The following is a 230522-nucleotide window of genomic DNA, read 5'->3' on the forward strand; positions in this document are numbered from 1 at the left end:
GAGTGTGTTGCCATGCCCTTCTCCAGAGGATCTTCCAGACCCAGGGATTGAGCCCAGGTCTCCTGTGCTGCAAACAGATTCTTTACCAACTGAGCTACCAGGGAAGCCCCAATACATCTACAACTGATCTAGACAGTCTGAAGCTGTGCTGTGCTTAGTCGCTCAGTTGTCTCTGACTCTTTGCAACCCCATGGACTGTAGCCCATCAGGCTCCTCTGTCCATAAGGATTCTCCAGGCAAGAATACTGGAGTGGGTTGCCATGCCCTCCTCCAGAGAATCTTCCCAACTCAGGGATCGAGCCCAGGTCTCCTGCATTGCAGGTGGATTCTTTACCATCTGAGCCACCAGGAAAACCTAAGTGGGAAGCCTATCCCTTCTCCAGGGGATCTTCCCAACCCAAGAATTGAAACTGGGTCTCCTGCATTGCAGGCAGATTCTTTACCAGCTGAGCTAAGACTGCAGCCCCAAAGAGTAATGTCTTTAATCTGTTGGTCTACTCTTCAAAGTGACAGATCAGACAACGACACCACTGGCAACAATTCAAGGGTCAAAAAGTCAAGGTGAGTATTGGCCAGAGCTCTGAGAATAGTCTTCGGTTCTGGCCATTAAGTAAAGTATGTCTGCTTTCATATCAACACAGCTGGTGAGCCACTGGGGCCCGCTCATGGTTTTGGACACCAAAACCAAACCATGAGTGAATTAAGCCCAGACTTTAAGAGAATGTCTGTGAATCAAGGACCCTATTGACCCAGTGAATTTGCTTGAGGTGAAAGGGGTTGGAGGGGGCAGGGCCACAGAGGATAACGTTTCAACCTGACAGTCGCTGCCAGTTCTTGTAAAGCCAAGTTGCTACTGAAGCTAGACCAGCCATGTTATGGAGTATGGTATTTTCACTTGAACAAAAAGGCCTGATTAGCCTCTCAATTGGGGGCAGGAGGAGAAGTGGACTACAGAGGATGAGATGGCTGGATGGCATCACCTACTCGATGGACATGAGTTTGGGTGAACTCCAGGAGTGGTGATGGACAGGGAGGCCTGGTGTGCTGCAATTCATGGGGTCGCAAAGAGTCGGACACGACTAAGCGACTGAACTGATTGAACTGAGTGTCTCCAATACCCAAAATGTCCAATAGGGTGTTGTGATTTTATTCTCTTCCATCTAAAAGAGCAATTTTCAATTCTGGCCTTTCCTATGTCCTGAATCTGAGACTAACAGGAGAGATGCACTTTTTTTTTTTTACCACTAGCTGACTTTGGCCTGAGTTGGCTCACTGTCCCCGAGGTTCAGAAAACTGTCACCCATTAAGAGTGGGTTGTTCCTTTGGCTCAGCTTCATCCTGCTTCTATGAAAGATCTGCCTTGTGTAGAGTGAAAAAAGCCCTCAAAGAACTCCCGATGCCAGGCTAAGGCCTGGTTCAGAGAACGAGTGCAGTAGCCTAAGTCCCCCACAAAATAATACCGAGAAACAGTCTCAGAGAAAAAAAATTTACATTTTCTTATTTGAAGGGAAAAATGTAACGAACGAAAACGGTAAAAACCACAAATGATGTAAGATGTCTCCATCACTCCCGTGACTGCTACTCTTTCTTCACAAGGCATTTCCTGTCCTTTCACATTATTTTTGTGAGCCTATGGACCCATTTATTCTTACACAAACGGGTGGCTACTTCCTTGTCGACGTCCTGGTAGGTCAGACGTGGCCTCGCTACTCTGAACCGCACGGCCGCCTCCCGGGACTCGGCACTTTCACTCTCACGCGCTCAGCACGGACGATCCCAGATCAGTCTCCTTTGGAACACTCACCGCTGCGCCGCCAGATCCCAAAAGGCAGCATCGTTTGAGTCCAGGAAATGTGCGTTTAAAACGGAGACTGTATCACCGCCTCCAAGAGGTGCCGACCAATGCGGAGATGCTCGTGCTTTCCAGAGCTCTCCCAGGGTACTATCAACTTTCCGATCGCCAGAAAACTGGCCTTGGAAAATTTCAACTTGCATTTACCTCGTCAGATGTAAGGCAGACCGTCGCTTCGCACTTCTAAACGCCATATGCACTTCCAACGCAGCTTTGGGAATTTGCTTCGGTGCCCAAAGCTCGTTACTCTGTCCCCTTTGCGCGGACTTAACATGTGGCTGACCTCAGCTACTTCCGAGATCCGCGAACACCAAGTCGTCCCGGCCAACATCAAAGATGGCGTCCAAGCCGGCAACCTATCCTCTGCGCACGCTCCGCTAGCCTCCACGTGTCCACTCTCGATGCCCGTCCCCCAGGTTCCACTCTAGCCGCCGCGTTCAGTGGTTGCCACCGCCCGCCAATCGCAGGGCAAGGACGCTGTGGGCCCCGCCCAGCGGATCAGCTGAGGGATCTGCGATGTCTGTTGACAGCAGCGGTGGCTGCGCGGCCGGTTCCGGGTTTGGCGCGGGGAGGGGGGTAAGCTGGCGACGGGCGCGGGCGTCCGGCGGGACGCTGGGGAGGCTCGCGGCGCGGGCCGCAGCGGTGGGGCGCGGGCGCCGAGGAGGAGCGGCAGGCCGCAGCCTCTGCCCTTGCGGTCCGGGTCTCACCCGACGTTTCCGGGTCTCGTCAGATGTGAATCCGATGGAGCGGCCGGGGGAAGGCGAGCAGCCGCCCCAGCAGCAGCCGTGGGGGAGGCTTCTTCGCCTGGGCGCCGAGGAGGGCGAGCCGCACGTCCTCCTGAGGAAACGGGAGTGGACCATCGGGCGAAGAAGAGGTGCGGGGCGGAGAGCGGGCATGGGAAACGTGGGACCGGCGGGGGACAAGCCTGGGGATGGGTCAGGGCACGGGGGCGGGGACCAGGGACCCGGGATGGGGTGGGGGACGGGGACCGAAGGACAGAAGCCGGGGGCTGAGGGCGGAAGCCTGGTGATAGGAGCAGGGCGAGACCGGGCCCACCGGGCTATGGGAGGACCCTGGGCGGGGCGCATTCTGCCGTCCAGTTTTTCCGGTGGAATGGGCTTTCGTGTAACAGCTGCCATGTATTCACTTAATGGTCTGCCCAGTCACTTCTGAGTGCTTCATTCAGGTTATTTAATCCTCACCACAACTTTATGAAGTAGTTATAATAATTTTTCCCCGGGAATGCAGTCTTCTCAAGTTTATTACTACCCAAGGCATCTTCTCTAACCTTAATAGAAATGAAATTAGAAAGCAAAGCAGAAGGAACACTGGAAAATCCAGATATGTGGAAATTAAATAACATTCTTAAAGAAGCAGTGGGTCTAAGAAGAAATCCAAAGGGAAATTAGAAAATATCTTGACATAAGTAAAAATATGAAAATGTGAAAATCGCTCAGTCATGTCCAACTCTTTGCGACCCCATGGACTATATGCATGCATGCATGCATGCATGCTAAGTCGCCTCAGTTGTGTCCGACTCTGTGCGACCCTATGGACAGCAGCCCACCAGGATTCTCCAGGCAAGAATACTGGAGTGGGTTGCCATTTCCTTCTCCTCGTGGACTATATAGTCCATGGACCTCCAGGCCAGAATACTGGAGTGGGTAGCCTTTCCCTTCTCCAGGGGATCTTCCCAACCCAGGGATTGAACCCAGATCTCCCGCATTGCAGGAGGATTCTTTACCAGCTGAGCTATCAGGGAAGCCCCAAACTATAATGTACCAAAACTTAGGGGATGCAGATAAGCAGTGCTTAGAGGGAAATTTATAGCTGTAAACAACTACATTAAAAAGATCTCAAGTCCCAGCTCTTAGAATAGAGTTGCTCAAATATTTGTTGATTTCATGAAAGGGGAAGCTAAGGACTTGAAGAAAGTCACACAAGTAGTGAGAGGAAGAGCCCTCACCCTCCATGCTTACTGCCTCTGCTGCTGCTAAGTCACTTCAGTCGTGTCTGACTCTGTACGACCCCATAGACGGCAGCCCACCAGGCTCCCCCATCCCTGGGATTCTCCAGGCAAGAACGCTGGAGTGGGTTGCCATTTCCTTCTCCAGTGCATGAAAGTGAAAACTGAAAGTGAAGTTGCTCCGTCGTGTACTGCCTCTAGACCTCTGATAATTTAACCTCCCTTGTAGCTTTTATACTGAGAGTGCAGTGCGCTAATGAGGCCAACAAAAATATTTTGGTTTTATGCAAATTAATAAATTGTGACTCTGGGAATTCCTTGGTGGTGCAGTGTCTGAGACTCCGCACTCCCAATGCAGGGGAACTGGAGTTCCATCCCAGGTCAGGGAACTAGATCCCACATGCCCCAATTAAGTTCACATGATGCAACTTAGACCTGATGCAACCAAATAAATAAATATTTTTTAAAATTAAAATAATACATTGTTATTCTGACTTTATACTTTAAACAAGAGAGAATGAGAAAGATTACTATTTAAAAGCAAGTATTTTTTGGCTTCATTTTACCCAGTACGATGTACCTGTACCTGTTTTTCTGTTGGGATCTTTTGGGAGACAGTCTTAAACCCCAGCATCAAGTTATTATTTTTTTACAACTTTAAAAATATTTATGGATTATTAGAAACTTTTCAAGATGCATTAATTCGTGTAAATGGATGTTTGAGGAAGAGCAAAAGCCCTGGAGACCGCCACCTCCAGGGCCACCATGACACCAGCAGAAGCAGCAGCAGCACCACCACAGCACAACTTACTTTGGGTTAAAAATTTACATTTCAATGCCTTTGTACCTACTTCATAGGGTCACTGTGAAGATTAAAAGAAGCCTGGCTAAGAGTTAGCACTTAACGTTAGCCATTGTTATTATAACACAACACTATAGTATCACTTTACACGTTAATACAAGGAAGCTCCAATACTTTGGCCACCTGATGCGAACAGTTGACTCATTGGTAAAGACCTTGATGATGGGAAAGATTGAAGGCAGAAGGAGAAGAGGGCAACGGAGGATGAGGTGGTTGGATAGCATCACTGATTCAACGGACATGAACTTGGGCAAACTCCAGGAGATAATGAGGGACAAGGCGGCCTGGTGTGCTGCAGTCCATGGAGTTGCAAAGAGTTGGACATGACTTAGTGACTGAACAACAAAGCAAGGAACATAAATATGTAGTTGAGCTGATTCAATGAAAGTCCTTTCCTTGAATGTATTAACCTTTCCAGCAAAATGTAGAGTTTAAAAGTCTGCCCAGGCCTCCATAACAAAATACCACAGATCAGGAAGCTTAAACAACAGAAATTTATTTCTAGGAAGTCCAAGATCAAGGTGTCAGTTGATTTGTTTCCTGATAAGAACTCTTCTTCCTGGATCACAGAGAGCTGCCTTCTCTTTCTGTCCTCTCATACTGGACCAAGAGACCTGTGGTGTCTCCCTCTTACAAGTATTTCAACCCTCTCAGATTAAGGCCCTACCCTGATATTTAACTTTATCATCGACAGTCACTCTCTCTAAATACAGTCACTTTAGGGGATAAGGTTTCAGTGTATAATTTTGGGGGGCACACAGGTTATAGAACTTGATTATTTTAAAACCGTTACACACCTGCTATGTACTAGGCATTATTTTGAGAAAAAGGGGGAGCTGAGTTGATGTGTGTTGGGGGGAAGAGGGAGTCCTCGCCTTCCCAAAGAGCTCCCCATTCTTGGAGAGTGGCAGAAATGCATACCAGCCATGGAGAGATTAATAAACTGAAAGACAAGCACACAATATTCTAGTTCTCAATTGGAATGCTGATGTTCTGGCATGGAGAAGCCTATTAAAGCCCCACTCCGGTGCCACAGTGACCAGCCTGGCTCTGGGGCTGTGAGACCATCCTGGTGGTTTTGTTAAGTGTAATGGGACAGTCTTGAACACAGGTGAAATTCACTTCAGATAAATGTAACAAAATACTTCCCATAATGTAGAGTGTTTGGGCAAATAAGGTTTAAGGGTTATGGAAGCATAGTTCACACTTAGTAAAATTTGCCCCTTTTAGGTGTTCAATGAGTTTTGAGAAATGGAGGCACCACTACCATCAAGATACAGAACATTTCTATCACTTCAGAAAGTTCCTGGTGGTCTTTTGGAGTCTGTCCCTGCCCTTTCAACCTTAAATCCTGACACTCACCTATATGATTTCTCTCCCTGTAGTTCTGCCTTTTCCAGAACACCGTCTAAAGCCATCTAAGGGAAATCACACATTATCGCAGCACTGTCTTTGGGTCCGGCTTCTTTCTCTTGGCTGGTGCTTTTGAGGTTCACCCTTGGCAGTTATGTGTATCAAGTGTGTTCCTTTTTGTTGCTGGGTGGTGGTCTGCAGTGTGTGTATGAATTTACCACCAGTTGATGGGTACTTGTACTGTACTGCTTCCCACATTTGGTTATTAAAAATAAAGCTACTGTAGGGAATTCCCTAGCTGTCCAGTGGTTAGGACTGTGTGCTTTCACTGCCAAAGGTGCAGACTCAATCCCTGGTTGAGGAACTAGGATCCTACAAGTCGCAGGTCATGGCCCCCAAAACAATAAAATAAAGCTACTATTAACCTTAGTAGCTATGGTGCAAACCTATCATAGCCAGATTAGTGACTTGGTATTAAAACACTCCTGAAAGCATTTATTCTTTTGATTTTAGGAGAGAACAAAGTATTTGAAGATTTCCCCTTGGACTTAATGAGAATGCAGTGATTGTATTCAGTTATAGATACATTCCTGTTTTGTTTTAAATTTTCTTAAACATGTACGTGTGCCTGTGATAACTCACTCATATTTTTGTGACTGTCATTGCTTCAATTTTGTGACCATTTATGAAACCTTAGATTACACAGAAGAAATTCAGGACTACGATACTGAAGATATTTAATAAGCCCCTTAGGTTTTTCTCAAAGTTCTATAATACTTACCAGGTTGTTTGCATACATGTGCATATTGTAAAAACATCACCATGAAGCTGTTGATGTATAGCTAGAGGTGTTGATGGGGTGTATCCTCTGGGTAATGAGGAAGCAGAAAGGTTCAAGACATAGTCCCTTTTCCTTTTGGATTAACACTCAAATGCTTTTTGGGTCTTGACTTAGTGAGTCTTGACTTCTGGTCGTGATATCATTAAACGAAGCATAGTGTTGTGCCCAGTACCCACAGTTGTATTCCCCTTCTCTGCACACCCTCCTCTCTGTTTTAGGTTGTGACCTTTCATTCCCTGGCAATAAATTGGTCTCTGGAGATCACTGTAAAATTACAGTGGATGAAAAATCTGGTCAGGTATCACTGGAAGATACCAGGTAAGCTCTTTCTGAACTTCGTTCCTGTTTCCTCTTACAGCTTCAGGAAGCCGACTTTAGCCAGTGATTGCAGAGAAGGGACAAAGGCCCACTTTGTATAGCTCAGAAGTCTGCTAGGGTCTCTGGGTATTGGGAGATATATTTTCTGGCTTCTAGGATGGGCTACTGAGTGACACTGGTGCTAGTGACAATTCTTGAATGTTTTCAGATTAAAGCAAAAATGTCTCAGAAGTAAGACTTAAAAGGCAGTGGTACATTTTGGGTTTTTACAAACATATGCAAGTTAGGCTTCCCCAAATCAAGAAGTTTGCCTTTCTTTTTTACTATTACACCACATAAGTAGTGTGTGAAAGTCAAAAGCTTTCCAAATTGCACTCACCCACTAAAAATATATACATATTTATTTTGTATTAATAGGATTATACTATTATACTGTTGTTGTAATAACCAAAGGCTCAGTGGCTGAAAACAACAGCAATCTGGGATATGATAGGCATGGGGGCCCAAAGTCCAACTCAGGTCTCATTGGTGTCAGCTCTTTCTGGAGGCTCTAGAGGAGAAGCAGCTGTCTTCTGTCCCAGCTTCCAGAAGCCACTGCCTCCCTTGGCCGAGGTGGCTGAAGGGGCAGGGATGTTCCACGCAGAAGAAACAGCAGCTGCAGAGGTCCAGAAATGCCAGCAGGAAGACCCTGATGTCCACACTAGAGAGACCAGACTTTAGTCTGAGAACAGTAGGGAGTCACCAAGGGGTTTAAGCACCCCTTGGAGAAGGAAATGGCAACCCACTCCAGTATTCTTGCCTGGAAAATCCCATGGATGGAGGAGCCTGTAAGCTACAGTCCATGGGGTCGCAGAGTCGGACACGACTGAGTGACTTCACTTTCACTTTTTAAGCAGAAACGTGAAATCAGACTTTTGGGTTAGAAAGAGCTTGAGGATGGATCTTGAGCCTGGCAGCAGAGCCGTGGCTGTGTGAGACAGCTTTGCTGGTCTCTGTAAGTGGGCTTTTACTGGGAAGGCAGCCCAGCCTTCCAGGGACCTGCTGCCAGCTGCTGAGGACTCGAAACAAGAGATGGTGTGACAACACCGCCTGCACTATTTACTGTCTGGCCTTACACAGAAACCTAGAGTAGTGGAAGCCTGCTCAGAGGCCGGGCTAGAGCCTCTTCCTCACTGGGAGTCGTAAGAGTGCAGCCATGGAGTTAGGGCCGGGGCAGACCGAGTGCCCAAAATTGGCTAAGGGGGAGGAGGTTGCTCAGGTGCGCTCTTCCCCTTGGTTGCAGTCTAGTCTCTGTCCACTCAGGAGGATCTCCTCAGGGAGGCGCCTCCTGTCCCGTCTGACTCAGGCTTCTGTCTCTCCCAGTAGTATCCACTGCCCTCCCATCCAGCAGTGTGGTCCCTGATTTTCTTTTTTAATATTTATTCGCTTATTTTAGGCTCTGCTGGGTCTTCGTTGCTGTACCAGGCTTCCTCTAGTTGTGGCAAGCGCGGGCTACTCTTCCTTACTGTGCATGGCCCTCTCATTGCAGTGGCCTCTTTTGTTGTGGAGCATGGGGCTTCTGCACTTCTATAGTTGCAGCACACACACTCTAGAGACCAGGCTCAGCAGTTGTGCTGCACAGGCTTAGTTGCCCCATGGCATGCAGAATCTTCCCGGACCAGGGATACAGCCTGTGTCCCCTGCATTCGCAGGCAGACTCTCACCCACTAGACCACCAGGGAAGGCCAAAAGGGGGCCAAAGTCCAACTCAGGTCTCATTGGCGTCAGCTCTTTCTGGAGGCTCTAGAGGAGAAGCAGCTGTCTTCTGTCCCAGCTTTCAGAAGCCACTGCCTCCCTTGGCTGAGGTGGCTGGAGGGGCAGGGATGTTCCATGCAGAAGGAACAGCAGCTGCAGAGGTCCAGAAGCGCCAGCAGGAAGACCCCGATGTCCACGCTGGAGAGACCAGACTTTAGACTGAGAACAGTAAGGAGTCACTAAGGGGTTTAAGCACCTGATTAACTGGTCCCTGATTAACTGGAGTGGCATCCCAAGCACAGGAATCACACTGTCTTCCTGTCATCGGTAGTTGTGTGTTGATTTGCTTCTGCCCAGAGCCTGTCTCAGGGCTTCCCAGGTGGCACTAGTGGTAAAGAACCTGCCTGCCAATGCAAGAGACGTAAGAGATGTGAGTGATTCCTGGGTCATGAAGATCCCCTGGAGGAAGGCATGGCAACTCCAGTATTCTTGCCTGGGAAATCCCATGGACAGAGGAGCCTGGCAGGCTTCAGTCCATGGGTTTGTACAGAGTCAGACGCAACTGAAGCAACTTAGCACGCAGAGCTTGTCTCATGGGGGCCGTTGGTGCTCATGTGACGAATGAACTGAGAGGGGCTAAGGCTGCTGGAGGGAGGGGTAGGTCTGTGGACAGAGTCTGGTGCAGAAGAGAAGCTGGAAGTCAAAGCACATGCTGCTGGTGGATTCCAGGGCTTCACCAGGAGGAGAACATGAGTTTGGAACACTGAAGATGTTCAAACACTTGACAACATCATTTGGCTGTGAGTGAAGCACAACAGGCAAGGATTTCCTTGAGAGAATTGTAAGGCGGCACAAGTGTTTATATCATTCCTATGAGTATTTATCATTTTCAAGGTGATAGGGGCTTCCCTGGTGGTCCAGTGATTAAGACTCCACACTTCCAGTGCTGGGGGTGTCAGTTCAGTCCCTGGTTGGGGAATGAGATCCCATGTTCTGTGCGCCACCGCCAAAAACTTTTTTCAATTAAAAAAAATTGAACTGCTTTTCTGCTGATTGTAGAAGAGGAAACTTTTAACTCCAAGTTATTTTAAGTAAGATAAATTCCATTTTGTTGCCCCTACAGCGCCAATGGAACTGTCATTAACAAGCTGAAGGTTGTTAAGAAGCAAACTTGCCCTTTACAGACTGGGGATGTCATCTACTTGGTGTACAGGAAGAATGAGCCAGAACACAGTAAGAGGGGGGTTTCCTGGGCTGGACCCACAGGTGAGGTGTGGCAGGGGGCCCTGAAACAGCTGGAAAGCATTGTGGGAAGAGGCTTATTGAAGCCAGTATTTCCTGAAGGAATGTTAGCTTACCTGCATCCCTTTTGTGTTTATGTAGATTCTTGGTGTGGGTAGTGTCTGTTGAAGAATGGGAGTGTTGGCCTCGCAGTCTGAGCCCCAGCCATTCTTCAGAAATGCCACCGTGGTCATGACCCACGGGTCTCAAAATGGTAGCCAAGGAGAAGTGAGTGTATGGGGAGGGGTAAGCTGACAGAAAAAGACTCCTAAATTGAGAACAAGACTTAGAATGGGGGCTGGAGGCCACAGATGGCTCTGCTCTGGGACACTTGACAGTAGACAGCAGAGGTCAGACTGGAGCTTGTCCCAATCTGAGCATCCACATTTGTGTTTGTGGAAGAAGAATGATGCAGGACAGAGTTAGGGGAGTCCTTCAAATGGTGCCCCCAAAATAGGAAGAAGGGGGCGGATGTTCCCTAGGTTGTCCTCAGCATAGTCAAAGCCACCCCTGGCCACACAGAAGGATCTCGTGTCCGCTTCTGGTGGTTTGAAATATGCAAGGCATAGAGACTCATCCCTCCTTGTTGCTCTGCTTCCCTTAGCCTCTTCATGCCAGATGAGTTTCCTGAGGCTTATTTATTTTGGCTTTGGTTCAGTTGTTTTGGATCACTTGCTTTAAATTCCCTTAAACTGGCAGCTGTGGTTACTAGCTGATAAGTCAAAATAGTGGCTGTGAGGTAATGGGAGGAAACAGAAGAGAAATGTGAGTTCTCACCTGGCACGTGACTGACAGTGCTCTGATTTGGTTAATTCCTTTCAGACGTGGCATACCTCTACGAATCTCTAAATGAAAAGCAAGGTGTAACACAAGACTCCTTTGGTAAGTGGGATTTTCCGAGAGGAGTGGGTGTGTGTAAAGTGGGTCTGTGTGTTGACTGTCTCTGTCAACAGGAATAGCTTGCCTGAGGCGGTGGTGCCCATCTGTGCCCTGACTGTATTTTCCTCCTGCTCCTTCTGTGTTCACAGAAGCTAATAAAGAAAATGTGTTCCACGTGACCAAAGATACCTCAGGTGCAGGGCGAGGTGACGATCCTCAGGATCCCCAGGTCCTGCTGTCGTCGCCCGCCACTCAGGTGTGCTTTGAGGAACCACAGCCATCGACGTCCACGTCGGACCTCTTCCCCACGGCCTCTACCTCTTCCATGGAGCCCACCTCCGCAGGCCGAGGGCCTCCCTCCAGCTCCAGTGAGAATGGGGGTCTCAGGGCAGTAGCTACAGTGCTTTCTATTCACTCTTCCTGCCCTCTGTTGTTACGGAGACAGACAAGCACTGAGGAGTTCAGTGGTGGCGTCAGGCATCAGGCTGTCAGTAGTAAGGTTTCTGTAGCAGTTGCTGTCTTGTTCCATCCTCAAGAGAAAGCCTGGGGATAGGGGACTATAGCAGTGTGGTATTTTTTACAGGCTATATAATTCATATACTGTAAAAATCACATAGAATGAACCCTTCCAGTTTTCTGGGTTTTTTAACGGCATCTTGCATCACCTGCGCCTAGTTTGAATTAGTGACACTTCGATCTGCTGTCTCTTCTTCTGAGGTGGGTGAATCAGACTTTCTTGTTTGTCCCTCTCACAGGCTCCAGAGGTACAGACATCTCTCCAAAGGAGTGTGGTCCATCTGTGACAAGTGATGAAATCTCCAGCTTCCCTTTAATTCTCCCAGACAGAGATGGGGCTTCCTTTTCTCTGTCGGAACCCCAGGATCAGGAGGATTTGGAGCCTGTTAAGAAGAGAGTAAAAGCAGGTCAGAATCTCAAGGTTTCATGTAACCTCAGGGCCCCAGCAGGACCATCCAACCTGTACCTGTTGGGGCCCCACCATCTGCCAAAGCCTGAGGATGCTGTCTTAGGCTGACAGCAGATGGCAGCCTGGGCCCTTTCTTTACTGTTCGTACCATTGGGATTGAACTGTGTTTACTGCCAGGGTATGCTATCAGTCTGCAAACTGCATTCTTTTTTTTTTTTTGGCTGTGCCGGGTCTTCATTGCTGCACAAGCTTTTCTCTAGTTACAGCAAACAGGGCTACTCTCTAGTGACATGTGTGCGCTTCTCACTGTGGTGGTTTCTCGTTGCAGAGCTCAGGCTCTGGGGCTTGCAGGCTTCAATCGTTGTGGCTCTGAGGCTCCAGAGCACAGGCTCAGTAGTTGTGGTGCTTGGGCTTAGTTGTGGTATGAGGGGTCTTCCCAGATCAGGGACCAAACCCACGTCTCCTGCATTAGCTGCTGCTGCTAAGTCAATTCAGTCGTGTCCGACTCTGTGCGACCCCATAGACAGCAGCCCACCAGGCTCCCCTGTCCCTGGGATTCTCCAGGCAAGAATACTGGAGTGGGTTGCCATTTCCTTCTCCAATGCATAAAGATGAAAAGTGAAAGTGAAGTCGCTCAGTCGTGTCCGACTCTGAGCGACCCCATGGACTGCAGCCTACAGGGCTCCTCCATCCATGGGATTTTCCAGGCAAGAGTACTGGAGTGGGGTGCCATTGCCTTCTCCGTCCTGCATTAGCAGGCGGGTTTTTTTTACCACTGAGCTACCAGGGAAGCCCCTGGAAACCATATTCTCGAGTTGTGACTCTGTCCTGATACAACAGCCAATTTTTAAGAGTATGTTATCTTTAAGTGATAGTTTGAAACTTCACATTAAAGACAATTTAGAGAAAAATCTATGCTTTAAAAGCGAAAGTTAAAAAGACTGTAAAAAATGTTAGGGAATGTAGTTGGTAAGACAGTAGCTGTAAGGCAGACCTGAGGGCTGCCCGTGGATTGGAGCAGTGTGATGGGAAGGAAGTGGGCCTTAGAAAGAAACTGTATTGTCTAGTGTATTGAGTGGAAAATGAGTTGATTGACCTGGGAAGGTATGGAATGAATTGGCAACAGATACATAAACAAGTATAAAAATGAAGCCATTTTTAATTATCAGAAATGAAAAAGTATATAAGAAAGGAAATTCTAATATGCTGTTTGACTGAACAGACTATTTAAGCATAGTAATATACCTACAATATACTGACCCAATAATTGTGTTAGAATAATATTGGGAAGGCTACTCAAAGGGCAAAATCCTTCTCTGTTTTAATGGATATCAGGAGATGATACCTAAAATCTTCAGCGTAAACGTAGCGTGACAATCCAGAAACACAGAGGCTGGGACCAGAAGAAACAGCTAAAAGACATTGTTAGGCAGCAAGAAAGTCCTTTCCTCAGAGGAGGGGGGGATGGTGAAGGTGAGCAGAGGCTGGGGCAGAGGGCTGCTGCTTTTGTTTTCTTTTAAATATTTGACTTTTTAAATCATGTTTCTCTAATAAATTAAAAGTAAAAATTAATCTGTGATAAGGAAAATTAAACATGTCAGCCAAAAAAAAAAGAAAATATTTTAAGCTCCTGGTAACATTTTTAAATTTAATTATTTTTTAATTGGAGTATAGTTGCTTTACAGCATTATAGTAGTTTCTGCTGTGCAGCAATAAGAATCGGCTATACATATACATATATGCCATCCTTCTTGAGCCTCCTTCTCACCCACCCCCCACCCCATCCCACCCATCTGGGTCACCACAGAAGCACCCAGCTGAGCTTCCTGTGCTGCACAGCAGCTTCCCACTGGCTATTTTATATATGATAGTATGTGAAATATGTCAATGCTGCTTTCCCAGTTTGCCCTACCTCTCCTTCCCCAACTGTGTCCACAAGTCTCTCTAGGTCTCTGTCTCTGTTCCTGCCCTGCAAATAGGTTCATCAGTGCTCCTGGTAACATCTGATGGTCTGTATTTTCTAGCACTTTCCTGTATGCATATGAGTCACATTTTTTTATTTAAACAAAAATGACTTCATACACAAATGCTATTTGACAACTGGCCTTTTCTCGTACCTATGTATCCTGAGTGTCTTTTTATACTATTAACTGTTCTAAAACACTACTTAAATATACCAGATTATGAAACTTATTTTGAACCTTCTTAAAAATGCCCTTTGAAATACACAAAGGAAGAGGTCTTCTGTCCACAGTTTAAGACATCTGTAAATACAAGAGATGTGTTGCCTCCATGGTCATGATGGTCAGAATGTGTCCCTTCCCTTGCAGATGGGGAGCCAGACCTTAACCTGCCCATACTGGTCACAGACCCAGGCAGAGACCCTCCCGCTGCCCTTGACGTCAGAGCCGAGGCCATGAAGCCAGACAAGATGGAGGAGACGCTCACATGCATCATCTGCCAGGACCTGCTGCACGACTGTGTGAGGTGCGCCCACATGGGGTCCTGTGGGAGGCCAAGGGTGGGGTGGGCCTTTGGGTCAGGTCAGAGGCTGCACCCGCTGAAAGTGCCATAGCCGTTTTCCTTGTATGGCCGACAAGCCAGAAACCAGGCTGGTGACTGAAGCTACAGAGGAGCCCGAGAGACTGAGGTGCTATGGCTCTGACCTCGGGTTGGCCTCGGGCGGAGCAAAGGAAGCTTGGCAGTTAGCATGGGCGAGCCTCCTAGAATGATCTCTCGTTGCTTCTCTGTGGGAACTTGGAATTAATCTGTCTGAAGTTCAGCTGAAATGCGTGTCCTTTCCACCCACTCCTCATGTCTCTGCTCTTCCTCCCTGGCCCTCCCTAGGGTGCCATGTGACCTCTAGTTTCTTTTTTTTTCTACTTTCTTGTAGTTGACAGGCACAGAGTTAGAGCAGTTGAGGTGCCATGTTTTTGCACAGGGACTGTTTCTCTGGCGGGTTTTGGAAGGCAGGTGGCTTCCCCTGGCATTAGTTGAGGATGCAGACCCCGCCAGCAGCTGACCTCACGCATGGTGTGGGTGGAATGCCCAGGAAGCACAGGCTCAAGGCCCTGCTGAGGCAAAAGAGCATAAGGGCTGGGGATGGGCAGTTGGCTCATTTTTCTGTTTTGTACCCGAACCTCAGTCTGAGCAGGGCCATTTCCTCCTCCGAGGAAAGAGGCAGCATGACCCTGGGTCTTTGATCCTCACGCCCCAGGCCAGCCATGCCCCTGGAGCCCTGCATCCAAGGGGCTGCTGCACTTGCTGGGGAGACGCCCCACCCACGAGTGCCCCCAGGCCTCTGAAGCCCATCCTGTGCCCTCAGCCTGCAGCCCTGTATGCACACCTTCTGCGCTGCCTGCTACTCAGGCTGGATGGAGCGGTCTGCCCTGTGCCCCACCTGCCGCTGTCCGGTCGAGCGCATCTGTAAAAACCACATCCTCAACAACCTGGTGGAGGCGTACCTGCTGCAGCACCCGGACAAGAGGCGCAGTGAGGAGGATCTGCGCAGCATGGCCGCCAGGAACAAGATCACACAGGACATGCTGCAGCCCAAGGTCAGGAGGGCCTTCTCCGATGAGGAGGGCAGCTCCGAGGACCTGCTGGAGCTGTCGGACGTGGACAGTGAGTCCTCGGACGTTAGGTGAGCCCCTTGGGCCTGGAGCGGGGTGGGCGGCCCAAGTCTGACCACCCCCCAGGACCTGCTGGTCCAGGCCACTGCTGAGGTGCAACCCGGCAGCCGTGTTGCCTGCCTTGTGCCAAGCACGCCACTCATTCAGGTGACCGTGATGAGGCTTGCTCACGGCCCTGCCTCCTGTGATAGCCTTTTTTCTCTTTGGTTATGCAGTGGAACATTTATTCTATTTTTTTGTTGCTTATCTGTATTGTTTTCCAGTTTATTAAGATATAACTGACATACAGCCTTATAGAAGTTCAGGGTGTGTAGCATAATGCTTGGGCTTAATTATTGTGACAGACTGGCCACAGGAAATGATACTTTTTTATTTGCTGAGTCCTCATCAAGTGCCTTGATTCACCAGCTGATACAAGTACCACATAAGCACACTCACTCTCCACAGCTTACCTAGTGAACATACGTCCTAGAATATCACTTGAGGTACTTACCATCTGTCAGGGTATTATTACAGAAAAGCCACAGCCACCTGGTAGACAGGGTGCAGTCCTAGGAGACCTTATTTTATTGGCTGATGTCTCCTGACTTAGAAGTCCAGGGTGTGAATTTTTGTGTTGAGGCCATAATATTTAAAAAGACAAACCCCCACCCCCAGTTTGTCTCTTTTCACAAAATTTAGCACATAATGTTCAAGCAAAAAGAAAACCAAAAATCACTTTTGTGTGAGGTTTTTATTATATATTCATCCATTCATACACATGTGTAGTCATACATGCTTAATTTTTTTTTTATTACTTAAGACATTTTTTGTAATATTTTGAAACCTAGGACAAAACCGCAGTGCACATTCTGTGTTTACAGTTTAGTCCACATGTCGTTATTTCTTGGAGACAAGCATGTGGAAGTAGGATGTTCATGTCAGGAGTCTCAGTGAGAGGATACCTTGCTGTACTTCTGACGTCTGCTTGAGCTCAAGATTGGCGCTCGACAAATGCCCGCTGTTGAGTGCAGGTGGCGGCACTCCCCGGGGTGTGTGGAGGGACAGCAGTGATCCCCGAGACACTCGGGGTATTGGGACAGGCAGGTAACTTAGTTCCATTTACATCTTTTTCTTACAAACATGGCTGAGTGTCTTTTCAATGTTTCTGCCTTTTCTAGTCATGTCTTGCCTGTCCTTCCCATGGGTGGCAGGCTCAGGCAGGCATCCTCTGACTGAGACCAGAGGAGAGTCCACATATGCCTTTCTTGTGGATTATGTTTTACCATCTGCAGGTTTGAAGGCTCAGCTGAGGAGCATACAGCTGAAAGGCGCTGTGGACAGCAGCATCCAGCCCTGTGCATTTTCAGATTTTAATGACGGGAAGGGTGTGCATGAGTGGCATCAGACCTGCAAGAGCGCACCCTGCCCAGTGTGGGGACAGGAAGGCTCCACTCCAGGGGATGCCTCAGGGGGTCGAGGGGCAGGCAGGAGATGTCTCCAGATCCCAGGAGTGTCTGAGGGAGAGAGCGCTGGAGAAGTGTGGGAAAAGGGGGGCTGGGAGGTGGCAGGGAGCAGAGCCTGCCGACTGCTGCTGTGCAGGGTGAGTGTAGGGGGCTAGGGGGTGCTGGAGGGCAGCTGTCCTTCCCCTTCACACACACCAGGTCCAGTGGCTGATGCAGAGCTGAGACATGGAGGCGGGACGAGGCCCATGAGCTGGGGTCTGGGTCTTGGCTTGTCATTTGGTCTGGGGCCGTTGTCGCTACCCTCAGCCTCACACACCAACCAGAGCGGGTGTCATCTCATCCCCCCGAGCTCTGTGCTTTCCTTGCAGCCAGCCGTCCATCGTGTGCAGACAGTGCCCTGAGTACCGCAGGCAGGCGGGGCAGCCCCTTCCCTACCCAGGGCCCGGCAGTGAGCCAGGGGCACCGCAGGTTCCCGGGGATGCACCGTCCACGTCCGCCAGTGTCACGGCAGGTGAGATGGCCACTCTCTCCTTGCTGTCCTGACCGCTCTGGGTGTGGGTGGCGCTTCTGCTGGCTCTTCTCTGCTCAGATAGCTCGTTGCTTTTCGTGACCTGTTTTGAGCTAAGAAACCAGATAATCAGCTTTATGTGTGGATCTCCGCTCTTGAACACACAGTCCTGATTCTGACACTTACCCTTCCCCACCCCTCCCCGCTACTACCTTGGGACAGTCAGCATGCCCCGGGATGCTTGCCAAAGATGAAGTGACCATCACACATGGGCCCCTCCAGTGAGGGACTGGCCTCTTTCCAGCAACAGGATATGATGTTACCAGAGCTGCCCTGAACTGTCTGTTCACTGCCCATTTCAGTGGGCGAGTTCCTAGGCGCCATTAAGAAAGGAAAAATGAAATGTGGACTGTGGTTTGTGGCCCTACATTGTAGGGCCTGGCCTCCTTGCCACCATCAGCCTGAGCCTGTCTAGAGGCCACTGACCTCAGAATTGTGACCCAGAGCCACATTCTTAACCTTCTGCCGTATGTGCTGTGCCACGACTCTCGGTGGTGTCCTTGTAGGCCCCTACGTGTGGGGATGACCATGGTGGTGCATGGAAGGTCCCGTTGTGACCATGGTGAGTGCACAGAGCCTCATGTGGTACGTGAGTGACCAGGGGCCAGGCCACATTGACACAGCTCTTGGTGCAGAGTTAGCCAGCAGAGACTAGAGAAATCACTTTACTGTTTTATGATCTGTCCTTTTTTCCTGTATTTACAGGAAATACTAGAAAACCTTCAAGTGGCCTTTGAAATCTAGCTCCAACTACTGAACCAAAAGATAGCTTTGGTCACTTTTCCATCTATTAAACCTTTTAGTTTGAGTGGTAGACTGTCACTTGGCTGTTAGCAAAATTGGCCTGAGATCTGCCCAGGTTTTCTTGTAGGTCTGTGTCCTCGTGCATATCTTGTAGCTGCCCCTCCAGGTGTGGGCTGAGCCGCTCGTGCTGCTGCTCCAGTGCTGGCAGCACCAGCCTGAGCAGCCTGTCTGTCCCACAGCCCAGGACTACGTGTGCGCCCTGCAAGGAAGCCATGCCATATGCACCTGCTGCTTCCAGCCCATGCCAGACCGGAGAGCGGAGCGTGAGCGGGACCCCCGCATCGCCCCCCAGCAGTGTGAGTGAGGGTGTGGGTGTGTGTGTACACCGTCTGCCCGGGGCCCCTCCCCACCTCAGAGCCACTCCTATGTGTCCTTCCAGCCTGGTTTTCAAAGTGTCATGGACTTCTGTGTGTGGTTTGAGCGAAAGATACAGTTCTGTGTTTCCACCTGTGTCATCAGGTGTCCCTGCAGGACTGTTTGATAATCTGTCTTTGGTCACCAGTTGAAACCCACCCCTGTCATACACACAGGGGGCTCTCTTTCTAGATCCTGTATCTGACACGTCACCCCAGTAGTTCTCCAGTGTCTCATTTTATTCTGTTCTGTTGGCTGCATAGTTTGTTGGCTCTCAGCTCCCCAAGCAAGGATTGAACCCTGTCCAAGGTGTCATTTTAAAATCTAACAGCTGAACTGTACGGCACATTAACAGTTTCTAGATGATGGTGAAAATCGAGCTTGTCACTTATTTAATGGTTACTTGAACTTCCTCCTCGCCATGTGGCATGACTGGTGCATGTGCTCTGTGTCCACAGGTGCCATCTGCCTGCAGCCCTTCTGCCACCTATACTGGGGCTGTGCCCGGACTGGCTGCCTCGGCTGCCTGGCCCCATTCTGCGGTAATGCTGGTCCCACCACCGATCGCCACCACCTTTCTTTGTTCACTTGGTGTACTTGAGGCCAGTGGTGGGCTGGCTGTGTGCCTGAGCAGGGAAAGGCCACATTGGTCGCCATGAATTAGCTACCTTTTCCTGGAGGTCTGCATAGATTTGCAAGTGTCAGTGAGTGTTGGCTCCAGGACAGCAATAACAACAACAGGGGAACTCTGAGTCGTGCACAAGGACCACCCCCACTAAAAACACATGTCTGGACTTCACAACCCCAGACCAGGGACTATGCAGACTGGAGCATTTCTGTGGGGAGTGGAATGAAATGCCTTTTACTTTTTCTCTGTTTGAAATTATATTTCATCACACAACTTTTTTTTTCAATTAAACTTTCTATTTCATTATGGGATATAGCTGATTAACAAACAATGTGATAGTTTCAAGTGAACAGCAAAGGAACTCAGCCATACATATACATGTATCCTTTCTCCCCCAAACTCCTCTTTCATCCAGGCTGCCATGTAACATTAAGCAGAGTTCCCTGTGCTATACTGTAGGTCCTTGTTGGTTATCCAATTTAAATACAGCAGTGTGTACATGTCCATCCCAAACTCCTTAACTATCACCTCCCCCATCCTTCCCCCGCCCAACGCCCATGACCATAATGTCACATAACTTTTCATTCTTCATAGAATCCATAATGAACAAAATTGGGTTATCCTGTCAGGTGAACAGTGCTTTCATAAAGTGCATATGAAATGGGTAATGCTGCTTCCCTCCATCCCAACAGAGCTCAACCTGGGTGACCGCTGTCTGGATGGGGTGCTGAGCAACAACAACTATGAATCGGACGTCCTGAAGGTACAGGCCAGGTGGAGGCCAGTGGGAGGCCTCCTAGGACTGTCCAGTGTTGTGACTTTGCATGTCTGTTTGTGCGTGTCTGCATGTTGTGACTCTGCATGTCTGTTTATCCCTGTATCCCCCCAGATAGGTATTCCTCCCTGCCCTTCACACTGAGAAGCCACAGGAATTGTGTTACACAGTTCCAGGTCCTGCTCAGCCTGCCCGGGGCAGGCAAGGGGAGCGGCTGGCCCTTGCGTGGAACCAGGACTGCCCACTGGCCCTCTTCATGCATTTCAGGAGGCAGCTGGCTCTTAGAACTTCAGGGTTTAACATGCACTTGTGTCGCTTGCCAGGGGTCTTCCCTTCACCCCAATATATGTGGTATGACACCCCCAGGGCAAGGCCCTTCTCATCTGAACAGCACCTCCTCTACCTCACTGCTCTCTGGCTAGATATTCACAGGCACGCTCTTGTAGGTTTACACAGAACCAAGCAGCTCCATGCATCTTGAGGGCAGAGCCCACCCAGATGTAGACCCTGGCTTCCTTGTCACGTGGTCATGGGCCTGTCACCATACTGTGGCCGATCAGGCTGCAATTAGGTCTCACTGCTCCTATGCTACAGGAATGTCTTTGCAGAATTTCAGAGAATGCCAACTCTTACACTTGAGGTTCTAAAGCTAGTCTGCCCTTAGAGACTGAGAAGAAGCTCCTTGGTCGAAAATTTTGTGCTGCACTGTGTGGGTGTGATACCATGTCTGCCCCAGGCCTCCTGTTCCAACAGGCCATCCAGGCCTCCCAGCTAAACTCCTGGAAGCAGGTCCCCTAACTTTATGCAACACTCATCCTCTGCAAGTGCCCACCACACTTACGTGTTTTGGCTCTACGCACCTTCCAGGGCCTTTTATGAAATGTCAGCCCTCTTTGCCATTTGTTATATGTTCTTTTTCTTTTTTTTTTTTTTTTAATATTTATTTATTGGCCGTGCTGGGTCTTCATTGCTACACAGACTTTTCTCTGGTTGCAGAGACCAGGGGTTACTCTCTAGTTGCACTGCATGGGCTTCCTGTTGCCGTGGCTTCTCTTGTTGCAGAGCACAGGCTGTAGAGCGTGGGGGCTTCCAGAGTTGCAGCACATGGGCTCCGTAGTTACAGCCCTATGGGCTCAGCTGCCACGCAGCATGCAGGACCTTCCCGGACCAGTGTCCCCCCACATTGCAAGGTGAACTCTCAGTCACTGGACCACCAGAGAAGCTCCCTCTTTGCCATTTTAGTGTTTCCTTCTCCAAGCTCATGTTTCTTCTCTTGCCCATTTCCCTGTTACAGAATTACCTGGCCACCAGAGGTTTGACATGGAAAAACATGTTGACTGAGAGCCTCGGGGCTCTGCAGAGGGGAGTATTCCTGCTGTCTGGTAAGCCTTGTTGTGCCTACTTGCCCCCCACTGATGGTGGTGTTTTCCAGGGGCACCTCTGCCTCTGGTCAAGTGGTCCCTCCTGCCTGTCCACACACTGGCAGCATTGCTTGTTGGCTTTCCCATGTTCACTCCTGCAACCTCTGCCCTCCCTGGCAGAGACAGACAGAAAGGTCCTGATACTTTGAGATTTCTTTTTTCTTGTTGGGTTTGAGTCGACATGACATGTTCCAGAATCTTTTCTCACACAGGGGAGGGAAGGAACACAGTTGGCGAGGTGCTGGCCCCACCACTGGTCAGCATTGACCTTCTAGGGCTGGTTGTCAGGGTCTTTGCTGGCCTGTCCCTCAGTGCATCAGGTGACTCAGCGAAGGCTTACCCCCTCTCCCAGGGACACCTGGTGCTTTGTGAAGTGTGCACTTTTGTCACTAATGGAGGGTGCAGAAAAATCAGTGCATGATTTTTTTTTCCCTAACACATAAATTATTATCAAAGACTTGAAAGGTACTAAGTTATTTTGTCTCACAGACACATTATAGTGAGTATCTTGAGTTTCCTCTGTTGGGACAGTTCTATGTGGTTGGGTCTTAACTTCTTTTGCTTTTTAATGGCTATTTTTATAAGAATGATGTGGTTCACAAAGAAAACGTTAAGTGGTACAAGAAAGTCTGAAGGATAAAGTGAAAATCATTGGAAATCCCACCACCTAAAATATACCCAGTCATAATACTTTGACAGCCACCTTCTAAATGCATGTACCCATGTGTGTGCATCATTTTCATAAATGAGATCCTGCCAGACATGCTTTTAATAACCTATTCACCCAACAGTATATCTCGAACTCTTCCTACGTCAACAAAGATCTATGCCTTGATTTTTTTTTAGTTATTACTTAGCATTCTGATACCATCGTTCATTTAGCCAGTTTGTTACTAAAGGATATTTAGGTTCTTCCCAGCTTTTCACTGTTTGAACCACCACTGAAGCTGTCGAGCATATGCAGTCCTGTAGGTTTCACAGTCAGTCCCCATCCCCGCGCCACCCCTCCCCCAAAAAACACAGTTATCCCCTTAGGATAGTAAACAGGACTACTGTCACTGGCTTGCATGGTTGAGGCATGTCCTGGGGCCTGAGTGCCAGCATCCCCTAAGCCTGTCAGCTGAATGTTTGCCCTCTCAGTTCAGTTCAGTCGCTCAGTCGTGTCCGACTCTTTGCGACCCCATGAATTGCAGCACGCCAGGCCTCCCTATCCGTCACCAACTCCCAGAGTTCACTGAGACTCACGTCCATCGAGTAAGTGATGCCATCCAGCCATCTCATCCTCTGTCATCCCCTTCTCCTCCTGCCCCCAATCCCTCCCAGCATCAGAGTCTTTTCCAGCAAGTCAACTCTTTGCATGAGGTGGCCAAAGTACTGGAGTTTCAGCTTTAGCATCAGTCCTTCTAATGAACACCCAGGACTGATCTCCTTTAGGATGGACTGGTTGGATCTCCTTGCAGTCCAAGGGACTCTCAAGAGTCTTCTCCAACACCACAGTTCAAAAGCATCAATTCTTCGACGCTCAGCTTTCTTCACAGTCCAACTCTCACATTCACACATGACCACTGGAAAAAACCACAGCCTTGACTAGACAGACCTTTGTTGGCAAAGTAACGTCTCTGCTTTTTAATATGCTATCTAAGTTGGTCATAACTTTCCTTCCAAGGAGTAAGCGTCTTTTAATTTCATGGCCGCAATCACCATCTGCAGTGATTTTGGAGCCCGAAAAAATAAAGTCTGACACTGTTTCCACTGTTTCCCCATCTATTTCCCATGAAGTGTCAGGACCAGGTGCCATGATCTCTAGGTCTTGTAAATATGAAAGAGGCAAACGGTGGGATATTTTATCTGCCATGTTTGATGATAAATGAAATGGAAAATCTTTTTCTTCTATGGGACATACATATGCTTGTCTGTGTCCTTGGTTCATTTTTGGACTTGGGAGATTATTTGTGTGACATCTTTGTTAATGGTGCAACACATTGTCATTTGTGTTAAAAACACATCCTCTACTATTTCATTAGTATTTCTCCTTTGTTATACGTGTTCCCATTGTGATGTGTAAACTAGAGGCAGTCACATTTACAAATCCCTTCCTTTGTGCCATTTGGTTTTCATGTCATAGAAATAGCTCAAGAGAAGAATATTATTCCTCTTAGTACTTTTTTAGATTATTCTAAATATTTAAATTTTTAATCTAGATGGAATGATTGTGCTATAAGGAAATAAGTTGGTGTCTAGGTTGGTTTTGCTCTTGTTTTCCAAATGTCCAGCCCTCTGTCTGACCCTGTCTATGGATCAGTGCATTAGTTCCCCAGCAGCGTGCAAGCCAAGTCTGTTCTGCTGTGCTGGAAACATGATGCTACCCACTGGCGGGCTGTGCCTGTAAGAGGCTGTGTTCCTTCCAGATTACAGAATCACCGGGAACACCGTGCTGTGCTACTGCTGCGGCCTGCGGAGCTTCCGCGAGCTCACCTACCAGTATCGGCAGAACATTCCTGCTTCTGAGCTACCAGGTGAGGAACCACCTGGCTCCTTCCTGGCCCACAGTTCAGTTCTGCTTGCGTGGGCTCCCACACTCTTTTGCAATAGCTCAACACCCTGTGTGGGCCTTTACTCTGAGTTCACAGCAGGGCCAGGGACACAGCCTGGTAGGTGGGGGCACAAAGGCCATACTTGTCTTAAGCACCCCTTGTCTGGTGCCTGCCCAGGCTCTGGATCAGGTGAGGTGGGTTCCTGAAACAAGATGGCAACTGGAGTCATCTCATTTCTAAACTGGATTTTCGATTAAAGATTTTTTTTCCTTTCCTGGAGAACAAGGAAGCGAGCTATGAAGTGGGACAAAGCGTTGTGTGTCTCAGCTACAGTGTCTCTTTGGGTCTCAGCTTAAATTCACTAGGCCAAGTCTGTAGACATGTGCATGACATGTGTTCGTTTTTTTCTCTTCCCAGCGGCCGTCACATCCCGTCCTGATTGCTATTGGGGCCGCAACTGCCGTACTCAGGTGAAGGCCCACCACGCAATGTGAGTGTGCAGGCAGGGCGGGGGCTGGGCAGGGCTGGAGGAGTGAGTGCAGACAGGCAAACAAACCCGCGGTTTCCTAACAGGAACTGCTTTTTTTTAAATCTTTTGGCCATGTTGATTTTGAAGCTTTTAGGGATGTTCATGAAGTAGTCAGTTCTCTACTTAAAAATATACTAATTCATTAATAATTGTCATGCTTTTATAAAGTCATGTAGTATATAAAAAAGTCATTAAGTGAAGTGATTAAGTGAAGTCACTCAGTCATGTCCGACTCTTTGTGACCCCATGGACTTTAGCCTACCCGGCTCCTCCGTCAGTGGGATTTTCCAGGCAAGAAAACTGGAATGGGTTGCCATTTCCTTCTCCAGGGGAACTTCCCGACCCAGGGATCGAACCCGGGTCTCCCGCATTGTAGGCAGACACTTTACCATCTGAGCCACAAGGGAAGCCCGCGTAAAAGTCATTATCACTTAGAAATTCTGCTCTTCTGTTATGTCATTTCATGAAATGTTTGCCCATACACATTCATCTCCTTCTCCACCTCCATGTCCCCAGCCTACATGTTCAGGGCTGAGCGCTTTGCGAATCCCTGGTTGTGGTCCCTGAGAACCATTTCCCAAGTCACAGCCGTGTGCACGTCGCCATGCACCTGGATCTACCTATGGTGATGCGATGGCTAGAGCTCTCCCTGGGAGTTTCCCACGGGGTCTTTAGAGGCTGTTCATGTTGACATTCATGTCACCCCGCGCGGTCGCCCATAGGAGTAGATCGGCCTCTGCTTTGAAACCATGAGGAAAGTGATCGCATAAGTCAGTTTCATGGATCGACGCTGTTTGCGGTGACTGTTATCCCAAACAGCCATTTGAGGTTCAAATTAAAGAAATTGGTTAAAAGAGTCATCATGAGGACTCAGGTAAAGGCAGCCGCCCCTGAGGGAGTGATTCTGTAAAATAAAAATCTTGGTTTGTATTTGAGCGTAAACTGTGTGGAAGAGATAATTTTATTCTAAAAAAGAGATTTCAGTAGTAACAGGCTAACCTATCTCTATTAAAATGTGGGCAAGGGGGGCAGCAAAGGAACCCTCGTCTTCTCAGAGAGGAGGTCACCCACAGTACCTTGGGGATGCTCACGAGGCACAGGTCTGAGTTTCTGGAAATTGCCCAAATGTTCCACTTGTATTTTACATTTAGAAAGGAGGGGTCACAAAGGAGTCAGACATGACGTAGAGACTAAACAGCAACAAAGAAGGTTGCGTTTGGGGTTAGTGTCTTTGCTGTATGAGAAACATGCTCTTGCAAACCTCAAGCACAGGATCACTGTCTCCTGTAGTTCCTTTGGGTACAAGTACAGAATTCCTTTACTGAATGCATCTGTGATGCCCTCTTGTATGATTTGACTGTTTTTTCCCCACAGGAAATTCAATCACATCTGTGAACAGACGAGGTTCAAGAACTGAGCGTCCAGGGAGGCACCGTGATGGCTCAGGAGTGTTGGCAGTCAGTGACACGCATCTCAGAAAATACTGAAAACAGACATTTTAAGGACATTTCACAGTCCCCCGCCCCCTGCAGGGGGGACTGGGGTCTTGGCATAGGGCACTCTGGTGTGACCTTTCTTTTGTGGAGCGAGACCCTCTTGGCGAGAACCCCCACCTGTGGCACCCAGAGCCCTGGGGCCGGAACAAGAGCCATCAGCCGTCCCCTGTGTATCTGTCCCACAACCACAGACAAAGCAGAAATCTCTGTTCAAGAAGAGTGTCCTGGGAGAGGAAGGGGAGTTTGTCAGAAACACTGTGCTGTGACGAAAGGGAGCACAATTTTCCAGCCGCAGGACGCACAGCGGCTCACGTGTGTGTTTTCATAGCTTCGGTGCTCATCTCCTAATGAGATTTAAATATCACAAACTGTAGCACAAATGATATAATTTATATTTACAAATTGACTAAAATTGGAGACACTGATATTTGAAAGAATAAGCATATGTTCCTGTTTATGAAAAAAAATCATCAGACATCCAGGACTCCCTAGCGCCAAGGGCATGTTTGGGTCACTAACACACAGGGCTCCTCCTCAGCACAACTGCAGCCCACCGAGCTGTCCTCCTTCATCACTGCTCCCAGCCTCGGGGCTGGGGTGGCCTGGGGCCAGGCTGCAGGTTGTCCCTGGTGATGCCCCAGCCCGCCTGGAGCAGCCCCTTCCTGCCAATAGGTTCTGCGAGTCCTTAGCCTTTCCTCCTGCGTTGGGTTTGCCGTGTCATCTGGAATAATACTTGAAATTTTGTTGTTTAAAAAAAAAATTTTTTTATCATTTGTTAAAGCCACCCGTTTGTTTGCAAAATTGTACCTTTTTTGCTTCTTCTCAGGAATACGATTTTCAACTTTGTCTTGCTCTTGATACAGACTCTGAGAAGCAGTGCTCTGGGGAAGAAGGCCTCCTTCCCGCATTCTAATAAACACGCTGTGTCTGTTTCTCTCCCCAGCACCTTCGTCCGTGTTGATTGTGATACGTTCCTTTGGTAGGACCGCCTGCGGAGGTCACTGGTTACCTGCTTAACTAACAGAGTGTGCCCCTGTGCCGGGGACCAGCCCCGGCTGATCCAGGGTATTCGAAGGAGAGACGGCTAGGCGAGGGTCAGGGAATAACTGCTTAATTACACTTTAATTAAGGATACAAAGAGTAATAGAATAAGGATAGCTCAGTGAGGAAATTCAGTGGAGAAAAGCGGCTGAAATAAGGATAGCTCAGTAGGAAAATTCAGTGGAGAAAAGAAGCTGAGTGGCTTGGTTTACGCGGAAAATCAATATAACCCGTGACACCAGGTTAGCTCTGACCACGGAGGCCGCAGGCGCCCTCTCGAATAGCGGAAGGTGCCCCACCTTAGACACCTTCTCGAGTGGGTCTTAGAAGCCCAGGCAAATAAATGGTCGCAGAGGACATCCGCGCTCCAGATGGACGCTCAGCTGGAAGTTAAAGGGAAGAATGACATGGGGAGACCAAGTTTCAGTGAACAAGGCCCGCACTTTATTTTCCAAAGTAGTTTTTATACCTTAAGGTATGCATAGAGGATAATGGGGGAAGGGGTGGAGTCATGCAAGGACAGCAGTTCCTGGTTCTAATCTAAGCCAGGCTTTCAAACTTATCATATGCAAAAGTTCAGGTGATTGACATCATCTTCTGGCCCGGAGGCCTGTTAACATTTTAAGAAACTTATTTTTCTCTAAAGGTGATTATTCCAAAGTCAGGCACCAGCCTTCCAAAAAGCATTGGACAAAGCTGCGTTTTACATTTCTATACACCCATTATATCAATCAATACACTGCCAAAGACACAGTAGGTAAGGAGTATGGAGACTTAGCAGCAAACATTGGCCCAACAAGTGAAAAACCCTTCACCAATACATTTTCTAATCAATCTTTTAACTACTCAAAGGAATCTGTGTTTAGGCAGTTTAGAACATCTCCTGCCTCTCACAGTTGGGAGGCTCTGAACAATCACATGTGGCCGGAAAAACCTATTCAGGCAGGCTAGAGGATTTCCAAATGAGTTTGTAGTTAAACACTGTCACACCCAGGAATTATTAACTGGAGCTGTAAGCTAACTCTTTTTCCAGAGAGAGGTAGTGGGAGACAGCCCCCCGTAAAGTCAGAGGTGTAGGTGAAAGCACAAAGCAGAAAGTAGGCAGACTCTGGTTTTGGGGGTAGATGCTCGAGAATTTCCAGGGGGACTCCTGAGGCTCGATCCCGCCTTTGCGTATGCCGAGCCTCCTTCCTCATGACCTTTGTCATGGGCGGAGTTCCTCACGCTGGCTCCAGGCAGTGATAGAATTCCAGTTGAGCTATTACAGATCCTCACTCAATATGCAATATGCCGGCTCCTGGCACCCCTGGTGGGGGGTGGGGGGCCGCTGCACTCATTAGCTTCGCCAGCCCTGCAGGTGTGGGTGACCTGGGGCTGGGGCTGGGTCTGAACAATTGGGAAAAGGCATGGCTTCCCTGGGATCCATCAATTCAAGCCTTAGCCTACTGGTCCCTAGTTAAAGCCACAGCTTTGTGTCTAAGCTCTGGCTCAGCTCATGCAGGCACGAGGCTGCCCTCCAAGCTTAGGACCTTGGTACATCACCCCCTTCACTTCGGACCCCAACCCCTTCTCCCAAAGTAAGAACAGAGATGCAGGACCCTTAGCAGATGTAGCAGCTTTTTTGGCTGAGGCCTAAACATGCAGCCTTCCCTGGACTACACTGGATCTGTAGGTGAAGGGAAGGGCCCACACCACCTCAGACAGCTGGTCCACAGTGCAGGCCAACTCCAGTGGAACTCAGATTCCCTGTTTCTGATGAGCACATGGGGTCAGAACAGAGCTTGTCAGCCCTAACCTGAAGAGGAGCCGCAGGACCCAGGCTTGCTGACCAGCTCTTTTATAGGGTGGGCACCATGCAGTGTTTTTTATGACTTTCTGTACTTTCTGTTCCTTGACACCCTCCCTGACCACCACCACCACCCAGCATCCAGCCCACAGTGGGTTGGAGCCTGCTGTGTGCTCCTATCCTGGTGGTTTGGCTGCCACTGAGCGACTCCTGAGTCCCTGGGCCCAGCTCGTGTCCTCTCATAGCCTCGCTACCCAAGACCCAAGTCCCTCTTGGGCTCCTGGTGCCCATGTCAGAGGGGCTGGCCCTGCCCACACCACCCATCTGCTGGGCCTCCTAGGGCTGCACACCAGCCCTTTCTGGCCTGGGTCCTGGCTCCCAGATGACCAAATGCATTCCTCTTTGGGCCAGCAACCAGGAACCCAGCAGGTCATCTTAATACCACATAGCTAACAGGATTGGGGGCTTCCCTGGTGGCTCAGTGGTGAAGAATTCACCTGCCGATGCATGAGACATGGGTTCAATGTCTTAGGAAGATCCCCTGGAGAGGGAACTAGCAACTGACTCCAGTATTCTTGCCTGGAGAAATCTATGTACAGAGGACCCTGATGGGCTACAGTCCATGGGGTCACAAAGAGTTGGACATGACTTTTCAGCTAAATAACAACAGGATTGGGATCATGGGCCCAGGTCTGAGAGTCCCAGCGTGACATTGGTGGATCTTGCCCCAGGGGAAGTACCCCACGGAGAGAGTGGAGTACCCAGACCTCTACCAGTGGAGACCCTGCAGCAAACCAGCTCTCACGCAGCAGGCAGAGAAAAGACCCAACGAAGCTCAGGTTCTGAATCAGGATTGCTGCTGCAGAGAGCACCAGACAACTGACCTGTGCTCTGGAGGAAGGAAGAGAAAGGGGGGATGGATTGGGTTTAGAAAGCCCAGGGTGGCTGGATGCGGGATCCTTCTCTTCCTGTGTATGGTGGCAGCTTCCCAGACCTCAGGTTCCCTCCTAGCAGATACAGGTGAACTGGTGGTTTCTCCAACAGTTCAATTAGAAGGCTATCCCTGACCCCAAAGCTGACGACCTGGCAGACCTGAGCTTTCCACCACCTTCCGGCTACTAGCACCCGGTAAGCAGGTGGGGCTGGGGAAGGCAGGCTCCAGTGTCACCCTCAAGAAAGCAGACTGGCCACTGTGGGCCAGACAGCCCGCCAGAGCTGAGCACATCCTCATTTCAGGCCTGCTCTCCCAGACCTGACCCTAATGGGAATGTGCCACTGGGTCTCAGCTACTCTCCCTGAAAGTGCCAGCCTGAGATGCCGTTTGTAGTTCCAGCAGAAGTAAGTCGAAGGTCCTTGGGTCACTGGAGTGCCACCCAGTCTGGCCTCTCTGGCTCTGTCTCCTTATCCCCACCCCTTCCTGGCTCCGCTGTGAGATGAAGCCATGCAGAACTCACTGTGAGTGGTATTGAGGCGCAAGGCCAAGGCCGTGCTGACGATTGTCCAGCCTCCCAGCCAAGCTGCCCAGCACTCGCTCGGCTGTGCCACCTGCTGGTTCATTTCTCTGTCTCAAGTGGATATCCTTTCCATCCTGTCCCTCGGGACGTGAGCAAAGTGAATGCAACAGAGATGAGCTGTGCGCGTTCCCTCCCACTCTCAGCTGCCACCCCAGGCCCCGGAGAACCTGGAAGGAGGCCCAGCCCCACGGATCCACCGGCTGAAAGTCCTGACCTGCAGATGAGCCACCCAGCCAGCAACCAGGGAACAAATGTCACCGTCTCAGGAATGACTCCAACCAGTAACTTAAATACAACTGTCGCAAAAATCGTATAAACTTGGAACTCTGAAATTATAATTAAACAAAGGTAATGAGCACTCAGAACTCAGCCCTTCTTGATGAAGCTTGCTCCCACGGGCGTCTACCTGTCTGGACCTATAGGTTCTCTGCAGTGCTGCCTTTGGTTTGGTCTGTGGCCCTCACTTTTGGCAGCTTGACACTTGCTGCACTATGAGTATTCACAACATGGGAACTGGTAAATACTGCAACTAGGGTCATTGTTTTTTTCTTTTTCTGGAGAGGAGGTTGTTAAACACTTACCAGCATACCATTTACCCCAACCAGTATAATCATGAATAAACAGCTGTTTGAAGCCACTGCATTTTGGGCCAGCTTGTTACATAGGAACAAATGGCACTGCCATGGCCGATGAAGGCCCAGCACTGGATGGCCCCCGCCCCTCCCTAAGCAATCCTCCCTTTCCACCCACCCCACCCCAGGACCTTCCAAAGCTCCACTCAAAGCTGGGCCCTTGCCCACTTCTGCAGTGGTGGCCAGGCCTCGCCCCACTCTGGGCTCACCTCAGACCCGCTCCTGGAGGCAGCCTCCCAACCAGCGTTCTAGCACCAGCCTGTTTGCTTTCTTCCTGGTGCTGACCAATCATTTGAAAGGAAGCATTTCCTTACTATTTATCTCTCCTTCAGAATTCCAGAACAAGGCCCCACCCGGCTTGCTCACTGGCAGAAATGTCTGATAATCGCTGGCTGACAGGTCCTCACAAAGACCCTGCTGAGACATCCCTCTGCTGGGGCTCTTCCCCGAGGCACGGGTGATGGCTCTTTTCCCTTATCTTTGTCGAGTCTAATGTATCCTCTTGTTTTGCTTTCTGTGTGTTTCCTTCTGAAGACGGTGAGCCTGGAACACACCCTTATCTTTGGTGCTTCCGTGCCCACATGGAGCAGACTGGCATGAGGGATGTGGGAAGCCGGTTTTGTGCTGACGGGACCAGGGTTTACATGGCCGTATGCTGTGCTGTGAGGGGGGTTGCTCTCAGTAGCGGTTCTGTGTGCTGGTCCTGGGGCCTGTGTAACACTCACCACAGATGAGGAGGCTGAAGCTACAGACATTTACAGTCCTGCAGTTCTGGAGATAATGTATCACAGGGCTGGTTCCCGCTGAGGCCTCTCTCCTTGGCATGCAGACAGCTGTCTCCTCCCCATGCCCTCACATGGTCGTCCCTGTGTGCCTGTGTCCTTATCTCCTCCTCTTAGGAGGACACCAGTCCACTGGGTTGGGGTCCATGCATACAGCCTCATTTTACTTCAATCACCACTTAAAGGCCCTATTTCCATACACAGTCGCATTCTGAGGTCCTCTGGGTCAGGGCTTCAACATGTGAATTTGGGAAGGGACACAGTTCAGGTCACAACACTTTGTCCCCAGACATCAAGCACCACAGGGTTTTATAAAATCAGATGGGTTGGTTTTTTTGTTTTGTTTTGTTTTGTTTTGTTTTTTGACAAATCTGCATACAATGCGGGAGACCTGGGTTCAGTCCTCGGGTCTGGAAGATAACTTGGAAAAGGAAATGGCAACCCACTCCAGTATTCTTGCCTGGAGAATTACATAGACAGAGAAGACTCACAGGCTACTGTCCATGGGGTGGCAAAGAGTCAGACACGACTGAGTGATTAACATTTATATAAGGTTTCCTTAGTGGCTCAGCGGTAAAAAAAAAAAAAAAAAAAAAAAAAATCCACCTGCCAATGCAGGAGATGCGGCTTCTATCCCTGGGTCTGGCAGATCCCCGGGAGAAGGAAATGGCAACCCACTGCAGTATTCTTGCCTAGGAAAGCCCATGGACAGAAAAGCCCAGACATAACTTAGCAATTAAACAACAACATTTTATATACTATTAACAGCCTGTGGCAGGTTGAATAATGCTCTCTGCCCTTGTCCCCAAAGAAGTCCATGTCCTGACCCCTGGAACCTGTGAATGTCACCTTATCTAGCAAAAGGGATTTGTAGGAGGTAAAACCATCCTGGACTGTTCAGTGGGTCCTCAGTGAAATTGCAAGGGTCCTAATAAATGGGGGACAAGAAGATTAGGCAGAAAAAAGATGTGAGAGTACTAGAGGCTGAAATGATGCCTTAGAAGCTGGAGGAAGGAGCCACGAGCCAAGAGATGCACTGCTAAGTCGCTTCAGTCGTGTCCGACTCTGTGCGACCCCAGAGACGACAGCCCACCAGGCTCCCCCGTCCCTGGGATTCTCCAGGCAATAACACTGGAGTGGGTTGCCATTTCCTTCTCCAAGAGATGCACTAGAAACTGGAAAAGGCAAAGGAAACAGCTCCTCCGAGAGCCTAGAGAAGAAACATGGCCTGGTGACACCTGGATTTTGGACATCTGACCTCCAGAAGCGTGAGAGAATGAATCTGTGTTGATTTAAGCCACTAAATTTGTGCAGCTTGTTACAGTGGCCACAGGAAGCTAAGACACACCCCCACCCTCTTCTCCTTTGGTTTTTAGTCTTTAGGAAGAGGCCAGTGTTTTCTGAAGCACTGTAGGTAGAGGTGAAGAATTCTCTCTGCCTTGAGCCCCAGTGGATGCCTTAGCTAGTTGATCCATTGGCAGGGTGTGGCTGAGCCTCTGCCCTGGTCATAAGGGCTGCCAGTCTCAAGCTGCCCACAACCCAAGTCCACATGGCACTTGAGCCATTTCTTCCAACACCAGGCAGATGATGTCACCCCTTGCTTGAAACCTGCCAGTGGCCCCACCACACCAACAGACCCTGTGTGGTGTGCCCTTTCTGCATCATCTCAGACCCCTCCCACTCCTTTCCTTGTGGAACTCCTCCATAGACCTGCACACGCATGCCTCCTTATTACGCAAGGTCAACTCAAGTGTGACTTCCTCAGGGAAACTTTTGAAGTTTGGGATCAACATATACACACCAGGGACTTCCCTGGTGGCCCAGGGGCTAAGACTACATGCTCCCAATGCAGGGGGCTGGGTTCGATCCCTGGTCAAGGAACTACATTCCACAAGCCTCGTGAAAGATCAAAGATTCCGCATGTCGTAACTAAGATCTGGTGCAACCAAATAAATATATAACACAAAAAAACATACACACTAGAGAAGGAAATGGCAACCCACTCTAGTATTCTTGCCTGGAAAATTCCCTGGACAGAGGAGCCTGGGGGGCTATAGTCCAGGGAGTTGCAAAGAGTCAGACACAACTGAGCACCAAAAGAAAAGAAAACCATATACTCACCAGTGAATATATATAAAATAGATAAACAACAAGGACCTATGCATAGCAAAGGGAACTATATTGAATATCTTGTAATAAGCTATAATGGAAAAGAATCTGAAAAGAATATATTAATATATATATGTATAACTGAATCACTTTGGTATATACCTAAAACTAACACATTGTAAATTAGGTACATTTCTATTTTTTTAATTAAAAATTAAATTAAAAAACAAAAATCCCAAGCACATGGTTCTCTTTGCTGTCCCACGATTACCCTCACGAACTTTTTTCTTACTTTCTGCATGTTTTTTGAGCAACTCAGCTTAGGGGGCCTCCCTAAACTGCTATCTAAAATAGCAGCATGCAGCTCCACCCTTCTCTTCACCCTGCCCTTTTCTCTTCTCAACTCATTTCTTCCTGTCCTATATTTCTGTGCTTATTGTCTGGCCCTGCGATAGGATACAAGCCCCATGACAGCAAGGATTGTGTATGGCATCTAGAATGGTACTTGGCATATAGTAGACCACAATGAAAGAAGGAAGGAAGGATGACGCAGTGGAATCAGTGTCTGTCCCACCCTAACACACTACCAGTTTTGTGAGTTATCACTCTAAAGGTCTGCTCTTCTCCACACAAAGGAAGCTGGATCAGAGCAGGGATCTTGTGTCTCCTGTACCCCTCATGTAAACCCCACCTGAGAACACTGACCAGCACATTTGAGGCACTTGAATGGGTCCATCCATGGATTAATGCATCATAAAATGGTGTATATCCAGACAGTGGAATTACACAGCCATAAAAGGACCAAAGTTCTGATACACATCAAGCATGGATGAATCTTAAAACATTATGCTAATTAAAAGAGAAGGCAGTCACAAAAGACTGCATAGTGTGTGAAACTTTTTATATGAAATGTCCAGAATAGGCCAATCCATAGAGAAATAAAGTAGGTTATTGGTTGTCAGGGGCTGGGAGAAGAAGGAATGGGCAGTGACTGCATGTACATGGATTAGAGGGATCCTTTGGGGTTTATCAGAATGTCCTGAAACAATCTGTAGTAAATCCAGTGTACTTACTAAATGTGATGTACCCAGGTTTATGTACTAAAATTTAGTGAGTATAACTGAATTTATCAATACTTAAAAATCACTGAAGCACATACATACTATAAAGAATGTGTATGGTATGTAAATAATACTTTAATAAAACTTTCTAAATGTATGAGATTAGGTTTTTTTTCTTATGTGTGGATATTCCATCAATTTAATATATAATTAGGCTCATTTGTTACTGTTTGTTTTTAAGTTTAGTGTTCGTCATACTCTAATTGCTAATTTAATTATTTCCTCAGTTTCCCCCACTGGTTGTGTCGTACGTGGCTGTGGTACTACATCAAAACCAGGAAACTGGGACTTTCCTGGTGTCTCAGTGGTAAACAATCCGTCTGCCAATGGGTTCAATCCCTGATCTGGGAGGATCCCATGTGCCACAGAGCAGCTAAGACCATGGGCTACAACCACTGAAGCCTGAGTGCCCTAGAACCCATACTCTGCAACAGGAAAAGTCACCACAATGAGAAGCCCAAGAACCACAACTAGAGAGTGGCCCCCACTTGCCACAACCAGAGAAAAGCCCATACAGCTATGAAGATCCAACACAGCCAAAAATAAAAAATAAATTAAAAAAAAAAATAAGAAACTGACAATGGTCCAGAGTGCAGGCACAGCCCTCTGTCATTTTATCCCATGTGCAGTTTCATGGACCCACTTCTACATTAAGGAAGGTGCTGAACCAGTTCATCACCATGAGGACCTCCTTCATCCTATCCCTCTAGCCACACTCACCCCCACTATTCCTTGGCAACCACTAATCTCTTTTCCATCTCTATACTTTTGTCACTTCAAGAATGTTTTCTGTGTGAGATCCTATCATACAGTATCTCCTTTGGATATTTGTTTCCTTCCTCAGCTTAATGCTAATAAGATGCCTATGAGATTCATCCAAGTTGTTGCATGTATCAAAAAAGTAAGTCTCTTACATATGAATCTTCAAGTTGCAAACTTCCAAATATGCAAACGTGTGTTCACATATCCAACCACAGAAGTTAGTCGCATGTCTGGCTAACCATAGAAGTTAGTCCCGTATATTGTCACGTGTGTGCATCCTCTACAAGTGGCTGTGCTTTGTGTACTTTACCGTACAGCACTGCATAGAGTACAGTAGTGCATTACCTTTATTTCAAGCCCAGGATGTCCAGAAGCAAGCATGAAAGCTGTGGTAACGCAGTTGGTACTGCTAAGAAGCACCAAGCAACAACGATGGAGACAAGAGGTGAAAACAATTGGGAGAGTGGAGCTAGGCAACATGATGGCAGACTTCACTCATTCTTATAACATTAATCATTCAACCACTGGCACGATTCTAAAGAACAAGGACAAGATCACAGAACAGGTAAAGTCTGCTGTGTCAAAGACATTGAAAATAATATCAAAGAGGCATGGAAAAATAATGGAGGAGATGGAGAAACTTCTTGGTGAGCAGGAAATGGCAAGAGGGTTTTCTTTATTTGAGGAGGCACCGTAAGTTGTTGAGGCACTGGACTCAAACGTAGAACAGTGCATGAAGGTTGCAGCCACCGTTCAGAATGCAATCTAGTGCCACTTGCCATCTATGACAAGAAAAAAAGAACTACTACCCAGACATCACTGCATCATTGATTTTTCAGGAGGGTAGACAGAATTGAATGAATCCTGCAAAGAACCAGAACCTATGCTTCAGCATCAGGTGTCACTGAAATTGCAGCTTGTCCTTCAGCTCTACCTCCTCATCCTCCTCTAGTCAGTAGCTCTTCTTGTCTGTTCACTCGATGCCAGCCCCTGTATGTCAGCCGTTGTACTGTACTATTGTACTTCTAAAGGTATTTTATTGTAAATTTAAAATATTTTCTTATTTTTTTGTGTTTGCTTTTTTCTGTAATATTTGTGTAAAGAAATGAAAGTGAAAGAAAGTGAAGTTGCTCAGTCATGTCTGACTCTTTGAGACCCCATGGACTGTAGCCTGCCAGGCTCCTCCATCCATTGGATTTTCCAGGCAAGAGTACTGGAGCGGGTTGCCATTTCCTTCTCCAGGGGATCTTCCTGACCCAGGGATGGAACCCAGGTCTCCCAAATTGCAGGCAGACTCTTTACCGCTGAGCCACAAGGGAAAGATTATTATCTGTGTAATCAGTATTATAAACCAATTACAGGACAGTACTATATGGCTGATTGTGTTAATTAGGTACCTAGCCTAACTTTGTTAAACTCACAAATAAATTGAACTTACAATCAAAACTTGTTGTCTGTAGGGGACTTATGCTATACTGACAATGAACGTGTGGAAAGCAAAATTAAACAAAATATCATTTATAACCACTCCAAAGAAAATTAAATACTTAAGTACAAACTTTGGGCTTCCCTGGTGGCTAAGATAGTAAAGAATCTGCCTGTAATTTGGGAGACCTGGGTTCGATCCCTGGGTTGGGAAGATCCCCTGGAGGAGGGCATGGCTACCCACTCCAGTATTCCTGCCTGGAGAATCCACATGGACAGAGGACCCTGTTGGGCTACAGTCCACGGGGTCACAAAGAGTTGGACATGACTGAGCGACTAAGCACAACAAAGTATAAACTTTAACAAAACATGTTTAGGATCTATATGCTGAAAATTATAAAATACTGATGAAAGAAATCAAAGATCTAAATAAAAGGAGAGACATACCATGTCCATGGTATGTCCATGAAAGACTCAACATAGTAAAGATTCCAATTCTCCACAAATTGATTTATCATAGTTTAAATAGTTAAATTATAGTTTAAATGCAATTCCTATTAAAATCGCAAAAAGGATTTTTGTAGAAATAGACGATTTTTGTACAGATAAACAATTTTTGTAGAAATAGAGTTTCTTCTAAAATTTATATGAAAGAACATGGGCCCCAGAATAGCTAGAACAGTCACAGAAAAGTAAAGTGGGAGGAATCATCTCCCCCACATTATGGCCTGTTGTAAAGCTACCATGGTGGAGACTGTGGTGTTGTTGGAGAGAGAAGCATGTTAACCAATGGAACAGGGCAGAGAACCCAGATAGAGCCAACAAGCATCCAAATAACTTTTGACAATGTGCAAAAGCAAGTTAATGGAGGAAGGATAGACTTTTCAATACACAGTCTGAAACAATTTGACTGTTGTTTTTGTTGTTTGTTGTTCAATCACTAAGTCATATCTGACTCTTTGCAATATTGCAGCACGTCAGGCTTCCTTGTTCTTCACTATCTCCTGGAGTTTGCTCAAATTCATGTCCACTGAGGCAGTGATACTCTCTAACTCTCTCATTCTCTGTTGCCCTCTTCTCCTTTTGTCTTCAATCTTTCCCAGAATTAGGGTCTTTTCCAATCAGTTGGCTCTTCATAGTAGGTGGCCAAAGCATTGGAGCTTTAGCAACAGCATCAGTCCTTCTTATAATATTCAGGGTTGATTTCCTTTAGGATTTACTGATTTTCTCTCCTTGCAGTCCAAGGGACTCTCAAGAGTCTTCTTTAGCAATACAATTTGAAAGTATCAATTCTTTGGTGCTGAGCCTTCTTTATGGTCCAACTCTCACATCCATACATGACTACTGGAAAGCCATAACTTTGACTACGCGGACCTTTGTCAGCAAACTGATGGTTCTGCTTTTTAATACACTATCTAGGTTTGTCATAGCTTTCCTTCCAAGGAACAGGAGTCTTTTAATTTCATGATTATAGTCACCATCCCCAGTGATTTTGGAGCCCCCCCCAAAAAAAATCTGTCACTGTTTCCACTTTCCCCCCCTTTTGTTTTTTGCCATAAAGTGATGGGAGTAGACTAAAAGACGCTTACTCCTTGGAAGAAAAGTTATGACCAACCTAGATAGCATATTCAAAAGCAGAGACATTACTTTGCCAACTAAGGTCCGTCTAGTCAAGGCTATGGTTTTTCCTGTGGTCATGTATGGATGGGAGAGTTGGGCTGTGAAGAAGGCTGAGCACCAAAGAATTGATGCTTTTGAACTGTGGTGTTGGAGAAGACTCTTGAGAGTCCCTTGGACTGCAAGGAGATCCAACAAGTCCATTCTGAAGGAGATCAGCCCTGGGACTTCTTTGGAGGGAATGATGCTGAAAGCTGAAACTCCAGTACTTTGGCCACCTCATGCAAAGAGTTGACTCATTGGAAAAGACTCTGATGCTGGGAGGGATTGGGGGCAGGAGGAGAAGGGGACGACAGAGGATGAGATGGCTGGATGGCATCACTGACTCGATGGATGTGAGTCTGAGTGAACTCCAGGAGTTGGTGATGGACAGGGAGGCCTGGTGTGCTGCGATTCATGGGGTCGCGAAGAGTCAGACATGACTGAGCGACTGAACTGAACTGAACTGATGGGAGTAGATGCTATGATCCTTGTTTTTTGAATGTTGAGTTTTAAACCAACTTTTTTACTCTCCTCGTTCATTCTCATCAAGAGGCTCTTTATTTCCTCTTCCCTTTCTGCCATTAGAGTTGTATCATCTGCATATCTGAGGTTGTTGATATTTCTCTCATCAATCTTGATTCCAGCTTGTGATTCATCCAGCCTGGCATTTCACATGATGTACTTTGCGTATAAGTTAAATAAAGAAGGTGGCAGTATGAGGCCTTCTCATATTCCTTCCCCAGTTTTAAACAGTTCATTGTTCCATGTCCTGTTCTAACTGTTGCTTCTTGACCTGCATACAGGCTTCCTAGGAGACAGGTAAGGTTGTCTGGTATTCCCATCTCTTTACGAATTTTTCACGTTTTCTATGATCCACACAGTCAAAGGTTTTCACATAGTCATTGAAGCAGAAATAGATGTTTTACTAGAATTCCCTTGTTTTCCCTATGATTCAATAAACATTGACAATTTGATCTCTGGTTCCTCTGCCTTTCCTAACCCAGCTTGTACATCTAGAAGCTCTCAGTTCACATACTCCTGAAGCCTAACTTGAAAGATTTTGTTGTTGTTGTTTTAACTTGAAAGATTTTCAGCATACCCTTACCAGCATGAGAAATGAGTGTAATTGTACAATAGTTTGAACATGCTTTGGGATTGGAATGAAAACTGACCTATTGCAGTTCTGTGCCCATTGCTGAATTTTCCATATTTGCTGACATATTGAGTGCAGCAATTTGATATCTATGGACAAAAAAAGAAAGGAAAAAACCTTCACCTCATGCCCTATGCTAACAATCCTTTCTTTCTTTCTTCCTTTTTATTTTGACTGCATTGGGTCTTTGTTAGGCTTCCCTGTGGCTCAGACAGTTAAGAATCTGTCTGTCATGCAGGAGACCCAGGTTCAATCCCTGGGTCAGGAAGATCTCCTGGCAAAGAGAATGGTTACCTACTCTAGTATTCTTGACTGGAGAATTCCATGGACGGAGGAGCCTGGCAGGCTACAGTCCATAGGGTACCAAAGAGTTGGACATAACTGAGCGAATGTCAGTCAATGGGTCTTTGTTGCAGCAGGTGGCCTCTTCTTTGTAGTGCACAGGCTTTCTCTAGTTGCGGCAAGCAGAGCCACTCTCTAGTAGTGGCTTTCAGACTTCTCTTGTCGCTGAGGGAGGGCTCAGTAGTTGTTGGGGGCGGGGAGGGAGTTGTTTCACTGCACAGGTGGGATCTTAGTCCTCCAACCAGGGATGGGAACTGCTGCCCCCTACACTGGAAGGGAAGAGTCTTAACCACTGGACCTCTGGGAAAGTCCACGAGTCTCTTGCATTTGTACCTGAAAGATAAGGACTAGCGTTGTAGAGGATTTAGAAGAGGGACAGCGGCCAGCACCACCACCTCCACCCACACTAACCCAAGCCCCCCAGGGTGCTTACGAGCAATGCAGCCAATAAGGTAGAGGCGGGGCCAGAACGACCATGCCCATACCCTGACAGCTGGAGCGGGGCGGGGCGGGGGCGGGACCGGAGCTTGGCCACGCCACTTCCGCCGGAAGCTTAACTGCCCGGCTTCCTGTTGGAGTTGGTCCGGCAAGTCTGGGAGCTGCGTTTCTGAAAGGGAAAGGCGCCCCAGATTTACTTTATGAAATCCTCTTCGGACCAGTTGTGAGTGGGCTCTATCCAGACCTTGAGGTTGAAGCAGTCCCCGCCTGAGGGCGGCTGCGGGCTAGCTGAAAGGGACCTTCTGTTTTGCGGAACGGAGGCACTGCGTACAGGCTGTTTCCGGGGGGGCCAGATTACGTCGTTGCTCCGCGCTCCGCCCCTCGAGGGGCCACGTCTCCACCGGAGAGGCCGGGCCGGGCGTTCGCCGCGGCTTCCGCACCGCCGGGGTGAGGGTCGCGGGGTGGTGCCTGGGCAGGAACGCTGGTCGCGGAGGGCGCGAGAATCCAGGGAACCGCAGCACAGTCGGGGTATGGGCTGGGAGAAGGGCGGCGGGGCCCGAGCGGACGGGGAGGCCGACCGCAACTCTGTCTTGAGCGGCAACGCCCCGCGCTAGTCTGGCTCCTCACCGTTGGTAGCCTCCGGGCCTGGAAGCTGGCTTGTGCAGCTGTTAGGGAACTGGGTTCATAAATAAACATACATTCGAGCCCTTCCGAGCTCTGTCTACCCGTGCCAGGGAGAGATTTGTTCAGGGGTACCCGCAGCTGCTGTTGGAGCTGCTGAGAAACAGCTCTTGTCCTTTTGCAGAAGTTATGTCAAGATGACATGCGTGATTTCGTGTCGGGTGGTTAGTGTGAAGCCTGGTTTAAAGAACGCGTGTGATCTCAGTCTCTCAGTCCACTTCGATTCCGTCTCGATCCTGGGTACTTAGAGGCGTTTCACCGGTGCAGTAATACTTTCCAGAGGTAGTGAGGCCAGGCGTTGCGTGAACAGCTCCGCCTTCATTCAACAACTGTTCGTCGTATGATGGCAACATATATTGTAGGTCCTGGAATCCAGAGCTGAAATCGTGTCAGGATCCCTGCTGTCACTGAGCTTACGTAGTAGTGGAGGATAAATGAGACATTGTTGAGAGAGTATTAGGCGGTGCTTGGGGTGGGTCTGTAGGAAAGCCTGTCCGCGAAGGTGACTTTTGACCTAAGGCTTCTATGACAAGAAATTAGCCATGAAAAACGGTGGGATAAGAGTGTTTCAAGCAGAATGAACAGCAAGTGTGATGATCCCGAGGGAGGAGTAAGTCTGATGTTCTTAGAGAAGTATGGCAAGTGTGTAATGAAAAAGGAAGAAAGTGATAAGGGACAAGGATGCAGTGTGGGGACGGGCCAGATGGTATGCAGTTTCCTAGTTCAGGGTAGGAGGCTTAGATTTTATTGTCAGTGTGATTGGAAACCACTGGGACATTTACAGGTGACTTATGGGTTTGTTTTTTTACTTTTTAAATTGTCCCTTAGATATTACAAACATAACTTTTTATTGGAGTGATGGCCTTCAGTTACAGTGGACCTTGAATGGCAAGAAAAGGAAATAAAAATCATCTGATAAAGTAGCCTTTTTTTTTTTTTTTTTTTGGCCAGTTGCCTTAAGCAGCAGTATAATTTTTTAACTTTTAAGTATAGTTAACTTACAATCTTATGTTAGTTTCAGGTGTATAACATAGTAATTTGATGGTTTTTTTTTTTTTTTTTTTTCTTGTTTTTGGGTTGCACCCTGAGGCATGTGAGATTCCCAACCAGGGATTGAATCCATGCCTCCTGCAGTGGAAGCATGAGTCATAACCACTGGACAACCAGCGTCCTGATGTTTTTGTATATTACACTCTGTACTTTCCATTCCATGCAAGGTTATTATAAAATACTGGCTGTATTCTCTGTGCTGTACATTGCATCCTTGTAACTTATCTATACCTACTAGTTTGTATCTCTTAATCCCCTTTATCTACTTTGCCCATCCCCCTTCCCTTCTCCTCTCTGGTGACCAGTAGTTTGTATCTCAGAGTCTGTTTCTTTTTTATTTGTCCTGTTTTTTAGATTCCTCAGGTGATAACATACAGTATTTGACTTTTTCTGTCTGACTTCTTTCACTGAGCATAATGCTCTTCAGGTCTATCCATGTTGTCACAAGTGGCAAAATTCTGTTCTTTTATGGCTGAGTAATACTACAGAGTGTGTGTACGTGTGTGTACACCGTATCTTCTTTATCCAAGCAGTATGCTTTCTTGAATGAGAATATCTTCAGTTGGCTTTTACCTGTTGATTTTGACAAGAAATAATTGAAGGAAAAAGTAACACTAATAATAATAGCTGTCATTTATTGAAGTCATGGGGCATGTCCCTTTTTGCATTTAATCCTGGCACACATTTTTTGGTCTTTTTCTCCTCGTCTTACTGATGGGATCACCATATAAGAGTGGTTAAGAAATCTGCCCATGATCTCACAGCTGAGTGTGGAGGACTCAGGACCTAAAGCCAAGATGTCTGATGCCTGAGTCTATTCTTTACATTACACTGCTCTGCGGTGACATGAGGCTTTCTGGGCTTTCACTTTGGCTATGCTCTATTGTTTCTCTTTTTGTTTGGGACATGCTGCATGGCTTGCAGGATCTTAGTTCCCCAGCCAGGAATCAAACCTGTGACCTCGGCAATGAAAGAGCAAAGTCCTAACCACTGGACCACCATGGAATTCCCATGCTCTGTTGTTTCTAAATTGCCAGTAGGACCATCATAAAGAAGGTGGAGTAGATGGAGCTGTTGATATGCATATTACCAGATCTAAGTGACCTGCTGTCTCGGGGAAGCTGGAGATCACATAGTTGCCTGAGATGGTAGTTTCTCAATCTGAAGTCTTTTAATGTCAGACAGCGGTGAACCTAGAGTTACATACTTTTTGAAGTTTTAAGTGATACCTTTGCTTCATCTCTTCCCTCCAGGAAACACAGAATGCAGGTGGTCAGAAATGGTACTGTGATTAGGCTGATCTCTGTTTTTTTAAATCACAAAATGGAGTGCATGTTACTAATAACAGCTTCCTTGTGATGTACTCCCAGCTGTCTAACCCTCCTTGTCCTGTTTTTGTCAGCAGTCTGAAATAATGAGGCCTGGATGACTGAGTCATGCTAAGTAAAATTCACATGAGGCTGAGGATACATGGAGAATGCCAGTGTATTATGGATAGGAGACATGTCCCTTCCCCAGAGGCTGCTTCTGGTGTTCTGTGAATCCCGTCTCTTGTCTGGCTTCAGGCAGAGCTGCATGTGAACAGGAGCCACCTTCATAAGTTACCAGAACAAGTCACAGTCACAGGGTCTCCAGGGCTTCACCATTCATCTCAAGGGGTGGGGGTTGTGGGGCAGTTAGGACTCCTTGGGAATCAGAAGACTTCTTGTTTAGCAAGAAATCCAAATAAAGGCAAGCAAATGCATGGACTGTGTACTGGTATTAGACTCAAACAGCCTGACACATTTCTCTCTGTCTTTGGTGTGCCTTCCTCAGTGCACACAAAACATCTCAGCCAATGCTCTCTTTCCTGCATAGTGTCAGGGTCAGGTGTTGTCACTGCTTGCCTCAGTAACACATTCCCTGTGGCTCCTTAGATGCTTCTCTGACCTGTGGCCACTTACATGCTGCTCTCCCAGTGTTGTACCTCCCAGGTGTTCTTTGCTCTCCCAGAACTGTGACTCCCAACTGCATTGAGTAGTAGAGTTATCCTGTGTTTGACAAAGCGTTGTGAATATTCAAGGATGCAAATACTGTATCATTGGTTTTGAACTACTAGGTTGGTTGCTAAGGGGTAGGACTTGGTGGAGGCAGAGATGTATTTGTCAGCAGCCTGCACTGAGCACTACTCTGTGTAGGGGATGTTTGAGGGGGTAGGGGCAGACCTGGAGTGGTGATTTCTGTGTAGGATCTTACAGGGTGATGGAAGAGATGGGCACACACACAATTGCCCTGTGATATTCACCGACTCAATGGACATGAGTTTGGGTAAACTCCGGGAGTTGGTGATGGACAGGGAGGCCTGGCGTGCTGCGGTTCGTGGGGTCGCAAAGAGTCGGACATGACTGTGCAACTGAACTGAACTGATGCACGCAGGGCTATCATGGTGGCAGGGAGGGGTGCTTTACCTGAGATTCGGGAGACGAGAGCAGTGCCTAATGGCAGACGTGAAAGGATCCAGGGGGATTTGCCTGGTGGTCAAAGGGAAAAGGGCATTGGCAACAGAGGGACCAGCTCTGAAAAGCACTTACCTGTTGTTGTTACCCTCCTAGGCAGGCATCTTAGGGAGCATGTGATGATGTAGGCAGCTTCACCCCACCCCCACAAGACAGAAAGAAAGACATTTCAAAGCAAAATGCAAATGTCTTCCTTTGTTAAGGAGCACCATACACCATAGGCAGGGACAGTTGCTTCCACAGCCCACTGTGTGTGTCCCAGCCCAACCATCTGTAGTCACCTGTCTGTGAAGTGAAGCCTGTGGTGAAGGGACAGCCTGGGTGTGCCCTTACCTGGCCTTGCGGGCATCACCTCCTCTATGGTGTCACTCTGGCCAGCTTACCACCAGCTGTGCCCACGGAGTGAGGGCAGGCTCAGCAGGTGTCACAGTGGTGTCCTGTGCACCCAGGTCCCTGTGAGATGGTGGTTTTCAGAGGGACCTGTGGACTGGCCTATTTGTCTACCCACCCTCCAACCTGGAAAGTGTCTCCGTGGATGAAAGAGGTTACCAAATGTTGTAGAGACAGAAACTAAGTTGAGACCTCATTGCACATAGGATCATGTTTGGTTGACCTTGGTACCTCCCTTCAGACATCGTTTCAGTCCTCAAATATTTCCTCGCGCCAGGCACCATGAGCCAGCCGCACCCGGTGCTTATTGATTAACTACATTGGATTGTAGCTACTCATGTTTTCACACAATTCTGTGATCCTCTCAAGTACAGAGTCTTAGTACTAGCTCTGCACTTAATAGTAGACATAGGACATCTGCCAGCAGTCCACTGGTTAGGACTGCATACTTTCAATGCTGAGGGCCTGGGTTCAATCCCCGGTTGGGGAACTAAGATCCTGCAAGCCATGAGGCCACCAAAAAAAAGTCGGCATAGCCTTTTTATATTCATAACAACACTTATTAATCCATGATGTCGCTGGCCTGTCAGGTGCCAGATAGCAGAGGGAAATGTGTGGATGATTGACACTGCAGGCCAAACACTGCTGGGTTCCCATCACTAGGTGTTCACAGGTTGTGCCAGCCACTAAAGGCTGCCTGTTCATGGGTGACAGGGTGACAGAGAACTGTGGAGAAACAGGATCATCTAGTGAGAGTCAGCTGTTGCTTAGGCTCGTCTCAAAAACATCTATGTGGCATTTGGAAGCCGCGGAGGAATGTCCCGTAAATTTTTGTCCTGGAACCCGTGAAACACCAAACAGTACATAGGATAATATGAAATCTTATCTTCAAGGAAGTAAATGCCACCATTTCTGCAGAATAATAGCAGCACCTTATCTGTTGAGGAAACGAGGTGATAATATCCTCATTACACTTCAAAAGCAATAACCAGTTGCCAGGCTTTGGGCAGTTTTGCTCCCTTAAATTCAGCTTGGCAGAACAAGCTGAAAGATAGCAGATCTTGTGAGAAATGAAGAATGCATCTGGTCACCTGCTGTGAGGTCCTTTCTCTGCCCCCCAGACCCCAGTGGCTAGTTTCCACGTGTCCTCATCCCCCCATGCCTCCTCAGTTAGTGTCCAGTTTACCATGCTCCATGCTGTTACGTCTTCCTTGTTGACCTCTGGTTCTAAGGCATGGCCTGGGCACTAACATGCCAGGTCTCCTGGGAGAGGAGCTCACCCTTTGACCCCTGTGAGCACTTGGGCCTCTATATCCGATACTAAGCCACTGGCCACATGTGCTGTTTACATACAAGTCAGTTAAGTTTAAATAAATAAAGACTCGGCTCCTCAGTCATCCAAGCCCCACCACCAGCTCTGCTGATTACATTGTCCGTGGAGGAGCTTCTCACCTGGTGGGGGATGGTTTTCAGCAGTCATCAGTGCAGATGGCCTCAGGGATGAGCCAAATGGGTTTGGGTCAGTTTTTTATCCGCAAAAAATAGGATGCTGTAGGTGCTCAAGGATTATTTGTTGTATGAATATATTTATTATACAGATGCATGTTGGGAACCAAATGTTAGTCTTGGACTTGTTACTTCAAATCTGACAAATGGAGTTTCATAATACCTTCTTTCTCTTTTTATTCCTGACAGGTATCATGCATGATATTACCTGGTTTGATTTCAGGCCATCTGTGAGACTGTAAATCTCTTCCCCAAAATGGCAAACCTAGTGTGGTCCGTCCCAGGAGCTTTTGGCCGTTGCTAATGGCAGAAACTGAACTTGCTCCCAGTTCACTTGTAGCCTCTGAGCGTCAGCCCAGCCCGTGTCACCCTGACCATGGACAGTGCGGCGGCTGTGCAGGAGGGCCTGGTGGAGGACAGATCCAGCAGTGGCACTTCAGCTCAACCCGAGGGCCCCCCAAAGCCCCCTGGCTCACTGGCACCTCTGGATCAGTGGGATGAAGCCCAGTGTAAGTTGCCAGTACGCTGTGTTCTGCTCACATCTTACCTTTAAACAGGAGAACAGAGGTCGTCTTGCCTTTTGGAAGAAGACAGTGGTGTCTAAGAGCGTCACTCAGAGTGTGTTTTTATGTATTTTTTTAGTTGAGGCCAACTTTGACTCAAACACCATGTGTGTTAAAAGAAATGGGAAGTTTCTGGAGCTTTCTGCTCTAGAGGGACGGAGCAGCATGGTTTACCCATAAGGCTTGTGCAGATCTTCACTGACACATCACTGTCCCCTGCCTAACATTCTACCTTTTTGGTTGGTTGGTTGTCAGATTTTTACTAACTGGAAAGTGTGCCGCTAGTGATCTGAGGATTACTGGATCACATTTCCACGTTAGCTAGTGGGTTATTCGTGTGTTGGAAGCACAGAATAAAGGACTGCTTCCTCATGCCCCTTCCTGGGCAGTGTGTGCTTGAACATCATAACGTGTATGCACTGATTTACTAGCAGAAACTGCGTTTCTCTTCTGGTAAAACAGTGCTCAGGCACCTGAAATGGCTTTGCTGCTTCCTGCTTCTTAAGTGCCAGGTGAGGTCAATGCATCTTGGCCCAGGATCAAGGGTTCTGCAATTGGAACAACTCCTAGGTCTGCCGCTAATAGGAATGAGCCCTCAACCAAGATCCTTAATTTATTTCCACCTCACTCTTTTACTGAGAAAATGGAAAGATGAATGGCCCCTTCATCTTGTGTGTGTGTGTGTGTGTGTGTGTCAGTCACTCAGTCATGTCCAACTCTGCGACCCCATAGACTGTAGCCCTCCAGGCTCCTCTGTCCAAGGGATTCTCCAGGCAAGAGTATTGGAGTAGGTTGCCATTTCCTTCTCCACCCTGCATCTTAGGGTGGTGGTGAACGCCGAAGTGAAATGTGAGCACTTGGGAAGCACCCAGGAGGTGGGGCTGGCCAGTTTTTGTATCATCATTATTTGTTTATCCATAATTAGACTTCTGTTTGGAAACAATCAAATCTTATTTATTAGGCCTTCTTTTAGATTTTTTTAAAGTGCAGTGTGACACTCAAATAATTACCCTCATATGTAAGCAGGATGCTTTAGAGACTCTCCCAGATTTGATAAGCCCATTAGGAAGTGGTATTGACCTGATTAACTTGCATCTGAAATGCATGATTTCCTCCCCACTCCCACCCCACCCCTCACCTCAGCTGTTTGTGTAAAAGAACAGACGGTTGTGTCAGAGCTGTGGTGGGGTCCTCCCACTCTGTTTTGTGTCTTACCCCTCCCCCCAACTTTATATTCTAGTTTTCCTTTCAGGGAGGCGTGACAATAAGCGGCTATGTTAGTTGGGACTCACATTTCAAGTGACAGAAACCCATTTTCAATTTGCTTGGGGAAATTGAAATTCAGAGGGAATTTCCTAGTTGCATACTGGGTACATCATGAGATCCAAGTGGTGCTAACCTTATGGGGACCTGGGGCACTGCAGTGCTTGGGGGCCCCCCGGAACGTGTCTAGAAGCCCCTCCAAATATCTCCTCGACTCATTGGCTGCCAACTGGCTGCCCATCATGGGGAGAGCACTTTCCTTTTGATACAAAAGTAGGTTTCAGTTAGTGTGTAAGTAACTTGTCAGAGAAGGCAATGGCACCCCACTCCAGTACTCTTGCCTGGAAAATCCCATGGATGGAGGAGCCTGGTGGGCTGCAGTCCATGGGGTCACTAAGAGTCTGACATGACCGAGCGACTTCACTCTCGCTTTTCACTTTCTTGCATTGGAGAAGGAAATGGCAACCCACTCCAGTGTTCTTGCCTGGAGAATCCCAGGGACGGGGGAGCCTGGTGAGATGCCGTCTATGGGGTCGCACAGAGTCAGACACGACTGAAGCGACTTAGCAGCAGCAGCAGCAACTTGTAGTAATGTTAGTAGAGGAGACTGAGCTTGGTATGCAGGTAAATAGTCATCACTGGTTAACGGGTTTTTACCCATTAGGTGTTTGTCAGTCAGAAGCATAGACTCTGGGTTCTGTCCTCAGCTTTGGGGTAATCATTTTCATCAGCTGTTCTAACTCTTCACCTTTGAGGTCTCATTTTGGATGATAAACTTATGCCTTCAAATAACTTGGGAATCAGCCCTTTGTAAATGTGAGGCTGTGACACTGGTTAGTCCTGCTGTTAACAGTGCTCATTAGAAACATTGTTGGCCACGTTTTAAGGATTTGTGGAGGGTTTTTTTGCTATTTTTTTTAAAAACAGACTTTCATAAGATTTCTTACTGGTCTTGTTTAAATGAAAAGGAAACATGACTACTGAAATTCTACAGCTGTAGTGAGGAAGGTGAGGAGGGCGTCCTGCAGGTGAGGGTATTACTCTGCGAGGTTGAGTCACTTGTCCCACATCACCTGCCCTTCGGAAGGACAGGCTTGCTGTCCTCGCAGAGTGAACAGGTTCCTGGGATGTGGAGAGTACTCCCGTGTCTAGATTCCCTCTTGTCCTATTTTAGTTGTTAAAACATGATGGCCCCCCACACCCTCTTTTCCAGGTGCCAGTGCCAAGGTAAACAGAACTTCAGATGAAGGACGCCAGGGGGACACCTGTCTGAATGGGCCGACACCACAGTTCCCAGAGCCTCCCTCGCCAGCGGGTCCTGATGCGTCTCCAGGTGTGGCTGGTTTCCATGACAACCTAAGGAAGTCTCAGGGGACTAGTGCTGAGGGCATTGTTAGAAAAGAAGCTTTGCAGTCCCTCAGACTCAGTCTTCCTATGCAAGAAACGCAACTGTGTAAGCATCTTCCTGCCGGGCTCTCCCCCACCCCCTCATCCCCCATCCCACTCCCTGGGCCCCTGTCACTCACCATCCTTGACAGGCACAGGCCCCAAAGGGCTCGCCCCTCCGCCGTTGCTGTTTTATCACCGTGGTGGGTTGTGCGTTTAACAAATAGCTCCATTCCAGAGGGAAGATAGGCTTTGTCACAGCCTGAAGGTGACAACGGCACTGGAGGCCCCAGTTTGAAGGGCCTTTGCGTGCATGTCTTCCATCACCCGGGGTGGTGAGCAAGCAGCAGTGGGGATTTGATCTTGCCAGTTACAGCTTGAAGGCTTTCTTTTATGAGTTACTTTAATCAGCCTTTATTTTGTCCTAATCCCTGGGGATTCAGGGGCGAACAAGTTGCTAACTGTCAGCCTGAGAGCCCTGAAGCCTCGAGGCTTTTCTAACATGCAAGTTTTCACACAGACTTGTATAATCTTACCTAATGGGGTCATTTCACGGCTGCAGTTGTTACACCTCATCCCTGCTTCAGTACTTCCTTCCCTCCCCTCCAGGTCAGCCACCTTCTCACATAGTGCCTTACAGGCCTCTGAAAACAGCCAGGTTTGGAGGATCATTGTTCTTAAAATGGGCCTGTGTCCTTCTCATCATTGCATGCTCTTCTTACGTAGCGCTGTCACCTGGAGATTGCCCCACGTCAGTTGATGCAGCTCCACATCCACTCTTTTAAGGCTGGAGGAGCCCCGAGTGTGGCCGGGTCAGGGCCAGGGGACCAGTGCTGCAGTGAGCATCTCCCTGTACATGTTGCAGCACTGCTGCTTTCATTTCTATGCACTCCATCCCAGGAGCAGAGCTCTTGGTCAGAAGCAGTGGTTGTGTTTATCTCCATAATGGGTGGTCACATTGCAAGGGTGCTGATGCCCTGTGAGAGGACAAAGATGCTGTTTGCTTTCGGTCTTCACCAGTCTGCTGGGTGTGCAGCAATGCCGCCTTGATGTTTCATTTGCAACTTGCACTCCCATGCTTACTAGAGAGTGTTCACAGGAATTATTTCATCATGCTGTTAGGGTCACAGCATACGTTAAACATTTCTGTAAACAAACTGTTAGCATGTCAGCCAGGATGCTGTGTGAAATCCTGGGTCCTGACCTGAGGGGTTTGTGAGCTCTGGCCCCAGGTTCTCCTGCTTTTCCCCTGGCTGCCCCTCCCAGGAATGTGCCCAGCCCTGAGGCCATGCCTCTGGTGGTCTCTGCCATCTGGACCACTTAGTGATGTGAAAAGTATGTAAGCTCTTTCATATGAAACTTACTTGAAGAGTATGAGTGCACAATCAGTAACAACACTGGTGAATTCCTAGTGAAATCTTGGCGACTGCTCAGGTTTTAGGGATTATTTAAAACAACAGCAGCTTCCCTCCCAGAATTCATATTTGAGGATGGTGCCACCCAGGAAGGGGCTCAGTTACGGCATTCCTCTGCTCTCACCAGCCCCTTGGCCCTGAGCTGGGAGGCCTGGGTCTTGCCTACCTTTCACTCACTGTTCAGCTCTTTTTTTTACCCAAAGTGAAAGTTCGGGTTTTAGATATTTTAAATTTTGTTAGCTGCCCGAAAGTTGTCAGCGTAGTTCCCCTCTTGTCCCTGAGCATGGCCCTTGGACTGCAGTCTCCTCGGGTAGGAAACTGAGGTAATCTGGGATGTTCCTGGGTAAAGAAGGCGAGTTTGGTAGCATGTTCCTGTTTGCCGCTGCTGTCTGTCATTCCATCAGGATTGCTGTTCATGTTCCTCTGTAATGTAAGGAAGCAGAGTTAGAGCTTGGTGGGAGCCTCAGAACACTCACACTGGCACCAACCTCAAGTTCAGTTCTTTAATTACTAAAAGGCGCAAGTTGCCCGCGTCCTGTTTTATTGGCGGGATGCCCACAGGGGCAGTGCGCTGCTGACGGAGGCACCACGGCTGTGCTGGGCCACTGTGTCTGCCACCAGGTGGGTCCTCTCTGTGGTCAGTGTCCAAGGCTTACAGTTCTCTCTCCATTTGCAAACAGTTCTTTCAAACTAGACAGCCCTGTGTTATTTAAAGCTAAATCATACTGGTAATAAAACGCAAGACAGCCAAGCTGCTCTTCTGATTTATCTTCTGTGTCCTGTTGTGTTGTTAGTTTCTAAATGGCCGTTTCCCCACCTCAGGCTCAACAGAGGCTTCGCTGCCCCTGGAGAAGGAGGAGCAGGTCCGACTGCAGGCTCGGAAGCGGCTGGAAGAACAGCTCAAACAGTACAGGGTGAAACGCCAGCAGGAAAGAGTGAGTCTCCCTCTCTCGAACCAGCTAATAGAAAAAACAGCAGTCAGTCAGTCATAGTTCTAGGATCTGCTGTTTATTTCTCTTTGCTGGGATGGGCTTGTGTGTGTCTCTACGAAGATCATCTTTCTCATGTAGCTCCCACCCTTTGAGGAGATTCCACGGGGCTCTGGTTCCTACCCCTCTGGTCCTTCTTCCCTCCAAACAGGCATGTTTTATGTCTAAATCTGCCATTAGAAAAGCAGAGGCAGCGAACATGTGGGTGTAACTGCTCTCTGTACTTGAGCAGCCAGTCCTGGGTTTGACTTGTTTATTATGTAAGTGATAGAGTTTCTACTGAACTTTGCTGTACAGTATTAGACTGTGTGGCATGTCACACACGTGATAAGTGTGTGCATGTATGTTAGTCACTCAGTCATGTCCAACTCTTCACGATCACATGGACTCCTCTGTCCATAGGATTCTCAAGGCAAAAATACTGGAGTGGATTACCATTTCCTTCTCCAAAGTATGTGCATAAGCTTTGCTAAAATCAGTTTTATTCAGGTATGAAACCCTCATTAGAATACTAATGAAAATAGTATTTTTAATCAGTCAAGTGACTCTAGGAAAGGAGTGTGTGAAGGTTCACTTCAGTCTTAATCCAAGTTTATCGTGAACTTGAGAAATTTCAAATTAAAGGAATTTGAAACTAAATGAACTAAAAAAAACATGCTTTAAAAAAATAAAACACTTTCAGTGAATGATTTAGTTGTGACAAGTCCTTATCAGGGTTGGCCGTTTGTTTTCCCAAGAAAGGATCTTGGCTTTTCGAGTGTCACTGCTCCGAAGCCAATGTAAACAGACTGGAAGAGCCAGCACCAGGCTCTGAACTGACTGAGGCTCCCACCCGGTCAGGGGCATTCAGGCATCTATCCAGATGGCCTGTCAGAAAACCTTACAGTGACAGTCAGTAGTCAGGAGTTATGTGCACCAGGCAATGTTAATTTCCCCACAGATGAGACTCAGTCAGGTAAAGAACTTGCCAAAGGTCACTAAGCAGTAAAGTGGTGGAACCAAGATACAGACCAGCCAGTGTACATATGCCCCGTCCTGTCCACAGCCTGCCTCTCAGGTTTGCACCGCAAGTCCAAGCTCTGTCTGGGTCATCCAGCATTAGGCAATTAATGTGTCAGGAGTTCAGGGTGAAATTTAACATCAGTTCCCATCTTTAAAAATTATATGTACATGGGACTTCCCTGGTGGTCCAATGGTTAAGAATCCACCTTGCAATGCAGAGGACGTAGGTTTGATCCCTGTTCAGGCAACTAAGATCCCACGTTCTTTCAGGCAACTAAGCCCGCAAGCTGCAACTACAGAGCCCACATGCTCTGGAGCCCACGTATCACAGCTAGAGAGTCTGTGGACTGCAACAAAACTCCCACAGGATGCGACCAAAGATCTCGTGCCACTAAGAAAGACCCAATGCAGCAAATTAAAAAACAAAACAAGCAAGCAAAAACAGTTAAACCAAGAATGTGCTTAGTGCTTAGTCAGTCAGTCATTTCTGACTCTTCCTACCCCATGTTCATGGGGATTCCCCAGGCAAGAATACTGGTGTGGGTTGCCATGTCCTCCTCCAGGGGATCTTCCCAACCCAGGGATCAAATCCAGGTCTCCCGCATTGCAGGAGGATTCTTTACCATCTGAGCCACCAGGGAAGCCCAAACTAAGAATAAAAAGATACTTCTTTAGGAATGTAGTTCATACTTATGTCTAAAGGCTAGAGAGGATGAGTGAAAGTCCCCCTGTTTTGTAGTCCGGTAAAAACTTTGAGAGCGTCACCGCACAGGTCTTTCATGTAGAGGCGAAGATTGTGCACAGGGGGAGCACCTTCTCTGTGCTGCTCTTTGCTCTTCACGCGACCTTTCTCACGCACCTGTCCTGCCTCGGCGCAGTAGAGACCCTCCTCACCCTTTGTAACTGTGCGCACATACCAGCATTGCATTAACCAGCCCGAAGTGATCAACATTTTAGGTTGTTTCTAATTTTTTGAAATTGAAAACAATGCTGCAGTGAATGTTTTGTGTCTTGGTATACTTTTGTGGGTAAATCCTTAACTTAAAGTATTGGGTAAAAGGTTTTATGTATTTGTTAGTTGATAAGGACTGGTTTAAATTCCATTTAGCAGTCTGTAAGACTGCTAGACTTCTCATATTTGGGAGCATTAGAAATAATAAAAATTGAATCTTTGTTCTCAGATAGCTGAGAAAAAAAGTACTTCCTAACAATAAGGAGATCAGCCCTGGGATTTCTTTGGAAGGAATGATGCTAAAGCTGAAACTCCAGTACTTTGGCCACCTCATGCGAAGAGCTGACTCATTGGAAAAGACTCTGATGCTGGGAGGGATTGGGGGCAGTAGGAGAAGGGGACGACAGAGGATGAGGTGTCTGGATGGCATCACTGACTCGATGGACGTGAGTCTGAGTGAACTCCGGGAGTTGGTGATGGACAGGGAGGCCTGGCGTGCTGCAGTTCATAGGGTCACAAAGAGTCAGACACAACTGAGCAACTGAACTGAACAATAAGCACCTTTTTACATATTGAGTGTCTGAGTGTCTTTGTCAGCTTTTGTCTGTTTTTCAGTTTGTTTTTTTGCTGTGTTGGTACTATATATGAGGAAATTATTCCCTTTTAGTATTTTTGCAAATGATTTTTTCTTAATTTTCCGTGACTACTTTTCTGGTATATTTTTTTGCTGCACATCAGCTTTTTGTTTTTGTTCATTTTGGCTTTGCTACTCGGCTGACAGGATCTTAAGGGATTGAACCTGAGCCCCCTTCAGTGGAAGCTCAGAGTCCTAACCTCTGGACCACCAGGGAAGACCCTGCATGTTGGATTTGAATGTTTACATTCAGAACTTTCAGTCTTCACTGTTACTTCTTTTAGGGTTTATATCATATTTAAGATCTTCCCATTTGAAGGATATAAATTCATCTCTTTTCTTTTTATACTAAAAGTAAGAGATAATGTAAAAATTTTTCATAAGTTGTGTTTTTTATTTTATTATGTAGATATAATCCACTTGCTTGGATGGAGGCGAGAGGTAGGAATGAGCCTCTTTGTGGACTGCTGGTCAATTATCTCAAGGCTGCTTATTTTGTAGTCTGTCTGTTCCCTTTCTGGCGTTCTCCCTTAATATCTATAGACGCCACCAATACTTGGGCCAGTTCTTGGGCTGTGTTCTGTGTCATCAGTCCGTCTGCTGCTTTTCTTGGTCTCTGTGGCTCTAATTATGGCAGCTTTATAGTGTGTGTATCTGTCTGGGAGGCCCGGTCAGTCTGTCGCCCCACATCCCTTACTCTTCCTCACTGCTCCGACTCACTTATCCTTGCTGCTGTGTCGTAGCATCGTTCTGAGATGCTCCTCACCCACCTTGTCCCTCACCACTTTGGGACTGCACTGACTTTATAGAATAACATGAACTGAACATTAATTTGTAAAAGAAAGTCATGTTGATTTAGCATCAAGGAATGTCATCTTCTCACATCCTCAGCTTCATTCAAGGCAAGTTGGGAAGTTCTAGCTAACACAATGATATAAGAAAAAGAAATGAGACATATAAGTATTAAAAAATAGGAAAGGGCTTCCCTGGTGCTCAGTGGTGAAGAATCTGCCTGCCAGTATGGGAGACATGGGTTCGATCCCTGGTCTAGGAAGATCCTACGTGCCGTGGAGCAACTAAGCCCATGTGCCACAACTATTGAGCTCATGCCCTAGAGCCCAGGAGCTGCAACTCCTGAGCCCACATGCTGCACCTGCTGAAGCCCACGTGCCCTAGAGCCTGTGTTCAGCAGCAAGGGAAGCCATCACAATGAGAAACCCATGTACCGCAACCAGTGAGTAGTCTCTGCTTGCCTCAACTAGAGAAAAGCCTGTGCAGCAACAAAGACCCAGTGCAGCAAAAAATAGAAACAAAATTATTTTAAAAAGAAAAAGAGAAATGACATTGTTATTCGCAGGTGTTGGTAACACCTTAGAAAAATGCTGATGAATTAACTGAGAATTGCTATTATTATAAATTTATAAAAATATTATAAAATAACTGGGGTTCAGAAATTGTCAGTTTGAAATACAGATACGAAAAGTAGTTATCCTCGTATGACCAGTTATAAAATTAGAGGGAAAAAAGTAATATTTACAGTATCAACAAAATAACTTCTAAGTATCAAATGGCAACAAAAATGGTTTAGAATCTAGATAAAACACTACATAAGTTTCTCTGTCGAGGATCATGCAAATAGATGTGAATAAATAGAGGGAAAATGCTCATTATCCCGTAAGTAATTATAAATGTATGGTAATTCTAATTCAACAGGACTAATACTTTAACTTTAAAAATTTAAAGGTTTATCTAAAAGATAAACATGAGAGAATAGGCAGGGAAATTTTGTGAAGGAGGTGTGATGAGGAAGGACTTGTTCTAGTAGGTGTTTTAAAATGTCATCAAGTCACAGTCATGACAGGCCTGTGCTTGGACTTTCCCTGGGATGGACATGGAGGAGTGAGGTTAAGAATGGAAGGCCCGTGACGTGGGAGCATGGCGGGAGGGTGCTCTGTTTATGTAATCGGTATGGCCTTTCTGGGTGGCGATTTTTGAATGCTGCTTGTCAATTTTAAACATAATTTTTGTACTTTTTTTTCCTCCTCAGTCCAGTCAACCTGTAACTAAAACGAGACTTTTTAGCACACTTGATCCTGAACTCATGTTGAACCCAGAAACCTTACCGAGGGCCAGTGCCGTGGCTATGACAAAAGAATATTCCTTCCTGCGCACCAGTGTCCCTCGGGGGCCGAAGGTGGGCAGCTTAGGGCTCCTGGCACATCCTAAGGAGAAAAAAAGTTCCAAATCAAGCAAAATTCGGTCTCTGGCTGATTACAGAACTGAAGATTCAGACGCTCGGAATTCTGGTGGAAATGTTCCAGCTCCGGACTCTACCAGGGGCTCCCTGAAGCAGAACCGAGGCAGCGGGACATCAGTGGTGTCTGAGGTCAGCCTGTGCCCCGAGGCCGACGACCGCCTGGAGAATGCATCCCTGACTGGAGACAACGTGTCCGAGGCTGACGGGACGGAGAGCGATAGCTCCTCCTACAGCAGCGTCTCCGCTCGCGGGACACCAGGCATCCCAGCGAACATGGGGGGCACGCGTGAGGCCCCCTATGTGGTCAGTGGCAGGGAGATCGCAGTTGGAGCCCTGGGCCAGTTCCCCTCCATCTCAGATGTCCTGCAGGCTGCAGCAGCCGAGCACCAAGAGCAGAGGCAGGCGGTCAACGGGGAGACACGAAGCCGGACCAATAGCATCTGCAGCAGGTGGGTGACGCTGGAGCCCACGAGACACCACCTTCCCCTCAGAGTTCCACACTCACTCCTTAACATTTGATTTATACACTCTCTGTTCCTTTGTTAGAAAAGAAACTGTGTCTGATGAGTGCTCACCTGCAACGTTAAGGTATTCTGCTTTCCAGGATTTGTTGCATTGATGTGACATGGACTCACGTCTCCATAAAGGTGTTCTGGCCCTGTGCTGGCTGTAAAGGCCCTACTGTGGGCGAGAGTTTGAGCTTTAACTGTCTACTTAAATCTTTTTACTTACCTGTTTTTTTTAAAAAAAATTAGGGAAAGGGCTTAAACCTAAGGACTTGACCTAATTTTAAAAATTAGAAAAGATGGTTAAGAATTCATCTTCCAAAGCAGGGGATACAGGTTTGATCCCTGGCAGGGAACTAAGGTCACATGTGCCTCAGGCCAACTAAGCCCAAGTGCTACAACTAGAGAGAAGCCTATACCACAATGAAAAAAAATTTTTTTTAATTAGGGGAGAGTAGCCAGAGGGGTGTGAAATCTGGAGAGTATGGACAGCATAAAGGAAGATAACGATCAATTATTTGCCCACCACCTGATCCTTTTGTCTTTATCCTCTAGTGTGTCCCTGGAAAGCTCTGTTGCTGAAACTCATGATGAAATGTTACAGGTTCTTAAAGAAAAAATGAGACTCGAAGGACAGCTGGAAGCTTTATCATTAGAAGCTAGTCAGGTAATTGAAATTTGATGGATGTGTTAATGTGCCATGTCTTTGGAAAGAATGTGCAATTTCCTATTCACTACACACCAAGTTTTACACATGTCTTTAAGAAGAAGCTTTATCATCATTAGCAGCCTTTTCCTCTGTAACCATTTATTTTTCTCTGTTCTATTTGTCAGCCTTGGAAACAGGTATGCTCGTTTCCCACTGACTGTGGGGCTTCTCCCTGTATCTCTGTCAGGATCTGCCTTGGATACCTCCTAGCTCTGCTATTAGAGACCCAACAGTCCATAACAGTTCAATCTTTGGAGTGGATTTCACCTCTTTCTGGCTCAGTGAAATTGTCATCTTTGTCCCTTTAGTAGTTTTTGGTTTTTCTGATACGAATTTTGCTTTATCTGGTTAGCATATGCCTGAAAAATCATTTTCCATCCCTTAATTCTTAGCATTCCTATCAATTATCAGAGTAAATCAGTTCAGCTGCCTTTGACCCTCTGCACTTGGCAGGAAGACGGCAAGACCCTGGGGAGGTGTCTGGTCAAGGCAGTGGGGTAGGGGGTGGGGGCTGTCCCCTCAGTAACCTGTGCTGTGGGGATGTGGGGAGGGCACCCACGCTAGAACGCTTGCTCTGCTGTATAAACTCCAGACTGAAGAGCTGATTACTGAGGTTTCAAGGTTCCTTTTGGTTGTACACTGTTTTCACTTTGTCCTCCTATGGAACATGAGAGATACCTGGAGTAACAGGCAAGTTTGGCCTTGGAGTACAAAATTAAGCAGGGCAAAGGCTAACAGAGTTTTGCCAAGACAATGCACTGGTCATAGCAAACACCGTCTTCCAACAACGTAAGAGAAGACTCTACACATGGACATCACCACATGGTCAATACCAAAATCAGATTGACTATGTTCTTTGCAGCCAAGGATGGAAAAACTCTATACAGTCAGCAAAAAGAAGACTAGGAGCTGACTGTGGCTCAGATCATGAACTCCTTATTGCAAAATTTAGTCTTAAATTGAAGAAAGTAGGGAAAACCACTAGACCATTCAGGTATGACCTAAATCAAATCCCTCACAATTATACAGTGGAAGTGACAAATAGATTCAAGTGACAAGTAGACAGAGTGCCTGAAGAACTAGGGATGGAGATTCGAGACATTGTACAGGAAGCAGTGATCAAGGCCATCGCCAAGAAAAAGAAATGCAAGAAGGCAAAATGGTTGTCTGAGGAGGCCTTACACAAAGCTGAGAAAAGAGAAGCTAAAGGCAAAGGAGAAAAGGAAAGATACACCCATTTGAATGCAGAGTTCCAAAGAATAGCAAGGAGAGAAAAGAAAGCCTTCCTAAGTGATCAGTGCAAAGAAATAGAGGAAAACAATAGAATGGGAAAGACTAGAGATCTCTTCAAGAAAATTAGAGATACCAAGGGAACATTTCATGTAAAGATGGGCACAATAAAGGACAGAAACAGTATGGACCTAACAGAAGCAGAAGATACTAAGAAGAGGTGGCAAGATTACACAGAAGAACTATACAAAAAAGATCTTTATGACCCAGATAACCATGATGGTATGATCACTCACCTAGAGCCAGACATCCTGGAATGTGACGTCAAGTGGGCCTTCGGAAGCATCACTACAAACAAAGCTAGTGGAGGTTATGGAATTCCAGCTGAGCTATTTCAAATCCTAAAAGATGATGGTGTGAAAGTGCTGCACTCAATATGCCAGCAAATATGGGGAACTCAGCAGTGGCCACAGGACTGGAAAAGATCAATTTTCATTCCAATCCCAAAGAAAAGCAATGCCAAAGAATGTTCAAATGACCACACAATTGCACTCATCTCAGTTCGGTTCAGTTGTTCAGTCATGTCTGACTCTTTGCGACCCCATGAATTGCAGCACGCCAGGCCTCCCTGTCCATCACCAACTCCCGGAGTTCACTCAGACTCACGTCCATCGAGTCAGTGATGCCATCCAGCCACTTCATCCTCTGTCGTCCCCTTCTCCTCCTGCCCCCAATCCTTCCCAGCATCAGAGTCTTTTCCAATGAGTCAACTCTTTGCACGAGGTGGCCAAAGTACTGGAGTTTTAGCTTTCAGCATCATTCCCTCCAAAGAAGTCCCAGGGCTGATCTCCTTCAGAATGGACTGGTTGGATCTCCTTGCAGTCCAAGGGACTCTCAAGAGTCTTCTCCAACACCATAGTTCAAAAGCATCAATTCTTCAGCACTCAGCTTTCTTCACAGTCCAGCTCTCACATCTATACATGACTACTGGGAAAACCATAGCCTTGACTAGACATACCTTTGCTGGCAAGGTAATGTCTCTGCTTTTGAATATGCTGTCTAAGTTGGTCATAACTTTCCTTCCAAGGAGTAAGCGTCTTTTAATTTCATGGCACTTATCTCCCCCGCTAGCAAAGTAATGCTCAAAATACTCCAAGCAAGTCTTCGCCAGTACATGAATTGAGATCTTCCATATGTTCAAGCTGGATTTAGAAAAGGCAGAGGAGCCAGAGATCAAATTGCCAACATCTGTTGGATCATAGAAAAAGCAAGAGAGTTCCAGAAAAACATCTACTTCTGCTTTATTGACTACACCAAAACCTTTAACTGTGGATCACAACAAACTGTGGAAAATTCTTCAGGAGATGGGAATGAATACCAGACCACCTTACCTGCCTCCTGAGAAATCTGTACTCAGGTTAAGAAGCAGCAGTTAGAATCAGACATGGAACAATTGACTGGTTCCAAATTGAGAAAGGAGTACATCAAGGCTGTATATTGTCACCCTGCTTATTTAACTTATATGCAGAGTACATCGTGCAAAATGCCGGGCTGGATGAAGCACAAGCTGGAATCAAGATTGCCAGGAGAAATATCAATAACCTCAAATATGCAAATGATACCACCCTTATGGCAGAAAGCAAAGAGGAACTAAAGAGCCTCTTGATGAAAGTGAAAGAGGAGAGTGGAAAAGCTGCCTTAAACCTCAACATTCAGAAAACTAAGATCATGGCATCTGGTCCCATCGCTTTACAGCAAATAGATGGGAAAACAATGGTAACAGTGATAGACTTTGTTTTCTTGGACTCCCAAATCACTGCAGATGGTGACTGCAGCCTTGAAATTAAAAGACACTTGCTCCTTGGAAGAAAAGCTATGACCCCACCTAGACAGCATATTAAAAAGCAGAGACATTACTTTACCAACAAAGGTCCATCTAGTTAAAGCTATGGTTTTTCTAGTAGTCATGTATGGAGGTGAGAGTTAGACTATAAAGAAAGCTGAGTGCCGAAGAACTGATGCTTTTGAACTGTTGTGTTGAAGGCTCTTGAGAGGCCCTTGGACTGTAAGGAGATCAAATCAGTCCATCCTAAAGGAAATCAGTCCTGAGTATTCATTGGAAGGACTGATGCAGAAGCTGAAGCCCCAGTATTTTGGCCACCTGATGTGAATAACTGACTCACTGGAAAAGACCCTGATGCTAGGAAAGATTGATGGCAGGAGGAGAAGGGGACGACAGAGGATGGATGAGATGGTTGGATGGCATCATTGACTCAATAGACATGAGTTTGAGCAATCTCTGGAGGTTGGTGATGGACAGGGAAGCCTGATGTGCCATAGTCCATCAGATCACAAAGAGTTGGACACAACTGAGTGATTGAACTGAACTGATCCTCCTGGAATTTGATTTGCTCTTCAGCTGTGTCCAAGCCAAGATCTTTGTGGATTGTTACAGGTGCAAAACTTGCTGGCATTTCTGTGAAGACACTGATTATACTTCCTATAAAATTTTATTGCATCTGCTCAGTTAGCTTCTTTTCTTTGGGTATTTGTTCTTCTGTTTGTTGTATCTGTTTGTCTTCGCAAGGTTGTTTTTCTCCTATTGTATGTTGATGTACAGCTGTCTGCTCCTTTTTGCATTTTGAAATTGCTGTACATCCACGTCCTAATAGGCTGACTTTAGGGTGTGTGAGAGATGCTGAAGGGCTGGAACTGTGCCCTTTGCTCCCTGTCTCTTCTCTGGTGCTCCAGGTGCCTGGGCCTTCTGCTGGCACCACCTTTCCTGTCACTTCCTGCTGTGTCCATCAGACAGGGGTCCCTGTGGTCCTGCCACCTAGCACAGATGGTGCCTCAGGCTGCTCTGTGCCCCTGGCTGCAGCCCTCAAGGCCTCATGGAATGGTGCCCTTTCCCAGCTGATGTGTTCTGTGGGTTTGGTTTTTCCCAAACTTGTATCTGGCTGCTCTCTTCATCTATTAGAGATCCCTGAGCTCTCAGGTATTCTGTGTGTGTGTGTGTGTGTGTGTGTGTGTGTACACGCTTGTGAGCTTTTTTCTTTTTTGAACAAACATGTTTTCCAACATCCTTGTGGGTGAGAAGGTGATCGCAGAGCCTTCCCCCCATGCTGGCCCGCTCAGGTGCCGCCATGCAGAAAACAAGCACATTCTGTCTTCACCCCACCTACCTGCCTGCAGGGCCTGGTTGGAGAAACCCCTTCTTTGGGGATAGCTGTAATGCTGGAGTTCCTGAATATTTTGTACAATGTGGTGCTTTCCTGTAAAGGCCACCTGTTGGACACCTTTCTTTGTCTCACTGGCTGAGTTTTGGCAGCCCTCTTATTAGGCAGGGCGGAAGTGACTTACTTTTCCAAGAGTCAGCATGGCTGTCTGTGGGTCTCTCCAGGCACTTAAAGAAAAGGCCGAGCTGCAGGCGCAGCTGGCCGCTCTGCACACGAGGCTGCAGGCGCAGCTGGAGCACAGCCACAGCAGCCAGCAGAGGCAAGACTCACTCAGTTCAGAGGTGGACACCTTGAAGCAGTCCTGCTGGGACCTCGAGCAGGCAATGACTGACCTGCAGAACATGCTGGAAGCCAAGAATGCCAGCCTGGCATCCTCCAACAGTGACCTGCAGGTGGCAGAGGAGCAATATCAGAGACTAATGGCCAAAGTGGAGGAGATGCAGAGAAGCATCCTCAGTAAGGACAACACAGGTGAGCAGTCCTGCGTCTGCCCCTTAGTTGTATGCAGGTGCCCAGGGGCTGTGCCCCTGGAGGTTTCGTCTCATCTGCTCCAGTTGTTGTTCAGTTGCTCAGTTGTGTCTGACTCTTTGTGACCGCATGGACTGCAGCACGCCAGGCTGCCCTGTCCTTCACCATCTCCCAGAGCTTGCTCACACTCATGTCCATTGAGTTGGTGATACCATCCAACTGTCTCATCCTCTGTCATCCCCTTCTCCCTGTCTTCTCTGGGGACTGACCTACTGTCCCATCAATGTGCTGAGGGGTTATTGTCCCTTCTAATTTGTACATGAAGTGTCCACTTGCCTAATGGAGTGTTATCTTTGGTTGAACTTGTGGAATTCTGCATGTTTTTGCATGCGCGTCAAAGGGTGGCTTAGGTCTTAGAAATGGACTTTGGACCCTTAATGGTTAGATGTAATTGTTTCCACTCATTCTGCCTCCCTAGTCGTTTGTTGCTTGGGGGGCTAGACCGGCCTGGTTATTCCAGCATTGCAGACGCTGTTTGGAATATTTAAAAGCAACACTGAGACCAGTGACTAGTAAATATTTCTTTTTCCTCCATAAGTTCAGATTTTGGGTCTAGCTGGGTCCCTAGGGGAGCCCCCTTCGGAATGATAGACAAATGAAACAGTGGAGCCTGGGAGCCTTAGTGGTAAGTGAAGGGGTCCTTCCCTCGTGCTCTCTGCTCATCCTGGGGATGCACACTCCATTCCCAGAATCCATGAGCCACACACGTCCAGGCACCAAGAACCTGGTCTGTGGGCTCAGCATCTCCCTGTGCACTGCGGGCAGGAGAAGGGTGGGGGGTTGGGGATGGGGAGAAGGGCACTCAGAGCCCAGGGGAGTGTCAGCCCAGATCCTGGTCCTCCAGAAGCCTGGATAGATGACACCCTCATCCTTGAAGTCTGGGATCCTGAGAGATGGGGAGTGGTTCGGCGGGGTGGCTGTGAGGGACCAGGTCTGCCCACATGGAGTCTTGGTCGTAAGACTTGTGAGACTAGGTTTCAGATCTTATGACAGAAAAGAAAGAGTGACAAGCTGCTATCACAAGAGCTTTATCCTGATACTGGAGACGGGGGGGAGTGGTGGGGCGCACCAGCTGAGAAATATAACAGCTGACTGTTTTTAGTCTCTGGGCATTTTATGATACCCAGTCCCTTAAGAAAATTATTAATATAATGTTCAAAAAGTTCTGTAGTGCTCGGGTTGCAAGGTCTGACCTGACCAGAGCAGGTCAACAGTGACCCACACCCAGTACAGCGCCAGCTGGGTGGGGGATTCGGGGTGTAGGGGATGCTCCAGTTGCCTTCCTAAAGCCCTACCATGCTGAACTTTGAGGCACATCTGTTCTCAAGGATTTTAAGAGCAGAGGTTGGATTTCCCAAGATTAGGGGTCATGAATCCTGTTATTTTTTTTTGTTTCATTTTAAATTTTTAGAATTTAAAATTGTACGTGTTTTCTTAAGTGTTTGGTGAAATTTATTTTTTAAATATTTGACTGGTTTTGTTTGGACTACGACTTGGGTTTGTGCTGTGATTTCTTGTCTGCTCCCCCTGCCATCGTCCATGTTAAGAGTTGACCATATCAGCAAACCAGTGGAGTTTCTTGTGGATACCATTCCTGAGTTTGTTGATGACTCACAGACTTCATCAGGCCAAAGTCTCAAGCCAGAAAGCTCCCAGACACACAGTCGCTCTCCCTGTTTGCAGATTCCCTAGTTATGAATTCACCGACTCACTGAATTGAATCTACTCAGAGCTCTTTCCGGTTGTTTACAGACAGGTGCAGAGCAGAGAACCATGGGGGTTGCCTGATGTACGAGGCTCAGTTTTCCCAGCTCACTTCTTGTTCCCCAAGTGCCCTTTTATGGTCGATTTAGTGCCATTTTTTTGTTTGTTTATTTTTGTGCTTTTGGGGATGGTTTTGCTATTTACAGTAAACCCCAACACTGTCTGGTGTTGCTAAGTGCAGGATGGTTTTGGTGCGCTTTTCAGAGAAAATCCTTACGCTAGACAAGCTTCATCCAGGCAGAGGTTGGGTGCTGTTGGCTGTCAGTTCAGTGTTAATGAATTCACAGAAAGTGAAGTCAGGTGTCTTTCAACAGAAGCACATATAAAACAAGGTTTTGTGTTAATTAGTTGATGAGAAGTGACCAGACCCCAACTTAGATGGCCCTGCTCCAGGGTTAAGTGCCCTCGCTTGCACTTCAGACGTCGCTGCTGCAGAGAAGGAGAACCAGCGGGTCCCCGCTCTCTGTGGAGGCCGGGCTTCCCAGGCCATGCAGCGGCCTGAGCGCTGTGCTTGCCTGTTTCAGTGCACGACCTGCGGCAGCAGATGACAGCCTTGCAGAGCCAGCTACAGCAGGTGCAGCTGGAGCGCGCCACACTCACCAGCAAGCTGAAGGCATCCCAGGCCGAGATCGCGTCCCTGCAGAGTGTCCGGCAGTGGTACCAGCAGCAGCTCGCCCTGGCCCAGGAGGCCCGGGTCAGGCTGCAGGGCGAGATGGCCCACATCCAGGTACGGCCCCCACCATGGCCAGAGGGCCACACTGCGTGACTCGCGTGGAACACTTGCTTTTCCTCCATATTGAAAAGACTTCTGAGTTTATATTTCACAGAGAGGTTTTGTTAAAATCTGCTGACCACCCGCCTAGCTCACACCCCATGACGTGTAGTCACTGCCTTCTGTGATCTTCTGACACAGCTTCTGCTAGAGCATTTTAAATTCTAAAGTCCCCCTCTCTGGGACATCTTGTGTTCCTGGCTCTGACTAATCCATCCCATCCCCTCACTGAGGGGCGCCTGGTGTCTGAACCCAGCTATCAAATGCATGCCTGCTGGGGTCCTGAACCTCTTATACCCTGGCTCTCTCACCTTTCACCACCTCCTGTCTCATGTTTCTGACATGCAGAGAGCACGGTACACGCTGCTTCCCAGCGGAGCTGCCCCTTCCTCCAGCTGCGTGATCACCTGATCCTTCCAGAAAACACTCATTTCCCAGACCCTGAAGGAAACACTTCCCACTCTGTCTTTCCATGTTGTTAGGGTGCAAGCGTGTTGGCACTTGATTCTGCGTCAGTGGGAGCAGGTGTGGGTCCAGGTCTGCAGGGTGCTCTGGAGGCACTCGGGAGTGGTAGGCAAATTGCTATAATACACTTTGCCCCAAATCTCAGGGTTTGGACTAATTGGACCAATTGTGAAGGTGCCTTGGTCAGCCTGTCTTCTCTTTGAATTTTGCTGTGGGTTTTATCACCTCCCTTTTTTTTGGTCCAGATTAAATATTGTAATTTAACTTGTTAAAATGTTCAAAACATTGAAACTTTATTTCTCAAGTGGAGAATATGAAGTACTTACTTCACCAAAAACTCCTTTTTAAAAAAATCTGTAATCTACAAACATACAAAAATTTATGTGTTTTTTTGGCAGTACCATTTCTGGTAATTTTTATTTTCATTCATAAGTTTCTAACACAAAAATTAATTCTTAATCAGAAAAAGTTATCACAATATATTGCTAAATGAAAACAATTATAAAACAGTAGCACAGAATGTGATTCAACATGTGCTGTTTAAAAAGAGGACCGTATGGATAAGCATTTGCTTACATAAAGTGTAGGTGGAAATAAATCATTGCAAGTCAATGCAATTTTGAAGCTATTGTGGATTTTTTGATGCATAAAAACATTTAAAGAAGCCAGATTTATGTGTCCTGACATAAGTCAGAAATGGCATTTGGAAGACAAAAATGGAAGATTCCAAGGGAATGGCAGTTTGAGAACCATAACTGCTTTATTCAAATACCTTTGGCACCCAAGTTCAGTATTCCTTAATTAGAGTGTGTAATAAGTTTTTGCCCTCTTTTTCCAGTAGCATAGATATGTCCCAGGAATTCTCAGGCGAGAGGAGAATGCAGGGTGGTCTTTATTCTTTTGTTACCTTTAAATAAAATCCGGGCAAATTATGCTTTCCCTTGCTCTGGGCACCTTCTATTTTAAACCCTGAAGCTCACAACGTCTGGCCGCACCTGGCACCTTACAAGTCTTGGAACATTCACATTGGCTCTGGAAGGGATGTCCTTGAAGGTCTGGGTCAGACACTGAGTGGATAGCCAGTGCCTCTTCCTGGGAATGACCAGGGTCAGCCTGATATGTCCAGGATAGTCGGACATTGAGAGGGCAGGGCCCAAGATATGTCTCCCCATAGGTCCGTTCATTTGATGGTTAGATTCCTGGCTGTCCCTGCCGCCCAGATGAGGCCCCTCACCTCAGGGGCTCAGAGATGCAGCTTCAGTGGAAACTATTGTGCCCGTCTCGCACCGTCATGGGGTGATGAGCACTGAGTTCTGGGCTGCCGGCTAACCCCTCTTAAGCACACAGAAGCTGGATGGCCCAAGTGTCACAGTGGCTGCCAGCAGCGAGGCCCCGCATGGAGGGGTCCTGGGGAACAGCCCTCCTGGGTGCCAGCACTGTGCAGAGACCCTGAGGCCACCAGAGTGAGGGACTGGACTGGGCTGGGCTTGTGTTTGAAGTCTAGCAACCTGAAACTTTATGTTGTTTTTCTTTGAAGGTTGGACAGATGAGCCAGGCGGGTCTTCTGGAGCACCTGAAGCTTGAGAACGTGTCCCTGTCCCACCAGCTGACGGAAACCCAGCAGAGGTCCATCAAGGAGAAGGAGCGCATCGCCGCCCAGCTCCAGGGCATTGAGGTGGGCCAATCTGCTTCTGGGTCTTGGGGTTTGGGTATTTTTCCTTTACGTTGATCAAGAAAATAAAACAATACACACACATACATGTGAACATTGGTACTACATATGTACATATGTCCGTATATCTTTTAAAATGTCCTTTTTGAACCATCTGCAGTGATCTAAGGTTTCAGGATTCTGTCCCTCATGTTCACTCTATGCCCATCCCGTCTCTTGTCTCTTGAGTTGTTAGTGGTAACCTGTGGCCCTTCTCTGAGCTGCCATGTGGGCCAGCCTAGTTTAGCCCTCAGCCTACATTAACATTTCACCCTCCAGCAGCCACGAGGAGTAGTTAGAACCGTGTTCAGCCATCTCCGTGGATTATCCCCGGGGAAGGAGATGCAGAGGCTTTGAACTGTGCTCTTTGTCAGCTCTGAGGTCCTGGACTTCATAGCTTAACCTCTCTGGGTTTTGTTCTCTTTGTATTAAATGTGGGTAATAATACCTGCTTGACAGGCTTGTTGGAAAAGTAATAAGGGTCTGCGGCATCCTGGCAGTGTATTCAGGGCAGTTTTATGCCGAGAACATCAGTGGTCTTTTAGAAGCACTTGGAAGGTTGGCATCCTGTTACAAGGGTGGTCCCTGTCTCCCCACATGCACCTTTGTCCTCACAGATGATGTGGATGTTAAAAGACAGTCATGTTTTTGTCAAATATATGTTTCAAGGGCTCAGTGTCAAAGAACTGAGAAGATTTTAAGTTATAAGCTCATGTTTTTTTCCCTAAGAAAACACCCAGGTGTGTTCAGTCTTATCTACATAGTCATGATGAATGCCGTATTTGCCCCATTGGCCCTGATCTCTAGTTTTACCAAGTGGCTTCAGGAAATAATCTTGTGGAAGAGAGTGTGCCGTGTATCACACCCCAAAGTGGGGATGTGCTGTACAGCCTGTCTTCACACAAGTGGTCGTCATGGCGGTTTCATTCATCACTTTATCCCAGTTCTTAAAACTGAGTGGACTGCTTGCTTCTCTCTTCAACCGGGTCCAGGAATCAGCAGGGGAGTTGTGGGTAGAGGACTAAGCAGCTAGCCTGTCTCATGGGCAGCGGGAGGGCACCAGCTTTCTGCCCTCTTGTCACTTTTGGGCTCTCTGTGGGTCGTGGACAGGTTGGTGATGGAGACCAGGGCTTCTCTCCAGGGTGGTTGGTTTGTCTGCTGAATCTGTAGCCATCAGGTTATCCTGCTTTTTAAAAACTATTTCTTTATTTTGACTGTGCTGGGTTTTCCTTGGTGCACGTAGGCTTTCTCTGGTTGCGGGCAGTGGGGGCTGCTCTCTGTTGCAGTGCACTGGCTTCTCGTTGCCGTGGCCTCTCGTGTTGTGAGGCACGGGCCCTAGGGTGCACTGGCTTCAGTGGTTGCAATTCCTGGGCTTTGGAGCACAGCCTCAGTAGTTGTGGCACACGGGCTCAGCTGCTCTGAGGCGTCTTCCTGGAACCTTCTCTGGGCCCGGAAGATCTTCCTGGAATCTTCCCGGCCTAGAGATCAAACCTATGTCCCCTACATTCGCAGGCGGATTCTTTACCACTGGGCCACCAGGGAAGTCCAAGTCCTGCTTTTTAAGAAATGCTCTTTCTTCTGGGCCCAGGCTGACATGTTGGACCAGGAAGCTGCCTTTGTGCAGATTCAAGAGGCGAAGACGATGGTGGAGGAGGACCTGCAGAGGAGGCTGGAGGAGTTTGAAGATGAGAAGGAGCAGCTGCAAAAGATGGTGGCCTCAGCGGCGGTGCTGGAGCAGCAACTGGAGCAGGCAAGCACCTGCTGGGGCTCTCGTCACTGCCCCGGTGCCACGGCCGGCCTGACGGTGCTCATTTGTACTGGTCTGTCCATCCTCTACTCATGTTCTGTGCCACAGCTTTACACCGAAGGCTGCCTCCAGAGCATCCATCCAGATTGTTTAAAACCTGAGCACGGAAAAAGTAAACTCTTGGAGCACACGGTGTTTTTGTTCAAGAGCAGTCACATTGACTTTGGTTCCTTCTTTTCCAGGTGAAGTTGACTTTGCATCAGCGAGACCAGCAGCTGGAGGCTTTGCAGCAGGAGCACCTGGACCTGTTGAAGCAGTTCACCTCAACGCAGGAGACTCTACAGACTAGGGAGCAGTCCCTCGGGGACCTGCAGGTGCGCTACGATGAGCTGCAGGCCAGGCTGGATGAGCTGCAGGGGGAAGCTGCCTCCAGAGAAGACGCCATCCAGGCCCTGCAGAATGAGAAGATCGTCTTGGAGGTGGCTCTGCAGGCAGCCCAGAGCAGCAGGGAGGAATTCGATAGAGGGGCGAAACGCCTGGAAGAGGGGGCCCAGGACACGTCGGACACTTTAGAGCAGTTGAGACAAGAATTAGCCATCAAGTCCAGCCAGGTAACGCAATTTGCTGTCACTTTGTTATGAATGGAAATCATGCATACGAGAAGTAATCCTCATTGTCCGGCCATTCGTTTTATTTGTTTGGTCCTATTTTGGAACACCTTGCTTTGTAAACATGGAGGAACACTTGCAGGGCAGGGCCCAGGGCTCAGTGGGGAAACGGTCCATAGCCTCTAGTGTGGTACTTCCAGTCCTGGGTCAGCGGCTGGGTGTGGAGATGGCTGAGAACTAGAAAACTGAATTGTTTGAGGCTTTGAAAGTAATCTGCCAAGAAATGCTGGTTTCAATCTGCCTACGATGAGGAGCTCAGACTTGGGAAAATCCACTTAGAACTTCGATTTTTTTTCCTGCCTGACTTTAGTGTGACCTCCAGGACATATCGACAGAGTGGGTGAGGGTGGGGAGATGGCCTGACTTTCCCACACCTGGGAGCTGCCATGCTGTGATGCAAGCAACCAGTAAACAAATACAGAACAAGAAAGCTGCAGGGTGTGGAGGAAGCAGAATTAGTGTCGGGAACAATGTTGTCTTCAAATCCTGTTCCATGAGCATCAAAAGGAAGTCAGTGACATGTTTTCTCTCCAGGGAGTAGGTGCACTTTTTCTGCAGACACTGACTGACTGTTACCTTCTAGGACAGGATGCTCAGGGGCAGGTCGTTGATGCCTCTGTGCACATGTGTCCCCCGGAGACACAGGGCCCTCCTGGAGCTATCAGTGTAACATCTGCACTCATGTCCCTCATAGGTGGAACACCTGCAGCAGGAAGCTGGCGCTCTGAAAAAGCAGACACAGAAAATAAAGGAACAGTTTCTTCAACAAAAGGTAAGAACGTATGGTTAGTTTTCTTCCCACGAAACAAGTGCATGAAGAAAATCCTATATGTTTAATCTTTTCACTGGAAAGAAATCGTTCAAGAGGAAGGTAACAGCTTGGTTCCAGGTTTTTTAAGGCACTTCACTGATTCTAAAACACGCATCTCACCCCTCCCATTTTTACATCTCTGAAGTCAGGTGCATTTTCAGGGTGGGCTTAGCATCTATATCTCATGGATCGTGTGCCCTGCCATCATGTAGCATGAGCACATGTTGCTTCCACAGAGCCCCAAGCGTCCTGTTCAACGTGTCTTTGATAACTTAGGTCACACTACAGTCTAGCATTGAAATAAGGTGTTTCATGTTAGTGAAGCCAATTCTGCTCTGGAGGAATGAACACAGAGTGTCACCAAAGGTCTGAGTAAGGGTGACTGAGAATGTTAAAAGTGGTGGGGGATTTTATCACTGAGATGCAAGCAGGGGTGCCTTCAGAAGTCAGACAGGGCAAGTAGAGGGTGAAGGAATGGCCACATTCCCCCAAGAAGGTGATGTGGTCAGGAAGCCCAGCAGCTGGCATAGTTGCTGTGTGTCTCACCCAGACCTGTTGAGGAGTGTAAAATTGTGACACCTCAGTGGGCGGTATCTTGCATTTGGTGAAATACATTATCTTTCGCTCCCCAAAAGTGTTGTAGGTGTAAGTGGTGAGTGTTTTTGTTTACATTCAACCCCTTGGAAGCCCCACCCCACTGGCTGCAGCTTCTGTCTTTGTTGGGCAGGTGATGGTGGAGGCCTACCGCCGCGACGCCACCTCCAAAGACCAGCTCATCAGTGAGCTGAAGGCCACGAAGAAGAGGCTGGACTCGGAGGTGAAGGAGTTGCGGCAGGAGTTGATGAAACTTCAAGGGGAGAAGAGGTCTGTGGAGGTGGAGCACTCACGCCTGCAGAAGGAGATGTCGCAGGTCCAGCAGCAGGTGGTGGATCTCGAAGGGCACCTGCAGTCCGCACAGAGGGAGCGTGATGAAATGGAGACGCAGTTACAGGTTTGGGGGTGTCTTTGATGTGTGAGGGTTCAGCTGAATGTGCCTGGGTCTGTATGGTGGGTGGGCAGGGACATGTGGAGAGGTTTTTAGAAAAGTAGCCTGGAAAAGGCCCTCCTGGAGCTCGGATGCTGGGGGGTTGGGAGGGGTGGTCCAGGCAGAGATACAGCTGTGAGGGAGCTACTGAGACAGGCCTGGAACCAGCGTCTGAGGGCTGGAAAGTCAGCAGAAAGCCAGGGGGCTGCTGGGTGTGGGATGGCACAGAGTTCTGTGCGGGTTCCAGGGTGCGTGAGGAATACGCTGGTTTGTGCTCTGGGTTTTAAGTGTGGTGCAGCCGGATTTGCTGTGCATGCCCGAAGGCCCCTGTGGTCGAGGGGAGGCAAGCATGGAGGCAGGAGCCCGTGAGAGGTGGAGGTGGCAGTATCAGAGAGGGTCTCTGGAATGGGACGGGGAGAGAGAGACCTCAGGCCAGATTCCTGCAGCTGAGGAGCATGTCAAGTGTGAGAAACTGAGGCAGACGGTAGACCTGGGGAGAGCAGTGGGCAGGGAGTCAGACCAAGGGCTTGTCTTACATGTGATGTGTCAGAAATCCCACAAGCAGGGCAGGTGGGCTGGAGGCCACAGCTGAGGCTGTGAGGGTACAGGCGGGACAAGAGGGCTGGGAGCTGTGGGAGCACAGGGCTCACTGAGGGGCTCGGTCTGTGAGGGCCAAGCTGGGACTGAGGGCTGGTGCTCACTGCACAGGAGGAGACAGGGCAGCGGGTGAGGCCAGGAGGGGGCACAAGGCTGCTCTGAGGGGCTGGGAGAAACCAAGGAGGGGCCTGGGGACTCTGTCAACGAGGACAGTGGGGCCCCCGGGTGGGATCCGGAGGCCAGAGGTTTCCCCACTGGCCAGTTCTTCTCACTTGTTTCCTTACCACATTCCTTGGCACCAGCAACTCAGGATGCTCCTAACCTTTGTTAAAGTGGTCACTTAACTCAGGCCCCTCTGTCTGGATTGTCCTCAAAACCCATGTCCTGTAAGGCAGCCCTGAGAGGGCGCCGTTTACCCTCGAGGAAGCCGATCCCAACACTGGGGCTTCAGGTGGAGGACCTGACGCTCTTCATTTTGTCTTTTCCTGTCTTTCTTTGAAGTCTTTGCAGTTTGATAAGGAGCAGATGGTCGCTCTGACGGAGGCCAACGAGGTACTCAAGAAACAGATAGAAGAGCTGCAGCAAGAAGCCACAAAGTATGTGGGTGGGGCGTGTGCTGGGGGAGGTCAGGCGGGGTTATGAACCATGCAGGGAACCCCAGTACTGTCTGTCCAGCCCTCACTGGTTCACACCAGGGGACCCCAGCACAGTATGTCCAGCCCTCACTGGTCTACCCCAGGAGGCTTAGATGTCAGAGTCCAGATTTAAAGCTGCAAAAGTGATTCCGTCCAGACTTGACGGTTACATGTGGATGTGCTAACATGTCCTTTCACAAACACTCCCCTGTCTGTTTTTGTTTTTGTTGCTTTTTCATGTCAAGAACTTGTTGCAATGCCCTTCCTGCCCCAGCTCCCTGCCCAGGGTGGACGCTTGTGTTGGTCCCCCTCAACCCATGCCAGGCCCTTCCACTCCCAAGGCGTGTCCCACAGTCCTCTGCTCTGGTCAGCCGCTGCTTTACGGTGAGCCTGAATGTTGAGTTTCTTGCTGCTGATCAGGAGGATCGCTGGAAGCCTTTCTTTTTGGTAGGAAAGGACTCTTTCTGCCTCCACCAAATCATTTAAACAGCTCCAAAAGGGGAGCGGGGCAGTTGAAATGCAGTGCTGGGCTCCTCAGGGGCACCCACCAACCACATCCTGAGGAGGCAGATCTGGGCAGTGGCAGAGCTGGACAGGGTGGAGCCGGGACAGCCTCCGTCTAGAGCCCTGGAGGAATGGGGCTCGGATGGACATGTACTTTGCGTGTGCTTGGTGTGGCACGTGAATTCAGAGGTGAGCTGAGACTTCCTTCTGTCTCTGCCATGCCCAGGGCCATCACCGAACAGAAGCAGAAGATGAAGCGTCTGGGTTCGGACCTGACCAGCGCACAGAAGGAGATGAAGACCAAGCACAAAGCCTATGAGAATGCAGTGGGCATCCTCAGCCGCCGCCTGCAGGAGGCCCTTGCAGCCAAGGAGGCGGCCGAGGCTGAGCTGAGCCAGCTGAGAGCCAAGGCGGCCGCCGGTGGCAGCGACCTCACCTTGCATGTGGGTAACTCATTTGCTTTGGCCACTTGCAGAGACTTGGTGTAGGGGCATGACATTTATAGGCAACTCCTCTCCGAAACCTTCTTAAGAGGGTCTAGAAAAATGGTGTGGGGTAAGCGTGTGGGGATTGTTTTTCTCAAATACCTCATGGTCGTGAAATGACCAGGGACCCTGATGAAGTGTGTGGAGTGTCCCCTGCTCACTCCAGTCCTCCTCTGCCTCATTGTGGGGAAGAGGCTCTGTAAGTAGGTGAAGTTCTGTGAGCTCATGAGTGCGGCATGCGAGGGTTCAGGGTGAGGATTGGAGAGTCCAGAAAAGCTTTTGGGAAAGGTGACATCTGAACTTATCTTCAGTGAAAGGGGGGCATCTCAGCAGAGGGGTGCTCCTGTGCCGGCTGTGCTATGCGCTGGGTCTGGACGGCACGGGGCTGGGTGGGTGTCTGGCTGTAGGGGAAGTTTGGCCTGGCTCTTATGTGAGACTGAGACCTGACCACTGTCATGTTGGAAAGCCCCAGGTGGAGGCGGTGGGGAGCCCCAGGGGTAGTAACGGTACCTGAGGTGCTGGGAGCTGAGTGGAGGTGGCAGGATGGCAACAGGAGGAGCTGATGGGGAGGCCTCGCGGAGCCCAGTGCCCCATGGAGGCCAGCACCAGGGGAACGGGGGTCGGGGTGGTGCTGGAGACAAGCCCATGGGACAGACAGCATGTGCAGCATAGTGGATGGAAGTGGCTATGAAACGCTTGGGGTCAGAAGGAAGAGGGAATGTGCGCATGGCAAGGGTCGAGCGCTGCGTCCTCTGGAGCCTCTCTTCCTACTCTGGCGTCCTGAGGGAGAGCCTGTGGGAAGGAGGGCAGGGCAGCAGGCAGGCGTGCTTGTCCTCTGTGTGTGTGTGTGTGTGTGTAGGGAGTGTGTTCGTACGTAAAGGCCCTCAGGTTTCCCTTGGGGCTGCACTGTCACTCTGTGTTAGTCACAAGTGCCCTGGTTCCCCAGATCCCAGCAGTGTAGAGCCTACCACCTCCCTTCACACCTGCTAGTAGGCATGAAACTCTGCCTCAGTTAATTTGCATTTCATTTATTACCCACAGATTTGAGTCATTTCACTTAAGCTTAGTGATTGTATTTTTTCTCATATTTGTTTTTCTCTTTTATCAATTTGAGAATTCATGAGTTGGAGGACACTATAGCATAGTGTGGTGTTCTCTTGCCAAAATACATAAATTCAGTATTCCCTCTCACACACTTACTTTATACAGTATCAGGAGGAGAACTTACTTGCAGTTTCCATTTTGTTTTAAAGTATCTGTCTGTTTAATTAATCTACTCACATTTTTGCCAAAGACAATAATTTATAGCTCCTACCTTTCTGTATTTCCAAAGCATTAACTGAAAAAGTTAGTCATTACTGTGTGACACCTGGTACTTGATTGCATCTCTTGAAGGAGAGGGAAGGCTGTCGCGTGTGGTTGGCAGCCTCACGCCGTCAGTGGGAAGATGGGCTATGTGGGGGGCTTTGGTGAGACCCCGACCAAACGCACCTTCTGTCCCGGCCGTCAGGAGCGGGTCCAGGTGCTGGAGGCGGAGCTGCAGGCTGTCGGCCATAGCAAGATGATGCTGGAGAGGGAGCTGCAGGAGGTCATCTCGCTGACTGGCCAGGAGCTGGAGGAGCAGCGGGAGAAGGTGCTGGAGCTGGAGGACGAGGTAGGCCAAGCCCTGCCGTCGCACTGCCCAGGGATGAGTGCCGCCCCATGTGCAGGGTCAGGGCACAGCCCAGCCTGAGTGCTTGGCCTCCACTCTGTGCTTCTGGGGGTTGTCCAGCCACTCCCCTGGGTCTGACCACCTGCACTGCTGGACACCCTACATGCACTTCAGTTAGGCCTGCTGTGCCTGCTCTTGCTCCAGTATGGCAAATAAGAAACGTAGCCCGGAAGATCTCCACGTAACCCTCAGGCTCAGAGTCAGCTGTGGCTTCAGGCGGTGCCACACGCTGCAGCATGGTGATGTCCCCTGGGTTCTGCACAGGGCCCCAAGGTGGCTGTCGGGAGCTGCAGGCTGCATGCACAGTTCATGGTCATCTCTGTCACACTCAGCTGTGGGCCCGCCTGGGCTCCAACCTGGATGTGCTTCTCCAGAAGCCCACAGCCCAAAGGAGAGGACTGGCTGTCAGCTGTGGGTCTAGGAGAGAAGCAGGCATGGCCACGGCAGCCTTGCCAGCAGTGGAGCGAGGGTCTGCTGCATCTGGTGCTCAGCTGTGTGTTGTTGCGTTGTGGTATTAATCATTCGGTGCCTGGAGTGCAGTGGCTCCACAAACCGGCGACTTGGATTTGTTTCAGCTTCAAGAGTCCAGAGGCTTCAGAAGGAAGATAAAGCGCCTTGAGGAGTCAAATAAGAAGCTAGCTTTGGAACTGGAGCACGAGAGAGGGAAGCTCACGGGCCTTGGGCAGTCTAATGCGGCCTTGAGGGAACACAACAGCATCTTAGAGACAGCATTAGCCAAGAGGGAAGCAGACCTAGTTCAGCTGAACCTTCAGGTATTGGAACTCATTTGCCAGAAGCAGGAGGAGACCTGCTGCAGGCCAGGCAGACTCTGAGGGCTTCAGCTGCATCGTCTGCTTCATCACAGACGCCTGCAGAGTAGAGGCATGGAGACGGAGGCCCAGAGGATCTGCTGGAGCCTCAGCCCCTCTGCCTGTCCTGAGGTGGGGGTGGAGCAGGGGAGCTGAGCTGTAAAGGAACTAGACTCAGTCCCTAAGGTTCCCTGGGGGTGGGCAACTCTGGGGATGCAGAGGAGACCCTTTCCTAGCTCCGACCTGAGGGCCTCCTGTGATTCAGCACTGGGGTTCGAACTCTGGTGGATGTCACCCTACAGACCCCGCTGTCAGTTCCTCAGCTCTGCAGCCCCTTTGGGTTTTTTTTTACCAGCCCAGCTCCTGCCTTGAATAATCCAGACTTTAAAGAGCTTCCAGATTTTCCTATGTGCTAGTTCCCACCATCTGAGTTACCTGCCTCGCCATGAAGACAACTGCATTGATAACCCCTGATTTATATGCATCCTTTGGGCTCCTAACCCTATGTTTGAATATGATCATATGATTGTGCTCATGTGATCTGAGATTTCAGTTTTGAGAACAGTGTTCTTCAGAAGTAGAAATCTCACTCCTTTCCTGGCTTGTACCTTTGTTGATAACATGTCGTGATGTCTTGTTCCCACGTGATGCTTGATTCCCTCACATGACCCCGATCAGAGTGGCCTGTGCTTTCTCCAAGGACTCTTCAGGCTTGGAAATTTGATGTCCTTCCTTCCTTACCCATCTTGGAACGTGCTGTAGGTGCAGGCAGTTTTGCAGCGCAAGGAAGAAGAGGACCGCCAGATGAAGCAGCTTGTCCAAGCCTTGCAGGCCGCACTACAGAAGGAAAAGGTGATGGTGCACAGCCTCGAGGAGCAGGTGTGTGGCTTCCAGCTGTTATCAGACTGCAACCTCACAGAGCCTTCTGGAATGTAACTTGTAAATGTCTACAAACTCAGTATTAGTACCCTTGACACTTCAGTTCCCTTCCAGGAACTTCTCTGTGAATACCTTTGCTAATGGGTCCAAGGATAGGGTGTCATCATGGGGTTGGTGACAGAGCCTGGAGGGAGTCTCCATACTCATCAGTGGAAGAAAGGGCTTAGATTAAACTAAGGAACAGTCGTGCAGATCTAAGATAATGTGCACAGAGCTCCATAGCTGTGTCTTTGCTGGAGAGAGATGCCCTGCATGTAGTGTGGAGCTGAAAAGCAAACTGAAGAACAGTTTATGGTGACCCCATTTGTGTTAAAGAAGCACCCAAGAGCAGTGGTTCTGGGTTCTGGAGACCCGTGCCATTCTTGACATCTAGGGCAGTTTTCCTGGCTGCTGCCTTCCACGCTCAGATGTTCACCAGTGCATCAGGTGGCTCATCCCACAGAGAGGCCTGCCTCAGCCACCCCACAAACGGAGTGGACGTCAGGCTGTAGACTTAAAGTTTTAACCATCATGATGCATCAGCTGTGGTTTCTGTGTAGCTCTTTCCTCATGAGAACATCAGCATCCTGGGACAAGGTCTGTGGCTTGTTTGTCCTCGTGTCCCCAGTGCCTTCTCAGAGCAGATGGCAGAATACGTTTGTCGTGGGCACACTCCTGTGTGTGTAGGTGCATGTCACCTGGGTTTTGCCACTTATTTTTACATTTCTCCATGATAATGTACTAGAGATAGAAGGAAACAGTTTTTTTTATTTCGTGAGTGAGACAGTAGGACATTCTTTTATTTATTTTTTATTATTTTTTAAAATGTTTTTTGGCTGCACTGCACAGCATATGGAATCTAGTTCCCCAACTAGGAATCGGAACTCGTGCCCCCTGCATTGGAAGCACAGGGTCTTAACCATTGGACTGCCAAGGAAGTCCCCAGACATTCTTTTAAAGTAGTACTAGTTTTAAGATATATTAGGAATATTGTTATGTGATCAGTTATTAGCTTCTTCTTGACCCACATGTGCCTCGTTTGCCATATTTAATCCTTGCTTGCAGTTGCTGCACATCTGATGGTTCTAAACTAAGTCAGCAACACTCCCTGCCTTTCTGTCCCCCACCTTCCTGTCTTTTGATTTGTATTCAGGTATCACTTAATAGTTTTATTCTCACCTTAAAGAAGTTGTAACTAGGCAATTTTTAACTGGAAGTGCTGGGGGGATGATGTATAATTGATTTCTTTTTTTAAGGGCAGTAATTGTAAATGATGCCTATTTATTTTTCCAAGTACATTTGGTCTGATAGTCCTAATTGTAAAAATAGTACATACTAGCAAAAATTTTCAGAGAAGCCAATGGCACCCCACTCCAGTACTCTTGCCTGGAAAATTCCGTGGACGGAGGAGCCTTGTGGGCTTCAGTCCATGGGGTAGCTAAGAGTCAGACATGACTTCACTTTCACTTTTCACTTTCATGCATTGGAGAAGGAAATGGCAACCCACTCCAGTGTTCTTGCCTGGAGGATCCCAGGGACGGGGGAGCCTGGTGGGCTGCCGTCTCTGGGGTCGCACAGAGTCGGACACGACTGAAGCAACTTAGCAGCAGCAGCAGCAGCAAAAATTTTTAGTGCATGTGGAGATTAAAGTATCTGGAATCTCTACCTAATGACAACCACTGCTAATACCCTCTATTGGAGTTTTTTCCAAGTATATGTGAGTTCTTTCTATATTCATTTGTCATAACTATAAGTATTTTTATTAAACTTCTTTTATATGAAGTACTTGCTAGTGTAGTTAGACAAGAAAACTAAAATATTGGAAAGGCAATTGAAAAATGTTGTTATATTCTGAGAATTTGCTTATCTTCTCAGAAACCTTGAGGTAAAATGTTGTTAACCATGAAAAAGCTAGTTACATCCTTAAAGGAAAATGAGCAGTAGCGTTAGTATACTTAGATGGTCTGATGGAAAGGTAGATTCTTCCTCAATACATGAATTATGAACAAAAGTAACAAGAAATATGTAGATAAACTTGAGAAAGACTATAAGAACCACTGAGGCCAAGAAAGTTGAACATAATGGTTCGCTCAGCAGGTGCTGCTGCCGTGTCGCATGCTTTCAGGCCAAGTGTGTGTTCAGTACTTTCATCCTTGACGGGCACTTTGAAAAGCTGTGGAAGGAAGGCCTGCAAGAGCAGCTAGGAGGCGGGGGTTGGGGCAGCTGCCTCCACACGTGCTGCGAGGTTCTGCCTCTGTCCTTGACAATGCTAATGTTTTTTGTTTTAGGTTGCTGCAGCCAAGGCAGAAGCAGGCCACAACCGCCGCCACTTTAAGGCTGCCACCTTAGAGCTGAGCGAGGTGAAGAAGGAGCTGCAGGCCAAGGAGCAGGAGGTGCAGAGGCTACAGGCAGAGGCCGACAGGCTCCAGTAAGTGGGAGTGGGTGTTGCCACCATCTCATCTCCAGTTAGCACCTTTGACACACCAGGGTCCCCTGTGTTCTAGCAAATTGCTGGGCAGATCTCTGGAGGCAGATCTAAGGAGGAGAAATGCATCCAATTGCTATCTCAGAATGCCTGCAGCTTAACACTGAAACTTTGGCCTTGATGCTGTGTGCTCCCACTTTATACCTTGCTGGTCCTTCTGTGAGGACAGAGAGCCCTGGGGGCTGTACCCACCACCAATGCTCACTGTGGACTCCCACTGGGGGGTCTCGGCTCGAACGTGTGTAAGCGCACATGTGTTGGGCAGTGCACATGCACTGAACTCCGTGACACTTTCCCTCCCATTGTAATCTATGATTGGGCACTCATGGAGAAGCCCTCCCAGGGGTTGTGAGCGTTAGTTGAGCGAATGCATTCACAACTCCTAGAACAGTCCCCATCCAGGGGGTGCGGTACGAGAGTTTTGTCCTTATGAATGTTACCCAGGACATCGAACAGTCAACTGAAAGTGTTTTTGAGTGGGAAGGTCATTGGAAGAATGCTGTAATTTTACTCCTTCTTGTTTTTTGTGCTAGGATCCAGGAGGGGAAGCACTCGCAGGAAATAGCAGAATTCCAGGCGGAGCTGGCAGAGGCCCGGACCCAGCTCCAGCTGCTGCAGAAGCAGCTGGATGAGCAGCTGAGCAAAGAACCCATAGGAAACCAAGAGGTGACTCACTGGGCAGCTTTCCCTCCCCAGTTAACAGGGCTTATAGAACAAGACTCTGCTTGACACATTCACTTCATTCCCTGTCTTCTTGGAAAGGGATTTTTTTTTTTTCTAAGTGTATTAAATGATATGAAGAGATAGAGTTACAGCAATTTTATAATGCAAGAAAGCCATTTTAAAATTCTTTGAGTCATGTGATGTTTTTCCATCTCTAGATGGAAAATCTCAAATGGGAGGTGGATCAGAAAGAGAGAGAAATCCAGTCCTTGAAACAGCAGCTGGACTTGACCGAGCACCAGAGTAAACAGGAATTGGATGGAATACAGCAGTCGTTACAGGTACAGGTCATGTCAGGGCCCCAGCAGCACTCCCCCAGCTCTTTCCAGTATCATGCCAAGCAGTATACTACATGCACAGCAAGAGTTTTTGATGGATTGAGTGCTCACACCAGATCGTTCATGTTTCAGAAAGCAGCCCAGGTCAGGCAGCTAAGGGACACTGAGCAGAGAGACCAGAGCCCCTGGGCTGAGCTGTGCAATTGTCCCAGGAACGAGATCTCATTAAGTCCAATATATGAGAGTGCAATTCACCAGTGTGTGATGAGCTTTTCTGAAAAGAAGTCTATGTACATATAGTCTTGACTGCTCGAGGACGGGATTGGGGTAGGGGGACGGGGGTGACTCTGACTGAGATTCCTACATGTGGATGGACAGCTTGAGTAATCATCAGAACTGCTTTGTCTTCTGTCTCTGGAACAGTTAAGCTTATTCTAGTAGCTGACCTTGGACTTTAAACAAGGATTGGGTTCATTGTCAACTGTGGATATGGGAATGTTACTGGTTCCTCAGCAGAAGCTCTGAAGTTTGGATGGGAACATTGAGGACAGAATTGTAACTGGATTCTCTGCAGTGTAGACTCCTAGAGAGGAATGTTGGTGAGAGAGGAGCGTCACATGAAAGCTTTAGTGTACAAAGCCAGGCTAGTAGCCCCAGCCCCTTAGAATTGTGATGTACAAACTAAGATTTGTGCAGTGTGCTTAAGGTCTTTCAGTTTTTGAAAATCTAGGACTCCACTTTCTTTAGAATATTAAATCTGAGCTGGAGATGGTGCGGGAAGACCTGTCCATGACCCAGAAAGATAAATTTATGCTTCAAGCTAAAGTGTCAGAACTGAAGAACAACATGAAGACACTGCTCCAGCAAAACCAGCAGCTCAAGCTGGACCTGCGGCGGGGAGCAGCCAAGACGGTATGAGGCCGCCCGGGCCATCAGCAGGCCATTGTAGATGTGTTGGCGGATGGTTGGCAGGCATTCAGTCATAAAGTTACATTTAACCAATGTTGGGCAACAACCATGTGAGATGATGATGGCATATTCTTTTTGGACCACCGGCCAAATCTTTTTAATTTAGTGCTTTTTCTAACAGAACGTTGGCCTCTTTCTATGCATTCAGATGCCATTTTATTGGAATATGCTTTACAAACCAAGTGAGGGCATGGTTTACTTGTGTTAACAAGAGTCCCTGGCCTTCTAGGTGAGCCCAGCTGGGACACACAGCTGCCAGAATAGGCTTGGGGGCCCAGGAACCCCTGAAACTGCTGTCATGAGCTCTTTCAGATTAGCTGTTTACCCACAGTTTGTTTCTCTCCTCAGCCTATGTAAATACTTTGCTGGTGCAAATAACTCACTCAGATTCAGAGGTTTATTTAGCATGGTTTGGTTATCTATGGAAAAAGTTGGAAGTCCAAGGAAGGGGAGTCTTATGAGTTGGAAGATTGACTTAATTTCTCAGGGAAACTCAGAGTCAAGGCCTTGGTCTCGCTGGAAAGCCCCACCTGTGAGCTGTCATTTGGGGCCTCCAGTCAGGTCCATGCCCCTGAAGAGCCAGGACTAGAGTATTTGTTACGTGGTTAGGAAGAAGATTTTCTATTTAGCAGACATTTCCTGAACCCCCGAGGCTTCCAGCTCTGCGGAGTGGGAGTTGCCTCCCCAGAAACCCTTGGGGAGATGGGGAGGCACCTCCAGAAGCACGTGTGATGGCAGGGACCCTTGGGGAAGGGGTCAGGGGTAGGCCTCCAAGTGGGAAACTAGCTGTGTGCTTTGAAAAACAGAGAAAGGAGCCAAAAGGAGAAGCCAGCTCTTCCAGCCCCGTGACACCAGTGAAGATCCCTGACTGCCCCGTCCCGGCCTCGCTGCTGGAGGAGCTGCTGCGGCCCCCTCCCGCTGTGAGCAAGGAACCCCTCAAGAACCTCAACAGCTGCCTCCAGCAGCTCAAGTACGAACCACACTGGGCTCCACGGCTTAGTCTTTACAGATAAATTGTTTGTTTAACTTGGAAGAATCTTTCCTGTTACAGCACCCCACGTCCAGCAGAGGCTGAGCAGCTCTGGGGGTGGGGGGTGGGAGGGGAACATGGGGTCCCATGCCTCTCTCTCTGTCTCTAAGGTGGGAGCTGTCCTGAGCTAAATGACCCTCAGTGGCCAAGCAACAGGAGGCCTGTGTCTGGAGGGTGTGGGCAGGTGTCATTTTTTGACCCTGAAGAAGCCAGGCAGGACAGATTCAGCTCTGTCTTCCCCACATTCTCCCCAAGCAGCGGTCAGCGTGTGCAGAGCTGCCTGGCTTGTGGGCCTCTGTGGGTGGAGGAAAATGCCCAGAGTCCCTTTTGTTCTGTGACCCAATTAGTTTGCTGGTCCCAGTAGAGAAGTTCAGTGGGCCCTGTGAGTGTGAGCACCTGCCGTCCAGTTGAGGCTCGTCAGGGCCGAGTCCCAGGTGATGGGCTGTCTCTAGGGGAGCAGCAGCGCCCTCCCTGGCTCTCCTTTGACTGCTTCCCTTCCTCTCCCTCCCCTGTCTCCGCAGGCAGGAGATGGACAGCCTGCAGCGCCAGATGGAGGCACACGCAGTCACTGTGCATGAGTCGCTGTCCTCATGGACTCAGGGGGACCCCGCCAGCCCCTCACCACCAGGAGATCACGCCAACCCTAGAGGAGACACAGAGCGGCATGGTCAGGGCAGGGCCTCGCAAGAAGGGCTTGGAACAGTGACCACTGAGCATCCCCACCCCGAGTGTTTGTAACTACCCCGAGGAATGTTCTCTCATCAATGTTATTTATTTGACTGTGTGCTCTATGTTTTTCTAAGAGGTGAAATTTAAGTTTTGCGTTTGCCTTTACAAGGAGTAAAATAACAAAACAGGAGCCAAGGATTGAGAAATAATCATTTGCAGATCACAACCAGCTTTTCCCATGAAGTGACCAAATCTTAAAAACCTAATTTAGGTCTCAATGAGACACTTTTGGATGTGTCTGAAGCATATGTGTAGAGGAGGTATCTTAGGCATGACCATAGACGCTGCTCTCGGACGGTTGCTGGTAGAGATGTTGCACAGCTGAGTCCGGTTTCTCACTTTCCTGCCTGATTCAGTAAGAGTTTTACTACCCTGCAGGAGTGAGGCTTCATTTGCACCTTTGGTTTTTATTTTATTTTGATTTCAATAGCCATCTCTCCATAGGATATGTATATAAATACTGAAAATCATAATCTAAACTTTAAAAAGTATATCCTTATATTATTTAAGAATGACCCGAATTGTCTTTTTATTGATTGCCTTTTGAAAATCTGCTGTTAGGAAATAATGTACATGTAGAATTTAGGAATGTCAAAAAATTATATTTTAAGAAATTTATTTACCTCCCAAAGCCAAATATTCTTAGACAGAAGTTCTTTGTTATTTTAGTTTCACTCTATTTTGAGGGTCTTTCCTTGTCATGAGTGCACAACGCCCACCTGTTCGAGCCCTGGTCCTGCATGGCCTCACTCACCCCAGCTAACCCCTGGGCAGGCCTGATGACCACCAGGATGCCACACAGACACTACGGTCAGCAGGCACTGACCTGACGCGTGAGGTGTGGGGAGGGGCTTCAGGAGAAGAGAGGAGGGGCGGTGAGGAGAATAAGGAGGGCTGCCTGCAGGCTCCCAACCTGGGAGCAAGGCTTCCCCAGGCCTCCCACTTTGCCTTTGTGTGGAAGTGTCCATCAGCACTTGTGTGGTCATCACGAGATTTGCCAGCCTCTGTGTGTGACAGCCTTCAGAAGGGCCTTCCCCTCTTATCTGGAGAGCAGCAAGGTTTCTGAAAGGGGCAGGTCAGCACAAGATGGTCTCTGGAGCCTCCCATGTGGGACGCCTTATTGGAAACGAGACACCCCAAGTGTGTGAGGTCCCACCTAGAATGACTGAGACTTGAGGTTTGAAAGTCTGTCACTAGTTTGCTAAGATGATGTCAAATAATGTTTATTGTTCCAAGTTGAGACAGAGAGAGAATGGGTCTGTGTGCCCCCGTGCAGGGCGGCTGGTCTGAAGATGAAGTCTGCGGTGTTACTGATCAGGCCAGACACGCTCATGTCACCTCATCACCTGGGTCTCTTGCGGAGAAAACAGCGTGGTGTTTTTAAGCTGCTTGCATTCTCTCACAATATGCTGTTAGAAGGTTAACCAGTAAGGTTAAAATAGCACTAACCAGAAAGATGTTTAGCGTTTTTAAAAGTTCTCCAGCAAATATTGGAACTTCTAAAATATGTATATCATTTGTACAGGGTTATTCTTGGAAACTATACTTGAACCTTCATTATAAATATATTCCACTTTTCCTTCTAAGTTTGAAATCATTTTTGACAAAACTGTTTTTGTACCATTGGAAAAGAAAAATGGTAATTTACATTCTTATTTATTTTGGCTGCATTATCCTTTAATTTTAGAGCCAAGAAGTCACTTAGCCTCACTTTGTAGCTGCTTTCTCGCTCCTTGCTAAGGTCTTCTGGGAAATCACCGTGCATCTTCTTCCTTAGGAAATGATGAGCGAATCTTGAGTGTGTCCATCAAGAGAAAGCCAATCTCAGTTTTTCACCCCTTTTCCTTTGTGGAGTCACCCTCTGTTTCAGCAGCAGCGCCTCCCTGGGGCTCCTGCCAACCTCTTGTGCCAGCCTTGTCCGTAGTTCTGTGCCAGCCTGGCCTGCCTCTGGCCCAAGTGCTCTGGCTGCCCCCCGCCCCCTGCCCTTTCCTGTGTGTGCCCCTTGTGCCGTCATGTCTGGCCTGCAGTTCCTAATCTGGGGCCCTCGTGTCCAGGCTTCCTTAACAAATCATCCTGAAGGGGGAAGTTGGACTGAAGTCATCTGCTCTTGGTTTGTTAAGGCTTTTTTTTTCCTCTGAGGGACTTAATTGGCACTCCTGCCTCCCAGCATTTGAAATATTCTTCTTCCGTGGGCAGAAGTGGGAATTAGGAATTTCCTCATGGAAAACAACAGTCAACTCTGGAGTACTTGTAGAAACAAGCCCGTCGTCACGTTGCATTTGTGTATGTTATTAATCCTGTACCTCGTGTCCTCATTGGAGGGCGTGTCAGCTTGGACACTTCACGATGTTATGACTTGATTTTCTTATGTTCCAAAAATAACGTACTGCGAGGTGGTTATCATTGATTTTTCCACGGTACCCATCACATAGATGCCACGGATTTACATGCCTTCGTTCTACTATTCAGGAGGTGTAACAGGCATTGTTTTTGATAGGATGTGAAACTGGTTCATTCTCTGGCCTGGGGTCCAGGTACCAAGATGGGCCTTGAAGAAGACAGCCCGTGGAAGGCTGTGTTAGGAAGATTCTCATTAAACTCTTCCTCAGTTTAAAGACTTTCTTGGTCTTAAGGATACTGCTAAAGCCATGGGCCTGCAGAGTCATCAGGACATATATTTCCTATGAGTATTTTTTTAACAAAAATTAAATGTCATGTAAAGACTGCTAGTAGTGAAAGGGACCAGCAGATCTGAAAGAGAAATGTCCCGGAGCCTCCCTAAGAGCCCATGACATGCATAGTGCGGGGGCGTGTGAGATGCTCTGAGCCTTACTCAAACAAGTCACTCACTCCCATGCCAGGCGATTCTCAGCGTATGGTGGTCTCAGGTTACGATAGGATCCTTGAGGGTCATGTTTTAGAGGATCTAGAAAACTCGGTGGTGTTAAGTTATTCATGTCTATTAAAAATTTCCTCATTAAAAGGGAGTCCTCAGGTTGGGGCTGTTCAGGGGAAAGGTGTCACCATGCACAAGAAATTGTAACTTTAAAAAGCATGTTGATTTTTTTATAAATTTAAGTGTGCTTGGGAATTCCTTGAATTTTGTGCAATAAACTATTTTTTGTTAAAGATTTTTATATTTCATTGGGGGTGGCTTCATTTTCAGCTATATATTTTGTCATATCTGGGAGTAACTTTTACCTCATGTTGTTAACCAACTCTGTTCAAACACTTAAAAGAATTTTATTCTGCCAAAGTTTCAGATGACTGTGAAATCTAGCTTCTTGTGACTGCTTTTGACCAAGCAGAAGAGCAGCACCTGGCCCATATCTCTTCCTTCTTTTTGTAGCTTCACTCATCGCCATGTGCTAGTGATGATAGAGGTGGGAAGCGTTCACAGAGGAACGCTCCTTCACAGGGGAGACACTTCTGAGTAAACCGCTCCTGAGGCTGCGGATGCGCTACACACGTGCTTCCTGGCCTGGAGTGTTGCCCAGCCCCGGCCTCCACTGACCATCCCTTGCCCACGGCAGTCTCAGCCTTGTGGCTCCCCAGTCTCACCCGTCTTTTTCATTCACACTTCCTTTTCAATCAATGAGAGTAAACCGGATATAGATTCTTCACTTAAATGTTATCATTCTTCAGTTAAATGTTATAACCAGCATGGTAAAAAATGTACAGAAAATGAGAAAGTAATCAGTGATCACAGAATTTTATTTTGTGATGGGACAGATACATGTTTTATTGTGCTTCTGCCTCATTAGCGTCTATAAGCAATTTAGGGTCAGGCATTCCGTGTACCACCCAGACCTAAATGAAACTGCTCTGACTGCCTCCTTTTGTGATCTTAACTTCCTGAAACATTATGATGCAAATTCTCATCTCTACAATCAGTAGTCATGAAGGGGGTGATCATAGGTATTAACTTTTTCCTTTTTCGGTAAAGCTGGTACACATTTGCAGGCGCCAAACAAATGAGTTGATGGATGTATTTTTAAGCTGTATCTCCTTCATCACATAGAAGTTCTCTGCTGTACCTTCCTAACAGTCGTACAGTGGGTATTACCGGAGTGGTCCAAGTGAAGATTTATGGGCAGCTGCTTCCTGGCTCCAAGGGGGCTGGAGTACTGGCAGAAACACGTGCTGAGTGTGGGGCCAAGGATGTGGCGCTGAGTCCTCCAGATCACGCAGGCTCCCCTGTTGTTGTGCAGACTAGGTGGGGAGTAGAGAAAGGATTACTGATGCCATGGTGCCCAGTGTGGTGGATAAGCATGATAGCTGTTGGAAGAGTCTCCAAGCCTTCCCCTTAGATGAGGCGGAATTCTTAGCCATCAGCAGCAGCCCATACCAGAAGCAGCATTTATCGGAATTCTACTTGCCTTTATGCCTGTTTCACTTAGCAAAAAATGTTGCAGCTTCTGGTAAAAAAGAATTTTCTTTAGCAGTGCCTTTTTCCTGGAAACAGGGGAGGTGTTAAACTGTGTTGCTGACCCTTTTGTCTGCCTATTGGGGGAGGGGGGCGGCACTCCTATGCCAGGCCCCTTCTCTCATCCCAGCCTGTCCCTGTGCTGAGTGGGCGCCTCCAGGAGCTCAGAGCAGCCTCTGCCCCAAGCAACATGCTTCTGGGCTGGGTTGGAATTGGAAACATGTGGATCACTGTGGCATCTGGAGGTGGAAGCACCTAGAAGTTCTCATCAACTCAGCCTTTCTTCACCTGGTCTGGGAATTGCTGGAGGAAGTGACCCACGGGCTTCTTACACATAATCTCCAGGTCAGAACATGACACAGGAACATTTCTGGGCTCGTGAGTTCTCACAGGACCTTCATTTTGTTTGTGAGCTTTCAGTGTGCATTTCTAAATACCTGATAAGACATTTCAAAGTGATTTTCCTATACTTGAGCCTTGGTGTGTTGAAAGCCAAAGGGCTCGCCTTCATCCAGAAAACAGCCCCTTCCCTTGACTGACTGACAGTGATAGAGTCCCCCTGGCCTCCTAACCCTCAGGGTCTCCTCGCTGGTCTGGCCCAGCCCACAGCTCCTTCACAGCCCAGGTCTCTGCTTCATGCCCCCTTCCTTCTCCGCATCAGCTCAGAACCTGGCTTAGCTATAGACCCAGCCCTGTGATGGTGTCCAGGCCTTCAGAGGCATCCTCCTTGCTCTGCTACCTGGAACACATGCTTGCTAGCCCTGCAGGTGGCCTGCTGTCCTGCAGGACTAAGTTCTATACACATGACCCTGATTGGCCTCTCTCGCGTCTCGGTGGAGCTTTGACCAGACTCCAGAGCCCTCACCAGTGCTGTCCTCCTCTGCCTCCCTAGACACACGCACAGCAAGATGGCAGGCTCAGCTCCCCGAGCCGGAGAGACAGTGCACAACATTGGCCACCTGCTGCAAATCCTTTCCTAAGGTCACAGCCTCGTCCTCGGGTGGTACTCCCAGTCAGCATGAACACCTGAGTGACGGTACCAGCAGCTGACCCACAATGGGTGGCAGGTGGCAGCAACAGTGAACCTGTTCTCTCAAGTCCCTGGAGACTGGGGGTGACCTGTTAATGCGACATGACCCAGCCTGCCTTGGCCAGTCCAAATGCCCACAACAGGTCAGAGTGCCCTGGGCCCTGCTTGGACAACTCGCCCACTCCCCTTGTAGCGAACTGCCACTGCCTTGCCTTTTTGATCAGTAACCACATGTCAGGCTGGGCAGTCACATGCTTCCCAGAGCTATTCAAAACCAGCTCTGCAGGAGGAAGAAGCCTGATGGCTAGCATCTGATGAGGTGTAATCACCCCACTGGGGCAGATGGGACACAACCACTGGGAAGTCATTGGAGCTGAGAAGGGTTGTGGGCAGTTACATGTAGGAGACTGGAACACCAGGCTGTCCCCTCGTGATGTGACAGGTAAGCAGAAAATAGACCTGGGTCAACTTTTGTTGAGGGCTTACCTGGGGGTTCCCTGGGGGGTCAGTGGTAAAGAGTCCACTTGGCAATGCAGGAGGCACAGGTTTGATCTCTGGTCCAGGTCCTACGTGCTATGTAACAACTAAGCCCTTGCACCACAACTTTTGAGCCTGTGCTCTCAGAGCCCAGGAACTGCAACCACTGAAGCCATGCACTGCAACCCCTAAAGCCCAAGTGCCTAGAGCCCGTGCTCACAAGAGAAGCCACCGCAATGAGAAGCCCGAGCACCGCAACTACAGAGTAGCCCCTGCTCACCACAACTAGAGAAAAGTCCATGCAGCAACAAACACCCAGCACTGCCAAAAACAAATTAATCTTTTTTAAAAAAGAAAAATGGAGGTAGGGATCAGGGTAGGAGACAAACTGCAATCATGAATTAGATTAAACCAGCTCCTCTCCCAAAAGACCAAGTCTCTTAAACTTAATTTTCTCTTCATTTGTAGAAATCCACTTTTACCTATAGGAATTTACATCTCAAATTCATTTCTACCTCAAAGGTGAATAGTGGCCAATACAGTGTTGGCTTCTTTTAACAGTGGAATTGTGTACCACCACCCCCACCCCCACACCATCCAGTCTAGTTTAATGGACCGTAGACTGCATTAGATGGCAGTTAGGAGGATCTAGCCGTAAGAGGATTCCTATTGTTAGCTGGATTCCACAGAAAATCCTGGTATTAAGATACTTGTTAGGCTGGTAAAGCTTCTATGAGACCCTGAAATTTAGTGGCTTAAATGAGAGAAGTTTCTCTTTCACGAAACAGCCCGAGCAGTGAAACAGCTGGAGCAGTAAAACAGAACTGATAATCAGGGCAGCTTCTGGTGCCTTCTAACCTCCAGCCCCACCTGCGGTCTAGGATAGCTGCTCCAGGTCCCACTTCCTGTCTTCATTTCCCAAAAGGAAGGCATATTGCATACCCTCATCCAAGGTACCACTCCCTAGCAGTGTACACTGTCTGCTGCCTCCGCTTAGTCACTGGGCCACAGGATGTGTGTTTAGCTGGACAAAAGTGTGTCCAGCTCCAGCAGGGACTTCTGTTATTAAGAGAATGGATGCTACTGGCAACAGCCTCTATCAGCATACACCATCTCTCAAATCAGTCCTCTCTGCTCTGAATCACTGGGATTTATGATTACTATAACAAAATCCCTCACAAAGGAGGCTGATACTGTTACCGCTTGTGTGCGTGCTCGGTTGCTCCGTCATGTCCAACTCTTTTTGATCCCATGGACTGGCTCTTTTGTCCATGGAAGAGCCATGTCTGGAGTGGGTTGCCAATTCCTTCTCCAGGGGATCATCCCTACCCAGGGTTCAAACCCTTGCTTTCATGTCTCCTGCATTGCAGGTAGATTCTTTACCATTGGGGAAGCCCTTAAAGTCATATATATAACTTTTATAACTTTTAAAAAGTATGATAGAAGTGGTAGTAACAGCTAGTGTTTATAAAGTCTTGCACTATAGCAAGAGCCTGGCACTTCTTAATCCTTATCTCTGAGACAGTGCAATTATCATTCTATTTTATCCCCCCCCCCAAAAAAAAAAAAAAAAAACACAAAACACAACACAGGGAAATTAAAGAATTCACCTAAAGTTACCTGGCAGGCAGGGGCGGTCTGACCCAGTGCTTGGAGTTCTCATCACTGAACAAAGTCACAGACTCAGAAACGTCAAGTCTGAGGAGAGGCTGGGGATAGAGATCCATCCTCAGGTACTCAGAAATTAAAGAGAATATAAGGTAAGACCTCATCTAACACGGTGCTCTTTATCCCATTTCAGATATGGTTGTTTTAGTGGCTGCACCCTGTGGCATGTGGAATCCTAGTTCCCTTACCAGGGATCAAACCAGCACCCTGCAGTAGAAGCCCCGAGTCTTAACTACTGAACCACCAGGGAAGTCCCTATTCCTTTTTAAATGTAGACAAAATATATGCTAAAATAGGCACAGATTTTAAGTATATATTTTGGTGAGTTTTGACAAATGTCAATCAAATGTGTACCGGTATTCCTGTCAACACAAGTAAGATGCAGAGCACTTCACACAGTGGAAGTCCCTCACGTCCGTCCCAGCTCACCACCCCACTCAGAGGCAATCCCTGGTCCGATTTCTATCACCAGAAGCTTTGCCTTGAGCTTGAGCCTCTTATAAATAGAATTGTGCAGTATTGTTTTTGTGTGGCATTCTTAGGAGTGTTTTGATTCAGCCACCTTGTAGCTAATAATAAATCTCTGTGCAGGATTATCATATGACGATTCTAAATTTGTTTATCCATTCTTCTGGGGTTTACCCAAACAGCTGGGTGTTTCTTGCTTGGCTATTCTGAATAAAGCTGCTGTGAACATTCTGAGAACTTTCATTTTTCACACCCAGGGCCGCACTGCTGAACCACAGGGAGGCATACATTTAACTTCACTAGAAACTGCTTCGTGGTTTTCAAAGTGGTTGATTCATTTTACACTCCTACCAGCAGTGTATGAGAATTCTAAAAAGGCCCCACATCCTCACCAACATTTGATACGGTCAGTCTTCTAATTTTAACCATTCCTGGTGGGTGGAAAGCAGTACCATTGTGGGTTTAATTTGGACTTCACCCATTCTCAAATTCACTGACTCTTCAATTGTTGTGCTCAATTGACTGTTAGTACTGTCCAATTAATTATTTTAACCAAGGAAGTCAATTTTATTTCTTTAGGTTTTTTTAATTTAAAAAGAAAATGTATAAATTACAGTAAAATTCGCCTTTTTATTGTACATGCCTGAGAGTTTTGACAAGCATAGTTGTGTGACCCCACCATTAAGACTGATGCTTCCACCAGTCACTAAAATTGCCTAAGCCACTGTATAGTCAGCCCCTCCCCTGCCTGCAGCCACCACTCCCCTGCCTGTCCATCTGCGCGGAAGTCCAGTGAATGGGGTCACCTGGTCACCTTAGGTACAGCTGTTCATCTGTGTCTGGGAAGCTGTGGGTGTCTCCAGGAATAGGATGGTGAGAAAGTAACCTACACTGGCTAAGAAAGTAACCCAAGTCAGATAAGCCAGACAAGCCAAATGCAGACATGAGTCTGCTGCCAAGTTAAGAGGAGTTGTTGCAGAGAACCAATTCTGACTCCATGCTGGAACTGTTTATTTGACTTACTTTTTGTTGCTGTTATTATAATCATACATAAATGGCACACCTCAAAGGACCCTGTTCCTCTGCCTGTTAAAGTGGGTTTGTTCAGCTCATAGATAATCTGACCCCGCCCACCTGTGCATGGCTGCAAGGGAGAAGAGATTAACACATCCCTTCCAAAGACTGGCCTTTTCCAGAGATGTTTTGCAAGACTGATGGCCCTTTTTACTACCTCATTACCTCTCCCTCTCTATTCTGCCTTTTGACTTTAGTTCCTCATTAATTCTCTCTCTCTGCCTATATGAAAAAAACATGCCATCCAGACTCCGACAAGATGGTTACTTTGAGACTTTAGTCGGCCATCTTCTCAGTCAGACAGCTCTCCAAATAAATCCTTGCCACTACACCTCCTCTCTTGGACTCATCGGGCCTGCCTTGCGCGAGCAGAGCAAGCTTCAACTCGGTAACAGAGTCATGCTGCAGCTGGAAAGTGCACGGAGAAACTTGTCTTCTAGAATCACGAGCTGTCAGAAACCTTGTTTGAAAGTATGTCAGTAAGTAAAATACCAGGAGCTAGCCTGTAGGAATTTGGTCGCTTTGAACCGCAAAGCAGCCGTGTTTCCGTCTAGCGCAAAAGAGAAACCAGAGCGGTTCATTTGTGGTTCCACCGCGACTGGAACCCGGGCCTGGCCTGAACCCCCAGCACAACCTCCTCCCTGACCCCAGGGACTCGCTCGGAAACCTGCCAGCGCCTAGACAACCTCTTTCTAGAGCTCCAGGCCCGGGCCTCAGGCATCTGTGGACCCGTCTTCGGACCCGCCCCTGGGGGGCCGTCTGCCTGCCCGAGGACCCCGCGTGCCGGCTGCCCGCGCCACTGCCCGACCACGCCCTCACGCGCCCGGAGTCTGAAGGCGCGGCGATAGAGGCCGCGCTCCCTTGTGGAGCCGCCGGGCGCCGGCAAGGGATCAAGCGCCCTGTCTCGCGAGTGCGGATCCGGCCCCGCCCCAGCTGACCCCGGGCGCGGCGCCGTCAGGCAGTGGTGCAGGCAGCCTGGCGCGTGGGGTCCTCGAGCGAGCGGGCCTCGGCGGAGGCGGCGGCGGCGGCGGCGGCAACCGGGCCAGTTGTGGCGATGCTGTGGCCGCGGCTGGCGGCGACTGAGTGGGCGGCTTTGGCCTGGGAGTTGCTGGGCGCCTCGGTGCTGCTGATCGCGGTGCGCTGGCTTGTGCGGCGGTTGGACAGGCGGCCGCGGGGCCTGGGTCAGAGCGGTCCACCCGACCCGCCGCTCCGCGCGGCCGCGGGCCCAGCCCCGGATTCAGGTAAGACCGGTTCGCGGGTGGGCCCGCTCCCTTGCCCGGGCCTGGGTCCTCCTTCCCGTTTTCTCCCACCCGCCTCCCCGGCTCGGGTTCCCCCGAGCTTCTCCTCTTCGGGCTTGGATCCCTCTCCCCGGCCTGAGTCGGTGTTCTGGGAAAGAGACTTGAAGTAAAACGCGCGAGTCCTTGACTTGGAGATGGTGAGAGCGCCGCAAAGCTGGACGCCCGGGAGCACGTCTGTGCCCAGTTTTGTGGGTTTGAGCCCCCTGATTTGACCGAGAAGGCAGTGTGCACCCTGCGTGCATCCCAGATCCTCCTTCGTTCAGTTTTCTTTCACCGCGTTGCCGGCAAGTTTGGTTTCTTCCTGAAGGATAAACAACAGTTTCTCAAGTACCCTGATAAGGAGATAGAATTTTATTAGCAGAAAGCACAGTTGATGACCCTACCTAGATCTCTTGGGGCTGCAGCGCTCCTTACAGATGACTTAGTGTTTACAGCTGAGGGAGCAGGCCCCAGGAAGGTCCCGCACGGCGGGGATGACAAGTCCAAGGCAGAAGCCATGTGGAGATGCAGGCCTGTTGACACAGGTCCAGCTAGCCCTCCAGCCTGTTGGGTTTTTGGCTGTTTACCTTCTCTCATCCCCTTCAGGAAGTTTCAGGTGACGTCTTTAGTGAATAGCATACTGCTGTGTCCAGGTACACTGTCAGTACTGTGTCAGAAAGCCCACTGTGACAGAAAACCCTGTCGGAAAACAGGACGCCCCAGTGAAAGGCTATGCAGACACTAAGACTGAAGACGGTTAGGGCCAGTGGTGTCTGAAAAGTGAAGGGAAAGCCGCTGTCCGTCTCTTTGCAACCTGATGGACTGTAGCCTGCCAGGTTCCTCTGTCCATGGGATTCTCCCAGCAAGAATACTGGAGTGGGTTGCCCTTCCCTTCTGCAGGGGAATCTTCCTGACCCAGGCAAGGAACCCAGGTCTCTTGCATTGCAGGCAGATTCTTTATTTAGGGTCTGAGCCACCAGAGTCTAAGAAATTACAGTTTGGAGTGTCTTATTTATTTCTTTTTAAATTTTTAACTTATATTTTTAAGTCACTTCAGACAAAAAATTACAAAAATGGTACAGAAGAAATAAACACATGTGAAAAGATGTTCAGCATCACTAGCCAGTCATGAAATTGCAGATTAAACTTACAATGAGATATCACTACACATCTATGAGAATGGCTAAAATAAAAAATACCAATGACATTTGGTAATGCTAGTGGAAACCCTGAGAAACTGGGTTTCATTTACTGCTGATAGAAATTTTTTTTTTTTTTTTAATTTACTGCTGGTAAAAAATTTAAAGGTGCAGTCATTCTGAAGTCAAACTCCCAGTTTCTCAAATAGTTGAACCTGTACTTCACTCATGGGCATTTATCCTAGAAGGTCGAAAACTTATTTTCACACGAAAACCCTTATGCAAACGTTTATAACTTCATTTGTAATTGCCAAAAACTGGAACAGCCCAGATGTGTCTGAAGGATAAAACTGTCACCTTCATGCTGTGGAATGCTGCTCAGCAGTGAGGCCAGACTGTTGATCCATCAGCAGCTCAGATGGATCTCAAGGGCATTATGCGGAGTGAAAAAAGCCAACCTCAAAAGATCTGTAGTGTATAATTCCATTTATATAACGTGAAGTGAAGGTATTATAACAACGGAGGACTCCTCAGTGGTTTTCATGGGTAGAGAACAGTGGAGGAGGTTGGATATGACAGTCAAGGGTTGGCAGGAAGATCTTTGTGGTGATGGAACAGTTCAATAATTTAGCATGTGTGTGTGAAGCTATTCGTGTGATAAACGATCATATGGTAAGCGGTCACGGAGTTACATACAAAGACACAAGAGGAGAGTGACTGCAGAACCTGGTGAGGGTGTGGTTAGTTCAGTGTGTAGTGCCGGGGTCCGCTGCCTGGGTTGGATGCAGTGTTTGAGGTGTCCCACTGAGGGAAGCCACACGGTGAGTCCACAAGACCTCTGTACCATTTTTCAACTTCTTGTGTTTATAATTAAAATATAAAATAAAGAGTTAAAGAAACCCTGTATACATCCACTTAGATTCCCAAATGTTAGGATCTTGTGTAATCATACTGCTTGCTAGTAGTAAAGTCAGGAAGTGTTATAGTCTACAGACCTGCCTCAGTTTCTTAATCTGTATCTCTATGTCTCTATCAAATGAATGGACATGTTGCAGATGCTTCTAACTCTAGCCCAAGGGTCAGTAAACTATGGCCCACAGGCCGAATCTGGCTCCTACCTGTTTTTGGAAGACAGCCATCTTTCATCTATGGCTCTTGAGTGTTTGTAGGTTCTTTGGCGGCTCATAGAGCCTCAAAATTTACTCTCGGCCCTTTACAGAAATTTTCTGAGGCCTGTTGTAGCCTCTCCCTTCTCTGTCAGTGAGGAGCCTGGGTCTCAGCAGCCACAATATATCCCATTATTTGCTGATACCTAGAGGACACACAAAAAGCTTCAGAATCACTAACTTAGACCACTGTGAAAACCTGCCTTCCAGCTGGAGTGTCTGTGTGCCCTTCTGTCTTTACCCTTAGAGGAAAGCATCACATGTTATTTTTCAGTGGCTACATTCCTTCTCCCATTCATTATGTTACTAACTTGTAATACTGATGAGCACATTTGTTTTGGTTTGTATTCCACTTGGAGGTCTCCCCTATCTGTTTGTTTATTTACATAGTTTGTGTGTGTGTGAATCACAGACGTGTTACTAAAAGTCAGAACATAAAATCATTCAGAAGTGTCCTCTCCCCTGCCCTCTGGCCTTCCTATCTGTTTAGCACCCTCCCCTGAAGCTAACTAGTCTCATTATTTTCTGCTTTATCTTTTCTTTCCCACACATGAGCAAATATTTGTGTATTAAGGATATCAGTAACAGAGGATATATGTTTGTCTTTATTCAAGTTGACTTTCTAGCATACTGTGTATTCTGCAAGGCTAATAAGCTTGTATTACTTAGTAATAACTTCATATCCCTGACATTTATGGATACTTTGTCAGTGTCAAACACATGCATTATTTTACCTAATTCTTGTTAAGCTAAGAAGTAGAGCTATTATTATGTCTGTTTTATAGATGAGGAAACTGAGGCTTAGAGTTTACATAACTTGCTCAGGGTCACACAGTTAGTGATATAATGTAATTGTTCTCTTCATGGCTTACTTGGTTACAAGGACAAACCCCTCTTCAGATTAGCCTATATTAAAAAGATAGCTTTAACTGTTTGTAATAGCCAGAACGTGGAAGCAACCTAGATATCCATTGACAGATGAATGGATAAAGAAGTTGTGTTGTGTGTATATATATACATATATATGTGTGTATGTGTATACACAATGGAATATTGCTTAGCTATAAAAAGGAGCAAATTTGAGTCAGATCTAGTGAGGTGGATGAACCTAGAGACTGTTATACAGAGTGAAGTTGCAAGTCAGAAAGAGAAAAATATCATATATTAACACATATATATGGAATCTAGAAAAATGGTACTGATGAACCTATTTGCAGGGTAGCAGTAGTGACACAGATATAGATTACAGACTTGTGGACACAGCAGGGAAGCAGGGAATGAGAGGAACTGAGAGAGTAGCATTGAAACATACATTACCATATGTAAAATAGATGGGAATTGGCTGTGTTTTGTAGGGAGCTCTACCCAGTGCTCTGTGACGACCTAGAGGGATAGGAGGTGGGAGGGAGGTTCAAGAGGGGAGGGGATATATGTATAACTACGGCTGATTCATGTTGATGTATGACAGAAATCTTTACAACATTATAAAGCAATTATCCTCCAATTAAAAATATTAGGTTGGTGTAAAAGTAGTTGCGGTTTTGCATTGTTAAATTTTGCCGTTTGATATTGGAATACATTCTTAAATACATGTGGTTATGTTATCATTTTAATGTGTGTTTCTCCCTTTTTTTTTTTTGCTGATGACTTATTGCTGTTAATTTTATATTTATTTTAGACTATAGAAATGATGTTAAGCAAAAAGCAGATTTGAGCGATTTTTTTTTTTAATTCGAGTTCAGAATGGGCCGTAAAGCATTGAGACAACTTGAAACATCAACACATTTGGCCCAGGAACTGCTGATGAACGTACAATGCAGTGGTGGTTCGAGAAGTTTTGCAAAGGAGACGAGAGCCTTGAAGATGAGGCGCTTAGTGGCCGGCCACTAGAAGTTGACAGCGACCAATAGAGAGCAATCATTGAAGCTTATCCTCTTACAGCTACACGAGAGGTTGCCAAAGAACTCAACATTGACCATTCTGTGGTCATTTGGCATTTGAAGCAAATTGGAAAGGTGAAAAAGCTTGTTAAATGGGTACTGCTTGAACTGACCGAAAATTTTAAAAAATCGTTATTTTGGAGTGTCGTCAGCTTTTATTCTACTCAACAACAACGAACCGTTTCTTGATCAGATTGTGACATGCAACAAAAAGTGGATTGTATACAACAGCTGGCTCAGTGGTTGGACGGAGAAGTTCTGAGAAGGATAACTTCCCAAAGCTAAACTTGCAGCAAAAAAAGGTCTTGGTCACTGTTGGTGCTTTGCTGCTGTACTGATACACTGCAGCTTTCTGAATCTTGGCAAAACCCTTAGATCTGAGAAGTGTGCTCAGCAAATCGATGAAATGCACTGGATACTGCAGCGCCTGCAGCTGGCGTTGGTCAACAAAACGGGCCGAATTCTCCACAATACCTGGCCACACATCACACAATCAACCCTTCAAAAGTTGAACGAATTAGGCTACAAAGTTTTGCCTCATCCGTCATATTCACCTGACCTCTTACCAGCTGACTACCACTTCTTCAAGCGTCTCAACAACTTTTTGCAGGGAAAGCACTTCCACACCAGCAGGAGGTAGAAAATGTTTTCCAAAAGTTCGTCAAGTCTTGAAGCATGAATTTTTTTTTTCTCATTGGGAAAAAATGTGTTGATTGTAATGGTTCCTATTTTGATTAATAAAGATGTGTTTGAGGCTAGTTATAATGATTTAAAATTCATGGTCAGAAACTGCAATTACTTTTTCATCAATCTAATAAATTTTTTTTAAAAGATAGCTTTAGAGTCAGGACACAGGGATGGTATATGCAAAAGAGAATTATCAGGATCAGGTGGAGTTTCTCTCCATTTGTTCATAACATCTGCCCCAGTCCTCCCCACCCCTGCTTTGCCTTGCGTGTGGCTTCAGTAAGATTTTTAAAGTCTTGGAGTGTGTGAGTGGGGGAAAGGTGGTATAAAAATTTATTTAAAAAGAAAAATACAGAAATAACTATCATTCAGCTGTTACTGAATCCAAGCTCACTCTGCTCGCTGCATGACAGGCCAGTGAATTGGAGACAAGGTGTTGAGGCAAGGATTAAGCACTCATTTATGTACCCTTGACACCCAGCTCTGTTTTTCTCACTCTGAATGTCTTCTGAATCTCAGACTTGAAAATCAAAATGCCTACTTGATGTGCAATGGGTGTCTCTGATGCTCAATTCCTAAATCCCCATTTGTATCTTTCATATTCTCTGCCTCAGGGAGAATTGCTTTCTAGGCATCTAGACTGGAAACCTAGGTATTACTATGGGCCCACTACAGTCCCTCCAGACCCACCCCTGGCATCTGATCTGTGGTCAGGACATCCTGTTTCTCTAGTCTGAGCCCTCACCTCCAGCCCCAGTAACTGCAGCAGTGACCCGTGCTCTGTCCTTTCTTACCTTCTCCCAATTTTAGCTGACCGTCCTTAAACCTGTACCATCGATTTAACTGCTCTTTCTCTAAATGTATTGAGGAAAGCTCCAGCTCCAGTTCACATCCATTTGATTGGTGACTGTATAACTTGAACAAGTTACTTAGCTTCTCTGATTTAGGATCTCCATCTGTGAAGCAGGGGTGAGCAACGGCAATAAACTTTCATGTGGAGTTACCGTGAATTTTAAATAACTTAGTGCAGACAGAGTGCTTAGGATAGAACCAGGCACGTGGGAATGCCCCACATGTTAAATATTCGCTGTTTGTCATCGGTATTAGCAAAATGACTTCCAGAGCTATCTGTGGCACTTCTGTTTAAATCTTTGTATAATTTCTCATCATGTATGGAATAAAGTACAGATGTATCTGTAGGATAAATTTCTGGAGTTGGAGTTTTGATGGACATTGTCCAGTTGCTTTCCTGGGGATTTCTTCCTAATTATTCTGTAGCTGGGCTTCCCAGGTGCCCCTAGAGGTAAAGAGCCTGACTGTCAATGCAGGAGACAGAAGAGACACAGGTTCGATCCCTGGGTCAGGAAGATTCCCCTGGAGGAAGGCATGGCAACCCACTCCAGTATTTTTGCCTGGAGAATTCCATGGACAGAGGAGCCTGGTGGGCTACAGTCCATGGGGTCACAGAGTTGGACACGACTGAAGCGACTTAGCACACACAGGCATATTGCAACTGTCGACAAGTGGTGCATCTGTTTCTCCAGTGTGCTGGCCTCCCTAGAATGTTGGTGTGATGAGATTGTATCATAGACTCCAAAGAATATGGGGAAATAATGGATTGAGATGAAGCTTTGAAGTCAACCTTTTTTTTTTTTTTTTTTTTTGGTCACAGTGTGTTGCTTTCGGGATCTTAGTTCCCCAATCAAGGGTCAAGCCCCCTGCAATGGAAGCATGGAGTCCTAACCAGGGAGTTCCCTGAAGCCAGCTCTTTTGCCACTTTTTTTTTAAAAATGGAAGTATAGTTGATTTACAATATAATATTAGTTTCAGGTTACAGCATGGTGATTCAGTATTTTTACATATTGTACTCCATTAAAAGTTATTACAACATAATGGTTATAATTCCCTGTGATGTAAACCTATCCTTCATCCTTGTCTATTTTATTTTATTTTATTTTTTTTTTCATCCTTGTCTATTTTATACATAGTAGTTTGCATTTCTTAATCCCATACCAGATCTTGCCCCTCCCTTCCCTCCCCACCAGTAACCACTAGTTCTCTTTTATCTGTGAGTCTGTTTCTTTCTTGTTGTAGTCACTAGTTTTATTTTCTAGATTCCTCATACACGTAACTACACATAGTATTTGTCTTTGTGTCTGACTTCTTTCACTAAACATAATACCACCCAAGCACTTCTATGTTGTTGCAAATGGCAAAATTTCATTTTTTTGTAGCTTGGCTATTGTGAATAATGCTGCTATGAACATTGGGGGTGCTCATATCTTTTCAGATTAGCGTTTCTGTTTCCTTTTGGTGTGTGTGTATAGACAGATAGGTATATCCCAAAAGTGGGATTGCTGGATCATATGGTAGTTGTGTTTTTAGTTTTTTGAGGAACCTCCATACTGTTTTTCCATTGTGGCTATACCATTTTGCAGTCTCATCAACAGTGTACAAGAGTTCGCTTTTCTCCACATCTCCAGCCTTTGATATTTGTAGACTTTCTGATGATAACTATTCTGACAGTGTTAGGTGATATCTCATTGTGGTTTTGACTTGAATTTCTCTAATAATTAGTGATGTTGGGTACCTTTTATGTCCCTGTTGGCCATCTGTGTATCTTTGGAGAAATGTCTGTCTTCACAGGTCTTCAGGTCTTCACCTCTATAGTTAAGTTTATTCCTAGGCATTTTATTCTTTTTGATGTTATTTTAAACAGGATTTGTTACTTTCTCTTTCTGGTAGTTCATTATTAGTGTATAAAAAAGCAGCAGATTTCTGTACATGAATCTTGTATCCTGCAACTTTGCTGAATTTGTTTAAGGAAAGACATACTTACAACCATCAAATTGATTTTCGTTCTTTTGGGCCTAGGTAAAATGACAATGGATACCATCTTGGCGCGATTGAAGCTCCTGAATCCAGATGAGCTTAGAGAAGAGATTGTCAAAGCTGGATTGAAATGTGGACCCATTACATCAACAACAAGGTTCATTTTTGAGAAAAAACTGGCTCAGGCTTTGTTAGAGCATGGTACACTGCCTTCACACCTGCCTGACCCTAGTGCCGCAGATGCCCCATCCCTGGGCCAGGACACAGAAAGGATTGTGAAGTCTGCAGTAGGGAGCCCAGCTGAGCAGGTCAGCTTTTCTGAAGACAGAGACTTTGGTTATAGTGTGGGCTTGAATCCTCCGGAGGAAGACGCCATGACATCTAAGACCTGTTCAGCGCCCTTCAGTGCCTCAGGTGGTGTCAACAGCCAGAAAGCCGTGCTGAGGGCCTCTGCAGAGGTGCCTCTGTACTACGGGGTGTGCCCAGCCTTCGAGGACACTCCAGCAAGAAATGGTAATGTGACCAGTGGGGTGTCTCTTACACAGGTGGTTCATTTACATCAGGGGAGAGGGATTTTGAAAGATCACAAACTACAGAAGAGAATAAAGAAGACTTTAGTCACCATAATCTCATTCCTTCAAACTAACCATTGTTCACATTTTTATATAGAACGCTCCTAAATTTTTTGTAAATCTGTAGGAATTTTTAGAAATTAAGGAAATTGGATTCTATGAAGATATAGTTCACTTATAAATATTTATGGACTGGCTCCATTTTTTGATTAATCATCTCCCTCACTTTTTTTTAATTCTCTGTAACCTGACCACCTTTTATATTAATGAATGCAAATGGCCAGTGAAGTTATAATTTTCAACATTAAATAATTGTAATTTTAAATAAGACTAAAATAGCATTGGAAAGAAGTATTGAAAGCTTGATATTGATCAGAACGAAGTTACTTTTTGTAAACAGTGTACATAATATGTACATTTTATATATATATATATGTGTAGTCCATAAAGATGAAATTTATTCCTCCCCACCCAGATCTTACTGTTTTGTGTATCATTCCTGACCCTGCTTACTATGTTTTATTTATGTATTTAAATTTTAATTACTTTTATACTTTTAATATGTTTTAATTTACGTTTAACATATATATGTAAGTACATACATTATTTTTATTTTTATAAAATTGGTAAGAGTGTCAGGTCAAAAGGTTTTTTGTATTTTTTTTCAGTATGCATTTTTAAAACTGAAAGCTACGGTCCTCCAAAAGATATTACTATTTTCTGTGAATGAGTGACTTTAGCCTCTCTATAATATGAAATGTACATTTTTGTCTATCTGAAAAGGGAAAACAAGTATCTTGTTTCTGTTCCGTCAACCATACTCATGTTATTAAACTTCCCTTTTGGTCTTTTCAAATAAGGGAAACCTGCCTTATTTTTATATCTAGTACCCTTTTTTTGTGTGTGTATTTTTTATTTATTTATTTATGATTGTGCTGGGTCTTTGTTGTTACACTTGGGCTTTCTCTAGTTGCAGTACACGGGCTTCTCATTGCTGTGGCTTCTCTTGTTGCAGAGCACAGGCTCTAGGGCAAGGGCTCAGTAGTTGCCTTACTTCATGGCATGTGGAAATTGTCCTAAAGCGGGGATTGAACCCATGTCTTCTGCATTGGCAGGCAGATTTTTAACCACTAGACCACCAGGGAAGTCTAATAGTCATAGTTATTTGACTTACTTTTAAAATTATTAAATTTTATTTTTATATCCTTAGGTGTAAAAACTGCATATACATATATAAAATATTTATCATTTATATCCATGCATAGTCATATGATCAAACTTTCTGTGTTCTTTTTGCTAACTGAAGCCCTTTTTTTTTTTTTTGAAGATTAAAAATCTGAAATATTAATGAGAGAAAAAATAGGCTATTGGGTAACAATTGTTAATTAACAAACCCAGGGGGCTTCAAGTGTGAATTAGGTGACAAGGGCTCCAGTTAATCATCTCTGATTTTCCTTTGTCGCTTTTCCCATACAGAAAGGATTCACGTTTATGAAGATAAAAAGGAAGCCTTACAAGCTGTCAAGATGAACAAAGGATCCCGATTCAAAGCTTTTACAAACCGAGAAGATGCTGAGAAATTTGCCAGAGGAAGTTGTGATTATTTCCCTTCTCCAAGCAAAACCTCTTTACCACTTTCTCCTGTGAAAACGGCACCAGTCTTTAGCAATGGTGGGTTAAAAGCTCATTTATATAGCAGTTCATATCTGGCATTACTGTCAGATTTACTCCTGGGTATTTTACACCCTCTTTCTTGGTAACTAGTTTTCTCCACCTTTGAGAGAAGTCCAGTGTGCTGAGAGTAAAGAACTGAGGCCCGGGCCACAGAGCACTGGAGGAGGATGGGTCAGTTGGCTGGTCTGGGTTGAGGCAACAGGAGCTGAGTGGACCAGGGAGCTGTTGAGGCCCCAAAGCTGACAGGGCCGTGGGAGAAGCAGCGAAAGGGCCTCCATTGCCCTGTGTTCTTTCCCTCTTATCGCACTCTCTCCTGCAGCCTGTTGGGTTCTAAGCCTTTTTAGGTGCTGAGACCTATCTACTTCCGCCCCAAAGCTACACCTTCTTCTAAGACTCGTGGTACTTGCTTGCACCTGTACTTGTGAAAGCACCTTGTTGTGCATGTGCTCAGTCAGTCATGTCCGACTCTTTGTGACCCCGTGGACTGTAGCCCCCCAGGCTCCTCTGTCCATGGAATTTTTCAAGCAAGGATACTGGAGTGGGTTGCCATTTCCTTCCCCAGGGGATCTTCCCGACCAGGGTCAAACCTGCATTCTCTTACATCTCCTGCATTGGTAGGAGGATTCTTTACCCCCACATCACCAGGGAAGCCCAAGTGGTACCTGCTTGGCCTCAAAAGAGTTCTCCAGTAGTTGAGCTTGCCTGCGGGAGCCATCCAGCCGGAAACCTGGCCACTGCCACTCCCAGCTCAGGGCCAGAGTCTTGTGAGGGGCCTTTGCTGTCAGCATCATACAAAACCCCAGTGGACTAGCCTCATTCTGGCCCCTCCATGAGCTCACAGCAGCCCTGCTTCCCAGGCTGGCTGGGGTTCCTGAGGAAGCAAGTGGCTCTCCTTGCAGGCAGTTGGCCTTGGATCAAGAGTGCTGTGTGTCGGGACTTCCCTGGTGGTCCAGTGGCTAAGACTCTGCGCTCCCAATGCAGGGGCCCTGGGTTCGATCCCTGGACAAGGAGCTAGATCCCACATGCAGCAACTAAGACCCAGTGCAGCCAAATTAAAATAAATAAGTGATTAAAAAAAAAAAAAAGAGTACTGTGTGCCTCCTCTTCTATCGCTTCATGGAGGCGCTTCCTCCATGGAAGCCAGGATGATTCCCAATACTTACAGGTTTCCCTGTTCACGTTTGGTGACAGTTCCTCAAATGGCTTTCACACACACACAGGTGTTGTGATTCAGCCGGTAGACCTTCCTCTTGACTCTGCCTTGCTGGGGATGCTCTTTGTTCTTGCAAGGTCCCGTGCAGGAGTGGATCGTATCCTTGGCCTTGTGCCCATATCCTTCCTCCCCCTGCTGAGCTTCACAGCCTGTCCTTCACTGCCCGAGGCTGGGACACGCGTCCATCTGCTGCAGATCGTCCTTGTTTCTTAAGCTTTTACTCCCAAGTAGATCATCAGTGTCTATGGGAAAGATTTTTCTTGCCCTCAGTGAAGCACATAGTGGATGATGATAAAATGTTTGTGAAATACAGTGTCTTTCAATTGTCTCTTTGTGACAGACGGGTTGTACTTGTCTGAGTCAGAAACAGCAAGCAAAGAGCGAGCAAACAGCTATAAAAATCCACGCACACAAGACCTCACTGCCAAACTACGGAAAGCTGTGGAGAAGGGAGACGAAGACGCCTTTTCCGACCTCATCTGGAGTAATCCCCGGTATCTGATTGGTTCAGGGGACAACCCAACCATCGTACAGGTAAACCTACTTCTAGCATCATTAGCATCAAGACTACAGGTGATGAAAGCTAAGCTCAGAGTCTGCCGTTTTCTTTCAGGAAGGGTGTCGGTACAATGTCATGCATGTGGCTGCCAAAGAGAACCAGGCTGCTGTGTGCCAGCTCACCCTGGAGACGCTGGAGAACCCCGAGTTCATGCGGCTCATGTACCCGGATGACGAGCCGCACATGCTGGAGAAGCGCATTTGCTACGTGGTGGACCTGTACCTCAACACACCGGACAGAGTGGTATGCCTTGTAGCCATCCTGGGGTGGAAATAGTATTTGGGTATTTATTTACCGCGTCCTTGCGCTGCGTCAGCTTAGAGGAGATGCGCATTCCTTGAGGTCCGAGAGCAGACCCGGTCACACTTGAGAAGAGCCCCCTGCTGGCCTGCATACCTGGATCTCAAGTGGGGTGGAGCCGCCCCCAGGGCACTTCCCTCCTGGCCTTTGTTCAGAGAGGCTTGAGCTGAAAGGAGGGGGAGTGAATGCCCCAGAGCTAAGGGGAGCAGGAAGTAAAAAGGTTTTGGTGCCTTACAGTCCTATGTATGTCTGTTGTTTACATTTAACATTATGTGAAGAATATTTCCTGTGGGGTTAAAATGTTCAGTGGGGTGACTTTTTTTTTGTTTTTAAATATTTTATTCAGTTATTTTTGGCTATGCTGGATCTTCATTGCTGCTTGGGCTTTTCTCTCTAGTTGTGGAGAGCAGGGTCTCCTCTCTAGTTGCAGCGTGCAAGCTTCTCACTGCAGTGGCTTCTCGTTGCAGAGTGCAGGCTCGAGGTGCGCGTGCTTCTAGTTGCAGCGTGCAGGCTCAGTAGCTGCAGCTCATAGACCCTAGAGCGGGGGCTCAGTCGCTGTGGTGCACAGGCTTAGTTGCTGTGCGCACGTGGGATCCTCCCCACCCAGGGATTGAACCTGTATCTCCTGCATTGGCAGGCAGATTCTTCACCACTGATCAACCAGGGGGCCTCCCAGTGGGGTGATTTTTAATGGTACATAAGGCTTAAGTAAGGATTCTTGAAACAGAAGAGTTTTACATATTTATATAAGGGAGAACCCAATGATGGCTGAGAGCCAAGGGATGTAAATTCTGAGTGAAACCTAGGAGTTTGAGAAGTCATGGTTGGCAAGAGAGGAAATAAAGACAGCCTAGTGGATTATTTTGTAACATACTGAATATGATACATTGAAATGCAGAACTGGAAGCAAGAATAACTTTTCTCACAAGAGAGAAAAGGACGAAGGGAAAAATTTTGGCCATGCTGGCAAAATTAAAGAAGAGCATAAAAGAGAAAACAGTGGTTACATGAAAGCAGTAGTAAGTGTGAAATAGGCCAGAGAGAACAAAGTCATAGTATATTAGACTAAGTGTGAACAAACTGAATCAGGGTGTGTGACAGTGCAGTTGGGAAGTGTGACTTCTTGATGCGATACAGGCCTGTGTGCCCTGCCGGAAGTGTAATGCAGTGTTTTTCATGCCTGTGTAGCGCTCGTTGAAAACATGCATGTGTGTCCACAGAGGCCACTGGATAAGTTCTTGAAATTAGGTGTTACAGATCCCATTCTTCGACCACGAGGCACTGAGAGTAGGAATCGCTTAAAGTGTTGACCTCCAAGCCCAGGGCTCAGCAGAGAGTGTGGTGTGGAGGAGAGGCTGGATGAGCCAGGAGTGGCTAGAGGAACCAGAGCCCCCCAGCTGTGCGGGAATGAAAGTTGCTGGCAGGTGTGAGGGGTGTGACTGGGGTCAAGCTGCTAAAGCTCAGAGCAGGTTAGGAAAGTATGTTATGTGCTTGAGGAAGAGGGGTAGCCAGAAGGAAGGGGAGTGTGGAGGGCGCTTTGCACTCTGATATCTTGAACACTGAGTGGACACAGCTGGCCTTGATGTGCAGCGGCCCCAACCCCCTGGGCCTGGCTGGGAGCTGTGGTGATGCTGCAGCCTTGGCCACAGGGCTGGAGGCGGCTCAGGTAGATGGTGGACTGGGGAGGGCCTGGTTAGGAGAAAGCAGTCAAGCCAGGGCTGGCAAGGGGCAGCCTGTCCATTCAGTCAGCTTTACTGGAGCCCAGCCCTGATCCTATTGTGTGTCTACAGCTGCGGTGGGTGGGCCGGGTGTGTGTGGCAGAGCCTAGTGGTCTTCGGAGCCCTGGCTGTTTACTGTGTGGGGTAGCCAGGGGAGGTGTCAGCAGCTCCTGGAGACAGTGAGATGACCTTAGAAGATGCAGAACGGGGGTGGAGCTGCTCTGAGGGAATCTGCTTGCACTGGGGCCTGGGGTCACCTTGGAGAAGGACTGGAGCCGGGAGTGTGGATGTGGACAGCAGGGCCCTGGGGACTCTAGATAGCTAGGAAAGATGCTCTGAGCACATAGCATGGCATGTAGAGGGAGGAACCCTAGAGCTGGAATGTGTGTGGTGGTTGCAGGTGGACCTAAGCAGATTCTGTTTTGGCCGAACTGCCTCCTAGTCTGCAGCCATCCAAGTGAGCATGCGGGGGGCGGTGGCTCCACAGCTCAGGGGCCTGCTGGTCTGTGGGGAGACTGGGGAGGGATTGAATTGGAAAACCTTGTGGAGTCAGAAGGGGAGAGTTTCATTTATTGCAATACTACGCATTGGAGAGAATTCTGACTACAGACCAAATCATGGGCTTTGCTCAATTCTAGATCTTGTTTTAATCTATTTGTTTTACCTTATGAGCATTGATTTTAAGACACTGTACTGGGCCCTGAATTGTTAAAGCTGCTGTTTGCTGACCAGGTGTTACACCCTAGCTCTGTTGTAAGCTCTCCCCAGCCACTGGACACACAGGGACGGAGCGTTATGCTGGGCTAACGCCCTGGCATAAAGTAGATGTATGCTAGTGTGCCAGTTACTTTTCAGCTATAAAGACACTGCCTTTTTATAGTCTTTTATTTTTAAGGGTTTTTGTTTGTTTTACTAAATACCTATTTTTAGTAACTTGAAGCAACTTTATGAACCAAAAAAGTTTATATAAGTGTTCTTCTTTTGCATTTCTCCCAGGGCTATGACACACCATTGCATTTTGCTTGTAAGTTTGGAAACGTAGATGTGGTCAATGTGCTTTCTTCACACCCTTTGATTGTAAAAAACCCAAGGAATAAATATGATAAAACACCTGAAGACGTAAGTACCTATTAAAATCTTATTACATAGTTTTAGAAATGAAAATAATTACAAGGTCTGCAACCACAGCTACTGTGAAGACACAAGTAACTGTGTGCATGTGTTTGCCTTATGGCAACAGAAGCTTGATTGTCAAGTAAGATGTACTCTGAAGAAGATGCCTCTGTAGAGCCAGGAGGGAGTGAACTGCCCTAGTTTGCAGATTTTATTTTCCTGAACTGGGTGGTCAAGCTGTCCTCAGTGGCTCACTGTGTTTTGACAAGTTCCCTCTGCATCCTTCAGCTCACCAGGGTCAGAGAGAATGTGGGAGGTGGTGCTTGTGCTGCTGATGGTGGTGGTTGTGGATGATGGAGATGGTGGGGATGGAGGCGGTGGTGGTAATGTGAGACGATGGTGAGGATGATGGTAACTGGTGAGGGATAATGGAGACGGTGGTGATGATGTGATGATGAGGATGGTGCTGCTCGTGTGTTCTCTCGGTGTGTACCAGGAGCTGTCCTGCGCCCCTCTTCTATTTTCTCACCTGGCCCATACAAGCCTTAGGAACAGGCCTTGTCAGAATGTATGTCAACAGTTGAGCAAAATGTGCTTTAGAGAAGGCAGCAGTGCCTCTGTGCAGTGAGGTAGAGAGGAAGGTGGACCTGAAAGAACTGGAAGATGAGTTACTTTGTAACATGCAATGGGAGCTGTTGGCTGGCTTGGACCTGCCAACCCTGTGGAAATAGAATTTGTAAGATCCTGTTCTGGCAGTGGCACCTCCTTTTCATTTGCTGTGATTATGTAAGTTGCACCCACTTCTGTAGCAAGTTTAGAATTCACATAAAAAGAATAAAATTTACCAGCCAATTCTGCAACTCAGAAATTACCATTATTTTGGATAAATCTGACTCAGCTTTCTGTGTGCGTGTGTGTGTGTGTGTGTGTTCTCAATATAAGATGGTGACACATTTTTGTTTTCACTTTTTATTTTGTGTCGTGATGATAGCCTTGATAGTTTCAGGTAAACTGGCTGAGGGACTCAGCCATACATATATATGTATCCATTCTCCAAACTCACCTCCCATCTAGGCTGCCACATAATATGAGCAGAGTCCCATGTGCTATACAGTAGGTGGTGACACCTCTTTAAAGCATTGCACATCTCTCACAATCAGTTACAGAGTTTAAAAGAAAATGGTGCACTACTTGAAGGGTTCACTGTGCAGTGGTAGTTTGTTTTTCTCACAGGCTGGCAGGAGATGGTAATTTTGTGGTTCCTTCCTTTTTATTTTAAGGTTATTGGTTTTTTATTGTTTGTAGCTAAAATGTTACAGTTCTCTATATTCTCTAATGTCTGAGAACATTGATTCCTGTAGTTGCAAAAATGAAACATCTATGTCCCTGTTCAATAGAAGTTGTATTTCAGTCCAGCCAAACCGTAGAAGATAGGCTCCCAGGCAGTGAAGTGTATGTATAGTCCTGAGGTATGGACATGTCTGCTCTGAATTGATGGTTCACCTTAAGGTTTCCTTTCCTTGCAGAAAATTAGGAAATGTAGACAGCATGAAGAAAGAAGGTAAAATTTACCTGTAATCTCAGAGTTTGTTCTCCTTGTCCTGGCCCCTTGGAGCTTTTACAAAACATTGAAGAAGGAAGATTGCATTGTTAAACATACATTTTTTATTGTGGGCTTTATGAAATACTCAGTGTTAGGATCTATCTGTCCTTGTTGTGTTGACTTTAATACTTGCTTCTGCAAAATCATTTTCATGATAAGAAAACGTGATAAATTCGATTCAGAGTGTTCACTTATTATTATTATTTTTTTTAATAGGTTATTTGTGAAAGAAGCAAAAACAAATCTGTGGAACTGAAGGAGCGGATTCGAGACTACTTAAAGGGTAAGGTGAGGAGTGGGCGCCCAGAGTGAGGAGGCCCTCCATGAAGGTCCTGGCAGCATCTAGGCTGCCTTGTCTATGGGAGTGAAGCCAGGGGGCTGTTGGGACCCCCTCAGAATTACCCTGGGTTCCACTTCCCTTTTCTGGGAGACCAAGTTGTCTGTCACTTGACTGTTGCTTGCGGCCTCACCCCTTGACCTCTGCAGCCTCTTGGGCAGCAGGTGCCTCCGGCCCCTCTTCTTTGGCCACAGCCTGCAGGGCAGCCAGAAGGCGGGAGAGGCCTGCCTGGAGCCCCTATGTCAGTCGTTTGGTGGCTCCCTCTCCTCCACCGCCCTCTGCCCAGGCTGTCCCCATCTCCGTTTCTGTGACCTCCCAGCCCTGGATCACCACTTTCCAGGCCAAGGGCTTCTCAGACCAGGGCCCATGGGGCAGTCCTTCCTGCTCGGTTTCCCGGAGCTTCCAGCCTCTGGCCCAGAGCGCCCAAGCTGTGTCCCAGCCAGCCTACAGGCTCCAGGGCACCTGGCGGTGGAAAGCCCGGCTTCTTACCCCCTTTTTCCTCTCTGTTGTTTCCAGGGAGTTTGAGCAGTTGGCAGCAGCTTGCTCAGTGGCCTTGCTGCAGATACCGGAAGCTCTTTGCCTCCCCTGTGTGTTCATCTTTATCTACTTCTCTCTGATTTCCATTCCTGCCCAGATCTCTGGTGGTTTCTTTAGTGCAGGGCTTGGTGAGGCCTCTTGGTATGAAGTCTTATGGGCCCCCGGCAGCCACCACCATCGCTTGCGTGGTGTCCTTGGTGCTTTCCTGCCACATTGTCCCTGTGGCCTCACAGCCTTTGTCCTTTCCAGGTTCCATATCAAAGTGTGTGATTCCAGGTCTGTTTGGAGATATGTGTTCAGTGATAACAAAATTGTAACATGAAACAGAATAGGAGTTGGGGGAGGATGGAGGTTGACATGCATCTTCTTTGTAAGGTTTCTCCAGCTCCTCTTCAGCTGCTCTGGTTCACAGGTCCCTCTCAGTCCTCCTATGAACCTGGGAACAAGCATGTGTTTGCTTTTCCCCTTTCCTTTTTTCTTCTCCTCCTTATTTCTCTGCAGAGGAAGAGTGTGGGGCTCGTTAGGTGCAGGAGTCTGGCACAGACTGACCTCTCTTCAGTTGCTCTGGCTCCAGAGCTTTCTCAGCCTTTTTACTGTTAACATCTTTGACTGGCATGCAGAGCCTGTGGGGTAATAATCCAGCTGATTCTCAGGCTGATTCCCAGGGCCTAACGGCCACTGTCGGAGAAGGCAATGGCAACCCACTCCAGTACTCTTGCCTGAAAGATCCCATGGATGGAGGAGCCTGGTGGGCTACAGTCCATGAGGTCGTGAAGAGTCGTACACGACTGAGCGACTTCACTTTCACTCTTCACTTTCATGCATTGGAGAAGGAAATGGCAGCCCACTCCAGTGTTCTTGCCTGGAGAATCCCAGGTACGGGGGAGCCTGGTGGGCTGCCGTCTGTGGGGTCTCACAGAGTCGGACACGACTGACGCGACTTAGCAGCAGCAGCGGCCATTGTGGTGCAGGCTGTCCACACACATCACCTAGCCCCATGTGTTTTCTCCTTCCAGGTCACTACTATGTGCCCCTCCTGAGGGCAGAGGACACGTCTTCTCCTGTGATAGGGGAGCTGTGGTCTTCAGACCAGACAGGCGAGATCTCTCACATTGGCCATACTGGAGGCTTCTCCAAAGACCCTGTTCTGACCCTTCGAGCCTTTGCAGGGCCCCTGAGTCCATCCAAGGTGAGTATCTGTGGAAGGTTCTGGAACAACTCCTGGCTGTCCCCACCAGGAGTGCTGGGTTTTTCCAGCCTTTTGCTTTGTGCTTGGTCCTGGAGACCAGGTCTCATGAAACTCCAATGAGTTGTCAGTGATGCTTCAGAACTTTCCTGGAGGAACAAGTGTCTTGACCCTATTATTGTTAGCTAGAGCAGGTATGTGAAAAGCGGTGCTCCCAAGAAATGAGGTTTACCCGGGCTTACTCTCCCCATGTTGGCATTACCTGCGCCCCCCCCATCCGTGCCCATGGACCTTGCACAGCATATGCCCATTCCATTGTACTTGGATTTGTGCTGTCACTAGGAAACTTCCACTTGCAGACTCTGAAGTTCACCTTCCAGACAGAGGTACTTCATATACTGACCTGTATGTACTCTTTCCTCTTAGTAAAAGAAAGCTGTGGTTAGTTACCTTCAACTATAAAATGTTAGGAATAAATTTAGCTGCATGAAACATAAAAAGCATACACATTTATTGGGCAGCAGGTCTGTAGGGTCTCCCTCAAAGCCTCCTGGTTCAGTTCTGACCCTTATCCCGGCCCAGACCTTGCCAGGGTCCCTCCTGGCCTCTGCTGTGATACAACTGAAGTTCCATAGCTCCAGGGCAGGAGGGCATGTTGCCTGCACTGTGTTTGGGGTTGGGCGGGGCCACTGCCTGGCAATGTGGGTGCATAGCACATCTCAACACACTTTCTGTTCTAGGCAGAAGATTTTCGCCGACTCTGGAAAACCCCGCCTCGAGAGAAAGCGGGCTTCTTCCACAGTGTCAGGAAATCTGATCCAGAAAGAGGCATTGAGAGAGTGGGAAGGTACTTAAAGAGCACGAAGTGCCAAAGAGCCGAGTGGTGGTGTCTTGTGTGCTGTGTGCCAGTGTGCTTGCTGATCGGGACTTTCAAAACAGTAATTCCCAGAAGTCCTTACTGATAGACTTTAAAGCCTTTTTACTAAGGTTTAATTTGCAGAGGTGTACACTGCAGCCTGTGCAGCAAGGCTCCATGAAAACAGTCCCTCCTGGCAGTCAGGTGGGGCGTCCAAGGAGCATGAGGCTGTGTGGGGAAAGGAGCCACACAGGAAGACTTTTTCTTAAAATATGTGCCCAGCTTTAAGTTCACAACTTGAAAAGGACCTCAAAACATTTATGTCTGGCCCAAACTAGAATTGTCTTTAACTTTGTACTGTTGTTTTATGATAACCAAAATGTTCTTTGTTAGTGGAGTTTTACAGTTTGCCCTTTTTTATCTCTTGTGAGTGTTGGTGTGAGTGGAATGGTTTGTTTGTAAGTGGTACCTTTCTCACCCGTGACCTTGACTCATTCCATAGCACAGTCTTACCCTGTGAGGGGGGCACTGCTTCAGGAAGTTAAGCATACTCTTTCAGCCCCAAATTTAGGATAAAATGAAACCAAGGTTGCAGGTGCAGTTTGGGCATTTCTAGCATAAAGTGGCTCTTTTCTGTGTAGTCAGTTCTGTGAGTTTTTCTTCTGCTCTCAAAACTGGTTAATTTGCTTTATTCTTACAGGGAGCTGGCTCATGAACTGGGGTATCCCTGGGTCGAATACTGGGACTTTCTGGGCTGTTTTGTTGATCTGTCTTCCCAGGCAGGCCTGCAAAAGCTGGAAGAATACCTTACTCAGCAGGAAGTAGGCAAAAAGTACCTACAAGACATGGGAGAAAATGCAGCATGTCGCCAGGAGGAAGCCTCAGCCCTAGGTAAGGACACGCAGTGCGTCCAAGGCTGGTGAGACTGGCAGCCGTCCTGTGGCCAGGTCTGTGGGAACCTGTGGCTTCTCATTTTCTTGCCCTTGAGGGGCACAGCTAGGCCTGCAGCCTGTAATTCTGTCTGCAAGGTCCTGCTTGACTTTTTCCAAGGTTTTCTGTCTTAAGCAACAAGGAGGAGGCTTTGAACATGGGAGTGACTTGTCACAGGGTTTGTGCTATGCGCGGTGACATCCCGAAGTCCCCTTATCAACACCTCTGAGAGCTGGTTTCTCTGCCTCACAGGCCGTCAGAGGAAGTGCAGCAATTCCATCTCTGTGAGGGCGTTTCTAGATGAAGATGATGACATGAGCTTGGAAGAGATAAAAAACCGGCAAAACACAGCTCGAAACAACACCCCGCCCAGGGCAGCTGCTTTTGGAGACTTGGGGTGTGACATCCTCCCCTTGGAGCAGACAGAACTTATCGAAGCCTCAGCCCCGACCAGTCCCCACAGCAGCAGAAATGGGTTTTGCAGCCCTCTAAGGGATGGCAAGACCCTGGGTGGGAAGAGGCCCAAGGCCCAGAGTGGGGAGGAAGACCTCCTGTCACCCGTCTCTGGCTTGACTGTTGAGTTTGATAAACTGAACTTGCAGAATCTAGAAAGTAGCTTTTCTAAGACACCAAATCAAAGAGTGAAAACTAGAGATAAGAAGATCCTGACATCAAGAGTGAACGCGGGAGGAAGTGACGTGTTAGAACCTCTTGCTGCTGATAGACTTGAAAATAACCAGGGAAGGACAGAAAATGAGATGTCTGCTGGAATTGCTAACATGTGCCTGAATCCGGACGGTTCTGTGCACGAGCCCCGCTATGGCAATGGCTCGGAGCCCTTGGAGATTCCCGCCTCAAAGGAGCCTGTCCAGAGGCTCTTCCTTTTAGGGTATGAGTTGGGGAGCACGCACATGTGTTGGTGGGTGGTGGGCACAGGCACCAGTGTGATTCTTGGACACTTCCCTCCACCCCGGCCAGCCTGACAGGCACTTGTTCAATCTGTCTCACGAGTTGGTGGCTTTCTATCCATCCTCATTGGTCCTCCAAGCCAGTGGGAGACAGCATTTTCCTTCCTGGCTCCTCCTTGTGTCCACTGTACTTCCCACCATGACTGAGCTGTCCTATGAGTTTTAGGAAGAAAGGCCATCTTGGGGTCAGTCTCAGTTGTCCAGCTAATGGCCTGTTCCCCCTTCTGCTCTGTCTTCCTGGAGGTGGTAATACACAGAGCGCGTCTTGTTAGCAGGGCTGGGGCCGGGGTCTCCTCCCTGTGGGTAGCACGTTCCCTCTGCCGTCCCCGCCCATGCTAGTCCCACCCTCACCCTCACCCCCACCCCCAACCTGGATTGCAGCCTGCAGCTAGTGCCTGTGGTGGTGGTAATGGACTCAGTGGTGCTGGATTTCTGGGTGTAATCATGGAGGTTCTTGCTTCTTCTCGTGCCTTCTAGAGAAGAGCCGTCAAAACTGGATCGGGATGTTCTGGCAGCCCTGGAGTGCACGGACGTGGACCCTCGCCAGTACCCGGCCGTACACAGGTGGAGGAGCACTGTCCTTTGCTACTCGCCTTTGGACAGACAGAGGTACCCACAGGCCCAGGGATCAGAGTTGCTAGATTTGTGGGGAAGTTCACACAGATCCGTTAACCAAGCTGGTGGGAAGTCCCCTGACGTGTGGCTGGGGTGACAAAGTAGAAGGGTGCTGCTGACAAGTGGGTACGGGACGGAAGTAGCCCAGGTTCCTGCTCAGGGTCACATGCCACTCGTGTGGGGAATGGTAATGAGCTTTCAGTCTTCAGGGCCCACAGCTTCCAGGCTTGCAGCACCTCTGCCAGTGTTCTCTCGGGGGCAGGGGCCCAGATCCTGTCTTTGGCCTCCACTCGCCCCATCCCATCCAGCCGTCCATGCTGACTGCCCGTTCTTGGTTTCCTCAGCTGGTCCAGCCCCTCGCTGAAAGGGAAGTTGAAGTCTCAGCTTTTGGACGTCAGTGGCCCTCCTAGCGGCAGCCCTGGGAGAAGCAGCCCTGCAGGCAGCAGCCCTGGGAAGCCTGGCTCCACACCTCACGCCTCCGGCCTGGGCAGCCCCGGGCGCTACAGCCCTGCCAACCGGGGCCACCTCCGCAGGATGGCGCGCCTGGCCCAGCTTGCCACTTTGTAGGGCCCATGCACACTGCTGGGGTTCTTGGTTTGTTCTTTGTTGTTTTGTTTGTTTGTTTGTTAAGAAAAGTACTGTGTTTATTGCTGAAATTTCACATGCCAAAATAATATTCTGATTAACTTATCAGTCCTTATTTAGAGAGTAAAATAATTTTAGAAATTGCAAATACTCTGTATAAAATTTAGCTTTCTGTTATTTGGAGAGAAGGTGAACACAAACTCCTGCAGATTTTCTGAAAACCCTCAGTGTGGTTACACACAGGCTCTGTTAGCCGCCCCAGGTGCACACGTAACGGAAGAGGGCGCCAGAGAGGCCAGGGTGCCCCCTGCTCCCTCGACAGTGCTGCGCTCCCTTCCGCGCTTTTCCTGAAACACAGGTGAAGTTTGCACCTCTGCCTTTTCTGGGAAGGGTCTTTGACTTTCTAGTTCATGACAAAAAATCCTCTCTGCTTTGCCGGTCAACCGTTGATTAGACACTGACAAGGTGGGCATCCAGGAGAGCCTTGCATGTGTCGGACACTTGCAGCGACACTTAAAGAGTTGGGAGTCACTGAAGACATTTAAGTGAGTGACCAGATGAAACTAGCTTTTTTCTAGAGGAGAAATGGTAGCCGCTGGGAGTCCTGTGAATAGTCTCACGCAGGACTCACTCACCAGCGGTCCTTGGAGGGTGTTTCCTTTCTCGCCAGCACTTGGCCTCTCACAGTGCACCTTATGTAGCTGCCAGCGCAGTGTAATAAAGTAACCTGAATGTTGTTCCCTGGTTTTGAGGTGTACCCTGTATTTTAGAATGCATTTCAGTTGGACTTGCTTTATGAAAGAGCATCACGTTTTAGTAGAGACAGATTTGCTCTGGAGGAAATATCTGATCCCAGTTCTGTCCTTTCAGTGTGGTTTGTCTTCCTTCCCCCTGGGCCATACCTGCTGGAGGGTTTGCACATACAGAGCTCTGCATCCCGGAGGGCTAGGACATTGCAGCCGAGTGGAAGGCTGTTTCTCCCGTGTTACCAGTGACCACTCACAGCAGGGTTCTGGGGGCATTGCCAGTGTTTGATCAAAAGTGAAAACTACCAATGCGTCTGCTGTCCAGTGCCTTTTGTAAATCCCTTTGATTCTTCTGAACTTACTCTTTGAGACTATACAGTGATAGGAGGTAGACATAAGTGAGAGTCTTTTATTTGTAAAGATTCTGAATTGAAACTTACGTTAAAAAAAAAAAAAGCGCTTATTTCTTTCACACAGTAACAAGACATAGGTCAGGAATATCAGACCTGAGATTAAGGTTTTAAAATTCAAAAGGTTGTTACACAGGGTGTTCTCACTTGTGTAGCAGACGACCTAGACATAAGAGAAAAATACATTCTGTTCCACAAACCAAATGGCGTTTTTAAAAGACATCTCTAGCCTCAAAGAAATCAGAACACAGATGTAGTCATAGTGATGATCTGTTTTCTCTAAAATTTGACCATACCATCCTGTATATTGTTATAAGTATTCAGATGGAAATTAAAGTAGGGATGTGCCCTAACTTTGCAGACTGCTGTTCCTGTTTTCTCAAGTTTAGACCTTTGATTATTTCTCCACATTTGTTTATATAAGTTGGCCCTGATTCCACTAAATGCATTATCATGTGTCCCGTGGCAATTTTACATCTTTTTAAAACTACTTAATGGAATAAATTATTTTTAAAACCATGTGGTAATCATTCTAAGCTTTTAGAAAGACCTCTCTCAACTGTGCCCAGGAAAAGTGCCCTTTTTAGCAAACTCTCTTGCCTAGAGAATCCCAGGGACTGTGGGGCCTGGTGGGCTGCCGTCTATGGGGTGCACAGAGTCGGACACGACTGAAGCGACTTAGCAGCAGCAGCAGCAAGCAGTGTTTGGGTTAAACAGAACATCAGTCTGATAGTGGTTTATTTGCTATCTGGGGTCCTTTCATTCCTAACACAGTTGTGAAAAGCCTTGCTTGGCATCAGTTAAACTAGCACATATTTCCTAAATGTCCCATGAAATAGGAAGCCTTTTTCTGTGATGTTGACAATCAGTGTGTAATGTCTTTGGTTGGAGAGAGGTGATGGGAACCCCATCATGGTGGGTGGTGGCTGTGCCGTGGGCTACAGTGCAGGGGCTCCAGAGGGTCCCCTCTCCTGGGGAAGAGCAGGCGCCACACACGCAATCAGATCTTCTGGGGTAGTTTTTGGATGTTTCCAGAAGCGTTCACAGCTCAGAGAGGATGGTTGTAGGGTGACTGTCTTGTAGGGTACAGTTGCCAGTCACTGGGCACATCGCCATCCCATCCCCAAGCCAGGTGTGCTCAGGCAGTCAGAGGCATGTTTCTCATTCCGTGTGGAGACCCGCAGGCAGCTCTGGGTCACACCTGCCCTCGGGTTCCTTCCTCAACTGTCTTGAGACACTTTGGAACAAACAGCAATGCAGCCCAGTAGGAACCACTTTCATTCCCACTGCTGTCAGTTTGGGATCCCTTCTGACACACAGGCTCTTGGGGTGGGTTTTTATGTTGGTCACATTTAGGATGTCTTTCCTGACATTTTGTAAGTTCTTGGTCATATGTCCCACCTCAGGGTGGTTTCCTGGACCCTTGTAACTGACCCCATCAAGACACCCTTGTCCTGCTCCTGGGCTCACTTCCTGTTTCTGAAACGTTGGCCCTGCTCTTCAGCAATCAAGTGCAAAGGGTGGACACGCCACTGAAAAGACAGGTCTGCAGACAGGACAGCAATATGACCACACAAACCCAAGGAAACAGGGAGGACCTGCAGGTGCTGACGGTCTGGGTGCCCAGGGCTCGACTACGGGATCTCACAGCACCCGAGGCCAGACACCTGGTGCTGCCTTGCACTTTTCTGGTTTTGGACGTTGGCACAGCCCCTGGCTAACTTGTCAAAACTATTTCTACAGATTGGTGTATGGTTGTTGCTTTTAGAAAACCACTTAAGCTCCCTGTCCTGGGTCAGGGCCTGTCACCGAGGCCCCTCTTGGGCAGATACCCTGCAAAACTTCAGCCCAGGGTACCCAAGATACTGGGGAAAAGGGCTTTCTGCTGAGACTTTCTCTGCTATTTGGGGCTGCTGTTTGTCATGCACAGGCCTCTTGTTTTAAAACATTCACAATTAGTACTTTGAAAAACCAGTAAAATAAAATTTTATTTTGTAGTTATTTCCAAAATTGACAGAAACATCAAATACTCCAATTAGTTGCACTGATTACAGAAAATGTTCATAACCACTTAATAAAAACTGTACTTTCTCCTAAAATAACAAATTTGGGATGGACATACTAAATATTTTAATCCATAAGCATGAAAGATTAACAGCCAGAGGCAAACAAGGACTGAACTGTCAGTTGGACGTTTTACTGAAATGGGCCACTCCTGAGGCATTCATCACTGCCTCTCTGGCGAGGCCAGCAGCTTGAGTCACCTCCCTCACCAGCCAAGGTGCTCCTCCTGTGTGTCCAGAAAGGCGTCACGACACAAAAGTTCAGATTCCACAGCTATAGGGAGGTGTGACTTTGGAGTGAGAAAGTGGTTTTCAAAGCAAGAACCAGATGAGGAAAATCTTTATGTAAGTGACAAGAGTTTTAGGAAACGAATGTACGAAGCAGAATAAGTTACAAACGGAAGAAGTGCTGCGCCCTCCTCCTCTTCCTCCTGCCTGACGGGCTCTGCTGGCGGACAGCCTGCTGCCGTGTCTGCCTGGTCCCCACAGTCACAGCATCTGGGGGGCCTCATCCAGTCCCTCAAACAGGCCTGCTTGGACCCCTCAGGCTCGTCCTGGATGAGAAGGAGGCAGACACCCTGCGAAAGAGATGAAGCTGGTCTGATCCAAGTGCTTCCCTTTTCCTTCCTGGACCGTGAGTTAAGAACTCTGTGTTGCAGATCCTTTTGCCTTCCTGCTGCCTAGAGGTGGCTGTCCCCGCTGCGCAGCCTGTGGGGGGGACACGGGGGAAGCTGCGGTCTTGGCGGCACCCACACCAGGCTGGCGAGGGGCTAAGGAGGACGCGGGGCCTCCAAGCGGCCCTCAGGAACGGGAGATCTTGTCAGGAGGCATGAACCCTGTGTCCCCAAGGGCCCTGAGAGCCACTCGGCCATCGGGCCGGACCACCAGGTGGGTAATGCTGCCGTTGTTGAGGGAAAGGCGGAGCCATCCTTCTGGAGGGAACTGCAGCGCCCTGAGGAGAAGAAAGAATGTGCTAGAAACAGGCCAGGTGGGCCAGGTCTCGACAAAGCTGAGGGTCCCCCACCCCAGATGAGAAACCCCTGGTCAGACTTCCAGAGGCTGGATCCAGCATCTGTAAGTCCCTCCTGTTTTCAGATGGGGTTTCTCAGAGAAAGGAGCTGCCAGGCAGATGTCAACCTAACAGTCCAACAAGGGGTAGGGGAGAGTCCAGTCCCTCTGAGATGGGGATCAACCACGCTCGAGGCCTGCAGGTAAGTCACAAGCACACTGGTTAATAAATGCATGCAACTTAACCTGCTTTCCCAGTGTAACCAAAAGGGGGCAGAGGGCAGCCAAATGGTGCAACAGGCCCAACCTCGACCCCTGGAGTGTTTTCATGCTCTTAAAAGTGCTTTTGAGGCACAGTTAGTATTTGCTGAAGAGCCCAGCATGAGTACAGCCTCTGTCCATGTTACCAGACACTCTTCCTGCCCTAGAACTTTGGGGTCGACATGCGGCAGCCCCGTGGCTTGTCTCACCACTACTCTGTCAAGAGTTTTACCGACTTAAATAACTACCTACACACTGCTTTTCAAAATCTCAGCATCACACTCACCACTTTAAAAAACTCCTGAGTTAGGGGGCAGGTTGCCCTCCCATTTCCTGGGGCAGAGGCCCTGGCTCCCAGCAACCCTGTCTTTAGCACAGGCACCACTGCTCCAAGCCCAGTCATTTCTGGCCCGTTTTCAGCACTGGGTTCGCCTCCCAGTGATGCTGGGTCAGTACTGTCCTGGGATATGGAAGGATGTGTGTTTTACACAGCCCAGAAGTCAAAGCTCAGGTGGCTGGCTTCTGGGTGTTAAAAGCAGCACAAAGGCTCAGGCTACAAGCCTGCAGCCCAGCCCTTCCTCCCAGCAGCATTCGACCTGGCCTGGAACCTGCTCTCCCAGCATGGCGCTTCTCGCCTGGAGCCGTGTGTGATATCTGGACAAATGGGCCCATGTGAGAAGGGGGATCCCCTCAGCTCCTGAAGCACCTGCCAAACAGCTTCTAATGGATCCAGGGGAGGCAGGGTTACAGTTATTTCACATCTTGCTCTACGTGGGATTTGGTCAAATACATGAGCACCCTGCTGGCCTTTCCAGGTCCAGGCCCTCTGTGACTCATGGATGTGGCTCAGAGCAGGCATCACTGTGAAGGCCTGGAACTTGGTGGGGCCAGGACACAGGGAAGTGGTTGGCTGGCTCCAATGACAGGAGCCCCTGGAGAAGCTCCCGACTTCATACCCTGGATCAGCTGGAATAGGGAAGTGACTAACATGCTCACAGGTTATAATCCTGCACAAACAGGTCCGTGAGCCCATAATTCCAAAAAACTTCCAGTTAATAAGCTAAGGGAAATACGAAACTATGAGGCAAACATCGAGTAACCATGGCAGCATGATCCAGTGACAGGTGCTAAACCAGTCACTGCATGTCAGGGAAATGGGATGTTGGCGTATAAAACGTGACTTTGCAGTGTGAGCAGCCAGCACATAGCGCCTGAACCAAGCAACCACAACATTGCCAGGGAAAGACTGCCAACAGAGGGCACTTGGTCTGGTCTATTCCCACCAAAAACACAGTCATGAGAAAACTGGACTGAAAGCCATTCTACCAGACCACCAGCTGGAGGAGACACGCTGTGGCTGGCAAGAGGGGAAGTAGGGCCAAGGGCATCCGGCAGGACCCCTCACCGGCACACGATGTAGCGAATGACATTGGCGTGGCAGATGAAGATCTCATAGCTGTCCTCCTGCTGCTTGGCGTCCGCCCGGTGGATATAGTTCCGGAAGGCGGCCTCGATCCGCGCTCCATCTTCATAATACTGCTGGGGGCAGAAGAAGGAATCGTGCGTATGGAGGCAGTGTGGGCCCCGCTGCTACCAGGAGCCCAAGGGCAGAGAGGAGGCTGCTCCCCACAGGAGGCTGCCCCGGGGGGAGTTTTTTTTTACCACAGCCTCTGGCTTCCAGTGAGACACGGGGGGGTCGGGCTCGATGGGGGCGCCTTCCCTCAGCAGGTCTGTGCTGACCTTGCAGACTCCTGCAGAGAAGCACAGGACTCAGCCCCTTTAGGAGCAGCCACCCCTCCCTCCCTGCTGCTGGGCACCTAGGGTGCCTAGCACTCACCTGGCAGGTGTTTGCTGATGATGTCAGTGGTTTCTACCGCACGGGTCATGGAGGAATGGACGATTTTATTAAACTTCAACCCCAAGCTTGCAAGTCGGAGACCAGTTAGTTCAGCCTGCTCACGACCTTGAAGGTGGAATACACTGGAGAATTACAGGTGGTGGGAGTTCCTGCTTGTTTCTACTTCACAAATACTTCAGTCCTTACCAAGCACCATTAGGGCTGGGGGACAAAACGGGCAGCCCCTCCCAGGTCTTAGGCCTAAGGAAGAAGTCAGGCTTTCAACTGGTAAAGTCAGTGAGACAGACCAGCTACCTCCAGGCCCATACAGAAAAAGCATCAAAAACAACGGCCTCAAGGACTTCCCTGGTGGCACAGTGGATAAGAATCCACCTGCCAATGCAGGGGACATGGGTTTGATCCCTAGTCCAGGAAGATCCCACAGCTGCAAAGCAACTAAGCCTGTGCACCACAACTACCGAGCCCATGCTCCTCAACAAGAGAAGCCACTACAATGAGAAGCCTATGCACTGTAATGAAGAACAGCCCCCGCTCACAACTAGAGAAAAGCCCACACACAGCAACGAAGACCCAGAGCATCCATATATAAATAAATCTTCAAAAAAGAAAAAAAAACAACACCCAGCCACGGTTCAGCGTGGCTGAAGTTTGGGTGGAGTCCTGTTTACTATTTCTGGGTCCATTACACTGTTCTTACTCAACTCTATCCAAAGATTGGGTTTTAATGCTCCAGTGACCAGCCGTGCAATCACTACAGGCGTCAACATGTGAGGACGGACAACCAGCACTGCTAAGGTCTGGGTGCAAATACAAATGCTTTTCCTCAAATGTATCTTAGAATCCAACTGAAACGCCCTTGGAGAGTCAGTTTCAGCTGGACATGTGACATCACAGATGCAGCTTTACTTCTATCTGAGCCTGAGGACAGGCCACCAGACCCTTCACACAAAAGGGTACTATCTCACTCAACAAAGAAATTTGTAAAAATGTAAACTCCTTCTCCAAACACCCTGCGTTTCCTGTCTGAGGGACTTCTCCTGTGGATACAGGCACACAAAGACCAAGGTGGGAGGATGTGCCCAGCAGCACCATTCACAGTAGCAAGAACCTGCTACTGGGCGGGGCCCTGAGACATGCTACCGTTTATAAAGCAGCCTTTGAAGCTCTTCAGCAACTAAGTCAAGTCATGGGGCACCGGGCGGAGCCACCGCAGAGCACCTGCAGGCAGGATCCATCATAATATTCTTAAAGTTGAGGGGCCTCCCGGGTGGCTCAGTGGCAAAGAATCTGCCTGCCAATGCAGGAGATATGGGTTCAATCCCTGATCCAGGAAGATCCCACATGCTGTGGAAGAACTAAGCCCACGTGCCACAACTTACTGAGCCTGTGCTCTAGAGCCCGGGAACCGCAACTACTGAGCCCATGTGCCAGAACTGAAACCCACATGCCCTAGAGCCCGTGTTCCACAAGAGAAGCCACTGCAAAGAGAAGGCCGCACACAAGTACAGAGCAGCCCCCACTCACCACAACTAGAGACAAGCCTTCACAGCAACAAAGACCCAGCACAGCCAAAAATGAATAAATTTTTTAAAACTTATTAAAAAAAAAAAAAGGTTGAGAGCATTTTCAAAGTCTGTCTTGAGTCAGATTAAACTGATTATTACTATTAATGACAAAGCTCACATCTGGGCCAAGAACACCTGACACAGGTCCAAGGAGGCCTGCCTAGCGGATCAGCAGACAGCCCAGCCACATACCCAGGGGCGTCAGCGTGCGGTCCTTCTCCAGGGAGGCGTCCACATGGTACTGCGAGTGCCTGATGAGGAAGATGTGCCGTGTGGCCTTGGCCTTGCAGTGGTCCAGCCTGGACGTCAGCTCCTCTTCTCCAGACTCTAGATTCCTCTTCCGCAGGTTGACCAGGGACAGTGGTTCTCTCCTGATGTTGAAACACAAGACGGCGTACTCTGTGCCCCTGCTCACAAGTCACCCCTAGTCTTTCTGACAGAGAGGCTTCCTGTGTTGGGAGGTGTAGGGGAGGAGCCAACGTCCTCTGTTCTCGGTGCTAGGCCTGCCCTGGGCGGCTTATCTGGACAGACAGATAAGCAAAGCCTCTGTGCTGTTCATGTCCTTGTGAGGAGACAGACAGTCACAGCAAGGGGACCAGTAACACAGATAGGAGGAAGGAGTGGCTGTGGGAGGGCAGGTGGGACATGCCCACAGGGCGGCCTCGCTGACAGGGATGCTGTGCTGCCCCTTAGCAGCCACTGACCGTGTGGCTGCTTACGCTCAAAATCATAAAAATTAAGTACAATTAAAACTCCCATTTCCTCAATCACACAAAGCACATTTTCAAAGCTCAGCAGCAAGTGGGACAGTGGCCATCACATCAGACAGGGAGAAGAATGTTCCTAGTATCACGGGAATCCCCCTGGTTGGCCCTGCTGGGTGCTGGGAAAGGGCCGATGGCGGGGGTTGTGGCTGGGAGGGTGCAGCAGTAGCAAAGATGCTGAGAAACGATGTCTGGTGAAGACAGGCTCTGTTAGCTCATGGACCAGAAGTCAGTAGAAGTTAAATGTCTGTGCGACTGGCAGAGCTGGGAAAGAATGTACTCTGCTAAGACAGTGCTGGAAGAACAAGTTTTGAGGGAAGTCATGGTGAATTCAAGGGTTCTGCTTGGGCCATGTGAACCTGGGGTACTGTAACATAACCAGGCTGAGATGCCACACTGGCAGTCGTGGGGGAGCTGGGGCTTAGCCAGAGAAGACCTCTGGTACCACAGGCACAGATGCAGGATATCACTCTCCTTACTCCCTCATAAATCTGGACTTGGCAAGCAAATATAGCATATCAGCCTCAAACAAAGCTGAAGTCTGGCTCTCCCTCAAGTAAGTCCTTTAACCTCAGAGTGACCATTTCTTTGGAAAGGCCCAAGAAATTAAGAAGATTGTACTGATGTTTAAAAGGGACATGACCTCAGCCTAATCATGAGAAAAACAGACAAATCCCAACTGCAGGACATTCTACAAAATACCTGATCAGCACTCTTCAGAACTGTCAAGGTCATCACAAGTTAAGTCTGAAAAACTGTCAAAGCCTGATTGTCATTTAGGATCCTGGGAGAGACAATGGACTACAAGTAAAAACTGAGGAAATCTCAATAAAGTATGGACATCAGTTAATAATATTGTACCTATACCGGTTCACTGATTGTAACAAATACCCTATGTTAGGGTAAGGTGTTAACAACAGAGGAAGTTATGTGTGGAACTCTAACAAAATAGGAACTCTACTGTCTTTGCAACTTTTCTGTAAATAGATTATTTTTAAATGAATTTATCTTTAAAAATTAAAGGTTAAAAAGGATACCTCTTAAGTTCTCTATACAATGAGGCTAACAATAAACATTAGTTCTGTGCCCTACACTCAAAGTGTTAAGTAGGAAAGAGCTGGGACTGGGTAAACCATCCCACAACCCAGAGCAGTGCCATCCAATAGAAAGAGAACACCGGCAACGTATGTTATTTAAAATTTCCAAGTAGCCACATTTACAAAGTAGGAAGAAACAGGAAAAATTTCAATAACTCACTTTATTCACTCCAGCATATCAAAAATACTATCGTTTCAATACAATATTTTAAGATCTGCACTGCTTTGGTTTTTAAATTTAAGTTAACACTAAGTAAGGCTAAAAACTGCTTCCTGATCACAGAACCCACCATTTCCAAGTGCTCTATAAAAATACTGACAGCGCGTGGCCGGGGTGCCTGGGACCCCTGGACCTCATGCTCCTACTCAGTATGTCAGCTGGCCCTGTCCCTGCGCGGCCTCCTCGCAGAGGCCCCTTCCAGAACCCACCTCCACCTGACCCTCTCGGCAGTATTCCAAATATGGAATTAGCATGCCGTCACCCAATCTGAATATTCATGAGTTGAGAGACAGAAACAAGGACGAGAGCCCTATTAAGGTCCAACCCCTCCGTTTAGGGCTGAAAACCACCACTCCGGGCATCCCGGTACTCCTTCGTCAAAACAACCCCCTGGGCAGACAAGGAAACTGGCGCTCAGAAGAGTGGTCGAGGGAAGCCTCATGTCTGCAGCCAGCCTCGCGGAGAGAACCGAAAGAGAAACCTGCACGCAAACCTGCCCCGCCCATCCCTCCGTGGGACCCACCACACCGACCAGACGGGAAGGTTAGGGCCCGGGAAGGGCTACCGCCGCTGGCCCCGCACCTGTCCCAGTTGGGGTCCCAGACGCCGGGCCCGGGGCGCGACGTCCCCGCCCACGCCGGGGGCTCGACCACGCGCGGCTCCGCGTCCCCGCCCGCGCGGGGCTTCCCCACCGCCACTGCCGAGAAGAGCACAGCGGCCGAGCCTCCGGCCAGGCCGCAGGCCGCCAGCTGTAGCGCCTGCCGGAACGCCATGCCGGTCAAGTCCCGCGTCGACCCCACACGGGCTCCGCGCAGGCGCGCTCGGGTGTGGACGGCGTGCGGCGAGGGACACGCTTCGTCGGACGTACGCTTCCGGCCGGCTGGCTGCGCGGGAGCCGCCGCGATCGCCTTATTCGCCGCGGTGACTTCCAGGGATAAAGGCGGAGCCGGGTGGTAGGCAGTGGTTCTGAGACTTTTGGTCGACTCGCTGCCGGAGGCCTGCTGTGCGACTCGTTTCTGCGGTTGAGCGAGGGCTCGGACGGAGCCCCGGTTGAGCCGTCTGGGCAGGGACCCGACCCAAGTACTTACACCTGCACCTGCGGAAAAAGCCCAGGTGGAACCCTCGGATAATTTGAGGTTCTGGTTCAGATGAATTAGGACACTCCAGCAGGGTTTGCTGGTTGCTTTGTTTTTACGGTGACAAAATACACATACTGCAGAATTTACCAACGTAACCGCTTTTAGGTGTACAGCTCAGGGATATTAAGCACGTTCTCTTTGTTGTGCGATCCATCTCCAGAACTTTCTTATCGTCCCTAACTAAAATTCTGTGCCTGTTAAAACACTAAACTCCTCAGCCCTTGGCATCCACCATCCTGCTTCCTGTCTCAGATCGACTGCTCCAGGAATCCGAAAGAAATAGAGTCAAACAGTATTTGTCCTTTGGAGCTGGATTATGTCACTTAACAACGTCCTCAGGGTTCATCTGAGTCATCTGTCAGAATGTCCTTCGTTTTTAAGGGTGAATAATATTCCACTGTATTGACGGACAACATCTCTTCATTCATCAATGGACATTTGGGTTGTTTCCCCATTTTAGCTATTGAGAATAATGCTGCTGTGAACATGGCATACAAACGTCTCTTCAAGTCCCTGCTTTCTGTTCTCCTGGGTGTATACAACTAAATGGAACTGCTGGATCATCTTGGCAGACTTAAATGGGGAAGTGATATCCGATTTACATTTTAAAGTCACTCTGGATTTTGAAGAATGAACGTATTCCACAGAAATACCCAGACCTCTGCATGAACATGGTGTCTTAAACCCATATATTTATGTCTCCTTCCAGAAGGTCACTTATGAAAAATGATAGCAAAAAAAATTTTTTTTAAAAAGGACAAATTCAAAAAGATGTGCTTGAATTCACAGAAGAAACCAAGCAAAGAGATCAGCTGACAAAATTTTGAAAGCTGGAAATCAGATTGTTATTGATCTGAGAAGATGGAATATTAATTGCCTTCACTGAGGGAAGCCAAGAAGCAAGCGCATCCAGTCCTGTGAGTCTGGAAGAGCCAGATGAGTTACAGGTGCTAGCCCCAACAAAACCGGGTCCCTGCGTGGCCAGCCACCACCAAGGACGGCGTCACAAGTGCAGCCGTGTACAGAAACCTTCCACAGAATGTCTGAGTGGCTTTGACTCTTTTAACAATGATACACATCCAAGTACTTACAGACATTTCAGGTAATCCTGATAGGGTAAAACAAAGATCAAATCAACCCTGAATATTCACTGGAATGACTGGATAGAGCCAACTTATTGAAAAAGACCCTGATGCTGGAAAAGACTGAAGGCAAAAGGAGAAGAGGGGACAGGGGATGAGATGGTTGGATAGCATCACCGACTCGATGGACATAAATTTGAGCAAACTGTGGGAGATAGTAAGGACGGGGGAGCCTGGCATGTTGCAGTTCATGGGGTCGCAGAGTTGGACATGAGTTAGTGACTGAACAACAACAAAGATCAAATAGAAAAAAAAAAAAAAAGAACCCTGGGAAAACAGAAAACAGCACACAGGACAGAAGAAAATTTTAAAATATATACAGTTGAGATCCCAAGGGATATTGTATCCATGAAATAAGGATGGGAGACTATCAGGAAGGAATGTTCTAAGAATGAAAAACTAGGGAAGGAGGGCTAATGTAAATAAGCAACAGGAGAGTAGACCCAGTGGAAAGGGTGGTATATAGGGCCTCTCAGAAGGTCAGGGAAAGTCTGGTCTAAGGGGCCCTTGCCCTATGGGGCCAAGTAGCTAAACGGTTGTATTGTGATATATTTTACCACAAATTTTTAAACATTTAAAAAATTCCAAGAGCAGTCCTCTGGTCACTCATTTCTATCAAAACAATAGCAATTATTCTGAGAAATTAAAATCACCACTGAAAATGCTACATTATAGTTTATTGTGATCCTAATTCAATCCAAGGTGACAGGAGAAATCATCTCTGCCATATTTAAGTTTCTAGGGCAGCACCACCTGAGGACAGCGATTGCCTTTTTAAAACACCATTCTGACATTAAGACATTTCTGTTTCTCCATCCATCATGTTCGAGTCATCTTGAATCTCATGATCTAGAGCCCGGCTGGCTTATTTCTGTTCTCTCAGCCCACCCCAGTCATCAGTATGTCTGACACCCTCTCCAGGTCATCTTCACTTCCCCAGAGAGGCCAGGTAGGCGTACCAGAACAGAGCCGCCAAGTTTGCAAAAAGCACCCGGAACTGCCAGAGAGAACAGATGGTAAGGTGAAAAGTAAGAGGAAGGTCCTGGGCATACTCATCAAGTATGAGGCCCCCAGGACAGTACTCATCCACTGGTCAGCCCATCCACCCACTGTTGGATTTACTGAGTCTTTACTTTGCATGAGGCACTGTGCTTGGGCTCCAGCAGAGAGGGTGAGGAAGACAGTCCCCCTGCCTGATGATGTTAACTGGACAGTAGGGAAAACACTCCTTCACTGATCACTTCAGCTCCTGGTAGGCCTCTTACCCCAGGACCAGACATCATGTGGGTAGCTTCACCCGGCTCTTCCCTGACAACTCCATGACCAGTTCACTCAGACCCATCCTGTTGCCACTATCTGCTTCAATGATCTGACAGACGTACTCCCACCTAAAATCACCTTTAGTTAATTACTGAGTCTCCCCTGCACATAAGCTCCAGGAAAGTAGCAGTCTGGCCTATCTCATTAATTGCTCTAGCCCAGAGTCTACAGCCACAGGGCATAGAGCAGGTGCTCAATACATATGTGTTGAATAAACTCCCTGCCGCTTAAGCACTCACCTGCAACCACCTTTTAGGGAGCTCTCTGACCCCAAGCTTGCAGTACTGCCCCTAAGCTACTCAGAAGGATTCTATTTTCCAGCCTCTCTACTCTCATCCACAGGCCCCTCCACATTCTCAGCCATTCTGTTTTCTCATGTCTTTATTTCATTCTCTATATGCCTTAGAACCTATGGTCCATATCCCCGGTTTTCTTCCCTTCCTGTTCCTCAGTTGTACTCCCTTGAAAAACCACAATCCTCCCTGCTTCTCACCTGCCCCAGGCCCCTGCACAAAAGGGTCTTTAGCCTCTGCTGGCTCCCCCATCTCCAATCAGCTTCCTCTCCTATCTTTCACAATGCCAAGCCGACCACTACTTTATTCCCCTCAAAATACCCATCAGCCTCCCCTGCCCTTCCCACCTCCCTCCTAGGTGTGGCCGGGGGTTCCCAGTCAACAGTGACCTCCTCTCCTCTGCTCAACGGGAAGAAGTGTCTCTCTGCTTATGTGCCACTCCCATCCCCACCCCTCTCCCTGGGGCAGCCTGGGGTGCTGTGTGCCTGTCACATGGCCACTCTTCCAGCTGCCAAACCTTCTCCTTCCCTGGACCACTGCTAACTACGGTTTTGCCCCTATGCTTCACAAACTTGTAGTTAGACTTTGTAGTTTATCTTCTACTTTTTCACCCACTCAGTCCTCAACAATCTGGCTTCAGCCCCATCAAGCCACTGAAATTGCTCTTGGAAAGGTCATTTAAGCTAATGGAGACTTAGCGATTTTTATTTTAACTTCCAACAACATCAGCTACTGCTGTCTCTCACTGCCTCTGGTCTTCTGCTATCCTTGGTGTGTGTGGTGTGTGACTACCAAGCCCTCCCTTCTCCCCCTTCCCACCCTTTCAAGGTAGCTCTTTCCCAAGGGGGCTCTTGCCCCGAGTCTCTTTCCTCTATCTAAAGCAGGGTGGAAACCAGCTTTTATGAGCTAATTTCAGGTAGATTACTTAAGTAGTGTGCAGAAAAATGGTAACACAGCAGGCTGAGGCCTGGGAACTTCTGCAAAGGCCTGTTTGAGAGGTTGGTGTCTGGGAACTTGGATGTGGGTTTCCACCTTTCTCCAACTGATGAGAATGGCTCCCTGGGCCTAGAGTGCCTACAAAATCAGTGTGGCTGAAGCTGAGTGGCTGCTCTCCTCTCCGGAGTCTAGAACTCTGGTGCAGGCAGCAGTGTCCATGTGCCAGCCCCAAGTAAAACCCTGGGCAGAAATATTGCCTTGGCTGATTTTGTGGGTAAATGATCGCTTGCCCCCAGTAGCCCTCAGGGCAGGGAGCATGGGGCACCTACAATGGCGTCCCAGGATCCAGTCGCACATCCCTTTTGTGTGGCCCTAATAAATCTCAGCTGTGAGCCCGTCCACCTGGCAGTGGTCTTGAGACCCAGTCACAGGTGAGCTATACTGGGTGTGAGGACAGTGGACAATGGCAGGGCCTTCAACCAACCGGAGGGTGGCCCCTCAGCTGCCTGCCTAGGGCCAGCGGCCAGAGGTCAGTGAATTGGTTCATGCCCAGACACTGTGCCCCTTACCACTCAGAGCCCGCCCCCGCCTCACTCAGGTTTGGCTCTGATGTCCCTGCGGGTGAGGCTGCCTTGGGCTGCAATCTAAGGTGGGGGATGGGGGTGGGCATCCAACCCTAGAAAGCTGAGCACAGCCTGGGATGAAGGGGCACAGCGTGGACCCAGCTTGGGCCCCCCTGTGTCGCTTTGCCTCCTCAAATCCAGTAATGGTAACAACTTGAAGCAGAGAGAAAAGCCTTGGGAGGAATCCAGAACCTGGGATGACCCAAGGCTCAGGAAAAAGGCTGGGCTCTAGGGGAGCTTGAAGCCCCCTGTGGCTCCATGCTGGCAGCTGGCTGGCCTCACCTGCACAGGGATATAGTTGATGTTAATAAACTGCACAGGTGTCCACACTCGCCAGTTCATCCGCAGCGCTGGCCAGAACCCGCTCTTCATCTTGGCAGCGAAAGCGGCGGTGTCCTGCCCCTGCAAAGGTGGGGAAACGCAGACCATGAGCAATACCGGCCTTCTAGGCGAAGGACCCCAAAGCCTAACTCAATGATTTCTTTAAAACTTCATGTTTTGTTCCATTTATATGGACATAGCACATGCATGTGCTTGATCAGTGATACAGCCAGATGAACTAACAATCCAATAGGAAGATCATCGGAACAGTGCTCTCATTGTGTGTGACCTTTGCCCGAGACCCCTGAGAGCTGAGTTGATGATGGTGTGATTCACACTGCTGGCCTGGGCACCAGAATTGCAGCTGCTGATGGCTCAGCTGTCAGTTCTTTCCAGAATAACCTCTGAAGTTGATGCATTTCCTATCAAAACTTGTCAGGAGTTCTTTTTAAAAAATAGACCCCAGTAAATGATTCTAAATGTCACCTGGAAGGATAGATGCACAAGAATACCCATCTTGAAAAAGAGTAAGAAAGGAAGGCTTGCTTTACTAGAGATTTTTAAATTCTGTACAGTTAGGGCAATTAAAAAGTCTGGTGGTGGCAGCGGTGGTTTCATCGTTAAGGTGCGTTGAGACTCCATGGACTGTAGCCCACCAGGCTCCTCTGTCCATGGGATTTCCCAGAATACTGGAATAGGTTGCCATTTCCTCCTCCAGAGGATCTTCCCCACCCAGGGATTGAATCCACATCTCCTGCATTGGCAGGCAGATTCTTTACCGCTGACCCACCCAGGAAGCCCATAGACCGAAGTACATCTCACACTATATTAAAAACACATAATACTACAGGAAAGCATAGGAAAATATTTCTATTATCTTTGGGCCTATCAAAATGTACAAAATAAAATCATAAGAGTAGAAGAAGAAAATATAGGAAAATATTTCCAGTATCTTCCTTTAAGGAAGCCTATGAAGGAAAAGACTAGAAGATTTGAATACATGACTTTTTAAGCTTTTGTATGGAGAAAGACACTATAAGATACTTTATATAACTTACACAAACATTTTTATGAACTTAAAACAAACACCTAAAAATGGTAAAAATATCTGTAACTTTTATTTGGCAAAGGATGGATATCCTTAATATGTACAAACATACAAGAAAGAAAAAATGCAAACATTCTAAGAGGAAATGAGCAGAGTTAGTGGAAGAAATACAGATAAGCATATAGAAAGACACCCAACCTCATAAAGATACAGAAAATATTTTTCACCTGACTTCCTGGGTTGGGCAGTGATTAAGAATCTGCCTCCCAGTGCAGGGGACACGGGTTTGATCCCCCGTCCGGGAAGCTTCCACATGCTGCACAGCAACTGAGTCTGGCACCACTACTATTGAGCCCACATTCTAGAGCTGGAGAGCTGCAACTACTGACCCTGCGTGCCTAGAGCTTGTGCTCCACAACAAGAGCTTAGAGGTCTCTGGGATCACAAAGCTTGTGTCTGAATCCTGACTCAGTGACTCACAGTTACAGCACCTTAGGCCAGTATTTACCCTGTAAATAACTGAAGGCCTCAGCTTCCTCAGCTGTCAAGTGGGTTGATGTTAGGCTCAAAGACCTGAAGCACTGGATGCAGAGCTCAGTGCTCAAGAGATGTCAGCGGATGCTATCATTCTGCACCACTGTAGGGAGGACAGACAAGGACAGCCTTTTTGGATAACAATTCTAGGAATTGACCATGAAGGAATCCCTATACAACAGGGACAGGCACACGTCTGGATCACAGAATGACGGATGTGGAAGCAGCTTGTAGTGTGTGTGCCGTATGGAGAGTGTGGTCTCACATGTGTCATTATGTGGTGGGAACTTTATGTGCCTTGGTAACATTTGCCTTATCCGTGTAGGGTATTTATTTTTTAATGAAAATATACTCACTTCCTATCTGGAAGGAAAAAATAGGGAGAAACTGCTGTGGTACCCTCAATCCTAACACAGGCACCCTTTCACTTTCTCCTATTTGATTTCCTAAGGACTTCCCAGATATTTCTTTTTACTATCAGGGACTTATTAGGAATCACAGGGAAGTTTAAACATCTTTCCTACCTCCCACCAGGGTCACTTTAGACAGCAATGGGTGTTCTCCTTACTAACAAGAACTTGAGATGTGGTTTCAAAATAAAACCCAAGTGAGAAGTGTTTACTTGCTGTGATTGGTTGAAATAAATTACTTCCAGGGCAGAACGTGACACATCTCAGCACACAGAGGACGGAAAGGAGATGGTGAGGGTGGTAGGTAGTGGGAATAAGGTTGGGTGAACACACCTCTCAAGTTTTCCATTGCCATGTTAAGTCTATGCTGATAAGTTAACTCTTCAGAGCACTTGTGATGTCCACATCCCGAGTGAGCACAGGGTTCTGCAAGGTCCATGGACCCCTCTGGTGTCTGGTGAAGCCCATGCATCCACTTCCCAGAATGTTTTGAAATGTATAATAAAATATGTGGGAGTACAAAGAAATCAATTATACTGAAGTATGGGAGTTGGTGACAGACAGTGGGGCCTGGCATGCTGCAGCACACGGGGTTGCAAAGAGTTGGACACAACTGAGCAACTGAACTGAACTGAATAGCTATCGAAACATTCAGAAACATTCTTATAAACCAGTATATGTGCTTTTTCACTAACACATTCAGTGATAAGACCTGCTGAAAGGTGTAAGGAGTGATGAGCATAAACAATACTCTGGGGTAACTGTGACAATGGACATGTGACAGCCCTCTCTACCTGGGACGCTTACATCAGGCCAACAGGTACTGCTAATACTACTGTGCTTTGCTTCTGATATTTCATAGAGGACAATGTGAAACTTCAACTTGACTGAAAAGTTCAGAGACCCTCTGAATTCCAACCACATTATCCTTATGCCAAAGAATAGCTGGCGTGCATGAGCGCTAGAGACCGACCTCCAGGAAGTTCATGACAAGGAAGAACAAAGACAGGAAGGCGGGTGCGAAGAGAAGGCGGTCCAGGAGGAGCCTCTTGATGCTTGCCAAGGGGACCTCGGAAGGGATCCAGCGCTCCATCAAGAGGTAGAAGAAGTGACCCAGTGGCCCTGTAAAAAAAAACCTGAGGCCCGCGGTGGGGGTGAGTTGGATACACCCTTCATCCTCAAACCCCAGATCCTAACACCTGCCTCCCTGGAGTCCCTCAGCACTGACTACAGAGGTCTGTGTGGCCCTTCTAGAAAACATGCTTTCAATGCATCTGCTCCAGGCATTCATTTTTGCCTCTGACAGACCAGGCTTGTTCGTGCTTTGCACCCCCTTGTCATCACATGGCTGGCTCCTTTTCAATACTTGGCTCAGAGAGTTCCTTCCAATTGTCCTGAATAATGAACCTACCGCTGTCCCAGCCACTCTCTATTCCAGGCCCTGTCCATTTTCTTCAGAGCATTTATCACTGGATGTCATGGTCTCATTTGTTTATACAGTGCCCTCTCTTCACCCTAGAAGGTAAATGCCGCAAGACAGGATTGTGTCTATCTGTTCACTGCTCTGTCTGGACAGGGCCTGGCTCAGAGAAGGTGCTCGGCAAATAAACAGAAGCATCCCGGGTGTCAGAGCTTTTTATCAAACTCTCTCCGATCATTATCAGGGCTGAGATCTGGTGCTGTGCACTGGCTTGTCTGTATTATTTTTCATTCCAAACAGCACAGTGTACTCAGGAAGAAAACTGAACCCTGCCACCATGTCTACTGGATCAACAGATCTGAGACTCCATGAAATCCAGAACCAAAAGATGAGCAGGGGCCCAGGGGCCTTCCAGCTCCACAGTGCCAAGCCTTTAAAAAAGTGGTTTTCCCTCGTCTTTCTCCACCCTTTCATGGAATGTTAACTGGCCCAGAGCAGGGCTTCTCAGGAGGAAGAGAAACAGAAAGTCTTGAGGATGGAAAACTGTGACTGGATAAGGGGAATGCATCAGAATCACTCCCAGGTGGAGGGATTACCACCCCCTCTTTGGAGGGATTAGGACTTTAAATACATTATGGGAAAAGCTGTGATGAGTCAAGTTAGCATGCTTACAATACAAAAATGTTGTTTGTGAATTTTGAATTGAAAAAAATCAGTCCTATTGCAAAAGATTTCTAAATAATCCATGTATACAAACAGTGTTGTTGGCCAGAGAACTCGGGGTAGATTTAATAGATAAAACTTCTGAATCTCTGTGCTTTTGCGATTTAAAAAGTAGTTCAGAAATGACAATTTTCAGGATACCTAAGGATTTCTTTTCTGAATGGTTATGCTCTGAATTTAACAACAGAAACTAACTGGTCATATTTGAGTCTGTTTCCCTCTTTCAGAGTCTTTGGGTCTTGAAGTCTGATTTCAGGTTTAGATGCCCTCAGGCCTCTCAGCTCAATTACTATGGCCACCCTCACCCATGCAATTCAAAATAAAAACCAAATAAAACTACAAAACAAGTGAAGCTAACGTATATCATCCAGATTTTTCTCCCATGATGACTTCAATGCTTTTTTAAAAATTACTTTTCCAAATTAGGTAATTCCAGGTGTTGATATCCTAGCTTTGTCGCACTTAGCCTGCTACTGAGTAAACCAGTCCCTTTATGGAACTCACCCATAGATGGCATATCTGAGAGGCCCGCTGACATCTAGCTTTTGAGAGCAGTTTTCTTTTTTCTGCTGCTTCTCAATCAACTGTGCCAGGAAGTTCCCAAGTGCTGACAAAATGCCACTGTGGAGAGAGGGGTATTCAGAAAACAGAAGTGAACTACCGGGGCTGGGGGGCGGATATCTATTCCTGCACATAACTAGCACAGTGGTTCGAAGAACATGCTGGGGATGGGTGGAGATGAACCCTTATCAGAGCAGCGAAATGTAAGTTCCCTGCATGAAAAGGTGGAGACGGCAGAACTTATACACACACAGAAGCATGGTAAGATTTCCAATCGGTGGGTTGTATAAGTGTCATACCTGGATTGTGATGCTATCACATAATTTTGGAAAAAGTTACCCTGTTTAGTTATAAAAGGCAACACAAGGGTTCCTTATGACGAAAATTTTCTGTATTTTGACTCTGGTGGTAGACACACAAACCTATACATGTGACAAAACTGCATAGAACTTAACACCTACAGTCACAGAGGAGAACAAGAAAAGCTGGGGAAATCTGAATAAGTCCTATGGTCTGTTATCTATGCAGTGTCCTGGTTGTGATACTACAGTTTTACAGAATGTTGCCAATGGGGGAAATTGGGGAAAGTATACAAGGGATCTCCCTGTGGTGTTTCTTACAACTACATGTGAATCTGGGGCTTCCCAGGTGGCGCTAGTGGTAAAGAACCTGCCATGCAGGAGACGCAAGAGACACAGGTTCGATCCCTGGATCGGGAAGATCTCCTGCGGGAGGGACTGGCAACCCACTCCAGTTATTCTTGCCTGGAGAATCCCATGGACAGAGGAGCCGGGTGGGCTGCAGTCCACAGGGTCGCAAAGTCAGACATGACTGAAGCAACTTAGCATAAGCGCACATGTAAATCTACAATCATCACAATAAAACTTTCAAATAGAAAGGTGGAGGTGGGCCCAGCTACTTAATAATTGGTCTATATCTGCATTCTGAGAAGCTTTCTAAGCTGTAAAGTCCAAAATTCTTGGACGAGACAAGGAGCCTCTTGATCTGATCTTTCACTACTTCTTCCTCTTCCTCTCTCTTGGTTGTTGTTCATTTTCTCCAGGAACACAGGCCCATCTTCCACTCCACCACTATTAGATTGCTCCTCCCTCAGGACCTTTGCTCCTGCTGTGCCCTCTGATTCCCTTTTTTGTACAGCCTGTTCCTTCTTCAGGCTTCTATTTAAGTGTCACCTCCTCAAATAAAACTTCCCTGACCACTTTAGCTGTGTTATACATTTATCTACTTTTTGACTAGTTCTTCACTAGAATGCAAGATCCATGAGGGTAGGGACAGGACCTACTTATTTCAATCATCGCTAATGCTCCCCAGACAGGAAGGAGCTGTACACATGTATGAAAGGCTGTATTAATAAAAGGGGACAAACTTGTAAAACGGATTAACTAAAAGGAAGAGGGGATGTCTCATAAAATGTTTAGTACTCCAAATCAAAGGGCCCACCTAACTACAGCAAGGAGGGCACTGTGTCAGCTTTCTCCCAAATGCAAAGCTGTTAAGCATGTCTTAACACCTCCCACCCGGTCTAGCCTTCCTCGCCCTTCCTCAACCCATTTAGTCCATCTTGTGGTGGTCGTGGTTTAGTCGGGAAGTCCTGTGCGACTCTTACGACCCCAGGGCCTGTAGCCCTAGCCCGCCGGGCTCCTTTGTCCATGGGATTTCCCAGGTAAGAATACTGGAATAGGTTGCCATTTCCTTCTTCAGGGGCTCTTCCCGACAAAGGAACCGAACCCGGGTCTCTTGCATTGCAGGCAGATTCTTTACCGACTGAGCCATCAGGGAATCCCCAGCCTATCCTGGACTCAAAACAAGAGCAGGTACCAGGGAAGCCCCAGTCTAACCTAGCCTCAAAACAAGAGCAGGTACCAACGAACTGGAAGGTAGCTGCAGAACCTGCGCAGAGCCGAGCGGGTGACAGATGTTTCCCCCAGTCCCCTTTTACCCCGGACGACCGCTACATCCGGGGCAGAGGGGCCGGAGACCCGAGGTCTGCAGCAGGTCCTTCAGCTCGTGCACTTCTTTAGTCTGGTCCCTGGGTCCACATTTTAGGGTGTTTACCAGTTACAGCTCGGAACCAAATATACAGAACAGCACGTGCTAAGAGTTCTGGTTAATTTAAGGCATCTGGAGGGTCATTTTGACACACCGGGATTTTGCCTTCCACATTCAAACCCCCACGTTGGATGCACTTATGGGGCTGGGTCACCGGCCGACCGAGCTCTGGGCCGCGCCCACCCTCGCACCCCACCGGCCCCGTCTCGTCCCCTCCTCCGCCGCTCCGCGCAGACCTGGTGGCCGCTTTGGTGAGTACTGGGTAGAGCCGCAAAAGGCGCAGGTACTGGGAGAGTGCCCGCCGCGGGAGCGGCCCTAGTCCAGCCTCCGCCCGCAGCTTCGACGCCGCCGGCGCCATCGTCTTCCCCGGTCCACGCCCACCGGGGGCATGGACCCCACTCCTGGCTTGCCGGGCGCTGGGCCCAGGGCGCGGGGCGGGGACGGCCGGACATTTCCCGCCCCGCCGCGTCCCGCAGTGCCGCCGGGTACAGACCCCTGGATACGCAACGCGCACCTCCGCGCACTTTTCCCGGACTCCCTAACCGGCCACCTCCCCCTCGGGCGCCGGCGGCGATTGGAGCTTTGTGGGGCGGGGTGCGACGAGCCTCCTGATTGGGCGGTGGGGCGCTTCCGGCTTCTCGCGAGAGTCATTGCGAGCGCGCCAAATTTCTACAGGGAAGTGGCGGCGGCGGCGGCAGTGCTATGGTTCTGAGGAATACCGGGCGACTGCGCTCGGACCCGGGCGCGGACGGGGAGCCCAGCCGGTGAGACAGGTGGCAGGCGGGCCCCGAGGACCTTCCTTTCGGCCTGGCGGCGCAGCAGCGCCCCCTCCTTAGCGCGCGCGCGTCGTCCTTAAGCTCTGGCGAGAGCGCCTGGGGCGCTCCACTCGGCCGCCCGACGTGGGCTCCCGGTTGAGAGTCCGGCAGCTCTCCGAAGCTGCCCCCTCTCCCCGCCGTCTCCTTGTTGGCGCTGTGTCCGAGGCCCTCCGCCTGCGGCCCGGCGGCAGCGCAACGGGGAAGGGGCGGCTCTAGGACGGGGGCGGGGAGGAGGAACGCACCAGAGCCTGGCTCCTGCTGGTGCTGCGCTGCGCACGAGTTCTCAGGGTAGTAGCTGATGGTGTCCGGTCATGCTAGGAGCGCGCGGAGGCCTTGCAGCCTAACCTCCTGTCGGCGCTGCAGGCCCGCGGTCGGCGCGTCTTGTGCTGGAGTGAGGGCTGTGGGGCCGCAAGGGTCCAGCCCCACTGCCTCGCGCGGTCTCGGGGCGGCCCTGACCGCAGTTTCGGCGAGGCTGCGGAGTAAGGAGAACAGCTTCTGACTTAGTTCTAAGCTCAGAAGCCCTTAAAATTAAGATGTGACGGGGTTTTGTTCGTTCTGAAAGCTTTAGGGGAGAATCTCTTCTCTTGCCCTTTGTAGTTTGTAGAGGCTCCTTCCTCTGTTTTTAAAAACAGCACTGTCGCATTTCCAGCCTCACTCTCCTCTCTGTCTCTAATTTCTGGCTCTTATAAAGAACCTTATGATTACAGTGGGTCCACCCAGATAATCCCCATCTCAAAATACTTAAAGTCATCACACCTGCAAACTCCCTTTGGTCATGTAATATAACAGAGGTTCCTTGGATTAGGAAACAGACATCTTTGGTGTGGGGGCTGTCAATTATTCTCTACAGCAGGTGGCTATAATTTTTTGTGAAAAATAAGGGTCCTCATCTTGAAATAGATCATTCTGTTCTTCAGATGTAGGTGACCCAAGGAATATCTTCAGGCAAAGGAGTTTTTCTTAAGCAAAATTCTCTGACCACTTATGTTTATAAACTAATAACTAATGAATCATGTTACAGTAATTAAAGACATGAATTCTGCACAGGCTTGGTTCAGATCTTTTTTTTTCTCTAACTAGTCTCTGTTTTGTATATTTAGCTTTCTTAGACTGCTTTCTTTCTTAGACTGCACCATTCTAGACACATACATATTTTTTTCCCTCTGCTCATTGATTTAAAAGTAGCTCATTTATTTACATTAAGACAAAAAGTCATGGGGTATGGATTCTTAGCTGTACATTTTTGAGGAGTGGAGAATATAGTTGGCTTAACTAATAAAGAGGCCTTCAGCCCAAAATACACAGGGGCCAGAATCTCAGAACGGCAGTTTAAAGAAGAAACTATTAATAGCATTTGCTTTTTAAGTTGGAATGCCAATATGGTAATTATTCTGTTTTGAAGATGGATAAGCCATAATTATTGTATTGTATCTAAATGGGATCACACCTGTGAAATTAAAAAATTGTGAACAATTTGGGATTATTCTAATCTCTGGAATCAAAATAGATTTGGATAGTTCTGTTGATGGAAAGTCTTTGTCAAGTACTTAATTTAAGGTTTATGATAAAATCTGTATAAACAGTTATTTAACCCTAAGCAGAGAAAGGCTTGGGAGGTTTGAGGCAGATGTAACTGAGCTGGGAAGTGATTTCCCTTCTCAGTTGAGATAGTTCCTCTCACACTGAACAATGTTATATCCCCATGTTTATCCATATGTGGTTCTTCCAACATCCAGACTCAGGTGTTCCAGAAGATATATCATGCTTTTAAGGTACAGTTTATTCTACCACAACAGGTATTCCTATAACCCTAGTTTGTTCACATGTAGTTGGTAAACAGGAGAATATCAGTAAAATGTGGAGATTGTATTGGTTCATTTGCAGTTTTCCCTAGGCAAGGGGGTCAGAATCGAGTAGAATTAAACAAGTCTTCAGTAGAGAAGGAAAGAGCCCTTGGCTGGAGTGTGGCACAGATATGTGCCCTGTTGGCTCTGTTATCTGAGTGCCTGTACCAGTGCTCCCCTCCAATCTCAGGTGGCAGGCTACACTTTTTTCTCCTGTACTCAACAGTCATAAACCAGGACCTTGCTTCTTGTGTTATGCATTTAAAGCAAACAACTCTGTAGAAACATGATTATTGACTTTGCTGTATAGAAATTAGAGCTACCTTTCAGTGTTTATAAGCCAGCTAAAAGAAAAATGGCTTAGCATGGAACACTGCTGTCTCTGCACTCAGACACTGAACTGTGCAGCCCAGCACACTGCAGCCATCCTTGTTTCACTTTCCTAGCGTGAAAATCCCATGGACGGAGGAGCCTGGTGGGCTGCAGTCCATGGGGTCGCTAAGGGTCGGACATGACTGAGCGACTTCACTTTCACTTTTCACTTTCATGCATTGGAGAAGGAAATGGCAACCCACTCCAGTGTTCTTACCTGGAGAATCCCAGGGACGGGGAGCCTGGTGGGCTGCCGTCTATGGGGTCGCACAGAGTTGGACACGACTGATGTGACTTAGCAGCAGCAGCAGCAGTTGTAAGAAATTACACAGAGATCCCTTAACCTAGTTTCCCCCAGTGATAACAGCTGACATAACTAGAGTCACAACCAGGAAATTGACATGATACAGCAGTGCATGAACACTGGTTTATGTGTGTGTAGATTTAGTTCTGTGCACTTTTGTATTCATGACCAACAGCACAGTCAGGCCACAGAACAGTTCTGACCCAAGGGTCCCTCATGCTACCTTTTTATAGCCACAGCCATCCCCCTTCCCCCATTAATGGCTAATCCGTTCTCCATCTCTAAAGAATGCTATATAAGGAATAAAGTATGTAATTTGGGGGAGTTGGTTTTTTCACTCAGGCTAATTCCCTTGAAACCATTCTAGGTTATTGCATGTATCAATAAGTTTGTTAGTGATGAATTGTATTCCATGGGAAGGATATAACACAGGTTAACTATTCACCTGTTGAAGAGTATCTGGGTTGTTTCCACTTCTTGTCTATAATGAACAAAGTTGCGGTGAATATGCACATACAAGTTTTTTGTGTGAACATGAGTTTTCTTTCGCCTGGGATAAATGCTCAAGATTGCAATACTGGACTGGATGCATTTTTCTTTTTAACTACCCCATGAGGCGGCATGTCCAGCCAAGATTGTTGTTTTTATTAGTGTTCTGGTTACATAGGTAAACAAGTTTTGACATGAGTATGACATCAAACAATATGACGTCCCAGTCATATTTTTCCTATGAATCCTGTTTTCTTAATGAGCACTTTTCGGGGATGCTCCTACCATGTCATGTCTGAAATGCTTATACTAGGTGGACTGAGGGTTGCGGGTGTAGAGTGTCATGATCAGTGGAGACTGGATTTCCCTCTTTTCACTCAGGGATGATGGCTCCTCTTCCTCTGTCTCGGCACTCAAGCGCCTGGAGCGCAGTCAGTGGACAGATAAGATGGATCTGCGGTTTGGTTTTGAGAGACTCAAGGAGCCTGGTGAGAAGACTGGCTGGCTCATCAACATGCACCCTGTAAGCACCTGTGCTTTTCCTCCGTCTTCCTCTGCCCATTCAGGAGGGCAGCACAGCCCTTCCCTGAAGAGCAGGTGACACCTGGCGGGAACATGTTGTGGACCATCCAGGGAGAGATGGGATTGTTTGCAGCTCTCCAGCTTTCTTTAACTTCTCGGGGTCTTCTCCGGGTCATTAAGAGGTCACTGGGATAACAAAGGTGAGGGGCATCCCTGTTACCCATAAAAATAAAGCTTTCAAAGATGAGGAGACAGAGATATTCCCATCTGGATGCTGTTATGACACAATTCTTGTGAATGGGTCTGGTAGGGTTTATGCAAAGGTAGAGAAAGACTTTGTTTTTAAAGTACTCAGTTTCCTAGAGAAGGAAGAAAAGGCTCTTGTACTTTGTAGAGGAAAACCTTGTGCTCTTGTTGACCAACTCTCTTGCAGACTGAGGTATTAGATGAAGATAAACGCTTAGTTAGTGCTGTGGATTACTACTTTATTCAAGACGATGGGAGCAGATTTAAGGTAAGGCCCTTGAACCCAAAGAAGCTAAAAACCCCTCAGTGATGAGGCATAACTGGGCCCAAAATGATATGTGTCCTTTTAGCTCTGCAGCTGTGAGGAGAGAGGGATTATGGGAGACTTGTAGCAGGCAGCTGCCCAAAGCTCTTTAGGAACATGGGCCCCATGGAGCCACACTAGTCACCACTTAAGATGTCCTAAGAGAAGCTAGCTCAGGAAGACTGAAAGATGAGCAGTATTGTGTCTCTTAGACTCTTGCCCTTGTGATATGTGCAAGTCTAATTTTCTGTTGTATCATCTCTCTTAAGACATGTCCAGGTCAATGATGCATTGAATCTAGGCTGCTCACGGGTATAATAAAAACAGCCTGTCTTCATTTTTCTCCTTTTTTTTCTTTGTCATCACCCCACATGGGCTGTAATTCTTGCAGGTGGCCTTGCCCTACAAGCCATATTTCTACATTGCGACCAGAAAGGTAGGTCTGTCGTTTATGGCATTAGGTCAAGTGACCTGAGCTTCATTTTGTGGGGAGAGTCAAAACTGGAAATAAAGAGGCAAGGAAGGAAATAGATTTTACTAATGGGACGTCTTTTCATTCTGATCCTGATTTAGGGTTGTGAGCGAGAAGTTTCGTCTTTTCTTGCTAAGAAGTTTCAGGGTAAAATTGCCAAAGTAGAGACTGTCCCTAAGGAGGATCTGGACTTGGTGAGTATCACCCAGCCCTTTCTGGGTAAATTAGGCTGGGTCTGCTCTGTCCATGGGGTGAGATGGGGGAGGACATGTTTGGTACATGTGGGGCAGTATAGATGATGGACTTTCGTGACTGTCCCTGCCTCCTCCTCAAAAACTCTAGTGGTGTCTTTGGTGCCACATGCAGAGTTGAACAAGTTGCTTTGGAGTTGCCAACTCTTCAACTCATTTATGTACTGTTGACTCGTTCTCCCCTTATTTTCTCTCTCCAACGTAGTATTTTTTTCTCTTGAACTCATGAAAACCGTCTCTTCACTCTGTAGCCAAATCACTTGGTTGGTTTGAAACGAAATTACATTAAGCTGTCCTTCAACACCGTTGAGGACCTCGTCAAAGTGAGGAAGGAGATCTCCCCAGCTGTGAAGAAAAACCGGGACCAGGGTCATGCCAGTGATGCCTACACAACTATGCTCTCCAGGTAAGCTTCGTTCACATAAGCAAAGCAGCCAGTTGGTCCATAGGACTGTTTCCCATTTTTCCTAAGTTTACAAGATGAATAGGACATGGGGAAACTCAGCAATAAAGCTACCATAATGATTGGCTTTGTTCAGTGCGAAATACTTTTGAGCAATTAGTTAGACTTTCTTATATGTTCCCTTTGTGTTAAATTAATGGTGGATTCCCAGGTTGTAGTTCAGCTGTCCCTTCTTTCTTACATGGGGATAGATTTGGTTTCAAACTTGAGTTTTTGTAACAATAAAGACATTTTAGATTTCTAATCCCGCCACCATAACAGAGTCTGATTTCATGGTTTTTAAAAAGCGTTAAGATGTCTGCAAATTTTATTAAATATCTCGATTTATGTAGCACATCATCTCTAGAGAACTATACAGAGAAATTTAAATAAAGGACAACACACACTGTTCATTAAACATTTAAACATCAACAGTAATAAGAAACAGGGTAAAAGATTAAGAAATCTTGGCTAATAAAAGTTATTATGACTTCAACAAACCAGATGGGCAACAGGCACATGGAGAGATGCACAACATTTCTAAATGTTAGAGAAATGCAAATTGAAACTATAATGAAGTACCACCTCACACTGGTCGTCATTAAAAAGTCTGAAAATGACAAACACTAGAGAAGGTGTGAGAAAAGGCAATGCTCTTATATTATTGGTAGGAATGTAAATTGGTCCAGCCACTCTGGAGAACGGTATGGAGGTTCCTCCAAAAACTAAAAATAGAGTTGCCATATGATCCAACAATCCTACACCTGGGCATATATCCAAATAAAACTATAATTCAAAAAGATGCATTCACCCCTGTGTTCACAGCAGCACTGTTCACAGTAACTAAGACATGGAAACAACCTAAATGTCCATCAACAGGTGAATGGATAAAGATGGGGTTCATATATACAGTGGAATACTACTCAGCCATAAAAAAGAATGAAATAATGCCATTGGCAGCAACCTGGGTGGACTTAGAGATTATCATACTAAGTGAAGTAAATCAGAAAGAGAAAGACAAATACCATGTGATAACACTTAATATGTGGAATCTAAAATTTGACAAATGAACTTATCTATGAAACAAAAATAACCTTGCAGACATAGAGAACAGACATGTGGTTGCCACGGGGCAGAAGTGGATTGGGAGTTTGGGGTTAGCAGATGCTAACGATTATATATAGGATGGATAAACAACAAGCTCCCACTGTATAACACAGGAAACTGTATTCAACATCCTGTGATAAATGATAATGGAAAACGATTTTTAAAAGAATGTGTTTATGTATATAACAATCATTTTGCTATATAGCAGAAATTAGCACAACATTGTAAATCAACTAAAAAAAGACATGCAGAAATTTATAAGGATTTTAGAGCTAATCGTATCCTCTGGCAAAAGTAGATCAGTTTGGGACCCTGGATGTTTCTGCACCAGCACCCCCTGCCCAGTGGCTCATTAATGATTTTTCAGAACACTTCAAGTTGTATCTGGAGACTGAGTCCCCAGAGGCCTGAGCCTTCTCTAAAACTCACTGCCTTTTTTTTTCCCCTTGCTAGTCCATTCAGTATTTGGAAGCTTAGTGGACTAATATTGCAGTGAATATTCTAGTGACAGTGATTCCCACATAGATATGGTAAGAGTAATTATGATGCAGAAATAGTTACTGTTTACCAGTCACTTCACCGTGCTAAGAGCTTGTGAGCATGTTACCTTATGACGCTTGTGCTGGGTGGGCCTGTTCCTGTCATCTTTGTTTTCTTGATGAAGAAATAACCTCAGTGAAAGTGGGTCACGTCTGTAGACATGCCTTTCGAGTAATAGTCTCCTTTCTTCTTTGCTCTTTTAATTGGGGTGGAACTTACATCCAATAAAATGCATGTCCTAAGTGTACTGAACTTCTTGGTCAGATGGGGGTCATCCAACCAAGGTCATTCCTTAAGAAGGGCCTGTCCTGATCATCTCAGCCACCTTGTAAACCTTTGTGTTTACGTTGTTTGGACTCTGGCCTTTCCCCGCTTCAGTCCCTAGCAGAGTATAGTTGAAAAAGCGGCTCTCTTTATTTTGCAGTGTTCTGCAAGGGGGCAGTGTAATTATTGATGAAGAGGAAACCTCTAAGAAGATTGCCGACCAGTTGGACAACATTGTGGACATGAGAGAGTATGATGTGCCTTACCATATCCGTCTCTCCATCGACCTGAAGATCCACGTGGTGAGTGGGCTGTTGCTACTGACAGCCAGGAGGTGATACTGAAGGATAGATCCATAGAGTAGACTTCCCTGGACAGGTGTAGAAGTCTTTGGTTAATGCACCACATGTCCTTCAGGCTCACTGGTACAATGTCCGGTACCGAGGAAGTGCCTTTCCAGTGGAAATTGCCCGCCGCGATGACCTCGTTGAACGACCTGTAAGTACTGCTTGCATTTCCTCCATCCTAAACTTTCCAGTTGTTTCTGGCAAGAAGGGTAAAAGGTGAATTTGATTTTGAGATTGGTTTGCTTCTTTTTCCTCAAATACTTTCTTAAAAGAATTTTGAAATAATTGGGGTTTTTTAAATCATTTCTGACCTTGCACATATATATCATCGCATGCTGTCAATATTTGAGCTAGGTTGTATCAGAACATTGGAGGGAAAGCTCTGGCTTCCATTTTTGATGGTTAAGAGCATGGTTTCAGCATGTTATGTTGAAAAATGGATTCAAAACTGGTTCAGGAACAGCTTTGTGATCTTGGGATAGTCTGTACTCTGTTTTCTCACATTTAAAATGAGATTGTCAGTTCTATATCACAGTCTCCTGTCAAAGTTGTCATAAAGGTCAAAATGAGGTGATTCATTTTTAAAGTGTCTTGAGACTCAAGTGTTCTGTAATTCTAGAGTTTTCCTGTGAACAGTGGCTCCAGCCATATCTTGTATGTTCAAGTTTTCATACTATCATGGTAGATCAGTCCACCCCAAGATGCCTGTCCTGCTTTTTCCTGGACCTTTCCCCACAGCAGCTCAACTCTTGGTTTTAGTAACTGGCAGTAGAGGTGGAGGTGTCATGGGTGTCAAGAGAACCACCAGGGTCTCCAGAGCTCAGCTTGGTTCTTGGCCAACTTAATGCTATGTTTTGTCCCTTCAGGACCCCGTGGTTTTAGCATTTGACATTGAGACAACCAAACTGCCCCTCAAGTTTCCAGATGCTGAGACCGACCAGATTATGATGATTTCCTATATGATTGATGGTCAGGTGAGTGGGTGCCTTCTGGAATGTGAGCTCTCTGTGAATGGGACCAAGTCTGGTCTCCAAACCCGAACAGTGTCCACCCGTGGTTAGTATTTGTTTGGTGACTAATGAGAGAATGGAGTTAACACAAGTGAACAAGCAAGCTATTCTGGCATCTAGCCACTCTCTGCCCTCCAGGCAAGTCTTAGGATGAAGTAGCCTGTCTTTTTTGGGAAAGCCATGGTGTTTCAAGTTGCTGCAAAGGTTTTGTAACAAAAATCTCCAGGCTGGGAGATGTGTCTTAGGCTTTGTTTCTGTAACTTGCACTGACTGCTAATAAACTTCCCAGGGCTACCTCATCACCAACAGGGAGATTGTCTCAGAGGATATAGAAGATTTCGAATTCACCCCCAAGCCAGAATATGAAGGACCCTTCTGTGTCTTCAATGAGCCTGATGAGGTAGAGATGCCATTTGGGAAAGTGCCTGATGTTTGGGAACAGGAAGAGGAGGCAGGCGTGGTGATCCTCTCAGACCTCAGCATTTGTTTAATCATAATAGCAGCTGGGCTCAATCCCCATTGGTTGGTCCTCGTTCACATAAGGTTAGGATGGAAATAAAGGGGTCATGTGAAGTTGTTACTCCTCAGCTTTGGAGAGGTGTTAAAATCACTTGAGGAAGAGTAAAGTAACCCTTTGACTGCCAAAATTTGTTAAATTCAGGTTCATCTAATCCAAAGATGGTTTGAACACATCCAGGAGGCCAAACCCACCATCATGGTCACCTATAATGGGGACTTTTTTGACTGGTGAGTCAGAAAAGGGAAGGGAGGGATAGGAGAAGCACTGCTTGGTAGCACGGGTGAGCTATTCACCCTGTTTAAGAGGAGATGGTGTGAGGTGTCCCCTGGGGCAGTCTTCCCGGCCCCTGTGGAAATTAGAGACTCACTGTCCCACGTGCTTTTCCGTCCTCTTGTCCTTAGGCCGTTTGTGGAGGCCAGAGCAGCGGTCCATGGACTGAGCATGTACCAGGAGATAGGGTTCCAGAAGGACAGCCAGGGGGAGTACAAATCACCCCAGTGTATCCACATGGACTGTCTCAGGTAGGCCCTGCAGCTCACGTGGTGGCTTATCGCAGTGTCTCATGAGGGCTTTCTGTAAGTGAGACTCCCTTATACACACTGGTCCTTTCCATGCCTTTACAGAAGCTGCCAAGAAGTAGCTCCTGTCACCTGTGGACAGTGGCTGCTGGCTGGTCCCCAGGGTATAGAAAGCAGACCAGAAAGAAAGACCTGGTAGAGTGAGGTCTGGTGCTATGGGAGGTCACAGAGAGGCCTTGGCTTCCCCACATTAGGTTGGGATGTGGCAGCCAGGCTCTCCAAGGACAGCATGTCACCAAGAACAAGCATGGTGTCCAGATAGGCTGGGGTGTCCAGACTCAGGATAAGTGTGCGAGGTGGCCCAGAGTGCTGAGAAGGAAGGCTGGAGAGAAAGGTCACCTGGGCTTCCTGTGCCCAGTGAGGAGGTTGGTTTTATCTTGGTGGTCATGGGCAGCCACTGACACATTTATAGCTTGATGAATTTTCTCCTTACCCTTGGTGTTATGGTGCGTGGATTGAAGGGGCAGGCGGGTTGCAACAAGAACAAGAGTAAAGAGAGGGCTGGTCTTGAGATATCTGAGAGTCAAGGACTTTGAGATCTATAGATATGGGGACAGGTGCAAGAGGCATTAGGAAATTCTGGTTCTCAGGGCTTGGTCTGGGCTCCTGGAGAAATAGGGCAGAGCTCAGGTTCAGAATAAAAGCAGACCTGGGAGCTCCATCCACATGGAGGATCTGGAGACTGTGGGGCTCGGTGATAAGACCAAAAAACTTGATAGTTGATGGATTCTCAAGAAGAGAAATAGGGACTTTCCTGGCACTTCAGTGGCTAAGAATCTTCCTGCCAATGCAAACCACATGGATTTGATCTCTGCTCTGGGAAGATTGTACATGCCAAGGGGCAAGTAAGGCCATACTCCACAACTACTGCACCCACAGACCTGGAGACCATGCTCCATAGCAAGAGAAGCCACTGCAACGAAGAGTAGCCCTTGCTCGCCACAATTAGAGAAAGCCCATGCGCCGCACCCAAGACCCAGTACAACGAGAAAAATGCTTTTTAAAAAAGATCCCTCATACTACAGTGAAGATTAAAGATCCCTCATGGCTGCAGCTAAGACCCTGCACAGTCAAATAAATTTTTTTTTTTTTTTTTTTTTTTTTTTAAGTAAAAGGAGTAAAAGAGAGGTGGGGTTCCTCAGTGGAGGCAGCAATACTGGGGATCCTTCAGCAGGGCGTTTCTGAGGGGAAGGACGGCCCACAGGGCAGAGAGGCCACAGAAGGTGAGATTGGATGCTGCCAGTAGGAAGTTGTAAGTCCTAGAGATATAGTGGTGTCTGTCGTGGGGCTGAGTTGTGAGGAAGGAAGAGGTGGAGATGGCACGAGGGGACCTCGAGTGTTTTTATACAGAAGGGATTGTGTAAGAAGAGGATGGGAGTTTGACAGCAGGGTGTGAGGGGCAGGGAGAGCAGGGCAGAGCCTGGCAGCACCTGTAGTGAATAAGCTGTGGAGGAATCTACAGCAGGAATCAGACAGCAGCTTCCTGCCTGGTCCCCTTTGTATTTCTCCGTGAGGGTGAGAGGAAGGCCTCGCAAGGACTGGAGGACCGGCTGTGTCGTCTCCTTGTGTTTGTGGGTTTCTCTGTGAAGTTGACTGGGTCCAGCTGAAAGCTTTTCACAAGGGGCCTGCACCACGTGAGGTCTTGGTGATCTTTTGGGGTACCTGTCAGGACCCTGCATCTTCCTGTTGAGTGTCCAGCTTTGCCACATCTCACAGGTTCCTAGACTTCGTCTCAGAATTATCTCTGACTTTTGCTTTTCTTCTCCTTTCCAGGTGGGTGAAGAGGGACAGTTACCTGCCCGTGGGCAGCCACAACCTCAAGGCGGCAGCCAAAGCCAAGCTGGGCTACGACCCAGTGGAACTGGACCCTGAAGACATGTGCCGGATGGCCACTGAGCAGCCCCAGGCACGTGTGCTGCCTCGCTGAGTCACCTTCTCCTGGGGGGTGGCGGCCTCTGGACCCCTCATTGACCTTACGGTCTGATGTCCTCTCCTCAGACTCTGGCGACCTACTCGGTGTCGGATGCAGTGGCCACATACTACCTGTACATGAAGTATGTCCACCCGTTTATATTCGCCCTGTGTACCATCATCCCCATGGAGCCCGATGAGGTCAGTGCCTCTCCTGGCCCGCTGCCTGACAGGGTGGTCCCAGGCAGCTATTGCGGGTGCAGCCGTTGATTTCTGTATTTGGCTCACAGCCTGGTATTTCTCGATAGGTGCTGCGGAAAGGCTCTGGGACGCTGTGCGAGGCCTTGCTAATGGTGCAGGCCTTCCATGCCAACATCATCTTCCCCAACAAGCAGGAGCAGGAGTTCAACAAGCTGACAGATGACGGCCACGTGCTGGATGCTGAGACCTACGTGGGTGGCCACGTAGAAGCCCTGGAGTCCGGCGTGTTCCGCAGTGACATCCCCTGCCGGTTCCGGATGGTGCGTCGCTCCTGAGGCTGGGCCTTGTCCCGCCAGTGCTATGGGAGGACCCAGGAGGGACCCAGCCACAAGGGCTGAAATAAAGCCCTCTCCCCCTTCTCACCCATGGACCCCCCCACCAGCTGTCCTTTGTCCGGCCTGCCCTTTAGGGTGCCACTCCTTCTGGAGTGTTCTCTTGGTAGAGTCCCACCTGAAGTAGGTTACGTGGTGTGGGACCTTTTTCCTGTCTTTCTCACATCCTCTCTTGGTTGTTTGTGTTAGAATCCTGCTGCCTTTGACTTCCTGCTGCAGCGGGTGGAGAAAACCATGCATCACGCCATCGAGGAAGAGGAGAAGGTGCCCATGGAGCAGGTCATCAACTTCCAAGAGGTGATGCACAGGCTCAGGGAAGTGGTGTGGGGAGGACAGTCTGTTTACATGCCCTGCCTTGCAGAGTGGCTTCTCTCAGTGGCCTATTCATTGTGCACCTACTGTGTGATAGTACTTGGTTGCCGAGACAGGACACGGGGCCTGGTCCCATGTAGTTAGGACAGGACAGTGTATTGGCACAGTGAGGGACTCGACTTTGTGTACAGGAGAATTTCACAGAGGAGGTGATGGCTTTCAGAACAAAGTGGTGGACTGATGTGGGAGAGAAAGGCAAGTGAAGGGTAGATACAACTGTGTCTTGTAGGTGGCGAGGAACCATTGGAGGCTTTTCTTTCTTTCTGTCTATAGGCTTTAAAAATGATGATAGGAGTTCCTGTAAATTACAGGGTAGAATATCATAACTGCAAAGTCCTTCACGTAGTAGTCAGAGAGCGCCATTTGCAAAGTGTGTCACATGACCAGAGGCACCAGGCACCGCCTGCTTTGCTGATCCTATTCCTTTGGATGTGGCGCATTTTGGGTCTCCATCAGGCCCTGCTTCTAGGATTGATTTCAAGAAATGTAACATATTCACTAGGCAAAGTTCAAACAAGAACATGTGTACGTGCTCTGCATAGTACAAAGTTCTGTGCAGCTCTTGTCAGCTACAGCTATCATATGCTTTGGGAACTTTCCATGAACCAACTTGGGAAGAAGAGAGTGTAGGCTGGAGTGACAAATAGGAGTTAAAGAGCAACTTGAACAAAACAAAGATACTGCTTTTTTGGTCTTGGCGTGAGGCCTGTGGGATCTTAGTTCCCCAACCAGGGATTGGACCCAGGCCCCTGGCAGTGAGAGCTCTGAGTCATAACCACTGGGCTGCCAAGGAATTCCCCAAAGATACTACTTTTAAGTCTATGAACCAATGAAATGAGTGAGAAATGGGCTGAAGGTATGCTAATTGGAGGGACGCCAGACAGTGAATTTGAACGTGGGCTTTTTCTAGATGACAGATGGTCATCCAGAGTCCCTGAAATTGTTTTCTGTAGGGTGGCCTAGGGTTTTTAGGGAAAGGGTAGCAGGTTCACCTTTTGTTCCTGAGTGACCGCCTTGGCAGTAGTGTGGTGATAGCTGGTGGGAGGTGTCAGCTGGGGGCACACAGCGGTGTCTGGCCTGTCCAGGTGTCAGTCCGTCATCCCAGCCTTCCCACTACTGTCATCTCATCGTCCCTCTCCGAGCAGCATTTCAGAGCATGCCCTAGCACAGAGAAGGATGGGGGAATTATTCTCCACATGGTTCGTTTGCTTAGAATTCAGTTAGAAACAGTAAGTATTATCTTTCTGGTATTTCCTGTTCTACTTGATAGATACTCCTTTTTTCTTCTGGTTGATTTTTGTGTAATTTAAATGTTTTCCAATCTATACTTTGAATGTCCAGAGGTTGGCAAGCTATAGTACAGAAGGGCTGTTTTTGTACAGTCAGCAAGCTAAGAATGGTTTTCATATTTTTAAAATATTTTAAAATAAAAAGTAGACTGTAGCCACAAAACCTGAAATATTTATTATCTGGTCCTTCACAGAGGTTTGCTGACCCCAGATCTAAAGGTGTTTTTTTTAAAGCCAATTTTTCTCAGAATAACTCCTAAGTACAGTAATCCTCAAGTTTTAATGTATTTCTTGTTGTTGCATAAGTTTTGGACAACTTGAACTTATCAAATAAGTACATATCTAATGTTCTGATTTAGGTGTTACATTTGGGAGAGAAAATAAAAGTATATGACTATCAGAAGCCTGTTTAGCCTTTTTTAGTTTCAGTGACTGTTTTTGTGTTTTAGGACAATATTTTTATTTCTAGAAGCTCTCTATTGGTTCTTTTTCAAATGTGCTTTATTTCTTTCTTTATAGTGAACTTTCTCTTCCTGTGTTTTATTTTTAAAAACTTTTTATTGAAGTATACTGATTTATAATGTTTCATGTATACAGCAAAGTGATTCAGATTTTTAAAATACACACATATATATTTTTTTTTCCCCCTTTTTCTGGCTGTGCCACATAGCTTGCAGGATCTTAGTTCCCTAAGCAGGAATCAAATGCGTACCCCCTACAGTGAAGCACAGAGTCCTAACCACTGGGCCACCAGGGAAATTAGTCACTAAGTCATGTCCGACTCTTCACACCCCATGGACTTGTACCCTGCCCAGTTCCTCTGTCCATGAGATTTCCCAGGCAAGAATATTGGAGTTGGGTTGCCGTTTCCTTCTCCAGGGGATCTTCCTGACCCAGGGATCAGGAAGTATTTCTTGTGTCTCCTGAATTGGCAGGTGAATTCAAGAACCACCAGGGAAGCCCGTGTGTGTGTGTGTGTACACATGTATTCTTTTTCAGATTCTTTCACATTATAGGTTATTACAAGGACTGAATGTAATTCTCTGTGCTATACAGTAGGTCCTTGTTTCTCATCCTGTGTTTTAGATTTTGTCTATTCACTTATCTTTAGCCTTATTTTACCATGTTTACTCCAGGAGGTTTATTCTCTGATGTTCTTAGGGTTCTCCTCCCACTGTGTCTGCTGTCAGTCATGGTAGGGTTTTTTTTTTTCCCCATGCTTTACAATTTTGAGACATTTTCTGGATGTGCCATGTGGCCTGTGGAAGCTTAGTTCCCTAATCAGGAATCGAACGTGCACCACCCCCTGCATTGGAAGCACAGAGTCTTAACCACTGGACATCTAGGGAAGTCCTGTCGCTCTGCAATTTTGGAATCTGCACTCTTCTTCAGCAGGAGGACCGTTGGTAGTTTGACAGTTTCTTCCTGGTTCCCCAAAAGCAATATGGGCCCGATGCCCCTTCTTACCTGGTTCCTTGGCTGAAGAGTCCCAGTGGAGACCTGTTAGTGCCTGTTATGATACACGCTCAGGGAAAATGCTTTCTTTGCCCAGAGTCCAAAATAGACATGGTGAGCAGACTTTTTGTAGTTTATTCTTTTATGGAGGCAGCTTTTGAGAGTCCTGCCTTTATTTGGGGCTCTGCATTTTGTCTCCCTTTTGTTGTGTGTAGCCTGCCCCTCCTTAAGGCAGCATGAGAAATGTGAGTTAAAGAGCTCACGGCACAGGCCTGAGGCCGCAAACCTCAGAAAGGCCTGCTGCATGGCTGCCCTTAGCCAGTGTCCAGGAACTTGGACTTCAGGAGGTTTCTCACCTTCCTCTAATAAGAATGGCTCACTCACTTGTGCTCAGGTTGTTTGTGCAAACAGTGTGGTTTGTGTTAAGCGCCCACTTTCCTTCCTGGAGTCTGGGTTTTGGTCCAGGCAGGCAGAGTTGCCTACGTGAGCAGCCCCCCGTAAGAACTCTGGGCACTGGGTCTCCATGAGCTTCCCTGGGGGACAGTGCTTTTCACAGCACTTCTCATGTGTTATCACAGCTTGTTGCTGGAAGAATGAAGCTCATCCCAGCTTGAACCTGGGCTCCTCCCGACTTTCCCCCAAGTGCCTTTGCCCTTTGCTCATTGAGCTCTGTCTTTCCCCTGTGAGTCACCAAATCTAGGGGTGGTCTTGGGGATCCCACACAGGGCCCAGCCTCTGCCAGACACCATTGAGTCAACTCACTGCTCTGATGTTGAGTCTTCTCATCACATTTGTTCTTTGGGGATAACTTAGAAGATCACATCTGCATTTACACGGATAGTTTTCTTATTTCATTTAGGATTTCCATGTGTTTGGTGTCAAGAGGGTTTTTGAGCTAAGAGCCTTGGCTGGAAACAAGTTGATTCATTGGTTTATAAAGTAATGCTGGAAACCATCTAGTATCACAGTTGAGAGCGTGATGTTTGGTCTCAGAGGACCCTCAGAGGGTCCATACTAACTTGAAGCTTCTCATATGTCAGATGAGGAATTGCAGGGACGTTGATGGTGTGTCACTTGCCTGCACTGTAGGGGCACTCGGGGCACCCAGGAAGTGTGGCTGTTGGTAATCTAGCAGGTCCCCCTACTTGCTAGCAGACGGGCTGTGCCATATGAGGCCACATATTACACATTTCTCTCCCAACCCCAGAGTTCTCTTGGGGTGGAGTCTGCTGTTTCCCATGCTGCGGTGCTCTGTCCTGTACCTCCAGGGTCTTGTGTGTTGGTGCCTGTCGTCTGTCGTCCATTTGGGACCCATGGTGTTTTCTCTGTTACTCTGTACAATCTCCAGTTTCCATCTTGGTCACCAGCCTTCACTTCTCTCCACTTTCTCTGTAGGTGTGTGATCAGATTAAGACCAAGCTCACCTCCCTGAAAGATGTTCCTAACCGAATTGAGTGTCCCCTCATCTACCACCTGGACGTGGGGGCCATGTACCCCAACATCATCTTGACAAATCGCCTGCAGGTGAGACACATTCTCATATCAGAATCAAGCTCTTTCTGCCTAAACCCTAATTGCTGTCTTCCTGTCCCCTCACAGCCCTCTGCCATGGTGGACGAGGCCACCTGTGCAGCCTGTGACTTCAACAAGCCTGGAGCGAACTGCCAGAGGAAGATGGCCTGGCAGTGGAGGGGAGAGTTCAGTGAGTGTCGGCCCTGGGGGGCTGCTCAGCAGGAAGCGGGTGGGCGGGTCTCTGTCACATCCTCTCTTCCCATCACTCCTTCTAGTGCCAGCCAGTCGCAGTGAGTATCATCGGATCCAGCACCAACTGGAGTCAGAGAAGTTCCCTCCCTTGACCCCCGAGGGCCCAGCCCGGGCCTTTCACGAGCTGTCCCGTGAGGAGCAGGCTAAATATGAGAAGCGGAGGCTGGCAGGTGAGCAGTTGGGCCATGTTGGTGTGTCACACCTTGAGGTCAGTCGAACCAGTTGTTGAAGTAGATGAGACCACTGTGAATTAGTTCGTCCTATAGGCTTCCTTTTGTCATTTATCCTTCTGCAAGTTTCTGGCTCCCAAACCCTCCTCCCTATAGTCTGTGTATTTGGTCTGTTCATACAGGGCTGCCCTTTGATGTGATTGATTAGGAACTTGTCTTTCTGAGTTTTCTGCTCCTTTGAGTTAACCAAAAAAACCCCATGTTTGTTGGCATCCATTGTCTAGCTTTCTTTGGCTGTGTCCAGGAGGCCTGTCCCCTGTGTGGAGTCTCATGTGCCCGCCATTCTCAATTGTGCTTCAGATTACTGCCGGAAGGCATACAAGAAAATCCACGTGACCAAGGTGGAAGAGCGTCTCACCACCATCTGCCAGCGGGAGAACTCCTTCTATGTGGACACTGTACGCGCTTTTCGGGACAGGCGCTATGAGTTCAAAGGTCTCCACAAGGTGAGCCTGACCTTTGTGAGGTTGGAGCAGGATCTAGTTTCTGAGGTGAAAATCCTTGCTCACCACTGTCTCGATGTGTTACTCCCAGTCTCTGAGCCCAGTGCATGCACTCGGACAATAAACATGCAGTTGTTTTTAACTTTGAAGAATTAAGGGCCTGGGGCCTCGAAGCTATTCTGAATGATTGCTTTTAAAATAATTATTTAGAGCAGTGATCAGCAAACTGCAGCTGGGCTGGCCATGTTTTCCTGGCCATAAGTTATGCTGGGCATAAGTTTTCCTGGGTCTGAGCTGCGTTTGCCCGCAGCAGGGAGGGAGCAGCAGAGACTGAGGGCGAGCACTGTACACATGTGGCCCTTTACTCTGCCAGCCTCTGACCGGGGGAGTGAGGGGAGTGTGTTTACTGACATGTTTTACCAGTAGGATTAGGGAAATACACAACAATACCTCAGTTGTAATATCAGCAGGTAATTGTTTTATATTTAAGCATATCGAGTTTTTTTCTGAGACCTTCCTTCACTGCTAGACTCATTCTTCACATCCTGAACTTCCCTGATAGACTGTCATCATCAGGCTTTGTTATTATCATTGTTAACTTAAATTTTTATTATGGTAAATATGTACAACATGAAATTTAACATTTTTAAGTGTACAGATCAGTGGCATTAAGTACATTTACATTGCAATTATTATTACCACCCATCTCCAGAACTCTTTATCTTGCAACACTGAAACACTGCACTCCCTTAACAATGATCCTCTATTCTGGTTTCTGTGGACTGTGAGCCTGGAAACCTCATGTAAGTGGATTTATACAGTATTTGTCCTTTTGTGACTAGGTTATTTCTCTTAGCCTAATGCCCTCAAGGTTCATTCGTGGTAGCATGTATCAGAATTTCCTTTTTAAGGCTGAATAATACTCCATTATATGGACATTTTGTTTATCCATTCACCCATCGATGGATAGTTGGGTTGCTTCCATGTTTTAGATATTTTGAATAATTCTGCTGTGAACATGGGTGTGCAGACATCTCTTTAAGATCCTACTTTTAGTTCTTTTGGGTATATACACAGAAGTGGAATTGCTGAATCATATGGTAATTGTATTTTTAATCTTTAGAGGAATCGTCCTACTGCCTCAGTTTATCTTAATTAAACTGTTGAGTTACGTGTCCATCTGTCTTCCTCATCAGATGAGTGTTGACAGTGTTGTGACTGTCCATTTTATTTTTTAGAATCTAACAGTGCCTGGCACATAGTAGGCACTCAGTAAATATCTTGTGGGGTTTTTTTTGTTGTTGTTGTTCTTTAAATTCCAAACTTGAAAAAAAATTTTTCTTCTCACATTGGATGGGAAAGTTACTGAGATATTTATGGCCTTCCCTGCATTTCTTTATCAGTCACTTTTACTAGGGACCTCCTGAGTAGCTGTTGTTCCCCTAAGTTAATAAGACACAGACGGGCCTGACTCCTTGTCCTGGGACACTTCTGGACGGCCATTCACGTCATGGAAGCTGCCAGTGCAGTGTCACAAGCCCGCCCCACAGTTCCTGTTAGCTAAGACTCATTTTTCATGGTGAAGCAGAAGGAGCTAATCTGCCAAACACAAGCCCCACAGCATGCTGGGGAGCTGAGCTGTCCATTGGCCTCTTAGAAGCTCAGCTTCCCAGGAGGTGCAGCTTGTGTGGATGCGAGAGATGGGTGTCACCATGTTGCGCCTCCCCCCCTCACCCCAGCCCCGACTGGCACTGGGCATTCCTGAGGTCCTTCATGCCCCTTCCCCACTCCCCTCAGCAGTAACAATCTGATGTCTTCCAGTGTGATACAAATTTTGTATCACTCAGCACGTTGGTTGAGCACCTGTTCTGTGCCAGACCCTTTTCTAGGTACTGAAAAGACATTAGGTGGGGAAGTAACAGTGAAATGTTCCGAAATGAAGGAGAATGCCCAGTCTTTGACCGCTGTGACAGCAGCTAGCCTAGCAAACAGAAGGAAATGCCACTCAGGCAGGAAGTGAGTTCAGATACCCCTGAGTCACATCCCTGTCTCACACTCCCTGGTGGTGACCATGTCTGCTTTATTGAGGTAAAATTGATGTGGGGTACGTCTGACCCTTTCAGGTGGGCAGTTCTATAGAGTTTGACAAATGCGTACACCTGTGTAACCACCACCACAGTGACGAGAACATTTCCTTCGCAATCATTTACAATAGCACACAGCCCTTGATAGCACAGCTGTGTCCATCTTCCAGCGGTTGGTATAGTATCTGATAAACAGTTGTTAGTCCATAAGTATTGGCTAAGGAGTAAATTGTTATTCCCAGATGTTGCCTCTAAGAATGTGCACTTTGCTTTCAGCCTGTCAGTGGTTTCTGAGTTCTGTTGTTTAAGAAACCCTATAACTCAGCCCATTGAGTGCATTAATAAGAGTAAATTAAGTAACAGGACTTGGATTGGGAGCCCCTGGACCTCTTTGGTGGAGTGACGCCCCTGCCTCTGTCACTGGTCTTGAGATGTAGATTTCATCTGCTTCTCCAGTTAGCTGCCAGGTTCTGGATTCTGTTCTGTGGGGGTTGAAATTGCCCTAAGTCTGAGGTGTCAAAGTGGGTTGTTGCTATCACAAAGTATTTTCTCCTAGTCCTTAGTTTCACAGGTAATAAAAATGTAATATTGATATGTTTCTTTGTGTTCATAAGTCCTTTCAGGATATCTGTCTTACACTGGGCAGTTCTAGATTGAAAGTGTTTCAGGGTAGGTGAGAACTAAGCATGCAGACACTATGGGGGACAAGCTGATGTATCCATGTTAAATATCTCAGGTGTAGTGATAGTGTTGAGGTTACATAGAATGTCACCTGGAAATTTTTTGCTGAAGTATTTAGGGGGGTCAGGTCATGATAGTTTCAACTTGCCTTTGGTGTTGCCAATAGAGTTTTTCTCTAGAATGGAATGAAGGAAATATGGTAAAAAAAAAAAGTATCAACAGTAACCCCTCTGGTATATGGTCTTTGTTGTAATTTTTTTTTTAAGTTTTCTTTAGATTTGAAAATTTCAAAATATCAAAACTTTGGGCCGATGTACAGAATGTGAGGTGGAAGAGTCTAGGAGGTGACAGTCTTTGTGTGGGTTGCAGGTGTGGAAAAAGAAGCTCTCCGCAGCCGTGGAGGTGGGGGACGCGGCGGAGGTGAAGCGTTGCAGGAACATGGAGGTCCTGTACGACTCCCTGCAGCTGGCGCACAAGTGCATCCTCAACTCCTTCTATGGCTACGTCATGCGCAAGGGGTAGGCACTTGCCTGGTGGGGCCTGTGGGCACGAGCAAGAGGGGAGAGTCGGGGCCTCGTTCAAGGAGTGCGGGAGAGGGGGGGTTGGTGGGGGTTGAGGTCACACTGACTCAGGGTTCTGGGAAGCTGGGGCATTAGCACTCCTGGACATGTTCTTCTGAGCATCCCGGGCTGCAGAGCGGTTTGGTAGTCTCTGGCATACGACTAGTGCATGCGTGCTCAGTCACGTCCAACTCTTTGTGACTCCATGGACTGTAGCCCACCAGACTCCTCTGTCCACGGAATTATCCTGGCAAGAATATTGGAGTGGGTTGCCACTTCCTTCTCCAGGGCATATGACTAGTGAGGGGTGTAAAGTCTTCTGAGAAGTCAAGATGCCCAGAAATGGGGGCATCCTAAAGCCAACATGGAGTGTGTTCCCAGGGTAGGGTGCCAAAGGAAGATGAGGCAAGGTGGGGCCTGAGTGTGTCCAGTGAACCAGCAGCTAGGTGGTTGGGACCTCGGCAGAGCAGGTCATTGAAGGTGAGGCCTAGCTGTTGTGGGTGGAACCCAGGAGGGTCAACATGGGTGGCCCTGGAAGAGCAAGGTGGTGGTAGGGCAGATTGGTTTGAGGGAAAGTGGCTTTGTTTATTTGTTGTTGCCTTTTAATGGCAGAGAGGGAGGGGCTGAGAGCAGGGCTAGCCTGAGCAGAGTTCCCTGGGGCAGGAGGGCCTGGCCTCGGGTCACTTGACACCTGTGAGACCTGATGTGAGTGCTGAGCCAGGTGGGCTGGTGTTTTGCCTGAGAAGTCAGAGGATGAGTGTGGGGTTTGGGAGAACAAGGAAGGCTTGAGGTGGTGCCTGGGAGAGTGGGAGGGAACTCGAGGGGGCTCTCTCAGCCACTGCCCTGGAGAGTCCTGCTGAGCTGAGGTCATGAGCTGTTGCCGTGGCAGCATGCTGCATCCTTTCAGAAGTTTCCTGAGCTGAGCACTGCTTAGAAGTAGGAACAGAGGAATATCCTCAGCACAGAGCTTAATCCCACCTTAGTTCTTCCCTGCTTCAGATATTCCCTCCTCCCAACCCTAACTCCTCTAACGTCCTTCTCGAGGGTGCCCCTCCCACCCCTCAGCTGTGACTGTCCCCCCAGGGCCCGCTGGTACTCCATGGAGATGGCTGGCATTGTCTGCTTCACAGGGGCCAACATCATCACCCAGGCACGGGAGCTGATCGAGCAAATCGGGTGAGTGCTGCACTTGGTCACCAGCTGTTGAGACTTGGCGGGGGCACGGCCTGAGGTGAAGAGGCTGGACGCAGGGGCTGAGAAGGAACAAGCTGGTGACGATAGAGCTGGAAATGCTGGAGATGGGAAGGTGTTTCGTTTTGTGGGTTCCCAGCCAGGAGGAACCTCATCCACTGTCAGGCATTGACACAGGGTTCTTGCTCTGTAGACATCCATGCCCATCATTCATGTGGTCTCATTTCTCTGTTTCTCTGAAGGAGGCCCTTAGAGCTGGACACAGATGGAATATGGTGTGTCCTGCCCAACAGCTTCCCCGAAAACTTTGTCATCAAGACCACCAATGTGAAAAAGCCCAAGGTGACCATCTCTTACCCTGGGGCTATGTTAAACATCATGGTCAAGGTGAGCCTGCATGTCTAGCAAGAACCTATTGTCTGGGGTGGGGTTCTTCGTGCCACCTCTCTTGATAGGAGTGTGGGAAAGCGGAAAGCGTTGGCCCTTACGCTGAGGTGCTCCCCTTTCTGAGTGGGTGCTCCCATTTCTGAATGTCTCTGACTTTCAGATTATCTTTCTCTAGCCTGAACATCTTGTCCAGAGATGTTGTGTTCAAAAGTTACCTGTGTCTCTGTTCCTATTTAGCATAATGACCAGACTTACAGCAAAATTGGAAAAACAGAACAAGAATTCCTGTATATCCTTTAGCCTGCTTCTCTTTATTTTTTTATTTGGCTGTGATGGGTCTTAGTTGTGGCACATGGGATCTCCGTTGCATCATCTGGGGTCTTTTTTTGTGGTGCATGGGCTTTGGAGCTCGCAGGCTCAGTAGTTTGTGGCACACGGGCTTAGCTACCCTGTGGCACATGGGCTGTTTCCAAACCAGGGATCTGACCCACGTCTCCTGCATTGCAAGGCAGATTCCTAATTACTAGACCACCAGGGAAGTCCTGCCTGTTTCTATTTATCTTCTATAAACCCCAGTGTAATTGTCAGAACTGAGAAGTCATGCCAGCACCACACCGTACAGCTTTGTTTGTATTTCTCAGCTTTTCCAGGACTACACCCTGCATTTGGCCAGCCTGTCTCCTTAGTCCCCCTCCAGCCTGGCAGCCCCCTTGGTCTTTCCAGTCTGTTATGACCCAGACACTCTGGTGAATACTTGTCAGGTGCTTTGTGGACTAACCCTCCATTTGAATTTGTCCCTTGTTCTTCGTTACTAGATTGAGGTTATTTGGGTCTTTTGGAGGAAAAAAAACAGATATGTGCTCCATGTTGGCATTCTTGCGGGGCAGAGTCAGGATCAGCACTCCTGCTGGCTTCCCAGCTATCACGTTACAGGAACTAGTCCATGAGTCCACACTCCCAAGAGGAGTGGCAGACCCCAGCCACACAGCAAAGCATCCCAGTAATTAGTAAAGACTGTGGAGGAGATACTCTCCTCTGCACTGAGAACCTGCAGATGCGCTGTTTCACTGTGAACCTTCGCCCTCTGGTTTTAGCACTGGGAGTATCCTGTCACAGTGGGCATCAGTCTGCCCAAGGCTACTCTGTATTTCCCTCATTCTTTGTACATTATTAATTGGAACCTTTTGTAAGGAAGAGTTGTCACACTTCTCTCCTACTTTTGTTGTTAAGTCACTCAGTCCTGTCCAACTCTTTTGTGACCCCACGTACTTACTGTAGCCCTCCAGGCTCCTTTGTCCATGAAATTCTCCAGACAAGAATAATGAAGTGGGTTGCCATTCCTTTCTCCAGGGGATCTTCCCAACCCAGGGATTGAACCCAAGTCTCCTGCTCGGTGGGCAGATTCTTTACCACTGTATCAATTCCTCTTACCTTCTGGGAAGCCCCTTTCTCCTACTTAGTCTCTCACTTATCACTTTATTGAGTCATTTGTTAGGTCATTGTGGGTGTGTGGGTGTTTGCTGTGTGGGGTAACAACCCAGTTCCATCCTGGTGTGTTTTGATACTCAGCTTATTCCACTTTGGTCACTAGGGGCTCCCTCACATTAGCCCCCTGTGTCCTTGAGACACACCCTGTTATGTGGTTTGGATTTGGGTTTTGGGGGAGCTTTACTTCCTGGGAATACAAGACACTCCAGCCTCTTGTATTTCCCCTGTCCCACCTTGGAATCACCCATTTCTCCAAGGAGGCCAGGTTCCTTTTATTAGTAAGCGGTGGTAGAAACCAAGATGGGGTGTCTCTGCTGCTCACAGCAGATTGGCTAGGAAGTTGTGTGTGTGTGTAATAACCCCACATGTGTGTCTATATTTATTTCTCTGTTTATCTGCATACACATTTAAATAGATATAACATGAGCATATCGATATATCCGGCTCCAGACTATTCTCCTTTCCTTATTAGTGAGTCCTTTGTCCTATCTCTGATTTTCCCAGTGTGTGTATTTATTTGTTCAACCCTAGTATTTGTGTAAAGTAGGTTCAGAGCCGTGTGTCTGTGAGCAGTCAGCCCACCAGCTGCCGTACAGTGTTCAGTCTTTAATCTTACACCACCCACACCATGTGAGATTTGCCAGAGTTACTTAAGCCAGCCCTCTGGCAGGGTTCTGTCAAGCCATGATAGTGCAGTTGAGTTCGTTTGTTCCAATCGGCAGGCGTTCTTGGGGTCCGCCTAGATCCTAGTTGAACGTTGTTTCATTTGCTTCCGGTAAGATTCACTGTGTTGTTGTTGTTATTCATTTCTTTACTTTTGGATCTTTGTTACTGGCATGGGCTTCCCATTGCCGCGGCTTCTTTTGTCGTGGAGCGCAAGCTCGAGGGTGCGTGGGCTGCGGTAGTCGCAGCACATGGGCTCGGGAGTTGTGGCACAGGCTTAGTTGCCGCTCAGCACGTGGAATCTTTCCAGACCAGGGATCGACCTGTGTCTCTGCACTGACAGGCAGATTCTTATGCACTGTACCACCAGGGAAGTCCAAAATTCATGCTTTACAGGGAGCACTTCTATGGGTTTTGACCCAGACGTAGAGGCGTGTGTCCACCATCACAGAGCAACATAGAACAGCCTGCCACCCCAAAGGCTCCTGGGCCCTGCCCCTTTGTTGTCGGCCCTTCTCGTTAGGCCCAGCCCTGGTTCCCCCATGTGCTCTTTTGTGCAATAGTTTTGCCTTTTCCAGTGTGTTCTGTGAATTGAAACATGCTGTGTAACCTTGGTAGACCAAGCATGAAGCACTTTGGTTCATCCATGTTGGACATATGTCAGAACTTGATCCCTTTCTCTTGCCAAGTGGTGTCCGTTGTATGGAAGAGCCCCAGCTTGCTGATCCATCCACCCACCCTTTAGAGGGCAGCTGGTCGTCTCCAGGTTAGGGTGATGATGAGTGAGGCCAACCCCCTCTTCACTCTTGCTTGGCAGGAAGGCTTCACCAATGATCAGTACCAGGAGCTGGCTGAGCCTTCTTCACTAACCTACGTCACTCGCTCAGAGAACAGCATCTTTTTCGAGGTTGATGGGCCCTACCTTGCCATGATCCTTCCAGCCTCCAAGGAAGAAGGCAAGAAACTGAAGAAGAGGTAGGAATCCCACTGTCTTTATGCTTGGGAAAGGTCTAACAACTCCTCTAGTAAATGGACCAGGACCCACAATAGGAACAGACCTCGGTTCTGGTTTCTTGACCTTTTTGATTCAATTTGGAAATCTTTTCTTGACACCCACAAACTCTGTTCTCCACCTGTTATATTCTGGTTCTACAGATTGCAGGCCCTAAGTCATTTTCATTTTGGAGATCAGGGTAGAGAGATGTTTGCTGCTTGATGGATGCTAGAAGGGAGGATGAGAAAGGGAAGGAAAAAGGCAGAGGGGTGATGAGAAGCAGCTAGCATCCCAGGCTCTCTCCTCTGCTCTCTTTGCCTATGTTTCTAGGTATGCCGTGTTCAATGAGGATGGTTCCCTGGCTGAGCTCAAGGGCTTTGAGGTCAAACGCCGTGGGGAGCTGCAGCTGATTAAAATCTTCCAGTCCTCAGTGTTTGAGGCCTTTCTTAAGGGCAGCACCTTAGAAGAAGTGTATGGCTCTGTCGCCAAGGTGGCTGATTACTGGCTGGACGTACTATACAGCAAGGTAAGGCTCCTCATCTGGCTCTGAGGGTCCTGCAGTCAGAGTCCTGGTAAGCAAGGTGACAGATGAACTCAAGGCTAATTCTGATGAAATCCCGTAACTTCCTTAGTGCCAGGGCTACCCCGAATCCCCCTTAAGTTTTGTGTCCAGTGACAGAAATCTGTGAAGGAAACAAATATTAGCATGATAATGAGCCAGTTGTAAGCTGTTCGACCTCAGACAGGCCCCTTGGGCTCCTCCTCATCATTGAAGAAAGTGGCTGGTTCCTCGGTTGGTCCATCTGCTGTCCAACCTGCCCATGTCTCTCTTCTTTTCTCCCTCCTGGCTCGTCCTTTCCCTGTGTTTCTCTTCCTTTTAGGACAAAAATCAATTCTTTGTCTTTCCTATTATTCTGCAGTCCTGGTACTAAAAACTCAATAAATGTTTCTTGATATTTTCCTGCACAGTTTAATAAAAGTTAAGGTTTTGTGTGTGGTGTGTTGCTGTGCAGTGGTGTGAGACAGCCCTGTTACACCACTGCCTTCAGCTCATCAGGCTAGATAAACGCAGTTTCACATGGAGAAAGTCTTGGGTGAGCTCAGGCTGGTGCTCCCTTCCTCTGTATGATATTTTTGCTCGTTGCCTCTCTCTCCAGGCAGCTAACATGCCTGATTCCGAACTGTTCGAGCTGATCTCCGAGAACCGTTCCATGTCTCGGAAGCTGGAAGATTATGGGGAGCAGAAGTCGACATCCATCAGCACGGCCAAGCGCCTGGCTGAGTTCCTGGGAGATCAGATGGTGAAGGATGCAGGGCTGAGCTGCCGCTACATCATCTCCCGGAAGCCTGAGGGGTCTCCAGTCACAGAGAGGTAAGGGTTTTCAGCGTCAAGGAAGGAATTCCTTAAGGGTCTTGGTTGCTCTCTGAAAACCTGTATCTTCTGTAGAGCCTCTGTCCCTCCATAGAGAGATGAGCTTCCTTAAACAGGGCAAGGGTAGTCAGGACTCAGAAGAAGGAGGAACCAGGCCTTGGACTTCCTTCAGAGCAGATGCCGGGAAGGCTGCTGGGGCCCTGGTGGGAATCCTGAGAGGGTATAGTGAGCTTGTCCACTCAGAGCCCAGAGAATCTGGGTTCTTGGGTGGGCAGACTGAGAGTACCCTCTCAGTCAGGCATAGGGCAGTGGGAATGTCTTGGAGGGTCTGCTACAATGAGTGTAACACAAGGTCCAGTTCAGGTTTAGGACAGAGCTCTGGGTCACTCACACACAAGCAGACTGATGCTGCACTCCTCGAGTTGGGATTATTGAACCACAGCTACATGTTACCACACTGACAGCAAGAAAAGCAGGGTGATGCATGAAGGCAGAGTGTACTTCTGTCTATTTAAGTTTACACACAGGGAAAGTACAATTGGAGTACTATAAAAGCATGTAGGGGATTGATAAGCACCAAGATAAACACTTTATTTACTTCTATATTAGGAGAGTCGACAGAGCTACACAGGGGACTTCATCGTCATCTTTATTTTTCATCCATGACAAGAAAATGGCATGGCCGGTTTGATAGAACTAGGTGGTGGGTGCACAGGTTTCTGTTCTTTCTAAGTTTCTTTATGATATTTCAAAATAACAAATACTTCTTCCAGTGAGAGAAAGAGGGGTAGTGAGTTGCCGTGTTGCTTTGCTAGTGATGTGAAAACTGGTTTCATTTTCAGGCAGGCGGTGGTCTCTGTCTATATTTTACCCAATGAATAACATTTTTAATGTTTATTTATATACATGCACATGAATATATAATTTATGTAAATACATCTGTAAATAGCTCTGATAACAGTGGTCAGACATACACCAGGTGGCCAATGGTGAGGGGTGGTGCATGAAATCATGACATTTTAATATGAAGTATTAATATTTATTATGATAAACATCAGATACAGGTATAGTTTATACAAAATAACTACATGAACTAAAAACATAGGTTACAAAGTAGGTCATAAGTACTTAGTTCCATGTAAACTACAGGAGATTTTCACATTTCTGAGTTTTTTATCTCTTCTCGACCAGGGCCATTCCACTGGCCATTTTCCAGGCAGAGCCCACAGTGAGGAAGCACTTTCTCCGGAAATGGCTAAAGAGTTCTTCTCTTCAGGACTTTGATATTCGGACAGTGAGTGCTGATTTTTTTTCCTACTCTTAGAAATTGAGGAGGAAAACCAGATAGGGCAGCGAATACCAGACTCGGGTCATGATTTTGTCTGGGGACTTCACTCTTGATTTCCTCTTTTCTATTATGGAATACATGAATAAATAGTTACACTTTAGGGAAAACCTGGAAAAGCTAGATGCTGGGGAGGCCTTTTTAACTGTTCTCTGGGATGGACTAAGGCTTCGGGTCTGGCACAAGGTTCTACTGCTGGCTCCTTTACTTGCTCTGATCCTGGGGGATCATTTAAACTCTCCACTTCCATGTCCTCCTCTGTGAAATGGGGCCTTTCAGAAAGCATAGAATTTCTAAGAGGATTAAATAAAACACATGAAGCATTCAGCACAGTGCCTGGCATGGTGTGTTGCTGCTCTTCTGCTTTTCTCATGCACTCCATTGCTGGTTTCCTGCCTGCTCAGATTCTGGATTGGGACTACTACATTGAGCGGCTGGGGAGTGCCATACAGAAGATCATCACGATCCCTGCGGCCCTGCAGCAGGTGAGGCTGAGACCAGCAGAAACGGAGCCCAGTGTGAAACCTGGACCTGATTAAACTAACAGAGTCAGACAAGTGATCAGTATCGCCTTCATGTAGGTGAAGAACCCAGTACCGCGTGTCAAACACCCTGACTGGCTGCACAAAAAACTGCTAGAGAAGAATGATGTCTACAAGCAGAAGAAGATCAGTGAGCTCTTCGTCCTTGAGGGCAAGAGACAGGTAATGGGGCCTGGCCCAGGACAGCAGAGGCTGTGACAGTCGGGGCTGGGGCTGGGTCCTGTGGGCACCAGTCTCCATACTGCTGCTCATCATTTTGGATGCTTCCATTCAAGCATCTGGAATGTTTTTTTCTTTCTAAAAATACATATCTTGATACTTAACCCTTTAGTTCTTCTCTGTGTTCTTCTGTGATAGGAGGCTTTGTAATGCATCACTTTAGGATGAAAAGCTATCTCCATATATGATGTACTAAATAGACTCAGTAACTTGGAATGCATCACTTCATCTTGAGACTTCAGTTTTCTAAACTATAAAAAAAGCTGTTAGAAATGCAAAAAAATACTAAAGACCAGTGTAATGAAAAACATAGCTAAAATCAGAAGAGCAAGAAGAAAATTCTCAGATGCTAAAAATGGAAACTGAGCTTTAAACCAGAGAGTATACAAACTCACCTGCTAAAAACCAGATCCTCAGACTGAATTTTAAAATCAGTTATTTTCATGAGTTATACCTAAAAGGTCTCAAAAAAATTAGAAGGATGCAAAAACATATATATCAAGTAAATATTAACCAAAGCAAAGGTGATGTAGCTATATTAATGCAAGACCAAAAAAAAATTAAGTTAAAAAGTATTAGTAATGATAACGATGATATTAAATACTACTAAAAGTAGTCAAATTTCACTAGAAATATTTAGTAATTCTAATAGTTTAGCTTCAAATTAAATAATGTGAAAATTTACTTAACTATTAGAAAAAAATTGACATCTAATCAGTTTAGGATTTTAACACATCTCTCGATTGATCAAGCAGACCGAAAACTAGTAAAAATATGTAAGGTTAGAATGACAGAATTGCTAACTAGATTTAGTTAACAAATAGAGCTTTGCACTCAGTAATTAAAGAATACACATTCTTTTTAAGAACACCTAAAATAAGACTGAATGCTGCAAAGCAAATTGTAACAGATTCCAAATAATTTGTATATATACAGATCATGTTGTTTGGAAACCATAAAGAAATATATTTATAAATAACTCATGGATCAAGAAGTCACAATGGAAATTAGAAATACTGAATGAAAATACTATTAAAATTTGTAGTTTGCAACTAAAGAAGACTATAAATAGCACATAATCTATTTTAATACATAGAAAAGAAAAACCAATAGAAAATTAAGTAACTTCCAACTGAAAAATTCAGAAACAGTAGAAACCAAGAAAGTAGAAAGAAGTTATAAAGGCAAGAGCAGCAATGAATGAAACAATGAAGCCAAAACCTTTATATTTGAAAAGACTTATGAAATAGATAAATCTTTGCCAAGATAGATATTTCAGGTTTTGTGTTAATGAAAACAGATTATCAGTGCAGCTATTATAAAGGCTAAAAAAAATAAAGACTGAATTATCTTTCCTAAACAATTGGAAAACTTAGATGGAATGGACAGTATCCTAGAAGAGTTATTCAAATTAGCCTAAGAAACAATAGAAAAACTGAACAGAACTTCAAGCATTAAAAAGAAACAAATACTGGGCCCAAATGGTTTCTCAGAGGGATTTTATCAAACTTTTAAAAAAAAATTTTTTTGGTAGTGCTGGGTCTTCGTTGCTACGTGTGGACTTCTTTAGTTGTGGCAGGTGGCGGGGGCTACTCGTCATTGTGGTATGCAGGCTTCTCATTGCGGCAGCTTCTCGAGTTGCAGAGCATGGCCTCTAGGAACATGGGCTCAGTATTTGGGGCTCCTGCGACCTAGAGTGCCACTAGTTGTGCAAGGAATGGCAGGTGTTAACTTCAGAAATCTGCTACTTTAGTGATACAGGAATCAAACTGCTCCACATTTGGGATCCTCCCAGACCAGGGATCAAACCTGTGTCCTCTGCTTTGTCAAGCAGATTCTTCACCACTGAGCCACCAGGGAAGCCCCCTACCAAACTTTTTAAACAAATGATTCCAGAGAATTAAAAAAAAGAAGGTCCTTAACTCATTTGGTTGGTTTCGTCTGGTGGCTCAGACGGTAAAGCATCTGCCTGCAATGCGGGAGACCCAGGTTCGATTCCTGATTTGGGAAGATCCCCTGGAGAAGGAAATGGCAATCCACTCCAGCACTCTTGCCTGGAGAATCCCATGGATGGAGGATCCTGATAGGCTACAGTCCATGGGGTCGCAAAGAGTCGAACAGGACTGAGCGACTTCACTTTCACTAGCTCATTTGGTAATCTTTATAACTTTTGTTACCCTGGTAACAAACTAACAAGCCAGGAAAAGGAAGGCCATTGACAGATAGAACTATAGGTACAAAAATAGTAACAAACTAAATTTTGCACTGTGTAAAGACAGTAACATTGTGTCCAAGTATGATTTATGCAAGGAATGGCAGGTGTTAACTTCAGAAATCTGCTAATTTAGTTCATTTTAGGAAAAATCAATTCATCACGAAGAGAAGACTTATGGTGTCATTTTCAATAGAGTCAAGAAGGAACATTTGATAAACTTTAATGTCTGTTCATGATAAAACTTGGAACAGTCAAAATCAGAAAAGATGACATATTTCTCTGATAAAGTCCATCTGTTGAAACTCAATAGCACACATCATATTTAATGGCACAACATTAGAATCATTGAAGTGAGGAAGAGGAAATGGATGCCTGTTAGTTACCACCACTTCTATTCAAAATTGTTTGGAAGTCCTGGCTGGCATAATTCAACAAGAAAAAGAAGTTAAATTTTAAGGATAGAAAGATATAAAACATCATTTGTAGGTAAATATAACTTAACACAGAAAATGTAAGGAACCCCAAAATTATTTTAACTAAGACATTTCAACAAGGTCATTAGATACAAAGCTCGTATATAAAAACCTATAGCTTTCTTTTATATTAGAGACAATTAGGAATTTTAAAAAATTGATTAATTTTTTTAAATTTTGGCTATGTGGCATGCAGGATCTTTGTTTCCCAACCAGGTATTGAACCTGCACCCTCTGCAAAGGAAGCACAGAGTTTTAACCACTGGACCACTAGAGAATTCCTTAGAAAGTATTGTTTGAAAGGTACTATTTATAATGATGGCAAGTAATATACCAAGGAATAAATCATAGTAACAAAATGTGTGTAAAACTTTTATGGAAAAAAATTATACAACTTTATTGAAGAGTAGAGAAACTCACCTAAATAAAAAAGGAGATATACCATGTTCATGGATGAAAAGATTCAATATTAGAATCCTTGGGGTGATTTGCCCCAAGGTAATTTGTAAAATTCAGTGTAATTTCAGTTAAAATATCTGCAAAAAGTTTTTTGATGGAACTTGACAATCCTAAAATTCATGTGAAGAACAAGGATAAGAAAAACAAAAACAATTTTGAAGATTAAAACGGGGAAGTTTGTCTTAGTGTGTAACAAAACTCACTCTTATTAAAGCAAGACCATGTAGCAGTGGAACTAATAATAGGGACCCTAGAAACTGATCCCAATGCACCTGGGAGCTTGGTCTATCACAGAGGTAGTGTTATACACTATTAAGGAGAATAGAGTGCTTATTCAATAAATGATGCTGGGGGAAATGTTTTTTCATATTTTAAGAACAAAGTAGCTATCTCACACTGAGTATGAAAACAAATTCCAAATAAAGATGTAAGTTGAAAAAAAGAGAACTCTTTGGGGAAAAAACACAGGAGGCTATCTTTATGATGCTGGGGTAGAAAGAGCTTCTTAAGTCATAACTAAAAAAATATACATCACAAAAGAAAAGACCAATAAATTCAATTAATTAAAATATAAATTTTCTGTAGTCTGAAACAAGAAAGGCAAAATGTTGGTATTTATTGAATTTGCCTTATAAGAACATGGGTGTTCATTACTATACTTCTGTACTTTTGTAATTAAAAAACAAACTTTTTTCTACCACAGAAGTCACCATAAAACAAAGAGAAAAGTCACAATTCAAAGAAGATATTTAAAATGTACAAAGTTAGAAATGGTCCATAAACATGTATGTTATTTTTCTGTTTACTGTGTACCAAGTGATCCCAGAACCTGGCAGCTTAAATATCATGGGTTTATTATTATCTTGCACTTTTTGAGCCCTGTGGGTCTGGAATCTGGGCACAGCTTATCCAGGTCCCCTGGCCCAGGGTCTCCCGCAGACTGCAGTCAGGTGTCAGCCAGGGCTGTGCTCCCATATGAAGGCCTCCCCAGGAGGTGAGGAGGGATGTGCTCCCAGGCTCGCTCTGGTCAAGCCATCCTCGTTCCTGGCTCCACGGGCCTCTCCACAGGACAGCTCACAGCCTGGCAGCTGACTCCAGAGCAGGCCCTAGATATCAGCCAGAGAGGGTGCCCGCAGTGCAGAGGTCACTGTATTTTATAATCTAGTCTCAGAATGGCGTCCTGTCACTTTTGTTGTAATCTCTTCGTTAGAGGCAGGTCAGTCACTGGGTCCAGCCCATACTCAGGAGAGAGTCATACAGGGCATGAACAACTGGAGTTGGGGTCATTGGGGTCATTTTAGAAGACTATCTACCCCAGGGTCAACCCTACTGTTGATTAGGTAAATGCAAAATCAAATATTTAGATACCACATCACAGCAAAAAAAATGAGTGTGGTGACATCAAGTGTTAACACGTGGGGAAATAGGATCTTACCTGTATTTCTGATGGGAGTGTGAGCACAAGGTCTTCAGGTAGCATGTGAAAGAATGGTTGGTGAACCCAGTTTCTGGTTCTGAAAGAATGGAAATGAACCATTCTTCATTTTAGAATATCATGGATAGGTCAGCTGGTTTATATGCATAATAGGGTATTCTACAGTTAGAATGAATGGACAGTGTCCACATGTATCAACAGGGATCAATCTCAAAAATGTATCATTGAGTAAAGAAAGGAAGTCACAGTATGTGTACCATGTGCCTCTATTCATATAAAACTGCAGCTGAAAGGAACAGTTTATGGGTTTATAGATTCAGAGTAAAAGTACAAAATGTGTGGGGAGTAATAGACACTTGGGGGCTGGACTTGAGAAAGAGGGGTGCTTTACCTATGTTTTACAGTATTTCTTATTAAAAGGAGAGGGTTCTGGAGCAAACACAGAAAAATATAACATTCACTTTTTAATGGTGGTACCCAAGTGACCTTTTCTTTCTAACCTTTTCACTGTTAAAAGTTTAAAAATAGATTAGTTTGGGACTTCCCTGGTAGTCTAGTGGCTAAGACTCTGTGCTGCCAATGCAGGGGGCCCAGATTCCGTCCCCGGTCAGGAAATTAGATCCCACGTGCCATAACTAAAAGTTTGCATGCTGCAACTAAAAAGATCCCACATACCACAACTAAGACCTGGCATAGCCAAATAAATGGATTTTTTTAAATATTAAAAGAATAAGTTAGTCTGTAAATGAATGTGTTCAAATATTTTACCTTATTTAGGAGTTCACTTTTGGTGGGTTTCTAGAAGGGAGATTTATCAAGAGAGAGAGCTATTTTAAGGCTCCTTTGGATCTTTGCAGGTGGGCATGGCCCAAGCTTCAGAAGGTACGCAAAGCCTTGGCTCCCCTGACATGGAGGACTTTGGCCTCACAAAGCCACTTCACTCGGCAGTGCCCATTGCTACCAAGAGAAAGCGTATCCACTGTGAGAGGCAAGAGGGGTCGCAGGACCTGGAGCTGACGATGCCCTGGCAGGAGGTTTTGGGGCAGCCTCCAGCACTTGGAACCACCCAGGCAAGAATTCTCAGGGAGTCTGGAGTGGCTGGTGGGAGAGGGGAGCAGGGATGCTGGTCAGGCCTGACCTGTGACAAGCCATCTCCCTGTGGGGTCTCCTGAGTAGTGCAGGGGCCTAGAAATGGGGCTTGACCCCTGAGGAAGTTGGTATGGTGTGCCCAGATCTTACAGAGCTTGGGAGCTGCGAGGTTTAGTTGCTGTGGAAGGATGTTTCTGTTTTACTGTGTGCTCAGCTCTGTTTGCCATCTCCTACTCTTGACCTGTCCCAGGAAGAGTGGCTGGTCTGGCTCCAGTTCCACAAGAAGAAGTGGCAGCTGCAGGCTCAACAGCGCCTTGCTCACAAGAAGAGGCGGCGTCTGGAGGGGGCAGAGGGCGCACCAAGGCCTGGGGCCATCCGAGAGGGGCCCTCCACAGGACTGGGGGGCTTCTTTCGAAGAACGGCTCGCAGCATTCTGGACCTTCCATGGCAGATTGTGCAGGTGCAGACAGTGATCAGAGGGAGGGCAGGACACCCCGAGGGCAGGAGCATGGCTGATGGGAAGGGGTATTTGACCAGCTCACGATCCTGGGGACCTGGTCAGGAATGGGGCAGAGGGGCGGGGCTTTACCTGTGTGCCTCTGTAAAGGAGCTGGTTCTGGAGGCCACCTGGGAGATGGCCTGTGCACAGGTATTGAGTGCTTTCTATGACAGGGTGGGACATGGAGTGCTATACGATCTGTGTTTCCTTTTCAGATCAGTGAGACCAGCCAGGCTGGCTTGTTCAGGGTATGGGCTGTCATCGGCAGTGACCTGTACTGCATCAAGCTGAACATTCCCCGGGTGTTCTACGTGAACCAGCGGGTGGCCAAAGCGGAGGAGGGCCCTTCCTATCGGAAGGTACGGGGGCAGCTCTTGTTTCTGGTCACTGAGGTCAGCGGCCTGCTCAGCCTCTGAGGTTGCCTCCACTATGGCAGAGGCCACATACAGATTCAGGCTTTGCAGATGCAAAGACCATGTGAGCTTTGTGACCTTGAGCAAGGTGTTCTGGTGCCTCCATCTCTCCTGAGAACCTTCTTGGGATGCTGCAAAAATTAATTGGAATGATGCTATGGAGCACTGAGTGAATGCTCAGTGAGGAAGCTACGGTCCACCATTGTCCTGGTGGACCATCTCTTGTATCTGTTGTCCATGTAGCAGGGAAAGCACTAGGTGGACGTTTATCAGAGGCTGCAGGCTCTGTCTCCATAGGTTCTTCTGATGTGAACAGCTTTATTGGGGTATAATTCGTATGCCATACAGCTCACTCAAAGTATACGACTCAGTGGCGTTTAGTGTATTCACCGAGTTATGCGGCCATCTCCCCTATCAATCTTAGAACATTTTCATCACCCCACAAAGAAACCCCAGCCCCTTAGCAGCCTTTCCCCTCTCCTAGCCCTCAGTAAGCACTGGTCCAGATTCTGCCTCTAGGTTAGCCTGCCGTGAACATTTCACATACGTGGAATCCTACAGCAGGTGGTCCTCCTCTCAGCTGGGGTGTCCTCAGAGGCTCCTGCCCAGTGTCTCCATCCGAGCTCCCAGTTAGCTCTGCCCAGGGATCATTTACTGAGCAAATGAGCACATGTCTTGGCTGGTACTAAAATTCAGTGAACAGGGTGACATCTGATTGAGGAGATGAGACTAGAGTATTTGTAACTGGCAGCTAGACAGAGGATGCTTCTGGAAAAGGTGAAATCCAGTTCCGACCAGAAGATTCAGCAGAATGTGGATCCTGGAAGAGGACAGGGAAGGAGTGGGCAACAGAGAACAGATGATCTAGGATTCTGTTGCTTTCTTAGATGTGTGTGATGTAAGTGAGTAGGAGAACATCCTTCCTTTAAGGGTGTTTTTCCCATGAGGCACCTTTCTCCTGCTTCCTCCTCGCCAAGGTACCCACACTGGCTGGACAGGGGTTCCATTCCTAGTCTTCTGTCCAGGAAAACATAGCTTCTGTCTGGGTTTTTGCTTCCTGCACCCTTAGGTTACACCCAGGAGAGAACAGAGGAAAATGTAGCAGGAGCACCTGCCCCTCACAGTCTGGGAACTTTACCACTTTTTAGAAGCCTCAGGTGGCTTCTTAAAGCCAAGCCCAGACCTTTTAATTTTACTGATAGGGAGAAATGGGCTATAGGACTTTACTCTATGGTTGTGTGCAGACATCCTAGGACCGTTTAAACAATGCATGTATGTGTGTAAGAGTGTGTGCACGTGTGTTTGCCTGTGCATTGCTGCAAACGTTACCACTTAGCTCAGTTGTGGGGTGAGGTCACTGTCACATGGTGTCACCAGGTGAATCGAGTCCTTCCTCGCTCCAATATGGTCTACAACCTCTACGAATACTCGGTGCCAGAGGACATGTACCAAGAACATATCAACGAGATCAACACTGAGCTGGCGGCACCAGACATCGAGGGCGTGTATGAGACTCAGGTGATTATTTTCCCAGCTGAATGGTGCAAGGATCCACCTAAATGGAATAGAGGGAAACAAACCCAGTCGAGGCATGAACAGGCCAGCAGCAGCAGCTGGGCCTCTGCCTTCCCCCGTCGGCCCTCACACAGCCCCTTCTGCTCCTCTTCTAGGTTCCGTTAGTGTTTCGGGCCCTGGTGCAGCTGGGCTGTGTGTGTGTGGTCAATAAACAGCTGGTGAGGCACCTTTCAGGCTGGGAAGCAGAAACCTTCACTCTTGAGCACCTGGAGATGCGCTCCTTGGCCCAGTTCAACTACCTGGAACCAGGTATGGCATGTGCCGGCCGCTCTTGCTTGGCCCTACCTCCTGCACATCTCAGGGTGACAGGCCATGTCCTCCTGCAGGGAGCATCCGCCACATCTACCTGTACCACCATGCACAGGGCCACAAGGCTCTCTTTGGCATCTTCGTACCCTCACAGCGCAAGGCGGCTGTGTTTGTGCTGGATACCGTGAGTTCCGGGCAGGCCATGGGACAGCCTCGCTGGGGGTGGCACACAGCCCCGGGCAGGAAGCTCCCGCTCCCCCCTCCCTCCCACCACTGCCTTGTTCTTGCGCGAGTGAGAAGTGGATCTGCAGAGGTAGCCCTGCCACCTATGTCCACTCGCAGGGCTGCCCCTCCTTCCCCGAGGGAAGACGGCTGACCCAGCCCTTGTTTGTCTAGGTGCGAAGCAACCAGATGCCCAGCCTCAATGCCCTGTACTCAACCGAGCACAGCCTCCTGCTGGAGAAAGTGGGCCCTGAGCTTCTGCCCCCCCAAAAACACGCTTTTGAAGTTCGTGCTGAAACAGACTTGAAGATCGTCTGCAGAGCCATCCAGCGCTTCCTGTTGACCTACAAAGTGAGTGCCATTGGGATCCCATGCTGTGAGAGGCCCCTCCCCAGGGCCTGGTCCACCTCACTGCTTCCTTCCCTGCACCCAGGAGGAGCGCCGTGGGCCGACTCTCATTGCTGTTCAGTCCAACTGGGACCTGAAGAGGCTGACTGGCGAGATCCCTGTCCTGGAGGAATTCCCACTGGTGCCTGTCCGTGTGGCTGACAAGATCAGCTATGGGGTCCTGGACTGGCAGCGCCACGGAGCCCGGCGCATGATCCGGCACTACCTCAACCTGGACACGTGTCTGTCGCAGGCCTTCGAGATGAGCAGGTGGGCCAAGGAGAGGGATGCTTCTGGCCATCTTGGTTGTCACTGGCCTCACTGGACTCTGGGGGCAAGAAGGCATTTCCCCAGTCATTTTCAACTCCTGGGGTTGACCCCATGCCCCTGCAGGTACTTCCACGTCCCCGTTGGGAATCTACCTGAGGACATCTCTACCTTTGGCTCCGACCTCTTCTTTGCCCGCCACCTCCAGCGCCACAACCACCTGCTCTGGCTCTCTCCTACGTCACGCCCTGACCTGGGTGGGAAGGAGGCTGACGACAACAGGCTCGTCATGGAGTTTGATGACCAAGCCCCTGTGGAGATCAACAGTTCCGGCTGTTACTCCACAGGTGGGTGGGCAAGGCGCACCAGGGACTGCTGTTCCTGCTATTTGTTGCCATTCTGGGCTGGTGGGAGCACCCAGATGTATTGGGCTGGGAGCTGAGCCTACAGGGGGCCTCGGTGGGTGTGGGCTGTGCAGTCAGCTGCCCTAAACAGCAGTGATTTTTCTGAGATGGTGCTTGCTGGGATCAGGCTCCACACCCAGGAGGGGTCAGTGCACAAGCGGTGATGTCTGTGTGTAGTGTGCGTGGAACTGGATATTCAGAACCTGGCCGTCAACACCATCCTGCAGTCTCACCACGTCAATGATATGGAGGGGGCCGACAGCATTGGCATCAGCTTCGATGTGATCCAGCAGGCCTCCCTGGAGGAAATGATCACGGGCAATCAGGCTGCCAGCGCCCCTGCCAGCTATGACGAGACAGCCCTCTGCTCCAACACCTTCAGGTACCCAGGGGCTTGCCACCCTGAGAACATCACCTGCCCTTTGGTTCTTGTACCCTCAGCTCTCCAAAGGCAGAACAATAGTTTGCCTCCAGAAGGAGCAGTAGAAATCCTTTTATCCTCTGTCCTTGTTTTGGAAACTGAGAGCTAAGTCAGTGTCAGTGGGGCTTCCCTCTGCCCGGTCAGAAACCAGCACAGGGCCAGACTCCTTTCTTCGCTCATGGGTGGCACTCACAAGTGCCGCCCTCCAGGTACCAGTGACAGTTCCAGGTGCTGCCTTCTGGCCTGCTTCCTGTGGCCGGAGGTGTGCATGCAAGAAGTCGCCAATTTACTTGGAGTGTGGTTGTTCACTGAGCATCTGCTGTGGGGTACACAGCAGGATATGAACATGGGTAAAGCCACACAAAGTGGTGCGAGTTGTAAGGTATGGGTATCGGGAGAGAACTGCAGCGGTGGCACGGGCAGGGAGCGCATGCTCTCATAGCCCCACTAGGCAAGATGGCTGTCGCCCATTGTAGAAATGAGGAAACTGAGGCCCAGGCTTGTGGTCATAGTGCAGCTGAGGGGAAGGGTTGGTGCTCAAGAGCAAGTCTTGTGGTTCCCGAACTGTTTTCTACAACTGGCACCCTGTTGCCTTCTCACAGAAAGAAGACAGAACTGGAGGGAGGGGGCTTCAGGCCAGGGGACTTGTGGAAAGAAAACCTCAGCAGCCAAAATGCACGTGGTGTAGTCAGGGCCAAGGACTGTTTGGGCAGAGAAGCAGCCAGTTCAGTCCCAGAAGGTGGTGCAGTCAGACTGCAGATGACAGAATCATCACACTGGCTTTGTGATGCTGTTTGCAGAGTCATCTGGGGCGATTTAACCAGGGGCAGTTGTGATGAAGCAATCCGTCAGGACCCTGACTGGCACAAGGGAGAGGGGCCCGTGAGGTCTCTGCTGTGAGTCTCTTCCTGGTTCTCACAGCAGTGAGGTGCCTCCTTGAAGGGCACCTGCATCTTCTCAGCTCTGTCCTGGCTCTGTTGGAAAAGCCGGAAAGGCGGTGTTGAGTTGCGGGTGCAGATGAGTTACAGAGGGGCGAGGGATGGAGTCTGGACAGTGAGAAGAGAGGGCGCAGAGGCGACAGCAGAACGGTGAGGATCTGGTGCCAGCGACAGTGGGGGGCACTCTCTGAACCCCTCCTGCAGGATCCTGAAGAGCATGGTGGTGGGCTGGGTGAAGGAGATCACGCAGTACCGCAACGTCTACGCCGACAACCAGGTGATGCACTTCTACCGCTGGCTCCGGTCGCCGTCTTCACTGCTGCACGACCCTGCCCTGCACCGCACGCTGCACAGCATGATGAAGAAGCTCTTCCTTCAGTGAGTGCTGCCAGTGGCTTTCTCCAGGCTTGCTGATCCCTTGGTCCCCAAACCAGAAAGATGGCTAGTCAGCACCTCTAGATCAAGAGTCCACTTCTAGGCTCGTGGTCCATAGCGATCAGATGGGGCCCAGGAAGAGCTTAGCTGCCGTCACAGCTTCCAGAGACACGCTATATGGTGCAGAGCCTCTGCTGCTTTTTTGTAAGTCATTGCACACTGTTCTTATCATCCGGCAACCCACTTGTCTTCGTTAACAGTAGGTCTTGGAGAGCTATGTGTGGATGTACCACACTAATGGATGTTTCGGCCGCTTCCATAACTTTTGTTGTCACAGTGACCAACCAAGGAATGGTCTTGTGCATGAGGTCATGCAAACATGTCTAGAATAATCTCCAGGAAGTAACACTGCTGCAGGTCTGATGGATATTTTCAGATAAATTAAGAGAGGTAAATGGTAATTTGAATCAATATTGTCAGCTCCCTGTAAAGGTTGTACAGTTGGCTGTACTACCAACTCTTGGGAACCAGATTGGGAATGTGTGTCCCCATGCCAAGCCCCACTAACAACCTGATGGGATAAAATGCTCTCTTGGTATACCGTTAATTTGCAGTCCTAATTATGAATGAAATTGGACTTCCTTTGACCATTTTTCCATAGTTTTCTTTTGTGTTTTTCTCATTGATCTGTATGAGCTCTTTCTAGATAAAAAGTAACCATTTTTCTGTGATATGAGTTGCAGATTTTTTCCTACCTTTGTCTATGATTTTGTCTGTGGTAGGGTTTGGCCATGCAGACCTCTTTGTTGTTTGTTACTTCTGGGTTCGAGGTATATGTTCTGCTTCGGGACCATTAACTGTTTTCTCTGTGGTGTTTTGACCTTTGATTCTGAACTTGGTCTGCAGGCTCATCGCTGAGTTCAAGCGCCTGGGGTCATCGGTCGTCTATGCCAACTTCAACCGCATCATCCTCTGCACCAAGAAGCGGCGGGTGGAGGACGCCCTGGCCTACGTGGAGTACATCACCAAAAGGTGTCAGCATTCCTGTCCCCTTCATTCGTTCATGTTCTCATCTGCTCCATTTACCTGCTGCTGACAGACTTCCTTAACAAATCTTGTAGTGTGGCTTTGTTGGTAACAAATCCTTTCTGCCTTTGGGTATCTGAAAAAGCCTTTATTTCACATTTTTTTTTGAAAGATACTTTTGCTGGGCATAGAATTGCAGATGGATATATATATATATATATAATTTTATTTTATTTATTTATTTATTTTGGCTGTGCTGGGTCTTCATTGACTTCCCTGGTGGCTCAGACGGTAAAGCATCTGTCTACAATGCGGGAGACCTGGGTTCGATCCCTGGGTTGGGAAAATCCACTGGAGAAGGAAATCGCAGTCCACTCCAGTACTATTGCCTGGAAAATCCCATGGACAGAGGAGCCTGGTAGGCTACAGTCCATGGGGTCTCAAAGAGTCGGACACGACTGAGCGACTTCACTTTCATTTCCTTTCCTTGGGTCTTCACTGCTGCTTGGGCTTTTCTCTAGTTGCAGAGAGGGGCGCTACTCTGTGGTTGTGGTGCGCCGGCCTCTCATTGCAGTGGTTTCTCTTGTTGTGGAGCAGGCTCTAGGGTGCACCAGCTTCAGTAGTTGTGGCTCATGGGCTCAGTAATTTTGGCTATCAGGCTCTAAACCGCAGGCTCAGTAGTTGTGGTACAGGGGCCTAGTTGCTGTGCAGCATGTGGGATCTTACCAACCAGGGATGGAACCCATGTCTCCTGTGTTGTCTGATGGATTTCTTACCACTGAGCTACCAGGAAAGCCCCTAGATAGGTATTTTTTGAAAGTCCTTTTTTCCTTTTTGTGTTTCTTTTTGGATAAGTTTCTGTTGTTATATCTTTAAGCTCACTGATCTTCTAGAGTGTTTTATCTGCCGTTAATCCCATCCAGTATATTTTTTATTTCAGACACGACAGTTTTCATCTCTAGAAGCTTGATTTGGGTCTCCTACATTTCTAGAGTCTGCTTAACATGTTCAGTCTTCCTTCTAGTTTTTTTTAACTCATGAAATACAATTATAATAACTATACAATTATAACTGTTCTAATGTTCTTTTCTGCTGATTATAATATCTATGTCAACTCTGATTTGTTTTCAACTGATAGAGTCTTCTCATTTGTTGTGTTTCTCTGCTTCTTTGCATACCTGGTGATACAGGCCTGGATGACAGACATTAAGAACCTTGGCTTGTCTGTCGGCTACTTTTGCATTCCTGTAAATATTCTTGAGCTTTGTGTTACTTGAAAACAGTTTGATCCTTTTGGGTATTTATTGAGATTTATAGTCAGAGCCAGAGCAATGTTTAGTCTAGGGCTCATTATTACCTCTGTTGAAGCAAGACTTCTGTGAGCACAGCCCCACATGCCCCTATGTATGAGGCTCTGACGCTGGTGGGAGCAGGTACTCAAGGCTGGTGTGATTTTCTCACACATGAGTGTGATCTGTGCTCTGCTAAGTGCTGGAGAACGAGCCACTGTACTCCCTGGGGTTCCCTCTGCAGCTCTCACCTGTCATTCTCTCAACACTGGTCCCTGTTTCCCACTCCTGGTTACCTCAGATGTCTCCTTAGTGTTATGTTTATCATCATTTTCCCTAGGAAAGTTGAGGGATAATGTGAATTCACCTTAAATTCATTTTATTTTATTTGTTTTTGAAATTTTATTTTATATTGGAGTGTAGCCAATTAACAATATTGTGATAGTTTCAGGTAGATAGCAAAGAGACTCAGCCATGCATATACATGTATCCATTCTCCCCCAAACTCCCCTCCCATGCAGGCTGCCATGTAACATTGAACAAAATTCCCTGTGCTATACAGTAGGTGCTTGTTGGTTATCTATTTTAAATATAGTAGTGTGTACATGTCTCTCCCAGTCAAGCTCCCTAACTTCCCTTCTCCCAACTCTTACGCCCAGCAACCATAAGTTAGTTCTCTTAAGTCTGTGAGTCTCTCACTGTTTTGTAAATAAGTTCATTTGTATCATTTCTTTTTAGATTCTGCATATAACGGATGTCATATGATATTTCTCCTTCTCTCACATACTTCACTCATCATGACAGTCTCTAGGTCCATTCATGTTACTGTAAATGGCATTATTTCATTCTCTTTTTATGGCCGAGTAATATTCTGTTGTCTGTATGTACCCCATCTTTACCCATTCTTCTGTTGATGGACATTCAGGTCGCTTCCACATCTTGGCTGTTGTAAACAGTGCTGCAGTGAACACTGGTGGCGTGTGTGCTTTAGAACCATGTTTTCTCTGGCTATATGCCCAGGAGTGGGATTGCAGGGTTATATGGTAACTCCATTTTCAGTTTTTTAAGGAACCTCCATACTGTTCTCCATAGTGGCCACACCAGTCATTTTCCCTAGAAAGCCTGAGGGATGATAAAATGTGAATCCACTTTAAATTCATTTTTAAAAAAGTAGAGGGTGAACAGATAATAAAAAAAAATGGAAAGTAGAGTAAAAGGGGAAGACTGTTGATTTCATTTAAGCGATTTCTGTCTTGTTTCTTTTTAGCATCCACTCTAAAGAGATCTTCCATTCTTTGACAATTTCCTTTTCTCGATGCTGGGAATTTCTTCTCTGGATGGATCCCTCTAATTATGGTGGAATCAAAGGAACTGTTCCATCTAGGATTCACTGTGGACAGGTAAGAGGTAACCAGTCTTGGAGAGCTGAGGTTGGAATCTGAAGCAACTTGAAGGGTCCACATTGTCCCTTCAGTGCACTCTTGATGGTCACAAACCGAGTTCCAGGCACGGTTCTAGGCCCCAGTCATGCAGCAGTAAACATCATGAAGTCTGTAAGGGAAAAGATCATGAACAAGCAGACAAGTAGATGTATATGGCAGCGTCGACAACAGTAAGGGCTCAGGGCAGACAAAGCTGGTAGGGGCAGAGAGGCCTGGGGCAGGGGCCAATGTGGATGGGGGTCTAGGAGTCCTCCGAGGAGGTGATGGGACCAAGATGTGAAGCTGCCTTGAGTTATGGCACAGGCAGGGTCAGTGTTCACAGATGTGGACAAAGAGCTGGCTGGAACCAGGCCACTTGGGCCCAAGGGCTATGATGGAGACTTGGCTTTTATTGACAGGGAGATTCTGAATGGGCAGGTGTCAGGGCCTGACTTCCACTTGGGTCCTGAGTGGACATTACTGCAGGATGTCAAGGTCTAAGTGGAGCCAGTTAGTGTCGGCCCAGAGGAGGATGCAGGGCAAGGCAGAGTCAGGGAGAATGACTCAGGTGGGTATTGAAGGGGATGTGGACAGGCCAGTGGGGTGATGCTTGGGACACAGGGGTGATGTCTGAGCGTGTATGTTGTGTGTGAGGGAGCTGCGCCTGGATGTGTGAACCCCAATGGATGGGGCAAGAGAGCAAGTGTGGGGAGAAGGGAGCTGTGCTTATCTGGGGCATGTGGTGTTTGCTGCCCCTATTGTTTGCTTAATGTGCACAGGTGGAGATGCAGGGGTCGGGTAGTGACTGTGCATCTTGGGTGGGGGGGCATGAAACTTGGGGTCATCTGTGAGCCTGGCAGTTGGGGCTGGTGAGATCACCTGCGGGTAAGTATGAGTTGAGAGGACAGCTCCCCCAGGGCAGGTCCCCATGGAGGAAGCTACCAGTGGGTGGGGGAGCTGGGGGGGTGGGGCCTCAGGTGTCAAAAGGAGAGCACCCCCAGAAGGAAGTCGCCATCTGCCGAGAGCAGACCAGAAGCAAAGGCTGCCCTTGGTGCTGGGGTTGGGAGGCTCACTGAGACCACATGCAAGGGAAGGAAGTGCAGGCCATGTCAACGAATAGGGGAAGGCAGGAGTAGTTGCTGCTCTTGATAAGGATGGTGGCTGTCAAGAGTTCAGATGTTGAAATGAAAAGTGCTGTATAGAAAGGGGACCTTAGTCGGGGGGGTGGCAGGGGGTCGTCCACCAGAACTAGATCTTTGGTAGAACTGATAGCTTACGATGTCAGATTCGTGATCTCCAAAGAAGAAGATTTAGTTTCGGAACCAGGGACCAGGCTTGATCACTCAAGAGCTTTTGTGTAGTAGAGTTTTATTAAAGTGAAAAAGGGACAGAGAAAGCTTCTGACATAGACATCAGAAGGGGACAGAGAGTGCCGCCCTCGCTAGTCTTAGCAAGGAAGCTATATACTTTATTACAGTAAAGGATCTTACCAGACCCACTCCCTCAATATAAGATAATAAGATTAGAACTAACAATAGAGAGGTCTTAGCAGACCCACTCCCACAACATATGTCTAAAGATAACAAGATTAGTCAGAAGGCTCTTGTTAAGGAGCAAGATACATTGTTATATTGACTAAGACAAAGCAGTGTAGAAAAAATTGTTTGTCCTTTGCTCTTCCTTGAGAGCCCCAGACCCATTTCTCCTTCTTGAGGGTCCTGGACTCCTTATCAACCTACCTAAGGATCAGTTCTCAGAACTGTGACCGTCCCAGGAAGAGATCCAGAACTCAACAAGAGAGGTGGTCACCCAGGAAGCACCCTTGATTCTTCCCTTCCTGAGAAGTGCGAATTGAATAATTTTAAAGTGAATCCTGTGAGACAGCAAATGAAAGTAACAGTCAGTGCCTTACTGAGAATATACCAGGCACATTCTGTACATGACCTTGTTCTTGGAGCTGTCCTGCAGGAATCTTGGGCTCGGGGGCTGGAACGACTAGATGAACAGGACACAAAACAGACCCAGGCTCCACTGGGACACTCCCCACCATGCGGTGCCGCAGTGGGCAGACATTACTGGGATTGTCTTTGTGTCAAAGCAGGACTCCCCAGAAGAGGGCAGAGCAGAGCAGGGGGAACCTGAGGAGGAGGAGGATGAGGACGAGGAGGAGAAGGAGGAGGACGAGGGAGGCGCAAAGGAACTGGATGTCGAGGACTTGCTGGAAAACAACTGGAACATCCTGCAGTTCCTGCCCCAGGCAGCCTCCTGCCAGAGCTACTTCCTCATGATCGTTTCAGGTGAGTGGTCCACACTCACCATCACATCTGAGTCATGCGGTGGGAATAATGTGGCCCTGGTGGGAGCCTGCTCAGCGTGCGTGCCCTGGCTGCATAGCACCATGAGAGGGAGAAAGAAGACCCTCGGGCTCTGCACAGGCCCCAGACCTCTCACAGAACCCCATGGTGAGGAAGGCTGCCCTGGGGCATCACGAAGGCTTCATGGTCCCGGCCCTGAGGTTGTGCATGTACACTTACAGTGACTAAAGGAGATTCCATGTAGAGGAGTTTCAGTTCAGTTCAGTCGCTCAGTCGTGTCCGACTCTTTGCGACCCCATGAATCTCAGCACACCAGGCCTCCCTGTCCATCACCAACTCCCAGAGTTCACTCAGACTCACGTCCATCGAGTCAGTGATGCCATCCAGCCATCTCATCCTCTACCGTCCCCTTCTCCTGCCCCCAATCCCTCCCAGCATCAGAGTCTTTTCCAGTGAGTCAACTCTTCACATGAGGCGGCCAAAGTAGAGGAGTTTAGATACTCCTAAGTCAGCTTCCCCACTGGCTGGTCTCTCAGGCTCAACTTCTAGTGTGAGAAACCCCTATATTTTCATTTGGGGCTAAAGGCATTAGTGGTCATTATTAACACCACATGGTAAATCAACTATACTTCAATCAAAATTTAAAAAAAGAAATAAAAGTTTAGTGTTTGCAAACCAAGTTATTTAGGTTGATGTGAAAAAGAAATGAGAAGTTAAGCACACATTGTAATTCAGAACTAATCAATAAAGTAGAAGAGTTGATGAAGAGCATCATAAATTGTCAGCAGACATAGATACAGGTACATCTGTGTATATAGTGACAGAGGGAGTTCTGTTGATGATTATTTTATCCCATGTCAATTTATATTTGAGTTCTTCACCTTCTCAAGTTCTCTTTTGGAACGAGTGGACCCATGGAGTTTTTGGAGAAGTGTGTTGACCCCAAGAGGCAAGGTGAGCCCTCTTTTGCACCAGTTGGTGTGAAGGTTGGTGCTCGCTGCCTTAGCTGTGCAGCAGTCTCTAAGCATGAACCTGGGCATCAGAGAGTGCCCTGATTGTTCCCATTTGTCTGATTGACTCTGGCTCATCTCAGTGCAGCAAATAGAATCATCACCAATAATGACATTTCAGCCTCGTCTGGCTAGCAGCGGGACCAGCCACAGGGTACCCCCGGATTCTGGGATGCGTGAGGTATCGCCGACTCTCGTGGCCTGAGCCTGCCCTCTCTCTGCAGCATACATCGTGGCCGTGTACCACAGCATGAAGGAGGAACTGAGGCGCAGCACCCCAGGGAGCACCCCCGTGAGGAGGAGGGGAGCCAGCCAGCTCTCCCAGGAGGCCCAGGGGGAGGCCGGAGCCCTTCCTGGTGAGCACCCTTGCTGTGTGAGGCCACCAGTGTGTGCTTCTCAGGGTCCCCATCTCCTTCCCTTGGTGTCCTTGCCGCCGTGTGAGGTAGGGAGCAGGCGCCATGTTGCTTCTTTCCCAGGAATGATCACCTTCTCACAAGATTATGTGGCAAACGAACTCACTCAGAACTTCTTCACCATCACGCAGAAGATTCAGAAGAAAGTCACAGGCTCTCGGAACTCTACTGAGCCCTCAGAAATGTTTCCTGTCCTCCCCGGTTCTCACCTGCTGCTCAATAACCCTGCTCTGGAGTTCATCAAATATGTGTGCAAGGTGAGGACACTCCCACTGATGTGTGTGCAAGTCACTCCTCTATTCCACAAACACCCACTGCACCCAGTCTGTGCAGTCTCTATGGGAAAGACCCCTGTCCTCACAGAGCTCACACTGCCCTGGAGGGCACAGGTGAGCTCAGAGAGCACAGGTGCCAAGAGGTGAGTTCAGGGCAGGGGCAGGTGAGAAAGGCCCTCTGATGGGTCCTGGGCTGAGACCACGAGGACCGAGAGGGCCTGGCAGTGGGTGGATCTGACAAAAGAATGAAGTCTGGGCAGAGGGATACAGAGCCCCTGGGAGGAGGGGTGACGGGGCGATGCTGGTGAAAGGTGAGCAGTGGGACAGTAGAGCCAGCTCATGGGTCACGTGAGGCCGGTGGGCCAGACCAGGAACTGGACAGGGCACCCACAGCATCTGGGCTGCTGTGGAACCTAAGAGGAGAGCTTGCTCGGACGCTGAATGCCTTCTGGGGAAGGTAGGCTGATTCAAACGAGGGATAATGTTACCAGATAAGGACCTGGCAGGCGTCCCCTTACAGAGCACTTTACTGTCCATTAAGTTACCTCTCAGCACTCTGTGTTTCACAGTGATCAAGTGACTTCTCATGGTGGTTAAGAAATGGCTTAATATAACACTTTAACTCCTTGGTAGACTTCAGAATTTTTAAGTTCTATTTTGATTATAATTTACATACAGTGAAATTCACCACTTTTAGAGTGTGTTTCGTGGGGCAGCCAGTCACATATTCACCACCACAGTCAAGATACAGAGTCGTACATCATTCTCCAAAGTTCCCCACCCCTGGTACGTGCTGATCTGTCTGTCTCTACGTTTGTTTTTTATTTTTAAAATTTTATGTATTATGGCTGTGTTGGGTCTTCATTGCTCTTTGGGCTTTCTCTAGTTGAGGTGAGCAGGGGCTATTCTTCATTGCGGTGCAAAGGCTTCTCTTTATGGCAGCTTCTCTTGTTGCAGAATATAGGCTCTAGAGCACACAGGCTTCAGTACTTGTGGCCCGAAGGCTCAGTTGTTGTAGCTCCTGGGCTCTAGAGCACAGGCTCAGTAGTTGTGGCTCATGGGCTTACTGCTCTTCAGCATGAGGGATCTTCCCAGATCAGGGATTGAACCTGTGTCTACTACATTGGCAGGCAGATTCTTTACCACTGAGCCACCAGGGAAGCCCCCATGTCCCTGTGTTTATTTACTTTTAAAATTTTTCTCTGTGAAGTGCGATTGTTTGTGTTTTCACATATGGATATGTGAACTGGCCTCCAACAGCAAAGTACAGAACGTTCTCCACCCCTGAGAGTTTTTCCATGTGCTTCCCCTTGGGACTCAGCCTCTCCTCTCGCCTGCATCCCTGGAACCACCAATCTGTCTTCTGTCCCTGCATTGAAACCTCTTCCAGAATGTCACACGAGTGGAGTGGTTGGTCGTGTAGCCTTTTAGGTCTGATTTCCTTCACTGAGCAAAACGCACCTGGGGTTCCTCCATGTTGTTGCTTGTTCCTTTCCATTGCCGACTAGTGCTCCATTGTATGGGAGGACCATAGCTCCCTGATTAAAGGACATTCAGATTGTTTGCACTTATGGGTGACTGTCAGTAAAGCCACTATAAACATTCTCATATAGGTTTTTGTGTGAACATAAGTTTCATTTCTCTCGAGTAAAAACCCAGCAGGGGAATTTCTGGGTCATACCGTGTTTTGTAAAGTGGCTGTCTTTTGCATTCTCATCAGTGGTGAGTGACTATAGTCCAACTGCTGCATACCCCGCTGGAACTTTAATTGTTAATTTTCAAGGTTTTATCTGTCCAAATAGATGTGTAGTGGTATATCACCATGTTTTTAACTTGCATTTCCCTAATACTACTTGGACTTCCCTGATAGCTCAGTTGGTAAAGAATCTGCCTGCAATGCGGGAGACCCTGGTTCGATTCCTGGGTCAGGAAGATCTGCTGGAGAAAGGATAGGCTACCCACTCCAGTATTCTTGGGCTTCCCTTGTGGCTCAGCTGGTAAAGGATCCACCTGCAATGTGGGAGACCTGGGTTCGATACCTGGGTTGGGAAGACCCCCTGGAGAAGGGAGAGGCTACCCACTCCAGTATTCTGGCCTGGAGAATTCATGGACCGTATTGTCACAAAGAGTCGGACAGGCCTGAGTCACTTTCACTTTCCATAATACTAATGATGTGGAGATTTTATTCATGTGTGTGTTTGCTCTATGTCTTTGGTGAAATGTTCAGATCTTTTGCCCATTATTAAGAACTGTTATTTTTTTTAATAATTTTTATTGGAGTATAGTTGATTTACAATGTTGTGTTAGTTTCAGGTGTACAGCAAAGTGAATCAGTTATTGGGTTATTATTCTTATTGTTGAGTTTTGAGAGTTCTTCATATATTCTGGATATAAGTCCTTTGTCAAATGTGTGATTTCCAAATATTTCTTCCCAGACTTTGGCTTGCCTTTTCAAAATTTCCCTGACAGTATTTTTCAATGAGCAGTGGATCTTAATTTTGATCTTATCGTTCACTTTTTAAGGGTTGAGCTTTTGATGTCATATCTAAGAAATCTTTGTTTTAACCAAGGTCACAAAGCTTGTCACTTATGTTTTCTTCTAGAATTTTTATAGTTTTAGGTTTTATATTTAGTCAGTCCATTTTGAGTTAATTTTTGTACAATGTGTACGTTATAAATTGAGGCTTCCCTAGTGGCTCAGACAGTAAAGAGTCTGCCTATAATGCAGGAGACCTGTGTTCAACTCCTGGGTTGGGAAGATCCCCTGGAGAAGGAAATAGCAACCCACTCCAGTATTCTTGCCTGGAGAAATCCCATGGACTGAGGAGCCTGGCAGGCTATAGTCCATGTGGTCTCAAAGAGTTACTCACGACTGAGTGCTTAACACTTTCATATTTGTGCATAAGCATATCCAATTATTCCAGCACTATTTGTTAAAAAATTCGCCTTTCTCCATTTAATTATGTTTGTGCTTTTTTCAAAGCTTAACTGGCTGTGTATGTATATGGATCTGTTTCTGGGTTTACATGTCTGTCTATTCTAAAACACCACACTGTCTTAATTTCTGTAACTTTATCAATAAGTTTTGAAACCAGGTAGTGTGAATGCTTTATCTTTATTCTTTTTTCAAATTATTTTGACTTAATTTGCCTTTCCTTATGAATTTCAAATCAGTATATCAGTTTCCATTTAAAAAAAAAATTCCTCTGTAGACTGTTGAAGGGACACCCTGAAGCAGGTTGAGAAAGTTCCTTGGTGCCTTGATAATGGTCATTTCCTGAGAGTAAGTTTGTTTTTCGGCCGCATCTTGCGGCATGTGGTACTTAGTTCCCCGACCAGGGATCCAGTCTGTGCCCCCTGCAGTGGAAGCAGAGTCTTTTTCTTTTTTATGGATTTTTAAAATTTTATTTGTTTTTTAATTGAAGGATAATTGCTTTACAGAATTTTGTTATTTTCTGTCAAGCCTCAACATGAATCAGCCATAGGTATACATATGTCCCCTCCATCTTGAACCTCCCTCCCATCTCCCTCCTCATCCCTCCCCTCTAGGTTGATACAGAGCCCCTGTTTGAGTTCCCTGAGCCATACAGCAAATTCCCATTGGCTATCTATTTTACATATGGTAATATAAGTTTCCATGTTACTCTCTCCATACATCTCACCCTCTCCTCCCCTCTCCAGTTGTCCATAAGTCTGTTCTCTGTGTCTTTCTTCATTGCTGCCCTGCAGAGAAATTCTTTGGAACCATCTTTTTAATCCATATATATGCGTTAGTATACAATATTTATCTTTCTCTTTCTAACTTACTTCACTCTATATAATAGGCTCTAGGTTCATCCACCTCATTAGAACTGACTCTAATGTGTTGCTTTTTATGGCTGAGTAATATTCCATTGTGTATTTGTACCACAACTTCTTTATCCATTCATCTAGGTTGCTTCCATGTTCTAGCTATTGTAAATAGTGCTGTGATTGGGGTACATGTGTCTTTTTCAATTTTGATTTCCTCAGGGTGTATGCCTAGGAGTAGGATTGCTGGGTCATATGGTGGTTTTATTCCTAGATTTTTTTAAGGAATCTCCATACCATCTTCCATAGTGGCTGTATCAATTTATATTCCCACCAGCAGTGCAAGAGGGTTCCCTTTTCTCCATACCCTCTCCAGCATTTATTGTTTGTAGACTTTTTGATGATGGCCATTCTAACCAGTGTGACGTGATATCTCATTGTAGTTTTGATTTTCATTCTCTAATAATGAGTGATGTTGAGCATTTTTCCATGTGTTTGTTAGCCATCTGTATGTCTTCTTTGGAGAAATGTCTATTTAGGTCTTTTTCCCACTTTTTGATTGGGTTGTTTGTTTTTCTGGCATTGAGTTCTATAAGCTGCTTGTATATTTTGGAAATTAATCCTTTGTCAGCTGTTTCATTTGCTATTTTCTCCCATTCAGAGGGCTCTTTTCACCTTGTTTATAGTTTCCTTTGCTGTGCAAAAGCTTTTAATTAGGTCCTCCTTGTTTACTTTTGTTTTTATTTCCATTACTCTAGGAGGTGGGTCATAGAGGATCCTACTTTGATTTATGTCATTGAGTATTTTGCCTATGTTTTCCTCTAAGAGTTTTATAGTTTCTGGTCTTTAATCCATTTTGAGTTTACCTTTGTGTATGGTGTTAGAAAGTGTTTTCATTTCATTCTTTTACATGCAGCTGTCCAGTTCTCCTAGCACCACTTATTGAAGAGGCTATCTTTGCCTCATTGTATATTCTTGCCTCCTTTGTCAAAAATAAGGTACCCAGAGGGGCATGGGTTTATTTTAGGGCTTCCTATTTTGTTCCCTTGGTCTGTATTTCTGTTTTTGGAACCACAAGAGTCTTAACCACTGGATCCCCAAAGAAGTCCCATCCTGAGAGTTTTAATCAAGGATGGTTGTTGAATTTTGTTTAGGACTTTTTCTCCCTCAATTGAAATAATCATATTGGCTTTTATTCGTTAGTCTGTTGATATGGTGAATTGCACTGATTTTCTAACGTTGATCCAGCCTTGCATTCTGGGGGTAAATCCCACTTGGTCAAAATATCAGTGGGCTCAATTTGCCCATATTTTGTTAAGGATGTTTGAGTCTGTGCACGTGACAGTCAGTAGGTATCTTACACAGTCTTTGTCTGGTGTTGGTACCTAGGTGATGCTGGCCTTCCAAGTGAGGTTAGAAGTGTTCTCCCTCTTGTGTTTTCTGGAAGATACTGTGTATAGAACAGTATCACTTCTTCCTTCATGTTTGGTAAATTCACTTTCATCTTTTTATCTCTTAATTAAGTCCAGTGTTCTCCCTATGTAAGGGACATGTGTAATGTATATATATTTTAAACAATACTTCCCAATAGGCCACTGATCCTCATTGTAAATGTACTTTCAAATTCACCCACTTTGCCTCACATTGACCATGAACACTCCCCTCAGAGAGGTGTTTTCTAAGTGATGTTTGGTTCTGTCTTCTTGGCGTTGTGCTAGGACAGGAGCTTTGGGGCTGGGAGAGGCCTGGGGAAGATGTCGGTCCTGTCCTCTCATTTACAGACAGGAAGCTTGATGACTCCTATGGCTCTGCCAGCACCACGGTGGGAGCCGGACCTCCCGTGTCCACACCGCGGGCTCTAACACACATGTGTGCTACAGGGACTTTTCTGGGCTGGCCTGGAAATCCCTCCACCATAGAAGGTTAAAGTCAGCCCCTTTGCATTTGAGATGGTAAAGCTCTGGTGAACTTGGGGCTGCCTGTCATTGAGGAAGAAAGAGTCCCTAAGGGTGAAAGGTAGAGCATGCTTTGGTATGTCCCAGACACCCTGAGGCCTGGGGGCAGCACCTCCATGCCTGTGACCCTAACTTGGGGAATCACTGATGGGCAGGAGGCACTTCTTACCTTTGGTGCTTCTAACAGGAAAAGGAAGAGCTGAGATGCTTCTGAGAAACTGTAGCTTAAAGAACTGGCTGCAGGGTTTTCTGGTCCAGACAGCCTCAGGGAGGGCTGGGAGCCGTCCCTGACATGGGCTCTGTTCTCTGCAGGTCCTGTCTCTGGACACCAACATCACAAACCAGGTGAACAAGCTAAACCGAGACCTGCTGCGCCTGGTAGACGTAGGCGAGTTCTCAGAGGAGGCCCAGTTCCGAGACCCCTGCCGTTCCTACGTGCTCCCTGAGGTCATCTGCCACAACTGTAACTTCTGCCGGGACCTGGACCTGTGCAAAGACCCCTCCTTCTCTCAGGTGGGCCGACTCCCTCAGGCCCCTTGCTGGTACAGTCAGAATATCCAGGCCTCAGCGGATCAGGGATTCCTGCAGGGCCCCCAACCAACTCCGATGTGAATTAGAAACAAGCACCCTTTTTCAGGCCACTCAGCTGCCACATGCCAGAACCTTGTCCTGGTAATCACATGGGTGATGGCAGTGGAGACGTGAGTGTGTCCTGGAGCTGTGAGCGTGGTGGCACTCTTCTCATCGAGAATCCCTCCGTCCCTTCTCAGCACTGGGGACCAAGGAAAGTGACCCGTCCCTTTCCCTGTCTGTCCAGGATGGGACCGTGCTGCCTCAGTGGCTCTGCTCCAACTGTCAGGTTGCCTACGACTCATCAGTCATTGAGATGGCCCTGGTGGAAGCCCTACAGAAGAAGCTGATGGCCTTTACCCTGCAGGACCTGGTGAGCAGCGGGCCTAGTGCTGGGTCTACAACCAGTCTGACCACCCCTCCAGTAGGTGGAGGCCTCATCAGTAAGCAGTTTGCACCCATAGGAGATGAGAGGTGTGCGCAAGTCTCAAGTTGTAGCCTGATCCTCCAAGGTGATACCTCCTGGGTCAGGCCTTGTCCACGGGCCCAGCTGACTCTTTCTTACAGCATCCGTTGGGCACCTACAGGGGCCGATTGCTGGCTTCATGGACCTTTATTCTAGTAGAGGGAGACAGACAGTAAACAAGACAAGAAAGTAACGGTCAGAGTAAAGAACTGACAGGCAGTGTGTGTGTGAAAGAGAGAAGCTTTCAGCCTTCGATGGGGGAGTGAAGACCCAAGGGAGGTGTTGGGGTTCAGGCAGGGAACAGCTGGTGCCTGGTGTGATGGATAGGGGACCGCAGACTCAGAGTCAAAAGGAGGTGTCCACAGGGAGGGTGTTGGGAAGCAGTTGGCATGTTTGGATAAAGCCCATATCAAGTCTCAGATTTTATTTGTAATTGTGAAAAGCCTGTCTGGTGCCAAGTGACTGGCCGGCTCTGGCCTGGGACGGGGAGGCTCTGATGGGGGCCGCTTCTCCTTGCAGGTCTGCCTGAAGTGCCGGGGTGTGAAGGAGACCAACATGGCCGTGTACTGCAGCTGTGCGGGGGGCTTCTCCCTCACCATCCACACTAAGGTGGGGGCTCCCTTGGACAGCCGCCCCTACCGCCCACCCCTCCCCCACCCCGGGCCATTTGTCCTCTCTGAGCCTTGGCCTTGCCTCCCTGTGCCTCCTCTGGGACTAGGTCTCACTATGACTGGTCATTTCTGTAGGTCTTCATGGAACAGATCAGAATCTTCCAGAACATCGCCCAGCACTATGGCATGTCGTACCTCAAGGAGACCCTGGATTGGCTGCAGCTTCAGAACCCCCAAGTGGGCCATTAGCAGTCTGGGCAGTGTCCCTGTTCTCTGCTCCCATGTCCCACACCCAAGACGGGCACCCAGGAGGGCGGCCCTCGGGGAGCAGGTCACACAGCCCAGAAGCGTGAACCAGTCAGAGCAAGAAGTGGCTTCACTTCCCGGCTCTGGGGTTCCCTGTCTCAAGCAGGGCAGCCCTCTTTAGGCCCAGGAAGCGTCTCCAGCGAGGGGGTCCCAGGGCTGGTTTCTCACTGGATGCACACACTCTGCTGCTGCTGCACGGCCCTTCCTGTAGCCTCAGCCCTTGCTGCCCCCTCCTTTGCTGCCCTGAGGTGCCCTCGGAGGTCCTCTGTTTGAGCTGAGACTCTGAAGAGGGCTGGAAGCCAGACCCAGGGCAAAGGGGTGCCTGAGTGGAGTGCGCAGCCCCGGCTTCCAGGAGTAGTACTGTCCTACACTCTGCGCTGGCAGCTTGTGGGCTGTGTGCCAGGGATCCTGGCTGAACCCGTGGTCACCTGGGCGTCTCTCATACACTGAGCTCTGGGGCTTGGGCTTCTCTGTCTGTGGAGATTCAGGGTCAGAGTGAGGTCTGCTGAGCTGTTTGTATATGGCATAGTCACCTCGTCAACAGCAGCGAGACTGGGCCGAGGGCAGGAAGGCTGAGTGGGGCGTGGGGCTCCGACTGGGGCTCAGGCACAGAGGGGCCCAGCACCTCTCCCTCTGTACCTGCTGTGAGGGGACCACCGCAGCAGGAGGCCTGGGGCCCCAGGGGGATGAGGCACACCGTTATCGCAGACTCTGACATCATATTCAGCACCTGGATTCTCAAAAAGTATTTCTTCATGTGCGACACAAGTTTCTTTGCTTCAGCTCTGAGCAGTGGGGGAAGAGGACGGAGAAAAGGGCAACAGAAATGCTATCAGGATGGAGGCCACTGTGTTCTTGCTTCAGCCTCGGATCAGTCCGAGACCTCTGACCCCAAGGGCCTGCCCAGCCTCTGACTGCCTGATGCAAAGAGGGTCCTTGGCCTGTGCCGCCTTTAAAAGGTGACACCACCAGTGTGTTCAGCGCCCTGTTGCTTCACAGAGATGTGGGCCATGCTGTTTTCCCCTCCAGGACGGAGCTGGGTTGGAGAGTCTGCCTGCCAGCAGCCCAGGGAACCCTCTGCTGAGCAGGAGTTGCTCCCTGTGTTCCTCCAGCAACCTCAGAACATAAGATTGACTGCCTGCACCTCATTTTTAACTAAATGCGACTGAAAGCAGAAGAAAACCAGTCAGATTGGCAAGGCAGCAAGCACATTAAGTGTAAATCATAAACTCAGAAACCCAAACAGGTGGGCAGTGGAAGTCGCGCTGTTGGCTCTGGAGCCTGGTTTAGATTTGTCCCTGTTACCTAATTTACACTTTGACTTCTACATTTCGTAGAGTCTTTACTGTGTGTGTGCGTGCTCGCGCCTGGGTCTCTGGAAGGAAGGAGGAAAGACTTAGTAACTGACGTCTGTCCGGCTAGGTTTGTCGGCTGGGTACTGCTGTTGCCCACTGGCACGTCCAGGTCCAGTGACTGCAGGAAACTTGACTCTGCTTGGAAGGTGATGGCGCCCGGCAGCCCCCAGATGGAGATCAAATCAAATTAGGGCTGGGTGGGGGAGGAGGACTAACCAGTCTTCCTGGAAACAGAGCCAGAGAAGTCCCAGGGGAGCACGGAGCAGTGAGGAGCTGGGGCTCTGTGGCTCAGCCCCTCCCTGCAGCAGGGCAGGGGCACCACAGCTCCCAGTGGTTCCCTCAGAGGCCAGCTTTGGGGCTGGGGGTATTTAGGGGTGGTGGAGATCCCAGGGTCACTCTTGTGGTGGGGGATGGGAAACCTGAGCCCCTGGCCCGAATTCTTGAGCTACAGCCCAACCCCAACTGGAAAAGCCAGTTTCTCTAAAACTGGAGCTGGAGCTCTGAGCATGTGAGTGGCCCATGGAGCTGACATCACAGGCACAGGAGGATCGGCAGGGGTGAGAGGGGCTTCTTGGGGGGCTGCTGGCTCCAGTGAGTGGTGCTGGTCCAGTCAGCAGGTGGGAAGACCAGCTCTGACCTTGGTTGTGACAGGGTCACAGGTGAAACAATCTGTGGGAGGCACTGTGCCTCCTCAGGCCTGTGCACTGGTCATTGCCATTGCTGGGAAAACTGAAACCGCCATCTGGCCAAGCTGTGTCAGAGCTGCTGAGTGGAGTGACCATTGTAGCATCCAAGGACATAACCAGATTATCCATAGGCCTGATCTGGCTGGTGCCAGCTGTTCCAACCTCGCCCTGCTGCTGTGTCCACTCCTGTTCTCCAGGACCCAGTTCCTTCCCTGGCCCCCATCCCCATGTTAAATAGAGCCTCGGGTTCTGGGTGGGCATTTTGGTGTCAGCCTAAGCTTTTGTTTTCCTTGGGAACAGTTCTCATTGCCCGCCTCCTGGCTTTCTTCCCCCTCTAGATGCCACCCTTTTCCCCTATTTTGAGGTTTGGGGTCTGGGATGATGCCTACAGGAAGCTGAAGGACAGGTGTTGGGATGCACTCAGCCTGTGTGTCCCCCACCACTGATCCCCCCGTGAGACCTGGTTGTAACCTGACTGGATTTGGGGGCAGCAGGTGCATCCACACACTGCGCCCAGGCTGGCTAGGGGAAGATGAGGACCAAGCACACCCACCGCCCGCCATGTGCAGAGACCTGCCATGGTGTGTTTGTCAAGAGCCTCAAGATGCTTCTCCCCCAAAGATGAGGCTAGAAGGTTCTGGTCACAGTTTTATTGGACAGTGGATGTGTGATTTCTTAGCTGTGGGGCAAGCAGAAAGGCTGGGTAGGGCTGGGTGGGTGGGCAGGAGCAAAGAGCCTGGGAGGAAGGCAACTAGGGAGGAGGTGGGGACTTGACCCTACAGTTGGGGGATAAGATGGAGCAGGAGTCATCGTCCCATTCATGTCACCCCACGGTCTAGCTGCATGGGAACCCTTTGGCTGCTGGTTTTGCTGAGGTGTATGGGCAGGGCCCATGTCCATGGTCCCAGCTGTGCTGCCCTGGATAGCCAGGGGCTGTGCTGAGGCCTCAGATGTCAGGGGTCCATGACACGCCCGGGGCCTTAAGTGCAGTGTGGGAGAAGGTGGAAGTAGGCTCAGAGCTGGGCCAAACCTCGGGCATCTGTGAGCACGCAGTCCTGTTGGGAAGGCTCGGAGGCACAAAGCCCTGGTCCCGCACTCCGTTCGGGAGCATCCACCATCTGCTCAGATGGGGCAGAGGTGGGGCAAGGCCATGGGGGTGGGACAGCCCGGGCCTGGCTCTGCCCCTCACCCTGCAGTTGGCCAGCCTGGCCTGGGTCTGGAGAGCAGGGATAGGGTGGGGGAGGGGCCTGGCCCAAGACAAGGGCCAGGGTCACAGGCCAGCTGCCTGAGGAGTGCCTTGGAGTACACACCTTGTCAAATTTCTTATGGCTGTAGACCTTGTTTTTGTTCATGAATGTTAGCAAGATCCAGTCGCACAGGAAGGAGCCCTGAGGCCAGCAAGACAGATGCATGAGGGCCTGGCACCTGCCCCCCATCTCGCCCCAGCACACGCCCATCCCCAACCCTAGTGTGCTTTTCTTACCACCCCGATGGAGGTCAGCGCTGTGGCCAAGTTAATGATGGTGGGAATCAGGCTGAACTTCCCCGCCTGGGGGCAAAGGCACAACCTTAGATAGTCAGGAGTGGGGCCCAAGAGAGGCGTGGGGTGTGGTAGGGGAGACCAAGACTGGGTCAGCCGGATCCCATGTAAACAGGGTGCGCTGGCCTACCTGTCCGTGCACGATGACATCAATGCGGATCCCATAGGCTTTGATGAGTGTGCGGGTGATGCTGCCATTTATTTTGTAATACTTGGCGAACCTAGGGCAGAATGACCCAGAAGCACGTCAGTACCTGGGATGGGATGACCCAGGTGCAAGAGCGCTGGGAAGCATGACAGCGGGGTGTGCCCATTGCCCAATGGGGTGGCTCCAAGACCATCAACTACTGGTATCCCTGGGCCTTGGGGCACCTGCCCTGTTGGTTCTTGGACCTCCATAGCCAGTGCAGACAAGGAGCCAGCATCCGAAGGCCAAGATACCTGAAGTTGTAGCCGGATGAGGCTGGGATGTGCTTGGGGTCCAGCCTCCGGAAGGAGTATTTGGGGTTGCACTCTGATGCTGAAAGGTCCAGGTCACAGTCCCAGTTGATAATGACCCCAATGACACCACCCTGCCCAGAAGTGGACAGAGATAGGTCAGGACGGGCTCACAGGGGACCTTCAACAGCCCTGGGGTCCTACTGAGGTTGCCCATGGAGTGCATATTCTGGGCACCCCAGGCAGCTCAGGGCAGCTCACTGGGGAGGGGGGCTTATTGAGTGCCCTGCTTCCAAGGCACAAGGGGTGCCAGCAGCCAACTGTGACCAGGAGTCAATAATTTAGCAGCAGCCACACACTCAGATGGGTCAGCTGATCTTGTTTCTCTTTCCTCTACCCGAGCAGGGCTGGGGCTGGCCCAAACTGAAAAGGAACTGCACTGTAACGAGACCCTTTGTGTGCAGGTGACAGCCAGCATCTGGCCAGACAATTGTCCTGCCCGCTCTCGGGCACCCTCACCGTGTGCGCCAGCTCTGTGAAGTTTTCCCCTGCCTGCTCCACGATGTAGCCCAGCTTGAAAATGGGGCAGTAGAGGTCAGAGACCTTGTGGAATGTGCAGTGCTTCAGGTAGCCACCCTTCCGGTTCTCGATGTTGCCCCTAAGGACAAGGCCCACTGGCATCAGATGCTGAGAAGCCATGCACCCCCAAACAACACATTCCAAGAGGCAACTCCCACCCCAGCCCACCCCTTGTCACCACACCCTAATGGCTCTTACTTGGAGAAGTGGAATTTGGGGTAGTGGATGCTGTTCTTGATGAGGATGGTGAAATTGGGGGCCATCGTACCAAGAAATTGGCTGAGGAGGCAGACTAGGCGTGTTTAGTCTCCCTTCCATTCCAAAGCCTCTCCCAGCCTCCCAGCTGCTCTGTCCTTCCCTTCCTCCTCCCCCAACACATCCCGACTCCCCTGGTCAGTGAGGAGAAAGGAGCAAATAAGTTTGGTCCCAGGTGGGTGGGGTCACCGGGCGCGCACACCTGACTGAGGCCCCGTCTTCCACCGGGCACCAGCCCGACACCTCGCAGGTCTTGGAGGACCCGTGGTAATAAGGTACGCAGCGCCCGGTCCGCAGGCCTGCGGGCAGAGAGCGCTCAGGTGGTGAGGGGCGCGGCCCACCCCCACGCCCAGTTGGCGCACACTGACCATTTCCCAGCATGTCCAGCTGCCCAGCCACACAGTCCTCGTCCGAGTCGCAGGTGGCGTTGCTGACCCTCATACTCTAGGGAAAAGACCGCTTGCTCAGGAGCCGGACAGGCGCAGCTGACCAGGCAGGGCGCCTCCCATCCCAGCTCTGCTTTCGATGCAGCCTCACCTCGGCGCATGTTCCGAGGGTCTGGAAGGGGGTGACCTCAATCCTGGTGATGATGCTGAACACGCTTCCTCCCTGGGCTCAGAAAGAAGGGAAGGTCGGCCGGCGGGGGCAGCTCGGCCACCGATCAGTCCTACCCTCATGGTGCGCGGGGTGCAGGGCGGGGCCCGGGTTGCGCACCTCCGGTGGTTTCACGTACTCCTCTACGTCCCACACTTTGTGTTCGGACAAGGTGATGCCCTTGACCTTGGTGATGACGGAGCTCTCGGGGCCCGTTTCGCTGTCCTGGTAGCTCTTCTGCACGATGAACACGTACCTGTGCGGACGGGCAGGGCCGACTCTCGGGACGATCCTGGGACAGGACTGGGACGTCTCCCATGCCGAATGAGCTCGACTCAGGCGGGAACGAGGCTGCGCCACCGCCTCTCGAGGGCCAGGTAGGCTCTGCGGGGGCCCGAGAGGCCAGCCCGGCGGTCGCCCGCGTTCTCCACCCCCTGCGACCCGTTCTCCCTGCTCACAGCCCAGAGCTGCCCCTCCAACCTGGGACTTCCGAGCATCCTTGGCCGCGAGCACTCCCCACCCTCGTGAACCCGCCAGACATCCCCTCCCGCCGGACGCCCTACGCGCCCCCTCCCCGCGCCCGACCCCGTGTGCACCCACCACACGAAGTAGAGCAGGATGAGCAGCTGCACCGCGCGGTACACGATGCCCAAGCGCCGGTTCTTCACCACGATCACCTTGGGCGTCTCGTAGTCCCAGAACGCGGACCAGCAGCTCTGGGCCAGGCGTCGGGCCGCGGCCGCCCCCGTGGGGGGCTTGGGCTCGGCGGCCGCCATGGCCCGGAGCTCTATAGGGCTGGGAGCAAGGGCGAGGGGGCTCCCGCGCACCGCCTCCTGGGCGTGGCCTCACGCACCCCGCCCTATCCTGCCTCTCCCTGCCCCAAATCAGTCCCTAGCAGCTGGGGCGCGGGGCGGAGACCTGGCAGGTGTCACCAGGTGGGACCCCGAGCCGGCAGAGCCCGGGTCCCGGCAGCCCTCGACCCCAGCCCACTCAGAGAGGGCGTGGAAACGGACCAAGCCCTCGCGTCCCTCGGAGATCAGACACTTAAGACGCGGGAGGAAGACGCCCGAGCACGGCCCGCCTCCTCGGCTTCTCCACTTGTGTCGAAAGTGCAGCGCGCGTTAAGCCCGAATAGCAATTTCTTTAAAAATAAATATATGTATATCCCCAATGTTATTGAGATACAATTGGCACGTGAAGTAGAGTTTAAGGTGTACAAGGAGAGGATTTCCCAAGGGCAACCCTTGATTCGCGCCCGCGGTTCTCCGCAGCTCGGCAAAGACACCCCTGCCTCCAGGTTCACATAAAAATCTGGATTTCTTTCTTTCCCCAGTCTTCTTGCTTTTATCTACAGACACACCTCAGCGCTGTTCGGTTCTAGCCTCTTCCTCCACCCAAGAGCCCAGCCTCGTTTCTCACATGGATTTCGGCAATAACTTGACACTCCAGGTTTCTATCCATTTCCGACTCTGCTGTGCTTTGTTTTTGTTTTTACTTTTTGTATCTCTACCCTCACTTCATTAGTTTGGATCAAATCTCAGATATCATAGTGTTTCACAAATGATAAATGTCACATTTGAGATGAAATGCACGCAGCATTCGATTAACCGTTTTAATGAACAATTTGTTGAAATTTAGTCCATTCACAATAGTTTGCAACTACCATCATCTACGTCCAAAACATTTTCATCATCACCAAATAAAACCCATGCTTAACAAGAACTTCCTATTCCCCTCTCCTCCCACATACTGGCAACCACCAACATACCTTGTCTCTCTAGGATTTACTTATTTTGGATATTTCAAGTAATGGACTCAGAATCTTTGCCTTTTTTGTGTCTGACTTCTTTCATTAGCATGATGATTTCAAAGTCCATCTGGGTTGTAGCATGTGCCAGCACTCCATTCCCTTTTATTGCAAAATAATATTGTATTGTATGGGTATTCCACAATTTATCTATTCACCCAATAGAGGTTTGAGTTTTTGTATTTTATATTTTGTCTAGTGTGACTAGTGCTGCTATGAACATCTGTGTACAAGTATTTGAACACCTACATTTAATTCTTTGTCATATATACCTAGTAGTGGAATTTCTTTTTTCATGGTAATTCTGTTCTGTATTTAACTTTTTTAAAGAACCACCAAAATGTCTCCCAAACAGCTGGGCCATTTTACATTCCAGTTAGCAATATACAAGGATTCCAATTTCTGCACATTCTTGTAAACATTTGTTATTTTCCACTCACTTTGAATTGCCATCCTACTGGGTGAAATTATATAATTTATTTGGATTAATGTCTGTTCAAGTCCCTTGTCCATTTTTCAGTTGGATTGCCTTTTCATTATTCAGTTGTAAGAATTCTTTATGTATTCTGGATAGTAGACCCCTATCAGATATATGATTTTCAAATATTTTCTCCCATTATTAATTCTTTTCACTTTATTGATGATGACCTTTGATGTACAAAAGTCTTTAATTTTGATGAAGACCAATTTATCCTTTTTTGTTTTTTTGTTTCTTTTGCTTTTGAAGTCATTTCTAAGCATCCATTGCCAAATACAAGGTCGTGAAATTTTGCCCCTCTTTTCTTCTAAGAGTTTTGTGATTTTAGACATTATATTTAGGTTACTGATCCATTTTGAGTTAACTTTTGCATACGATGTAAGGTAGGGGCTCCAACTTCATTCTTCTGCATGTGAATATCTGGTTGTTCCTGCACCATTTGTTAAAGAAACTATTCTTTACCTACTGAGAGTCTAGCACCTGTGTGGAGAATCAATTGTCTACATCTATAGACGTAGACATAGACAACTGATTGAAAACAGGAGGACTGAAGACAACAATTGAAGGCAGGAAGAAAAGGGGATGACAGAGGATGAAATGCTTGAATGGCATCACTGACTCAATGGACATGAGTTTGAGCAAGCTCCAGGAGTTGGTGATGGACAGGGAATACTGGCGTGTTGCAGTCCATGGGATTACAGAGAGTCAGACATGACTGAGCGACTGAACTGACCTGATAGGCATAGAGTTTATTTCTGGTCTTTCTGTCTGTTCTATTCCATTGTTCTATCTGTATGTCCTTATGCCAGTACCACATTGTTTTGATAACTATAGCTTTATAGGAAAATTGGAAAATGTGAATCCTCCAACTTTGTTCTTCTTTCTCAATATTGTTTTGGTTATTCAGTGCCCCTTGCAATCCCATATGGATTTAAGGATCAGTAGTACCATTTCTGCAGGAAAAACCATTGTAATCTTGATAGCGATTGCATTGAATCTAGTTTGCTCTGAGTAGTATCTTAGCAATCTTAAGTTTTCCAATACATGAACATGGGATGTCATCCCACTTATCTACATCTTCTTTCATTCCTTTAAGCAATATTTTGTCATTTTTATTATACAACTTTCACTTCCTTGGTTAAATCTATTTCTGTGTAATTTTTTTGGATGCTACTTTACAAGAATGATTTTCTTAATTTCTTAATTGTTCCTTGATGGTGTGTAGAACCACAACTGATTTTTGTGGGTTGTTCTTCTATCCTGAAAATTTGCTGAACTCATTTATTAGTTCTAGTAGTTTTCTTGTGGATTCTTTGGGATTTTCTGTATATAAGATCCTATTTTAAAATGGATAACCAACAAGGACCAACTGTATAGCACAGGGAACTCTGCTCAATGTTATGTGGCAGCCTGGATGGGAGGGGAGTTTAGGGGAGAATGGATCCTGAGTCCCTTTGCTGTTCACCTGAAACTATCACAACATTGGTAACTGGCTATACCCCAATACACAATAAAAAGTTTAAAAAAGACCCTATCATCTACAAACAGACTTCTTCTTTTCTGACTTGGAGGCCTTTTATTTTTATTGTCTGATCTTTCAGGCTAGAACTTCCAACACAGTGTGGATGGCAGTGGCGATAGCAGGCATCCTGTCTTCTTCCTGCTGCAAGGGGGAAAACTTTCACTCTTTTACCATTGAGCGTGATGTTAGGTGTGGCTTCTTCATAAATGCCTTTTAGCATGTCGGGAAAGTTCCTGCCTTTTACTACTTCTCTGATTGTTATCATGAAAGAATGTTGGATTTTGTAAGAAAAATTTTTTCTGCATCAATTGAGATAACCATGCACTTTTTACCTGGGATGCTATTAATGTCGTACATTGTACTGACTAATTTTCATTGTCAAATTACTCTTGCATTTTTAGAATAATTCCCACTTGGTCATGGTGTATGATCCTTATAATATGCTGTTGGATTTAGTTTTCTGGTATTTTATTGAGGATTTTTGCATCTATATCCATGAGGAATATTGGTCTGTAGTTTTCTTTTCTTGTAATGTCTTTGGTATCGGTGTAATACTGACCTCATAGATTGAATTAGAATGTGTTCCTTCCCCCTCAATTTCTTTAGAAAATGTTGAGAAGGATTGATGTTAATTCCTCTTTAAACGTTAACTTTTAAAAGTTAGAAAAGAAAGGAACAGATCCCAACTCATCCTACAAAGCTAGTATTATTCTGTGGGAAAAAAAGGAAGACATGACAAGAACAGACTAATTCCTTAAAATATAGATGCAAAAATTCTCAAAAACTAGTAAACCAATAGTTAATTTAATATCCAAAATTTAATAATGTCTTTATTATATAAAGGTAGATTCCCTCTAAGCCCATTTTCTGGAGGTTTTTTTTTAATCACAAATGAATTTTGAATTTTATCAAAAGCTTTTTCTGCAGCTATTGAAATGATCATATGATTTTTATTCTTCAATTTGTTGATGTGGTGGATCACATTGATTGATTTGTGTATATTGAGAAATCTTTGCATCCCTGGGGTAAATCCCACTTGATGGTGGTGTGAAATCCTTTTAATGTGTTGTTGGATTCTGTTTGCTAGCATTTTGCTGAGGATTTTTGCATATATGTTAATCAGAGATATTGGCATATAATTTTGTTTGTTTGTTTTTTGGTAATATCTTTGTCTGATTTTGATTTCAGGGTGATGGTAGCCTCATAGAATGAACTTAGGAGTGTTCCTCCCTCTGCAATTTTTTGAGTTTGAGAAAAATAGATGTTAGCTCATCTCTGTGAGGCTATCAAGCCCTGGAAAATTTTAATCACTAGTTGTGATTAAATAATTCACAAGTTTTAATTTTGTTCCTTGTGATCTGTCTGTTCATATTTTCTATTTCTTCCTGATTCAGTTTTGGAAGGTTGTACTTTGCTAAGAATTTGTCCATTGCTTCCAGGTTGTCCATTTTATTGGTGTGTAACTGCTTGTAGTATTCTTTTATGATCCATTGTATTTCTTCAGTGTCAGTTTAACTTCTTTTTCATTTCTAATTTTATTGATTTGAGTCCTCTCTCTTTTTTCTTGATGAGTCTAACTAAAAGTTTATCAATTTTGTTTATCTTCTCAATAAACAAGCTTTTATTTGATTTGATTTTTGCTATCACTTTATTTCTGTTTCATTTATTTTTGCTCTGATCTTTATGATTTATTTCCTTCTACTAGCTTTGGGTTTTGTTTGTTCTTCTTTGTCTTGTTGCTTTAGGTGTAAGGGTAGTTTGTTTGAGATTTTTCTTTTTCCTTGAAGCAGGACTGTTTTGCTATAAACTTTTTACTTAGAAATGTTTTGCTGCATCCCATAGGTTAGCTGCAGTCTATACATTTAAAGTAGTCGCAGCTGAATAAGCTAGTCTAAACTGAACTAAACTGATCTAAGCCAGTTCAAACCAGCCTAAAATCAAAATTGGTCTAAATCAGATCAAACCAACCTAAACCAAATCAGACCAGCCTAATCCAGATCAAACCAGTCGAAACTGGACCAGACTGGTATAAGTCAGTTCAGACTGGTCTAAAGCAGTCCAAACGGATCTCCTCTGGGACTCTGGTTAATATGTGTTTGCTTCAGTCAACAATAGTGTCAATTTGTCCCTTGACAGAGGGGCTGCCCGTGCTGCCCTGGTCAGCTTCCCCTCACAGACAGCTTCCTGTCATTTCATCCTTGACTCTGCATGTTCCCTTGCCTCAGTGAGATGTCCAACATGTCACAGTCACTGTTTTTCCTCACCCTGAAGTGGACAACTTCTTCCTGGCAGTGAGAATCTCTGGAGGGGTGAGTTGTGTGGACAGCTCCAACCTTAACACCACAGCAATGAGCAGGACCTGGCCAGCACTGCCATGTTTTCAGGGTGGGCAGAGTGGGCGAAGATATTTGAGACCAGGAAAGCTGTGCACAGTACAACCAGAAGATGAGGGGACAGTGAGGTTCCTAGGGGTCCAACATCCTGAGAGAAGACTGTAGCATTGGCAAAGGCAGAGACTTTGAAGCAGAGGGAGGGAAATGTGAAAAGTGGGTCTTGAGTGTGAATCAAGTATAATGAAGGCAATCTAAGAGGAAAGCAAGTTCAGGAAAGAAGAGCAACACAGAAGTTGGAGAGTACAAACAAAACAGCTTGGGGTGCATGTGGAAAGGGTCACATCAGAGGGAGGCTAGAGGTGAAGAGGACAGAAGAGGGAACACCATGACAGCAGAGGTCTTTCCAGGTTCCCAGCTGAGGAAGCCACAGCTTCATCCAGTCTGCCACCTAGGGAGTAATGAGGCTAAGGTAGTTGCATGTGCACGCTAAGTCGCATCAGTTGTGTCCCACTCTTTGCAACCCTATGGTGTCTGTAGCCTGACAGGCTCCTCTGTCCAGGGGATTCTCGAGGCAAGAATACTGGAATGGGTTGCCACACTCTCCTCCAGAGGATCTTTCCAAGCCAGGGATCAAACCCACGTCTCTTACATCTCCTGCATTGGCAGGTGGGTTCTTTACCAGTAGCGCCACCTGGGAAGCCCAAGCTGGTTGTATACCAAGGCACTATATAACTTAATAATATTTCATCCTTGACTGGGGCTTCCCTGGTGGCTCAAATGGTAAAGGACCCACCTGCAATGCAGGAGACCTAGGTTCAATCCCTGGGTCACAAAGATCCCCTGGAGAAGGGAATGGCAACTCACTCCAGTATTCTTGCCTAGAGAATTCCATGGACAGAGGAGCCCGGAGGGCTATAGCCATGGGGTTGCATAGAGTCAGATATGACTGAGGGACTAACACACACACACACACACACACACACTCCTTGATTAATGAAATTATCAAATAAGTCCATTGCCTTAAAACTCCATACAGCACTTACAGTCAGATGTTTCTTTTTTGTACAAAGACCTGATCATTAATTGACCTTGTGTTCCACCTGGTAATGCAGTGTAGAACTAAAGATAGACCGGGCTTCGCTGATGGCTCAGTGGTGAAGAATCCACCTGCCAGTGCAGGAGACACGGGTTTGATCCCTGGTCCGAGAAGACTCCACACGCTGTGGAGCAAGTAAGCCAGCACACCACAGAGCTTGTGCACTGGAGCCCTGGAGCCACAGCTACTGAGCCCATGCTCGGTGACAAGAGAAGCCACTGCGATGAGAAGCCCTAGCACCATGACTAGATAGTAGCCCCCATTTGCCGCAACTAGAGAAAACCCCATGCAGCAAAGAAGACCCAACACGAGAAAAAATAATTTAAAAAAAAAGACAGATAGTTTTGTATCTCAGTTCTACCTCATGGTTGATATGACGTATGGCATGTCCCTTACTCCACCTAAGCCTCAATTTCCTTTTTTTTTTTAAATGAGGCATTTAAAAAATTGCTTATGGAATTACACAGTGCCAGGGCGTGATAGGCTGGCAGTGTTGTCTTACTTAATATTATTTTGCATTTTCAGCCTGAATTCAGAGATGCCTCTTCACAAAAGGCATTGTGGGAACTTCACTGGGCACAAAATTGGATTTTCTTTACAAGCAGCAGCCTAATCAATCTTTATTCTTCACTTTGGCCTGCGTTCTTGGCCTGTCTGGTTCCCCCTCTCCTCTCCATTTCCTGCCTCTGATGTTGTCAGCGTTGGTCTCTCTCCAGTGTTGAGTTTTGTCCCCTGTTGTGGCCACTGTGAAATGTCAGTCGTCTACTAGTGGGAACGCCTGACCAAGATTCACCAAGAAAGATGACTAGCTGCCTCAGAAAAAGGGGAGCTTCAGAGCTCATTTCAGTGCTACTTTCTATCTGCTGGCTGTAGCTTTCTCATCCTTCCCCAAGGGATCAGTGATCACAATCCCTTTCTACCCACAGACTTTGCTAATCCCTTATTCATGTAAAGTCTGAATGTCCTTCAACCCTACTGAAGGATTTAACATGTGGCTATTTTACAGATCTTTTCTCATATGGACTAATGTAAACTGATGTACCATACCTTGGCATAGCACTGGAATTTCATCGGAGGTAACTAATCAGGAGATCCAGTTACTAAAATGAAAGAAATTATCCTTCAGATTGTAGGCTTTTAAAATTGGTGGATCATTGACAGCAAATATTAAATCAAACTTCTTATTTCTCAGTTTTCTTCTGAAAGATCTCAAAACATTTTTGGTTGACCTGTAAGCTATGACATTGATGTCATCTCTGTCTCGTACCACAGCCCAGCAGCCCTTGCTCCAGTGCATACACTCTCAGAGATCTGTGGCCTCCAGTCCATTTAACAGGGTGAGTAACATGCTTAGACTAACCCCACACCTGGCACAACAGCCCACTTGGCATAAAATACCATATCTCATGACTGAGACCTGAGTAAAAAGCTCATCCTCTTATAATTGACAAGCCCCTGAGAGTCTCAAACTAAGTAACTCTTGGTCATAGCTTCTGACTGTTTTTGATCTTGAACATCAGGTTTTGCTGGTTCAAAGTGTTTTCTTCTGTGCTGAAGTGACCCTTAATTGTTCCATCACGTGTATTCCATAGAGTACAGGATTTCTGCTTTGGTCTTGTCATAATGATTAAGAACAAAATAAAGTAAGCAAATATATTAAAGATGAAAGCTATTCAAAGTTTTCTTATTAAATTTTAGTAACATAACTAAAACAAAACAAAATAAATAAAACATTCCTGGATTTCCCTCATGGTCCAGTGGTTAAGAATCTGCCTTGCAACACAGGGGACACAGGTTTGACCCCCGGTCGGCAAACTAAGATCCTACATTCTCATTCTGCAAGGCAATGAAGCCCACGCGCCATAGCTAGTGAGTCATTAAACCGCAACTACAAAGTCTCCACGCCAGATGGAAAGATCCTGTATGATACAACTAAGTTTGGAGGCAGTCAAATAAAAAGTTAAATAAATAAATATTAAAATATTTCTCTGGCATTAAAATATTCCTCACTGTCCTGTTTATTTTTATAAATTTAACATGAAATGTGATGAGAGCTTCCTTTTCAGCACAAGCCATACTTTTTTAAGATTTATTTATTTACTTTATATTTTGGTTACGGCAGGTCTTTATTGCTCTGTGTGGGCTTTTTCTAGTTGCAGAGAGTGGGGGCTCTTCTCTAGTGTATGGGCTTTTCATTACAGTGGCTTCTCTTGCAGAACGTGGGCTCTAGGCTCAGTGGTTGCAGCTTTCAGGGTTAGTTGCTCCATGGCATGTGGGATCTTCTCGGAGCAGGGATTGAACCCATGTCCCCTGCATTGGCAGGCGGATTCTTAACCACTGGATTACCAGGGAAGCCTACATGTCATAATTCACATGTCTATCGCTATGGTGATGTGCTTTTAGGGCTCTTTCTACTACAAGGGGCACAATTGGAGGCTGGTCTTTTAGAAAATAGAAAGAAATACTTGTAATGATGAAAACTCATAAGTTTTCTACAGCAGGATAATCTAACCAAGACAGAAAGAAAAAAAATAAATGACATTCCCACTTTGTGGTAGACCGTTCTCAATGGGCAGTGTACATCCAGGTTATATATTAACCAGACCTCTTCAAAGCAGGAGGAGGAAATCAACCTTTGAGAAAAGTTGGTCTCCTTCTTCAGATGATAGTATTGTGATTCTAAGATTAATACTCCTTTTTCATCTTGTAAATGGATCTTTCATCTTTTTCAAGGGGTCACATTGACCAAAAGCTTTTTCTGTACATGCATAAATGACTAAAACAAAACTTTGATGAACTGTGCACAGTCCCTTGTCTCAAAATATATCTATAACTCTTGATCAATGGAGCAGTTCTCAGAGCTTCTGATAATGTTTCCTAGGTTATGATCTCTGGTTTGGCCTGAATAAAATTCTCTTTTCTTTCTCTTTAGCTTGATTGTTACTTGATTCTCTTTGACACTTGTTATCCTACACGTGAATTCCATCTGTTCTGGCAAGATCTAGTCTCCCTTTGTGACTGGTTTCATGTCCTTTGTACAGGTTTAGTGTAGTATCAGCCTTCTACCAGTAGGCAGATTCATTTTTTGTGTACTGTCAAATGAGGTTGTTCTAAGTGTGTGCTTATGTTTAGTCACTCAGTCGTGTCCGACTCTTTGTGACCCCAAGAACAGTAGCCCACCAGGCTCCTCTGTCCATGGGATTCTCCAGGCAGGAATACTAGAGTGGGTTGTCATTTCCTTCTCCATCTAAGTGTGTAAGACTGATCAATCCCATTGTTAATTCCTCAATCAAATGGATGCCAACTTATAGGTCCTCTTGAGTCACAGCCAGCTACACTGGATCCATTGTTTGTGAAGAGTATTTTTCTATGACATGGAACTAATGCAATTGGAGTGATGACCTTTACAAAGTCAATTCCAAGAAAAACAGAAGGTGGAATGTGTGCAGTCCCATAGCACTTAGGACATGGGACATTAGAAACTGAGCAAGCATTACATGAGCCAAAAGTCCCCCTAGCTGACAGAATGTGGACAAGCTTTATTTATTATTCATTTTGAATTACCATGTTTATCAGAATTGTTGGCTTAATGCATGATTTGCAATTAAGCAGAAGGTCCCCACTCCAGAAGGAGGACCAAGCGGCATTCTAGAAGTAGCTTTGCCAGAAATAAAATGGTATCTTGCTCACTCTGACTCTTACTCCTACTTCTCAATTAGGTTGGCCCCTAAATAAAAGAAGGGATAGTGGTTATCCCACACACTGGACCCTTCTAATGAGCTTCATCCTATTCTTCCTGAGTAAAACGCTGTATTTGGAGATTACCTTTGTGTGCGTGCATGCTCAGTCACTTGGTCGTGTCCAACTCTTTGTGTCCCCATGGACTGAAGCCCTCCAGGCTTCTCCTGTCCATGGGATTCTCCAGGCAAGAATACTAGAAGGCTGCCATTTCCTTCTCCAGGAGTCTTCCTGACCCAGCTTATTGAAACTGCATCTCCTGCAGCGCCTGCATTGGCAGGCAGATTCTCTACCACTGAGCCACCTGGGAAGCCCTACCTTTGTGTGGACACCTTTTACTTTTCATACATAGGGTAGTAGGCAGATATAGTGAAATATCATCCAAAACTTTTGTTTTTCTTCTTATTGTTCTCTTCATATGACCCTTCCTCTGGTTAGTAAGAGGCATCTGTGCTGTCTTGAAGATACAGGTTGTTAGTGTTTCAGGTTGTTTTCTGCATCAGTCTTTGGTCTTTTCTCTGACTCTACTGACACAGATATTCTCTGCCTCTCTTTTCCTGAGATTTGTCTGTTACAGTGAATCTTCCTGAATACATGTATGTAGCAAAATTCCTAAATGTTTGTGTTTGTAGTTCTGTGCCAGCTCATTTATTAACTTAAAAGCTAATCTATTCCGACTGACATCATCTAATCTGGCTTGATTTAAATTTCAAGTCCTGGTGCTCAAAAGAGACAAATGAGCCTCCAGCTCAGATGTGTCCCGGCACAGATTCCCTGGAGACGGTATCTGTCGGCTCACTGTGATAACCACACACAACCCCTTTAATTTAGGGGCCAACCTGACTGAGAACTAGGAGTGAGAGAGTGAGCAAGATACCCATTTTATTTCTGGCAAAGCTAAGTTCTAGAATGCCGCTTGGTCCTCCTTCCGGAGTGGAGATCTTCTACTATCTCCCCACTGAAGTGGACGGACTCACCCACTCACCCACTCACCTACAGAGCTAACTAGAGGATCATAGGTTGTGAAGGCTCCAGATAAGCGGACAGCGTGAGGTGGACAAAGAGTGAATAGTAGGCTGGCCAGGTTGAGGGGGAGAGCCAAGAGCATGGGTCCCTTAAGAGTTGTGGCTGACACCAACACCCACCCCTGCCCGAGGCCAGCGGATGCAAGTTTCCCCTCAGCACTGGTTGTTTAGTAGCAAATGGTTTAGCATGGACACATGTTTGTGTTTTTTTGCATTTTTTTTTGTTTCTTTTTCTTGTAGTTGATTTCTAGCCTCTCTGTCTCTCTCTTTTTATATCAGATCAGATACACACACACACACACACACACACACACACACACACATATATATATAGTATTGGGTGGTTTAGTCGCTAAATCATGTCTGACTCTTGTGATCCCATGGACTGTAGCCTGCTAGGCTCTTCTGTCCATGAAATTTTCCAGGCAAGAAATTGGAGTGGATTGCCATTTCCTTCTCCAGGGGATCTTCCCAACCCAGGGATTAAACCCATGTCTCCTGCACTGTAGGCAGATTCTTTACTGCTGAGCCACCAGAGATTCCCATATATAATCACTTTGTTGTACACCAGAAACTAACACAACATTGCAAATCAACTATACTTCAATTTTTAAAAATGGTTAAAAAAATTAAAGTTAAAGAAATTAGTCTTAGGAGGATTGAGTTCCATAAAGGTTTCTTTGTTTGTTTTTTTACTTAAAAAGTCATTTTACAAGTGAAAAAAATCAAGTTATTCAATTGAATTCTAAAACCTTTGGTAAAAGGAAATGCTAGTCTCTGATAAGAATAAAAATAAAGTAAGAATAGAATTTTTTAAATGTATACAACAATCAAGTTATAAGTAAAAGTTCAAATAAATTTCCTTCCTAAATAGCTTTATTGAGATAAAAGTCACAGGTTATACATTTCACCCATTTAGAGTATATAATTCATTGTTTTTAGTATATTACAGAGATCTGTTTTAGACTGTCTTCCTCACCCCTTAAGAAACCATACTCCATGGCCAGCGGCCCCTCCTCACCCTCTGCGACCTCCCTGAGGGATAGTGGCTACTCCTGGGTTTCAGCCCTGGGAGGATCATTCCATCTCCTACGCTGACCAGGCATCTCCGGGGGTGGTGCTGGCTCCTGGTCTGGGTCCTCCTGGGACTCAGTGTTGCGAGGAAGCCCTGTGGGGGAGGCGCCCCAGCGGGTCCAGTTCCAGCTACCTTGGTGGAAGAGGCTTCATTTCAGGTCACTTCACCAGCATGGCGCAATCTGACTGCCCTTTGCTGTGTGAGTCCCACTGAGAACCTCCCTGTCGAGCCCCATCAATCCACAGCACCAGAGAGGCAGTCACAGATTGCCCTTTGGGCCACTGAACTTTGGGGGGCTTGCTGGCAGTGGTGGGCCCTTGAAATGCTGTGCAGAACAGAGTCCTTCACAGACCCTCCCTAGAACCTGGAGTTGTCCTGAGTCCCTGACGCCCTCACCTCCCACACACGGTCAGCACCCAGCCCCAGTTCTTCTTTTTTGGCTGTGCCGGGTCTCTGCTCTAGCACAGGCTTCTCTTGCTGCGGAGCACGTGCTCAGAAGTCGCCCCGCAGCATGTGGGATCTTATTTCCTCCACCAGGGATCGAACCCACACCCCCTGCATTGGAAGGCCGGTTGTTAACCACTGGACCGCCAGAGAAGTCCTCCAGTCTGGTTCTTACAGGTGCCCGCTCCACAGAGCCCACTGACCCCGAGGTTTGGCAGTGCCATTTCGTCTGTCCCGCGTGGTGCCAGAGCTTTCTGAGACCCTCTGCCCTGTGAAGGTTCTCACGCCAGCTCTCCAGGCCCCACCCTCTCACCCACCCCACAAACCCAGTTGGAGCCTCTTCACAGCCCATCCCCCTGCTCTGCCGGGACCTCTGTCCTGCCTCCCCCAACCTAGGGAACCCCACCTGGAGAACCCCGGTACTCCTCCCGGCATCCCTACCGCTCCCCTAAAGGCTCTCCTTAGTCTGTGCACGGTCTCCCCCGCAGTAAGCCCAGAACTCCTTTCCGGGTGACAAGGCAGATGCTGACGCACCGTCTTCTTCCCAGAGCTGGGCATGGAGCCAGAGGTAAATGTCAGTCAATGTTAATTGAATGAACACTGTGTTCACACCACCCACATGAGAACAAACATGGCCGGGAATCGGCAGCCCCCCAGGCAGGCAGTTGGGGACCCTGAGAGTGAAAGAGGTGGGCTCCAGGGGCCCTGAGGGGTGCTGGTGGGGAAGGCAGGGCGGCTGACCTGAAGCGGGGTGTCCCAGGTGAGGGGCTAGGGGCTGGTCCTCAGTGGAGGCGGGCAGACCCGGGGAGGCTGCGGTCACTGGCCGGCGGCCATGGTTGCAGAGGCTGTGGCTGGTTTCTGGCGTTCTTGTGTGGGCCAGCGTCCTGCTGTCCTGGGTGCCCTGGCCACGGGTCACTGTGCATCTGGTCTCTCCTGAACAAGGAAGTGACTTCTCCTGGAGGGCAGAGACGGGGACACGGTGGGAGCAGAGGAGGGGCTGGGGGCCGTTCCAGTGATTCTGAGCAGCCCTCTCGGGTGAGTCTCTGCTTCTGGGCTGGGAGTCTTTTCTGTGGCCACAGGCTGGTCAGTGTCACTTCCACACAAAGGAGCAAGTGGGCCCCAAGATTTAAAGGTAGGATCGCTGTGAACTTAAGCTGTTAGCTACCAGAGGGCATTTTTTTCCGCAGGGAATATCCAGTCTCACACAGTGACCGGTGAGTCTTGCTTTTCCGTGTGTAAATGTGCCGGGCGACCTGTCCGCGACCCCTCATTTGGGCTGCACCTTCTGGTCACCTTTCTCATGGTCACCAGAGGCTAAGTCACCTCCCTGTGCAGAGACTGAAACAAGCAGGGTGGGTATGGCTCCAGCACAAGGGGTTTATGCTGTAAATACAGTAGCTGCAGTTTGATCATATAATTTAAATTATTCAAATTTTTTCTTTTTTTTTTATTTTTTTTTTAAATTTTATTTTATTTTTAAACTTTACATAACTGTATTAGATTTGCCAAATATCAAAATGAATCCGCCACAGGTTTACATGTGTTCCCCATCCTGAACCCTCCTCCCTCCTCCCTCCCCATTCCATCCCTCTGGGTCGTCCCAGTGAAATTATTCAAATTTGTAAGGTTTTTGGCAAGGTTTGGCATCAGGCTTTTATTGGGCAGATTGAGACATCATGGAATCATACCTGATATTGGTGTTTGGAAGGCAAACCTGTGCAAAGATGCCTGATTTGAGAGACGTATAAACGAATATCCAAGAAAAGAGATTCTGTGCATAGAAGAATATTTGAAAATAACTAGAGGCCACAAATATGAGATAACTATGCCTCCAGGACCGAGTTTAATCCTGGTAAAATACGTACAATATAGAATTTACCATCTTAACAATTTTTAGGTGCACAGTTTAGAGCCATTAAGAGCATTTTCATTGTTGTGCAGCCTTCCCCCCATCTCTCTCCAGGACTCTTTTATCTTCCCAAAGAGAAACACTGTCCCATAAAAGTGGATCATACAGAATTTGTCGCTTGGTGTCTGTCTTGTTTCACTGAGTATGATGTCCTCCAGGTTCTTCTATGTTGTAGCCGGCATCTGAGTCTCCATCCTTTTTAAGGAGAGTAATATTCTATTATGTGGACGGACCTCATTTTCTTTGTCTGTCATCCACTGATGGGCCCTTGGGCAGCTCCCTGCTCTTGGTCGTTGTGAGTGATGGGCTATGAGCACAGGTAGACTGTGACCTTCCATGAACTGGGCTTTCTTGAGCCCCGGAGGGGGAGGGTCCAGTGCTTCCGTGTTGTGAGGGCTGTTTGACAAGGCACAACGTACCCAATTTTATAAACTGGGCCTGCGCACTTTTCAAGAGCCTAAGAAAAAATATGAGACCAGAAAAAAAATTCCCCCCTGGTTTAAAATACAAAAAGAACACTGTAGGTTTTCCCCCGTTGTCCAGTGGTTAGGACTTTGCCTCTCAATGTAGGGGGCATGGGTTTGATCCCTGGTTGGGGAACTAAGATCCCACATGCCATGCCAAGCAGTAAATAAAGGATGTTTTAGTCCAGTTCATTTGCTCAGTCATGTCCAACTCTTTGCGGCCCCATGGACTGAAGCACGCCAGGCCTCCCTGTCCATCACCAACTCCCAGAGCTTACTCAAACTCAAGTCCATTGAGTCGGTGATGCCATCCAACCATCTCATCCTCTGTTGTCCCCTTCTCCTCCCGCCTTCAATCTTTCCCAGCAAAAGGGTATTTTCCAATGAGTCAGTTCTTCGCATCAGGTGGCCAAAGTATGAATATTCAGGACTTATTTCCTTTAGGATTGACTGGTTGGATCTCCTTGCAGTCAAAGGGATTCCCAAGAGTCTCCTCCAACACCACAGTTCAAAAGCATCAATTCTTCGGCCCTCAGCTTTCTTTATAGTCCAACTCTCACATCCACACATGACTACTGGAAAAACCATAGCTTTGACTAGATGGACCTTTGTTGGCAAAATAATGTTGCTGCTTTTTAATATGCTGTCTAGGTTGGTCACAACTTGTCTTCAAAAGAGTAAGCGTATTTTAATTTCATGGCTGCAGTCACCATCTGCAGTGATTTTGGAGCCCCCCAAAATAAAGTCTGTCACTGTTTCCATTGTTTCGCCATCTATTTGCCATGAAATGATGGAACCAGATGCCATGATCTTAGTTTTCTGAATGCTGAGTTTTAAGCCAACTTTTTCACTCTCCTCTCACTTTCATCAAGAGGCTCTTTAGTTCTTCTTTGCTTTCTTCCATAGGAAGATGTCATCTGCATATCTGAGGTTATTGATATTTCTCCTGGCAATCTTGATTCTAGCTTGTGCTTCATCCGGCCCAGCATTTCTGCATATACGTTAAATAAGCAGGGGACAACATACAGCCTTGAAGTACTCCTTTCCCGATTTGGAACCAGTCTGTTGTTCCATGTCCAGTTCTACTTTGGAACTTCCCAGGTGTTCCAGTGGCTAAGGCTCCTTGCTCCCAATGCTGGGGGTCTGGGTTCGATCCCTGGTCAGGAAACCAAATCCCACATGCAGCAACTGAGAAACTGTGCAGCCAAATAAATCAATAAAATGATAATAAAACAATTTGTTTAGAAAAATCTTCATAATATAAAAAAGAACATTGCAGGTTAGAAACGTTAAAATGTTCAAGTTGTGATCGAAATTTAGCTCTTATTCAGTTATGAAATAATGATTGTATTTGATACGTGTGCTATGATGTGGGAACAGAGTGTACAAAGTTCAAACAGTGACTGTGGGGCTGCCATTTATCTTGGAAAATGTTTATACGACTCAACTGTCTGGTGTCATTTTCCTCAAATCATGTGATGTGTGGCATCCGAGACCTTTGACCTGCTGTGAAGGAAACCAAGTTCCTGCACCCTTCTGCCGATGGCCCTCACAGATCAGCTGGAAGGCAGAAGGGTGGTGGTCAGCTGCGTGGAGAAGGCTGCAGCCGGGGACGAGAGGCAGCTGATCCAGAGCTTTCCCAGCATGTGGGCTGGTCCATCCCTGCACCAGGCCCGAAGACAGGCAGTGGGCAGACACTGATGGCTGGAAAGCTTGGCTCCAGCGCACCCAAGGGGAGGATGTCAGTGGGGAAGATGGGCCGACTGACTAGATATGGGGTGTTGTTATGGCCTGAACTGCGTCCTCCCAAATCCTACCCCAGGACCTCAGGATGTGACTGTCTGTGGAGACGGGGCCTTTAAAGAGGTGACTGAGGTAGAATGAGGTCTATAGGGTGGGCCTTCATCACATAGGACTGGTGTCCTTATAAGAGATCAGGACACAGGCACACAGTGATGGCCATGTGGGGACATGGGGAGAAGATGCCAAGGAGAGAGGCCTCAGAGGGAACCAGCCCTGCCCACACCTTGATTTGGGCCTGCCAGCCTCCAGGATGCAAGCCCATCCTTGTCTGTGGTGTTTGTTACACAGCCTAGCAGACTGATATGGGCATCCCATGTGATGGGTTAGGGGGCACATTTGGCTTCTCAGGCTGGTCCTGAGTTGGAGGAGGGGCACAACCAGGGTGGGCATCTGGGGTCACTGAGAGGTGTGACCAGCTCCCCTGGCTGGCTGCTCTAGGCTGTGGGTCTGTCTGTAAGTTCCGTCTCCCAGGACTAGGAACTGTGTCTCAGGTTCCACCATGGAAACACTTGTCTTTTTCCCAAGGGCCACTTTGGAGTAGAGGGTCAGGAGTCTGGGTGGGAAGACTGGGAGGTTCACGGGCCCCCAGTGAGGCCCCAGAACCCAGAACAGCCTGCTCACACCTGCAGAGCTGCAGTGAGGTGGGAGGAAACCCTCAGACACACCTGGGCGTCTGTCAACATGCAGGATGCTCATGTGATAAAGGTGTGTCCCAGCTTTGCGGGTGCTGTTTTTTTTTGTGTGTGTGTGAGAGGGAAAAGTTTAGAATGCTGTTGTCACATGTTGAAATAGACTTTGAAGTGCTTTTTAAAAAAATCATGTATTTGTTGGGTCTTCGTTGTGCTGCACAGAATCTCTAGTTGTGGTGTACAGGGTCAGTAGTTGCTGGGCATGGGCTTCGTTGCCCCTCGGCATGTGGGATCTTAGTTCCCCAACCGGGGATCAAATACACATCCCCTGCATTGCAAGGTGAATTCTTAACTCCTGGACCACTAGGGAAGTCCTTGACTTGCCTTTTTAAAGGCAGAATTTAAAAGAGAAATGGTACTGTTGTCACTAAGACCAGCATCCTCTGGTCTCTTTTCTCTTCGTCTTTATCACTTTTCAGTGACAAATAGCTCCAAATAGGGCTCTGAGTTCATGCTATTGTGTCTCTTTTGAAGCAATTAGCAAAACTTCTGAGTGACATGCATATGCTTTTTGTGGCTCATGAGCTATGGTTTACTGCTGATACATTTAAATCTAAAATTACCGAAAACCAAAACTCATAGCAGTGACATATCCTGTGACTTGTTTTTATATAATTTTTATTTATTTCTTTTTGGCTGGGCTGGGTCTTTGTTACTGTGTCGCCTTTTCTCTAGTTGCAGTGAGAGGGGGCTACTTTCTAGTTGCTGCAAGTGGGGACTACTCTTTGTTGAAGTGTGTGGGCTTCTTACTGAAGTGACTCCTCTTATTGTGGAGCACGGGCTCCAAGCCATGGGCTTCAGTAGTTGCGGTATGTAGGCTCAATAGTTGTGGTGCACGTAACCTCAATAGTTGGTCTGAGGCATGTAGGATCTTCCCGGGCTGGGGATCGAATTTGAGTCTCCTGCATTGGCAGGCGGATTCTTTACCACTGAGCTACCAGGGAAGCCGTGATTTGTTATTTCCATTGACAAAAACATATAAATGAGGCTAAAAGCCTTTTGCCCTTCTGAGATGTTTTGTGTTGCTCAGTTCTGTCCTTACGGGAGGCGCAGGGTTATTTCTCGGTATTTGTATGGGGCCAAAGGAATCTGTGCTGACAGTAATGGCCCGGGAGAAAATACCAGCCTTCCTCATTTGGATCAGGTGCTCCCGTGTGAGGTGAGAGGACAGATGGGGGAGGCTGAGGATGGGAGGACTCAACCTGGAGAGCTGGGTGTGTTCCTGGGCTTGGGACCTCAACATTTCAGGGAGTTTAGAAAGCAGATTTCCACTGTGCTTTGGAAGGCAGATGATATTGTGACTTTACGGAATCATCTGAAAACCATCAGTTGAACGGGAACCCAGACCTCACTTCACAGAGAGGGAAACCAGACCCTCAAAAGACCCAGTGGTCTCCCCATGGCCCCACAACAAATAGAGTGACCTGGGAGAGTCTGAGGTGGGGGGCCTGTGGTCCCTGAGGACACTGTTCCTGTCACATCACAGGGTCCTGAGCTGGAGACCACAGGGGCCAGTGACAAGGTGGGGCTGAAAGACAAGCCAGGAGAGATTCTGGAACATGGGATGGAGGGAGGGAGGGGAGCAGGGGACTCGGCAGCCTGGGGAACCCCACCCCGTTCACTCCCGACCTTCCCAGGGTTTCTGGGCTTCTACACTGTGCTCAGCAGAACTCGGAAGGACGGTGTTCGGATCACTTCCGCTCCCTGCAGGGCTCTGTGCAAGTGGCTCTGCTGATGGGCCCGGGCTGTGGTGGATAACAGAATATTCTAGATCAGTGGTCCCCAACCTTTTTGGCACCAGAGACCAGTTTCATGGAAGACAAGTTTTCCAGGGCTGGGAGGTGGGGATGGTTTCAGGATGATTCTCATAAGGAGCTCGCAACCTAGATCCCCGCATGCGCAGTTCACAGTAGGGTTCGCGCTCCTATGTGAATCCAATCCCGCCACTGAGCTGACAGGAGACAGAGCTCAGGCTAAGGTAATGTGAGCACGTGAGCAATGGGGAGCGGCTGTAGATACAGATGAAGCTTCTCCGCTCAGTCGCCAGTCTCCTCCTGCTGTGCAGCCTGGTTCCTAACAGCCCCAGGGATTTCCTGTTCTAGTTGGAGGTGGTGTAGTTACACAACATTAAAAATGCATGAAATGCCACTGAATTGTCCACTTCCGAATGGTTAATTTTATGCTGTTTGAATATCATCTCCATTGAAAAAAACAATTAGGAATAAATTGGAAACCAAATTGCCGGCTCTATGAACAGCCAGGGAACCAACCACATAGCCCCAGTGGGTCGGAGCAGCTCAGGCTGAGGGTCTGGAGGGCCTCTGCAGAGGGACTCGGAGGCGCAGGAGGAAGCAGGCTGCAGAGGGTAGGCCCCCCGCGCACACATTAACCTCAGAGACATTCTCCTCTGAAGCAAAAAAGGGCTTGATCGTTCTCCAGAGAAAAGTGCTGTTGAAAATCTATTTTCCATCAGTAATAAAGAGAAATTTGCTACAAGCTCTAAAGAGACACGGAGGGCCCTCAGGTGTGTATTAGGAAGGGGAAAAGTCATCTGAAAGGCCGCAGAGTGCATGGTTCAACCCCGGGATGCTCTGGAAAAGGCACAGCCATGGGGACAGTAAGGGGTGGGGTGGGCGGTGCCAGGGCTGGGGGGGTGAACAGGCAGAGCGCAGAGGGTTTTCCAGGCAGTGAGATGACCCTGTATGACCCTTAATCACAGGTACATCATACATTTGTCCAAACCTGTAGCAGGTACAGCACCAAGACTGAACCCTCATGACACAGTGGGCTTCAGTTTACAATAATGTGTTGGTGTCAGCTGATGGGTCGCAGCAAATGCACCCAACTAAGACATTAACAATGGAGGTGGAGGTGGGGGGGGGGGCAAGGACGGGAATTCTCTGCACATCCTACACAATTTTGTAAACAAAGCCCCTCTAAGAAAATCACATCATTATTTTTCTTAACATCATGCCATTTTGCCCTTACTCCTGTTTGTTTATATATTTGGCTGCATCAGTTCTCACTGTGGCACGTGGAATCTTTTTTCTTTGTGGCTTGTGGACTCCAGAGCTTGTGAGCTTATTTGCTCCACTGCCTGTGGGATCTTGGCTTCTCAGTGGTAAAGAGCCTGCCTGCCAATGCAGGAGACGTGGGTTCGATCCCTGAGTTGGGAAGATCCCCTGGAGGAGGGCATGGCAACCCACTCCAGTGTTCTTGCCTGGAGAATCCCATGGACAGAGGAGTCTGGTGGGCTGCAGTCCACAGGGTCGCAAAGAGTCAGACGCGACTGAAGTGACTGAGCACACAGCACACACATGTGGGATCGTAATTCCCTGGCCAGGGATCAAACCCACACCCTCTGCATTGCAAGGTGGATTCTTAACCACTGGACAGCCAGAGAACCCTGTCTATTCATTTTTGAAAATCCATGTTGATGGAGAAGGATTAGGAAGGCAGGAGGGAGGGGAGGAGGAGCCTCGTGCGCAGGCATCCATGCCCTCTGGTGCCAACAGGCCGAGCGATGGCCAGCGCTGGGCATCTGCTGCTGCTACTGCTCTGCTTGCTACCCGTGGCCCTGGTGCTGACAGTAAAGAAGTACCAGCAGCTGTCCCATAAGGTAAGCGTCACGTCCCTGTCTCTGTAGGGCCCAGGGCTAACTCTCACCAGACCCACCCCAGGGCACCTGGGCTCCTAGCCCCCTTTCCTGCCATGTGCTCTGTGCTTTTTCTCCTGCCCCACCCCCACTTTGAACTGGACCCCCACTTCATGAGTGCCTCTGCTTCCTAAAGCTCTCAGATCCCCAGGATGACTGACTCTTGGTGGACTCCCAGATCCCCAGTGCCAAGTCTCAAGTCCAGGGACCCCACACAGGATTGGGGAGTGTGTGCAGAAGAGGCAGTGTGGGAGGAGGCGGGGCAGGGGGTGGTCTGTTGGGGCGACGTGAGCAGCTCCTGTGCGTCATGCAGTGACAGCAAGGACAACGCAGTCTGCCGGTCCTGGGGCCGTGTGTCACCGCCCTGACCCCCATGTCCTGCCTGGTCCGGGGTGCCCGCTGTGCAGGATGCAGGAGGGAGGGCACCACGCTGTGTGGCTGGTGCTTTCCAGATGCACCTCCCTCCTTTGTCCCCCGCTCACCCGCTCGGCTTCTGGCCTCCAGTTCCTGAACCCAGACGACAGCTTTTATCTCGGCCAAGAAGAGGTAAAGTTACTCACAGCCAATAGTAAACCCGCAACAACGACTCTTTGCAGCCTCCAGTAATTTTGCGTTTGTAAAGGAGTTTTGAGATGTTGAGAACCAAGTTGAGGGCACCTCCTCGCAGGAGGTGGGCAGGTGGCAGGCCTGGGCTTCAGCTCCAACTCCTAGTTGGCTGTGTGACCCTGGGCAAGTCGCTTACCCTCTCTGAACCGTGACATCTCACCTATAAACTGTGAGAGCACGTGGAATGGGCCAGGTGAGCTTCTTCCGCTCACCAGCATCCTTTGTCCTCTGGGCCTGGCTCCCTTAGTCTTCCGGAACAGTGTCGGGCAGGCAAGCTAATTTGCCAGGCTGGACAACAGCCTTGCAGGGACGCTGGATCTGTGGGGACACACGTAAAGGAACCCCAACTTTGCAGCGCATCGGAGAGCCCTGTGAGACGCACAATGAATGCCAGAGTGGCTGCTGTGTCACCAACAGCCTGAACCCTCAGAAGTTCTGCACCGCCCAGACCGTATTCCAGCAGTGCCTGTCCTGGAAGAAGGTGTGTCCTGCCCGGGCGGGTGAGAGGTGGAGGGCAGGGGGCTGGGGAGGGCAGCCCCTGAAAGGAGGGGCCTGGCAGAAAGGACCGCTCTCCTTCTCCTGCAGCCAAATGGGTACATCTGCAAGGACCACTTGGAGTGCCAGAGCAAATGCTGTGTCATCAACAACTACAGTGTGCAGACGTACTGCAAAGCCAAGACCATCTTCCTGCAGTGCTTGCCCTGGCGCAAGGTGAGGCCAGGGGCCACGGGGCTGGAGGGAGGCGCCCGCCAGCTCTGACCTCTGACCTCTGTCCCCAGCCCAACTGGGACCACTGCGACTACCACAGCGAGTGCCGCAGCAAGTGCTGCATCCGGCTGAACGAGCTCAGCCCCAACCGCTGCGTCCCCCAGAGCGGCATCCTGCTCCAATGCCTGCCCTGGGTGAGTCCTGGAACCCAGTCCGGCCCCACCTGGGGGGTTCAATCCCGCGACTGGCCTGAAGGCAGGCGGGCAGTGACCTGGAGGGCGGTGTGTCCACGTGTGTGGGTGGCCGGCCCCTCCAGGAGAGGCCGCCAGTTGTCTCTGCAAGTTGGCCCCCTGTTGCTGCACCTGCAGCAGGAGCGCGGCTGAGCTCAGAAAAGGACACAGGTTGTGGGGAGTGGGTTATCAGGTCCATTAGAGTGGCAGCAGGGCATAGCGTGGGCACTTGGGGAAGGGCCAGCATGGTGGTAGGTGGTGGGCCCACAAGATCCGGCAGCACCAGGGCCTAACTCCTGTGGGGCTAGACCCCCGGCTGGACGAAGGGGAGGGCCCCTCTCAGGAGTTTCCTCCACTGGAGACTTTCACTGTCTGAACTGGAAATCCAGAAGGAAAGGGTTCAGTGAGGCAGCCTGCAGAGCTCAGCCCCCAGAACACAGAACCTGAAGACACCGTTGAGAACAGTTGGGGGCAGAAAGGGATGGGGGGGCGGTGATGAGGTTGGAGAGGATGCTCTGGTGTCTGAGCTCGGATGCCAGGATTCAGGACTTCAGTCTGATTATAAAGGTGTGTCTGATCCCAGAGGTTGAGAACCAGGCCTTTCTGAGCATCCTCCCCTGCCAGCCATGGTCCATCAGCACCCAGAACAACAGTGGGTGCAGCAGGTGCCACAACAGTGAGTCCACGGGTGTCCCCAGGGTATCCAAGCGAACCAGGCAACACCATCAGTGGCTTCCCCCAGAGGTGCGGACTGTCAGTGCCGAGGAGAGTGTCTGGTCATTATCCAACTGGCCCTGAAGGCCAACTCCTTCCTGCCTCGTGGGCTGTGTCTCCCTGTGTGTTTCCTAATTGTGCTGTGCCTTCTAGTGACGTGGGTCCAGTCTGTGCCCTGGAGACCACCCTACACCCTGAGCCCTGAGTCTGTTCATAGGACCATGAAGACCTGCAGGTATTACACGTCTAACCGAGACCATCCATATCTGTGCAAGCCAGGGGCAGCTCCTGGAACCTCAATGTGATGACTTAGCATGAATAAACCTCCTGACTGAGTGAGCATGTTTCTGTGGGTGTGAAGACCCGGGTTTCAGTTCTGCCGTCTTGAGGAGCCCCCTCAACCAGAGACCAAGTCTCCCCAGAGGAAAGGGCAGGTGTAGACGTGCCCCTCCCCTGCAGGCACATGACTGTGACTTGTCATCACAAGTAAAAGGTTGGAAGGCTCCCCTGACCTTGTGGATGGTGCCACTGGAGCCCGGGGAAGACCCCTGTGGGGAGGGACCACCCGCTGGCCCCTCCTCCTGCTCCCTTGGTCCCCAGGGTCCCCACTTTCCCCAGGAGCTGAAGTCCTGGCTGATCTAGAAACTGTTCCCTCTAGTGGCTTCTAGAGGCGAACACCACAATTGGCTGCTCTGCTTCCAGAGCGCCAGAAATTTTACCGTCGCCTTCCTCTGTGCCCTCACCCATCTTGCAGATACCAGGCTGCTTTTTGGGGCTCTGTTAAAAAAAATTCCCCTCCCTCTCCCTCCTTTCCTTCTCCTCCTCTCCCTCTCCTTCCTCCCTCGTCCCTCTCTACTCCGAGTCTGTAGGAAGCCAGAGAGGCCTTCAGGCTCCGCCCCAGCTTCGGTCTCGCCCCTCCCCTTTCCTCTTCCCACCCCTCCGTCCCCCTCCCTCGTCCCTCCCCGTCTGGGCTCCCTCCTCTCCCCTCCCTCTTCCCCTCCTCGCTCCACCCCTCGCTCCCCACTTCCCAGGCCACTACTAGTCCACTTTCTGTCTCTGCGGATTTGCCTGCTCTGGACACTCCGAGTAGACGAACTTGCCCAATCTGTGGCCACAGTGGCTTCTTTCACTGAGGGTGATTCTCTCCAGGCTCATCTGCATTGTGGCCGGACTTTGTTCCTTGCTGTTCCATTTGAGTTTGTACATGTTGTTTGTCCATCATCGGTGGGTGGACGTTCGGGTTGTTTCCAGTTTAACTATGAGTAAAGCTACTGTGCACATTCCTATGCATGTTCTCTGTGGACACGGGTTTTAATCCACTGGGCGTGAATCAGGAGCGGCATGCTGGCTCTGAGGATTACTCCACGTTTCACCTTTTAGGAAACTGCCAGATGACTTTCCAGCACACCTGCGCCTTTTCACACTCCCAGGGCCTGTGCGAGGCCTCCAAACTGTCCACACCCTGGACAACGCCTGCTACCATCTGTCTTCTTGGTCCTGGCCAACCCAGAGGACAGGAAGTGGATCCCAGAGTGACTGCAGTTCATTCTTTAAGAACAAAGCTGGGGCTTCCCAGGTGGGCCAGTGTTAGGACTTTACTTTCACTGCAGGGAACACTGGTTCAATCCCTGGTTGGGGAACTAAGATCCTACAAGCCACGGGGGCAAAAATAAAAACAACAAAACCAGAAGGATCCCTCACCTTAGCTCAGAATGTTCTTGAGACACTTGGAGTAGAGGCCAGCCAGAGCTTTGCTGTGGCGAGGGTCCTCTCCACTGCCCAGGGAGCGGGATGGGTGGACGGTGCCCAGGTCCTGCCCCACCCACCCCCTCGCTCCGCTCTTCTGGGGCCGGTCTCCCGCCGCAGGGATTTCTCAGGATCCGCCCCAGGGCCTCGGGGCCCCCCCTACTCCCGGTACTCTGACGTCTGGTTCTCAGCAGGATCCCGGCCACGCTAATTCCAGCCCCTCGTTGTCTCCTCGGGCGTCGGGACCTCCCGGGGATCCGGACATCTTGCCTGTTTATCTCTCTGATGCACCCACAGCAGCCCCTGTCGGCACCTCGCCAGCGAAAGGAAGGTTCCGAGGAACGTGGTTGCAGCTGCGCCGGCACCACCCGGGTCCGCCAGGGGGCGCTGTGGGCCGACAGTCGACCAGGCTCCCCGGGAGCTGGCAGGTGCTTGCTCCTCCGGGGATGCGGACAGACCCTGACATTTTCCCTTTTCATCGGGAAAACAGCAGTTTGCCCACTGGGTCCCGGCCTCGTTCAGGTTAATGCGGGGGGAGCACCTGTGTGCGAGGAGATTCCTGGTGGCCACCCCGGGGTCCTCGGAACCTGAGACCCTGCCAGTGCGGCCTTTATCCGGGGGCTGTTCCCCAGGAAACAGCGGAGACCCGGTTCCTCGGCCTCCAGGAAAACCTGGTCCCCTCCTGGCCGGCGCTTCTCGGCAAACGTGGAGAACGTGGTGTCCAGGGCCTGAGAGGCCCCCGCATAGCTGACAGAGCCTCGGCGGGGGGTGGGGTGGGGATCGTGGACGCTGTCTCCTCCTCAGGTCCCCACGAGGTCGTCCCATGTCTGTGTCCTGATCTCCTTTTATAAGGACACCAGAACTGTGGGATTAGCCCCACCCTATGACCTCATTTGACCTCATTCACCTGTTTATAGATTCCCTCTCCACACACTCAAATCCTGAGGTCCTGGGAGTCAGGGCTTCAACATCTGGATTTCAGTTCCGTTCAGTCGCTCAGTCGTGTCTGATTCTTTGCGACCTCAAGGACTGCAGCACACCAGGCCTTCCTGTCCATCACCAATTCCCGGAGTTTACTCAAACTCATGTCCATCCAGTCAGTGATGCCATCCAACCATCTCATCCTCGGTTGTTCCCTTCTCCTCCCGCCTTCAATCTTTCCCAGCATCAGGGTCTTTTCCAATGAGTCAGTTCTTCGCATTAGGTGGCCAAAGTATTGGAGTTTCAGCTTCGGCATCAGTCCTTCCAATGAATATTCAGGACTTATTTCCTTTAGGATGGACTGGGTGGATCTCCTTGCAGTCCAAGGGACCCTCAAGAGTCTTCTCCAACACCACAGTTCAAAAGCATCAATTCTTCGGTGCTCAGCTTTCTTTATAGTCCAACTCACACATCCACACATGACTACTGGAAAAACCATAGCTTTGACTAGACGGACCATCTGGATTTGGGGGGACAAAATTCAGCACACAACACCTCCAAGACATTTTGGAAACATGTTAGATGGGAGGAAAGAGCTGCCAGGCCCCAGGCCCTGGGGAGAGAAGGAGATGAAGAGGAGCAACCACGTGGGATTCCTCCTGTCTGTTCCCTTGAAGGTCCCCCACCCCCGCTGGCCTCCTCACCATCCTGGTGGCCCTGGTTTGGTGACAGAGAACTCCTAGGAGAAGGGACCCAAGGATGCACCTACTGTCCAGGGCTGGCCAGAGAGGAGGAGGGGATCTGCAGGGGAGCTGGTGACTGGTGATCCGAGGGCCACCTTCCACAGGGGCTCAAAGGTATCACTCGCTGGTGGTGGCCCTGCTCACAGCCCTGTCTGAGGCCCGACAGCTGGGTGACCAAGGGGACTTTGCTGGGGTGGGTAGGACACAGCCTGGGACACATCCCTGCAGAAGGAACTCGGGTGATTCTTTGTTCAAAGCAACTCACCCAAGGGCTCCTACGTCATGGGTAGGACAGGACGACCTCCTCTGAGAAGTGAGAACGGCATGCCTCCCTCGAAGGCGTCGTCACCCCCCAAAGTTCACATGCAAAATGCACCTGCCTGTGGTGTGGGGGAGTGGGGCTACAGTTTTCCTGGCTTCTT

The 230522-nt window shown here is 47.9% G+C and overlaps 7 protein-coding genes across 18 annotated transcripts; 4 read left to right on the top strand and 3 right to left on the bottom strand.

Moving 5' to 3' along the window:
• Positions 1 to 2292: 2292 nt before the first annotated feature.
• Positions 2293 to 27146, top strand: CHFR (checkpoint with forkhead and ring finger domains). 2 transcript variants are annotated; one of them, XM_055549996.1, is made up of 17 exons: positions 2293 to 2428; positions 2583 to 2726; positions 7093 to 7192; positions 10050 to 10159; positions 11030 to 11089; positions 11236 to 11454; positions 11842 to 12009; positions 14342 to 14498; positions 15337 to 15654; positions 17457 to 17599; positions 18640 to 18756; positions 19273 to 19356; positions 20135 to 20205; positions 21512 to 21599; positions 24047 to 24154; positions 24590 to 24662; positions 26076 to 27146. In XM_055549996.1, exons 2-17 carry the CDS (start codon positions 2594 to 2596, stop codon positions 26116 to 26118), a joined length of 1992 nt encoding a protein of 663 aa, XP_055405971.1. In that variant the 5' UTR covers positions 2293 to 2428; positions 2583 to 2593; the 3' UTR covers positions 26119 to 27146. The 2 variants fall into 2 exon arrangements, with proteins under 2 accessions (XP_055405971.1, XP_055405970.1); XM_055549995.1 differs by lacking the exon at positions 2293 to 2428 and having other exon boundaries at positions 2445 to 2726.
• Positions 27147 to 41031: 13885 nt separating this feature from the next.
• GOLGA3 (golgin A3) lies at positions 41032 to 87717 on the top strand. Of its 6 annotated transcripts, none has more exons than XM_055551033.1 (25): positions 41032 to 41184; positions 47273 to 47592; positions 50123 to 50362; positions 52533 to 52645; positions 57335 to 57993; positions 58091 to 58132; positions 58606 to 58717; positions 63390 to 63696; positions 66042 to 66244; positions 68292 to 68429; positions 70054 to 70215; positions 70455 to 70823; positions 71575 to 71652; positions 72419 to 72682; positions 73814 to 73908; positions 74678 to 74894; positions 76447 to 76590; positions 77223 to 77420; positions 78219 to 78335; positions 80663 to 80802; positions 81393 to 81525; positions 81741 to 81863; positions 82608 to 82772; positions 83636 to 83799; positions 84381 to 87717. In XM_055551033.1, exons 2-25 carry the CDS (start codon positions 47460 to 47462, stop codon positions 84595 to 84597), a joined length of 4533 nt encoding a protein of 1510 aa, XP_055407008.1. In that variant the 5' UTR covers positions 41032 to 41184; positions 47273 to 47459; the 3' UTR covers positions 84598 to 87717. The 6 variants fall into 6 exon arrangements, with proteins under 6 accessions (XP_055407008.1, XP_055407006.1, XP_055407010.1 ...); XM_055551031.1 differs by lacking the exon at positions 41032 to 41184 and adding an exon at positions 41208 to 41489; XM_055551035.1 differs by lacking the exon at positions 41032 to 41184 and adding an exon at positions 41208 to 41489 and having other exon boundaries at positions 50123 to 50242.
• Positions 87718 to 94696: 6979 nt separating this feature from the next.
• ANKLE2 (ankyrin repeat and LEM domain containing 2) lies at positions 94697 to 119213 on the top strand. Its single transcript, XM_055550937.1, has 13 exons — positions 94697 to 94972; positions 102815 to 103285; positions 104821 to 105015; positions 106572 to 106765; positions 106845 to 107033; positions 109805 to 109927; positions 111741 to 111807; positions 113415 to 113587; positions 114325 to 114431; positions 115141 to 115331; positions 115623 to 116259; positions 116816 to 116947; positions 117298 to 119213. Exons 1-13 carry the CDS (start codon positions 94786 to 94788, stop codon positions 117518 to 117520), a joined length of 2889 nt encoding a protein of 962 aa, XP_055406912.1. The 5' UTR covers positions 94697 to 94785; the 3' UTR covers positions 117521 to 119213.
• A 1440-nt stretch (positions 119214 to 120653) lies between these two features.
• PGAM5 (PGAM family member 5, mitochondrial serine/threonine protein phosphatase) lies at positions 120654 to 130179 on the bottom strand. 2 transcript variants are annotated; one of them, XM_055550939.1, is made up of 6 exons: positions 128113 to 130179; positions 125642 to 125820; positions 123864 to 123989; positions 123689 to 123777; positions 123432 to 123562; positions 120654 to 121709 (listed from the first exon to the last, which is right to left on the bottom strand). In XM_055550939.1, exons 1-6 carry the CDS (start codon positions 128301 to 128303, stop codon positions 121559 to 121561), a joined length of 867 nt encoding a protein of 288 aa, XP_055406914.1. In that variant the 5' UTR covers positions 128304 to 130179; the 3' UTR covers positions 120654 to 121558. The 2 variants fall into 2 exon arrangements, with proteins under 2 accessions (XP_055406914.1, XP_055406913.1); XM_055550938.1 differs by having other exon boundaries at positions 123432 to 123565.
• A 294-nt stretch (positions 130180 to 130473) lies between these two features.
• On the bottom strand, positions 130474 to 140575 carry PXMP2 (peroxisomal membrane protein 2). The gene is made up of 5 exons (XM_055550940.1): positions 140307 to 140575; positions 137944 to 138060; positions 136270 to 136432; positions 133266 to 133385; positions 130474 to 130808 (listed from the first exon to the last, which is right to left on the bottom strand). Exons 1-5 carry the CDS (start codon positions 140426 to 140428, stop codon positions 130740 to 130742), a joined length of 591 nt encoding a protein of 196 aa, XP_055406915.1. The 5' UTR covers positions 140429 to 140575; the 3' UTR covers positions 130474 to 130739.
• Positions 140576 to 140714: 139 nt separating this feature from the next.
• POLE (DNA polymerase epsilon, catalytic subunit) lies at positions 140715 to 197883 on the top strand. Its single transcript, XM_055550113.1, has 49 exons — positions 140715 to 140834; positions 144276 to 144417; positions 144850 to 144930; positions 145358 to 145402; positions 145540 to 145632; positions 145941 to 146095; positions 148203 to 148344; positions 148460 to 148540; positions 149256 to 149363; positions 149689 to 149799; positions 150061 to 150146; positions 150321 to 150440; positions 152271 to 152403; positions 152496 to 152609; positions 152717 to 152929; positions 153191 to 153298; positions 157513 to 157641; positions 157717 to 157819; positions 157905 to 158051; positions 158412 to 158557; positions 161689 to 161837; positions 162963 to 163055; positions 163313 to 163457; positions 166426 to 166583; positions 166933 to 167128; positions 167760 to 167974; positions 169166 to 169268; positions 169724 to 169804; positions 169901 to 170023; positions 175520 to 175732; positions 176002 to 176211; positions 176466 to 176609; positions 178041 to 178181; positions 178334 to 178487; positions 178565 to 178671; positions 178884 to 179060; positions 179143 to 179366; positions 179490 to 179710; positions 179945 to 180149; positions 181331 to 181504; positions 182408 to 182533; positions 185084 to 185216; positions 187339 to 187534; positions 188787 to 188918; positions 189039 to 189232; positions 195307 to 195507; positions 195812 to 195937; positions 196550 to 196639; positions 196777 to 197883. The coding sequence occupies exons 1-49, from the start codon at positions 140773 to 140775 to the stop codon at positions 196888 to 196890; spliced, it is 6864 nt and encodes a 2287-aa protein (XP_055406088.1). The 5' UTR covers positions 140715 to 140772; the 3' UTR covers positions 196891 to 197883.
• Positions 197884 to 199428: 1545 nt separating this feature from the next.
• On the bottom strand, positions 199429 to 203173 carry P2RX2 (purinergic receptor P2X 2). 5 transcript variants are annotated; one of them, XM_055549649.1, is made up of 12 exons: positions 202995 to 203173; positions 202515 to 202650; positions 202338 to 202409; positions 202169 to 202244; positions 202003 to 202099; positions 201744 to 201824; positions 201486 to 201624; positions 200970 to 201100; positions 200659 to 200749; positions 200472 to 200537; positions 200299 to 200376; positions 199429 to 200106 (listed from the first exon to the last, which is right to left on the bottom strand). In XM_055549649.1, exons 1-12 carry the CDS (start codon positions 203168 to 203170, stop codon positions 200002 to 200004), a joined length of 1248 nt encoding a protein of 415 aa, XP_055405624.1. In that variant the 5' UTR covers positions 203171 to 203173; the 3' UTR covers positions 199429 to 200001. The 5 variants fall into 5 exon arrangements, with proteins under 5 accessions (XP_055405624.1, XP_055405622.1, XP_055405623.1 ...); XM_055549647.1 differs by having other exon boundaries at positions 199429 to 200376; XM_055549648.1 differs by having other exon boundaries at positions 202003 to 202244.
• Positions 203174 to 230522: the final 27349 nt, after the last annotated feature.

This window comes from Bubalus kerabau, chromosome 16 (genome assembly GCF_029407905.1).
Source record: "Bubalus kerabau isolate K-KA32 ecotype Philippines breed swamp buffalo chromosome 16, PCC_UOA_SB_1v2, whole genome shotgun sequence".
NCBI classification, from domain to species: Eukaryota; Metazoa; Chordata; class Mammalia; order Artiodactyla; family Bovidae; genus Bubalus; species Bubalus kerabau.

Excerpts from the sequence above, each read along its gene's own strand:
- CHFR (XM_055549996.1), top strand. The coding sequence starts at position 2,594 with ATGGAGCGGCCGGGGGAAGGCGAGCAGCCGCCCCAGCAGCAGCCGTGG. Across the intron at positions 18,757-19,272 it reads CCGCATCGCCCCCCAGCAGT|GTGCCATCTGCCTGCAGCCC; the intron begins GTGAGTGAGGGT and ends CTGTGTCCACAG. Across the intron at positions 24,155-24,589 it reads TCCTGCTTCTGAGCTACCAG|CGGCCGTCACATCCCGTCCT; the intron begins GTGAGGAACCAC and ends TTCTCTTCCCAG.
- GOLGA3 (XM_055551033.1), top strand. The coding sequence starts at position 47,460 with ATGGACAGTGCGGCGGCTGTGCAGGAGGGCCTGGTGGAGGACAGATCC. Across the intron at positions 58,133-58,605 it reads TGCTCACCTGCAACGTTAAG|TGTGTCCCTGGAAAGCTCTG; the intron begins GTATTCTGCTTT and ends TTTATCCTCTAG. Across the intron at positions 78,336-80,662 it reads TGCACAGCCTCGAGGAGCAG|GTTGCTGCAGCCAAGGCAGA; the intron begins GTGTGTGGCTTC and ends TTTTTGTTTTAG.
- ANKLE2 (XM_055550937.1), top strand. The coding sequence starts at position 94,786 with ATGCTGTGGCCGCGGCTGGCGGCGACTGAGTGGGCGGCTTTGGCCTGG. Across the intron at positions 105,016-106,571 it reads GGCACCAGTCTTTAGCAATG|ACGGGTTGTACTTGTCTGAG; the intron begins GTGGGTTAAAAG and ends TCTTTGTGACAG. Across the intron at positions 109,928-111,740 it reads ATGATAAAACACCTGAAGAC|GTTATTTGTGAAAGAAGCAA; the intron begins GTAAGTACCTAT and ends TTTTTTTAATAG.
- PGAM5 (XM_055550938.1), bottom strand. The coding sequence starts at position 128,303 with ATGGCGTTCCGGCAGGCGCTACAGCTGGCGGCCTGCGGCCTGGCCGGA. Across the intron at positions 123,990-125,641 it reads CCGCACGCTGACGCCCCTGG|GTCGTGAGCAGGCTGAACTA; the intron begins GTATGTGGCTGG and ends TCCACCTTCAAG. Across the intron at positions 123,778-123,863 it reads CATCAGCAAACACCTGCCAG|GAGTCTGCAAGGTCAGCACA; the intron begins GTGAGTGCTAGG and ends GCTTCTCTGCAG.
- PXMP2 (XM_055550940.1), bottom strand. The coding sequence starts at position 140,428 with ATGGCGCCGGCGGCGTCGAAGCTGCGGGCGGAGGCTGGACTAGGGCCG. Across the intron at positions 138,061-140,306 it reads CTCACCAAAGCGGCCACCAG|TGGCATTTTGTCAGCACTTG; the intron begins GTCTGCGCGGAG and ends CTCTCTCCACAG. Across the intron at positions 136,433-137,943 it reads CTCAGATATGCCATCTATGG|GTTTTTTTTTACAGGGCCAC; the intron begins GTGAGTTCCATA and ends CGCGGGCCTCAG.
- POLE (XM_055550113.1), top strand. The coding sequence starts at position 140,773 with ATGGTTCTGAGGAATACCGGGCGACTGCGCTCGGACCCGGGCGCGGAC. Across the intron at positions 145,403-145,539 it reads TCTACATTGCGACCAGAAAG|GGTTGTGAGCGAGAAGTTTC; the intron begins GTAGGTCTGTCG and ends ATCCTGATTTAG. Across the intron at positions 178,488-178,564 it reads GTTCAACTACCTGGAACCAG|GGAGCATCCGCCACATCTAC; the intron begins GTATGGCATGTG and ends GTCCTCCTGCAG.
- P2RX2 (XM_055549646.1), bottom strand. The coding sequence starts at position 203,170 with ATGGCGGCCGCCGAGCCCAAGCCCCCCACGGGGGCGGCCGCGGCCCGA. Across the intron at positions 202,651-202,994 it reads ATCCTGCTCTACTTCGTGTG|GTACGTGTTCATCGTGCAGA; the intron begins GTGGGTGCACAC and ends CCGTCCGCACAG. Across the intron at positions 202,410-202,514 it reads AGTACGTGAAACCACCGGAG|GGAGGAAGCGTGTTCAGCAT; the intron begins GTGCGCAACCCG and ends TTCTGAGCCCAG.